Genomic DNA, 250,111 nt, shown 5'->3' with positions numbered 1-250,111 from the left:
AACTGATGCACAGAGAATTCCACCTGAACATGAGAAAATCTTCTTTACTCTGTGTGTGATCATGCAGTGAAAAAACACAATCACACACAGAGTAAAAATTGTCTCCCTCACTGAAGATGCTCAAGAACTGTCTGGATGCAGTCCTCTGCTGTGTCCTCCAGGGTGATGCTTGAACAGGGATTTTGGACCAGATGACCCACTGTGGTGACCCACTATGTGGTTTTATGAATTGTGTTATGTTAAATACCTCTGGGTGGATGTGGAGAAAGTGACAGATATGCTGAGAGCATATGCTTTATGCTGATGATCCACTTATTCTCTTGTTTTGGTTGTGTTTTGTCAGTGAAGAGATGTAGCACAGCCTCCTACAATGATGGGAGAAGTGGGAAGCTGTATTTCCTTCCTCCATTACCAGCCATTATCAGGTAATGAAGGAAGCCCTGGGCAGCCACGCACTCACCCCCAACCAGTGGGAATGGGGAGAGGAAGGTAAAAGCTGGAAAACTCTTGGGCCATCTCCAGGGGAGCACAGCCTGTCTCAAGTAATGGTAACTTGGGAAGACAAACTCCATTGCTCCAAATGCCCTGTCTTTACTCATTACTTCACACTGAGCATGATGCCATGGTCTGGAATATCCCTTTGGTCAGCTGAGGTCACCTGTCCCCTGCTGTGCCTCCTCCCAACCTCTCATGCACCCAGAAAAGGCCTTGGCTCCATCTTATCTCTGCTCAGCAACAACAAAAAACATCTCTACTATCATCACTGTGTTCAGCACAAATCCAAAACACAGCCCCAGCTACTGTGGGGAAAATTAACTCTGCCCTATCGAAAATCAGCACATCCTTGTAATACTTAAGAATAAACAGTCAAGGTGGTATTTCCTGGAATGGAAATTGGCACACAGTTTAACTAGACACAGTTGCCAGTGAGAGGTATTTCACAGTGCTTCTGATGACCCTGCCTCTTCCTAAGGTAGAAGGCTGACCACAGGTAACCTGGGGGACAGTCTAGTTTTGCAAGAAAACTGCCCAATGTTGGTGCAAAGTGTCAGAGATTAATACCTTCTAGTAACCAGGGCAGTGCTTACAGTACACTTTAGGACTCCCCCAAGTTTTTTGATCAAACTTTACATTTGCTAAACAAATCCCTGAATTTCAATGATAAATATAATTTAAATCAACATGAAGAGCCATAAAGAAACATAAAATCTGTTACCTGGTTCAATTGCTCAGTGCACCAAAATTGCTTAAATATCTGTCATGGAGCTTTCCCCATGGAGGACAGCAGGATCCTGCCCTACAGAATGTCTTGGATGCCTGGATGTTCCTTTTTATTTGTATACATTGTATAGTAGAAATGTGGCATATCATGAAGAAATACAGACTGGAAATTTTATTCACCAACTTTTATTAAACTGAAATGAGAACACCATTGCAAAGAGATTTTACAATGACAAAAAATAAAAAATTCATCAGAAAGCTACAGACCTCATAACAATATTGATCTTACAAGTAAAAACACTAACAGATTTTAGTAAAGCCAGCATTTTCAGTATTAAGAACTTAAAAATTGTATTTGAAAGCATTTTCCTTTAGATACACTTAAAAACAATGAAGAATTCCTGAGCAACTACTTTTGTACCAGTATTCTCCAAAGAATGTACATACAATGTATGAAATATAATTCTTACAACTTCTTGTATTTTAGAAATTTACAAAAAAATTTGGATCTGGTTCACAGAATAATTGTGCTTAAAGTCATTCTGTTGCTACAGTAATGACACTGCAATAACCTCTCATGTTCCACGTTGCATACAAATTTGGAAACTGTAGTGGAAATAATGCCTAGCTTGTATTTCAAATCTACCAACCCAATAGTTTATGCAAATGGAAATAAGTTTGTTCTAAGTATTGGGCCATCTCTTTCTCTGCTGAGAATACACTGTTTATTCTGGATATTATTCAGAAGGTGCAATTTTGATTCTATGAGAGTCTGCTGGCACAATTAAAGGCAAGGGATTTCCAGAGACTTTTACCCTCACTTCGTAGCACATCAGAATTTTGAACAAATACAATCAGTTAATGATTAACATGTTTTTTCTGGACTGTACTTTTTCATAACAGTGCCCTCAGTACTGTTGCATCTTACACAGTGACTAAAACATACACAAAAACAACAAAAATATTTCAGAGGCCAAGATAGTGCTGAGTATCTCTGAGCAATGTAACACATATAGAAGAACTGATGGTTGTATTATATCAGATGAAACGTTTTTGCAGTTAGAATAGAAAAAATTACTTTCCAAAATGAAAACTAAACAACACTAAATCAGCCCAGGAGCTCTTTCTAAGAATAGCTGAGCAGTAGTTTCCTCTCCCTTTTGGAATGAAAGACAAAGGGATGAGAATTAAAAGTAGTCTACAGCATTATGAATATTAAAAAATATGATACAACATCATTATAGTTCTGTCTGTAGAAAAATCTATATTTTTCTAGACATGTATAGTTTTGCATCCTACTGAAGGGATATTTTCTACAAGTCACTTGTACAATGATTTCCAGCATCCTCTGAAAATTCTACTCAGTGCTACAAGTCTCTAAAACTAACCATTGCAGGAACTGTAAAGAAATCTTTCAATGTTCATTGATGTCAAAATGAGGTGAAGGTACTCAGCAGCTCACAAAAATAGATCCAAAAGCAGCATTGTTTAAAAAAATAGTTAAATAATGTCAAGATCCAAGACAAGCAGCATCACCGAGTAGAAAAGGACAATAAACCTTCCAAAAAGAGGAATATATAAAAAAGACCTTTTTATATCTAACTGCTGTATGCACCCACATCTTGAGTATAAGATCAGTTTTTAGCATATCAGCACTCTAAGAGGCCACACAATTAATGCAGGTATTTTTCTTAACTACTTCCAACAGATATAATAGTGCCTCTTAAAAATGCAACATATTGAAGAGATGTATTTTAATCCTAACTTGGTAATTGTCAGAATTTATTACCAAGATAGAGACTTTCCAACTAAGGAAAGTATTAACAGGTACATTGTCACAGGTGCAAACTGAAACAATGCCCAGAAATGCCAAGAGGCTGCTCAGTAATATCCCCAAAGTATTTTTTCTCTTGGAGCTTCTAGGTCATTGCATTATATATACTAAAATAAAAACAAAACAATGCTTAAGAATGGTAGACATATGTGTGGGACAATGTAGATGGATAAATAAATCTCACCTGTATATCTGTGTGAATAATATAAGGGTTTTTCATAAAATCAGTGTTGTGTACTTTATTTCTCTTTACTTTTTCCCCTTAAAAATGTAGGAAATGGAGTGTCAGATCAGATGCTGAGCCTGACTCTTCAAATTTTGTTTTTGCCTGGGATCAGTGTCAGATGGGGGAAGAAAAATCTCATAATAGATAGAAAATGAATGACTACTTCTCATGTATAGGACTTTTTCTGTTCATATGAAAAAGTTGATCCATAGTAGCTGATTTCAGCATTTTGCCAACAATAAGGCTAGTTGGCAAAATGGCTACTAGTTTTGTGGGCTATATCAGGTAGCTGTGCACATTCCCGCTGTTGATAATAAAATATTTTCTCCTCTTCCTTTTTTTTCCCCTCACTGATTTATTTATCACTCCTCTCAGTTCTGCTAGTGCTCATTTTTTACTGTCTATTCTCATATTTTATTCTTTCCCTTCCATTTTCTCATCATTCTCCATTCTTTTCAGCTGTAGTCAAAAGGCATTTTCCCCCTCATCATCTACCATGTACCATCCCATAGTGACTGTACTCCTTTTCCATTCTGTCACATGCAGCAGCCTTGTCCCTCTTCTTGCCACTTAGTGGCGGACTTGGCAGGACCAGGTTAACATTTGGACTATGGCCTCATAGGTCTTTTGCAACCTAAGCTGTTCTATGCTTCTATGATATTTAAACTCTTTATATCCCCATGTATTATGTATTTAGGCATCCATTTATCTTTATTTTTCTGCTCAACATACACCAGAAAAATGAAGAAAATCCCTGATTTGTTTCAAAATGGTTCTCAAGGCTGAGCCACAAGGTTATTCAAATTATTTTATAATTCAGTCCATCTTTCCACACCCACAGGAACTGGAGCCAGATTTTAGTGAAACTCTTTGAGATAGTTGAGAGCAGGGCTTTCCATTTTTACTCATTGAGAGACAGAATTGAAAGGTTTGCTTCCTATGAATTCAGTTGAAAACAGGTAATTCTAAATAGAAGTATTGATAAATACCAAGTTCCATAGCTAAGATGCAGAATGAAAGCACCTCTGGAAAATTGGCTCAATCAGTCCTAGTGACCTGGAAATATAAATAGTGGCAAAAAACTTTTCAGGCCAGGAATGGGACTGATGCTTGACTGCCAATCTGGGCACCAAGGTTATTCTTACAAAGTGGAATTTTCTTTAGTTAGGTTTTTTTTCCCCATATTAAAAACATTTAAATTTGCTACACATCTCCAATATTCCATCCTCAAACTACCACTGCCACACAAGTGATGATTCCATGACAAGCTGTTTGTTAACAAAAATAATTCCAATTTACAAATAAAATTTTAAAATTCTTGATAGAATGAGTCACAAATTTACACATAAAGCAAAATGCTTTTTCCTGCTTGCCATTTAAAGGGAGCAAAAAAAAAAAATCTGAGGTAGCAGTTATTTGAGAATGCGATGACTTATAACACTTTTTTGACTTCATTTGTCTTTATGGCTTTGTAGAAGATGTCTGATGTCTATCAACTGGCTTATGGAACTTCAGTTTCCTTGCACAACACCTTCAGATCAGTTTAAAGTTGCCATGAAATTACAAAATACACTTACAATCTTCATGATGTAAACCCCACATACACAATGCTATAGAGAGCATAAAAAAAATCTGCTTATTCATTTTGAACACACTTTGGATACTTGAATGACATTTAAAGCAGCTGTCTATTTTTCAGCCATTTAAAACATAGACACACAGACAGATATACTACAGAATTCACTGGTTTGACATAAATCATCATTACATATTTTACAGTTTGTTCCATAAACACATACATCCTCTTACTAACATTATATCAGGTTAATTCACTGCATTTTAATTAAATTATCTTTGTAGTTACATAGTATCATCAAGACCAACCTAAAGTCCTATCATGTGTGATACTGAGCTTTCTGAGCATGTGCCAATTCATTAGTTTGTATTTCTTCTAAAGTCTGAAATATTACACAGAAATACTAAAATTGTACATCAAATATATCTCTGCTAAAAAAAAAAAATCTAGTAAATAACTGTATGGTAATGAATCATATTTGCCAATACTGAAGGAAAAATGTTAATAAAATTAGTCTGAGACAGAAGGAAAGGTAATTAAATAAAATACATATGTTAAATCTTAGGAATGTTGTAAAAATAATTACACAGAAGAGTTTTTATGCTACCTTTTAGGGCTTTTATGCTACTACAAAGTAGTTCACACTATAAATGACACATGGATAACTTTGGCATTGAAAACATCGTTCACATTCTTGAAATAATTATTCCAAGTGAGAAATTTGAATAATGGTGCAAGACTTAGAGGGCTGATCCCTGTTCCTGGGGTAAATTCTGTTCATCCCTCTGGATATCAAAGGAGGTATGAAGAGCCTGTTTTTCCACACTAGTGTGTCATAATTTTACACTGATTGACTCTGTAGAACTGCTTCAAAAACTCATGTACTTCCTAATGAAAAGCTTAAAGACCTGCAAGCAGAAATATCGTTGCAAACAGAAAAAAAATGTTTGAACATTCAAAGGACCAAACACTTAGCTGAAGGTTATTTTGATTTTACAGAACACTATTTTTAAATTTTTTTAATGTACTTTCAAACGTTTAAGGTCACTTTCAGAAGCTCTGCCACTGAGAGGAGCAAGGTGTTTTGGAATATATAAGTAAATCCAAGGGAAAATTAATCTATCTGCACATTTGTTCAGCTTCAAGAATTAAATATACTTATGACAATGCATTTAAATTACATTTAGCTAGCAGAACCCCAGAACTTCAATGCAGCAAGCAAATGCCCCTTTTCCACTGCAGTTGACTTCCCCTTTTCACAGGGAGCCCTGATGATTTGGCATATTGAGACATTCATCAGCAAAGGTGGGAGATGCTCAACACCACACAAAGTAATTTGGGCTACAACTGTTTTACAGTTTCAGTATTCATTTATGACAAAGCACAGAACCTCTTTGACTCTCCTTCTGTGTGGACTATTGGAGGCACACATGCCTACAGTTAGGCAGGATGAATCACATACTTTAAATCTGCTAACTGTTGTGTCTGTTTGCTTCAGGTGAAAAGTAACTTCAGGTAAAAAGATATGGGTGGGAATAGCCTGTTGCTGTTGGATATTTGGGTAGTTGCTGTGTTCTAACATAAGAAATCTATTCTATAAGGAACATCTTTAAGCTGTAGGCTTGACGAGATACTACAGCTTCTGTGCATTACTAGACACATCCCAGAAGGCTTGTAGCAGCATATCTTTATGCACACTGTCAGATGCAGTGTGTTGTCAGCATATATGCTTCCACACTCACAAGTTTCTTCATAACTCAGGAGTTTTTCTGCAGTACTTCTAGCATTTCTAGAAATTTGTAAGGTATACTACAAACAGAGTATCTATGGTAATTTTTTTCTATTAACTATAACTGAACAAAGTTTTATGTTTGATACTTGGAGTAGCCCCTTCATGTCTTCACATGTTAAATAAGTGGTTGAATTAGGAATCTAGGATACCTTCCCACACCTTCAGCAGAGCATCCAGACTGCTCTGATCAGCCCCTGAGAGTGGGAAGTTGCCTGTATAGAGGACAGGCTCTAAATCTGATGCCATCCTAATGTTACAGTCTATACTACCACTTACATTTATAGACACACAGATAATTAGTTAAGCTCTAATGTCCTGCCTGTGCAAAGGCTAGGTGGTTCTACCAACCTGTGCTTGAGCAGTTCCATGGCTTCAAAGGTAAAGGGTGAGAATCTGATTTGCTGAATTAGAAATTCAGCCTTCTGGGCCTTCTGTGGCCTTCTGGCACCTTCAAAATCTGAAATTCTCTTTTATCTGGCTCTGCAGCAGGTACCTGATCCCACAGAAAGGCTTACTCAGTGCACAAAATCATAAAAATACAGAGAAATGTAAAGCTGTTCAGGAAGGAGACTAACAAAAGAGAGCCCGTCTATCAAATACACTCTCCTCCACAGGTGCAGGATGATTTCCTCACCTTAAGTTTCAGTTTCCCCTGAAGCTAGAGATGCTAGCTAAATACTTGTCCTACTTTGAATCTGTCACCACACAGAAATAGTTTTCTGGACTCAATTAAACTTTTGTTTCAAGAAGGAAGGCCAGAGCAACTTAGCAGCCACTACAGCATCATTTTGATTCTGTCTTCAGTTACATGAGATATAACGAATCCTTACTGTTCCCACTGCTGTTCTGGGGACATATGACCAGCCCAAGTACATGGACTTGTCTCCTCACTCCCACTGCTTTTTCAGTGGAGGTGTGAATCAGACCTTCGAGGCTGATTCCAAAACTAATGTTTATAAATTCATGATAAAAAAATCTGACTTCAGACTTTACTTCCAGGCTCAGAGAAAAGTGCAGGATACAGGAGAGCCCCATGTCATTTACAACTGGCATCAGAGTACAAATTCAAAGGGAAAGAACCTCGGGTCTCAAAACCTAAACTCTATTTTAATTATATAATTACAGGTAATAAAAAACCTGTGAAACAAATAATTTACAATTCAAATAGTAATATATCTGTAATATATTAGAAATATAGTTTAAAAATGTCTCCATATTCTTAATTAGTATAAAGTTTAATTTTATGCTTTGTATAGAAATTACAGGTTTACCTGTTACTGCCTCAGCAGAAGGAAAGAGAAAAGTTCCTAGGCAGCTAAATAGCATTGGGAAATCAAAAAATATTTTACTTTACTCTTTTTTTGGTAATAGAAAAATAGCTTTTAAAAATAGATTGTTAAACATATGGGCTTATATTAAAGTAAAATTGTATATTATATACAGTAAGGCAGTATATGACATATTATCCTGCTTTCTTCTTCATTTTGGTTTGTCTGGACTAGGATATGAATGGGATGCAGTTTTTTGTCACATAGAAACAAAGCAAAAATATATTTAGAAGTATTTGTTATTTTACTACAATTTGTAGAATATATTCGTTTTTATATATGATTTGTCATGTATAAGAGTTCCTTTTTCTCAAAGATTGAGAAAAAAGATAAAGAAAACTTAATGTAGTGTCAGAATGCATTCATAAGAAAACACATTGTAGGTAAGAACACAGTTGTGCAATGATTTATCTAATGTAAGAACTGCTCAGATCGCTATGGTTTGCTGACTGATCCATAACAATTTTCATCTTTATTGAATCTGTGGTATTTCCTCAGTGCATTTTTCATGACAGACAAGATCCATTTCCTCATTTCACTGTATCAGAAATGTGTGCTAATGATCCAAGATTTACATCCATGACTCAATTCACAGATTATTTTATTACCTGTACAATGCACATAGGAGGTTAGGCTTTCAGAGGCTAGGCTTTTCTAGACAACTGCTTGCTATGTGATTTTGTTTTACTGTGTGTAAAGACTAAGTATGTGTTGTACTAAAAGGTTATTTGAAGGAGGGCATAAAGGAAGATGGATCCATGTAGTCTGATCCACTGGTGTCTCTTCTGGAGTCACTTGGAGTTGTTGTGCTGTAGCTCGTGTTCTTCTCAGCTTGACTTTGCTGAGGGTTCTGAGATGTTTCTGCTACAGGTTCTTGAGATACAGGTGTGTTCTGGCTGCGCTGATCTGGCAATAATACTAAAATGTGATGGTCCACAACTGTTGAGACCTTGGTATATTCTTTGCTGGTTCCTGGAACAGTGCATTTTTTGGTCTTTCCACTGTTTTCTTTATGTTTCAGTAATAGAGTTGGTTCCTCATCTTGTCTGACTTTATGAACTTCTACATAGTCCATTAGTTTAGGATTCAGGAAAGGTGACTTGTTACTATGTTCATTTTGTCTGACCTGTACTGTGGTTTGGTCAGTTTTGGAATACTCCATCTCGCTTACCTTTTCTACATCATCATACACAGTTTCAGCAATAGGATATAGTGACTGATGATTTTCTTCATTTCCCACCAAAACTGGTGAATTGTTCACATTTGTGGTGTTCAGTGTTATCTTGAATGCCTCCACAGTGCTGTGGTAGGCAAACATAGCAGCCTGATTACTGGGTAACTGAGCTGCCAGCCATGTGCACGTCTTTATACTCTCACAAGGGAGTGTTTTCTGTTCTGAGGCCATACACCGAGTGTCCCAGCTCCCTTTCCCCCCTTTCTTTTCTTTAGCTCTTACATCTTGTGTTTGAAGAGCAGATGGAAGGCTGCGGGATTCCCTGCACTTCACAGGGAGGAGAGAAGGGCTATCACAGCTCCCTCGGCCTGAGTCACTGTCTGTTTCCTTGAGCATAATTTTTGTATTTTTACTGGGAGTGTCATGACTTGGCATGAGCTGCTGATCCTCACTGTCCTCTACCTCCAGATATTCTATCAGTAGTTCCTCGCAGTCTGATGTTGGAGGGAAACCATGGCAACCAAGAGCACTCAGTAATTCTTCAGATTTTCCTGTCTGAAGGTATAATGAACACGATATAATGTTTCATTCTCAACCTTAGGGATTATATGACTAGAACAATTATGAGCAATCTACATATTTGATGTACAAACATTTCGATAGTTACATTGCTAGACCTAAACCTGATTTCTATTGCTGCAGAAAATATTGAAAGAAGGGGGAAAAAATTTCCTGAGTTTCCTCAGTAGGGAAACAACCCAAAAATTCATGTTTGCAATGTGGGAGGAGCAGGTAGCTTTTAGCAGGTATGGGTCTCCTGAGTTTAACAAGAAGGAAATGGAGGAGATTGCAGTGCAGGCATGTCCTGACTCTGCAGGATGGCAAAAGACTGTGGAGAGCATCTTCCATAAGAACTACTAGGAAGTTCACAGAGGCATTTCCTTGTGTCCCAGGAATCAGGGCAGTCACAAACCCTGTTTTTAAACACCATCCTATTACAAGTGAAAGGCAAAACTCTGACTTACGCATATCCTCCACATGTTTAACCAGAAAGTGTTGCTTATTTCCAACAATTATTAACTGAAGCAGTTTCATGCATTATTATGGTAATTGCATTTGCTAGTATATAAGTTGGAAAAGTCATGGTGAATTCTTTTGTCATCAGCTGTGGTACTCACCTCCAGCAGATGTGTATCTATGCCTTTTATCTTTGGTCCTGGAACTGGTGGCAGGATAAAGGCCATCATTCTAAAAAAAAACCAGAGGAAACATACCATGTGTAAATACAGACCCTATATCCCTATATATACAGACCCTATATATATTTCTCCCTTTTCCTTAGAATATGACTGAGATTTTAAACACTTCTGTCGTATCTTATACATCCCAGTTGGACCTCTGTCTCCTATCTGCCTCACAAGCTGGGTAAGACAAATCCAGTCACAGGTCATAAAGTACCCTTAGATGTATTATAACAAACACCAGTAGCACAAAAGTTATTCAACTGGAGAAGTAAAATTACTAATGTCCTTTTAATTGTCACTTGTCTCTTAACTTCCAGTTCTTTAATACGGTTGCAAATTCATCACTGGCCAAAAAACAATGAAATGAGGCACAGTTCAGGAGGGTTAGTGGGGCTGTCTGTGCATGTTTGACTGTCACCTGACTACTGCTAAACAGGATTTATGGTGAGGACATGGCTTTTCCAACCACAGTTTCTGTCCCTTTCGTCTACTCAGCCAGTATTTTTGTCAGACTTGTATAAAAGCAACAATTTTTGCAATGCCTTTCTTTTTCAAATTTGATTGAAATTAGCCAGGATTCTAAGAAATCATTTGGGAAATTGATAGAAAGCTGGTAGAAAGACAATCTCATAATATAACCTTTATATATACTTTAGGAAATTATGACAAAACCCAAAGACATGTCTCCTACAGGAACAGAGATACTCCAAGTAATATTTGATGAATATTACATGACTAACAAAGATTAGTTTAGATCTAACAGAGATAGATGTAATAGAGACAGATCTTTACCAACTGAGAATTTGGCCTGGTGTCTATAAGGAGCAGTATCACTGCTTTATCAGTTGCAAATTAAGTCAAACACCTATAACTAATAGTTTATAAGCTAAGGCAAATGTTACAGGAAATTGAATCTAATATTGGAAGTCTATTTTTGAAAAGTTTTCTCTGATCTTGGACTCCATGTAATTGTGAAATTGGTGGCTTACCTGTACCCTTTCATAATCATTATCCAGCTCATGATTAAACATATAAGAGATGACAGGACACCAACGATGATCCACACAACCATATCTTTTACTCTAAAGTCTAAGAAAAACCAGAATTATTCAAGGATACGCATCTAGCATATGCATAGTCAGCATGCCAAAAAAACTTGCAAATTACTTTTATTCTAAAAATTGGCCTAAACTGCCAAATTTATTAGCAAACAGAGGCCTTCAGCAGCACAGAGGGATCTCAACAATCCCTGTAATATCAAATAATGAATATAATTTTTACTAATGGTACTGCACAGGAAATAAACTGTCTTGGAGAAATCATACAAAAATGTATGAAGAGGAAAATTTTGTCACAGCAAATTATACCGATTGGGTTCAAATCTAGTTGTACCAAAACGGTAGTAATTTCATTATAAAATACATATCATACAATTAATGAAATGCTGGGTAAAGTGACCTAGGATTACATATATTCATGGATTTTTATTGTAGTGTAATACTTTTTATATTGAAGTGCTTATTTCATATTAATTCTGGATAAAGAGTAATGAAGAGCTGTTGCTGTCTGAAGGCAGTCACTCTTTGTTGTCTGTACCACAGTTTTAATGCAGTTGCCAGTGTTCTTTTAATTAAAAAACTACCATAAAGAGAACAAATAAGGCAATAGACAGAAAGGACATGGTTTAAATAAGCAAAGAAATTATTCACCCTCTTAACTCTATCATAAAATAATGAAGGGGAAAGGTATCTGTGTCTGGTGCAGTAATTATAAGGATTTGGTTACCTTAGTAATAATGTTCTTGTCTGTCCTAGGGAAACTAAGGGATCTGCATTGGTGCCACAAACAGCTAACAAAAAAATATAACATGAACTTGCATGTAATAACAATTATGGAAGGGGTGCCTGGCCACTCACCAGTAGGGATCTCAATATACATTTCTGGGCTCCACTCACTCCACAATCCATGGTGGTCTGGTTTGCAATGAATCTGTACAATGTACCTCTTTCCAGGATTTAAACTAAACATTTTGCATTGTGTTTGTTGTCCAACAAAAATAGTCTGGAAATAAAATAAATATCACAGGTAAGGTTTTGGTAATCAAGATGGGAATATAGAATGATTCTATATATCTTTTCTTAATAATTGTTGAGCAGGCATGGAATAATGGTACATTTATTTTATTTCTATAGTTTAGCTTTCTAGCAGGTGGGAATGAGATCTGGCTCTGATATACAAAGCAAATTAAACTGCTTTAAAAATACATCATGAATTTATGGCAAATAGGAGAGGAGCTGTGGTAATGATAGGAACTGCAGTGGTGACAGGAAGAGGAGGAGGCAGAGATGAATAAGGGAGGAAGAAACAGAGATGGAGAAAGAAAATGCAGACAGGAGGAAAGAATGTAGAGTGGTGGAAATGCACAGGGTAATAAAAAGTAGGTCTTGCAATGGCCAGAAGGACAGAGGGAGGGAGAAGGAAGGAGGAAATACAGAAGTGGTTTGGAAGTTCTGCAGACAAGAAGTGAATGGAGTCAAATACCAACAGCTGGAGTTTTTCATTTGCCACTCAGCTGCTTAAGTTGTAGATCCTGGCCATAGGAAATTATTATTGTTGTGTGGCCACTACAATTACCACCTAATGTTTATTTAAATAAATTTAAATATTTTATGTAATGTCACTGAGCTTTCTGTTATCTAAGAAGTGCTTGTGGTTAAGAACAAATCATCATGGAAGAAATATGACTACATGAGAAGGAACAATTTAAACTACAATGCCAATATGATTAATAAATAATGACTACAATTAAAAACAAATACTTTATCACCTGCTATTTTGCAGCAGCATCTGATATGCCAGCAGGAAATCATAGGTCTGAGAAGCACTTTTGAAAAATTATGAACTATTTAGAGTGTCTGTTTCATTACGTTCAGGCATGGACCTGACTGACAAGCTCTAACTGGTCAGAAAACATTATCTAGCAAAAACTTGTGACATCCTTACCTCCCATTCCTCTCCTTCTTCAGGCTTTAGTCTCAATTCATATTCAAGGGTAAGCCATCCAGATCTGACATCAGCCAGTGGAGGTGGAGACCATGTCAGTACCAGATATGGTTTTCTCTTTATTGACTTTTTTAATTCCAGAGTTATATTCACAGGAGGATCTGGCTGTACTGTTGAAATAAAAGAACTGTCAATAAGAATCTAAGTGACTTTTTTCCTTGCAGCTTTGGAACTGCTACTGGAATATAGGAATCGAGAGTTTTCAGATAAAGTAAGTATGGTTTTATGAATTTTAAAACCCCTCTGAATAGTAGTAAGTATGTTGAATTAATGTTGAGATTTGCCTTAACCATTTATCATCAAAAATATTTTTCTTATGTTTCCATTTATTGTTACTTTTCTTCACAACTGTATTTTAAAGTTAACATCTTTAATGTTATGTTATGAAAGTTGTGTTCTACTATAATCATATCAGAGCTTGGCATAAATATTTAGGAACACTGAAAACATGTATGCAGCTAATGAAACCTGTCACTCCCATCTTTTACATTCAGAAAACACATGATCCCTACACTTTTAAGTAAGGATACTTAAAAGCAAACCAAGACAGCATATTAAAGTTCTGTCTGTATTTAAAAATAAACCAAAATGGAACACAGGTTTCTTCTACAGTCAGGTTTGCATCTTCCTCAGTTCACAGGTAGAGCTTCTGCATATTATGCATATATTTTACCACTGTCTGACCAAAGATTCATCAGGTCATTGCACTGAAGTAAAATATAAAACCATTTCTCCAGCAGCCTTTTTCCAGTTGCTAGACGCCTGGCAGCCAGATCCTTGACAACAAAATGGTTATCAAGGATAATGTTCCGTTCCCTTAGATAAAACCCTAATTATTTGTCCACAGTCACTCTGTAGAAAAAGGCTGAGAAAGAGATTATCAGTACACTGCTATAAAAAGCACTAATGTAGCTTCTCTTGGGTCTGGAAACTACTTTTGGGTAATCAGATTTAAGTATTATTAGTTAAAAGATCAAATTGATTTCTGTTTCTTGTACAGTGGAAAAAAAGATTTTAGCTAGATGATATTTCTTAGGGTTTGACTACAAGAAATATGGAAAACCAATAAATGTTTATCTGAACATAATTTTAAAGCTTTTAGCATTTTTGGCTTCTTCTGAAAATAAGATGGTAAAGGGATGAATATTGATTTGTTATTACACTAAGGAATATCTTAGTTGTATAAGTTTTTAACTTGGATATAATACTACATATGAGGAAATTGAAATTCTTGTGTCAAAACCCTTGATTCTGAATAATTTGGTTCCAGAGAAACTACTTTTTAACTCTTACCTATGTAAGTCACATCCACATAATGAGGATCAGAGACATTACTTCCCATTTCATTAGTTGCCCTCACAGTAATATTGTATATGGTCCAGAAAGAGGTGTGCTTTTTATCGAAGTAGCATGAATTGGGGCCTGCAGTTTTGTAATCTGGACATTCATAAACTTTTTCTTCTCTGAAATGAAAGAATCCCAGTGATTAGATTACACAGACTAAAACACCTAATTTTGGTTGTTAGTACTTCAGTATTATTTAGGGCTGGATCTGATTTTTCACACCTGGCACTGTGAAGAAAATCAGAAAAATGCTTCCAGACTAAAGAGTCATTGGACAATCCCAGAGACTGTACTAAGCATTTTCCCCACCAAGTAAACACCACAAAGCCTGAAGAATTTGGGCTATTGCAGATGCAGCTGTGGGCTAGTACAGCACAGGTCTTACTTCTCTGAAAGCCACTGTCCACTGCACAGCCCAGAGCACTTACATATTCCAGTAGAAGTCTTCTAACCTATCTATTAAAAATTATGTATTTCCAATGTTCATCTCACACTTACAGGAATTCTGCATATTACACTAATATGCTTTCAGAATTTATTTGGTCTTTCATCATTAAAAAAAAAAAAAAAAATCTTTGTACTCTCCTTCACATCCATACCCAAGATTCCCAAAGTCAGAGGAAAGGTAGGAGATAAAATTGAGTATGTAATATTTGTTTTCATGCTCTTCATGGATGCACAAAAGAAAAAGTTATGGATGTGGACCTCTTACTCTGCCATACCTGGCTAGACCAGTATCTGTCTTTTTACACTACGAGTGGGCTCTCAGTTAACATTTACAGAGTTGAGCATCTACTTAGGCAATTGCAAGGTAGAGCAGTACTAGGTGAAATTAAAAGAACCAAAAGACCTAAGAACATTTATTGACTCTTTCTTTAAAATGAATGTTTAGCACTTTATCTGAATTCCAAGGAAAGATTACAGAAACCAGAAGGCATTCATACTGTATGAATACTAGCGCAAAACAAGTCTTATGAGAAGATAAAAGTTTTTGTATCTGGTCATTTTGGAAAGTTTTATTTATAAGACTACATGTTGAAGAGTTTTAGGACCTTGAAGTTTTATTGTTAAGTGTATTTACTAATACACTATTGATGAGCAATGAAAATATAGAATTCACAGTAAATATATACCTGCCATTATAAAGAGATCAAGATTTAATATTTCAGTCTTAGACATGTTGCTGCTTCAGTGTGATGCTAGAGCATGCCACTGGAAAAAATCATGGACTACAGAAAATGACATCTCCCAAAATAAAAAACCAATGAGGATTGATTTTCCAGGTTCTTCCAACAAAACACTGAATAACTATACAGTGCTTATTACCCCTCTTTGCTGTAAAGCAAAGTATGTTTTGTCAAGAGTCCTCCATCTGAAGCAGGTTTCCACCAACAAGTAAATGTTTCTTTTTCAGGAGAACGGCACTTTATTATTATAGGCTTTTCAGGAGGTAACTGTTCTGTAAGAGATAAAGAAATGAACTAATTATTAAGTTTAATCTATTAGGTCCACCTTGAATTTGTAAAACAATGTCAAACAGAGAACAGAAAAATATGAAAAAAGAAAAAGTTTTGTGCGGTAGGGGACTTGGGAAAAGCCCCCCCGAATATGCCTTGGGAGGAGGCTGTTGTATAAATTCCCGCCTCCAAGCTGCCCATCGAATCTACCACCCCCCTTATGTTATGTAACTGTCAGTTATGTCCATCTTTATGTCAATCATTTTTGTACTTGCCTTTAGTTCCAGAATGTTCCTAAGTTCTCTGTCTGTAATTGGCTCTTCCCCGGTTATCGCCCCCTTCCCTCATCCCCATTTGCTGTACCCCAATTATTCCATCCCAACTCCTCCTCCGAACCCCATTCCTACTGGACCCTTTGTACCCTGTCCCTCCTATTTGCCACCTGTTACAAGCCCCACCCCGCCCCTTATTCGGGGCTCTCGGAGCCTGCTCCCTTGCCGAGCGGACGGATCGCGGATCCTCCCTGACACCCAGCCCTCAGCGAATAAAGCAGCGTCCGAGAGACGACCTGCCGTGGTGTACGCATTCTTATTACCACCGTATCGGCGGAGCCTCCGTACCGGAGAGCCGCGCCCCGATACTGTTTTGCTTCGTAGTGACACAGGAAAGGAGGGACCATTTGCTGCTTAGGGCAACAACTTGCTACTTTCACCTGGATTCAGAATTCTCTCTCACTGCAGTCGCACTGAAGAACACTTTTAGTTTTTTGCCTGTGGCTTTCTTCTGCCTCAAAATCTCATAAAGGATGTTGAAATACTGTCATAGCAGGCTCTGTAAATATTTTAAATACACTCTACTATATCCAAATAGATTGGATAACTATTTTCTATGGTGTTCTGGTTTCAGCTAGGATAGAGATAATTTCTTCTCAGTAACTGGAATAGTGCTATGGTTTGGATACAGTATGAGAATAATTTCCATAATACAGGGGTATTTTGTTACTATGTCATGTTTATCCTAAACCAAGGACCTCCTTGTGTCTCCTGCTCTGTCAATGAAGAGCTACAAAACAGAAAAAAAGTTGGGAGTGACCACAGGCAGGACAGGTGACCTCACCAAGAGGATTCCATAGAACATTATCTCCAGCATACAAATTTAGGAATTACCCAGAGCCAGTGACCATCAGGATTCAGAAATGGAGTCTGACACTGATAAGCAGTGGGTGAGCAAATATATTGTCCAAAATTTTTTCCCCATTTTTTATCATGATAATCATAATAATAATCTATTACTATTACTATTACCATTACCATTACCATTACTATTACTATTTACTATTACTATCACTATCACTATCATTGTCACTATTGCTACTACTACTACTACTACTACTACTACTACTACTACTACTACTACTACTACTACTACTACTACTAAATTTTACTTTGCATTAATTATTGAACTGTTCTTATCCCAACCCACAGATTTTACCTTTGATTCTTCCCCTCATTCATAGTGACATATGAGTGAGAAGCTGTGTGCTGGTTTATTGCCAGCTGGGCTTAAACCATTAAATACAAAACCAATTTTTTTTCAAAATATGTGTTTTAAGATTATTCTGTTTGTTTGAAAGGTATGCTGTCATTTTCTTTTGCTTTTAGGTAAAAAATGAAGAATGTAAATGTATGGCTATTTGTTTGTGTTCTTGGCAGTAATGTCTTTCTGAAGTACTCAAAATATACAAAGAAGCAGCTCTCATTATTCATTGTAATGTTTTTATGTTCAATACTCAGACTACTTGCTTGATTGCTCCTGAGCAAGTTTTTATAGTTTCAAGAACAGCACTTAAGAACTGGGCGGAGAAAAATGCTTAAATTTTGAATAGGATGATGCTTGTCAAACCCTGAAGTGATTGAAACTTTTGCAGTTATGTATTTGTGGCAAAAATATTCCTATTACATCAATAATATATATTTTCTACTATGTGCAGGAGAGACATTGATTTTCCAAATTTCTAATTGCCTAAGGCAGATCTGAAAATGGGACATTTAAAAAATATTTTTCTATTAACAGTACTTCAACAATATCCATGTCTAATAATGAATAATACAACTGGTAACTGAAGAAGTTTTGAGACAGCTAGGCTAAAGTGTCTGGCAACAAGATATGATGTCATACATCTTTAGTGTGTCTACTCAAATTCAGTAAAACACAGATAGTGACTTCCCTGTGTTAGTATCTGTAACTGTCATCAGAGCTTTCAGTCCAGGCCCTCTGTAAGAGGCCGTCTGAAGACCCTCACTCATTTCTCTGCCGATTGCCACGAGCAGGAACTCCCTTCCCCCACTGCAGTTCCGGCTTGGAGAAGGCAACAGTGCAGGTGCAGCCACTGCACCGCTACCTTGCTGTTCCCAACGAGCCTGGCAAGAACTTGGCAAGGAGTTGGCAAAGACCCAGCATGGACCCAGCACAGAGCAGCCTACTGTAATTCCTGCTTCACTCTCTATCTTTAAGCTGAATGAACTGTTGGGGTGACTCTGGTGGTTTCTCACTGAAGACCCCTCATCTGCCTTGTTACCACCGTGACAGACGGAGATCAAGAACCCTCTCCCCAAGGACTGAGACTGAGACCCCTACCACAGAGAGTGGTGGGGGTGGGGGAGAATGACATGACCTGTTCTTCTCCAGTAACTTCAATGGACTTATTATTCATTGTGTTTGTTCAGCCTGGATGATTTTCAGTAGATTCACCTGTTCCCTCCATAGCAATCTCAATAGACTCTCATTGTTCTGCATGTTCCCCCCTTTTCCCTCTGTGGACTATAACTGGACCCCTGGGTTAGGTAGGACTTTGGAGACTTTCCCCAACACAACAAGACGGATCCCCATCATCCAGACCAGTGAGGACCTTGCCTGTGTTGGTAGCTATTCCCATCCCCCCTTCTCTCTCTCTCTCTCTCTCTCTCTCTCTCTCTTTCTCTCTCTCTCTATCATTCTTATTTCTTTTCTGACCCCACTATCACATTTATGGTTTTTGGCCCCTAATAAAGGTGCATTTGTTTTGGTTAAACTGATAATCCCCTGCTGTTTGTCTTTTGCACTTTGGGATTGGCTAACGAACCATCACAACACCCCGCTATAAGCGGATTGTGACACCCTCATACAAAAACCATTACCTGATATATATAGCTACAGATAAAATCAACACGATTTTTAAATAAAGACACAGGGACAATAAATTATTTAGGCACACCTGTATCAGAAGTGACTTCCATCTAAATCCCACCTTGTTTATCATAGTCAGTTTCAGCAGAGGATCCTGAGCAGATCAACAAGATTAAGAAAGCAATTACACAGAAAGTATGGTAAAATGCACTGAGCACTACAAGGTACCCATGTGAGAGGCCAGGTTTTCAGGACTGGCATTTAGACATCTTCACAGGATTGAACCTGCTACACTTTAAAAGCAATTTACAGAGAAGCAATCATCCACTCACCTTTAGGGATCTGAATGCTTCTTTCTGAGCTCCACTCACTCCATTCTCCGAGGTCTAACATGCAACGCACCTGAACACTGTACTTCACCCCAGCTTTCAGGCTGCTCACCTCATAGTGTGTCTGCATTCCTACAGATACTGTCTGTAAAAGAAAATGGACTGGGGAAAATAATAAAGAATTGGACCACTTAAATGAATAAGCCATAAAGGAATAGGCATGAGTCTGACTTCTGAAAGTCAGGGAAGTTAATTTGTGTATCTATAAGGTATCAATTACAAAGAAGCAAAAGTAGTGATTTAGCAGGAAAAAGATCATTGCTGATTCTGATATTCAAGTGCATATTGAACTGTAGACTTCCTAATACTCCATCAGATTTACAGTGCAAGGAGTTTACAAGCAGTTCAGCCTACATATAAATCCCACATTGAAATTCTTCTCAGTGACTTTAAGTGACTTTCTCAGACCCTTCTAATTTCTCCTCAGAACTATTTCAAAATGCATAGCATTCTCTATCATTAAGGCATCAACATGATAAATAGCATTTAGGACATGTGACAATAAGTTTAAGAATGACATTTTGTCCTGAAAACTAGCTGAAGCAGTACTGAAGCTGATTCTTAGAAATGTGGCAACAGGTGTGGAATGTCACTGGAAATAGTTAAATGTGAGTAAGCCACAACAGAATTTCTGAGGGGCACATTGCCTCCAGCTGATCACGTTGAAGAGGATGATGATAACTGGGTTTTGTCATACATAACCTTAGGATGATATCTAAATATATTGAATTTCACGGTCTCTACAGACCACTCAATTTTTCTTTCTTTAATCAGATTTGGTTACATTAATTTTTCTATTCTTAATTTTTTATAGGATCAATTAAACTGAGACAAGAGAATTCACTGACTAGCAGATTTATAAAAGAAATAGATTTTCCCTTACCTCCCACTCTTCCTTTTCCTCAGGCTTTAGTCGTAGCTCATAGTGATATACATGTGAATTAGAGCTGGCATCAGCTAATGGGGGTGGAGACCATTTTGCCCAAAGGTATGACAGGTTAGCAGATACGTTTGTTTCTAGAGAGAGGTTCACAGGAGCATCTGGCTGAACTGTATAAATGAATGAAAAGTATGCAATTTAATTTTCTCTCAGAAAAAAACACCTCCTTTATGGTTTTGAATGTCATTGTATTATTTTCAGATAATTCAGCACTGTAAAAGAATAATAAAGAAGTCTTTTATTTTTTCTTTCTCCTCAATGAGTTTAACTAGCTCCTGATTTCCAACAGTATCAGCAAATCTTAAACTTTACTCTGAATTTGTAAGGCTAAGGAAATACAAATCATAATTTTATAAGGCCACTCTTACAAAATTAAAATGTCAGCTATTTCACAGCTAGGAAAACTAAGTATATTATAATTAAAATGGTATATTATGTGTGTGTGGAAAGTAGAATGGAGTCAGGAATATAAAATACTACAGAAAAACTGTATAATGCTCAGGCAGTTATTTTTACCCTTCCATGACTGCAATGTCAGCAGTTAGAAAGACTTTTATATTTTAAATATTAGGTAGCTTAACCTAATTTGAAAATTTTATAATCCACATTGAGTCTAATTAAAATACTGCAGACAACTAAAAAATTAAGAAAATTTTTCAGCTAAAGGTAAGAGGTTTACATATTCAGACATGAAATTCCTACAGTCAAGTATGTAGTTACTTAATTTAAAATTAAAACACAGTTTTCACATATGTTTAACATGCATATTTGAGATTATCTGTAAATAAACACTTTTCAGTAGCAAGTTTCACATCATGAGGAAAGAAGCCTTTCACCACTGCCTGTTCTGGAATTAAAAATTGCACACATGTCCAACTAGTTTGTTATCCATTTTATTCTTTGATTTTACCTATGGAAGTTACATCCACATGCTGAGGATCTGAGCTGTTACTTCCAATCTCATTTGTTGCCGTTACAGTGATAATATATGTTGTCCAGGGATTAGTGTGGTTTTTATCAAAGTAGCAGGAATTTGGACCTGATGTTAGGTAGTCTGGACATTCATAGATTTTTTCTTCACTGAAACAAAATGATTTAAAAATTTAGGAAATGAAACAATGCAGATAATATTTTACTAATGGAATAGATTCAGCAGAGAAATCTGAATGATTTTTGATTTTAAATATATATATATATATATATATATAAAATCACATATATAATATATAGATATAGAGAAATTAATAAATATAATATTAAATATTTATAAATATAGAAATATATTTTATATATGACTAAAATGTGTAATTTTGTATTATATATATCTATAATCCCATCTCTTGGAAACATTTTGGTATGTGTCAAATGCTATTACCATAAATGCTTCATATACATTTCTGACGTTTTTTTGATGAATGTTTTCACACCTTTTTTTTATACATAGGAATAAATCAACAAAAGAACAGAAACAGAAATTTTAACAAAGAAATTTCCAGAGACAGAACAAAGAAATTTTAACAATATTTATAAGCAAATAAGAGGAAAATGAAAAATATTTCCTTCTGTTAGATAAGTTGCTAAATATCTTTGCATATTACCTCTAGAAATTAAACTTATGGGCCCTATGGCAGAGAGTTCTTTTATTGATTAGTTTGTTTTCAGCAAGGTCAGAGAATCATTTAGGTTGGAAAAGACCTATAAGATTGTCAAGTCAGGCTTTGACCACCTTGTCAACCAGACCATAGCACCAAGTGCCATGTCCAGTTGTTTCTTGGAACACCTCCAGAAATGGTGACTGCCCACCTCCCTAGCCAGCCCATTCCAGCGCCTACCTACCCTTTCATTGAAGAAATTCTTCCTAAGATCCAACTTGAACCTCTTCTAGTGAAGTTTGAGGCTGTTTCCTCTTGTCCTATCACTATGCCCTGAGAGAAGAGACTGACCCACCCATAAGCACAGCCTCCTTTCAGGGAGTTGTAAAGTGATAAGGTGCTCCCTGAGCCTCCTTTTCTCCAGGATAAACACCCCCAGCTCCCTCAGCTTCTCCTGTGCTCCAGACCCTTCCCCAGTTCTGGTGTCCTTCTCCAGACATGCCCCAGCACCTCAATGTCTTTCTTCCAGTGCGGGTTCCAGAACTGCACACCGTATTTGGGTGTGGCCCCACCAGTGCCCAGTACTGTCTTGGTCCTGCTGGCCACATTATTGCTGATTCAGGCTGGGTGCCACTGGCTTTCTTGGCCACCTGGGAACACACTGGCTCATGTTCATCCCCAGGTCCTTCTCTGCTGAGCCACATTCCAGCCACTCTACCCCAGCCTGGAGTTGCACGAGGTTGTTGTGACCAAGGAGAGGACCTGGCACTTGGCACCTCACACCATTGGCCTCAATGCAAATCCCTCTTCAAAGCCTTCCTGGCCTCCAACAGATCAACACTCCTGCCCAACTTGGTGTCATCTGCAAACTGGCTGAGGGCCCTCTCTATCCTCTCATCCAGATCATCAATAAAGATAGGACTGACCCCAGCACTGATTCCTTAGGGACACCACTAGTGACCAGCTGCAGCTGGGTGCAGCACTGCTCACCACCACTCCTTAGGTCCAGCCATCAGCCAGTTCTTAACAGAGCAAAGAACGCTCCTTTCCAAGCCATGGGCTGCCAGATTTTCCAAGAGAATGCTGTGGGAGACATTGTCAAAGCTTTTGGTGAAGTACAGGCAGACTAAATCCCCAGCCTCTCCTGACTGGGTCACCTATTCATAAAAGGAGATCAAGCAGGACCTGCCATTTATAAATCCAGGGTAGCCAGATCCCTTGGTTGTCCTGTATGTGCTGTGTGGTTGCACTTGAGACAACCTCTTCCAGGACATTCCTGATGTAAATTTATTTGCTTTTTAACATGATCATCATCACAACTATCTCAAAAACAAAACAAAACAAAACAAAAACAACAAAAAAAAAACAAACACAAAAAAAAACAAACAAAAAAAACCCCAAAAAACCCAAAAACCCAAAAAACCCAAAACCAAAATAAAAAAACCCAGAAAACACAAAACAAAAATTACAGTCTATTTCTTATTGCCTTTATATGGGTCTTTGGATTCTTTAGGAGTGGGATTATTTTCTGCTCAAAGCTGGCCTAGGTTATGTACTCAAGCCTACCTGAGCTAAGAAGAACTATACAAACCCAAAACATCAGCTGATGTGGCATGAGAATGAACATTAATTCCATTATGATGCTTTATGTATCATCAGCAATAAGGTTTCTTAGTTTCCAGGCAGTTTTGTCACAAAAAAAAGGTTCACAAAGAAAAGATGGGAGAAAGGGGTCTTTACCTAAGAGAAAATAATCCAAGAAAGGCAATTGTGGCCCAGGTCTAAAATGCTTGGCAGAACCTGGGTTCAGCAGATTTAATGAAATGGATAAGCACTCCTATCCTTCCCTAAGCAGAATGGCTTTGGGCAGTGACAGGAATGAATTAAAATGTTCATTAAACTTTTTGATCAAGACTGAAACATCTGGGCTTTCATAAAATAAAAGTTCTCAATTCATCGTGTGTGGTAACTTCATTAAAGACTGCATCTTTTTCTGCTCAATGATTTGCAATGTTTAATTGTAGCAAGGATGCCTGAGGCTTTATCTTATCTATTTTGAATCTCCCTGGATTTATTGAAAAAATTAGTCTCTGAGCCTCCCTGCTTACTTGTCCCTGTTCAAAAACTGTTTTCAGGAAGAAAGTAGTTAAACAAAGATGGACAGGTTAAGTAAAGTTGCCAAACATATACACTTCATTCCTGAACAGGATGAGGAAGTTGAGAATTTACCAAAATATTAACTTTTGGGATGCAATACCCATGTCTCATTTCACTGCATTTTGGTAACCATTGACCACAAAAGCAACAGAAGAAAAAATGACTATAGTCCAGATTTGGGTTTTGGTGTGCATGGCAATGGACAAGCTCCTTGGCAGGCCCCAAGGGCCCTGCCAGCCCTCACTGCCCAGCCCCTCCATGGGGACCTGGGTCCCAGGTCTCCAGTTCAGCTGGTTTCCAGCTCCACACAGCCCTGCCTTTCCCAGGCACAGCTCTCAGAGCCAGCCCAGCCCCTGAGCTGATGTCCTGGCCCAGCCTGGCCTGGACAGCTGGACAGTCTCTGTCCCCAAGAAAGTGAGCGATGCCCAGAGCTGGGCTGCCCCCTTCCTGCCCTGCTCCATGGCTGGGGTGATGGGAAATCTGCTGCCCTGTGATGCCCTTATGCTTCAGCACTCAGAGGAGACCCCATTCAGCTGAAAGCTGTGTGCTTCCCAAAAAGATGGGCAAACACACCTTTGCTCCCAGCACATCTTCAGACAAGTGGGATTTTTGGTAGATGAGTTTCAGGAGGGACAGGCTGAAGATATGGGGCTGTTAGTGGTCATGTTTTCTTCCAACAAGGGAAGCCATGGATCTTATACAGTGCTTATTGTCTATCTGAGGTTAAAATGGATTCATAAAAACAACTTTATAAATTAATGTTGTCATTCTCTTGGTCTGTCATAACCATCACTTTATCACTTACAGAGTACATATGCACCACTCGTTACCTGTCCTTGCTGTAGAACAGGGTATAATTGTTAGGGAGTCCTCCATCTGAGCCAGGCTTCCACCAACATGAAAAGGTTTCCTTTTCTAGAGAACGACATCTTATTATCTGAGGTTTTCCAGGGTACGATTGACCTAAGAAAGTGTAAAAATCCAATTAGTTAAATTAGAAGTGGACAATGCTTTTGGATGCTTGAATGATAAGTCAATGAAGCATTCCTTTTTTGAAGACAATAAAATTACATGAAACTGTGAACTGAATTGGGTAAATAACTCTGCCTGGGAAAAGGATCAATATTCCCAGAAAAGCAAATACATTTTATCTCAAACTTCTAAAATACCTAGTAGAATGATTTTGCTTTTTAACACAAACATTTATTTTTTTACCTAAACTCAAAATGGTATATTTATCTCCAAATTAAACTATGAAGATGGGAAATAAATATATGACCTTTAGAGTTTGTCCCCATAAACATTACAATTTTGTATCTCCAGATAATTTTAAGATTAAATTTCACCTTCAACTTTGCAACAGAACTGAAATTCCATTCTTTTTGCATATTTGGGGTAAATTATAGGTCAGAAAATTATAAAAAGAAGGAAATCAATGGGCTAGATGGATTTTTTTTGGGTACTGGCCACCTGAATGTATTCATTCATTGTTCAAATATTCCCTGTTAATCCAAATGCATTTAAGAATATTTCTTGTTAAGACTACTGCTCATTAATTTACACCAAGAATATAGACCATACATTTACATTCATTTTAAAACAACAAGTGTGTGATCTTTTAACCTAAGCTTATCTTTATTTATCTTTATTAAGTTCCACGTAATTATCTCAAATAGTGTAACTATTCATATGCTAACTCCCAAGAAGTTGGCAAGCATCAAATGAATATAAGGTGTCAGTATTGCCACCAAACAATCCTTAAATTAATTGTATAAATAGAAAAGACAACTCCAGCCATTTTCATATCAAACTCCAAAAAAAGTAATTTGAAGAGGTACATGTTCCACTGATGGTCAGGATAGATTGGGTAAAGCCTCAGATTTTTCTAAATAAAGTGTCTTAAGGAAAAAACAAGCATTTCAGGAAGTGTTGTACTTACCAGTCAGACCTACTGTAGTCAGTGCAAGCTGAAAAATTATTTGAACTGATGAAATGAATCTCTGTTTCATGATGCCTGTCTCTCCTCAGGAGGAAGTATCAGATCAAGGGCTCACTGAAAAACATGGCATGATGCAAAAGTCAGTAACAATGCTCAGCAGGTAGCACGTATCGCTCAATTTGATCAAAGTCCTTTTTGAATTGCGGGCAAATGATTCTTGTCATCTCTCAAAAAGGTGAGGCAACACCAACAGTTCCGCTTTGGAAGCTGAAAACCTGAATCTAAGAGAAGCAGGTAGGCCTTCCTAGAGGTCTTTGAATGATTACAATTTCTTAACATTAACAAATCTTGCATATTTCTTCGGCATCTTAGGATACTGGGTTCTTATCTTAGAGTTCTAACTTCTAGATTAATTAATTAACCTAAGAAAGCAGCCTTTTAGCAAAAAAGATATATTTTTACCCTTACTGATTCAAAGAAGAGGTCAACATACTTGAACTCTGAAAGTCCTTAAAATAAAAGACAAATAGAAAAGGTCCAACATTTATTTAGAAGTTTATGATTTTTGATCCAATCTCAAAGCATTTCAATGTTTAGGACTGTCAGTGTTGAATTCAGGATTCCTTGAGCTGAAGAATGTTACTCTTAGTGCATTCAACTAATTGTTTTTACTGTATTTGATTTTGTAGTAAATTTCAGCTGAAATACAGATTTGCAAGTGGTCACCAGCTGGGAGCAAGACCCAACCCCTGCCGTGGGCTCAGACCACTAGATGTCCTCAGAATTCAGGTTACAACTCTGGGTGCTCTGGAGCTCCTGTTGCTGCTAAATCTGTTTGCTTAGCCTGAAGAAACGACGTAATGACTTAAAGCAAATCTGCTTCTCCCACCAGTATGCTCCCTGCTTGGAGATGACTGCAGTCAGCTGTCGGATTCTCGGTAGCCAACCTTAGCCTTTGAAACGAAAGTATTTATTACGAATAGGGAGCTCCCTATCTCAGCTTTCCACTCCTACCCTTAGCACATTCACAGGTACATGTATGCTTGCAACCCATTCTGTGTAGCACAGCATGGGAACAAGCTGTGTCCTTGGTGAGGAAAAATCCTTCGTGGTTCATCAGATGACTAATTTTTCAGTATGCAATTAATTTTGTACATCAAGAAGCTATAATACATCACCATCCAAATGTTTTTCAGGCGCAAAGCCAAGTGAAGTATCAGTTAATACAGCTAAGTCTAAAATATGTTTAGTGTGGACAATGTGGAAGAGAACAAGAGTTGGCTACATTTCCATATGCCACTTCTGAATATCCAGGCATGTTTCAAGTGTGTAACTGAGCTACAGGCTGGAAAATTGCATCTGGGTTAGTTTTAAACCCACTCAGAGCATTTTGTGCATATAAAGACAGTGAAGAGAGAACCACTTAAATATAAATTCCAGCTTGGTGTAAACACATGCAGTCTTTATTACAGTAAACAAATGTCAGGCACAAACATTAGTGTTAACTTCAGAAATTACCCAAAAATAATTATATAGCCCCATAAAAATGGGGCTATATAACGAGGAACCCAGATGATTTGGCTCATAAAAAGCACTTTTTTTCAGGTGAAGGTGAAATAATGAAACTACAAACAGTAACTATTTAATGTACATATGCTAGTATTTACAATATTTTATTACTTCTTCTAAAAATAGTTGGAACATTTGCAAAACAATGTACTTTAAAACCAAGACTTATATGGATAAAGACCTATTACCATGATTATTATTATTTTTTTTTTTTTTTTTTTTTTTTTTTTACTTTTATGTATGTATTTTTCTGTGTGAAGAATTGACAGAAAGAGAAACTGATTACACTGGCTGGAAGAATGAAATTTTTTAATACAACAAAAGAGAGGCACCAACAAGAAGGATCTTTATTAGAGCACTCTTCAAGGAAAATCAGATGATTTTGCAAACTGAAGACCTAAAGAACTAAATTTAATAGCAAGAGGAAGAAATTAATGCATTAAAACAAAAGTATTTTTCCTCTGGAGCATTTGAAAATGAGATGATTGTGAACCACTTCTGTAATGTGGTTGTGTGAAAGAACAAGAGGAATATAAGGAAGGAATATGGATTTAACAGTGTCACAGACTAAGCTCTGTCTACAGTTCTGGTAACCTACACTTGGGAAAAAAGAACCAAACAGATTTCAGAACACAGCTATGAACATGACACAGAGACTGTCTCATGATAGTGATTTAAAGAATCACCATGCAAGTGTGGTTGCCATCTATGAACATAAAAGGAGATAAGCATCAAAAGAGGGAAAATAAGGATGTGTAAAATAAGAATGTTTCCATGGTTGCTTGCTATTCAGTATTTGCAACTCAAATAGGGCTTAAAAGGCTTCTGGAGAGATGTCTTGCTTTTTTGAAAATACTTGCTTAATAAAAAGGTAATACTCACTTTGTCATAATTGTATCTAAAGTGCATCTTCCCTATATATGACATGAAAATGTTTTCATAAAAGGGTAATTAGCATTACTGAAGATGCTGTGAGGTAATGTCTCTTTTAAGACTGAATGCATTCTTTCATAAGGGATGCAGTGGACATTGATTTGCCACAATGTGATCCAAAACCAAGGGTTGAGTAACTGATAATTAAAAGATCATATGCCTCCTTTTGAAAGTCTTGATTTAATTCCAACCAAGTTATTGCATTCTGACATTCTATCTGAATTTTTCCATTTTAACACAGCTGTTAGATAGTATTCAACAGCTGTGCATCATATGCCAGAATGCAGTGCTCCTTGATGGTAATGGAAACTACTACTGGTGTTTTAGAATGCACAGAGAAGTTACATATTCCTGTGAAATAATTCTGCCCTGGAATTAAGAATATATTGAAATTGTAGGTTTGAAAACTGTGCTGACAATGCTGCTAGATGAAGATGAAAGCTAAACACCAGCACTTAAATCAGGTGCTGTAAAGCAGAGTTGAGAGAAACATGTCCTTGTTCTAATTGACTTTTAGTTCTAGCATTCTTTTCTTTCCTTCTTTCCTGGCTCTGCTGATGGATACATTTCTTGAGACTGACAGAGAAGTCTTTACGCAGTTCTGCACAGATGGAAAAATTTTCTATCTGCAACGTTTTCAGGCTTGCAGGAACAGGAACAACTGTATATCAGCCACTGGCAATGACATTATGTGCAACACAATTTCTGCTTCTGTGGCTAAAGAAATCAAAAGCCAAAAGTACTTTACCAATCTTTAAAAGTCTGAAAAAGTCTGGCATTTCCATTAGTCATGATAATAAACAATGTTCATCTTTCAGGCCTGGGGGAAGACAATTTAAGGAGCTCTCAAAACACCATAGTTCATTACTATTTGAAAGACTGAACTACAGCTGTATGAAACAAATTATAAAAAAGGAACTCAATAAAGCAAGAATGTGAGAGCTTGTTTGACCATCTAGAACATTCAGCTGTACTGTGGACATGGCAGGAGTCTGCCCTCCCACATAGAGATCACAAATGCTAAGAGGAATACATGTTCCTAGCCATGGCCAGAGCATCATGGCCAGATGTGTTTCTGATTGACGGTGATGGTTGGGATTATACTGCAAATTAAAAGCTCTAGATGTACAGTGTGACCAGAGATCTGCTTTCCCTCACTGAATGAGCCCTAATTGGATGTCTCTGAATCCCTCAAGCACCTAGCACTGCCTTCAGGATGATGTACAGGCTCCAGAGAAGATAAAGAGCTCAGGCATGTCTATGATCTGTGACTGATTCCAGCTGTCAATTTTAAGCACATAGGTTCTGTGGTGTACTTTGTGAGGAAGCCTAGTACCTGCTGCTGGCTATGAATCTAGAGATTCAGTTAATTTACAGGAATTTGGTACTTCATATTTCTGTGTTGCATAAAATGGGAGCAGTGGCAAGGACTTTCAGAATTCACCTGAAAAGCATTATAATGTATTTTTCTGAAATTTCTCTTGTAAGTCACCCCATGACAACCCTTTGAATAACAGTCAAGATCTGATAACAAACAAAACAAATTGCCTCACCCATGGAGATATGTTTCTCAGTCTAAAAGACTTGAGTTAATTTTAAAAAAGGAAAATTATGAACCCCCAGATTCTTGAAAATAGTTTAGACCCTTAATTCCTATTGATTTTACAGAATTGAGTCTGAAATTTTCTTAAGAACTTTCATTACCTAAACTGACCAAAAAAATAAAAAGAAAAAAGCCAAGAGAAGAAGAAATTACCATTATCCCTACTTTTCTAAGGTAAAGAATGCCCAACAGACTCATAGTAGAAGTGTAACAAAAGCTAAAACCTGATTATTTTCTATCATTTTTCTTTTATTTTCTAAGTACCACCTCTACTACCTTTGTTTTCCTACAAAAACAAAGCTAATGCTTTAGCTAACAGTAGTAATCTTTCTCTACCAGTCTCACATTTCTTGAATATTCAATTTTCTTCCCTGGTGGTTTGTAGGTTTAGCCATAATTTTCAGGATTTATTTTTACAGCAGTCTCTTACAGAAAAGAAAATCATAAGCTCTAAGGAGTAAAATTTTAGACACTGAAAGCTAGAACTTGCATCAGAACTTGAAATATTATGTACATTCATCTCTTCCATCTATCAAGCCCAACTCCACAATCACTATCTTATAGTAATTTTAGGTATTTTGAATATATAGCATAGTCATAAAGTATAAAATAAAATTTTCTACCTGGGGGATTCTTGTATGTGAGGAAGATTTTTATGCCCCTCTTTCATGAATATTGGATTACTTGAAAAGTTGAAAAGCAAAAATTCCATTAATAGTATATTTCTGAAAGTGTCATTATTTCCAAAATATAAAGAGAAAAAAGGTGACTCTGTATGAGCTGTAGATACTGAAGTGGTGTTTACTCTAAGTAAATACATTTAAACATTGGGAGTGATAGCAACAGTGGTAAAATACAGTACATGCTTTCCTTTATCTATTTCAAACAAAATTTTGTAGCAATGAGCTTTGGATGGAGTTTAAATTTTCTCATAGACTGTGCTAGGCTACATGTTTAAAGGCTAATCAACATCTGCACAGGTAGGATACGATCAGATAAATGCTGTGAGGGCTGGGGGAGGAACTACAGCAGTCTCATCAGTGAAAATTGGTCAGTCAGACCACTGTCCTTGTGTGTAGCCCACCAAACAAATCTCCTTCCCCACTGACTCATAGACTGAAGGAGGCAAAACACTAGGGATGCAGTCCAAGAAAGGTTTTGGGCAGAAAAGGAAAGTGGGAGAGACAAGAATGGGAAATAAAGGTAATAAACAGTTCAGTTCAGTGTAAACTTGTGGCTTGTCAGACTGAAATGTGTGCCTGATCATTGTAGTCTACCCTATTATCTCATTATACCCTATTTCTATCTCCTGTCTGCATGGCCTGTTCTGAGTGGTGCCTTTGGATGCCAGTGAACTCTCAACAGGATTAGCCTGTGAAAAAAGTTGGCTTGCAAACCTCCAGGTTCACATAGCTGAGGAGAGCAAGAGGATCTGGGGCCAGCTACTAGGTCAGCTAAACATCCACAAGTAGCTGCTGGGGCAATCCATTCCTTTATGTGCAAATGCACGCATATATATGTAGATCTACACGTTAGGGCATTGTTGATGTACATGGACCCTGTGTGGGTTTTGTGTCCTTGTACCCACCCTCTGGAAGCAGCTGCTCAGCTTTGCTACAGGTAGAAACTGAGGTTAGGGACCTACAGCAGCCTCACATATAAGGGGCTCCCTGACTGAGCTGACTCTAGCACACTTACATGCAATGTTTTAACAAAAAACCCATACTTTGTTTAATAACCTGCTCTCTCCCATCCACTCCAAACACACTATTCTGTGAAGAAAGAATTTTGATGGGCAACTTATCTACCTATATTAACTACTTATATATTAGGTAACTAACTTTGAAAACACTCGCTTCATCATTGTTTTTCAAATAAAATCTGTCTTTAAACATTTTGAAACAAAATAGAGTATTTTCTAACTAACAGTATGAATGGTCTTTATCTCCCAGAGACCAGGTGGGAAGACATTTTACTCAGTTACCAGTGTATTCTTTTGTTTGGCTCCATTTCAGTAAAGCTAATGAGAGCAATAAAAATAGCATGAAGTTATTTGGCAGCTAAACATTGTGCCATTAGAGAAGAGCAGTTTATATTGTGGGTGATATTTTTTTTTTTTTTTTTAATGTGCATATTTAAAAGGGCATCAATAATGTGCAGCTGAATATGGCAGAAATAATGTTTGCAGTTTCTCAGCCATGGCATAGGGTGAAATGTAGTTTAAAGACAGAGCTCAATGAGTGGTTCCTGCTTTAGAGAGAACAAAAATCTGTTCAGGAGTGTGCATGCTAGGAACACTGACTACAGATTGGCTAAATAGAGTCTTCTACTACTTTGTGCTACATCAAAACACACAATACTATCATTGCAGCAAATTTGATTCTGCTTTCATTACTTCCTTTGTCAGGAACTGATGTTATGAACTAGTGCCATGTCCCTACATGTGACTGACATAAAATGTATTTTTTACCAAATTTGCAACAGTGCTGCAAGTGCTAGCTTCATAATATCACCAATTGGAAAGAATCGCGATAAAGTAAACCTTAACCTTCTTCTGTAACCAGACCGATGACTCTCATCCAAGTATTTCTACATCAACCAACCATTATTTAAATCATATTTACTTGATCATCTTGAGAACGGAGATAGAATCCTGCTGTCTCGGGTACTGTAAAAAGAACAGTTCCTGCTCTTAAGAACTGAAAACATAAGTAGCCAATTAATAACACAACATGGAAAAAAGGCATCTAAAAAGCAGGTCAAACTTGCGTATTTTTGGGTTGAGACAAAAGATTATTTTATTGGGAAAATATTGTCAAAATATCCCATAAACTTCAAACTGCCTATGAATGATCAGTTTTTAAAAATTCATTTTGGAATGTCAAAAATTCTTTTTTAACTGAAGTAAATGAATGAAAATTTTCAAAATTCCAAAATGAACAAGTACCATCAAATCACATAAAGCATTTTGTTTTGGCATTTTCCAGTAGCATATTTTCTGAAATCTAATAAAATATTTGTAGTTTTCCAATTTTCCAATAAAATCATATTATGATGAAAAATTCCAATAATTTTTAATTATACACAGAATTCCAATGAGTAATGTAATGGCATGAAAATCTTAATATTTTGAGATTTCTGGGGGAAAATTCTGGTGTAGAGGTGAGGTTTGTTGCATAGAGACAAAAATTATGAAAACTTTGTAGAAAACAAAGGAACAGGACTTTGGCTGTAGTAAAGGCAACACAATAATATACATAAGTGTGAGAGGGAATAAGACAATGGGGAATGACACAGAAGTGGAAAAGAAGAAATGAAGTGGCTGGACCAGGCAGTAGAAGGTCAGATGAAGTTGTAATTTTGAATGTATTCCATGATCCCATAAGAATTGCAAAACTCCATCCACTGGATGCTGACCCCCAACAGCCTTTTCTTGTTGAACTCAGGCAGTTGGGTTGGATGGAGGAGAAGCATCTCCTGTATCCTAGTACCTGCAAGCATCAGTGGATATATGACCATAGCTATAGAGCAGAACCTTTTTTCCCTTGTAGTGGGACAGCCCATTTTGGCTGAGTCTGGGTCTGGAGTCTCTCTTTGAAGCTTTAAGACTGTGGTAAGACTCTATAAGAAAGAACCTGGCTACGAGGGAATGAATTTTCTTCTTCAATCACAAATATGCTTCACAATTAACAGTGGAAGCAGAGAATAACAATTGTTTTCTGTTCCAGTGTTCTCTTTTTCAGGAGGTCCTTAGTATGAGATTGTAAAAGCAACTATTTCTTTGTGTTTTTCTGAGACTTACTGTATAGTTACACTTGAATTGTTTAAGTGACTGCATAGTTATTCTGTGAAAGATCACAATTACCAAAAATTACTACTCCAATCAAACTGATAAAAACACTCAATGTCCTATTATTAGTAAGCATGCATACTTCTCAAACATATTCCCTATGCTTCAGCTTGTTGGTAAAAGAGCTTTGTGGTTGCCTGCTAAAGGCCACCACTGATGCCATGTACAGGTAAGTGGCACATTTGTTAGCTAAAAGAATGAAAAAATGTTATCCTGGTTAATCTAAAACCAATTATTTGAGAGAAATTACTGACAATAATGGGAACACAACAGCAGTAAACCTTCAGCCTTCAGTGTGCTGATATTAAAATATTTATCTTTTGACATTCTTAAAAGCAGTATACCCCCTTTAATACTGAAATATGTGGATATGCAGAAAAGTATCTTTACCATGCCTAGATCTAAATCTAGGTGTCATTTTATGGATCTACTCCAGTACCTAACTCCTGAGTAAACTTGTGTCTAACACATTTCATAAACAGATTATTCTCTACAGGAGTTTATATAGTTGGCATTTATCTCTAATGTCAGTAGAAAAAACACAATGTCCTAATGAGGAAAGTCTTTATACAGAAAGTCAAATGTTCAGGCTACTGTGAACTCTTCTACATGCTAAACCAGTAATAGTATCAATACTGATCTATCACAACCCTGTTAAGTTCTACATAGATTGTTAACTTCCAGGAAAAAAAAAAAGTCTACCAGTGGAAGAATACTGACGTTCCCAAAAGCTGAAATGTGCATTCTGAGAGAATTGAATTCACCCTTTGATCAGGAGTACAAATTTCTCTTATGATTGCTTCACTATGAATCTATAAACTGTGTGAAGTATAGAAGTAACCTGCTCTACTTACCATTTTCAACTCAGGATGCTAAGCTTTGGAGATTTGCAGCTATGGTGAATTGTGGTTTAGATTCTTCTTTTGTTTTGAAGTATAAGGAAATGACCCTGAGGTTGCAGACTGTGAGATTTTCATGCACTTGTTTACAGAATAATGACTAACACTGCAATCTCTGGAGGTTAAAGGAGAATTCATTAATGAATTCATTCATTAACCAATTCACTCATTAACTCATTTTCTCAGCTCCTTAGGAACTGCAATGACAGCACTGTCTCCTGTTGATGAATAGTAATATTTGCATTTCTAACCATAAATTAAAAGGTATCAAGAATCTCTTTGAAGAAACTAATTTTGCAAAGAAAGAGGAAGCTCCATGGTGCAGCAAATGCAAAAATTAACTTCACAAATAGATCAACTATCTGTGGGATATTAGGTTTCAGAGCATAGATGGTGTTTAATTTTAGACAATAAAATGCTTCTCTATAAAATTACTTAAAATGACTTCTGCTGTATCAAAATTGTGCCTGGCTAGATTAACATGAATGTACCAGTTTGCCCTGTTCCTCTTTGGAATTTTCACACTTGGTTAAATAGTGAAGAAACAGCTACTTAACCATTTGGAGAAGAAAATATTTCAAGGATAAAAAAAATATATTCTACACTAGACCAAAATCTATTTTAACACTTTTAACACTACAGTACGCTTCTGCTATTTGGTGAAAATAGAATAAAATGAAGAAATTTTGGTAAGGGCATGTATCAATGCATCAAGCTGCACTTGTTTTTCAGCAAATATTCTTGATTCACTGCGTATTGTACAGCTTCAGTACCTGTGAAATTTCTTATTTGCACAAAGTCTCAGGTTGGATCTATGGTGCGTACAGTAATTATCACGTTTTAGAGGCCTCATTACACTGTGTATGACTTAACCTTGGAACACTGGAGTCAATGTTGGCATCCTCTGTCTTTGAAATGGCATGATTCTTCAAGATTATAAATCCACATTCAACTTAGTGGCCAAAGGGGAAGGTGGGAATCGGGTATTGTGACTCTTTCAGAATGATCCTTTCAGAGCTAATAGCAAGGAAAAGCATCTGATTTTTACCTAAAAGAAACTGAAACAAAAATTTAAAAGCTTCAATAACTGCAGGTCGAGAAAAATGAAGTTTTTTTATGCCCAAGCATCTGAAATGTCAGTTCTGCAACTTTTTATACTACAAAGGCTATCTCACAAAATCATAATGCCCCTGCCCCCACTCAAATTTGTAGTTAATAAGTCTGAAATAGCAATAGCATTTATTTTAGAAGTATTTAATATCTACAAGGAGTCAAAGAAAAGGCATAAGTGTCAGAAACATTCATGCTTGCCTTCTGTAGTGTGGACTTAATGGTAAATTGCAGCAAACTAGGAAATTTTAGTAAGAACTGATATAATTTTAAGCATGGTAATTTAGATCACTAGAAATCAATTATCATCCTCTATAATTACTATCAATCCATTTTGTTTCATATCCCAACACAATAAAGTTTAATTTTTAGGCTTTTTTGTAGGCACCCAGTTACCCGATCATATTTAAAATGGTAAAAACATTCATTTCATGTGTAATCCACTATATTTCTTCTACAATCCTTGGAATAAAAACCTTATGCTGACATTTATGAAATGGCAGGAGGAAAAATGCTGTAACTGTGGATATTACTTTAGATAATAGCAAGGCTTTTAAATACTTGCTTGCATAAAGGCTGACCTTTTCCGTTGATATAAAAGTAATTTCTACTGAAACTTGGATCTATCCTTTAGTCATTATTGTTACCTGCATCTTTTCAAGTTATTTTTTCAGTGATGCCCTTATGTTCATATGTGTGAATTTGCTTGGCTTCATGCCCTAGGTCACAGCATATTTTATGTAACTTAAAGAGAAAAATCATGGGCAACTAGCAAAATTATGTTTTAAATTCCTATTTTAATTTAATCTTTGGTTTGTCCCATTGACAGTATGTTGAATATATGATCTGGCACTGTTAAAATCATGGCATCAGACTTTTAAATTAAATTAGGATATCTTTTTTTAAACCGGGCATTGCAGAAACCTTGAGCCAAAATTGTTCAGGTTTCTGTCTTCCTTAAGGTCTGCTTCCACTTGAAATCTGGGCTTCTTGCAGATGGTTACACCTCTGACAAGGCTGTCAATAAACCAGTCTTGGGTAATGAACACCAGCACACAGAGCAAAACAGATGTGAAGCAGCTCAGAGAATTCTGATATCATCAAGTCCCACCTGCGACTGATTTCCACCTTGTCAACCAGACCATAGCACTGAGAGCCACGACCCGTCATTTCTTGAGCAACTTCAGCACCTCCCTAAACAGCTTGTTCCAGTACTTGACAACCCTTCCCATAAATAAATTCCTCCTGATGTCCATCCTGGTGCTCCCTGGCACAACTTAAGACAATTTCACCTTGTCCTGTCACTAGCTGGGAGGAGAGGCTGACCTTCGCCTGGCTACACTCACCTTTCAGAGAGTTGCAGAGAGTGATAAGGTCCTCCTTGAGCCTGCTTTTCTCCAGCATAAACACCCTCAGCTTACTCAGACACTCCTCACAGGGTTTACTCTCTAGACCCTTCACTGACTCAGTTGCTCACAAAAAACACTAAGGCTCTAAGAACCAGCCACAAAAGCGCATAGAAGAGGCAATTTTCCTTGTGCCCTACAGAGTTTTGTCCCAGGTGCAGCTGAGAGAGAGTAGTGAAATCAGTTTGCAAAGTTGCTGTCTGGATGAAGAACAGGTTTTGAGGCTAGGTCAAGATGGTCTTTCAAGACACAAATAGCAATACAACAGTAAGAGGGCAAACCTGTTGCAGACAGTATGGATGGGTAATTGAAGCATTTTGAAATCTTTAGATGTGAGCATAGAGTAATGAAATTCCATTAGGTTGTAAATACCATTTTTCTGCTTTTTAAACTCAGCTTTCTTAAAGGTGATTTTGACTTCATTTTACTTCATTCTGAGTCTCATCTGCATTTAAACATTTGTATAGCTATGTTCTATATAGTATGTTGATTGACACAAAAATTATTAACTCTTCAAAAATACAGATCAATTATTCTTCACCAATAAATGCTGCTGAGTAACAAATACAAAAAGAATATTTTCAGTTCAACAGCCACCTCTGTGATGTTCTTAAACTGGTTCAGAAACTTACAGCCTACCTCAATTCTCTATTCTGGACCACAGTGTGAACTCCTCTGGATGCACAGACACCCAAAATGATGCAGATTGAAAGTCAGCCACAGGCATACAGATCTGAACACTCAGCACTAACCCTGTGTATGGATATGTTACTGCCCTTTGAGGAAGCTGTAAGTACAGTCAGAATGATATCTTACTCTATCCAGATAAGAGATAGACAGCAGCTTTGGAAGGTTAAATAAACACGGCAACATTTAGCTACTGTTCCTAGCCCACACAGTGTTTGATATAAAAAAGAAATCAAGGAGACAGTGCTTTTAATTGAGATTTTTGTAACATCCCTCCTCCAGAGGTGAAAAAGAACAGTGGTTCTACAAGTTGTTGATACACCCTGGATTTCAAAATTTGCTCCACTATTTCAGTTTCCCACTCTTAGTGATCTGCTCTTTAATCATATAAACAACATTCCTTCCTTGAAAGATGAAACAGGTGCTTGCAAACACTGATGTATGCATTGATGCATATGAAAGGAAAAGGTCACAGACTCTTTTTTAGGTCTCAAAACCTCTAACTTGAACAACAATCCTGATTTTTAAGTCTGTGTCTACCTAGAAGAGTTACACAATTACACTGTATAGAAAACCAGAAAATCTCCAAGTCAACAAATACACAGTAACAATCACTCTGCTATAGAAAGGAGAACCCTTTATTCTTCAGGAATCTGAAGGCTTAGTAGCAGGCCCTAAGAGTCTGTTTTGCTATGGAATTAAATTCACTAGTTTAACATGAAATCAGTTTTATGTCACTGGATTAATGTATTTTTGCCACTTAGTGCATTAAATATATACAGTCAATTCTTTACTGGAAACCAAAAGGGATGGGAAATAATTTGATCTTTTACTACCATGACAGGGCAAATACTACATATTATGGGTTAAATGCATCCAATGAAGATGTAAACCACCAGCAGAATGCACTGCTGCACCAATAATATCAATAACTGTGCTAAAAACCAGCTGTAGAAATACAGACAGCAAATGTTAAAATGAACTGCAGTTCTCCATGTTGGCTGCAAATGAAATTGGTAAGAACCTTCATTGGTTCAAAACCTTTGAAACTAGAGTCTCAGTTTAGACATGTGCTGATGCTGCTGCATAAGACCAGGCATTATTTGTAGTTTCCACTGTGGAAGTTCAAGTTTTGGAACACAAAATTCCACATAAAAGGAGGGGAAAAAATTGAGAGCAGACCATTGCTGTAATGGTGGACACCACATCTTCCAGATACCATCCTAGAGTTTGAGAAGACAGAAGGGCGAATCAGAAAGCACATGTATGTTCTGCTGATGAAGAGGGAAAATTATAACTCAGCTCCAGGGTTTTAGTCCCATCCTTTCCAGTAGCTGAGTCTATGACATCTTGTTCATCTGCAAAATGGGTGGGAATCTCGTTGAGATGTGTGTCTTTTTAACTACACTTATAATTTCCAAGTTGATTGAAATTAATGTTTCCAAGATACTTTGAGGACTTCAGATTGAAAAGATTATTAATGAGATGAATTATTGGTAGTAGTGATTTTGTTGTAAGTAACTAAAAAAATCCAAGTGGCAGAAATTTTAGCAAACATTCGAAGGAATCACAGAATGGATGAAGTTAGAAGATCTCTGGAGAATGTTGTGTCCTCTGCAATGCTTAAAACAGGATCAGAGGAGTTTGCTCAGTATCATGTCCAGCTGGGCTTTGACTATCTCCAAGGACAGAAATTCCACAATCTCTCTGGACAGACCTTGCCCCTGTTTGATTGCCCTCACAGTAGATAAGTTTTTTCTTGTATTTAAGTGCATTTATCTGTACTTCTGTTCATGTTGTTTCTTGTCCTTTCCCTGGATGCCACTGGGAAGAGCCTGACTTAATCTACTTCACTTCCCCATTCACCCATTGATAAACTTTCCCCCAAAAGTTCTGTTTTCCTTGTAGAAAGATTCCAGCTCTTTATTATCTTAGACATCGTTTTCTGGACATACTGTAGCATGGCCATGTTTTTTTTTCTACTAGGGAGCTCCAGATAGAATACCAGGTGCTTTAGTCTGAGGCTGTCAAACCCGCCAGGAGAACACTTGAAAAATAAAGCTGAAATACACTCAATTCCAAGGGAGAGATAATGAGGCAAGCTCTGAGAAGAACTTTGATTTAGAGCTCTGAAATGATCATTTTCCACTGGTGTGTATGTATAATAACTGGCACAGAGGATCAGAAAATTCTGGTTCTAATCCTGAATCTCCTATTTTATTTTACATGATCTTTTTCCATTAGTCAAAATCCAATTCCTTTTTTAGAGGAAATCTCCTCCTAGCAAAGGCATCAGCCAATGACTGAATTCCTTTACAAACCACTTTATTTTTGACTTTACAGCCAAACCATTAAGTAAGTCACATAAATTCTCAACCTGGGAATAAACTGTCATTCTTCAGAAAGTTCATCTGTTTGTGTTTGGCTAACTGCATGGAAAATAAAAGCTTTGTCATTTCTTGGTATTTTTTTCACTCCCTCCATTAACATTCAGGTTAGTAACCCCTAATGAAAACTACAAGCTTGGCATTTCTATTTGAGTGTCATTTTCACTGATTGCAATGACACTATATCCCAGAATGTCATAATGATAATAATTCTATAAAAATCTTAGACTGGCAGTACACATATTATTGTTGAGGAACATGAGTCTTTGTCCTTTATAGCATCTACAAAATATGCAGGCCTGTTTTTCCTGCACCTTAAGTTACACAATTATGTTTGACACTAAAACCCAGCCAAGGTCCCTACTTTTATGATCAAAGTAGTACTAGGTTATGACATCTGGGAGGAGCACCTGTCTGTGATGGATTGGCCCTGCCTGGATGCCAGATGCCCACCAAAGCTGCTCTGTCAGTTGGTCAGGGGAGAGAAAACACAAGGAAAGTCTCCTGGGTCCAGATAAGTCAGGAAGAGCTCACTTACCAATTACTCCCAGAGGTGAAATAGACTCGACTTTGGGAAATAAGTTTCATGTATTACCAATCAATTCAGAGTAAGATAATGAGATATAAAAGTAAAGGTTAAAGCACTTTCCCCCAGTCCCTCCCTTCTACTCAGGTTCAGCCTTACTCTCAATTTCTCTACTTTCCCCAACCCCAGCCCCTGCCAGCAGGGTAGATGGACAGGGGGTGGGAGTTGTGGTCAGCTCATCACACAGGGAAGATTCTTCACACACTTCCCCTTCTCCTGTGGGATCTCTCCCATGGGAGACAGCCCTCCACAAAACTTCTCCTACTCAACATGACTGTTTCCCATGGGCTGCAGTTCTTCATGGAATGTTCCAGCATGGGTCCCCTCCACAGGGTGCAGTCCCTCAGGCACAGGCTGCTCCACTGTTGGCTCTTGTGGGGTCACAGGTCCTGCCAAGGAACCTGCTCCAGTGTGGGCTGCTCTCCACAGGCCACAGGTCCTGCCAGGAGGGCTTCCCGTGGGATCACAGCCCCCTCAGGCACATCCACCTGCTCTGGTGTGGTTCCTCCAGGGCTGCAGGTGGATCTCTGCTCCCCCTGCACCTCCCTGTGCTGCAGGGGCACAGCTGCCTCAGCATGGGCTGCACCAGGGGCTGCAGGGGAATCTCTGCTCTGGCTCCTGGAGCAGCTGCTGCCCCTCCTCCTTCACTGACCCTGTGTCAGCTCTTCCTCTCACACACTCTGAATCCTCTCTCCCTCTCCCTCACTCCCTGTGTGAGCAGTTTTCATTCCAGAAGCGCTGCCACTGTTGCTGGTGGGCTCAGCCTTGGCCAGTGGTGAGTCCATCTTGCATCTGTCAAGCATTAGCTCTGTTGGATGTGGGAGAAGCTTCTGCCAGCTTCTCACAGAAGAAGCTGTAATCCTACCTGTCACCCCCTGCTACAAAACCCTTCTCACACAAAACCAATACACTGACTAAGAACATCGTGAATTGACGAAATAGGTTCTCTGCCAGCTCTACCATGGCAGCATAGAGTTAAGAAAATACTCATCCTGGTTGTAATGATTCATGTACCATCCCTCTTCTCAAACCAGGAGGTGAGGTTTGAATCACAGACAGCTGGTAGGAAACAAAACTATTTTCAAATAATTCCATTCTACACAGTGGTATTAACCTTTGTTGATGGTGTCAGGGTATGATGAGTGGCTTAGGGCATTGCTTATCCCTTACACCCTCAGCTGCACTGAATATTTCTTGGCCACTGATAACACTCTGTGCCCTTGAATATAGTAAGTCTGTAATTCTGTGAGAACAAAAGCTCTCGTAGTTACAATTTTGCAATACTGACTCAACAGAAGTTAAGCTCTGAAATGCGTCAATAACACATGATTAAAGCTGAGACCAGCCTGGAAGAAAAAACATGTTTTTCCACACAGTGGAACTAAAAAAGCTTGATTTTCTAAGAAGTTATTTCACCTTGCCACTTTAACAACCTTCTTCCTGATATCCTCTATTATACTTCACTGGCCAAGAGACTGAAAGGCTACGGCTGGGCTGGGGAGAAGCTTATGTCAATAGGTTCTTCCTACACAAATTGGCTTGAATGGCCAGCATACATATGCTGACAGTCTAAAAGGTTTCTGCCGAAAGGAATTTAATGTTAAAAAAAATCTGCACAATCTTCCTTTCACATCAGCAGAAATACTAATTAGACATATCTGTTCCATTCATTTGACAATTTTTGGGATAAAAAATTATTTGTAATAGCTTTGGGAACTTTATCTACTTTTTAAGAAGATTTATACTAGACGAAAGTGTAAAAATATTTGAGGGAATGGGCCTAATGATCGTGAGATCAGTTAACCTCATGTGTCTAGTAAACCAATAGGAGTTTAATGTTCCAAATATCCAATAATTATTTTTAAGTTTAATTTTATTTTTTCTGGTAAGTTTGTAACAGTGTTTCTGTTCACTCTGATCTTGCAGTTCTCTTTTTATGGGTTGCCACCTGAGTAAAGAAGGCATAGGCTTTTAAAAAACATGTGCAGTACAAATTATTGACTGACTTGGATAAGAATGGACTTGTTTGGTCATGTGCCTAGAAACCAGGAGGCGTAAGTTAAATTACTATCTCATTCTAGGAAAATCAGTCCCAAATATATTATTTCTTATGTCATTTACTAATCTAGGCTAGAATTGTTTTCTAGTCCTCTTTTTTACATTCTGTCTGAGAATGCAAGAGTTAAAGTGACAGGAAAAAAGCATAACCAGGACAGAGTCTAAGTATAGGTTCATCTTTAAGGTGGGAAGGAATGAGGTTTACTTGATCCTTGCTCAAATTTTCCCTTCATTTTAGTGAGCTTAATGTAAAATACATGAAGATATCTGAGGGAAGGAAACAGAATAGTTTAAAATAACAATGCAAAAGAATGTGCAAGATGCACTGGATCTGAATGCAGATGTGAAAAATTACTTGCTGTTGAATTGGCAGGGTGGTTGAGACTGCTAAGAAGTTAAGGAAGAACATGAAAAACAAAGAGGTTCACGTGACTGATTAGGAACTGTCTTTGGGCCTTGCCTAGCTTGCTCTGCTGGTGACAAATTCACCAAGAAATGTCAAAGAGACAGGCCAGTAGTTTTGTTTGGACAAAAGTCAGATGGAAAGGTTTGGAGTTGTAGATTCTTTGGCAGTCACTACAGAGAAGACAGATGGGGTTGTCTATTCAGATGAATGCAGAATAGGACGTGGAGGAAGAATAAAAGAGGATCAAGAAAAGACCTCTGCAGAGAAAGAAGTGAGGACATGCTGTAGCAGAATTGTGGAAGACAAAGGTAAAAAGAAAACTATTTCCTGTTGTGTTTGTCCATACATGTAAGCATGCAGAAGGGAGGGGAGACAGATAGAAAAGACTGTGGTATGGAAAAAGGCACCAAATTACTTACATTTTTAATTTTTTTTTAGAGAGAAATCAAATACTTGGCAATTAATTGATATTTCAGAAGTTGCATATTAAACATTGAAAGTTTGCATATAAGGACTTATAGTGTTGCCATTCTGAAATTAGCCAACTATTTCTGGCTGTCAAATTAGACTTGCGGAAGCATGTATTTGTTTAACTTTCTTTCCAAAAGAAATGTCCTAAAAACATGTTCTAAAAATGTTCTTCAAGAGTAATCAATATTGTTTGCCTGAACACAGGTAAGAAACCCAAAAAAGCTTGGTGACCTTAACACTAGATTTACAATAGCTATTTAGTGTGGAATATGGGAAACCAAGTACATGTTTGTTTAGAACCCCATGAAATCCTCTGAAAATTTTCAGCTTAAATGTTTGAGTAAACAAACCTGCAAAGTTAAGAAGCATGACATCCATATATTCTCCTGCATGTGTTGAATTACACTAAGTTAGATATGACAGGTAAATCTTATTTCCAAGACTTAAAAGATCAGCTAAGTACAAGCTACTTCTTACTGAGAGCCTTGCTAAGGATTAAAAAAGCAGAGGTAATTGTGTGGGACATGCACACAGGAATAATTTAATTCAGGAAATGCTGAACACAGAAAAAGACTTTGTATGGAAGCAGATTGTAAAATGCACTAAAAATTGAAGACAAAAGCAGAAAGACCCAGCAGTGCCACCTAAATTTTGTGGGATCTCTTAAGGTTTAGCAGAACAGTACAAACCCACAGAACTAAAGAATAATTCATGCAGGAGGATCTCTAATCCATCCTTTGCTGAAGGCACATACCCATGAGACCAGAACATGCTGCTCTGGGTTAATCTATTCACAGCATGAAAATCTCAAAGGATGGGTACTGCGCAATGTCTCTGAGGCAGCATGGTCAACTGCCAGACTGTCCTTAGGGTGACCAAGCAGTACCTGATACTCAGTGAGAACCTCTCTTCTTTCAACATATGCCTCTTGTCTGTTGCCTGCTTTGCAGAACCTGCCCTCATACTCCCAGTGACTTCCCTGCAGTTCCTGACTGGAATATTGCTATCAAAATGGAGGCCTGTATTTTTCCTTTCTATTTATAGCTCTACTGTCCCTTTGTCCCTGTCTGGTTGTAATCAAAACCCCTTACTTTCTTGAGCACTTTTCTGAATTTTAAGCTGTTTTTCTGATGCAGTAATTGCATATTAATTCTATGTTGTTTTTTGCCCTTTCTCCATCTTGGAAGCATATGAAAAGTGTGAATTGAAAAAGGTCAGTTCCTTAAGTCACACATTTGGCTAAGTGTGAGCAATCTAGGAAAAAAAGAAAAAAAGCACTTGATATACATGAAAAGTGTATGCCAGCACCCTAATGGTGCAACTTAATATGAATGTCTATATTTTTATAAAAGGAAACAGAATTTAAATAGGTAATGAAAATTAATTCAAATGAGCTACTGCTGTTTCTTCAAAACAATCCTAACTTGAAATGATAATTTTGTTTAATTTTTCTGGAAAAAGTGTTATTAAACTTAAAAAAAAAATCCATCTGCTTCCATAGAACTGTCAGCAAGGACAGCAAATAGATCTAAAACCCCACCAAAATACTAAAAAAAGGTATGTGTGAGACAATTACCAAGTCATATATTGACACTGAATTATTCGCCTTGTCACACTGTGTATTTCAACTTCCCTCTGTTCATATTGTCTGCGTATAGATGCAGTTAGAAATACACTTAGTTGCAAATAAGCTAGATAGTCTCCGTAGGGAGGAAATACAGTACCATGGGTTCAGCAAAGACTGTGAACCAGCCTGTGGGCCCTCACACACTCAGGGCAAATGGCTAATAATGAAACAGCCTTTAAATCAGGGATTTTATTATAGGCTCAGGAAAGAATTACACATTTTGACTGGTGTAATATTATCAGCCTTCCCATGCCAGTTTGGGATGAACATTCCAAAAGCTGCACAAGAACAAGCAGTAAAAAACTACAACAATCCACTGCTAAAACAAAACCTATTCAAACTTTGTGCGCAGAAGAAATAGTTCAAAAATATTTTGTGCTTGGGGAAAAAGTAATTCTGAAATCAGCTAGGCTAGAAATAGCTTGGCCTGATGCAGCTGCCTGTCATTACAGAAAAAGATTAGCATAGGTGGCAATGCATTTTTCTCTGTCATTTTCATGAGAGCTGCATGTTCCCAGTGCTAGTGTGTTCCTGTTAATGTCCCTGTCTCCTGTTAGAGGATGTGCCACATGGCCTCCTGGCCTGTTAGAAAGAGACTGTTTTCCTGTTCAATAACATCACTGAAGACAACTGTTCAGCTTTACAGCTACTGAAATGAATGCAGTTGTATCAATAACAAATTACCAGTTCGTTGTTCTTAGCCCTTAACGCTGGAGATGTATCCCCAAGGCCGTGTGAACACATCCATAAGTCTCTTCATGGTATTGAGAGGCTGATGTTACTTCCTCAAGAGTGGATGCAGTCAAGGTTGATGTGTAGAGAAAATACACTGCCTTGCCCTTACTTACCAACAGAAAATACAGCAAAGGTTTGAAATTTTCATATGCTTTGCCACTTTTTTTTTTCCTTTTTTGTTTTTGGTTATGCAAGGCATAAGCCTTGCAAGTTCCACTCATGTTGTTTTTGTGCTTGTATGGGAAGTGCAGTGCCTTCTTCCTCACACAACATGAATATATAAGTACCTTGTAATACATATGAAAAACTAATCAATCTCCACTCTGAATCAGAATGTATTCTAGAACAGGGGAAAAGTAAGATCTTTATTTTAAAATAAAACCATGCTGTTTATAAGCAATAACTCTGGAAATAGGCTTAGAAAATTTCTAATATTATAATGCAGCAGAGCTCCAGTTGTACCTGCAGTGATTTACCTGATTTGAAGATAAAAATCTTAATCTCCCTAGTTTTGTGTATAAACAAGTAAACCAGAATGCAAATTTTTAGAGTGTCCCCTTCATCACAATAATAGACCAGTAAGATTTCTTGGAATTCTTCTCTTGCAATATTTACCTACCCTATTTTTGAATGTCGGTAACTATGTACTTACACTTTCCATTCTGTGGTTGCAATTTCCTATGCTGTATCTTCTGAAAAGGTACTTATTATGCATCAGCTGATCTAATTTTTCAGATGCTTCCCCTTATTCAGATAAATAAAGAACTTTTTATACAAATAAGTCAAGAAAATGTACATCTCTTTTAGTAAACAGCTGATTTTAACTTCATGGAGGTAATTCAAATACAAAAATAAAAAAAAGTCAATACAGCTTACAATTTTCCCAGCCAAATTTCACAAAAGCTTCACAGTTTCTCTCACACCTCATCAACTGTACAGAAATTACCATTATTTCCATCTTCTGTGATGGCACAGTGAGTGAAATACATTGAATATAGCTGAAAATAAAACCTGGAAGGTTATTTCACTTATCCCAGCCTTTTTGACTGTATGTATTTTTAGATTTTAATACTGTATCTATTTTTTCCTGTTTAAAAAAAGAAAGATGAAGTAAAAAACATAGCCTTTCCTTTAAAAAAAAAAATACCATCTTTTACAGTCTTTTTTTAGGTTGATGCCCAGTTAGGTTTTTAAGGATTAGCATGAACTCATGCAAGATGTCTTTGCATAGCATACTATTCTTAAATGAACTGCTAATAGAAACTTTGTGTAATGTTGCATTTTTACACTTTATTTTTCAAACTTCAGATGCATTCCTCTAGCTAATGCTTTAAAAACTGAGAAGGATCATGTAGAAAATCATAAATTAAGAGGAGTTTGGGAGAACTTGTAGAAGAAATAACTGTTGGTGAAAGTATTCTTGGAAACCAACAACGATGACACTGAGTGTTTCAGAAAAACCTCTACAAAAGAAATAAACCTGAATATCACAAAACTCAGATGATAAATGTAAGCCTTCACTGCCTGTCCCAGCGAGCTGAAGTATTAACTTGTCCCTTAAATGTTTTTTATGCTGCGGGAAGAAGTGAAAGTTTATGTTGACCTAAATGTATTTGATGGAAAGAACAGTAACAATGCTCTTGACACAGGGTAGCACAAAAGAGCAGAGCCACAGGTTAGGGATAGGCTTTGTGGGTAACTGCAGCAGGGCTGAACAGCCCTCAAGGGTGAGGACAAGGTGCTTAAATGCTCTTCAAAGAAATAAGGAGCCTGAATGCATCGACTGCAGAAGAACGGGAAACAACAGGAAATGAAGCTTAGTTTAAGCAGATTCTATGCAGTACCTGTTTTTGGTAGCTGGATTTTTTTGTAAGGAAAATGAGTCTTTATATTTTGAACCATTACTGTTTGCATAAAATATGAACTTCCATGTGTCATTTTTGCAATTAGAGAGGAGGCATGGATGAATTCAAACCTTCAACAGTTTTATGCTGTGCTGTATCCATGTGCCCTAGCTAAAAGTAAGCACTATTTACTTAAACCATAAGCTCTCTACTGATCACACACAGACTTCTGTTAATGATTTACACATCCAGGAAAGTACACTGTACATCAGCAGTGTAAAGCAAATTTGCAATAAATTCTGCAGCCATGAGGTAATAAAGAAAATATTTTCTTTCACTCTGTGACTCTAAAGAACCAAAACCCTGTTCAGTCAAAACATTTGTCTGCCTGGTCTCACCAATCCTAGCTGCTTTATAGGACAGCAAACAGCCCTGCACCATCACTGGATAATGTGCATCCAAGAGGTAAGAATGAGAAAAAAACCACCAGCTTGTCTTGGTTATCCCAATGCCTTACTGGCTTAAACAGACCATGTAAACAAACACAACTCTGAAAGCAAAACAGCAGATCAAATTAAGGAAGCTATGGGAGAAAACACCAAGAAAAGACATGTAGAAGGCAGATGTAGATAAAAAAGCATACTTGACACTAAGAGCTGATGTTGATTGCAGCCTAAAAAAATGACATAAAAAAGGTAAATCTCAGCAGCAGGGAATTCTGTGATGTAGATGCAAACTTCAGCCCATCACACAGCATGAAAGAAGACTGCTGCCTAAAGCAGAGCTGAAAAATGTTCCATCTAAAATATTACATGTAGACATAATAATTGCAGTTCTTTTTAAATTTTCAAAAGATTTGCTTTAGGGTTTATGCAACCAATATGGGATTAGGTCACAAATGCATTGATCCATTCCATTTAATATTTTTTGAGTTTTTGTCAAAAAATCACTGAAGATTATGCAGAAGAAAACTGCCTTAGTGCAGGAACTCTTTAATCTCTAAATCTAGGTATTTGCCAAACAGGTGACCATGAAACTATATAAAATACCTATGAACCAACAAACTTGATATTTCATAATTTATGTAATTTTTACTACCATGACATGTGAAATTTCAAGTATTCTTTTTTTCCTACAGAGGGCCAGCACAGAGAAAATACAAACAAAAACATGGGGAGGCTGCTAAGGGCAAAGAAAAGGTTACTTTTAAATAAAGGTGCCATAGAGACAAAGTACTCAAGTCACTGGATGCCTCACCTTCCTAAAATCCTTGGAAATACCAGGATCCTGCTAACAATGGTTTTATATAAAGAGGACTATAAATAAGGGATGAAATAGGACCCACCCAATATGTGTGTACTGATATGTACATACATATAATATGTATGATTCTAGACATTTCAGGTTATTATTCAAAAAGTTATCATCTTCTGTTCTGCTTGAATATGCTGATAACTCTTATTAATGAGACTACCAGGAAAAATATGGATCTTATCTAAAATATTTCAGATTGCTGTGATGCAAGATCAGGATATCTGATATTAGATGAAGATATATTTATCTATATGCTAACATAGAGAGATAGGTAACTGAGCTTCAATTAAAATAACAGCTACTTCCTATAACTACTTCATCATATATAATGATGAAACAAAGACCTTTTGTTTCCCAATAAAGCATAACTTATATAGTCCTGAAGAGGAAGAGATATTAATTAGATTTGTTTTCACTTGTCCAAAAATTTTGCTGACTTTAGATCCCAAATATTGATTTTACTCCACTGTGTTATAGGCTGTACACGTGGGAAGAAAAGCTGCAGCAAAGGCAGGGAACAGAGGCTCAGCAGGTGGGTACAGGCACAGATTAAGTTCCTCCTGCAGCTCCTGCTGTTAATGCTTAAGAGGGAAGAAGGTTTCCAGCTTGTGAGGTAGCTGGGGCTGCCAAAGAAAGAGCTCAAGGAGACTGGTTTGTGAGGGGGAGATTGGTGCTCTATTACTGCTACACTTTTATATATGGTTAGACTTGATGATGCTGTAGACCTTTTCCTACCTCAGGGATTCTGTGATTCTATGACACAGGTCCCAGTGATTGATCTACAAATCTCAAGGACATAATAAAAAATTATTTAGGGTCAGGAGCACTCCTAAATAGTGAACACATAATAAATACTCCCAGTATCTGTTGGTATGAACTAGCCATGTTTTCAGCATGCTAAGTAGGGCCAGTCTTTCTAGACATTCCAGGTCATTATTTAAAATGTCACCTGCTTCTATTCTGCTTGATTATACTGATACCTACTAATGAGACTACCAGGAAAAATATGGATCTTATCTAAATTACTTATAATTAAGATTAGTGTGAGGCAAGATCAGGATATCTTATCTTAGATGTATATTTGAAAGAGAAAAATTTTAATTTTGATAAGGCCTGTCTTATCCACTCTCTTTACAATTAAGCTAGATATTACAACCCATGTGACAAAAGAAGCACTGTATTCAAAGCACTCTTACATAAGAGGAGTGGGTGCATCAACTGGAGCTCAGACACACTCTAACAAGTGACACTGCAAGAAGCCCAAGTAGCCTGTAAGACTATGTATACAACCTGCAAAAGTGACTGCAGCAACTATTTCTGTCAAAATCAGTGTTACTGACAATGAAAAATGGCAATGCTAAATGGAATAGGAAAAAAAATTACCAGGAATATACACAGTGAACACATATATTTTATTTCTTCAGAAACTCTATTAATTACAGATTTACTCCTTCCATGACATGCTGAACACCAAATTCAGTACTAATATTTTCCATGAATCCTGAAAAAAGATCTCCAGTTTTGAATAATAAAATAAAATTAATTCCAAACCAAAAGACTTTGGTGCCTTCTTTCCCCTGTATAGTACAAAGCCTTGATTTGATTTATTTCTCTTTTAGCTCAATCTTTCAGTGTCTATGAATAAAAGCCCATGATTTTTCCATTGAAAGAAGGATACAGAAATGACACTGGTGGTTGGCAACCAGAGGCAATTAAGTCAACTAAACTTTGTAATTATCATGTAAAGACTTGGCAATAATGAACTTCATTTTTAATCAATCCCTTAACACTATTTTGTTACAGAAAAAAAATTCATGTGCACCCTTCTTTTGCAAATTTCTGCCCTTTCTCAAATCATTATCTTGTCCCTAACCATAGCCAGTAATAAAAATATGGCAAGCAGTCATCTAAGTTAAATATTTAATTCTTTTACTTTCTATAGCAACCCTATGGACACAGTATCTCTTCTGCTCTGCATTGTCCATATTCAGTATATATAGACAAATCTCACTGAATTTAGCATTAGCAGAAGATACACATCTGACACCTGACTTCTACACAGTAGTTTTCTACTTCATTGGGCAAAAAATAAAAATCCCATAAAAGTCAAATTAACAGTTTTCAATGAAACAGAATGCCTGAAAACCTCACACAATTAAAGACAACCAAAATGACACTTTGATAGAAGATCAAGGATATTCCCCGATGTCACTGCCACTTATGCCAACATTAATTGGAATGATTTTATCATAATAAATAGCAATATATCTTCAAACAAGAACAAAAATATGATGCAAGAAAATGCCTCACAAATTATAAAAGAAACCATGTGAAAGCTGCACACATAATAACACATTCAATATCATCCTGGAAAACAAAACTGTTAAGTATTTGCTAATTAGAATGGCATTTCAAGCAAGATTTTAAGCTACTGAAGTTCTTTTCAAACCTTCAACCTCTTTCTCATTCTGAAGAATGGAAACTCACAAAAGTTAACTATGTAGCAATTATTTGTGTAATGGTTTACCAACGGAACAACAGCTTCAGTACTTTTATTTCAAGAATGGCCACACTTTGAATAATTGTCATAGCTGTCTTGAGTTTACTTGACAAATAAACTGAACAATTCATGTCAGTTAAAATTATCAGCAATTGGTTTCCACATATTGATTTAATGTTAGGGTTGCTATTTCTTTATTTGTGTTTACAGATATTTTACATCACAGCACATGTGGTCTAGGATCAAATTGCACCTCAAATTCAATTCCATTATTCTCTAATAGTATACAGTATTCTACTGTAGCCCTGTGGGTTGTAAACACACTACAGCCATTGGTGACAACAGGCAGCAGACTGTCCTGACTTTGCAAGTCTGCAATACTGAGGCTTGTCAAGCTTACTTAGAAATTTTCTTGGTTGACCTGTATGTTTTGCAGGGCTTGTTTAGATGAAGAATTAATTTTTTGAATTTAAGTTTTTGCTTTTCTTTTTCTGTATAACTATAGTTTTATATAGAATAATAACATGTAGTTATTCTGATATGAAGAAATATTTAATAATGGCACAATGACACAGTCTAGAAGAATACAAGCCTGAATGAATAAGGTCAGAGAATAAGGACACAGGGTGCAAAGCAAAGTCAGGCATGAAAAGGAATTATGAGAAATGGAGGGCAAACTGACCCAATCCAAGATCTGTAAACTACTTACTAGCAGCCTGTTAATGAATCCCCACAATGAGCTGAGCAAAATGAAGGTAACAAGGAACAATATCCGAAATACATAAACCCCAAAAGTAAACTTTAAACCATTGGACCAATGAGTAAATAGCAAGGTGCAGAAGATTAGCAAATACAGAAAAATGGCTCAAATTTTATCTCGGGGAAGGGAATGAGGAAAGCAATAACCTATTCCTCCTAGTGGAAAACAGCAAGTGACCACAGCATCAATATTTCACTCCACTGAAAGATATTAATTACTTATTGTCTACTGCACTGCTCCCCTTTCACCTCTGCCTGAGGCAGACCTGATCATGCTGTCATACTGTACACATGAACAGAAAGCCCATGGCAAACATAGTGACATCATGTAACTGAGTATTTCAGTTATAGGACAGAGATTACCTGCCTTGGAAGCATGGGGTTTTTTCACTGCATGTATATAGAACTGCTATATGTACATGCATGAGAAGAAGAGGCAAGGGATGTTTTTAAGATTTATATATGGACCTTAGCAAACAGATTCATTTCTAAACCTATTCAATGTAATGCTTTCTTGTGCACACATCCTTCTGCTGGAATTGCTTATATAGTCAATTATCTGTTTCAACATTCATTTCTAATCGTCTTCATAATGTGTAAGCCACCCTTTAGAAACAAGACATTTGCTGGTCTGGACTAATGCATAGTTTAGTGTGATGTTGCTACAGCAACTAAAAAGATGAAATTACATGTCATATATCATTTATACGTTACTTAGAACATACAGCTTTTTAAAAGCCATTAACCAGACAGAAGTGCTGTGATGGAGAAGACAAGGATATTTTAAAGCGTTCCAAAATATTTTCCATTGTTCTGAAAGAGTAGAGAAGTAAATCAAAGTAATAAACAGGATAAATAAGAGTGAAGAATTTGAAAATAAGAGAGCATTCACCTTTAACATGATACCAACATTTCTCAGGGTCCAGTTGCCAGAAGAACATATTTCTAAATCATGAACAAACACTAGACTTTCTACTTCAGTACTAAGTGAGTGTTTGTGGACCACAACATAGTGTGAAGATATTTTTTCAGACCATAGGAAAACAACTATTCTCTGAAAGAAAGAATTGAGAGAATTCCAAAATGGGGTCTTGGTCTTCCTCCAGTGGACCTCCTTAGCAAACACAGAAGTGTTCATTCAGGTAGTGTTGGTCCTCCATCCTCACATCCCCCACCTCTCATCCTTCCTGCAGAGACAGAAACTAATATGAAAATTAAACCAGTATGTGTTTGTGTGGTGTTAGTGGCGGTAATGGATAAATATAGCAGACAAACTGGGACAATTCAAATTGGCAAATTTCATGATTTAGTGAAGCTATTTATGCATTGAGTTTGAAAGTGATCTCAAAAACATGCAGCTTGTAATATCACTGTGAATAGAACGTACCCGTCACTGGGTTAAAATTTTAGATTTACCAAATGGGTGCACATTTTGGATACAAAAGTGAACAAAACATCTGGGAATGAGTCCGGGGATATTTTCCAAATCACAGCAGGAAAATTAATGAACTAAGTCTGTCAGGCTAAAATGGAAGCTTACTGAGGGACTGGATAAGGTTTTGATTTAAGAAAAAAGGAGAAGAAAGAAAAGCAGTAAAACAATCTATAGAGTGGATAGGCCTGCTGCTCATTGTCAAAAAGAGTGTAATTCTTTGCTTATGTATAAACACTAGAGAGTTTCATAATTATGCAAAAAGGGAACATTTTGTACTGCCAACAAGAGAAGAAATTCTGCAATGGGAGGATGCCCAGTCTTTTTCTCAAGTACCAGAGGGTTTCTGGCACTCATATTTAGAAGAGAGGCAAGCTTCTGCACGTTCAACACACTCTGAGAGCACTAAAACCATTTGAGTGCCCAATGCTTACTATACTTTCCACAGCATCATCCTCCTGCACAATAATGCAATACATCATTTTGGGGCTGGAAACAAAGACAACATGAATCCAGCTGTACAACAGCACCTTGTTTTACTTAAGACATCTGTGCAGATAGGTTCAAGTCTTGAAAATGCTGCCTTCTATGTGGACATCAGTGCCTATAATCCATAAATGGACTAGGTAAAAGTGCAAAACTAAAGAGACTATGAGTGTAACAAATGTCAGTACAGGGACAAGTGGAAGATGAGTGGAGAGGAAGAACTCTAATTAATGTCCTTGAGCCTATAACATGCATAAATTCATCACTGTATGTGATGGAGAAGAATACAAGAAGGTCCGTAAATATGTACTCAGGAGGCAGAGGCAAAGTTCCTATTCACTCATCTCCTAGTATTCTTTTACAGTGTTTCAAATAAATCTCCCATATATCAACTCACCTAGATTTGTAATTCAAAAACAGTGAGGTAGAATTACCAGCTAAATCCATCCAACTGGGACACTCCTTCCTCCTTCTGGCAAGGCATATTAACGCCACTGAGCTTGTTGGCTCCTACCCATCCTTTGCCTCACACACAAAGAAATCCCCTTACCTCTGGAACAGTCTGACAAACAGTAAGTCTGACAAACTTTAGCCAACCATGAAAAGAAGCAAAGCTGCAGGGAGTCTATTTCATTATCAGCTAATACGAAGGACAAAGATTCAAGACAGTGAGATGGATTATAGTTCTGGAACGAAAGCACCCTTTAGGATGCCACAAATGATGGGGCACCTTCCTGAGTCACTGGTTCCTGAGCACCTGATCAGTACTAGCACCATGCCTAGTCATGCTCTTACAGTGAAATCTCAGCTGCAAGTCTTCCTGAATGTGTTTGAGTCCCTATGGAAAAACACGTGTTCTAGCAAGCAGATGCATGCAAGGCTGTCAGAGATACTCTGACCAAGTGGAGGATGCCAGCTAGAACAAGGACTGGCAGCTTTGCCCCATGCTTTCTCCAGAGAATTGCTTCAGATGAAGGCCAGGGACCCTGTTATATCATGCTATCTTTTCTTGTAAGGCATTCCATACTGCAAGCATAAACTCTTCTCTCAAACACTATTAACATACTGCCTGGAAAGGGAGTCCTGGCTTTGAGAAAATGCATCACAAGCTGCATTAAAGGCAGGCCAGCAGGGTCCTACAGGAGACAGGGCAGCACCAATTGTTTGTGCTAGAAACAGCAGAGGAAAATGCAGGACAGTAGGACTGGATTACACAGCGTAAGGACTGAAAAGGGGAAATACGGATGTCATTGGGTCTCTAATGGCTTGCCAGCTATTATAGAAACTGCTCTTTTGATCTTGACAGAAAAAAAACCCCTCACTAACAGGAAAAGTCTGGGCAGCAATAAAAAAAAGGAGGAAAAAAGAAAAATATACAAAAAGAAAAAAAAACAACCCTGCTGCCACAAGCTATTGGAGTAAAATTTTGTTTAGATACAGTCAAATGTCCTGTGTGCCCCATTAGACTGCATTTTAAACAGAGAATTTTCTTTCACACAGAAATGAAGGCTATCTAAGTATTCCTGTGAAATCCAAGGCAGCCCTTTTGCTAATCATAAAAAGACTGAAATCAAACCGATGAAAAAGCCTTTTTTAAAAATGAGTTGGTCAATCTTGTTTGTTGCCAAACAACCAGACATCCACTCTTATGCCCCTCTTCAAGACAGGAGGCAAAATTTAAAAACTGGTAGGTTGAGAAAAGGAGAAGAAAATTACCCACTAATTACCATCTCTGGCAAAATAGATTAAATATGGGTAATTTAATTTAGTTTAGTTTAATTTAATATAATTTATTGCCAATTTAATAGATTTGGATTATGAGAAGAGGCAAAGACAAAATTAAAATAATACCTCATATTCCTCATATCTTCCTCATATCTTTTTTATATATATCCAGCCTCAACTTCATTCCTTCATTTGGGGAGTCCTTTACTCCCCACCACTAAGTTGGACCAAGGGGAACTGGGGAATGGAGGGTTGTGGTCAATATGCACTAGTTCATCTCTGTTACTCCTTCCTTCATCTGCTGCTCTTATGTACTGTTCTCCTACTCCAGCACAGGTCCTTTCCTAGGACTGCAGCCCCTTAAGGACTGCTCTAGCATGGTTCAGTCAGGAAAAGCCAACCTGTGCCAGCGCAGGTCTCTTCTCTGGCTGCTGTGTGGGTTTCTGCCCCAACATGGTCTCTCCCATGAGATGCAAAAGAACACCTGGTCTGATGCCCAGAGAGCCTCCTCCCTCCTTCCCACATGCTGGTACTCAAACTGCTGTTTTCTCACTTTTCCTTCCATTACTTCTCACACTGCCATGAAGTGTTTTGCCCTCTCTTAAATATGTTTTCACAGAAGCGCCCCCAGCTTGGCTGATGGGCTCAGTGGTGTCCTATGGTGGGTCTGCTGTGGAGCCAGCTGTGTTTGGCAAAGGGCAGTCCCTGATCTTTTCTTGCAGAGGCCACCCCTAATGATAAGACTTTGACATCTAGTATGTCCTCTGGCTTTTGAGATATGAAACCAGTAAAACCTGTTCTGGCTGCCTGGCTCTAGCTATGAAAATATGGGTAGGAGAAGGAAGATGAAAAAAATTTGCAAGGGGCGAAGTGAGCAGATTTAGCCTTAAGACCAAGTAAAAGACAAGGCAAGAACAGTCATGCTGCTGCAAAACTTAAGCATATTTTTATTTTCCTCATAGATTCCTGCTTTGTAACCATCAGTTACAGAATTAAAGTTAGTCTTAGGCTTGGCATCAGCTTTGATGTGGGCCAGGAGACACAAACAGCCAGGGCCATTGCACTTTACTGTCCTTTCACACACTGCAAAGCATTCAGCTGATTTCCAGTATTTTATCCAGTTGATCGATCAATAAAATCAAGTTGATTGTATTGATAATATCAGTAGGCCTTAAATGATCTGAGAATGCATGTAACTGGTAAGAAGCTGTCATCAGAATATGGAGTCATTCCATGAGAGCAGAGCTGAGCACAGGCAGCAAGAATCAAGGTCAGAACATTCATTTTTTGACTGTAAACCTCTGCATGGGAATAAGCTTGCCTCGCAGCCTACGGGAAGACTCCAGTCCTGAGCCCTGAAATATGAAATATGTAAATATCGTTACTTCATGGAGTATATAACAAAGCTGAACACTAACTTCTTCTGAGTAGCTTGTAAATTATCGGAGTATGGTGCATTATTTTCAGGACTTCTCCAGAGAACAGCTACAGTTATATATTTCGTAACAAAATTTTTAGCTCAGCTGGTAATGTGAGAAAAAAGAGTGATATTAGAACAGCAATGATCACAGAAATGCAGAGTTAGTGGATGAAGCTGAGCATAATTGTTACAGGAAAAGTTACAGGATCAGAGCTTGCCAATAGAAAAATAGCTCCAAGCCTTTAATGAGTACCTTGTGGTCAAATGATACTGACTGACTTCTGGGTCAGAAGGAACACCCAGAAACATCTCTAAAAAGGCAGAATAACTAATTAAGAATGCATGAAATAAGGCCCAAAAGGACCTTTCACTTTTCCAAATCAATACTAATACTCTAACACCTGAAAAATTATATGGTCTATCTGCAGATGCTATTAAGTTCACAAAACCAGTGTGCTCAAGTATAGAAGGAGACTAAATTCAAGGAAATGTTCTTTCCTTGAATTAAGTCTTGTCATGGCTTCAGCTTTTCCTCTTAAGCACTGGGACAACATCTTCATGCTTTGAAAGCAATGGTTCTTAGATTACCTCATCCCAAAACATCCATTTACACATGGCATTTTTTTAAGCTCCATCATTCCCTAGAACAAATGAGGGCCTCAACTTCTCTCAGATAACTCTTCAGGACTTGAGACTATTCCAATGAGAACACCACCTGAGAAGTACACCATTCCCTGTGCTTAATCCAAAAAAAGTTTTTTCCTTCAGTGCTCTTTTTTCTTATTTAATTCCAAGACCTGGCTACATTAGTATGCCATTCTGGCAGAATCTTTTAAGTGCATTGTTACAGAAAATCACAACCCTCAAATGTTTTATTGAAAGATGTTAAGACACTTGATGATCTTCAGGATTTCTTCTCACAGGTCCTTTAAAGCTTCATGAATGCACACAGTAAATTCGCAAAATCCTATCTTCACAGACATAAACATATGCAGTATCCATAAAGTCATTACATTCTTCTCAGATCATTGTTCAGTAGTCCTTTCTTTTTCTGACCCAATGAAATTTAAAACTGGAACAACTCATACTTACACACAGAAAAGAGGAACAGCTGCAGACATCATTGCTGCTCCAATCCTCTGCCATGGGCAGGGACACTTTCCACCAGACCAGGTTACTCAAAGTCCCATCCAACTGGACCTTGAGCACTGCCAGGGATGGGGCATCCACAATTTCTCTCAGCAACCTGTGCCAGTGTGTCATCATGCTCACAATAAAGAATTTCTTCCCATATATAATCTGAAGCAAGTAATCTAAAGCAACCTTCTCTCAGTTTGAAGCCATTCTTCCTTATCGTGTCACTACAAACCCTCGTGAAAAGTCCCTCTCCAGTTTTCTTATATAGTCCCTTCAGGTATTGAGAGGCACCATCATGTCACTCCAGAGTCTTCTTTTCTCCCATCTGAAAAACTCCAACTCTTTCAGCTTGTCTTCATGAGAGTGGTTCTCCATCCCCCTAAACATCTTGTGTCCCTCCTCTGGGCTGACTCCAGCAGGTCCCTGTCCCTCCCGTGCTGGGAGCCCAGGGCTGGATGCAGTGCTCCAGGTGGGTCTCAGCAGAGCAGAGCAGAGGGGCAGAATCCCCTCCCTCCCCTGCTGCCCACGGGGCTCTGGATGCAGCCCAGGACACGTTTGGCTCTCTGGGCTGTGAGTGCCATGGCCGGGCCATGTGCAGCCTCTCACCCACAGCACCCCCAAGCCCTTCTGGGCAGGGCTGCTCTGGGTCTGCTCATGCCCAGCCTGTGTTTGTACATGGCATTTCTGCAGTCCAGGCACAGGACCTGGCACTTGGTCTTGTCCTACACATGGACTGGTGCACTGGTTCAGGATGGTCTCACAGTCCCACCTCTCCAGCCTGTCCAGTCCCTCTGGATGGTTCCCTTCCCTCCAGAGGGGACCACACCACACAGCTCAGCGTCATCAGTGAACTTGCCGAGCGTGCCTTCAATCCCCCTGTCCCTGTCACCAACATATTGAACATTATCATAAACGCATTGCAGAAAGCCACCATATTTGTCAGGTATGACTTGCCCTTACTGAAGCCTTGCTGGCTGTCACAAATTCCCTCTGTACTTTTCATGTACTTTAGCACAACTTCCAGGAGGATCAGCTCCATGATCTTGCTGGACACTGAGGTGAGACTGGCCAGCCTGTAGTTTCCAGGCTCTTCCATTTTAACCCCTCTGGGTTATGTTTCTCATTTTTTTAATAGGTAGTAGGAACTTTACTGAACTGCCACTACTTCTCAAATATGGTGGCTAGTGGCTTAGACACTTCATCTGTCCCTCAGGACCCACATACACATCTCATCAGGCCCCATGGACCAGGTCACCTTCAGGTTCCTTAGATGTCCTTGAACCTGATCTCCTATGGCAGAAGTTTCTTAATTCTCCCTGTCCCCTGCCTTTTGCAACCTAGGTGGTGTGGATGGAAAGCTTGCTCATGACTCAGGGAAAAAAAAGGTGGTGAGTACCATAAGATCATGACAAATCTGATTATCAGTTTTGAGGAACAATTTAGAGGCAGCGGTCAACAAGTATTTTGAATTGATGTATTTATAAAGGATATTTAAAGATTATGAAAGATGCTTTGACACTAACTGACAAAAACAAAATCAAAGACTTTGTATATTAAAGCGAGAAGTTACTTCATCACTGTAGAATGGAAGGAGTTGAGTTAGACAATGAAAGATGATGATCAAATCCTTTTGATTCTTACTTATATGAGGGGAAGAGGAACAAAGAGAAAATTTCAGAAAAACATTTAGAGATTAGCATACCTCTAATTAGAGGTATTCCTATGGAAATGGAGGCATCTTCACCACATAAAGGAGGTCATCTAAATTTAAGTCTTCCAGGAATCTTACAAAATCCAGAATAGAAAAAATTTACCTTTGCCCATATATTCAAATCTCATGCACAGGGACAGTGAATTTGAAGAAGCAAGTATATTTTCATCCTTAGAAGCATTACAAAAAAGTGGGTTTGTTTTAAATTTCATTTAAAATGTCTGGTAGGCTTGAAGAAGCCACTACCAGTCTAGTCTCACTGATCTACCTTTAGCAGATGACATAATTTTAAACCAGATCTGAGTGAGAAAGGAATTCTTTTGAACTGCACATATTTACATATTACTTATTAAATAGGATTTAATACGAGAAGCATAGTTTACAAACTTTAAAAAATTATATGTCTGAGAGATATATTTTGATTTTATTCCTGTGTAGCAGAAAAATTAGTTGTTTTCTAATTGTAGTGAAAAAGAATTCATCAACCTGTACATGCAGACTGAAAAAAATGACTTAAGTATGACTTTTTCTCTCCCATCCCTATCTAGCATTAGCTGAATTGCAGGATACTGTTGTTCTGGAATCAATTGTACTGACTCTGGATGGCAGGCAGCATGAAGGAAGAATTACATCAGGGATATTCTCTAAGACTAGGTCAAGACTGCTGATGGAGAACAGCATAATTATTTACTAAGTAACGACAGTGGGATTTTAAAACTTTGCCCTTTTTTACTGTGGACCAAGTATAGTTTTAATACATTAAAGCAGAATAAATCTTGGAAAATCTTCTGTAAAAATAAAGTCAACAGAGAGCTCTGATCACCAAAAGACATTTCTAAAGACCAAATATATTATTTCAATTTACTTAAGAGAATAATTCCACTATGATATGATGACAAGTACATTCTTTTGAAAGGCCAGAACATTTTAAATGTAAGTTGGTGTTAGACCACATTTTTCTTTAAATATCATTATGAATTATTCATCATTCATTAACCATATCATAGTCATGTATATGCTAATTGAGTGAAAGACAGAACTAGAATTTTTCAAAATTATGTGTTTATAAGAAACTGAAACAGTTAAGGGCTTCAACATTGCTAAAATCATTGCTGAATCATTGCCCACTATTGCAAATTGCAAAGTAGGAGCTCTTCACCTGTGTCTATTGAAGCCCACCCTTCCCCAAATATGTCTATTAATTGGATTTTGGACTTGAGATAAGATAAAGGGGGTGTACTATTGTCCAGTCATCCCAGGCCTGAGGAGAAGAATGTGTCCAGAATGATCCTAGAAGAGAGACTGGGGTTCTGATGGCTGCTGATGTGCAAAGTAACCAGCCAGTGCACAGGGCAGCACAGCCCAGCTCAGGCTACAGCTGGGTGTTAAGTGAGACACAGAAGGTCAAACCCCTGAGGTGAGCCCTGTCTCTTTGTCCTTACTCAAGGGAACTCAACTGTGATAACTCTCCTGACAGGAAATGCCTGACACTGCAGCCTGATGGGTCATGATGGACTCAACTGTGCTGACATCACATCTTAGAAGGTGTCAAAAACACCCAGAGTGCCCCCCTGATCCACAACATTATACCATTCAGTGTGAAACTCCTCACCCCAGAGGTACTTGGACATTCTCATCTGAACCTAAACTGATATAAACCCAGTAGATTTTGTGTTCTGTGGATTTTTTTTGAGATTAATCCCACCACCCAACATACAGAGTCTACAATCATCACTTTGACAAGATCGAGACCAACAGATATGAAAATTCCACCAAGACTCATTGCAAGGCCTTCACTCTTCTACTCTTCTACTCTTCTACTCTTATCCTTTCCTTTTCTTTCTTTTTCATGTATGTTTCTTAAGTGATATTTTTATGCTTTTATGTTATCATATTACTGTAGGGAATAATAACCAAAAGCCTACATTCCTACTTTCAATTGCAACCAAATTGTTCTAAAATAAACCCTACATGTATAAATTTACAAACACCAATCATTCACTCTGCCCCAAGGGATCTATTAACAAGAACCTGGGTTACCCACCTTTGTACGGGTGGATCATAACAGTTTTATGTTATGGGTGGGTCATAACAAGTTTTCTCTTGTTTTACATATGTGGACTTTTTAAAAACCTTTATGAATCTGAAGGAGAACCATAGTCCCTTCTGAACTCCTGTAAATACTGCGGTGTTTGTTTATGGCTGGTTAATGAATATGTGAAAGGAAGATCCTGGATACTATGGTCCAGCTTTCCCACTCTTGACTGATGCACAGCAGAGAACAAGAATGTCTACTGTGAATGAACAGCACAGCTCGTCTATGAGGAACTTTCTATTAACTACATGTGGAAAGAGCTACCATAAAAGATGAAAAGATGCTGTGGGTAAATTCAACTGTAGGTGACTATTTTTCTCCAAACACACCATCCTTCTGTTTCTGGAGAGAGCAAATATTATTTACAGTTACTGTATTATTTGCTTCTCTACACTATGGAGAATAGAAAAGACACTGTAGGTACTGGAGGATAAAATGTACTGCAGACTCTGTCCCCAGACCCATCAAAACTTCTCTTACTACACTGCAGCTCTAGCTCTGAGCTAATACAGGTTCTTTGAAAGCTTCCAGAGTTCTGAGCACTCCCCTTCTACCTCCCCCTTAGCTGGAGCATTGGATGCCTGAGCTCAGGCTAAGCTTCAGTAATGGGGTAAGGGCCCAGTTTTTAAAACAGCCCTTCCAGAAAGGCCTGCCAAGAAGTGTCCAGGGGTGGGCTCTTCCATTTCTCTCTACAGTGGCTTAGAAACCGAAGTCCCTTTCTGACTCCACCTGAGCTGGTGCTGCAGCCATGCCAGTGCTGGGCCAAGTGTCCCACTAATCTGGACCCTGACCCTGAGGTCTTGGCTTGATCCCTGACATGCCTCATTTCTATGGATCATCTCTCTGTCTAGACTCATGGCTGAACCCATCTACTGTTACTTGGCTTATTTGGACTCTGTAGGCTGTGCCCTGACACAAATTATGAGCATACATATCTCTGGCACCATGACAAACTTTTGTCTCCATCTAGAGCATCTCCATGCTGGGCAGCATATTTTGTGTTAGAGACTACAGGTGGGGCATCTTGACAATGTGGAAGACTGGATCAATGAACTGAGACTTTCTCTTCCCTCACACACCTTGCTCCTGGCCATGTGCTCCCAGTCCTCCATGTGCCAGTTGAAATCCACACTGACTAACTTAGCAAAGGCCTTCTGCCAGGCTAACAAACTAAATCAGCTTCATAAGTGGTAGAGTGAGCACCAAAGCTGGTGCAAAACTGGTAGAGCTCTCAGGTAGGTAGGAATAAAGAAGTGGAGGGAGGAGCGGGTGAACAGGACCTCGAGGCCCTTTTACAGAAGCATTTGATAGCTGCACTCAGTCAAACCCAGTCAGTTATATGACTGATCACTGTAAATTCAAACTGTGCATTTCTCTGAGGGTTTATGAATGGAGATAGCAGAGAATACAGAAAAAGTATCTCAGCTTCTTGAATAGAATACATAAATGTATTTGTTCTCATGAGGTTGCCTACTTAAATAAGGAACTAGCTTTGGTAGTTTAGTAAAGGAAAAGAGAAGTCTACACAAAGAAGCAAGGGAAAAGAAACAGGTTAATTCTTTATTTCCCATCAGAAGGTTATGTCCAGCTACATTTTAGGAAGCAGGCCCTCACTACACATAGAGGTTACTCCAGAAAATAAATGACCCAACAATTATTGTTCCCTCCTCTTCTCCTTTGCCTTAGTTTTAATTCCAAGCAGAAAACATGGTACAGAATATCTCCTTGGTTAGCGTGGTTCAGCTGTAATGTCTGTGTCCCCTCCCAAACTCTTTGCCATGCCCAGAGTACTGGCCTGTGGTGGGGGGGATGTTGGAGACGCAGCCTTGATGCTGTGTGAGGCTGCCTGTGGTAGCCAAAACACTGCTGTGTTACCAACACCTTTCTAGCTACCAGTACAGCGCTCTGAGGGTTGCTGTGGGGAAAGTTGCTCAACCCAACCCTTCCTGAACTTGCCAATGCCAAAAAAATGTCAAAGGGCACTCTGCAGAAGCTAAGCAAGCTACCTGTCCCACTAAACTATAATATATTGTTCATTTGGATGATTAATGCTTATGCAGTTTTCTATATTGGAAAAGAGTATTACAGAGCTTCCAAGAGTTCTGTTGGAAGTGTGTAAACCCCAGTAGTGTTTATATAATCACTACTCCCCCTTGAGTGCAGACTGCAAATTTCCACAGTTTTGGACATGGTCAGGAATGTTACTAGATATTCAATTTTAAAAAATGGTGTAAGAAACTAAGATAATGATGTGAAAAGCCTATCTCCATTGTACAGATCTGGGCAATAGAAAGATATATAACATTTCTTCTTCATAACCCTCTATTTATTAGGTGCATTCTCTATGCAAAGCCCCCAAAACACTTAGCAGATGTTAACACATGGAAGAAAAGCAATAGCACATAAAAAGGAAAAGTGCATGTTCAAGGCAATTTCCCCACTTATTAGTGTGGTAACCTGTACTGACCTGAGCAAGACATTGACAAAACAGGGCTTTAGAAACTCAGTAACAGTTATCACTAACATGGGTGATCGTAATTATGGAGAGACTTCTGAAAGGTGTGATTATACCCCTGTGCCTTTCCCCTTTCCTCACTTTTTATCCCAAGGACTTATCCCTTACTGCACACGTTGGTAAATGCAGTCAAGAAAGCATCAGGAACACTGGCCAGACCTGTCCTGCAGGTGTTGCCCAGTCACTGTAGCAGCAGGCAGTGCTTGAGGGCAACACAGCCTCCCCAGCTGCCATAAAGTATTTTCTTCCCAGAACAGGTAGCACCCTAGCTTCAAAAAGCCATAGTTCACCTTTTCATATTCTTTTCTGATATGTCAAAGGCTCTAAAGTGAGAAAATCAAACACTCCTGCATACAGGAATCAGCTCTAACCACCACCTAGACATGCAATGAAAGTATGTGCTAAGACAACCAAAATAATAGCTGAACCACACAATTCCAAAGAGCTGACACTGGTATCATAGTTCAGACTTCAAAAAAAAAAAAAAAAAAAAAATTGAGTTAAGGTAGATCTGTAATATCTGTGATTTGTCATCCACACACTACTCTATAGATCTATCCTCACAGAGACAGCAATTGGAGCAGTTGCTGGACAAAACCACATGAATCAGCCAGGTGATTACCTGCTATTATGAAAAATCATACTGCATCAGCCTCTTAATTAGCTTAATTAGCTACTCAAGATTATTTTTAAAGTAGATACATCTTTGGCTCTGACTGTGTTGTTACTGGAAAGTGATCTGATCTCTAATTGCTTTAAGAGAAAAGAATAATCTTCCAATTTCTTTCTAAAGTTTATTCTCTGTTTTATATCTGCTTGTTTATGATTCAGATAAGAGTATTATATTTTCATTTCTTCTCTGTCATTAGTGTTACAGCCTCCACCTGGAATTCTTTCTGCACTCTACAGCATGTTATGGAGAGATACAATACCCACTTCACAGATGGCAGACGATGGCAGACAATTGGATGGATGGGCTTTGATAACCCTGCCCATACAGAGGATACAGAGGATTGGAACTTGGTGATCTTAAAAGGTCCTTTCCCACACCTACCATTCTATGACCTTATTCCTTCTTGCATTTTTTTGCTAGGCTAAATAGACTATTTTTGTGATATCTTTTTGTAAGAAAAGCTAATAGCATAGTAGGAATAGAAGCTTTCTTTGTACCTGATCAAATTTTAATTCATGTTCCTTGAATGAGAACAAGTAGAACTTCACAAATTACTTTGACATCTTCACTAGAACTTTGAATAATTAACACTCCTGTAATTCCAATAGAAGTAATTCAGCTACATCAGGCCAACACTCCTAGACTTGTGCTTGTCAAAGTAATTTGTCTGTGTTTTCAATTAATGAGCTGCTGGCTGAAACAGTAATTTTTGTTATTAATCCAATCTCATTGGTTTAAACAAATATTGAAGATTCAGATCCAACACTCATCCTAAGGAGCTAACCGTCTCCTACACATGAGCTTTCCTTTCATTGCCAGTGTGATTACGTACTGAGGTACAGTCCTACAAATTATTTTCTAAATCCCACTTCTCAATCCTGTAGTTTCCAATCTGTAAAGAAAAGCTATTTTACTGAAGTTGAATGAAATTTACTGCACTTGTATATAGACAGGTATCAGTCAGTCTAGCTCAAATAACTTCAACATTTCGTTCTGCTCAGACCTCCTTTTGAAGTTCCCCATATATTCTAAATTAGTCTAGCCAGTACAAAGCCATCTTTATAATTTTCTTCCAGCATCTCCTTTAATATAGATTTTATATACACAACATTCTTGAATCATCTTGTAATATCTGAGAACAGATTTTATCATTACATGCTCCATTTTCTTATACCCCTTCCACACAATTATGTGTGGAGACCCCCCCATTACCTAACATTAGTAGGTGACTTAGGAGCTCACCAAATCATCCGTGGAAAGAGCTCTTGTGCAAAAATCTTGAAAAATACAAACATCTACTGAAATCTGTGTTTATGAAATGAAAAACAATGCTGAAACCCAACTCAGTGTGTTGCTGTGTGTTGGCAATTTGCATAACTGTTCTAAGATATGTAGGCAGTATATTTTGCATTAGCAGCTTGGATTTCTGTCACTGTAGCTAAAACACTCTTGGTTTTGTGGTTCTCAGATCTGGTATTGTCTTACAAAAGCTGGTTTTAGTCCAGATGTTTATCAATTCATCACTTCAACTCCTTCAAAAATCTTCTGCAATTTTGAAAACAAATATTTTGTGTTTCTTTATAAAGCCTGAAATATCTGATTTCTCACATACAGTTTCAAGTTATATACTCAGGTTTGTTTTTTTCTGTTCAAGGAACAAAATTCTCACAAAACCCATGAAGTTACACACATTTACATCAAAATTAAAATGGCAAGCAAACACACACTGCTTTTTTGAAAATAGATTATTGTAAAAAAATAGCTTTTTGTCTGGTGATACTAGTTTATAAAGAAATGCAAAGTTTTTGGATGGCATTTCAGGTTTTGCTTGTTCAACTTCATTACATAAACCTGAGGAAAATACTTAAAAAAAAATTGCCTACATATTTAGATTTAGTACTGTGTCTACATGAAAGAAAAAACCCAAACAATAAAATAGCAAAATAATACACCCAGTTCAAACCACACGGAGCTTTACTATATTAAATAAAATTTAGCTGCAAATAATTTTTAAATGGATTTGATCCTAAATTTGCTTCTTAACAAAGTTTGAAGTGCTTTTGCAAGAGTTTCCACTGAAGTATTTCCTTTCAACTCTGTGTTTCTTTTCATTAAACACAAAATTGAGTGGACACTTACTAACATCTAGGTTGCTTATTCTAATACTTAAATAATGTATTGGTCTCACTGTTTAATTTCAAACACTGGAAAATAATTTTCTTATGATAATGCTGCACCTAAATTTCAGTTCTAAGATTACATAAATTTTCGTAATAACATGATACAGAAATATTTTGTAACTCTAGGCTAATATGAATTTTATGTCAGCAGTACCTAGCCCACAGCTTAAGCATCTGATGGGGTACTCACAGTAGGGCGCTATCCAACAGCTCCACATACCCTAGTTCTTATTATGTAAACAAATTCCAAGTTATTGGCAGTCACAGAGTTCAAGGACAAAAGAAAAAAATCAGACCATGCATTACCATTTGCACATTTGAGGCTAATAGATTTCATGCACTCAATCAAGTAAGTCAAAATAATCTGTTTCATCTAGAAAAAGGGCAGAAGTAACTGATTTTACTCTGATTTTGCCCCTATTAATCAGCACAAAGAATATGCCATGTCAGTTGTCAGCCTGTGCCCTGCTTCTCCCTCTGATGCCTACCAGACAATCCTTGTCACTATCGCTGATAACTCATCTTGGGGAGAATCATGCTCAGCACTGAAAGGGTGTTGCTATCCCAGAAGCTGCTCATTGTCCCAGCAGTTCTGAGTCAGTGATAGTCTCCTCTCTGTAAACATTATTTTCATTACTCACCACTTGCTACCTACAGGTTTCTACCTAACCAGGCCCTATGTACAAAGAGCTCTAAGCCACAGTGTGACCCAAACTACCACATTTGATTACCTCCTTCCCACTTTCATTTACCTTCATGACAATTCTTGGCCTGTTAACTCCGTGTGATTTCATTTTCTCTTTTCATCTTCAAGATTTAATCAGGCAGAAGCAAATGCAGTCAGTATTGCTCTCTCCAGAGATCTTTTGACAACACCTCTAAGAAACCTTACAGTCTTTGGAGATTTAGTGTGTATATTTCTGAACTTAACATCATTAATGTAACTCAAAACTTCAAGAATAATAACTGTCTCAAATGCTTCGAGATTTAAAGTGGTCCCTATCGCTTAAGAAAGAACTTTGGTATTCTTTTCCAATTTGGATTTGTTATGGCTTAATAAAATCAAATTAAGAAACAACTGATGCAATCTAAATTTCAGCTATTCTGCATTACATCCTGTAATCTATTCTGATCCAGCAAAGCCTGATTCTGCCAAAAAAAAAAAAAAGGCTCGCCTGTGCTCTTATATTGAACTACATCTACGACTAATGCTTCTGCCTGCTAGATCATGTCCAATTTTTGTGGGAGCTGAGAGGATTAGGGAATGTAAATCAGAATTATTTCAGAATATCTCAATGGATCTCTACGTCCAGCTTTGACTAGACTTTTGAACTGAACTTTCCCTGCACCTGCAGTCTTCATCTGCTGGCATAGTGGTTTGCTGTATCATGCACCTTGCCTGTGACATTCTTCAACTTCAATTCTACCCAAATATACAGCCTCTGCTTGGCTGTAAAACCAACACAGAGAAACACAGTTGACATATTTTTAACTCTGGCCTTCTATTTTAGGCAACACAGAAGACAGCTTCAGTGCAAGTCATGCCACTTGATTTCAGTTGATGCATTACAGGGTAAGATATCTGCTTTGTAAAATGCCCCAGAACGTTTGCATTAACAGATTCTCTAAAGAAAAAAAAAAAACCAACCAAACAAACAAGAAAACATGACCAACTTATTGAGGTCCCTTCAGCATAGCTGGGGACCAAGGCAGCGGGGAAACAAAAGGCGGAGAGGGGCACACACGTCATCTGCCCCAGAGGGAACACTTGCTTGACAGGCCTGTGGCTGCTGCCCTGCATTGTGTTTGTGTCCCAGCTACTGCAAACGCTGACGAGGGCTCTGGGCCCCACCAAAGCCAGGACTAACCCTTACACTGCTCTGCAGCTGAGCAGGACCGCACTGCCAGATCAGCAGCCCAGCCTGCAGCCACGACACCTGGGCCTGGCTCTCACGGTGCTTGGAAAGAGCCTCCCACCAAGCTAAACATGGGAGGCTTCCCAGGGAGAAATCAGCAGAACCGAGGAGACTAGAGGGAGTTTTTAACCCACCAGTGCTTTATCAAAACTGATGAAACTGCTCTTAGCATGACACTGATTTACTAAAATGTTTCTTACTTCAGCTTAACCCACACTAGTGACAATAGTAGGAGGATGTGAATTGCAAGCAAAAGTAAATAACTAACTAATTAAAATTATGCAGCTGAAATACAGAAATTAATAAATGGCAACAAACTCTTTAATTTGTTGATTTAATATCTTTTAATTTTTCCCTTGAGGCAGCTAATAGGGGAGTTAATGAGCTGTCAATCATCAGTCATTGGACACTGACTGCTCCACATTCAAGAGGCTGATTAAATAATATAGGTGCTTATTTTATTCTGGCAGCACAACAGGATTAAGATTATTAGTTAGGAAAGAGATTTTGAGCAAAGGAGAGGCAATCATTCTAGTTATACCAGTCTGAAGCTGTTCTTGTAACACAATATAATATTATTTTTTTCCTTATTTTGATTACAACAGAGGAAAACACCTAAAGCATGGTATGAAGTATAAACCAAGATAGGGCACAGGATTTCAACATTCAGAATGTCTCCAGCTCTGACCTTGAGGGGGTCAGCACAGCTAAAGAACATCCACTTTCAAAAGAAACTTCTCTCTACAGACAGTGATTGTTAGAATAAGCTTCAGCCTACTCATAAATTACAGATGTCAACCCATGGGGAAAAAAGTTAATATTTTGTAGTAGGGTGTAATTTTCTTCTAGTCTTTTTTGGTGATACTGAACATTTAAGTCAGTTTATATGGCAGAACGCTTTGACTAATTTCAGCAGTCCTGACCAATAAACTCCAGGTATTTCTACTTCTCTTAGCATAATTTACAGTACTCCCATAAATCTTCAATGAATCATTTCAAGGAACAAAAATGAATCATCATCCTTTTTGTAGAGCTAATTATTTTTGTTGTTTTTTAAACTCCTTGAACAAATCAGATGAATATAAGTCAAAGAACAAGAGAGGAAGTGGAAATGGTTTGAACTCTCATGCAATAACACTTAAATCCAATCTGTTTAAAGCATTTTGTTTCAAGCAAAAACAAAGAATAATACCTATGAAGTTTTGTTCTGGCTATCAGGATGTAGCTACAAGTTAAAATGCTAAAGCAAATGAAAAACTAGTTTTTTATTGCCTGCTATCAAAGTACTTTTAAATTATGCCTGTTCAAATAGAAATTGGATTGTTTATATCCATTAAGTTTGTCCCTACATAGTTAGTGACCTGTTGAACATAGCAGCAGTCTCTTGATAACAGTAAGCTCAAAAGCAAAACAAGAGTGGAAATACAGTAAAGACATTTTTTCAGGTACTCATGACTATTGTTATGACCTGCAACAATAATCTCTTGTGCCTCTTTGAATAAAAATCATTGATGCTGTAAATCCTAGTACAACTGGGATGACATAACCAGATGTTCATGGATTTACTAGACAAGATTTGTAGAAAGAGTCCATCACAAAGCCAAAGAGCTTCTAAACTTGGTTGACCTTTGGCTCAGCTACCTGAATCACAGGGAATAGCCACACACTCCTCCATGAGCTGGGAACACTTAGATGTTATTTGAGGGAATCATAGAGAGGTTTTTGCAGGGATGATTAAAACTAACTAAAGACATAAAGAGCAACTTTTTTTAAAGTAGCAGTAAGGATTCCCATGCAATGCGATAACAAGACCAAAGTTGGAGAAGAAAAAAAAATGGGAATATGGTGTTGATTCTTAAGCTGTGGCTATTGGTCTTCCCATAGTCAGAAAAAGAAAGTTTTAAGGTCAGGTGGGAAAATTTATTTGGGGGGACAAAATTCTACAGACACAGCAGAAATTACCTTCTATTTGTAGGATCTAGCTGATACACCCTAGACTACCTGTCTTTGGATGCATAGTCCACATAATTTGGGACTCCTCATATATAAAAAGTGACAATTTCAGGTTTGTGTTAAGCACTATCCACTGTTAGTGGTCAGAACCAAGGCAGAGGCTCCCTAGCTACAGGGAAACAGTCCACAACTCAGACATTGTTTACACAAGGAGTGTAGGTTATAGTGACATCTTTTCCAAGTGCTAAGGGTTTAATTCTTCAACACAATGATTAACACCAATACAGCTGCTTATTTGAGCCTGCACTGCAGTGACAGGAAAAGGGAGAAAAAAGGGCTACTTTCCTCCTCCTTCTGGAGCATGTCAGAATTGTAGTCTGAACTTGTAAATTATTTTTTACATGAGTCAGGAAACAGCAAGGAGGTGTTTACCATTCCTTCAGCTTCCAGGATCTGCTCAGCAGAGACAGAGAAGGGCAATGGAGCAGGGGAAGGGTCAGAAGCACATATCCTATCAGAACCAGCTGTGGGAGCTGGTGGTGTTCAGCCTGGAGAAGAGGAGACCCACGGGAGGCGCTACTGCTCTCTACAGCTCCCTGAAAGAAGGGTGTATCCAGGTGGGGGTCAGCATCTTCAACAAGACAACTGCTGACAGATCAAGAGGACTTAGTTGTTCCAGATGAGGTTTAGGTGGAATGTTACAAAGAAATTCTGCACAGAATTGTGATTAGATATTAGAATGGACTGCCCAGCAACATGGTGGTGCCACTATCCTTGCAGGTGTTTAAGGAAAGGTTGAATGTGGCAGTCAGTGCCAAGGTCTGGTTGACACGGTGGTGTTGGGTCATAGGTTGGACTCTGTCACAGGATGAGAGGGAACTTCAGACAAGCCCTGCCTTAGTTTCAAATTTCTGGCAACTGCTTAAATTTAAGAAATCATTCTGGCACGCAAGTTCTAGGGATGGTAAATCAGGCCTATTTACAAAAGAAATTATTTATTAAACAGACCATAGATACCAGACAGAAGATCTTAATCATAGTTACTTACTGCAAAGTATAAAATTAAAAAGGACTACTAATAATTACAGCATAACATAAAAGAGTGCACAACATTAATGTGGCACCTATATTAAAGCTAGAAAAAGAAATAGTATTGATTAGGGGCCAAATGTAACTTACCACCAAAATATCAATAATATACACAGATTCCTTCACTCAGCCTCCAGAGGAATAACTGCAAAGTGAGCATACCTGTTCTGGTGAGAAACTCCACAGGGAATTTTTCATTTCCAGGGAATGTGTAGAATATTTATGCTTTGTGAAAGTTTTGGTGTATCCTTTAAAATTTGTATAATGAGTTGTCTGTCAGTCAGAAATCCAATCTACCTTCCAAATCTCTCTCAGAGAGTAAGATGTTTAGTGGCAACTGGGAGATGCCAGATCACTGTTAACTCTATGGCATCAGAATACCTCACTACGAGATAGTTTGTCCTGTTTGAGTTATCTGACAAATTAACAAACAAGAGATAAGCTCTTGTTGTGGGATCAAGATGTCCTGCTACAGATTCAATGATCTCAGAGGTCTTTTCCAACCTAACTGATTCTGTGATTCTGCGACAGTGAATGGTGCATTTTGGTGTACACTGACCTGTCAGTTTGTATACTGTAAAGGACCATGTTTCAAAACTTTGGCACTGGACCACTCAGAGTTGTATTTTGGGATAGTGTGGAATGCAACTCAAACTTGAGTTCTGGCATGGGAGGAACAGCTGTTAACAGATGTAAAGAAGTGACATCCTTTGGCAGGGCTGCAGCTTGAAGCAGTGATTTCCCCACTCTTTTATAGATTCAGCTTTGAAGAGGAAAACAAAGATCATTACAAGTTTGTTTCATTTATTAAAGAACACTTTCCCAAATACTCAAACAGCATAATAGAGGATTATAGAAATACAGGCTCAAGACCTTCTGTTTCTTGATTCAGATCAAGAACCCGAATGCAAGTCTTCTTTTCCTCAGCTACAGAACTCCTAGCTTTGCTGAAATAGTTGTGTCCACCTTTTTATAAGAAAATCTATCTTGTTCTGATGGTGCCTTAGTTAATCTTCTATATCATATATGAATACTTGAATGGGAGGTCCTTTGGAGTATCCTGACTCTGCTTCTTTGAAAACAATCTGAGTTGCTTAATCAAAATTTTGCCTTCAACAATTCTGTACTGTCATGACAAAATACTTTTGTACTGTCCATTTGACAAAAAGAAAAATGAAAACACTCCTCATTATGCACTAGCCATCTTCCAAAACCCTTCTGGTGCTACCTTGTTGCTTCCATCCTTCAGACTTTGACTATCCAATTTTTATCAGGCATAAAAATCTCCAAGACATGTCCATTCCTATGTCCCAGGCTTTGTGGACTGGTTTCCTTTGTAGTAATTTCTCAAACCCACTTGAACAAAATTTAAAAAAATATATATTTTTTTTATTTCTTTCCCTGTTCATCCCAGATGTTCACAACAATGCTTGTCCTACTTCCATAATATGCTATGACTTTAATGTATCTCTGGGCCCCATCTCTATCTTACCTCACTCCTAACAACCTTACTACCTAGGAATCCAGCTCTTCTTGAGATGCAAAGTCCATTACAGTTCATTTTCTACAATACAGCAGCAAAACAACCTGTCCTTCCTAAATTAAATAAATTTTCCTCCTTTCACTACTCCTTGCCTATAACAGAATGTACTGCAGAAATTAAGTCAGACACATCTAATTACACATGTCCACTCTTTGTTTACCTCTGCTTACAAGATCTACCTCATGGTCTCCAGCAAGAATAGGCATGATTAGACTAAAAAGTCCAGGGATCCTCTGATCATCTCTCAAAACCCATCCAATGCCATTATTAGTGAGTTATGGACAAGTTTCAACATCTGTATCTCAACTTAGCCTGTTCAAACTATTCCTCCTTGAAGAGTTATGACACATTAAATGAGCCAGAGAGCAAAATGCTGAACACAGTACAGCAGCAGAAATATTCATCTGTAATACTGGACAGCTAGGATCCTTGCTACTGTTAACAACATATTTATGAAGAGTGAAACTACTGACAGAAGAAATGAAACTATTTCATTTTCATTAATATTAGATATTAACATCTGCTAACTGCTTGGTGATGTGAACTGAAATGATTCTAGAGTAGCTATTCAGATTTCTTTCAAATTGGAAAAAAATTATAACATAGTACCTTTATTCTAGCAGATAAAAGAAATAAACTGAAATATAGGTTATTAAAGGTTAGATTTGAAAGAAAGCAAGGACCTGGAGCTGAATCTCTAAAAATCCATGAAAATTAATCCCCTAGTCTCTCAACTATTTTGGCTAAAATTTCTGGTTAAAAATTATATTAAGAACCACAAGGACAAGATAAAGAATCATGGAAGTTTGTTTCAAAAAGAAAATAGTTCAATCTTAGAAGAATTATAAAATAACTTAAATAGGCTTCTATGCTTTTTTAAAAAATGAAAATAACTTGTAACTACGTTCAGATTGTTTATCAAACCAGATATTAAACACATTAATTCAATACCTGCACTATCCCCTTCATTCATTTTATTGGGTCGGGTGATACTTTCAAAAGACCTAAGTGTCATAAAACACCATCTGCTTTAAACCTCTTTACTCATCAGCTTCACCTCTGAATTATACTGTTACTGTGAAATAATATTCAGATTTCTTGTGTCTAAAATACAAAATATTTCTGGCCTGTTTGCCTGTCAGTATCAGTGCCCTTCACATAAAAACCAGCTAGTTCTGAATCAATTTGCTTGCACATTTAAATCAGTAGTACTGCATTAATATAACTCCCCACAGGGGCTAATATATGCTGGCTTTTAGTGCTGTGTAATGTAGCCAATTCCCCTTACAGTTTTTGTTAATGAAAGACTCTTTTCCACATTTCCTTCCAAAAACTGTTGTGTAACATCACTGTGTACTGTAAATAGCTTCCCACTTCCATCTGCTATCTGCTCTTAACTGCTCTGGTTTGCAAAGCTTTTGTTTTACAGCTCTTCAGCATAAAGCCTTGTTGTAATTTCTTCTGGACTATGGCTACCAGTAGCAGTGGCACATAAAAATTATACTGTAAATACATTCTTACTAGTTAGACAGAGTCTAAAAGACTACCTAAAAAATTTATTTTAGTGAAAACATTTCATAACAGATAGGACATCATAATACTCTTGAATTCAATGGGATACACCTTACTAATCAGCTGAGCTGAGCACCTCCTTCTCAGCACTCTGGAAAGAAACACCAAAGGCCCCACAGACATAACAACCATTCTAGACTTAAATTTTGTTTGTGAATACAGTGGGAAGAACATATTAAAATCATAAACTAGAGGTTATCATGGTTGATTCCTAGTACAGATAATGTACTAAGAAAACAAAGAGAAACACACAGACAAAGAATTTTACTGATACCAGTCACTGCCACAGTTACTAACAAAGATCAGACAAGCCAAGATAATTTGAATGATGCCAGGTAATTCTGAAATATGGTTGTATTGGATTTGTGTGGCAAGGGTTTGGTAGCAGAGTGGCTACAGGGGGTGCTCTGTGAGCAGCTGCCAGGAACTTTCTCCATGTCCAACAGAGCCAATGCCAGATGGATCCAGGGTGGACCCACTCCTGGACATGGCTGAGTGCCAGGACAATGATGGCAGTAGCACCTCTGAGAAAATGTATTTATAAAGAGGGAACAAAAACTGCAGCTCCTCCAGCCAGAGAAAGGAATGAGAATGTGTGAGAACAACAGCTCTGCAGATACTGAATGGTGAGGCAGCTGTTCCTGCAGATCCTGGAGGTGCGCACACCAGAGCAGGTGGATGTGCCTAAGGGGGCTGTGACCACATGGGAAGCCCGTGCTGGAGCAGGTTCTTTGGCAGGACCTGCAGCCTGCAGAGAGAGCAGCCCACACTGGAGCAGGTTCCTTGGCATAAGTGGCCCACAGTGGAGCAGGCTGTTCCTGAGGACTGCACCCTGTGAAGGAGACCCAAACTGGAGCAGTTTGTGGAGAAGTGCAGCCCATAGGAAGTACTCACATTAGAGAAGAACATGGAGGACTGTCTCCCATGGGAGGGATGCCTTGCTAGAGCTGGCAAAGAGCATAAAAAAGAAGGAACAGCAGAGAAAATATGTGATGAGCTGACCACAACCACCACCCCTTGTTCCCCTGTATCACTTGGTGGAAGATGAAAATTAAAGAGTAGGGTTGAGCCTAAGAAGCAGAATGGAATAGGGATTTTTTTTCTTTTAGAATTGTTTTTTTACTATTATTCTCATTTTTCTACTCTCATGCTTTTAAGCAATAAATTAATTTACCCAAACTACCTGTGATGGTAGCTGATGAATGATTCTCTCCCTGTTCGCATCTTGACCCATGAGCCTACTATGATTTTCTCTCCCCTACCCAGATGAGGAGGGGATTGACAGCATGGCTTACATGGGCACCTGTCAGCCAGCCAAGGTCAACCCACCACATCACTGATAGCACAGGAAATTACAGTTTTACAGTTTTACAGTATTTCCACACAACATGCTACTTAGATACCATTATTACTGTACAGTTTCTATGACCAGAGTCTCTAAATCTAATTGCTTTGCTGGGTACAGTACAAACATCAAAGATATATTTCCCACTTCAAAGAATGTGAAATCTAACAATCTCATAAAATCTCAGTAATTCAGACTAGAAGAGGTTTCAAGAGGTCATCGTGACCCCAAGAGCATCAAGGAGGGATCAACAATGCTAATATAATTCCTTAGATTTCCTTAATCTACCCAATTAGGGGAATTTTGAAACCTCCTTAGGCAATGTAGACTACTGATAGAATATTTATATTAATAAAATGTTCTTAATATCTATTCTATATCTTGCATGCTACAACTTAATCCAAGTACTTCTTTTGCAGCCTAAAAGCAACAGAACAACAGACTGCTTCTGTCTCTCTCTGCAGAGCTCAGAGACTGCTTTGAACACTTTAAAGATATATTATCTTAATATTTAGATACAGCAATCTTGATTAATTTTCTCATATGCCACATTCTCCAGATCTATAAATTGCTTAATCAGAGGTATCAATAATAAAGTTTAAATGTGAATAGAAAAAAAAAAAAAAGAAGAAAAAACACATACACAACCACACGTTAACAGGATTCATGAAACCCCAACAACATTACTGTACAGTGTTACTTGGTCGGCCTTTGGATTCTGTGCTGTGCTGCAAAATACAGACAATGCTACCTACTAAAATGGAAAACCAGAACAGAAATTCAACTTTACAGGAATAGGTGCAGGAGCATTAAGAAGAGTTTGCAATGGGTTTCCTCAAAAGAGAAAATCCATTGGTTAAATGATAGATGTGATGAAATTTCTGAAACAAACCTAAATTACCCAGTGTGAGAATAACAAGGGCAGGCAATTACACTTACCCAAAGGCCTCCCCTGAACATAGATGCAGCAATAAACATGGGTCCTGTTCAGACAAAATATGAACTCCTGAAGGCAGCTTTGAGGTCACCTAAACTTTACAAAGCAGACTGGATTTATAAATTCAAGGTGTCTCCTAACCTATCATCCATGGCAGAAAGTGCTCAACACATAATTAATCAGGCTCACTTTTCAACAGTTTTGCAGCGAAGATCCAGCACAGTTGTTCAGACCTACACAAATTTTCCCACTCTAGCCCAGGGGGCAAATTATGTTACAGCTGACAGTAATGGCATCTCAAGGAACAAGCTCTTTGGGATGCTGCTTGCTCTGGGGCAATTTCAGACAAATCTAGCATGGGTTTAGTACATTATTCAGAGCAGCCATGAACAAAAAGTAGCCTTATTAAAATATATCTCCTTTTCTAGTGGTAGAATGGGCCATCTTCCTCTCTATTTCTTGTTTTTTTTTTTCTAGTGTTCAGTAGAGTTTACTATTCTTTTACTTGTCCTCGTGGCTGGAATACCAGAACACTACCTACCCTTTTCCTTTAAAAGGTGTGAGAAAGGACAGCCCTTCAGGGCTGTGACGTGTCTCTCAACAACCCTAGAGACCTCCTGCCTTGTCAGATTTCAACTTGGCCACAGCTGCTTGGGAGACATATCTGATCACATCTCCAGCCATGTTTTTAGCCATGCTTTTAACATGTGGCTCAATAATTCCCAAACCTCTTGAGAAAAATTATACAGCTTTTGTAAAGAAGCTGTAGAATAAAGTTTCTAGTCCACTTGGGATGTTTAATAATTATGTTCAAGGAGGGGTCCTTTCAATAATTTTGTTACTCCCTTTACTACTTATTCTTTACTACTATGGTGGCTTTGTTAAAACCAGAACCTTCTACATCATCAGATAAAATTCACAACCTCCTTTCCACTGTGAAATAAGACATGCTTGCTTTTATTTATTTCAGTACTTCCTCTATCAATATGAGGTTGATTTATTGGCACATAATGCAGCTTGTACTGTGTTGATGCAATGAGCTCATTCCTATTACCATTTTCCAGAATTCACCATAAGAATGGACTAATAAATCTCAAACTATCTGGTATTCAACAGTGTTTTATGTAGAGGTAGATGGAGATCAAAACCTTCCAGGCATGTCAATGAAAAGGGAAACTGTCACTGGCAAACCCAGGAGAAGTTTCCAAAATCCATGCTAGCTTCCTGGCTGTGTGACAAATACAAGAATTTTCATCCATTTTAAGCTTTGCTTTCCTAATTGCAGGACTGAAGACCAGATCCATGGCTGGTCAACAGTTAAAGCTCTGTTATTGAAGCTAGTGTTTATACACTCCAGCAATATGCATATGGATGAATAATGGACTTGCTGCAAAGAATAATGCCATGTCTTACCCAGCAGCACTATTAATATTATTCCAGCTGTCTGGGTATTGTATTTCAGCTAACCTCACCTCCCACTGGCCTGATGGCTTCCAGAGGCTTTGAATAGCTGTTTGGTAAAGTTCAAATTGGTGTTTTGTGGGGATATTTTGGTGTAAGGTTTGTTGGGGAGCATGACATGAAAACTGTGGTTTACCATCCTTCTTTTTGTCCCATTCTGGCTCCAATTGCTAAACATCATGGACTGGAGAGGCTTTTAACCAGCTGTTAAATTTCTAGGGCAAGCAACACCTCTTTACAAATAGCTGATTCTTCCCTCATCTTTTTACTGCTAGAAACTTTTAAATTTTGTACTCAGTAGTGTTTGCTTTTTAAAGCTCTTTAGAATAGAATGTCCCTTGACACCTTGGTGACTGTAGTCTATTAAACAATACATCTGACCCTTTCTCACAGTTTCAACTAATACCTGTGAACATCTGTTCATAACCACTGTCAAATCTTTCTTTTCTCCTAAACATCCTCATGGTCTTCTTTTCTGAGTGGAGGTATATTTACTCTGATTTTACACCAATTACCAGACATGGTTTTCCAATTCCTTGCACAGCTTGGATGTTTCACACACTCCTGACTCTGGCAAAGTAATGAAGAAGCTGTGGTTATAGTCCTTTATTATAAACTCCAATAACACACCAATGTAGCAAATGGTTACTGTGCACTCTAAAGCATCCCCATGTCTAGGTTTTGAGCACCATGTTTAAGCAATGTGTGACAGAAACATCAGCTTTGTTATTAATAACAAAAATGTGAAAATTATTTTAATTTTGCAGCTTGTGTGAAGGCTCATTTAAGAACATCCATTCTCTCCTTGGTCTGAAATTACTGAGGCAGGAAAAATGGTTTTAAAAGCTTCAGCTCCTTGAGAACCCATTCTGCCTTTCAGACACACAGTCCAGGCACACTTGGATAATATGTTCACCACCATTAAAACAAGCTTAATGCTGTTATTATTGTGCTTAGAATAGCCAGCAAATACCTGTTACTTCTAAAGGACTTTTTCCACAGACATATGTATATTGTGAGCCTTGATTTACATGGCATGAGACCACCTGTTTTATGTTCAGGTAACATTATTGTTTGTTTCAGAAAAGGGCCTTAAACTCTCAAAGCTTCCCAGTTCTCTGGGAACACAGAAAATAAGTGTAAGAAAATAAGACAACATCAGTCTTTCAACAGATGCTGCAGTCTATCAACATGCTGCTGCTACTACATACACACAGAAAAACAAATTAGGCAACATATAAGTCATGCTCAATAGAACTTTTTTATTAATTGATCTCTCGGGTGATCGTGACCTGCCGCCTATTGTCACCATTTCCTTTCTTTCAAAGCTGGGTTTTTTGGCTGTTTTATCTTTTTTAATCCTGTGGTTCTAAGCAGGAATAAAAACAATTAATAGAAAAATTGTGTCTTTTGTGTATTCAGCCAAGATTGTATTTTCAGAAAGTGCTATGAACTCCACATCAACATATGGATAAGGGAATACATGGGGCATAATCCCTGTCATGGTATTACAAGTATATGTTAGAACACTGAGATGTGGACAAGAGTTGCCTCACCTCCCCTTACATTAAATTCTGTTTTCATAATCCCAGCCCAACCATCTTCTGTCAAATGCACATGGTCTTTTAGGAAAACATTTTGGGATGTAGGTGTCCCGAAAAACATGTCCCAGTGAAGTTATTCTTTTTCCTTCTGACCTTCAATTTTAGTAAGCAATATTAAGTATATTTTCTAGAATAGGAGAAAGCTGCAGGACAGGCCCGAGGTGGCCTGGTTGGTTTGAAGGTAGAAGAGGAGGGCCTCTTGGTCAGATTCACAGGTCTGGTCTGTTGTTTGGATTACCAGGGGCTGGGTGGCAGCCCTCTGGCCAGCTTCACAGGCTCCCCTCTGCCCAATGCACATACAGATCTTGTCATGTCCCCCCACTCCCTCTGGCATACTCCCACAACATTTAACTATACTTTCCTTTTATTTTACTTTCTTTCTACTAACATTAAATTTTCACTTGATTTCATTATCTCTTACTAAACATTTTCATACACACTCTTTATAAATAAGATCTTTGTATAGTATAAAAGTATAACTATGTATGAACATACATTTATACACTTCATACACTTTCACCTGTGTCGTTGTAAGACACAAAAATGCACATAGGTGTGTATATCTGAGTGCCTTTGACATACTTCTGTGGCAAAGAAAAAGACAAAATTTTCAGCAAGAATGGGGAGTTCAGACATCACATGGGGTAGGGCTAGAATCGTGACAAATTGGTGACTTCTGTGGACAAAGGGAGGATTTCCAAGGCTTCATGGATCTGATACAATTCTACTCTAAGGGGGCTGTGTGGCTGGAATGATGGGAAGGGCCTTTGGTTCAGCGGCCATGGGAGTTTTAAAGGTCAGGTTCTCCAGCCCAGGTTGGAGCAATGGTGTCTGCACCACCCGGCACCAAAGTAGTTAGTTGAGATAAATGACATCTCCCTTGGTTGTAGCCTTATCTATTCCTCTCCTCATTTGTGTAAATCACAACAGAAATCTACACTGCTGCCACTCAAACAAGGAATGAAGAGAAGTGCTAGACATAAAATAACTAGGAAACAGTATATCATAATATACTGTTATATAATATAGTGTTATATATGTGATGAATGAATATGATTTGTGGTAACAATTGTAACAATATCGATATTTTAGAAAATATTTGTTAAAAAGTAATAGATGAAAAGGATATGCAATTAGTGTCATGAAACAGATGTTCTCAGATGTTCATGAGAGGATAGGATACAGGACATAGTTTGAGATAAGTAAAATCCCAAAACAGAATAGGCCTTGGGATAATTAAAGAATTGGCCTTAAAATGGACAAAACTGGGATGATTCTAGGTATCTATGAAATAATAAGGTTTATTTTTGGAATATAATGCTGGCTGCTATAAGACTTGGGGTGCATGTGCAGCCTGTGGGGTTGTTCAAAGGACAGTGATGATGATGAGAAGCCTTGGCTGGAAGCGACCACCGAAAAGACAAGAAGACCCCTTAGCAGCAGGTGGAGCATGCACTATGCAGGATAGGGACGTAGATTTCAAGAACTGAAAATAAGAGGAGATTTATGGAAAATATTGATGAATATATATTAGCATACAGCATAAAAGCTGTGTTTGGATTCCTTTGTTTCTTGTACGGGAGGCAGGGTGAGAAAAATCCTCCCCATACCCTGATCAATCGGTTTTGCTTATGCTTTTATCTGAACCACTGCCAGATTTCTTTCTGTATCTGCTTGATTATATTTGATTGTATTTTTTTATATAAAATAAAATAAAAAAATTAAAACTGCTGCTAAATCTTAATTTTGTGGTTCATTAAATTAGACATATAAGATCTCATTCATAACAATTTGGTGTCAAAACCTGGGAACTCCAGCCCTGCGGAAGGACCAGCTCTACACCAGTTTTTAGGCAGTCCCAAGGTTAGACCTGACTTCCTTGGAGAAAGAGTTCCAATTACAATAAAGCATAAGCAAAAGGAGCTAGCAATAGGAAGTGCGCATAAAGGTTCCCTTAAGAGTGCCAGCTAAAGGTGAGAGCATCCATAAAACTTCTTTGTGCACGAAGATCCCCATGAGAAAGGAGACTGTGAGTATCATGAGGTGGGGTGAAGGCAGGTGTGTGTTTGCATTAGTGTTTGTGTAGGCACACTTATGACATGACCTCACACTGTGGTAGTCGCAGTCCTGCGTGGGACTTGGCCAGCTAAGAATAGGTGTTTTTATGTTTGTGTGAGTGTTTGAGATGTGACCTAGTCACAAAGTGAGTGTGAACCTCTGAGGGTTGCGATTCTGCAGTCCCCCAAGGGGCTCTTCTGGCTAAGAAGGGAAGTGATTTTTTTGTTGTGTTAAGTGTTTTGACTAGGCATCATAATTCCTGTGAGGGGGTGAGTGGATGTGCTGACCCAGCTGTGCCATGCATATTTAAAAGGTGAGTGAGTGTGGTTTAATATTACCAAAAGTAATAAAAAAGGCTTGCAAAGTGAGAAAGGAGGATTGTGAAGGCTGAACCAAGAAAGAGTGAGAGGCGGGAGCATATTAGGATAAGTGGAATTAGGCGGGAGCAAGTGGCTGACAAGAGATGAGGCAGTATTACAGGTGATTAGACCATGAATGAGGAGTGAGTGAGGATTTCTCAGGTACAAGGAACTCCTAGTTATTTACCTGCCAAAAAAACCCCCAAAACCTACGGCAAGAGTGAGTGGCATCTTGTACCTAAGAGTGAGTGCTCAGCAGGGAGGCTTGCAGAGTTAGTCAGAAACAAGGAGGTTTCTGAATGAGGGGGCAGCAATTCTGTGGGATAGTCCCCTGGGGATGTATTGAAGTTTTAATTGTTGCAACATTTTTTTAAGAGGTTTGCATTAGCTTTTAGAAATTAACCCCAATACTAGATCTTGGGGACATATAATGGACATATTAGATGACTTGGAAAATTTAGAGCAAGAACTACAAAAAGTTGTAGAAAAAAAGTTGCACAAAAAGTTGTAGTGCAGGAACTGTTCGTGTGCAAAGATATGTGTATGAGGGTCAAGCACAGAGGAAGGGAAAAGAGTAGAGAGAGAAATTTTTAAAACAATGAAAAAACACAGAAGGGTATTAACACTGAAGGATCCACAAAAGCATTGAGACATCAGGGTAATCTAAATTCTAACCCTAATGACTTGAGACCCACCTGTTTCTATTGCCATGAGAAGGGACACCTCTGAAAATTTTGCAGGAAAAGGAAGCAAGATAAAAAAGAGGTTTCAGGAGGAGTAGGGGTGTCAGGGGTTCTATTTAATAAAAAGGACTGAAACACCAAAACAGCCCTTGATAAAATTAAGATTTGGTCCTTGCAATAAAGTAATATTTTTAGTAGATACAGGAGCCTCTAGGACTACCATACGAAAGTTACCCCAAGGATGCAAATGAATTCAGGAATGCTCCCAGTAATTGGGAGTTGGGGGAGAACCATTCAAAGTCCCCGTGATTAAAAATGTGTAGGTTGAATCAGATGACATTTTTGGGGTAAATAACTTATTGTTATTACCAGAAATAATTTGTTAAGAAATAATTTATTAAAAAGGGATTTAATAATAGCCCTAGGAATTAGGACAATCCCCCCATTAAAGAAAATTTATAATCTGGAGATTAGTGACACCATATGGTATTCTGGTGAAATAGGAGAATTAAATATTCAGTCCATTATAGTTGAAATATCTTCCCCTGAATACGAGCTGAGAATAACAAATATACAACGCCCTCTTTACAGAGTCCCAGGGGAAGAATTAATACATGACTGCACAGAGGTCATAGAGCTACAAACAAAAATACGTCCAGATTTAAGAGGACTTACAAACTGGAGAAAAATTATTTACAGAAGGATCATCTCGAGTGGTAGATAGGACAAGAAAATCTGGAAATGCTATAACTAGTGGAGAAAAACTTGTAGAAAAGGAATCTGGTCCCCTTAGCCTGTCCTAGGCTTGCATTATTTTGTGTGTTGCTATTAAAGGACCAGGAAGGGACTATTTAAACAGACTTGAAATACACTTTTGGAGTAGTACACACTTCTAGAAAAATTTAGAAAGATAAAGGACTTATAAACACTCAAGGAGAAAGATTAATACACCAGGGATTGGTTATTTTTGCTATGCTTATTGTGATACCCTTGGCAACTGGCCAAAACCATAAAACTGCATGGGACAAAGTTCAAGAAATAGGACGCAATGCAGGAACAACCAATGCAGAAACAAGTGATGAAAAAACAAGCAGTGTAGGAGTAAACAATGAGAAAATAATCTATGCAAAAAAAAGTTCAAATAACTGTGATCCCTGTGACAAAAAAAATCACCCTATGTGGGATCAGGAACAAGATGAAACCTGCGTTAGTGGCACATCCATATGTTAATGCTGCCTGTTATGATTTCAGCAGCTTCATAGATGTGTGTGTTAAAAATAGAAAACTGTACTGGTTAAAGAAAAATTTACAATTCAATAAATGAGCTCCTTATCCTTACAGCAATCAAATTTGTCCTCAATATGAATTTTTTTTTTTTCTTCAAGAAAGCTGAAAATAGAAACAATCCAAGTATAAATATAAGAGGAATTGCATTAAGGGAGAAAATAGATGAAAAACAAAAAGAAACAAAAAAGGATATAAAAAAGATCACAGGGAAAGAATTAGAGGAACTGAATGAGTTGTACAAACAGTTAAAACAATAGTAAAATATTAAGCTATCTTGATAACCTCCCTTGATTGGCTAACAATAAAGTAAAAAGCTGCCTTGAGGGAAAACAGCAGTGGCTCTTTATGACTTTTTAGAAAGCAGAAACACAGAATAAAACACCATACTTTTCCTTAGCAGAGTTAGCAGCCATACAGAAATCAGGGGAAACTCTGAAAGGGGAGGGAAATAGATTCTCCCTAATTGGAGGACTAAAACCCTTAGTCAGACAGACACTGACAGACTCACTGAGAAACAAAAGCACTTTGTGATCATTTTTAAAAATTTTACAAGTATATAAGAATATTTGAAGTCAGAAAACAAATTACTCAGGGGTGTCTTACATGTTAAAAAGTGAACAAAAAGGTGTTGAGAAGTCATACCTCTGGGGGCAACCATATAGCATACAGGCCATTTAAAAGGATCCAGAGTGATTTTATTGAATTACCCAGAGTGGGCAGGTGGAAATATCTATTAGTTATTAATTGACTCAGTAGAAGCATTCCCTGCAGCTCAGGCTACAGATCAAATAGTTGCCAAAATTTTGTTGAAGCATATTATTCCAAGATTTAGATTAGAACTTGAAATGATAAAATAAAATAATTAGGGGTAAAAATTTTTATAGTAATAAATGTGTTTTATGTAGTTTGGCCAAACAAAATGTGTGAGTGTTTAATATATGTTATTTGTTTTGTTTGTCGAAGTAATTGTGTTGTGACAAAGGGAAAATGTGCAATGTGTACCGAAGGCTAGCTAAAAAGTATATTTTATGTCAACCAGATATTTTTATATAAACTACTAATTGTAAGCATTGAATGTAACTATTGTAAGGAGAGGTGGTATTAAAATTGTCACAGGGGATATCCACCATCAGAGTTGTGTCCAGTGCATAAACACACTGATAAATCATACAATAGCGAGCTCAATTGGAACGTACGAACTATAGATGAAAAGCATACCCTTGTAAGATAACAAACCACCAATTCCTGTACCACAACTTGGAAATTTTGTAAATTAAATTTTAACCTTTGCTCAAACACCAGCTTGCCATCAATTTTAGAATTACTGGGGTGAGTAATCCTGTTGTGTTCAGAAGCTGAACAACATTGTGAATAATGAATTCATCATCTCTTGAGACACTGGGATCAGAGACCAATGCTAGCAACAGAGGTCCAGAAAGAAATCAACCACTGGACATGTGATGGGCACAACCTAGGTTGTCATCTGTGGGTTTGTATTGTCTGTACAGTTTAACGCATAGTAGAAAGTAACCAAAATAGAAGAAGGGGAAAATCAACTGCCTTGTTTAACTTGCTTAAATCGCTTATGTGACCAGCTTAAAATAGCATGCTTTTTTAGTGATTTTCTAGGAACACCTTTAAGTAATAGAGATAGAACCTTTAATGCAGCAGTTCAATTAATAGAAGACAAAGACCAACAAGTTTTAGTTGTAATATGCTATGAACAGGCAAGAGAGCAAGTGAGACATTCTATAATAGATAACTGTGTTATCACCGACAGCTGTTGTGGGGAGGAAATCTATGTGCCACACCACAGATTTGTTCCTGGTGCAGGTTAGCATCACAAATGTGTTTATTAGTGGCAAAGATGATTGAGTAATTATCCCTGAAGTCAGAGGAGAAAGCAACCAATAAATTAGATTTTATAACAATTTTTTTTTACTATTGCTTAACTAATTTTTTTAAGTATTTGTCTTATAGAAAAGAGTATTAAAACATTACCTGTAGTAGGCACATCTCCAGAGGCCCTTTTACTTAGTAAGAAAGTAACTGTCAATTAACCCAGGGAAAGGGATAGGACAGTGCCTCGAGACTGTAAGTATCTTGTGCCATCATCATTGCACCCAGGTGGGCTACACAGAAATAGTATCCTGTGCTATAATCATTGTATCCAAGGGGTAAGAGCAGAGATTGGCTCAATAGAAATGGTATCGGCAATGAGGTTCCATGACATAGACTCTGCTACTGAGAAGACTACTATCTTGGCCCTTGGCTGCAACCCAAGGGGCCTTGAGAGAGGTAGAGAGTCAAAACTCCTGAGATACCTGCTCCTAACATGGATCATGATACCCTTTGCATCTAGCAACCCTTGTAATAAATGCTACCAACTCATATGGGATGGCCACAATCTGATAACTGTTTTCTCAGTACATCATACTGTTGATGCTGAATGTTATAACGATAGAAGTTTAGAAATTTCCCATAGAAATGGCTGAGTCTATTGAGTGGGAGTTAATCTAGGATTAGGCGAATGGATGCCTTTTAGCCCAGACTGCCCCACAGAAGGAGAATTCCTTTGTTTCCCAAAAAGAGGAGTGGGGAGATTCAGAACAAAATCATCAGGGTAAGAATAAAGGAAAAAAATCAGAGAGTGTAAAATAATCAATTAAAGCAGCAAGATAGCAACTGGGGTTTGCCAACCTCAGGCAGAAATATTTTTGTAGACTTAATGCAAAAAAAATCAAAACCAAGTTAGGCTTAGCAAGATGTTAAATTTGTGTGGGAATGAAAATAGCTGAAAGATAGCCATGGAGTGGTGAAGGTCTAGCTCCAGAACACTTTTTAAAAGGGAATCACACCCAAATTTCTGAGAAAATAAAACGGTCTAACAAGTAGACTTTAAGTCACCAAGTAGTTAGGTCAGTTTACATAACTTGAGAAGGAAAGAACTATATCAAAGAGGTGGGACATATCCCCTGTAAATCTACATTAATTGTAAATTAAGATAATAAAAGTAAGACCTGGTGGCCAAATAAAACCAATGGGTATTGGAGAATAACAAAGAGAAATTATTACAAGTGAGACAATCAAATTAATCTATGCTGGTATAATAGTTCTAGAGTTAACACTTACCACTCTATAGAAAATGTAGAACCCTATTCAAATCAACCAGACAATATAACTAGAACGTAGAAGGCCCTGATAGGATATACTGGATTTGTGAACAGTGAGTGTATAGTAAGTTACCCCAGAGGTGGAAGGGAACGTGCATTTTAGGGGTTATCCAACCCTCCTTCTTCACCCTGCCGTGGTCCAAGGGAAATCTGCTTGAGGATGCCCCTCTTGATAAAGCCATGAACAATAACAAGACAAACCTAAACCTTTTGATAAGGGGCAGCTATAAACAGAGCAAAATTAAATAGCCCATAGAAAGGACCATAGACTTCTATGATCTGACTACTTGGGATCAAAACAGAACCTGAGAATGTAGAACTCCGAACTATCTTTTAAATTGACTGATAAAACTGCAAGTGGGAGTAGAAATTATTTTAAACAAATCAGGAACTCAACAAAACACACACATGCTACCAGCAATATATCAAAATAGATTAGTTTTAGACTATCTAAAACAGAAGAAGAGTTTGTGAAAAACATGATGCGTCAAAATGCTGTCTCACAATAGGTAACAATGGAAAAGTGTTAATCAAAAGTACCAACAGCTTCTTTAGGGAAGTCTAGTAGTTTATGCTAGCTGAACTCATTAATGGAATTGCTGCCTATACCATATGTTATCTCCTGCATTATGCAAATAAAAATACCATATATCACATTTATCAAAAAGAGAAACAAATGAGAAAAACTGGATTTTTGAGGATGCGGAAGATACCAAGATTCAGTCTTTTAATGAAAAGCACCAATCAATATGATCAAAAGAGAAAATGGGAGAAATGATGATAAATGAATAAGATTAGTTTGTAACTATTGTATACAATTACACAATCACAATACAATTGTAACTATATAGGTATTTTAGAAAATATTTGTTAAAATGTAATAGAGAAGGCTATGTAACTCATGTAACTCATATAGAATGTAGTTTGAGATAAGTAAAATCCCAAAACAGAATAGGCCTTGGGATAATTAAAGAATTGGCCTTAAAATGGACAAAACTGGGATGATTCTAGGTATCTATGAAATAATAAGGTTTATTTTTGGAATATAATGCTGGCTGCTATAACACAAGACTTGGGGTGCATGTGCAGCCTGTGGGGTTGTTCAAAGGACAGTGATGATGATGAGAAGCCTTGGCTGGAAGCGACCACCGAAAAGACAAGAAGACCCCTTAGCAGCAGGTGGAGCATGCACTATGCAGGACAGGGATGTAGATTTCAAGAACTGAAAATAAGAGGAGATTTATGGAAAATATTGATGAATATATATTAGCATACAACTAATATATATTTGTTTCTTGTACAGGAGGCAGGGTGAGAAAAATCCTCCCCATACCCCGATCAATCGGTTTTGCTTATGCTTTTATCTGAACCACTGCCAGATTTCTTTCTGTATCTGCTTGATTATATTTGATTGTATTATTTTATATAAAATTGCTGCTCAATTAAAATTGCTGCTAAATCTTAATTTTGTGTTTTATTAAATTAGAAATATAAGACCTCATTCATAACATATATAGAGGGAGAAAACTTACTTATAAGTACTTGTACTTACTTACATTTTAACATACATAAGTAATAATTACAGGGAGTTTGCGGTAATTTGGTATTACTTAGGTAAAGCAGATGATGATTAGAGATGACACAAGGCACGTGAAGTAGGGCTTTTCCTGAGGAGAAGATTAGAAGACACAGGAAACTATTTTTTCTTTCTTATATTAGGATGAAATAGTATGATCGTACCCAATTACCTTATCTAGACAAAAAAACATCCTTTATATTGTTACTTAAAATAAAGGGGCCACATGAAGATTCTAGCTTCAAACTTTACCACTGAACCTGTTTAATTAAACAAGATTGTTTAGTTATGGCTTCAATTTAAATAAATATACAATTTATATATTAATGTTTTAAAGATTAATCGTTATTCTTAACTTAAAATACATACCTTCTATTTTTTGCCATTTTTATTCTATATTCACAAGATCGTGATTCACCTACCTTTCATAAGGTAGGTAGAATTTGCCCTGTAATCACTGAAGTGAATTGTTCTTTATTTTCTCTTTGCATTATGATTAAGTAAAAAGAATCTTTTAGAAGAAAACCTACTCTTTTTGGAGTGGCTTTGTTGAACTCTCATGATTTACCAGCTAATGTTTCGGGGTGAAGAAAGAGCAACAGCAGCAATCCAATTTTTGAAAGAGGCTGGGAGCAGATGTAGATTTGGCTACAAGTTATCTCTGCTTTTCCAAAGACCATGTCCTCTTTTGTCCAAGAAGGAAGGGTCACACTACACAGCAGCATCCAAAATGTTAAAATATTAATCAAACAGATGATCTGTTGTTGAATTCTAAATCCTCTGTTTTTTATATAATGATTGCCCCTGATAGTTCTTGCTCCAGTTAGAGGACTGAAAGTTTTCAGAAATTATCAGTGCCAAGTTCATTGACTCTTTTTATGGACCAGTACATACTTGCTCACAGGGTGTTATGTATCACATGTTCACCAGAAGTGGAAATCTGACAATTTAAAAGCACTGTTAATATGGAATGACTTTGCCCTGAGGGAACAATGAATTTGGAAAAAGAATTACCATGCCAAAGATCTTGGGTTACCTCAGGTTGTAAGAGGTTTGAAATTCAGGAGATTAGAAAATTTCTTAAGACAAGGAAGATTAATAGTATCAGATGTAACAAGTATGCTGAATGATATATTTTCAGAGATCATTATCTGTAAATCTAGAGGGATCATAATGATAATCTAATCTATTATATACAACGGCAATAGGACTCAACCTAAATGCAATCCTGAACGGCAGAGATATTTTAACGTTTATTCTGAATGTTCATTCGTTCTCATTTTTAATTCACTAATTTAGAGTGCAGCAGGAGAAAAGAATAACTGCCTGCTTGGTCATATGCTGCTTCTAGGTGTGGGTTACCTGCAGTACAGGAAGGGTCAGGCAGAGCCACAGCTGCACTTGGCAGGTACATGCTGCAAGCAGGGCAATTACCGGTGGCTCTACTGGAAGTTAAAAAGTTTTAGGGCTAAAATGTGGTTACAAATATAGCCTGATGGATATGAAAGTTTTTTAACAAGTAAGTTTTTAGAAGAATTCATATTAAGTTCATATTAAATAGAACCAGTACCAACCTGTATCTATGATCAATAAAGCAAGGTCTCAGAGCAAGGTCATCACCTCTTCAGTGCCACCAGGCAATATAAAAGGTAGGAAGTCCAACAGAAACCTTCCTTCTCTCATTATTTAGCTTGTAAAAAACTGTGCACCCTTGACTTCATAATGTTTAATTAAATTAATCCACAATGATAACTTTGGGTAAGAGTGAGGATTTCAGAATAGGTACAGCTGACCAATTAATAAATTATATTAAAATAATGTGGGCTAACTCTTCAAAAAAAATGAAGATCAATCTCAAGACTGATCAATTAAGTTTAGCCTAACTACCCATACAGCCTAAGTAGAGGCTCACAGAAGACTGAAAAAAGATTTTTAATTCAGAGCTAGTCTAAGGAGAAATCTGATAGCAATCACAGATAAACAAGAGCAGAGACCAAACAAGGCATCCCCCTAAAACTGTAGGAGAACAGTCTGGAAAAGTTCAGTGAGAAAGTCTTTGTAAACAAAGTTGTTAGAGCATTAGATTAGTCCAATTTATGACTACAACCAAAAACTTAGGGTATAGTCTGAGGTGCGCTTTGATCTTACCTTGTGAAGCGACCTCTCTGAAAGGCAGCTGTACTGAAGAAATAAATGGAAAACAAAAGTGGTGCTGAAGCCACAGAAAACTAAGGTTTTCTGGGAGGAATAGAAAAGTTCGAAAGAAGGGTATTACATAGCAACAGTTTGCGACAAAACTCTGAAAAAACCTGCCGGAAGAATAAGAAGTGCATTGATATGTACAGGTGGGTATGTAAATATATAAAACATAGAGAGTTTGCAAATTTGTAAATTTGAGTGTCTTGAAATACCAGAATATTCGTTTCAAACAAAACAAATGGAAGCGTGGTAGGGACAGGCTAGTGTTCTTTGAGTCCATAATTAACTTGTGTCTGATTTTGGAGAAGAAAGCCACCTGGGAGGATAGAGGTTTCAACTCAAATAGTGATACAGCTGAATGAAGTGGCTGAACTCCATTTGCTTCACGTTTGCCATAAGGATTGTGTGGAAGTCAAACTTCCACAATCTCTAAATGAAGGCCAGATCTTTCAAAAGCCCCATTTGTCCCCTGTTTCTGATAACTGAAAAATTATGACAATACAATGTAAATAGCTGAAAAACTTTAATGCCCATCTGAAAAATAAAGATGAAAATTCTGAGACTGACTTATCCTACTCAACTCAGTGAAAACCTCACTGGAAAACCTTCCTTTTCAAAGCATCACACCTTTGACATAAAAATTTAGTCTGGCAGGTTTCCAGACTGATTTTAACAGCAACAAAATACTAGGATTACCTATCAGTCTTTTTTGCTCCTTGCTGGCTTTATGCTAACTGCATTTCTCCACTTTTTTTTTCCCTCCACGGTCTGTGTGCTTGAAGTCATTGTGGGGATTTACGTTAGTCCTTGTGCAGGGTTTTAACTAGGCTGCACTTTGTCACAGAGACTGACGAGTGTTCACGCTGCAGACTTGCTGTGGATGCTTGGAGCTGCGAAACGCGCACGTGGTAAATGGCTGCTTTCCCTACGCGGGCGTGCAAGCATTACTTGCCTGGGCAATCCATCTGCCTGCCTTGGGAGAGTGCCTAGTGCAGCTCGACAAAAGCAAGCTAAGTCTCAAAAGAAAAGACTGATAGCTGCAGCAGAGCGTTTCTGCAGCTGAAATCTTACGCTGGTAACACAGACACAGAATGCGCACAACTGTCTGGCAGGCTGCTGCGCTCTCTAGAGGGAACTCATAGCAAGGGAAACTGTATTCATTCCCAGGGTATTAATGCATTCCCAGGTGACTGTTAGAATAGTGAAAATGTTACAGATGTTGATGGTACGGTGTTTCAATAAAATACAGGGAAAATTGGCTAAAGAGATGATCTTTGGATCAAAGCACATCATTTTCTTTACTACTTGCCAGCTCATTTACCAGCCTTTCTCTCCATTCTCTCTAAGACCCATTTCTCTTCAGCCTTTCAGTGCCAGTCTATGCCAATACCAACACATTCGGAAGATAATAACACAAAACAGAATCTGATAACTAGTGAATATATGTGCAGACATAAGAGAGTGTAACACAGAAGAATAACATTATTACTAGGGAACATCAGATGGTGGAAGATATGATGGCAGTTATAGGAGTTCCAGGAGGATGTTTTCATTAATGAATAACAAAAAAAGGTATATTTAGGAAACATAAAATATAAATCTATATAATATATTGATATATTATGAGATTAGTACTACCAAGTGGATTAAAAAGGCTTTGAAATAATAAATACAGTCCAACTGTCACTTAAAAAAAAAACGTACAGAAGGAGTGGCATTTCTGTGTCCACAGCTTATATCAGTATTTAAAAAGAGAGATCATTGACTTACAAATAAAAATATTTCTTTTTTCCTTTCACAGAATGTGAGCAATATGATATTTATTATACTATATTAAGCTGAACTGATTTTACCTATTTCTGTAAGTTTTAAATTTCTGCTAACAGAACTACAGTCTACTCTGTCCTTCATACAACACCAAACCCTTTACAGGAAGGTAAACATACAGTAGGAACAGATTTAACTGCAGTACTTACTTTTGCCTGGTAATGAAATGTATGTTGACCCATGCCAGCTCATGAATGCTTCCTGAAAAAGGACTTGAAAATCCAGCATTTCAAAGTGTTTCTCATACATTTAAAGAAGGAAAAAATCCAGAAAGAAAGAGGGGGAAAGACCGAAAAGAAAGAAAAACAAAGAAAAAGCCTGTAAGCTTTAGAGCTCTGACTGCAAAATATTCAGTCTGGCAGCTCTGGGAGAAATACAACTCTGTGTACTTGTACATGCTCACCCCATTAGAGGAGGAGTCAGTTTTGCAACACTTATGTTCCTTGCTTCAGCCAAAACAGTGATTCTCTTTAGTGCAAGCAATGTCTGTAGTGTGATGGCTGTAAAGGTGAGAAGTGTACTCTGGAGTGCAGGAATGCAGCAGCAGAAAAAGAATAATTGGGAGCATCAGCTACATACTCTACAGTTTGTTATGATTCCTTTTGAATGCTTATTGCCCATGATTTTTTTTTTTCTGAGGGAAACCTAATACCCCTTCAACATAAACTGCTTCCATAATGGTTTTTGTGTACCAGTAGTTAATGTTTTATATTTTAGAATAGCAGATTTGGTTTTTTTACAACAGAGTGAAAGGTGTTGGCTTTACATCAAAAAGCTGATTAAACAGAAGGAAAAAAAGTATTTTTTTTAGTTTTGAGAGCTATTATGCAATTAAGCTGTGAATTTTACTAACATAATTATTCAGTAGTCATCTAGCTCTACTTAACTAAAAACATTTTTACATATTCTTATAAATGCTTCTACTGAAACATATTTTTATATTCTCTGTATTCAAGCCAGTGAACCAAATATAAAATGAAATGTGTGTATGTGTAGTGAAGATTCATTTAAAGAAGAAGACTGATCAAGATGTCTCTTTTTCATAGTGAAAAGGGATTTCAGGGGTGTGGATGCTATGTTGTTACTTGAGTCAAGTCTCTCCAATCAAAGTCAGAATTGCTCATGTCTTTCAAGTCTCTCCAATCAAAGTCAGAATTGCTCATGTCTTGTGACCAAATGGACATTCTGCAGACTATTCAAAACAATTGGTAATCATAGGAACAGTGTCTTGTCAAACATCTGTGTTCCTTGAAAAATATTTTCAGGTCAGGAGTATGTGCCTTGTGACCTATCAACACAGAAATTATAAAACTTCAGGTGTGCTCCTTGAGTGGAGTTTGGCTGTGCTAAGCACTAGCTGCTGCTCAGAAGATCAGTGTCAGACTGCACCTCACTTGCACCATTCCCATCATGTGTGCTGTGTTATCCATTTGACTCCATGGTCAGACAGCATAGGAAGCTCAGCTGGTACTGGAAGACAATTCCTTTTTTTTTTCCCTTCTTATTTGTAAACCTCTGAACAGGCTTACTGAGATCAAACAAATGCTAGAAACAGAATGTATAGGTGACAGAAAACACTCAGCTGATGGTATCCCTGAAATTTATCACATGCCCATAGCATTCAGCCAACTCTGAGCAAAATCTACCAGTGACTCCCTGAGTTGAAAGGGATAAAATTGCTCCTGATAATCAGGGAATAGTTGCTTGATCAGATGTTATCACCTTAAAAATAAGAAAAGGAACACAAAGTAGAATCTAATACATATTTAACCAGTTATGTAGCAGTTGTCTTCTTTCTGCATCTGCTTGACTCTGCTAAACACAAGCAGATCAAAACAAGGAAGAGAGAATGAGAAAGCTAAGATTTGTATAGGGAGGAATTTTTAAAATGAAGATGAATGAAGCAGTATTACTATTACTGTCTAAATTTCTATAAGAGAAGGATAAATTGTTAAGGTCTGCATGTAGAGTTCTGCCTATAATCAAAACAGGATTTATAGCCCTCGAATATGAATGATGGGGAAAACGGAACAAAAAGTAAAACACTAATGGGTTAGTAGTGAAAGATGAGGGGTAATAGTGAAGTACTAACACTGGGATCAGTAAAAACGATAACTTAAGACATTTATACCTGTGCTATCCAGGTCATAGCCAGCTGACGTAATGCAGCCCTGGTAACTGTGGCAGCAGGCAGGCAGATAGCTCTTAAATATTTCCCCATGATTTTGAATTAGCTTTTTCAGCTTTTAATGAACATTGTGTCCCTGCGGCTACACTGCTAGCAATATTTTAGCCAGTCAGGCAAGTCAATACAAGCACACTCAGTCTCTGATGGAATACTACCAAGAAAAGGCAACTCTGATCCTAGGAGCACTGGATTAAGGTGACTATTTTAAGGTAGTAGTAAAATCCCACATGCACAAAAGACAGGTCACTTACATTCAAAACAGTCTTTCAAATCTCTTGTTTACTCAGAAGAAAAGGAAGGTCACACAGATGATGTAAAGGCTGTAAAGCCTAGCTATTAAAAGGTGACTGACAGAACTTGGCTGGGTTAGTGTGACAAAGTAAATGTTGAGACAGAAAATGAAACAGGCACTTACTTGTCCCTATAAAGGTAATGTATGTCTATAAATATGAAAGAGAGTAAGCACTGGAAAAGTGCAATAGCAGTTTAGGCTAATGAACAATGCTGGAGCAAAAAGAGCAGGTAGAAACAGAGCACACATAAAAACAGACAGTAAAAGGATACTAACCACTGGGGCATGAAAAATTGAAGCAGACTTTCAGAAGGGTAAAAAAAAGCACAACTACTTCTGGAATAGATCTTGGCCAGTCTCTGAGGGTATTATCAGCTTGACTCATCCCATCTTATACAATTTACTGGTGTATCAATTTCAGAAATCTGGTTTAAGTTAGGATTTTAAGTTGCTCAATCATCAACAGAGGAAAATTCCTCTGTGGCTAATCTAGAAGCATAGCAATTTTTTTTCTAGAGATTGATTAATTAAGAAGAGTTTGTAGGCTTGGAATTTGTTAAAATAACCTACTAAATTATAAAAAAAAAAAGTTCGTAACACCTATAGGTCATTTAAGAAAAGCAAGATTTAGTAAATTAAGAGTGCAAGGGCCTAACTTCATTTTCAATGTAATGACATTTGTACCAGTATAACTGCAATAACCTGAAGTTATTCTGCATTGGAGCTCCATCAGAGTTCTGACATTTAGGCAGACCAGGAAGCACATAGGATCAGAAGAAAGGCAGGAAAGACAATAAAACTTGGAAGAACCAGTCAAAGAAATCAATAAGGTTTCAGGAAAAAACTTTACAGATGGGAAAAATGTGAAAAGGAGCATGCCAGGTAGTGAGGGGCATTTACTTCAGAGGAGTACAGAGAGAAGACTGCAGTCTGTTTTTAGTTCTCCTACAGCCCTTACCTATCAAAAACTCAGCCTTCCTTAGAGAGTCACTGTTGAAGGGTTGTGGCAGTTTGCCACTGCCATTCCTCACCCCCTCAGCAATTCAAGGAAAAAAAAGGGCAGCAGAGGAAATCAAACAGGAAAACAGAGCAACCCTCTGTTTTTAAATGTAGAAATACTCTAAGAAACAAAATAAGAAGCTATGGAACAACAGAGGGAACAATATTTTTTCTGCTGCTGTCTGCTTTCTCAACAATAACCTCCTCTGAAGATCAGCTGCCAAAACCATCTGATGTGTCTTTCTCTAAAGACAAAATGTACTTTCAAGACATCTGTTATACAAGAAAAGACATGGCAGGTGCCATGGCTGCTCAATTCCTCTCAGACAAGCAGTGTGCCTCTAAAGTCCTGGCCTTCTCAACATGTAGAAAGCTCACCCGAGAAATACAGCTAGGAACCCAGAGGACCGGGACGTCCCTAGCACAATGGTGATCATCCTTTTGCCACTGCTGCAGCCAATGCTATCTGAGAAAGGCCTAATGATGGTTCTTGTTTACCCAGAACTGCTCCTAGGCCAGCAAGTCCAGAACACTCTGCATGTATTTCATGTTATCAAAAATATATTCCTTGTTCCTGGAGTTTTGGTCATAGCCACAAAGCACTGATGCTGGTATATTTTCAATTTCTGTTCTTAACATGTACCACATTTCCAGTCATAATGTCTATGAGTCTTCTCCATGTATCCTTTGTGCCTCTTGCAGAAAAACACAACCACTGCAGGAGCCAGGTCTGTAATCCTTCTCCAGCCCTCAACAGCAGTCTCCACTTAGGGTACTTTATTATTGCACTCCTTTTCTTGGGATGTGCGACACTGCCACTTGCTTCAGAAATCCCTGGTCATTCTACTCTCAGACCAGCTGGTGATCTTTGCATTAACACGCAGTGGGATGCTCCCACAGGGATCTCAGTTGGTGTGACCTCCATGTGCATGGACCACACTGGCAAGCAGGAGCCAGGCAGCCATGACAAGCCTCAGGATCACAACTGTCACCTCAGCCATCACCTCATCACCTCAGGTGCAACTGATGGTGGCAATGTGGAGGCTGACAGGAGCAAAGGAAGGGAGACTACTTGGTCCTGAAGGATCTGGCACTTTCTGGGTGAGCCTGTCATGTGAGTGTGACATGCAGAATTTCTACCAGGAGTGAGCACACATCTTGCATAAAAGTTGTCCATCAATTAGTGAAAAATACTCCACACTTGCTCGAGTCTTCAGCCACTGCAACTCATGATCCCTGTTGGTGTAAATAGAGAAAATGGGTCTCCTAGAAGGTGAGGGACAATTCAGAGACCCAACTATGTGTTGGGTCTCTAACAGTGTTGAAGAAAACTGAAAATTTTATAAGGCCTGAAAGAATTAATAAATAAATTAATTAACCAAACAGTTTAGTTTTACAGAAGCTATTTTTATAAGATTTTTTTCTTTTGTTTTGAAACAAAATCAAATGATAAACACATCTCCAGAATTTAAATAAGAAATGTAGCTGCCATCACTGAGAGCTGCTCTTCAGGAATCATCTTTGTCTTATGATGTTCAATATATATACAATACACTTTGATACATTTTTTTAGTATAGACCATATATTAATATACAGACTGTATATATACAGACTGTATATATATATCATATGCTAATTCAGGCTTGTATCCCTTGCCTTATAAAATTCTTTTGAACAAGGCTGGAATGTTCATTTGAGTTTATCTGTTAATACAGATAACTTTTCTAGGCTGGGATCATTGTATGAAGTGACAGCTTTCTCCTTCATTAAGCCAAGCTTGATTACTTGACTACCTCCTAAAGAAATTAATGAAATGTTCCTATTTCTTTTAATTGCCTATTTGTAACAAACCCATAGCTTTCATGGATGCTTTCACTGAGTGTCTCATTCTCTTGCAGCTGGAACATAGTCCATTATGGTTATTATCAAAACAAAATTGGATCATAGTAGAAGAAATGCAGATTGCATCCTCCACTTGTATTTAAATTTATTATTTCTCATAGTTCTGTGCCAAAAGTTCTCACAGATCAATTTAAACATGCAGAGAAGGAAAAAAAAACCATGAACTCTATTTATTTTCTAGAAATACGTTTTATACGTTTTCTTCTTGTAAGAACATTCATGAAAGGACAATGAATAACATTCTTCTCAACTAAAATTTTTTGCTTAAATTATTATCAAATTAATTTTTATATCACAACAGCTTTGTTGATTATATATATATAGATATAAATACTGAGTTAACAACTCAGGATGTAACTGATAAACAGTTATGCCATGAACATAAAGTAGTATTTATCCAATAACATGGTATTGGTAGTATTGATAGTTAAATGAGAAACCAGCTGACCTTTCCAGAGCTTAAATGTTCTTCTTTCTCTGATCTCTATATGAAGTTACACTACACAAGTAATTTCTTACTGGATATTTGTACCATTACAGAAAGCCTATTTGCATTTCTAAACCAGAATGCATTTCCACAAAACCCTACATCTAATCAACATAGTATGTCCAACAGAATCTCACATTGTCTGAAAGTACAAATAGAAGAAGAGGTGGTTGCAAAAACAGGCTTTCAAAGGACTTGTCTCCTACTTATTTATATCTCAAACAGATTAATCTCTTAATACATTCTAGGAAATGGTCTCATTCATTTTTTAGGGCAGATAGAGCTTTTTAAAAGACACTAAACACAAACAATACCATATTTCTAATTTACATGACTGCCTTATGAGCATTAGCTGTAAGAGTGTGTGTGTACTGCTTTGTATTCTTGTATTTTATGCTCTTCAAATGCAAAAATACTAGAATCTCATTGAGTTGTTTGATCCCTAAATCAATCAGAAATTTTAACAGATGAGGACATGTATGTTACATCAATAAAGTATGTAATATGTAGGAGGTAGGACCATGACTCCATTCAGATATGAACTTGGCCTAATGTACATCACATGCCATTCTACTGATGGCCACTGATGGCAGCACCTCTGACTGATGTTTAATCATAAGCATCCCTGCAGTAGAATGACTTGCTACTTAATTATGAGATGTATCTATATTAAAAGAAAATTCTTCCGTAAGAATTTTTTCCAGTATGTATATTAATACCATTATGAAATAGAAATACTCCGTCCCAAAAATATATTGCTATTCAAAATCATGCTATATGATTATTAAGAATCATACTGCTGTATAGGTTTGCATTGCAAGGGCTTGGTAGTGGGGGCTACAGTGAGCAGTTGTCAGGACCTTTCCCCATGTCCAACAGAGACAATGCCAAACAGACCCAGGATGAACCCACTGCTGGCCAAAGCCAAATCCACCAGTGACAGTGGCACCTCTGGGATAATGTATTTAAGAAGGTGGAAAAATTACTGCCAACCACAGCCTCAAGAGAGGATTCAGAGTGCGTGAGAGGAACAGCTCTGCAGACACAGGGTCAGTGAAGGAGGAGGGGCAGCAGCTGCTCCAGGAGCCAGAGCAGAAATTCTCCTGCAGCCCCTGGTGCAGCCCATGCTGAGGCAGCTGTGCCCCTGCAGCCTCTGGAGGAACCCACACCAGAGCAGACCCCATGGGAAGTCCATGCTGGAGCAGGTTCCTTGGCAGGACCTGTGACCCTCTGGGGGACCCATGTTGGAGGAACCTTCCTGAGGGACTATAACCTGTAAAAGGGGGTTATGACTGGAACAAGTAATGGAGAACTGCAGCACTGAGGATTCATATTGGAGAATTTTGCGGAGGACTGTCTTGGACTCCTTGTGGAGGACTGTCCCTGCTCCAGCATGGGAGAGACCCTGTGCTGGAGCAGGGGAAGAGTGTGAGGAAGTGGCAGAGACAATGTGTGGTGCAAGTGACCATAACCCCCATTCCCCATGCAACTCCTCTGCTGTGGGGGAAGAAGTAGAGAAATCAGAAGTGAAGTGGAACCAGGATAGATGGGAGGGGTTGAGGGAAAATGTTTTACTTTCATTTTCCTTTGTTCTCTCATTTGATTGGTAATAAACTAATTTTCCCCAAGCTGAGTCTGTTTTGCCCATGACAATAATCACTGTGTGATCTCTCCCTGTCCTTATCTTGACCCATGAGCTTTTCATCATATTATCTAGTCCCTGTCCAGCTGAAGAGGGGAATGACAGAGGAACTTTAGTGGGCACCAACCATTCAGAGTGTATGACAGCATGTAGTGGGTGGCCACAGTCAACCCACTACATGCTGTCTTACTTAATATTTGAATAATCAGTGTTTCAGATGAGCTGTATTTCACTACTTCTTTAGTATTCTTTAGATTAACCAGAAAGCTGCTAAGTTTTACCATATTCTCTTCCTCAAGTAAATCTTACTGGCCACAGATGGGGAAGAGACAGTGATGGATGTTTCATATGGCACAGCATGAATGTTTTCCTAATCGTATTTATTAATCAAGAAATTACAACAACAGGAGGTATGATGCATCTTTTCTTCAAACACATGAATCTTCTTAAGCCTACTCCATGGAGATCACCTGAAGGAAGGCATCTTTGCCATCATTAACTAGCTGATCATTCAGAAACTAGAGAAAAAAAATACATGGATCCTAAACTGGAAATTTTGAAATAACTCCCTCCCACCAAGACTATGCAATTTCCCCCTTAATTATTTTCTACCAAGATAATTTAATTGCTAATCAGAATTATCAGGGGGCACTGATTCACCTTTTAATCAGAATCATATCTTTTAGCTGGAAGAAATCACACAAAGACCATTAGTACATTAAAAGCATTCTAGGCTATCAGTTTAATACTGACATAATTACTAATAATTAATCTTCACTTAGCTCTCCTTTTTTTCTGTTGTGTTTCAGGATTGTTTTTTTTTCCTTTGCACTGTGAGTCATGGGCAGAAGTACAAGAGAAAACAACTTTTCTTTCTAGGATGCAATCCAGTTCTGCATGTGATGGTTTGTTAACAAGAAACAAATAGTTGCAAGGAATAAGCCATACTTTTAACTGATGCTGTTCCATTATAGTCTTTCAAAACCAGAAGAGTGTTTTAGCAGTGGGGTATCACTACTTTGATTTTGAGCTTTTTAAACTGTATATTAACACAAAGAACTAAATTCTGTAAAGAGAAAAGAAACAGCCACGTAGTAGGAAGCTAGCAGTGGAAATGTTTGTGACAATTGTGACAAACCACAGACTGAAAAGAAGGAGTCAACACATGGAACTTTACAATGATACCACCTGAAGAGAGAAATTCTGGAGACTGGAAATACAGAAATGTCACATAATTTTGACAGGTCATCTGTGAGACTAAATGTACACTCAAAGAACTCTGACAAGCAAAACTTATGCTTGTTTTCTTGTTAATATCCCAGTAAGACTGCCTATCTGCAAGGACAACAGCTGTTTTTAATTTATTTTATTTATTTATTTTTGTCTTCTTTGAACTAAAATAAGAATTTTTATTGAATGTACATGCCTTATTTTCTCTACATAACAATAAATGGCCTTTTCAACAGAATCTCATATTTGAAAAAAATAAAGACTTAAAAAAATAAAGACTCCATAAAGACTAAAAAAAATCTGGACAAAATCATTAAAAATATAAACCCTTGTAAGATTACTTCTGAATGATCCTCAGTTAGGACCAAATAGAATAATAATGCTAATTTTGTCTCTTTATTCTGTTTCTCACGGAGGTATTCCTAGCAAAGGGTAACAAACTACCATCAGAGAATTAAAGAATATGTAGTGCATAGAAAATAAACTGTAAAGGCAGAAAAAGCAATTTCTTCAAATCAAATTATTGCTACACTTCCGTAAGGCCAAACGTTCTGTGTAATTTAAGAACCCATTTGAGGTACTCCTTCTCTAACAAATAAAGTCTAAAATCAAACTTCTGACCTTAGGAAAAGAATGATAGAGGACAAGTTTTATATTTCTCATAATCCAATGGGGAGTAGTGCCTTTGAGGATTTCAAAGATGGAGATTTCAATGGCCCCTTTAGCTAAACCAATCCAGAGTTTAATCACTGTCTCTTAAATACTTTTTCCTTATTTCAACTCAAATCTCCCTTGTTGCAATTTCTGACCACAGTGTTCTCTCGCTGCTCTCTTTTTAGAAGAATCTGGTTCTGCAGAACAAACACTCCTAAACATGTTTGGTTGTGCACAGCTGTGTGCTGGGAGAGTGTCTAGTGCAGAAGGAGCTGATGCCCTAGTTTTAGAATCCAGCTGACAGAACTCCACAAACTGGCATGAAGATCTAGAAGAATAACTCCCAGGTGCTCAGACACAGTAAGTGGCAGTATATAAGAACAACGCAGATGACTTGGACAGGATTTAGGTGCTCAATAGATGGTAAAAGTTCAAAGCAGTGTTTTATCATTATGTACAACCTTCAGGTTTCTAGAATTGCAGTTTATTGTTACAAAATAATATTTTTTTTTTCTGTGTGTGTAATGATGCTTGTCTTGAGAACAACTCTTGTTTAAGAAACTCTTTTTATAGCTACTCCCTTCAGGATGGTAAAGGTAACAGTCTAATAGCCTAACCTCCATTTCAGTAAGCCTGTTACATAGACACGATAAGAGATTTTCATCCTGTGTAGGTCAAAATGGCAGAGGAAAACAGACTGTAATTATGTAGGGAAACACCTCACTTTCAAATACATTTTGGCATGTCAAATTCCCCACTTCAGTATCTGTTAATAGTAGCTCTACATCATCTTTTATTATTGTGAGATCAGAAGCTTTCTTAAAAAGCTAAGTGAGATTCTTTGTAAAAATCTGCTGCAAAAGCTCTAGCTGAGGAGAATAAAAATGCTGGCTTCTTAGCAAACATCTGTTATTATTTTGCTGATATGCACAGATCATTAATCAGAGACAAAGACACAAAGGTGGTTTTGTGATAGGTTTGCTCCTTTGCTACAAACAAGCTTTATGTTCATAGTCTTACAGTAGTTTTGAAAAGACTGCAATGCATTCTCTTCTCAGTACTGTTTATAATTTGATGCACAGCAGTTGACATATACACACTACGTCATTAGCAGGAATGATTAAGTGAAGTTATTTTAGTTATTGATGCATGAAATTAGCTGCCTTCTCCTCTTATCCATATATTCAAGAGGCAGGAAATGCTTTTTAAATGAATGGTCTAAGGTATAGGAAAAGTTGCCTTGTGGCAGGAAATTAGCATCTACCAAGATTTCTGAGAATCTTCAGATTTATCTTCCTTCTTAAAGCAAAAAGCCAACCTGTGTGATGAAGTGCTCAATTTTACACAATTAGGCACAGAGTACAGCTAGTATTCTGAGGTTCTTTTAAATCACTCTTCTAAATTATAATCCAGTGTACCAAAGTAATTTATAAAAAATATTTCTCTAAGCTGTTCTCAAAGAAGAGGTTCTACGTTTCCAAGCAATGTAGAAGAGTTTTCCCCACTGTTCTTGAAAAAGTCTGCAGCCTTCTACATTTTTCAGGCACCTGATACATACAATTAAAATTGAAACTGTTTATCATAAATTATTGCATCAAATACTTAGATGGATTACATTTTTGTGTACCATAGGACAGATACTGTGATCCATAGACATAGGAAAGAATGTGTATGTCAATTTTATTAAGTCTGTTTTTGCAAGTGTAATGGAAAATACACACTTTTAATGACATAGAACTGCTCTTACTCACTCTTTGTGGACTAAATATAGAGATTCATTCCCTGGAGTCATCTATTTAAAATATGTCTTAGAAATAAACATCCTGGTTATTCATTTCTCTATTAATAGAGTAGACTGCAGTACCACTCAAAGTACTACAAAGTACTTCATTACAGATATTTTAAAACTATACAAAGGCATACAGATTTTTCACTGGTCCCTCTCTTCTGTATTTGCTTTTTAAAACAACTTTATCTTTTTTTCCAACAGGAAACTTCTATGGTTCTAACGTCTATGGTAGCTTTTGATAGATGTGGTATTTTCTCTCACAAATTCTCCTTGTGGATTTTGCATTTCCTCTGGATTGTCTAAGTGATTATTCAATATAGTGGTCTTCAATAAATAGTTTAGAATAATTTAGAGGTCTCAATAAGAACATGTGTTTAATACTAATTAAGTTTTATTACAAGAAAAATATTTGTGAAACACATCTGAACACACTAATAAAAAAATACATAAAAATCCCACCCCTTGAATAATTTTCTCTCACACATTTTTACTTTCATTGAAATGTACTGGCTGAGAATTATTTTATACTTCTAATACAATTTTCAAGGAAAAAAGCCATCTTTTAAAAAGAGGATCTATATTAATAGAAATAATCTGGTTAATAATTATCTTCTCAGACAATGAATCAGAGAAAATAAAAACTAGCCATCTATCATCCTGCACCTTGTTATGTTGGATGTGACCTCTATATGCATATGCTGTTAATTGTCTATTTATCCTTTGACCTATTTTCCATCTTTTATGTGACCCTCTTTCTCAGGTCACTTGTCTGCTTCTTAATTTCATTAAAGAACTCACAATTTGGCCAATTTGGTCTTTCTTTGAACTGTCTCTCTTTTGCTCAAGAGTAATTTGTGGGGGTGCCTTCATCTTGTTCCTTTAAGAGACTGCCAACTTTGTTAAGCTGCAGTTATAAAAGAATACTTCTGCCTGAATGTGAAAACAAACTAATAGCCTGTCTCATCCCTCAGCTTTCTGCAAGGACAAAGACTGGTGAGAGCTCTCCTTCAAATGCTGGTAGCACTGGGCTGTAGTTCTGCCTTGCCAGACTTCCCCAGCGCATTCTGTGAGGTCTGCAAAGCTCAGCTCGTTTTTGTGTAATGGTGAGTTTGAGCATCACATGGGCATGGATTTCAAAGAATGACGGTGGTATTTGCACACTAGTAGTACAACCAATGGTTACGGCAAATTCCTGATATTTGGGCTCTGTATTAATAAGCAATCCTTGCATGTATTTACTTCTGCGTATTTTTGTTTTCGTTGCATAATCCTTACCTGCTTAATAGCAAACCTTGCAATTAACAAATTTAGCAAAAGTGATGCAATGCTAACCTTTCTGCTTCGATCTCTGATTTGTAATATGCAAATTTTGCATGTCAATACAGTCATTATTGAACGAAAATCATCAACCATACCCTGGAAAGAATTTTCACTGAAATAACTGAGTACTGTGTAAACAGAAAAAATTAAAACTTTAAATAAACTAAAGCTAGAGAGCATTGAAACTCAAAGAGATGCTAGAAAATATGAAAGATAAAGACACATTATATTTGTAGTCTCTTATAGTCTAAGGTAACAAAAAATGTTCAGAATACTGCAAGTGTAACTCACTGCACTTCTGTGGACAACAGCACTTCTTGCTGTACTTTAAATTTCTCTCATTTTCTGCTTCAAGTCAAGACATTACATTTAGTTGACAGGAATTTTTTTGAAGTTTTTTTTTTATTATAAAAGTCTGGGAAATCAGGCACTGGAGTGTCCCTAAGCCTGGAGAGACCATAGAGATCTGCAGTTGGCACTGCAGAGGCCTTAAGGTTCCAGCCAGCTCATGAAGAAACTGTTGAGCCTTTCCATGGAAACGAAGCAATCATCAGTTAGTTACAATCATCTGAATGGTAGCCTGAAGACACATTCTTAGGAAACAGGAGTTTTACACACAAAGAGAAGTGAATCAGGAGCACATTGGTCTGGAGTGCACCAACAGACACAAGTATACTTTCTGAAGAGACAGGAAGGAAGGCTGCCTCAGCATACAAGAACTAATGAATTCTGTTTATTCAAAATCCATCTTACTGAGAGCTTTGAACAGCTAGCAATAGAAGATGGTTTTGCCCTGAAGCTCACTCTAACAGAAAGCTATGAGACACAGGTCACAATCACGGATGAAAGGATTATCTTAAAATGCTGTGGCATAGCTGCTGAAAAGAAATTATCTAAATGCTACAGAGCAAGGAAGGTAGGGATCACAGGAGTCTCCACTGTGGTAAATCCAACAGGTTTAACTGAGTAACATGGGAAAATCTGGATGGTTTAAACTACTTTAGGATAAAATAAATAACCTCTTCTGTGAATTGGAACTATTATTCTATGCACTACAGGTAGGGAACAGATCAACCTGCTCCTTAATGCAGCAGTTGTAAAATATATGAAAATTGTTAGTATATGCCTCCACTCTCATCCCCCAATCTTATCTTCTCAAGAGCAAACATTTCAAGTTTTTCCCTTGTCATAGATATCTCTGAATCTCTGGCAAAGCTTGTTGCTTTCCCATAGTTTCTCTGAAATTATTCTACCTGTTCTTCAAGTGAAACATGCCAAAAAATGGATTAAGGACTTCAACATAGTCATTAGCATTGCTGAAGAATAGAATAAAAAACACCCATCTCAAGGACTATACTCATCCTAATATCTAGAATTATAGATATGTCTTTCTCACAAATGGTAGTTTTTTTTCAAGGAAACCAGGAGGTAGACATATGTCTAACTCTGATAAAATATGCTTTTCTACAAAGAATAACTGAAACATATGGTAAAACCACAAAGTCTTTCTTTTGCAAACACTGGTTTCAATGTGCAAATGAATTTCATATCCAGGTACTTGTATCCCCAAATTGTATTCAACAGGGTTAACACTCATCTTGTGAGCTGCTGTAGTCTATAGCTCCTTTTATTTTTGGAATAGGTATTTAGTTGTTTCTCATCTTATTATTGTATGGCTATTTTTTCCTATGTAAATTTTTAAGTCTTCATCCTTTCTTCTTATGTTGTGTCTTATTTTTTTCATAGCATAATTTCAATTTTTAAATTGAAATACTATTTTGTATTATCTACCACTGCAGCTCCACCACACCAATTTTCTTTCCTTTCCTTAATTTCAAGTCAGTGCTTAGGGATGTTAATAAAGGTCCTGAATAGTACTGGATACAGGGCAGATGCATATAGAACTCCAATTGTTACAAACTTTCAATGCTGAACTCCTGATAACTACCAGTGCACTGATTTTCCTACTAGTTTTGGTTTTACTCAAACATAAATTAATCCTGACCATGTATTCCTGGTTATCTATGAAAATGGCATGCAATACAGCATAAAAGGATACAGCCTATTCCCTACAGGCTTTATTGAATCAAGGTGTTTAATAGTTACTGGTCTCTATCTCAAAGGCCTGCTGTCTTCTTAGAGAAAGAAATCAAACTGGGATGACATAATTTGTTTATGACAATGTTGTTAAGTTACTCATCTCCTTGTTGCCCTTTGTGATGTTTATAGTCAAGTAGTTGATTATGTTATTTCTCTGCTTCAGAATTTAACAGTACCATTAGCTCTTCATCTTGATATTAACAGCATTCAGCAACTTGTAGAAATTGATGTCTTTAATGAAAGGTAATTTGCATCTCTGGCCTTTTCACTTGCTACAGAACAAAAATTTTGTTGTTTCTCTTACTGCTAGTATTGCACCATGCAGACATTTTACATTTTCAAAATTGTCCCACTTTAGTCAATTCTCATGTCATGTCTTGTGCTTGGGGAAGCTTGATTTGTAACAAAAAAAAAGACTCAATGCTGTTAAATGGAGGAAAACCTATTCTGATTCAAAGGATTTAAAAAGAGACTAAACCCGGGTAGATAAATGTGCTGTATCAAAATTGTCCTTGAGGGACGGGATAGCAGAGCATGTAAGGATGTCCCTAAGTAAAATAAATACACTCAACACCAAAATGTGAACAGGACTGGCTGGCAATATTTACTATGATAAACAAAATAAAGTCATGGCAGAAGCTCAGGTCCAAGCATTCATCTGTCCATACTATTTAACAGTTAGCACATTGCTGGTCCACTTTTAGCCTGTTCAAAACAGCAATCTTCCAGGGGATGCACAGGAGCATTTGGGAGGAAGCATGAACCTTTTATTGTTCCTTACAGACACACTGGGACAAGGTCATAGTACTTTGGAGAAAAGATAATTTAACTATATGGATACTGAATGTGTGGTACCATATTCTTGGGGCTTGGGGCTCTTGGGACACCAGAATTGTCCCTGGTTCATTTTATATACCAATATACATGCAGTGATTGTCAATCCACTGCTACTAACTTCTTGTCTAATCAATCAGTGTTTTCTTTTATTTTGATTGCTCCAAGTATCCTGGATTAATTTGAGTTTTTTGCAATTCTCTTCTACTCAACATTTGCCATTTAACCTAGCTTCTGCTTTATGACCTCTTCTGCTTACTTCTTATATTTGAGGTCAAACAAGAACCTACAGTTTATCTGGGCTGTTGCATACCCCCTGCATTGGAGGAGTGCGTAGCTACTATAATACTGTAGTGTATTTAAGGTGATACATCTTCTCTTTTAGTTTTTTCCTAGGCTCTCCTTCTAGGAGGGGAATGATATGTATTGATTTTCAGATCTGAAGTCTGCTTATTTGGAGTGGTTTTATTTCATTGCATTCCTGTCAACAAAAGAGATCTGAGAAGTCAAAATTGTCCACTATCACTGGTGATACTAGATTATTTTACTAGCTACTCACCAGAAGTTTTGTTTTTCTTAACTTTTGTAGCTTAATTGTGTTCACTAGACCCTCACCATTATGATAGTTTACATTCTTGTCTGCCACCGTCTCTTCATGTCTAAAATATGCATAAGCTCTATTTATATGTTAAACTTTGATGTTTTTGAAGCTGTTGTGGATGCCATGATGGAATCCTGCAGCCCATGGAATGGAAAAATTACTATTTTAAAAGTTGTAGTTAATTTTCATTACAGATCTGCCAAAAAAGATTGTACAAGGATCAAATTATTTTACAGGAATATTCCCTGTAAGCTGACAGATATCTATCCTTCACTAAGTCCTGTCTGGTACAAGTTAGAAGACTGCTTGGTATTCACTTTGTTAATATACAAATCTTCTAAAATAAGCACTGCCAAAACAGAGAGGTTAAACTTTGTTTCTCAGTCAAGATTCAGCAGAGATTGTGACATGGTGCTTAACTACTGAGATGATGATGAAATGAAGACATTGCACAATATATTTGTTAATACATCTGAGAGCATCATGGATAGGTAAATTCATTCACATCCACTGAAATGTAAAAAACATTAACAAAAAAATCAGATGCTGTATTTTTTTTTCTAAATGTGTAAGTAAAAGTAGTCAATGTTGAAGGTAGCAAATGGAATATGTGAAATTATTTTTCCTTAGAACCTCACATTTTCAGAGAATTCAATAGAGACAGTGACAGCATTCAAAAAGTGGCTATAGATATTACTCAGATACTAACAAGGTCACATAGAAATTTATTGTCTGAAACTACTGTGTGGTACATGCAATGACTACATACTTGCCTTTAAATCTAGAAACATTCCCAGACATTGGAACCTGACTGTCTATACTGTTAATTTTTTTGAATGATTCCTGATAGATATTTGGTCCAAATAATCTGCTAATCTACCAAAGAACTGGAGATCTGAATAAAAACCTGGAACATGCACAGAGAATTACTTCCACTGGGCTGTCTGCATGCAACTAAAGTGTTTTTGAGGGCAAGATAAGTTAAAAGTACAAACATTTTATGTCAGCTGGCCTCCATGAAAAAAATTGCAGCCATAATGACTGCTTGGCAGAAGGGCAGAAACTTTTTAACATGCATAGGAAGTGGTCTACCAATACTGTATGTAAAATACATATATCTTGACTTATATCAGAAATAGTGCGGTCAGCAGGACCAGAGCAGGGATCAGCTTGTGCTCAGTGGTGGTGAGGCCAAACTTCAAATTCTGTATCCATTTCTGGGTGGCTCACTGCACAAACTGGAGCTCTGTGTCCAGAGAAGGGCAATGGAGCTGATGAAGGGTCTGTAATATAAATGCTATGAAGAATGGCTCAAGGAGATGAGAAGTGTTTAGCCTGGAGAAAAGAAGGCTCAGGGAAGACCTAATCCCTCTCTACAACTACCTCAAAGGAGGGTGTAACCAGGTGGGGGTCAGTCTCTTCTCCTAGGTAACAATTGACAGGACAAGAGGAATGGCATCAAGTTATGCCAAAGGAGGCTTGAGTTGGATATAAGAAAAAGTTTTATCACTGAAGGAGTGGTTAAGCATTGGTCTAGGCTTCTCAGTGAAGTGGTGGAGTAACCATTCCTCATTCATAAAATGAGTGCATGTGGCACTTCCTGACATGGTTTAGCAGGCATGGTGGTATTTGATCAAAGATTGGACTTGATGGAGGTCTTTTCCAACCTTAATGATTCTATGATGCCATTAATGTAACCTTCCTATGTGTCCAAATGGTTATTTGATAAAATGTCTCTCAACAGTTACAAGGGCAGGACAGCAAACTGAATTTGAAGTGTATTGGGTTTTCATTTCTTCCTCCTGTATATTCTAACAAAGTCTTTTTAATTCTATAATTGTAGAAATGGGGATGGAGAGCAAGGGACTATTTCTTGAGCTTAATGTCTGTAACTGCTATTTGCCATTTTTTCTGCATGCCAAAAGAATGGGATTAAGGGAATACCCTCAGAGTATAAAGTAATCTAATATGATTGAACTAATCTGATTACAGAATGTGCTCAAGACACACTCGATGACACAGTATGCATGCATATCATCATCACAAAAACTGTGTCCGTACTTAGGATATCACTTATTTTCGGCCTAGTCAACTATTAAAATATTCTTCTTTTTCCCTAAAAATCCTTTGGGTATGAGAAACATACCACAGTGCCCAATGGAAAAAGAAAAGCAAGACCCTAATGAATCCTATCTAATTTTAGTCACACGTACATTTAGTCACATGTACCACACACATACATTATAAGCATAAACCTTTTCAACATTTAAGTGAACAAAATGTTAAAAGGAGCTGAGCATATCCAGCTTCCTTAAAAATTGTTTCAAACACCAAAATAATTATTTAATAGGACTCAATACTTATTTGTATTTAGGTAAGGAAAATCTGACAAATTTCTTTAAGCAGAAAATCACATTTTCCTGGAAAACCAACTTATTAAGTATGCATCCTGTTAATTAAAATAACAGGAAAGAGTGTGGCAAATCGTAAGTTTATAATACATGTAAAAATGTTGGTCAGTGCAGGGTGGATATAACTGGATCTGGGCTTCATTACCTATATCCCTATATCTCTAGAAGATGAGTTATATGATATTTTGTAAAGAAAAAAAGATTTGGGATTAGTTTTCATTTTGGCTTTTTATGATACATTGAGGAATTAAGGTCTTTTCTTTTACCTTAACATCAAAGATAAAATTTCATGTAGTCTCAAATGACACTTGGAAATTATGGCCTCATAAGACAAGACAATGAAAGTCAGGGAACTAAAAGAAAATGTTTGTCCTATGACATTAGGTGAGCTGGCAATTTTTAAAGAATCCCAATCTGATATAGTAGCTGACATATGCCAGACGTGTCATTTAACACGTATTAAGTAATTAAGATAAACATCAGGGAGCTTTGGTTTCAATCAGATTATGTAAAAGGTTAAACTCTTTCTCAGTGAAGTCAAAACTTCCAATAATATCATCTTTGTTTAGATCAAAAAACCTCCCTCAATTCAAACTCCTAGAGAATATAACAGGTTGTCTGACACTGACTTAACAGTTTTGTTAAAGTAACTTCATACTTCAGCTGAGCAATGTGAAATAGAAAAATGCCTTTAAAATAACTCAGAGTATAACCCAAATTCTGTATTAGAAATCTTAACAGTTCAGCTTGTTAAAATAGAAAAGTATGTAGAAAGATTACAAACCCAATTGTGATACATTCAAACCAAATGCCAAAGAAATAAAAAGGAAAGTTTTGATTTTGGCTATTCATTGTAATTTCTTCATTTGTAGTCTACTTTTATACTTTTATTTCAGTGTTTGACTGTATCTTAACATAGCCAATATAAGAATATCTATGCACATGAAATGCACAGCACTGTCAAAAGAAAGAGTAACAAAACCAAGAAAAATGTTGTATTTGAATATGAATACTGGAGGAAGTTAGGCAACAGGTTCCACCTTAGTGAACAGCTGTCACTGAGAGACAACCATAGATAATTTACTCCCAAGCAAAAGCTGATTTTGCCACCTGGTTTCTTGTAGGTCAAGAAACTGGCAGCTAGTAAAAGTAACCAAAGAAACCCCAGAATTTAAGAAGACAATGAACAGTGTCCACTGAGACTGAGACTTATGACTTCTTAAGTAAGATTGGAGATAAACAAAATAGTACAATACCTCAAAGAAGTAGAGCAACTGCTGAATTAAGTGACAAAGGAAAATTACAGAAAATTATCAGAACAGCAAACCTGGGAACACACAATAAAAAGGAAAAGCTAAGTGTGCTTCTAAGTTACATAATTTCCAAGTTCTCTAGACTCATAGGACATTTGTGGAACAGAGGCAAGAACTTGTTTACAGAGATTACATACCACTGGTGAGCAGATGGTCTTCTGGCCACTGGCCGTTCAATTATCCACACCCCAGAGTGACAGCCTGCACAACAGAGTCAACATCCATATGTGCATTCAAAGCTGAGTGAACCAAAGTAAGGTTTTAGCTTTGAAAGACCGAGGCATTCCACCTCTTGTTGATCACAACCCCCTTAATTAGAGGGGTATGTAAGTTAATTCTGGATGGTTAAACTACCTCCTTCAAAAATAATCCATCTGCCTTGGAAAGAATTTCCAGAAACACCAATTTACATGAATCCTTACTTAGATAAGTATAAAACAATTTTAATTCACACTTCATTCTTAGAATTAGATAGAAAGATCTTTTGAAACAGAAATTGAATTACAATCTTTGTACTTAAAGAAGACAGTTACTAGTACTGAGACATTATTAACCACAGCATTGACAATATCTCAAGAACATTTACATGTAATCACTTTCTCACCAACATACACAGCAGCTTGGATTTTAATTCCAATCAATCATGAAATCACTTCATGAAAATCAGATGTTGAACCTTAGAGTTTTTCTTAACCTTCAAGTCCCTTCTTAGTGACTTCACTTTCCCCATGTTTAGCTTACTTCTCTGAGCAAAACTTTGCTTATATGTATACCATCTGTGTGTCAGACTGTGAATGGATGAATTTCCAAGATCGCTTCCTTCTCTCTCCTGCTGCTATTTACCCCACTTTTTTTTTTTTCTTTTGTGGTTTTTATTTGGTTCTGTTGTTTTTATTTTATTTTTATTTTGTTTGTTTTTGCTTGTTTGTTTTGGGGGTTTTGTTTCTGATTAACCTATTAAGCCTATTTCTCTTACGACTAGCTAAAACAAATATGTTTTCCATAAGTTAAGAATAATTCATGCAGTTTATAGATAGATAAAAAGGTAAATCAATTGGAAACAGGTCTAACTTTCTAGTATCACTGCAACTAAATTTGCTGTTTGAGTCACAGAGCAAGACCACTGTGGAATACAGAAATGATAGTGCAAAAGACTACAACAACATGACTGATGGTTTTTTTTTCCCTTTACCAATCAAAGCCTCTATTAGTCAAAAACTTTGTTACTGTGAAAACAAACTGCTTTTGTGCTACATCGGTGACCATCAATAGAGCCCCAAGACAGTACCAGAAAAAGACAGATATATACTCTTTAAAACCTATAAGAAGATTATTCTGTACAACTATTTCTTACATGTAGGCACTGTTATATAACTTTACAGTACTATCTATCTTGCTAGCATGGTGGTGAAACTGGAACTAGAAATTAAAAATGTACAACTTTAAGAACATCAGATACACTGAAAAATCCTGCTCAATCAAAAGACCTAGTAACAAATATGATTCCTATATTTTCGCCTATATGCAGAATAAAAAGTATTTATTTGCAATGGAAACAAACATCTCTGAATTACTATCAACCTACTGAAATCATATCAAAGAAATAACAGCCAGACTAGTCTATAAAGGAACACCTGCACATTTAAGGATTCCATTGAATAAGGAATTTTCCACTGACCAGTGTGTGGGACAGAAGTATCTTCATCTTACCTAAGTTTTGATCAGAAATACTGTTTTCTTTGTTGATATTTACAGAGTTTAACATGCAAACATAAACATATTGGAAAAAGCCAACTGAAACAGTTTTACAACCATATCTGATCAGAAATAAAACATACTATAAATCATCAGAATCACAGAAAAAATATTTCCATTGAGCTTTAGTTATCTCTTATGGTTTTTTAAAATTTCTGTCATCAGGTTGGAGTTTGAAATCTTCTACATATCCATACATAATAAATATATAAAAAGTTGACATTACTGAGAGAAGATTTTCTACCTCTGTGTCTTCCGAAGGGACCAAATAATTTGGGAAGAAATAGTTACTAATAAATTAAAATAATCTGGCCAGCATAAGCTTATTTAAGATTATTTATAAGATAACTAAACATAATAAAAGACACTTTTCTGTTTCCTATTCTTCACGATTTGTAGTATTTCAATTAGAACTCTAAGAAGTACTTCATGAAGAGATTAAGTAGTAACTGCAACTTAAGAAACAGAGATTTTACCTTAGACACAAGAATGTGTACAATAATACCATAATATTGTAGAATAATATATAGAATAATACCATAATATACTATATTTTACTTCATAGGAAATATCAATATTTTATTTAACTCTTTTTAGACCTACAAGGAACAGCAAGATTTTGTGTGTAATTCTATGTCTAATCATTAATTTTGCATAAAAGTCTTTAGCTAATTTGCATCAAAATTTATCAAGAGGTGAACAAAAGCCAATTAATAAGATAATTCTTAATGATAGTCAATTTATCATTGTTTCCATAACTGAAAATGACTGAATTAAATTCATGCCACTGATAAAGCTCAACATAAATATTCTTATGTCAATTATACCTTGTCAGTATCCTTTAAGATCTTATTAGAAGATCATGTAGTCTTTTAGAATAGTTATAGAACCTCATGAATCCACCTGAAATAAGAATTTTACAGGCTGAAACAAAGGTAGACATCCTGATATAAGAGTAAGGGACTGCAGATTACGGCAAGTGGAATTTCAGTGATACAATTTAGTGAAAAGCAGGTGTATTAACTGGAAATGACTTTATGAGTAGGCAGTGCTGAAAGAGATGTCTTGCATTCTCACTTTTCCCTGTTTGTCTTTTGATTTTGTTCCATACTTCCCACCCTCAGTAATGGAATTCCCATAACATATCTCAGTCCCCAGGATCTATACAAAATCAAGATTAAACATTTAATGAGTTAAACAGCTTCTTGTTTTCCCAAGATAGATTTCTGACATTTTAGTGAGAGAAATAGAAACAAATTAGGGGATTTCCCATTCCTGCTCATAAAACTATTTACTGTTGTTGTGTAAGTTGTTATCCATTTTATATCCATTTTATGCAATGTCTTATTAGTGCATTAAAAAAAACCCACACTCTTTATTCATTAACTCATAGCCTGTATCAAAGTTCAGGATCTATTAATATCTTCAGGATTATTAATGAAAGCAAAAGATTTTTGTTTAATGAGTGTAAGAAAAGAAATCTGGAGATTTAGAGAAATCTGTTACTTGAAGAAGCAATCCTGAAAGTACTATTAGGAACTAGGTAACAGCAAAGCATTCAGCTCTGCCAAGTAAAATGCATGCTAGAAAAGTCACTGTAATGTGGCCATTTTGGGACAAGGAAGTAATGTTCTTTCCTTAATGGGTCCAACTGAGCTGAACTTTGAGGCAATTGTGTATTCCCCATCAGATGACACTTTCAAAATTACAAATTTCACCTCACTTAAGCAGATGCCTATAGCTGAACTTGTAGCTGAGCTCAGTGGGGGTCTCCATATGGTCAATGAAGAGAAATAGGCTCTTAAAGAATTACTCATGTTGCCTGTTTTAAGTAAAGACAAATTTTGCTGACAAGTGCCTATTTCCTACTGACTATGAACAAAGAACCTAGGCAGGCTGTTATAAGTACCCACACTTTGAAGAACTGCAATCACAGGAATAAGTGGGAAGGCATTGAGAGTAAAAATAAAAAAAAAATCAGGGAAAACAAAATAGAAAAAAAAAGGGGTTAGTAACTAAGTCTCATGACAGACAATTGCAAACACTCCACTGCCATGGCCAGGGATACCATTCACTCAACCAGGTTGGTCAGAGTTCCATCTAATCTGGCTTTAAACACTCCCAGAGATGGGGCATCCAAACTTCTCTGGGCAATACAATCCAGTGCCTTACCACTCTCACAATTAACAATTTTTCCCAACAGGTAGTTTAAACCTACTTTCTGTCAGTGTGAAACCATACCCCCTTGTCCTATCACTCTATGCTCTAATAAATAGCTGCTCTCCATCTTTCTTGTAGAGTCTCCTCAGATACTGGAAGGCCACATCTAGGTAGCCCTGAAGACTTTTGCTCTCCAGGCTGAACAATCCCATTTCTTTCAGCCTTTCCTCATAGCAGTGGTGCTTCAGCCCTCTAAACCAATTGGTGTCCCTCCTCTGGGCTGACTCCATTGGGTCCATGTCCCTCCTGTGCTGGGAGCCCAGGGCTGGATGCAGTGCTCCAGGTGGGTCTCAGCAGAGCAGAGCAGAGGGGCAGAATCCCCTCCCTCCCCTGCTGCCCACGGGGCTCTGGATGCAGCCCAGGACACGTTTGGCTCTCTGGGCTGTGAGTGCCATGGCCGGGCCATGTGCAGCCTCTCACCCACAGCACCCCCAAGCCCTTCTGGGCAGGGCTGCTCTGGGTCTGCTCATCATCCCTTCATCTCCCCATCTTTTCTTAACAATTTAGTAACCAAATGTTGCCTGTCAGTCACATGGTCATGTACTGCAGAGACATTTCCTGTCATAGACTTCTCAAACTTTTCTATCTCCTTGTATACGTTCTGAAGACAAAATTTTATGTTTCCTTTCTCTTCACAAAGCAACATAAAGGTTCAATAGAGCAACTACTAGGGAATTACTTTTATGTCATGTTAGTACAAGAGAAATGCTCTCACTGAAAATATTTCAAGTATCAGCTACACCAAGAATAAGGGCAAAATGATTTCTATCTTTCATCTTTTACCTTTCACTTCCTTCCTCTCTTCCCCTTTTCTAGGTACAAGTACTTTCACCAGCCAGAAAATCCTAGAATTTTGTAGCTGTCCTTTCTACAGGATAATTCTGATTTTTCATAGGGTTCTAGCAGAGTATATGATCCTCAGTCTGTGAAGACTTGAAACAAGATATTCTAGACTATGACTTGCTCTATATTTGATAGCTTGAATGTATCCCTCATAGTTAATCAAGCAACTATGTTAGTCTACTTTATATTTCAGTGCATCTGTCATTGTTGCCCATTTGGAAAAACTGGTAGAGCAGTTACTTCCACAGTGTGTTATAGAAAAGTTCAAACATTATGGTGCAAAACTTCATCATGAACAAATCAGGAAGCAACATTAATGTTTTTATTTCACATGCTGTACTTGGTAGACTAGAAGTTAAAATAGTTTCAGCAATCAAATTAGACATATTTATGGTATTTATTCAATAAGAACTTCCGATATTAAAGCACTTCTTATTAAAAAACAAATGTAGAATCATAATATAAATAGCCCAATCTTTCCTAGTTGAATCTACTATATAATTTGAAGAGAAGCTTTTTGATGGTGCAAATACAGTATTTTTAAGAGTAAATGCTCCCAGAAATCTTTTTTTTTTGAGTTAATATTATTAACATTAAAAGAATATAGATGAAAATTGTCTTTGCTTTTCTTTTCTTATTCAAGATTTTTTTTGTTTTACTAGCTTTTATGTGGGTCTTGACTGTGGCTTTGCAATCTGTATAATGGCTGTTTGAATCTTAGCTATTATTTTATTTTGTCTCCTTCCTAAGCAATATTGAATATTCAACATCTTGTGTTCAAATACACAGGTTGAAACAAAAGACAACATTTGGCTCTAATACTCTACCTAATAACTCTGAAGGAATGCACTACAGAGATACGAAGCAAATGTAATTAAATAAGAAGGAGAACAACCTTCCACAAAGAAAGTAGAAGAGATTATCAGGCTCCAGACTTCAGATAATTACTTTTCTTTCCTTTTTTTCTTTTTTCTTTCTTTTTTTTTAGTGGATCACCAAAATGCTGTGAAAGCAAAAGAATTCTCTACATTTTGTCTACAGTTAAACCTTGATCTAAAATGTTCTTAGCCCCTGTACTCAGAAATCATGATTTTTATATCAAAAAGTAGATGTTGTAAAATTCATTTAACAAATCACCATAAATTCTAAATAATTTGATACTTTATTGATATCCAAGTAGATGTTCAATATTTGAGGATGAACATGTACCTTTTAATTACCATCATCAGAAAATCATACATCTTTATATCTTTTATCTGCATTAACAAATAATGTGGTGCAATAAAAGCACATCTTTCAAGAAAAGAGTTTTTTCTCAGTGCCTTATATGCATTTTAGGGCTTTCAATTCTAGTTCCAGGATGGTACATGAATAAAGCACAGAAACTGGGAACACCATTAGGTGATATTAACTGCAGAAGAGTGAGTTTCAGATCATCAGTAGTTTCAAACATACAAATTACACTCATTTAAAGTGAACTACAGATACATGCAGGTAAAGGTGGAGTGGAGTAGAAAAATGTTTTTTGTACATAAAGTCAAAACTGGTTAAAATATATATCATATAAGATATTAAACATATATTAGAATGAGTATTTTGCATATTGCTTGCATTTTCTTGTCTAGATACATGAAGGGCCCTTTTTTTTTTTGCCATTCTTGTTATGTAGGGGCAGTAGAACAGCTAAATAATCACAGCAAGACTCTCACCCTTCATTAGCCACATAAAATATATATCAAATTAGTCAACAACTGCCAGTATAATTCAATACTCCGATGCCTGGCCATTTCCTCTATATAAACTATAAATTCAGTATTGGGTGAGTGTTCCCCATGTCTAAAGTAATGTCTTCTTTCTTTTCTTCTTCATCAGAATAGCTACACAAAGCACAAAATGTTCTGAGGCCATACCTACTATAGATGCCATTCTGTCATTTTCCTGCCTTTGTACAATGCTCCATCTTTTCTTCATAAAAGAAGAATCACACTAAACTCTTGTACAAGAACATCTCAAATGCATACAAGTTGTGATATGTACCCTTTTTCTTCAAATCGATAAATATTTGCCATGCTTGAAAATATGCAAACACTCTCAACTTAAGATGAAGTGATTTTTAAATAGGAATGTTCTTAAGGTCTTGAAAGAGTACATTGGCTTTATTTCCATGCACACCACTTTTCTTTGTCCTTCTATAAACAAGAGCACATAGCACAGAATCAGGAAGCCTTCACAAGAGCACATAGCACAGAATCAGGAAGCCTTCACACTGGTTTTAATTAATTCATTAAGAACATAACCTTCAGAAAATACTTCTTCAGAAGTCTATAAAAATAAGTAGTCACCTTTTCAGTGTCTTGGGCTCTTTGTTTTTCTTGGAGGATAAGTTCTCAGCTGCTCTGCATCATGCACATGAGGTCTCTTACCTTAGCATCCTAGATTTCATTTTCAGAAGCCTCTGAAATTTGCTATAGTTGCAAGTCATTCTGATGTGGTACCAAATTGTGAAACGCTAAAATTAAACATCAAGCGATGAAGAGTCAGAAATTGTAAAAAACATATCAAAATATGATAATTTTAAAAGTATTGTTTCAAAATGTTTTTCTGTGTTAATGTACACAGAAAAACCTATAAACATGTTCAAACTGAAAATCAGGAGTAGCTCCATTGAAAAGAACATAGAGATTTGAATTTGAATGATGCCAAATTTTGCTTAGTTGTAGAAACTAATGGCTCTGTACAGATTCTTCTGGAAGAGGAGTGCAGAGAGAGGTTCTGTGCTCTTGTCGCTGTTATCCAGTGAGAGAACAATGTGGGAATAGAACCACAGAATTATAGAATGGCTAATGTTGGAAGACACCTTAAAGATCACTTAGTTTCAAGCCTCCTGCCCCGGGCATGGACACTCCTACTTTCCTCTAACTGGGCATTAAATCAAGTTGTTAAAAGTGCAATTCAGCCTGGACTTGAACACTTATAGTGTTGGTGCATCCACAACTTCTCTGGGCAACTCGTTCAGGTACCAGCCTCAAAATAAAGAATACATTCCCAATATATAATCTAAACTACACTCCATCAGTTTGAAGCCATTGCCTCTTGTCCTCTCTTACCCAACTCCATGTGGTCTTAGGTAACCCAAAACATTATTGTACTCCATAGCTATCTGTGCCCCAAAAAACACTTACTGTCTCTTTATGGATCCAGTGCTGCAGCCAGAACTAGAATCCTGGGGAGGGAGTTGTGGGGAGAGAAGAGGGTTGTTGCTAATATCCCTTTTTAATTTGGAGACTGGAAGCAGGGAGTGTTCTCTTTCGTGAAAGCATTTGCTCTCAAAATACTCTGAAGGAGCCTCCTTTTGAAGGCTCTGCTTTGGAGAGGGTTGCTTCAGGTGGTTGGGTTCTGGACTTGGAACAGCCGCCACTCAGAAAAGTGTATTTCACAAGCAAAAAATCTTCTGCAGTGACCTTTGAAAACTCTACGGGCAGCATGGAGCTTGAGCCAGACCCTGAGGCCAGCTCTTTCCCCTGGACACACCAGCTGCTTGGCAGACAGGAGCATCAACACTGGTGCACGTGGCAAGAGAATGCAGCGAGTGACAGAGTTGACCCCACATGCGCCAGGAAGTCTTCATCTGCCATTAGTACTGCTCTGTATCTTATAATTTCTCATCAGGGTTTGCTGCCGTCTGTTGTCTCCCAGACTGTGTTGCTGCCTGCAAAGGCCGGCATCCAGGGGAGAGGGTTTGTTCTTTTCTCTTTGTCTCCCCTCACAGAGTCACCTGCACCATCCCAAAAAGGCCTTTCCAACATTTTGGAATTCCGGCATTCTCTTCATTCTAAGAGAGTATGTTTTGGAAATTCTGTATCTAGTGATTACTTACTGGTTTTTTCTGTTGGGGTTTCATTTGTTAGCAAACCGTCATTTCTCCATTTACACCTGCTAGTCCTTGTTTTCTCCTTATTTGTGGAAAGAGATTCGTTAAACCTATAAAGGGGGACAACCCATTTTAGACTGTTCCCTTTAGACTGTCTTAAACCAAGACATATGCTCTAGTAAATAGCTGCTCTCATCTTTCTTGTAGGCTCCCTTTAGGTACTGGAAGGCCACAATTAGGTAGCCCTGAAGACTTTTGCTCTCCAGGCTGAACAAACTCAATTCCCTCAGTAGAGGTGCTCCAGTCTTCTAATAATCTTGGTAGCCTCCTCTGGGCTGACTCCATTGGGTCTCTGTCCCTCCTGTGCTGGGAGCCCAGGGCTGGATGCAGTGCTCCAGGTGGGTCTCAGCAGAGCAGAGCAGAGGGGCAGAATCCCCTCCCTCCCCTGCTGCCCATGGGGCTCTGGATGCAGCCCAGGACACGTTTGGCTTTCTGGGCTTTGAGTGCCATGGCCGGGCCATGTGCAGCCTCTCACCCACAGCACCCCCAAGCCCTTCTGGGCAGGGCTGCTCTGGGTCTGTTGATTCCCAAACTGGGTTAATTCCAGGGGTTGCCCCAACCCAGATGCAGCTGCAGAACTTGGTCTTGTTAAACCTCATGAGATTCCCATAGGCCCATTCCTCGAGCTAGTCCAGGTATCTCTGGATAAACTGGCATCCTCTCTTCAGGTGTGTCAGCTTGGCATCATCTGCAAACTTGCTGAGAGTTCACTCAATCCCTTTGCCTATGTCATTAATGAAGATGTTAAATTACACTTGTCCCAGTATGGACCCCTGAGGGATACCACTTGTCACTGATGTCCATCAGTTGACCACTGGATGTGATTGTCAAATCCATTCCTTACCTACTAAACAGTCCACCCTTCAATCTCATGTGTCTCCTATTTCAAGAGGAGGATGTGTGGGGGATTATGTCAAAGGCTTTATAGAAATCCAGATAAATGAAATCTGTAACCCATCCCTCATCCACTGATGTGGTCGTTCCATCATGGAAAGTCAATAGTTTAGTCAGGCAGGACTTACCGTTGGTAACTCTGTGCTGGATGTCCCAAATAATTTCCCCCTCCTCCAAGTGCCTCAGCACAATTGCTAAGAAAATCTGTTCCATGATCTTCACAGGCATAGAGGTGAGATTGACAAGTTTAGCAGTTTCCAGGTTTGTTCTTTTTTCGTTTTTTAAAAATGGGAATGTTTCCCTTTTTCCGGTCGCCTGGAACATCAACTGACTGCCATAACCTTTCAAATATGATGGAGAGCAGCTCGGGAACTTCATCAGTCAATATCTTCAGGACTCTGGGATGCATATCATCAAGTCCAGTGGACTATGAAGACTTCACTCATGTCCGGTGAGATTCTAGCCTTCTTTTCATCTTTGCATCTCTTTTTAATCTTCCCCCATGACCAGCATAAAAATAATGTGAGAAACTTGTTAATCTTGCTGAACTTAAGTCTTGGAACTACAGTCCAAATGAGACTTTCTTTATATAAAATAGTAATGAAAGACTGAGGATGGGTGGAAATTATGTATTGCAGTAGGGAGGAAATACAAACTTTAATATCAAAACCACTTTTTATGGTTTATGTGAGAAGATAGAAAGCGAAGTTAAAATTAGAATTTAAAAAAATCACTGCTAAGCAATATGGCCTGATAATTTAACTTTCCTTTAGTCAACATCTTACAACATATTTTACTGTGGGATCTGGGATCTTAATATGAATATTAAGGTCTCTAAGAAAATAAAAACTGTGAGTGTATCTACAGAACACTTCATTCCCTACTGTAAAGCAATCTAGTTTTGCTGACAATTTTTATTAATAATTTTTGTCAACTTCTACATTCTGTTAAATTTTACTTCTCTAATAACATTCATAACCTGGCATATGGAAAGCACACAACTGCTGATGAAACAGCAGCCCTGTTGTTATTATCTGGAGGCTGGATAAAGTCAAGACAGAGTAAAATTGTGTCTGAAAGAAGCAGGTCAGGGAACGTGGAGAGCATAACCAGTCTGTGGTTCGTATGTACTAATATCTGCTAATTGTAACCAAGTAAAAGATTCTAGTGGTAAGCACATAATATACTGACACATGTTTATCATAGGTTAAAAAAAAAACCAAATTCTTCTGATTATAGCATTTCAGATTTTTACTAACATAAAAAAAAATCAAGTAAACTGTTTACTACAAAATGCCATACACGATACCTTTCATAATTTAAATACTAGTTAAGCTTTGTTCATCTATTTAATATTCCTAACATCCTTTCACTGATATGAGGAAAGGAATAGTAAGTGCTTGCAGTTTTAACTTCCCTTGTCAATTAGGCCAAGGTCAGGGACCTATATACTCATGAAATTAAACAGATGAAGGAGCAAGGGAAAAGAGGAATATTTACAATTTTAAATCCAAGGAGTGATGACAGCAATGCTCTTTTTTTCTGAGAAATTCTTGTAATTACTTTGCTTTCAACAGAAGACCAATTTCCTTACTGAAGATAGGGTACAATTTTTTGTGAGAGATGGACAAATTGAATATGCTGGCAGACTGTCTGAATTTTGCTTTCTGAAGTGCTTTTGAAGAGAAATGATGGCTTTTTTATTATGGCAATGGCATAGAGGTTTTTTTGAGTATGTGTAATTACATAAATTCAAGGGCTTGTAATTATACATCTATTTATACTGAAAATTCTTCTAATTTGATTTTTCTATTTCTATCATGATCTAATGTCTTGTTTTGATGTTTATTCCTGTTACTAAACATACTAAAACTCCTTCTCTGAATGTCCTTGCCTTTGAACTGAATATAAAAAGCAAATAAAAATTATTTCCAGAAGGCTATAGACAAAGAGTCCAACATAAAAGGAAACTTCCTGCTTGAAGGTGATGGAAAAGGAGAGTTTCATGCATCTAGAATTGGGCTAAAATATAAGTTGTCTTTCCAAGATATTCTAAGTCTGAAACAACGAAACAGTAACTGTGTGGTTGGTTCATCATTAGTTCAAATCTGAAGTATTGTCAAGCATGAAAAAGAAGACTGAGAATGAAAAATATTGTAGCATTTGATGCAAGTAATCTCAGTCTCAATGAAAATGGCTTCTACAATACCTAGAAAAGTAGAGATTATTTATAGTAGGAAATTACTAAATATTTACAAAACAAAACAAAAAAATCCTGCCATTTTCTCCAATGTTTTGTACAGACCTTTTATACTGGAAATCCTCAGTCTCTTGAAAGTGTCTCTTGAACAGTGACTCAAGATACCAACAAAAAAAAATGTAGAATCATGTATGATCTATTGCATAACTTTATTTCTTAGTGCAAAATAAGAAATGAAAAATGCTACAAAAATAATTTGTCCCAACTACTATGTATGATGAAAATTACAACCTCTTCCCACAAAACATGTTCCCACAAAACATGTCAAAAACCATAAACATGTCATATTTATACCTATGTGGCTTTCTACTAAGACTCTGGAATTCAGATTTAATTGCTTCTCATTATCCTTTGTATTTCACTTTTTTTAATCTCATAGTGATCAAGTATGCTGTACATATTTTTTAGACATAATCAGTTTTAAGACAGTAATATCATAAAGCTTATATTGTACTCGTGGAAATTAAGGACAAATAAATAAGAGCAAAAGAAATTAAATACTTGTATTGTTTTGCAGCTATAGGAGGATTCAGTTCATTGGTTAACTAAGAATAGTATGGCATGGTAACTCCAAAAAATACTACCAAGCATATGAAAACACATACAAAGCACAATACAAGAAATGCAATGGGGGAAGCAAAATGGCTGGGTATGATTTATGTTAATAACTTTGGAAACATATAAAAACATGGTGAAAGAAAATAATAAATTAAAAGCTTATTGATCAGTATACAAAACATATGAAAACGTTTGCTGCAACAGAGGAGTAGTGTTAAACACTAAAATGCCTGAATCAAATCAGATAAACAAGTTCACTGGATTAATAAAGAAAATAGGATTAGTATGGATTGCGATTTCTCACCTAAGTAGGAAAGCACAGGATTTTTAAGACTATAATACTGACAGGGGACCTAAGATGGTGACTGTGCCTGTGACATACTGTGGGAGACCAAGAAACCTAAGAGCAAGAAGCAAACAATGATGTAAACCAGGTAAATTACATAGAGGTGTGTTGTGAGGTAAAAGTTTATGATATTAAAATGGATTATTTCAGTGACTTCAGTCAGGAAACCCACAAGTGGAGAAAAAGCTCTTGAGTCAGTACTCAGCAAAGTACAGAACATAATCCAAATTTATATTAAGGAACTAATATGCAGCTGTGTCCATCATGTCCTTTACTTCATGTCCAACGCAAAAAAAATGATATATTCACCAATCTAGCGTTTAATTTGAAGAAAAAAATTAATCAAATGAGTGACCTTGTTAAAGAGTATTGGCTTATGAGTGTCTTGAAGACTTTTCAGTGGCACCATGAGAAGCTGTCAGAAAAAAAAACCAAAACTAAACAGAAGGAGCTTTCTTTACAGAAGATATATTGGAAAATCTGTTTCAGATGCATGTAACAGTAGAAGATCTGGAACAGAATAACAAAATTAACTATTGCAAATTGCCACAATTAAAGGAAAAGGACTCAGTAGTTTTGAAGGGACACACTTCCTAAATCACTAAATTATTAGTGTTGATGTGCAACCCATCTCAATTGCAGCATTTTCTAAAGCAGGTGTAACATGCCTGGGTTCCCCTCCTTTAGCCCTAAATGTAAGATAAGTACTAGCTCCTTTTCCCACTCATTTGCAGTCTGACAACATTGCAAATTAGTTCAGTTCACTGTGGGAAAAGCTGCAGAACAGAACAGCCAGAGCAAGACAAGATAAGTGAATATTAAATGCCAACTAAACAGACAATTCATTCAATTATTTCAGCAGTATCTTAGAAAAGTAACAAATCATACAAAACCAAGAAACACTGAATCAATAGTATCCTGAGATTTAGCGCTCTCATTCCCTCACAACTACTGCTTTTGCTACTGGTTCAACAACTTAATGGACTCTATGAACTTAAATGGTGTTTCCGATGAAACTGAGTCTGTGAATCTATGACCCTAACACTGTGCCTCTTGCTTAACTATTAGAATCAATTCAACAGCATTGCATTTTGTTTCAGCATCAATAACAAAATTTGAATTGTATCACCCATCCCTACATTCCTGAGAGGGATAGTTTAACAAGTAATTAGTAATTTATACATGTGAAGTAATCTACAGAATGGAATGCAAGGAATTTAAGAGAGATAAGGAAGATGAATAAAAGAAAATGCAAGTATTTTTTAACTATGGAAATTAATAGAAAAAATGTCATAAATATACTTGGACAAAGAATACACAGAATTATTCTTTAAAGATGCTATCAAGAAGCCACAATAATAAATAACTAATAATATACTTGCAAAAAGTAATTATTCTACTAAATAGAGGTTTCTCATACCACAGAAAATAATTATTAATTTAAACATCTTCCAAAAATAGACATACTTTTTGTAAGGTTTTTTATTCTTTTTTTAAACCCAACAAGGCAATTGGCTGCATTATTTCAAAAGGACTTATCATGATTTTAAACAGATGAAAATTCAGATTTATAAATTTAGACTATCTTCTAATAATACTCACAGTTAGAAAAAAAGGAGTGAAAGTCAATATACAGAAGGAGCAGAACTTAGGTACAAATTCTGCACTCAGTGATCCTGGTATATTCATTCTTCCATTAATAATAGAGCTTTTAATCATATCCTCTCAAGACCCATAGAGTTGTTCAAAAAACAAGACCATAAACCCAAAGCCTTACCAGTTCTATTGCTTCAGAAAAAGTAAAATTCACTGCATATTTAAATAGTACTCAGTAAAAATTGGTTATATTAGACCCTATGCAAACTTAAAATTATCAGTAAAGACTGAAATTATAAAGGGACAGCAAATCAGTGTGATCAGTAGATGGTTAATGCTTAGGAAAATGCTGAAATCCAAAGGAAGAGATTTCATGGCAAGAGAACAGAACCACTGGAGAGTCCTAAGAACAGGAATCAGTCTTGAATATCTTGATGGGCTAGACGGCTGAACTCAGTGAATTATAATCAATGGCTTGATGCCCAAATGGAGACCAGGGACAAGTGGTGCCCCTCAGGAGACAGTGTTGGGATCAGCACTGTTCAACATCTTTGTTGGTAAGAGGGGCAGGGTATCGAGGGCACCCTCAACAAGTTCACTGATGACACCGAGCTGTGTGGTGTGGTCCTCTCTGGAGGGAAGAGAGCCATCCAGAGGGACTGGACATGTACAAGATAGGCTTGAGAGGTGGGTCTGTGTGAACCTTGTGAAGTTCAACAAGGCCAAGTGCAAGGTCCTGCACCTGGGTCATGGTGATCCCCAGCACAAACACAGGCTGGGGGGAAAATTAATTGAGAGCAGACCTATGGAGGAGGACATGGGGTTGTAAGGGAATGAGGAGTTCAATTTAACCCAGTGACATGTGATTGCAAGCCCAGAGAGTCAGCTGTGTCTGTCAAAGAATGATGTGGCCAGAAGATCAAGGAAAGTAGTAAGCAGTTCTCCTCCTCTGCTGTGGTCTTGTGAGACTCTACCTGGAATGGTGCATTGATCTCTCCAACATAAGGACTCACGTGCTGGAGCCAAACTGAGAGTTGAGGATATTCAGCCTGGAGTGACAGGACAAGGGAGAGTGTCATTAAATTAAATGTGTGTACATTTATATTACACACCAGGCAGGAATTATTCACTGGAAAGGTTGTCAGGCATTGGAACAGGTTGCCCAGAGAAGTTGTGGATGTCCAGTCCCTGAAGCTGTTCAAGGCCAGATTGGAAGAGACTTTGAGAAATCTGGTCTAGTGAAAAGTATCCCCACCCATGACAGCAGGGTAGGAACTCGGTGATATTTAAGATCCCTTCCAAAATAAGCTATTCTACGATTCTGTGATAATAAGGTGGACCAGATGATCATTGTAGGTCCCTTCCAACTGAGGTATGCAATCAAAAAATTGCAGAACTTGAAACACAGTTGTTTACATTTTTGGAAAATATTTTCAGGCTGCTAGCATCCTACCCAGTTCCTTTCATCAAGGTACACAGACTGCAGACATGCCAAGGAAAAGAAATTTCCAGGGAATTTTTACCTGAAATTAAGTAATCAAAGACATTAACACAGTTGCATGGGAAAGCTGAGTTGAACATTACTACGGAAAAAAAAGTTGCATCATTATAAAACAGACTAGAATATATATTTTAAAAAATCCTGCCAGACCTGTTTCTGGGATTGTCAAAATGCCAGTGAATAGATAGGAAATTTAAACAGAACCTTGTTAAGAAAATGTCATGCACCAGAGTCATGTACATATGCCAGATTATTAAGGTTTATGAGTGGCTCACATAGTCAGTAAAACAGGAACTTAAGTATCTAATATCTGTCATTCCGGCAGACCTAATACTTGTTATAACCTGTCTAAGTGTCTGCCAAAACTGAAGTCTAATATTTGAAAGGAGTTTTAGAGGGAAGAGCATGTGTTTGACTTGCAGAAGTAGGGTAGTATCACTTGTGTCTATTACAGTGCAAAATATGCATGTAATTAGTTTTTTTTTTCCGCCTTGTTCTGCTGAAGGTTGCATATTATATTTTTAGAAGATTCAAAAGTTACATAATTTGAAAATTCTTGGACAAAGTCCCAGGGAGACATTCACCTTGTGTGTAATGAACGTGCCCTGCTAGACAGTGTAGGATCTGCAAAATACACCTAAAATGATATGCTAAGGAATTCAGTAGGCTTGAATTTCACAATCCTGAACATTTACGATCATATCAGACATCTGACTAAAGGGATGACTGGATGAGATATATTTGCTTTTCTAACTGTGATTCTGGCTGTCTAAACACCACATCATTCTGTTAAATAGAGTGTTTCTAACCTCAACTCTTAGAAGTTCTATTACCTCAAAGAGAAATCCGCTGGGAGAAACAAGTAACACTGACTTAACAGCAAGAACCTCTAGTCCAATCTCACAAGCACTGGTGTGTAAGACATGCCAAGTTAACTGTGCTTTGTATCTGAGCTCAGCTCTATAATCAAAAGAATACTCAAAGATTTCATTTCCACTTTGAAAATCACATTAGCAAATACAATTTTCTAGGTAACTACAGCCTCAGTAGATCCTGAAAGAAAAAACCCAACTACAGTACCTATAATGAAAATTAATTCAAGTGCATGTACTAAGAAAGAAACCTAATAACAAAAAATCCCCCTCTTTAATACAAATGCTGTAAGAATTAAAATGGAGGACAGCTATATCAGTGTTTGTATGCACTACAGAAATCAAAGACATATCTATATTAGTATTACTGATTTCAGTTAAAAAAACTCTCTATCAAGTCAAAAACAAAAAAGAACAAAACCCCAAAAACCAAAAAACAAACAAAACAAGAATACAAAAATAACAGAAGGAATTCACACAGGAATTTTAATACAACATTAAAAGTACAAGGAAAGGTGTAGAAAAAAACACCATACAAAAGAGAAAAAAAGTCTTAGACTCTGTAACTTAGAAAGGAGATAACAATGTGGACAACAAATGATGCAGTGAAAATATACTGGGCTGCTATGAGTCAGAAACTGTAAATACCAAAGTGAAAAAAGAAATGCTAGAAGTCAGCATTGCAGTGCTTGTCTTGTTTACTATCAGGCTGAACATGATATGAGCTTTTCAGATACCTCATATCAGTACTCTTACGACTGAACTAAGCTGTGTATCAGGACATGCAATTAACATTACTCAATATCCCAAAAGTCTCTTGCTTCCCCTTACAGTATATTCAAGGTCCTCCCTATGTTCTCAACAGATGCAATCATATCCACACCCTAAAATTTTATCCAATTTCTTTTTTGTACTTTCTCATGCAGTATCCATCGAATACTGACTATTCAGAAGACACTGTCGGCTACTTGCGCCACTATTAATCTATAAGCCTCTCTGTATTTTTTTCCTTCTTGTTCACCTTTACTCAAGAGTAACATTCACTATTACTTCATTTTCTACATTGCCCTCAACTGAGCAGTCTCTGCCTCACAAGAAGCAAGATCCCAACATAAAATTTTCTTCATTAAGATGATTGTTCTGTAAATGCAATATTCTTGCCTTTTTCTGTGTAGAATGAATTATGAACCCGAATCACAGGCTGAATATATGAAAAATTAACAGCTTTGATCCAGTCCAGCCATTTCTGTGTTTTTGTACCTTAAAGGACTTAAATACCTTGTCCCTAGGAAGTAGAACAGTTTTATGTTAGCAACCATGCACCTCAATATAAATCCTAAGCATCAAGCACTAAAATAATCACCTTCCGGGATGTGGACCTGTTACTACCCTTAAAAAGCAGAACTGGTAATCCAAATTATCCTCCGTGTGTTTTTCTCAGGCTGAAGAAGGCTGAATATTATTACTTCTGAAGAACATAGTATCTCTCAGAGGAAGCATCACCAGTATTTACTCAGCTTTACCTAATTTTCAAACAGCAAAGAATGTTAGTAAATCAATTGAATTTTCTCTTTTTTTTTTCTATTAATAATTTTCTGGACTTGATGCGATCACTTCTGAAACATTAAACTGATACCAGTGCTTCAAATAAAAGTAACAGTGGAAAACTATTGCATGTTTTATATAGTTTCAATCAATAATCTGCAAAACTGCACAACACTTAGCAAGTGATCAAGAAGCCCAACAGGCACTGAGACTTCCCCAAACATCTCCTTTTTAAACTGTCTGAAAATTATATTATAAGGTAGCATGTCATGCATTGTTGACAAGTATTACCAGCTTTAACAGGTAATTAAACCAAACTACTTTGATTCTGAAATGAAGCACCTTCCCTATTTATAGTCAGCTGTGAGTGCCACACTTCACTTTCTTTCAGTGCAGAGCTACAACTCTGCAGTTCTGTACATCTACAGCAGCTTCTGGCTTGCTAAGCTAGGATGTGGACAGGCATGGGAGGAGGCATTTTGCTAATGCTCCCTGCTTGAGAGCATCATTTGTTGTTGCCTGAAAGATGAAGTGAGCCATAAGGGAGGACCCATAAGCACTGTCTAGCTTGCATGCTGCTTTTGGATAACAGTAAGCTTCAATGCAACATGATTAACTACTGCTGCTGTGTACTTAGGTCAGAAATGCAAGATGTGGCCAGGGGTGTGTATTCTATTGCCATCTGTTAGAGGTGGGGCAGTTATCTTATGTTAATTGGGACACCTGTTAAAACCAGGTGGGGCAGTTTTCTTTATCTCTTCCACAACCCATCCTCTCTCTGGGAAGATATCTTCTGTTAACCGGCCATTGAGTGTCACTGCATGAGTGACAAAATTGCATCATCCCACTGTGAGATGTTCCGTCCAGGGGGAGGAGCCAAGGATTCCTACCTGACATTGATATAATCTGACATTTCAAACACCACAGGCAGCCTCTTTCCAGAGGAGCAGCTTTCTTTTCCACTGGCTTTCCAGAGGAAGACCAGGCCCATCTACACCACCCCTGGACCTCCAGAGGAAAACTACACCCCTCTACAGGCTCACTGCTTCAACAGAACCACACCTGTCACTGCAGGAGGGCTGCAGCCGCTATTTAATGGGACTGCTGCCAACAACCTGACCCACAGGGTGTCAGGTCATATTCTGACTCTGTCAGTGTTGTTTTGTATTACTGCAATTTTATTTTTTTCTAATAAAGAACTGTTATTACTACTCCCAGATCTTTGCCTGAGAGCCCCTTAATAATTCAGAGGGAGGGGGTTTACATTTTCCATTTCAAGAGAGGTTCTGCCTTCCTTAGCAGAGACCTATCTTTTCAAACCAAGAAATGCTGTCAAGGAGTTTGACTTGAAGGAGGATATGAACTCAAAGATAGCGATAACAGTCTTATTATTAATGTTTTGGGTTGATTCTACATCTAAGTTAAAACTGGGCTGTAAATTGAAAATGAATATGTAAACCACACATACTTACACAAAAAAACACACCCACAGTGAGCTGATTTTAAATAATATCCATACATATTAAAGCCTATGGCTATTTTTCTATTTGTTTTATTATTTCTGTATACAAAACAATAGCAAAATAAATACTAATGGAGCAAACGACAAAAAATGCAGTCAAGTATGTAGAGGAAGTACAAATATGTGGATATAAACATCTTGCATCATCTTCCATAGAAAAAATAGGGGAAGGAATTTGCAGAAGGATGAGATACTCTTGATTAGTTGTTAGTGTCTTTGATTTCTCTTAGGATTACCAATCCCTTCCTACTTATTACTGCAGTGGCACAAAAATATCTACTAAATGTACACTTAGTTGTTCACAGGTAGCTGCTGTGGCTGACAGTCTTTGTCTTAAAACTGATGGGCAACAGCATATTGCTATATGTCCTTTTTTTTAGGAAACCACACATCAGTTAATACACACATCATAGCATCTGTATTTCATAATCTGAATAAGTGTATTACACAGGTGGGTGGACTCATCCAAACATATTCAGAAAGTGATTTATGGCTATTAAGTTACCCTAATGAGAAATATAACTCTTAAACATGTAGATCAGAAGTCTAGAAGTAAATTACAAAAAAAAATCATAGAAAAAGTAAGCATCCAATATACAGATTTAAATATTTATCTAATGTACAATACTCCAAATTAAAAATATTACAATGCAGTGCAGAAATAATCAATTCAGACCATTCAGATAAACACATAAACTTGTAATAGCAATGCAATTAATGTTCCATAATCTATGGGGATATAATTCACAAGAACTCAATTTGAGAAGACCACCAGCTAAATTAGAGCTTGGACACTATGCTTTTATTAATTTCTGTTAAAACTACTCTTATGGTTAAAACTACTATTACTGTTAAAACTACAGTTCTCTGTTCAGTCTTTTGACATCAGCAGCAGCAAACTAAACACCTGAGGTCTTCCATACCCTCATTTTTTTTCTCAGGTTTGTTGTCAATACATTACAAATGTCAACATTTTGATTTTGTATACTGTTCTTGTATTTTACAGTACTGTCAAGCTGAAAGAGGAAGAAAAATCAGACATGATTGAAGTATTGCAAGTCTAGTTCTCGTCTCCCGCATATTGATACTATAGAATTAAACTGACTTCACATGAATATTTTTCCAATGACTACTTCTGAATTCATATCTGGATTTGATCAAAGAAACTAGATGCCCATGGCACATTGTATTTAGAATAGACGGACCAAAGTTACACCAGCAATTTAAAATGGAATGAGAAAATTGTATTTGCCAGCATTTGACAAGGAAGAACAGATATCTACCAAACAAGTTGGAACACCTGGACACGTGGCTGTGGGCCATGCACAGATGGCCTGCTGTAAATCAACAGCTTCAGAAATATCTTAGACTTGTTATGCACTCATGGATCTGTTGCATGGCACATGTACAGGGAGGATGACATGTCCTGGATTCACCTAACACACTCCATGAGCCAGGAAAGGTTGATCTGGCTCTTTATCTACAAACAAAACAACTGGGGAGGCTGCTGCTGCTATCACAATTGTTCAGGATGGCAGATTATCCAATAAAGCAGCAGGGTAGTAGATAACTTGCAGTAATTTACTGGAACATTGTTAAACTAGTTAGTTGGTTTAAAGAAAAGAGAAAAAGGAGTTGGATTCTACTTATTGTTTTCTGAATTAGTCATTACTGATTACTTGTATTAGTCAAGGTCATTCATATTAGTGAGCTCTAATAGAGGGTGGACCGAGAGAAAATAAAGACAGATTTATTTGTAAAAATTAAGAAATAGCAAGAACGGGAAAAAGTCTGAGATGCAGATAATATATTAAAAAAAGTATTCAGCTTGTACCTGACATGAAAACTAAAAGTAAAAAATTAATAATACAAGAAGAAATAGGAATGAGAAAGGTATGCTTCATAATCCTTTAACTTTGCAAATTAATGTTCTGTTCATTTTTCTCCCAGAATTTATGCTGCAGTCTTTTAAGTCAACTTCTGCATGTATTCTAAAAACTTTCATGTTTTTCTATTCTTAAATATGTGAACATTAAATATTTAAAGTATTGAATATGCTCTCATCTCTAACTTTTCTATTGTGCATTCTACATAGTTAAGAAGGCTGACATCATATTGAAACTCACAGCAGCAGACAAGTCTTCATTGTCCTCTTGCTTCATTTATTCCCCTGATGTTCTGATAGAAAATATCATATTAGGAAAGTGGCTACTCTCAGAAATGAAGCAACGAAATCAGGTCACTTTCAAGTGTTCTATAATGGCTTCAAATATGCTGCAAAAAGCCTGAACTCGCTTTGATATGAGGTATCTTTATTATTTATTATACAAAGAATTTTCCTGTAACTTCGATGAAATGGTAAAGACAATATTTTTGAGACAAGTATTGTCAGCCCAATTATTTTAAATAATCAGATATAAAAATAATGAAATGCAGGAGCACTGATAAAAAGGACTGGGATGGCAGGAAAGAATAACCAAAATTAAAAATAAAGAGTAACCAAATTAACGCTGGCTGGCTTTGGCCAGAGGTTTAGATTAACCTAAAGGTAAAAACAAAACACTAAGAAAGAAAATATATCACAAGGTAATGTTAGAAATCAAGTAATTATCATAATCAGACATCTCATTTCATACTTTGCGTCAGATGCTTCATTCTCAGCACAAAACATTGGGACAAGTAATAAAAAAGGTTCATCTGACATTGTCTGCAGAGGAACTAATACTGATTTTAAGTTTTTTTTTTTTATAATGGACATGTAACACAAAAGATACTTAAAAATATAATGGTTGATAATGCAGATTAATAATTAAAACTTAGGGCTAATTAAGAAAGGCATTAAATCACATTTGATGTTACACAACAATACAAGAAAGAAAAGAACAATAAACTCCAGAGATCCTGCCAAACCATGTTAAATGTAGTTGCTCCTTCATTCTTATTTTTTATGAAAATTCAACTAATGTATAATAGTCTATTTTTCGTTAGAAAAAGCAAAAATAATTTAATGATTAAAAAGAAGTTTAACTTCTTTTAATACAAAAACTGGAATGAAATTATTTGTCTATATTGTAGGTTTTACTTTAGTAACACATGCATCAATATTTACTACTAAAGAAGAACTGTGCTGAAAACTGTTGGCAACTACTCCACACCCCAAAGTGCTATAAACTTTGTTTCTTATTACTGTGACTTTAATGTACTTTTATACGGCTATATTTTTGTGTGAATTTTCAACAAAGATAGAAGAGACTCCAGAGTTCATCATAATTTAATGATCTCTTCCACATTAATAGCTCACATGAAAACTCTATCATTTAGTTGATAAAAATTTTACTTACACAAACGGAGCCTTTTAATCCATCTAACTGAGAAATGCATTCACTTCTTAGAATACTCCAAGTCTGATACTTATACCAGGCATACTGCAGGTATGCTTTTACTTGTGCATATCTCCCTCACTCCTGAGGGACACTTGCAAAGTGAAGAACTGACAGATCTTGATCCTGCTAAGGTCACAGGGACTTAGCTATATTATAGCTTTGCTTAATCCTCATTGGTTTTGCCTACTGAGCACAAGGCTGTTTCCCTGACAACACAACAGCAGTCACCACAGTATCCAGAAAAACATATGATGTCCAGGTTTAAGGTATATCCCACCTGAAAAAATATTATTGAATACTATTTTCTATAGGTCATTGTAGGTAAAAAAATAAAAGCTGTGAAGATCTTCCAGATCTTCTGTTAAGCTTGTTACTATTACTTACTTCAAGGACATTCCCTAAGTAGGTTGAATACGTCTGAAACTCAGTTCTTAAATTAGTGAGTACATGGGAGTAAAAGTCACAGTAGGAAGCCATGTAATGTAAAGGAATTATTGAATGTTTATAAAAATTCCTACCAAGTGTGAAAGACAACATGAGAGAATGTAAAAAAAATACCACTTCAAAATTTAAAAAGAGGGCAGTAATTGCCAGCATAGAAAGGGAGGGACCACCTCGTGTCTAAAGTGACAAATTTGAGAACAAGTTTAAAGGTGGATATAGAAATGAGATGGTGAGAAACTACACACTGCAGCAATATTTAACATAAATACATATGGATGATGGCTATGTTTTTCAGCTTAAGAAAAGGATTTCACAATAATTAAGATAAAGTGCGAACCAAGAGAAAACAAATGCATTAGATCAGTAGCTGAATATGGAAGAATCTAGAAATTTTCTTTGGTAACTAATATTAAAAAACCCCACTGAGACAGTAAATCTAGCCAGACAATTTCTTGTACTTCACCAAAAGCATGCAGTACTACAACTCATAGAATAAATAAAATTACTTCATTAGTTTAAATTTGTTTGAACAATGCAGACAGGGTAAGTTTCTGGTGGTAGATTACTTAACTGGCCACATATCAACTAATTTAATATGAAAGCAAAATAATGTTTTTTCTTTTCATGTGTGCACTGGTTAACATAAAAATGCTCTATGTGATCATGTGTGCTCTAACTCAACTTGCACCAGGTAAATTCAGTACTAATAACTGAAACATTATGTAAGAAATGCCTACTGACAGGTGTCTGAGTGGTTTTAGCTGAGATGAAGCTAGACTGAAGAAAGGAACAAAGGAGACAGTAGCTTGACCTCATGGTTAATGGAGGAATGGCTGAGCCTGAGTCAGGCATTGCAATGGACTTTCCAGTAAAAAACATTTAGAAGACAAGGATTTAATCAATTGACAAAACAGCAGTTTGTTTCCAAGCAACACAGGTCACCAAGAATACAGCACTTCACTCATATAATTATTTTCCTATTGAATATACTTGTACATCAGTTTTCAATTTTCTTTTTCAAATACCTCAAGTGTACAAGCTTACATGACAAAAAAGATTGGGCTAGCACAACTACGAAGACAATTTCCCATGTCACTGACCTTCTATCTTGAGGAACAGCGACTTAAAATGTGAAGAAAATTATTGTGGAGTTTGGGGGGGGTCTTTTTGGCTTTGCTTACTTAGTTTTGTTTTTAAACTCCCAAAAAAAACAATGACGAAGAGTTCAATCTGACTGGCCCACATTTGTAAATTTAGGAAAATTCGGGAAGCTGAAAAAACTATCAATTCTATTGCTTTCAGAAAAAAGTGGAATGTATAATTTGACTTATTTTCCTACAGACTACATAGTAAATAAATAAATAAATACATAACTAAAAAAATTAAACTGGAACCATTGAAAGAATGCAGTAAGAGTGTCACACTACCACAAGAAATAACTCACACACTCACTCTAAGATCTAAAAGAAGAAAAAGAGGAAGTTTTATTTCTGACTTCGCAATATATAGAATTCTAAAAGTTACAGTGGATTGGAGGGTGAAATTGCCACCTCTCCAACCACACTGGTCAAACCAACAGTCCATCAATTCTCCCCTCCCACAAAGAAGAATGTAAAACAATCATTATTTACATGACAGTGCATGAGAAACTCCAGTAGAAATATGTAAACATCAGAAGGCATATAAAACTTTTCAAATAACTTTAAAACAACTTTAAAACTTTTAAAAGAACAGGGCAACATCAAGAGACAATATCAATTTTCTTAGATGCTAAGACAGTACAGTGATCAGCAAGATATAGCAGGCACAGTAACATAACCACAGTTATTTGAAGTAAGAGCATTTATTGAATACCATTTGTACTTTAGTCTCCTTGTGGTCCATGTTTTTCACTAAAATCGTGAAAAGCTATTTTGAATAAAGTAATAAATACAATAAAGTATTATAAAGTAAAAGTATACATAAAAGTAATGAAGTAATGCTTATACAAAATTGTTAGTAATTATTTTTTCATTTCAGTTCTGAGAAAGCTGTTACTTACACAGGTGACTGAACCACATAAAATGGGCACATTGAAAATATAATGAAATGAAACTAAGGGGCTTTTGGAAAATGACAGACTGGATTATTTTTAAAAAGTGTTCAGTCTGTAAAGACTATGAGCAGCTTGCATTATCAATGCTCTGAGAAATCACTGTTATAAAATATTTTACACATTTAAAAAATAAGTTAATATACAACCAAGCCATTAATTAGGCATTTTAAGCCCTAATGATGTAGTTTCAGGTAGGAGTTAGACTTTTATAAGAAATACAGCTACATTTAGAAAGAAAGCTAACAGTATTACGCAAAGTACTTACGGCAAACCCCAAGACTTAATTCTTAGAAAATTCTTTGAAACAGGTGACAGTTGCAAACATGGTTGTGCTCACATCATGTATTTTACGTCTGTACAAATGAAAAAGACTTGAGTTAGGAAAGAAAGCTAATTTTCACAACTATCTTAAAACTTAATTACTTAATTTTTGTAAGCACCTTTTCAGCTGCAAAACACAGAAAAGAAATAGCTACAAATGCTTAAAAAAAGAATAATGACTGATCTGACAAATCTAAGCTTAAAATTCTTTAAGAAGAATTACTAGCAAATAAACAATGAAAATTTTAAGTTCATTCCTTCTGGAGGAATACTGGTCAGGATAAAAACAAAGCTAAAACTACACAGGCCTTCCTGCAACAGAAGAAGGAATAAGAAATAGGAAAAGACCATGATCAGAAAGAACACAAGCACACTCAAGGTTAGATCATGACTAAAAGAAAGATTCTCACATGGTAGTTCATGCTCACACCCACTCTAGAGGAGTTCATGCTCACACCCACTCCCCAAGTCCTTATGTCCATGCAATAGTCATGTAAGAATAAAGATAGAAATTATGTTAAAATACCTTTGTACTAATACTAATGTATGGAAAACAACAAAAGTTACACTAAAATACAAGTTCCAAACAACATACTGTTCACAATTGATACTTTATTACAATGAGGACTTCAGTGAGTGGCTTTCCTAGCACATATGAGTTAACTTACAATCATTAGACCTATGAACATTTCCTCCAAATACGTGCTACTCAGGATTTCAAATCCCCACTTCTTGTTCCTAAACAACTTATTTATTTCCTCTTTTTTTGCAGAGGGGATTTCACCAATCTAGGTAGCCAAGAAATTCCTCTAAAAATTCTATTGACTATTTCCTTAAGTTACTATGGATGTATATTAATCATACTGTAGCACAGATCAGTTGAAAGATTGCATTTGTGAGACATATTCTGTGCTAATACTGTGTTAACATGGATACTGAACTGAAACTTGTCAGACTTTTCTGATTCATACACAGAATTAAATGTTTATTTTCTTCTAAGGACTCTGGTATCTCCCCATATTCTCTATAACTTCTATTTCAAAATACGTTGATTTCTTTCCTATGAAATCACAAATCTAATTAATTTTTAGCTGAAAAAGTAATGAAGAAGGTTTCAATTTACATTTTTTTCCAAAACATCTTTTATATCTTTTAACATGTTTTGTATCTACTAAATTAAATTCAATTTAAAATTAAATTTTCACCATGATTGTTAAAGAATTTAATCAAAACGAAGCATCACTAAACATTCAGAAGATAGCATGTTTTCATTGTCTACAAAGGAAAAAAAAGAGACAAAGTGGTTAAATAACTTACATCATGTTGCACAGCTGGTGGCCTGAACAGGAAAAGGATATGTTCAACACTTCTTGTTTCAAAATCTCTACATATTCTTTCAGGCTCCTTTTCCTGAAAGGAAAGTTAAGCACAGGTTAAAAAGGGACCACTAGACACAGACACTAAAATTAGACATAAAATCTTCAATTTCCTAAAAACTGATGGAGCTTCCAGCATTAGAGAATGTAATATTTAATGTGATTAACAGATTTTTCTTTTTGTCATATTTAATGATGACTTTTCAAGTGTGCTGCGGTAACTATTGGAAGTAATAGCAAACTGAACCCAAATTATCAGCATCTCCATGTATCTGTCATACAAGTTTACAATCACTGCAGTTCCAACTTCTATTTTTCTATCATAATTACTCTTAATTGCAGCAACTACTTAAAGACGTGCAAGAAATCTGCACTAATCTCAACAGTTTTACAGTAGGAATTCATGTTTAACTACCTGCTTGTCTATATATTTGGTGTTTATACTTCTCCTACATGAGAATATTTTTTTTGAATTGTAGAGTTAGGAAGGCACAGCATACTTTGCCCCTTTTCAAGAAAGGAATGAAGTTGATTTTGTGGTCAGTATATCATACAAGGAAGCATGGACATATTTTTGACCTCACTGTTCTCCCAGTAAAGTAAGCCTTATAAAATCAGTTTTGTTTTAAAATCAGTCCTAGCAGCATCTCAAACTCTTCAGCAAAGGTATATGCCATTTAGAAGTTTCAAAATTTCATCACCTTTCTAGATGCACGTGGAGAAATATAATCTACACAGAGTCTTACACAGTCTGTAAAATATGTGTAAATATCAAGTGATAGTCTCTGGTTGATAAAATTAGTCATTTCAGAGAACACTAAAACCTCAATAATAGCAAGTGATTAAAACAAGCTATCTAAGACTTTATGTAGATTTCATTTCTCTAATTACATTGAGAAGGCTGCTAAATTTTTGCAAATTTTACATGGCATATTCCATTACTGAAGAGTGAGACTCTTCTAGACTTGTTTATAAAACAAATATTGTTTATACAATGAACACATTTATTACATTGCAACAAATTTATTACATTTTCATATTGAGAGACAGTTTAAACAGTATTAAAGATACTGTACCTTTTTTCACTTTCAGAATCAAATAACACAATTAACTCCATGCCAGGAATTTTATACTTATAGCAGTTTCAGTGCTGTTAACTTAAAAACAAAATAGGTTATATTGAGATTATTAATTATCCAGTAGCCAATGTCTGAAAAGTTCAAGAATGTAGTGTTCAATGAGCTGAAATTATTAAACACATCCTAATGAAAAATAAAAGCCCATATGAATGACTAAAAAAAACCCCAAAACAACCCACAAAAAATTTCTTCAATTTTGCTGGCTGTGTATCAACTGATTTTTTGCAATCTTGATGTTCTTACATTCTGTAAAATAGTGACAGAACCAGAAAGACCTGAGCTAAAATATATTCCAACAATGTATTTGCTTCCTTTGTCAGTCTTCTGAATGTTATTAGAGAAGTCATCCCTTCCTAAGCAGAGGGATAAATATATTTACAACTGGTCAGTAGCCATCTCATCTATAAGATGCTGGGTGTGCCTAAAAACAAGACACACAGTGATAAAGCATACAAGTTAGTAAGAAATAAAGGATTCTCAACTGAGGAAAAAAATGGAATTTTAGTGATAGGTAAGAAACTCCTGTTACTTGCACAAATTAATCACAGGAAGTATCACAAGGAAATGCAGTATTTTCAAGTTTGCTTTGCCTAGGCTGTTCTATTTCAATCTCCAGAACAGTACAGATCTCTTACATTCCTTTCTGTTATCACATCTCAGTTATTGTTGTTTCCTTTCACTCTGACTAGCAAGCGACACTCTTCCAACTTCTGTCACTCCTGCCACCCCCTCAAACCAAGTTACTCTCTATCATCCACTGTCTTCTTTCTTTCTTGTCCTTTGAATGGCTCCCAATCCTACACTCCTCATTCACTCTGTTCTTAAAATCACCTCAGTTGAATGGAACCTGTTTCTGAGACCGAAGTACTATAGTTGTAATGGAAAGTGGCTTAACTTTAACTTTTTAATATGAAGCAGCAGGATACCTCCTGCCTTGTATATTAACTTTCATATATGCAATACATATACTATACTCTTGCAGTACAGGTCTTTTCATATTATTTCTTCTTTATTTAACAGTAAGAAGAGGTTCAGTTTTCAGCAGACCTAAATTTTGCAAAGGTTTGTGGTAAAGTTCAAAAGACTCAACAAAAATGCACTTCTAGAAAAGGTGGCTTCAATGGATATTGAAGTGGCTTTCATGAGGATATTTTACTGGAATTAGCTCACTATCTTGGAGAAGATACCCTAATGGAAAAACCCAAAGAAGGAGAAATGAACAAGCTGCTCTTTAGATCTCTTTCTGTGAAAGGTACAAAAAATCCATATTTGCCATCCCTGGATGGTACAAAAAAAGTATTTTATAATTTATCATATCAGCTGCCTAGAACACACATTGGAACTGCTATTCACTGGGGAAAGAAAATTTTGATTCAATTTGCTTCAAGACTGATCACATTAGTTAAGCCATGTCATTTTGATGGCTAAGAGCCAAATTTCTGTCCCATTACACTTGGAAGTGTGATGATGATGGATCTGCTGCGTAATTCACCCACAAATTATTTATCTATTGTGATAACTATGAATGCAAATAATATTATCTGCAAAGACAGACATGCATAGTTTTTCTCACTGCTATCTCAAAGATTAGAGAAGATGGCCAACAAATAATGAAAGACTGTATAATTACACGTACAAAACTTTTGATAATGCTGCCCAGTGCAGAAAACTTCTGCTGCATATTTCAAATGGCAGACTAAGAGAGATGAAGAAAAGGTGCAGCTGTTTTTTTCACAAACAAATCCATAATAACATGCAATTGAGGATTTAAACTTACATGAATTATTTCTAATATTAAGTGCCACAAAGCCTTAGCCCACTTGATGTCTGAAGAGCAACTGGCATTATCTACAGATCACTACTGATGTGATTAGCATACCAATAACTAGTACTAATATTGCTAGAGAGGATTTGTTCAATGATACAATTGTTTCATGTTCCCCTTTTGGTTCTATTGTTACTCCAGGTAGACTTATATAAAGTGAAAAGAAAAAGATGCATTTAGAAAAAAAGCTACAGTTATAGCATGTGTACTATAAAAAGTGCATCATATATACCAAAATCACTGTTGATTTTGCAAACACCTCTTCAGCTTTCAACCTTCACAAAATAACTCTTCCTGAGTAGATCCATTTCATCATATCAATCACACTCCAAAAATGCTCCTCAGTATTAAAAGGAAGCTGCCTAGGAAATAGTCCACTCATACATCTCTTCAAAATCAAGACCAAATACTTAATGGATTGAGATTTATCATCATCATGCTATCCAATTTGGCTTTAACTCCAGAATTGCAAACATTTCTTCAGATTCCAAGAACAAAGTCTGACTCATCACATATGGGGGACAGTCTGAAGTACAGAAGCAAAAATCCTCTTACTACCTTACACTTTATTGATTCACCCAGACCTGGCTACCAATGCTCTTTTACCAGCTAGGAAAAAGTCAGTCTTAACCCTGACCATAATTTGCACTTTAACTCACCTTATGGGCAATCAAGTGCTCTATAAATAAAACATTACCCAAAGCCATTTAGACTTGACCATTAGAATATAAATTCACCATCTATTTTGTTCATGCAAATAATGAGTAAAGGAAGTAAATGGAAATTAGTTTGTATTGACTTCAATTTCCGTATCCAATTATTTATCTAATCATTCTGGGACTGCATGGCTGTGTTTGCCTGATAGGAATATTAATTCCAGTGATTGTAGGAGACTGTGCACTGGAGGCAGGAAATACATTTTGCTTAGCGTTTAACACATACTCCTTCTTTTCATGTTCCTCAGAGGCTAACTTAGTAGTCTTACAGGTATACTATTCCTTATTAATTTAGAAAATAATCATTTTTTATGGCTGTGACTGCATCAAGTTTTTCCTTGATTTAAAAATCATGTACCTCACTTCAGGAAAAAGCAATTAACAGACAGTCCATCTTCTCTTAGAGCAGGTTATTCTCCTCATATACAGTTAAATTACACAATACCATGTCATTCTTGTACCAGCTAAACTTAAAATATTTAAAAGACAGTAGAAGTGATTATTTCTTTCCCAACATCAATATAGTATTATTAAAAAAAAAATCCTCAACAAGTTTGAAAATAAGCAGATTCTTATGCCAGTTTAAAATTTATTTTCCCTTTCCAATATTATTGTTCTTTCCTTTTTTGACAGTGACCACTGTTCAAGTGAAGATAAAGATTTTCTCTCAGGGCCAAGAAAAGTAATTGCAAGTTGCATGTCATTCACATTTTTATTTTTGGAAAGGTATCTTTTAAAATATATCTTATACAGTAATCAGAAAATATTGAGTAAGTGTGGTGGTGCACTCCTCCTGGCTGCACTGTGATCTCAGAAATGTTCATAAGGCCTCAGCCTTGACCAACAGCACATGGACTAAGCTCTTGAGCTTATTAGAAATATTGTCTGCTCTCAATAACTTGTGCTGTGTAGCACAAACCACTTTGGAAACTTATTTTTCTTGTCTGAATAACAACTTCAGTTGAACAACATTTTTGTAACTCAACTTGCTACCTGAATTGTGGCCAAGATTGAAGATTATTATGACTTAAGCCAATTCTCTTATGACTCTAGAAAGAGTGGTCCTAAACAGACATGTCCTTTCAGAAGGAATTTATTCTCCGAACAGATTGTTAGACTGGAATTTCTTGGAATGAACTGTCCAAAGAATTTGTGGAATCACCATCCATGAAGGTGTTAAAGAAATAACGTGATGTGGCACTAAGTGCCATGGTCTAGCAACAAGGAGGTGACCAGTCAGAGGTTGAAGTTGATGATCTTAGAGGTCTTTTGCAATCTCATAAAAAATTCTGAGCTCTTCTGGCCTGCAGTGGTCTGTGATCAGCAAATTCCCCTGAGTGGGGCACCTCACAGCAAGTCTGCTGAACTTGGAGGACCAGTTACAATGACAATGGATGCTGGACTGATAACCCCACTCCTCGAGGCTCAGCCTGTTAAGAAGATGCAAAAGCATCTAATTTGAGAATTTCCCTGACATTTTTCCATCCTCAGCCTACACATATAATTTTTGGTTGATTTTAGTTTTAGGTAGATAATTTTTGGTTAATTTTAGTTTTAGGAAGATTGATTTTAAGTTCTTATCCAATTTTTCCTGTGTGCACTTTAACCATTGAGTAAGTAGAATGAATCTTGCTGATGAACTTTGCTGCACTCCCACTTAAATATTAAAACTGCCTTGGCCACCACCTTTGCTGGTAATTCTTTGAGGGACCTAAAATAATCATCTGCAACAGTAAACTGGTAATGGTGAGTATTTTCTCTCAACTCTAACCTACAAATTTATAACGAGACAGCTTAACACAAAAGGTATAATACTATGTATATACGTGAGTTACATATGTAACATAGACACGGATATATGTACACATAAAAACATATATTCACTAAAATTTATTCTGAAATAATAAAAACATTTACACGCATGATCTATCAATTTTAAAAAAAATCCCACCATAATGCAAATAGGCATCTGCCTTTATAATCACATCATCTGCTTCCAAAATTTATTAGCATGTGTGCAAAAAATCCCATATTCTTGGAAAAAAAACCCCAGGGAGTTAATGAACTTTCCATTAAAGAAAAGTAAACAAAAAGCAACTAAGAAAAAACATACAAAAATATAGAAAACCATGTCTATTCATAATAATATTTAATTTAGTATTTCATATAAAAACAGTCAAAGGAAATCAAGAAGCTAAGGTATGCACAAAAAGTAACTCAACAGCAAAAGTACAGGTAAAATTTTAAAGACTGTATAAAATTTGGATCAAAGTGAGAAATAAAAATGGATCAAAGTGAGAAATAGATAATACGTAAAAAGTGACAGGAGAGCATTAGACTGATGATTCTTTTATAGTTTAACTTCTTTTATGAAAACATCTTACAGTCTAATTTAAAATTAAAGAAAAATATGGTAACACCATGTCCACTTCCAATGATGTAAAACAATTCAGTTGCAGCGGGTTGGAACTGGTCTTTTAGGTCCTTTCCACCCCAAACCATTCTATGGTGCTACAAAATTGCAACAAACATATTAAACTTAATACCAATGAAAAGGCTGCAGGCCCAGATCACCAAAGCAGCACAGTTCAGGCAACAACAAATATATGGCCTCTGTCTGCTACAACTGCTAGTTTAAGACGTGATTTCAGAGATTGTCCCTTAGTTGAAAAATAGGCTACATCCTATTTTTGCAGGGACAATAAAATAAATGGATAGCTCAGCGTCAGCTGTACATAACACACTGAGAATTAGTCCCAAGTTACATCAACTAATTAGCTCCTACCAGATAACGCATGCTAAAAGTCAAATGCTAAACTAAGTAAAAACAACAATTTAGAAAATATGGTTTTACCTTCATCTCACACATGTTCTCAGGCATCAGCATCTTCTGTATTTAACTCCTATCCTAAATGGATTTCTGACTCATAGCAATGGAATAAACAGTAATTACTAGCAATACGTATAAATTACAACGTATAATTTTCTACTTCATTTAGACCCATAATCTGCCTATATAAGCAATAAGAAGACCAAACCTGTCACAATTGAGATCCAGCATATTGATCATAATGTCAAGTCAAACTGATTCCTAGTGATTTCACTGCTGTCATTTTGTTGCAAGGACTACTGTTTTGTGTCACAGCATTTGATTTTATTTTCTTTAAAAAAAGAATATGAAATGGATTGATTAATGATCAAGATCCTAAATTAGGGGAGAAAAAAGCCCATAATACAAAAAGAGAGAATTTCATATTATACCAAATCTAAAATTGTAAATTAAAAAATATTAAGTCACATAAGAACCAAAATAAAATTGTTCACATATATGAAAAAAAATTTCCCAAGTTTACAACTTGATTGAAAGCAGGTCTTCACACTGAGTGTTACAGTACTGTAGCCAAAATATTAGAAGAAAATAGAAATGCTTTTAAGCAGATTACACTGTTTCTCAACAATCAACTACTACCTATCTGTTCTGCTCAGGATTCATATCAATATAAAAAGATATATTACTGGAATATGAAAAACAAGGTCACTTTAAGTCTTTGTGTGACTGAGATATGGATATGGTAAATGTGGTCATTTTCCCATTAAAATAACTCATCATTAAATAATTTCTTAAGATTTTTAGGTTACTAACATTTTAAGGACTGAGTAAGGAAATATATTCATGTTCTCCAGCTAAACAAATAGAATGCACTTCCTTTAATTCTTTTTTATCTCTCAAAACACTTTCTTTTTTATTGCTTATGAATGGAGTCTGAATTAAAAGGCCTGTGCTTAATCTATCTTATTATTTTACTGATTTTTTTTTTACACAGCTTCACACCTAAGATTCTAGAAAAAATGGTGATTTTTTTTTTCCCCCCCCAAAGAAAATTAATCTGAACCTCTTGCTCCAATTTGCTCACATTCAGGGTTACTACTCATTGCTGACATGCTCTGGGAAAGTGGCATTCCTATTCTGTGAGGCACATCCTAGACAGAAAAACTGCTTTAATGAGAATTACTTCACTAATGATTGTGTAATCTCTATCCTGAACTTGATTATTAATGATTTTATCTTACTGCTTTACATACTTGCTGGCTTGAAAGTGGTGAAATGTTTCCAAGATTTCAATGTGCCAGCAATACGGAACATATGTGTTTCATGCACTCATATTACATAATGAAACTGCTTATCATACCTTGGCAGTTTTTGAGAACACTGTGATAAATCTAGGTCCACTAAGGAGTTTGTTAACAGATTTCTGTTTATCTTAAAAAAATTGTAACGGTGATATACCTGCATTTCTAAGCTGTCAGTAATGACAATACTTCACAAAATCATAAGCATGGCATTACAGGACCTTAGGCTTAACTTCTTTGATCACCAAGTTAAACATTACACATAATTTTTTTGTTGTAAATATTTTTTTTCTGGCTGCCATAGATCAGCAGATTGTTAAAGAGCTGGTGATAGGATTTGCTGACTCTATAATCATAGGGCAGAATTATCCTAAACTCATACACTGTCTTCTTTCTTTTGTGAAGGTATCCTATATATTTTGATTAGAACTTCTACTTACATTGCCAGATCTGATGTAAAATTCATACATCACAGAATTATCAGGGTTGGAAGAGACCTTTAAGATCATCCAGTCCAACTATCAACAGAGCACCACCATTATCACCCCAAGTGCCATATCCAGGCACCTGTAATATGAAACCCTTGTGGAAAACAAGCTAGTTTTACAGACTTATTAACATATGTAAGAGTTTTTGGTCTTCTAGTATTTCTGAGATATGAAATACACATGAAAAGAAATGGAATCTCAACTAAGTAAAGCAGAAAAAAAAGTCCTCTGTTCAGTAAGAAAATAGACAACTAAGAGGAGAGAGCAGAAAGAAATGTGAAGGACAATAAGCAGGTCTTGCATAAGAGAAAACAAAAGCTGGTAGAAATTAAGCTAGTATGCTTTCCAAGTACTTACAAGCTTACAGGAACAGTGGTCAGTGAAAAATTATAGTAGTATCAGCTGAGTAAGGAAGAGGAACATGGGATCATAACAGAAAGCAGAGGCTTTCTGTTATGAAATAATATTAAGATGCAGCTAGGGCCTGAAATGGAACTTCTGTAAGAATAACAGTAGGTCTTCTACTATTTTTTGTGTTTAGTAGTTTTGCTCTTTCACACAACAGGGTTTGAATTAATACTCCATTTATTTCTGAAACGCTATTCCAGAGACCTACAATTAAACAGACTATGTGGAATACACACTACACCTGATTGCCTACAACAAAAGGATAAATAAGGCTTGCAAAAAGAATAATATGTCATAGTATCTACAGCTGTCTTATGAACTTCTTGACCCACACAAGGACAATGCATGCAAAATAAGAAATAATTTACATTTTCTCTCCCTCCATTTTTCCTTTTATGCTTCAACTCTGAAAATGAACTTAGAAACTGAGACAAGTCTTTCAACTGCCTGGAAATAGTCCAGAGTCCAAATGGTGACAAGACACCAGCCAGAAAGGGTCAGTATCACATTGAGGATAAAGAGAACAACTTTAACTTTCTCATCAAGGTAATTAGGAAGCAGTGTCTTATGACAGGATTAACTTTTGAAAAAGTGAAATATGGATCACTATTACAAGTTAGCATAAATTCTAAATGGCATGCTTAAAGGTTATGGCCACTACACCTTAGCCCAGACTGTTAAAAGGTAAGTGGACAAGTGAACTCTCAGCAGATTAACAGAATCCTGTAAGAATTTCTCGTAAGCATTATCATTCATTTCACATCTCTATCATATGTATTTTACTGGATTTGGATTAAAACCAAAATGTCCCTCAACTCAAAACTGTTTTCTCCTTTAAGTAACATATCTCCAAATATCTCTTGCTAGACCAAACTGTAATCACAACTAACTACTTATACAGATTTGACACCTCCATTATTTACATCATTTATTCTTCCATTATTTGTCCTGAATTTCCTGTCATTCATCACCTTGCAAAACATGTTTTTTTCTGCTTATTAAATTCCACATTACAATTTATGGCATCATAAGCCATGGCTGAACCACACCTGCATACTTAGAACAGTCTAAGGGAACCTACCTAAAAACAAATTATCAACAAGAAAGTCTTCTTCACTGATGACAATATGTTCATCGTAGAGAAAAAAATGCTATAAAGATGAATGGAAAGAAAACCTAACTATTTCTATAAGTTTCTGTTGAGTAATTCAGAGTATAATAAATTACAAGGTTCAACAAAACAAGAAGTTACAATTACTGAAAAACTATACTTCTAGGAGATGCTGTTCTACATGCTAACATGTTATACACAGGATGGAAGTACCTACTTTAATCTTATAAAAATGCTGGAAGTAGTAGCTCACAAAAACAGAAGTCAAGGGGACAAAAGAAACATATTATCTAGGTGTCAGAAATTCTCATGAGAAAAGCAACATTACTTCCTCTATTTCCAGAGAAGTAAGCTAGAAATATTTAATAAAAATGCTATAGTCATTCTCTTCCTTTTGCACAAACAAATCCAAATAATATATAGCATTGGACAACAGAAAAGAAGATAATAGAGCATTTCAGTTAGAAGTGACCCAGAAAATGTTTAAAGAAGTTGTATTTCTGTAATCACTTAAATTTCAACAATGTCATGATGGAAGCAAAACATCATTAAAACTGTGAGTCACATTTAAAATTCAGGGGGAAAAAGTAATTCTTTTCTTTCCTATTTTAGTAAGTAACTTTATGGGAAAGAAACTATACTGCAGCAGTAAGAAAGCTATCACTATTTTTTGTTTCTTTATAATTTGAAACACTGAAAACTGTGTTCGCAAAAGAGCTTTCAAAATTACTGTATGTTTAAAAAATACTTAAAAGCATATACACATGTGCTTGCACACCTATACGCAATCTATACGTAATTTTTGTTATGAATCTACATTTATTTGTATTTTAGTTATGTTTGACACTCTATATCCAGTTCTTCTCTTACCATGGAATCAAACTGTTAAAAACACTCATTAAAAAGGTTTGTTGAACAGAGGTTCCCTAGGCAGCTAATTACAAGCAGCAGCTGTGTAACTGCATAAACAGAATTATGTGCATCTTAGGTTCCATGTCTCGTATTATGCAGTATACTATTAAATTTTATTTTCATAACCTATATAAAAAATGGGATTAATTTGATGCTGTATCAGCTGTAAAATCTGTCAGATACATTTATTTCTTGTTTCAAAATTAGAAGTGTTTTTCTTATGCTTTACCTGGTCCATTTAATAAACATCAGGCATTAATCCATTGAAAAAAATAATTAAAACCAAAGCACAGAATTTATTTAAAATAAATTTAGTTGTGCCTGCCTTTTATAGCATTGTACCTTTTCTTATTCCAAATGCAATGATAAAAAATTATATACTCCTAGAAAACAAAAATGGGACACCTAAATCTTGGAAAGACACTTTTCTCAAAGTGGAAGACCAGGGCTGTTCTGTTCCAGTAAGATTATTCTGATTTGTGCAGCATGTATTGGTCATGTATCTGCAGCAGGTATCAACTTTACTGAAAGAAATTTATGCTGCTATCCAATGGTAAACTGACAAAAACATAGATCAAACTGACTTCACTTACATATCTTATTTGTTACCATGCAAGAGAATTCTTTCCACAGAAAATGTGGAAATTTTTTAAATGCAAAAGAAAGAATTTATTAAATTCTTATGAACAGCAAGAATTCTACTCAAGACTATAGTACATTTTCAAATCCTCTATTGAACAGAATTACAAAGAAACAAGAAATTCTACTAACAACTTGTTAGTGTTTTTATAAGAAAATATCTAATACCAGTATCTAAACTATTGTTACTGCAGCTGAAAAAGCTGCTTTGAATAGTGCAGCCTGAGCATCGGTATCTGTTATTGCCAAAGAGGAGCAACAGTATGGTGAAAAATATGGTATAAAAATACCAGGCAGAATGAGCTTTGATGTCAGTAACTACCACTGAAAAGATCAAAGAGTCACCTCTTTACTGACAATGAAGACAGAGCTACCTGAGTATATGCCCAGATTAAGGATACTTCAAATTCAGTAAGGTTTTCAGAGGAGGCAGGAAGAAAAGAGTGCATTCCGACTATTGTTAATGATTCATTCTGACAAATGCTGCTCCTCTGCCAATAAAAAAAGAACTTGTAATTGATATAATTTCTTTGGGAGCATTCATTCTGCATAAAAGGATAAACACACTGACAACTAGCTGATCCTAACATGAAAAAACAGCTTTTGAAACCCAAGGGCAAAACAAAATGTGCTAGACTTCAAATATAAACTGTGTAAAATGAGTTAGAACCTTCAGCATATGTTTGGAATAAAGAACAACCTACATATGAACATGGACATAATTATGCAAATTTTAAGGTACACGATCAATGGTTTTCCAAGGTATTTAGCAAAGAGACACTCTTTCCAGTCATAAGGTTTTTTAAAGCTGGTGTATTCACCAACTGCTTCTGTGTACGCTTGACAGCCCAACCATGTTTTTCTTCAGTTTTAATTTCAAAATTCATTCAGACAACATTTCTCTGGGATAAAGCAGGACATCTATCATCCCAAAGGGAAAGGAATTTGAAATCTGTAACCTGCAAAGACACTGATCTGTCCAGACAGCAGGTACCAAACATCCATATTCAAAGAGCTTACAAAATACCTGCAGGAAAGGTACTGAAGGGGTTTTGGGCCTACTACTCTCTACATGACTCAAATGGACAAAAGGAATAAATTTTTGCCATTGACCCTAAAGAACAACTCTAACAGTTTCTACCATCACTCTGGAGAATGAAAAGAAAATGCTTAGTGTCACTACCTTGGAAATCTAACATAATACATAATTCAAAATGTGTGTAAATTACTTTCAAAACAAAATGCATGTATAAGCCTTGGCAGGACAGAAGAGTTGGGGCAGTAGATGAAAAGGAGAAGAAAGACACATCATTAGATATAAAGACCTGAGGAATATGAAGAACAAGTATATAAGTAAGAATAATTCTGATGGCGGGAGAGAATAAGAATCAACAGAGCAAAAAGAACGGGAAATGGGAATAAGAGACAGCTGGAGAAAAATCAGAGGCAGAGTAGCACACTGTTTTAGAGACTTACTACTGGTTTAATCACAAAATTTTCTACACTGTTTCATGATTTGAAATGATCCATCAGTAACAGTAATGCTTTACCACACAAGTTTCTAAATTCCTGTAATTTGTTTAAAATGCTTATCTGTACCACAATTCAAAACATGAACAATTGGATGGCTTTTTTTCATCTTTCAACACTAGGACCCCTGTTCAGTCATTCTATATTAAATCTAACTTTTTAACAGAATTTTACTTATTTTAAGGAAGACTGTTTATTCCTGTTTAAATCTTCTAGTCAGATCACATGTAATCAAATAAGAAACTGCTTATGAATAATTCAAAGATTTTTAAAATTGCATTTCCACAGCCATTAAGCAGAGGCACAATACTATCCTTGTCATTATCAGCAACTCCTACACTCCAGAAGAAAACATCTATTGGATCAAGAAGAAAAGAAAACATCTATTGGAATCAGCCTGAGAGCAAAATTAATACTGGCATAAGAGGAGAGAAATGAGCAACCTGAAAGATAAATCATTATTTTAGAAAAGAAGTTATATTCTGTGTACTAGCATTACCATGCTATGATGTACCATTAATTTTTTATTAAAGAAGTAACTGGGCATATTAGCCCATAGTCTCTCCTTTGTCTAGCAGGATCAAAATCACTTTGATTTTAACCATTTGCATCATCAGCTCTACTCTAAGTAGCTAAGTACTACTGATTAAAGAACAACGTTGAAAACTTGATATTCTACCAGGAAAACTTCCAATTTAGAGCATGCTTGACCAATATTCCCTTTCAACATAACCAGAAAGAGCTATCCAAGGCTTTTAACTGCTGGCATTTGTTCCTAGAATTCTAGCCAAATTCCAGATCATTCGGTTACATTATGCTTACTTGAATTCCTTCTCTACTTCAAAATCAGACACACTATTCTTATTTTTATACTCTAAAAACATAACTGAATAGAATTGTTAGTACACAATAGCCATACTGTTTCTGAAAGAAAAAGCAGTTGCATTTCAGTAACCTCCAAGAGGATTCTAGTAACATTACACATACTCTTTAATAATGCTAGACAAAAACCACAGCAAAAAAAAAGTAGAACAAATGAGCACAGTTAATGACCATTTATTGAATAACAAGGATAAAATACTAGCTGATGAGGCGTTGAGAGTATTCTAAGTACTACTCAAAATATTTCAGACAATTGTTTATAAAGCAATCCATCCATAAAATTATATACTTACAGTTTAGCCACCTAGAAAAATCTGATTTATTAACTAGATTTTTATCTTGCAGAAACACTATGCCAGAAAGTGAATTAAACTGTGCATGACAAAAATGAACCATCTGAACTTTACTTACTACTTTACTGCCTTCTTTTTTCTAAAAAAAGACAGCTGGAGAGAGCTTTCATTCATCTACACCAAACACACAGCTATTCTATACATAAAAGAATGACTACAAGAAAAATGTTCACATAATTTTAGTTCTGACTGTATTGTGACACAGATGTGAGTGGATATGTGTAATTACTGGGGTTGACTAAAACCATCTTCTGACAGCATGTTTTACATACAATTTCTGAAGGCAGAGAAATAGTGACTCAGAATTTCAAGGCTCTGCTTAATCCATAGAACTAAAGCAATTTGTGTTGCCTTTATCCTCTTTGTTCTATCCCTAATGGAGCCCTCTTGGCTAGCTATGTGTACTGGTCACATTCTTCAATGAATCTTGTTCAATTCCAGTCTCTAATCATCAACTTTTTTTTACCCCTTGCCCACTGCTCTCCCCTACTACTACTCCTATTATCCTACTAAGGAAGCAGAGAATCCCCAATACACACAACTTTCTAATAGAGAAAAATAACCACAAAGGAAAGAAAGTGGTAATAAACCCAAAAATAAACTATTAAGAAGAGATGCTTAGAAATGGGTAATGAAATACAGTGAAACCACAGCAACATCTCCAAAATAAAAATGTCCTTAATTCCTCATTTCTTTGTTTCACATACCTGTTTAAAGTTGTATGAACATGCTAGTCTCTACTTCTCCTGTAATTTACTGTGTCCTTAAGATATGTATGAACTCATTCAGAGAGGTTCTAACGAGCTTCCTACTTCCTTTTGTCTTGCTTATGTGAATTTTTAATCTGTCAGGCATCTTGGTTCTTTCTTTCTTTCCATCATTTACACTCAGCTTTTGCTGTTCTGATGCTTTATTTTACTCTCTTGATGCTTGAAATGGTTAAGAAGCATTGTCTATCTTAAAGCTGCAAAATCTCTCCAAAAACTTTCGAAGTCATTAGCGTCTTTTTAAAAAAACAACCAAACTAACTAACAAACAAATGTGGCAAACAATGGTGGCAGGGAGAATGTTCTGTATGGCAATGGAGTATATGCTAACAGATCTTAGTATATGATTTCTCTCCATTTCTTCCCCAAAATCTCTTATTGATCATTGTTAGAGACAGGAGACCAGACTAGACCTACATGGGTTGCGGCTCAATATAACTGTTGTCTTGTGGCAACGAGAAAACCAAGTTTGAAGTGAGGACAAGCTTCCATAGTGCTGTTCTAAGAGCCAGTAGGGGCCATGGAGCTGAGAAATGCACCAAGCAACCACCTGTGCTAACACATGGTAAGCACAAACCTCAAGTTCATGATTTTTTTGTTTAGACCTTAATCCTTTTCTGTCCTCAGTACAGACATGAGGCCCAGAAGAGTATATGTGAAGGACAAATAAATTCAAAACTTAAGTTTTCAAGTGGACATGATAATTCAATCATTGTCAGAGGGGATAAATACCCTGAGATTAGCTCAGGTGGTTAGAGCATAGTGTTAATAATGCCAAGGTTGCAGATTCAAACCCAAAACAGCCTATTTGCTTAAGAGTTGGACTTGATCATCCTTGTGGATCCAACTTCCAACACAGATTATTCTGAAATTCTGTGATTCAAATAACATAAAGTAAAATAAATAATAAACTGGGAGGGAAGAGTGAAAAGAAGCCCTAAGAGAAGTGGAGGCTATTTAGCCGCTTTGTAGCTTCCCAGGAAACAGAGAAAACAAGCAAATAATATAAATAATAACATTACAAGTCAAAAAAAAAAAAGCTATATATTTTAAAAGAATTTAAAGGCATGTTTATAAAAAATCTTGTTGATACAGGAAAAAGTAAATTTTGGTGCACAAAAGGAAACTCCCTAACACAGACACTCTTTAATTGCTCTGTTTTAGTTTATTGCTATTGCTGTTGGCACAGCTTTACTCTTTATGCAATTTAATTCAAGAATTCAGATACTGTTTCATTTTACTTTTCTTAATCTTAGTTGTATTAAACTGCAGACTTAATTCCCCATCAGTTTATTATCTTGAAGACTTAGAAGTATTATGGTTGCCCTTTCATGATAAAGTTTATTGATATTCACATTTAAAACTGGATTTCACCATTTTATTCTTTATGTGTAACACTATTATGTCCATCTTATTCAAAACTAATGTCCAAGAAAAGCTATAGGCTTGGTCACATCATTTTTATCATGTTCTTTATGTCTGCAGTTTCTTTCAGATGGGCAAAGGAATGAAATGTAATAGATGATCCTTGACACTCCAATTTCTGCTCAACAGGTTGCTGCCTGGTGTCTTCTACTGCTTCAGCTATTATAAATTCAACCTGTAAACAATCCTCTCCTCTTTCAAAGCAAGTCCACAATAGGATGCATGAAGTTTAAAATAAAGATAGAGCCTTAGGTGAATAATTCATATGCATTCCACAACCCCATATTACTGACTAAGATCTACATCATTCAAAGTAGAGAGTCCTGTGAAAAACCGGTTTGGAATGCCCATTGGCATTCCTAAAAGAGATACAAAAACCTGAGAGCACAGGAAGTATACAATGCTATTATTTTTAAATATTGGTGTTTTCAGCAAGGGTAGAATGGGGGAAACACTTACTTTATTTGATTTCTGCAGTTATTTTCCTTTAAATAGTTTTTGGGCTCAGCTTTCACAGTGCAGAACACAGACATCTTTCCAAGTTCTTAAATTCAGGGAAAGAATAAAGTAAAATTTTATTAATACATTATCCCATCACTTCTCAGAATAAAGAAAGCTACATTAATTTGTTAAAAGAGATATAGATGAAACAGCAAGCCACTATTGAATTTAAACATGAAATTCCACATCTTTCTCATAGTTCTAGCTTATCTGAGTAAGATTTTATTATGTCATCTCAACATACAGAAAAACTCATGCAAATTTTAAACAAAATCAGGTGTTTAGAAATGCACTGAATATGATAATGAACTCGAAGGAATACATTCCACAGGAAAAAAAAAATCTAAAGATACAGGAAGTACCAGCCTTTCAAAGTCAGAGGTGATATGGAAAGAAGTTCTATACTTAATATAAATCAATTATAGTTTGCATGTTTTAAATTAACATAAGCTACTGCTAATGACTACTTGCAGCAACACCTAACTATCAACATAAAAACATATACATTGATTTCTGGAGCCATGGGAAAAACTCCATGATGAAGCTAAAATGTTTGTTCTTTCCGCCCTGAAACACCAGAAAAACACTGAATATAGATACACCCACTACAAATACAATCATAAAAATATTAAAAATTTGAACTTTTTCTAAAGTGCATGAATTTTCATAAGCTCAGATATATGCAAAACTTTGAATCCTTAAAAGAATATAAATATTAATTTAAACATCTGTCCTAAAAGTACTTCCTCTCTCTTGAAGTTTTCTGTTACTTCACTGATTCATATGCCACTGATTTTACACTGGCCTTTTCAAGATGCATAAATACCTGGTCAGTTACAGATTTATATTCGTATTCTCAAGGATTTAATTTGATTTAAAGCACACCCTCTGTCAAAGCACACAGATTTAATCTGAGGAATTCTGTTTGTTCTCAAGGAACAGAACCTGTAACATTCCAAGTTAACTGTCACTTTTGAAAAATATCATTAGCTTGTTGTCTTTTCATTTGCCACTAGATCACCTTGTTCCTGCCTTTTGTAGCAAAAATAATCCTTCAATATTCCGTCTTGTGCTGAAAGGTACTTGAAAACTTGAGTAGTTAAGATAACTTTTCCAAGAAAAAAATTGGCCAATTTAAATACCCACTGTGTTGCAGTGCATTTTCCAGATGTAGCTCTCTTCCCCGTTGCTCTGGCGTTTTATTACACACGCTTCAAATAGAAGCACTGGAACGGGTGCACGGCTGTTTCGGTGTGATTCTAAAACAAAGACGACTTAATTCAAACAAGAGCAGAGCAAAGCCGGGCTCGGCGGGGCTCGCCCCACAGCGGGCCGGGCTCCCGCCCGAGCAGCTGTCCGGCACGGCGCCGCTGCCGAGCTCGGAGCACACCGCCCTGCATGTGCAGCGCGCTCCGGGCGGCCAGCGCCCGCCCGCCCCCTCCCCACACGGCGCCGGCACAGTAACAACTTGTGCTCTTATGACAACGGATTTGGGAAAATCACCCTGGATTAATTCCCTTTCTCCCGACAGGCTGCGCTTTGCAGAGTCGCAAGAATCGATCAGGTTGAAAAAGATCTCTGAAGCTGATCTCGTCCAACCTGCGAGCCAGCACCAGCGTGGACAAGCAGATCACGGCACTGAGTGCCATATCCAGTCCTTCCTTTAACACCTCCAGGGTCGTGACTCCACCATCTCCCTGGGCAGCCCATTCCAGTGCCTAATCATCCCTTCTGCGAATAAATTACTTCTAATTCCCAGCTTTTCGATCTCTACCCTGCACCACCCCCACCAGCTCACGAGCAAACACGGAGGGCGCCGGGCTCGGGGCGGAACGGGGAAATGGCTGTCTGAACAAACACACGTGCAACGCGCACGCAGGGCAGGCAGCGCAGCCGGGGCAGGCAGCGCAGCCGGGGCGGCAGTTCCGCGCCGGCAGCCCAATAGGGCTCCGAGGCAGGCAGGGAGACCGCGCCCGGCCCCGCACCACCGCGCCGCGTCCCGCGCTGCGCCGGCCTCGGCCGGGCCGGCCCCGCCGCGCCGACCCCGCCTCAGCCCCCGCCCGCCCGCCCAGCGCCTCCCCCGGGGCCGCCCCGCCCCGCCGCGCGCTCACCTTGCTCCGCGTCCGAGCACACCCGCGCGCCCGCCCGCCCGCCCGCCGCGCCTGCGCGTCCGCGCCGCCGCGCGCCCCGCCTTCACGCGCAGGCACCGCCCGCGGTCGCCCGGGCAACGGGACGCGGAGCCGGGCGGCGGCGGCGGCCGCGGGCGCCTCACGCCATGTCCCACATCTTGTGCGAGTGGCTCAACCGGGACGTGAAGCTCTCCCGGCGCATCGGTGAGTGGAGCCCCGCTGCGCGGGGACGGGCAGGGCCTGCCCGCGGGGCAGCGGGGTCAGCGGGGTCACGGCCGGCCGTAGTGCCAGGGGTCTCCCCGCGGCCAACTCCCTGGCGGGCCCGCTCCCTTCCTGCCACCACGTGCCTCCGCGGGTACATTTTTAGTCTTCGTGTGAAAGGCAGGGACTACAGAATCCTAGATCTGTGAGAGCTGGAGAAGACCTTCAGGACCACCCAGTCCAACCATGCAACCAGCAGTGCCCCTGTAACCCTTGAACCACAAAACCACATCACTCAGCGCCAGATCCAGACACCTCCTGACCACCTCCAGGGATGGTGACTCCTTCATCTCCCTGGACAATATATTCCTATGCCTGAAAATTTTCTGGCTGAAGTTAATTCTTCTCAAGGGGCAGGTGTTCTCAAAAGATAGAAAATGCTCAGACTTAAAGTGCTAATAAAGACTCTATAGAATAAGAACTAGTTTAATATTTTTGGAAAGTAGTGATTTGTTTTGAATGTCAGCTGTTGTGCTGGCATTGGAAAAGCATTTGCACTGCAAGGAAGGAACAAAACCCTCAGGAAAATCTGAGAGATGGGCAATCACCAGCAGTATGATGGTGCCAAATTCTGCTTCAGGGATGGGGCAACCCTTGTGGTGTGTATAGACTGGGGAAGGTGATGCTGGAAAGCACTGCCGTGGAAAGGGCCCTGGGGCTCCTGGTCAATGGTGACCTGAGCACAAGCCAGCAGTGCCCTGGCAGCCAGGAGAGACAACCCTGCCCTGGGAGCATCAGGCACAGCATCAGCAGCCAGGAAGGGAGGGGATTGTCCTGCTCTGCTCTGCACTGGGGCAGCCTCACCTCGAGTGCTGGGGGCAGTTTTGGGTGCCACAGTGTAAGAAAGACAAGAAAGTATAAGAGAGTGTCCAAAGGAGGGCAACAAGGATGGTGAAGGGTCTGGAGAAGAAGCTGTGTGAGGAGTGGCTGAGGTCATCTGGTCTGTTCAACCTGGAGGTAGCTGAAGGGAATTACAACTCTCCTCATGAGGGGAAGAGGAGGAGCAGACACTGACCTCTGCTCTGTGGTGACAGTGACAGGAACCAAGGGAGTGACCTGAAGTTATGTCAGGGGAGGTTTGTTGAATATTAGGAAAAGGGTCTTCCCCAGTGGGTGGTTGAGCACTGGAACAGGCTCCTCAGGGCAGTGGTCACAACTACAAGCCTGACAGAGCTCAAGAAGCATTTGGAAAATGCTCTCAGGCACAGGATGTTTAACTCTTGGGGTTTGCTATGAAGGACTCAATTCTGATGGGTCCTTTCCAACTCAGCATATTCTGTGATTCTGTGATTGTATGAAGAGAAGCACTTTAGAGCTAGCCTTTTTTTTCATCTGCGTTTTCTATGGAAAATCTAGTAATTATAGTTTATAGATATTTTCACAATCTCAGTGGCAATTATGGTGATGGTTGCATTTTAACACAGAAAATTAGAAATTACCATGTATAGCTGATGTTGCAAAATGACTACACAGAAAGTATATTTATTTATGATTTGAAAACTATTACTGTTAGATCAGTCTCCTAAAATTTTTTTGAATTATTTATAAACTTTGGATTTAGTTTTGTTATAAAAACAATAACAAGTTTAAAATTAACTTGTTATTGTTTTTATTTTTGTTTTGTTTTTAATCAATTAATTAAATAAATGTTAAATTAAAATTAACATCTGGATTCTTTTAATTATTTTATCTAAAAAACTCCAAACAATGACAAAACCCCCAAACTTAGTTCCAGGATCATTTCCAGAAGATTTTTCTACTGGCTACCTCCTAGGAGAACTTCTACACAAATATGGTCTTCAGGATGACTTTAAACAATTTTCACAGAACAGGTTAGTACATATGGATAACATTTGGTCTCCTGTATAAAGTGACAAGTCTCTTACATAGAGCAGACAAAATATGTATTTCCTCAGCTGGGATTTGCTAATGCACTGTAGAATTTATTGAGATTTAAAATATTTTTTAGTAATTCAAAAGCTAAATATGTTTGAGGCATGAATTGATTTCATATTTCCAGAGAGATTGACCATAATTTTTCACGAAAATTATGCATTTTAATTGTAACTACAATGACCAGTAACCAGGTTAGACCAGACGCTCAAAAAGCCTTTCAAGGATGTCTCTGTGATTAGGAGTAGTGGAACTCTGCCCATGATCTGTGTAGAATTAGGACTATTGTTCATGTTGCGGTGGTGACCATAACATCTGCACTAAAATGAAAATGCTGGAGAAACATTATGAGGCTTTGAGTGGAGCTCTGGCAGAAGATCATATAAAAATTTATAAGTTTAGAAGTAATCTGCTGTAATATTTATAATTAGGAACAACTCTAAAATGGGATGTTAAAAAATCTTGTGCAGATCTGTGAGCTTTTTTTTTTAGATTGATGATGCAATTCATGAGCTTGGCTTATGCTGTGTTTTGTCAGACTATGGTGCGCATGTTCATCAAGAGTTCTACAAAATTCTCCTGTTTCTTCTGAACCTTTGCTTTTACGTTCTTTGAACTTCTAGTGTATTCACACCCTTTCCTATGCCAAGTCTGACCAAATTGTAGGACAGCAGGTTGAGCCCAGCTAATAAAGGCAGCCAACAAAAAGCAGTTTCACACAGCAGTTCTTGAACTCTGTTTCTGGACTTCTAGATCTCTTAGAAAATCCCAGGTAATTCTCATAGTGCCTGCTGTTGTTGGGAAAAGTAGCTTCAGGAGGCTTTTCTTTCTTCTAGCAAGCTCTCACATCTTCTCACATGTTTTCTCAATTCTTCCCAGTAAAAGGGTGCTTTGAGCTCTTGTCCCCAGGTGATTAGAGAGGTGCATTTAGTGAACATACACTTCAGTAGGTGCAAGAAGTGACTGGAAACTCTGCTGAGACAGTTTATGTGTGCTCAGCAAAGATGGAGATGCATGACAGGGCATGATATTCAGTACCCACTGGAACAACTATTCAGTGTCAGAGGCCTCAACTCGAATTTCTCTCCAATGAAAGGAGTCAATTATCCCTTTCTCAGACTGGTGGGATTGCCTTCATCAGGGGGAGGTGGTGGCTTTGCCTGCAGAGACGTGTGCTCATGGAGGAGCTGTGTTATCCACTCAAGTTGGAGCTGTGTTATCCACTCAAGTTGCTGAAGAATGAGGTCAGTACACTCTCTTGTCTGAGGTGCTGCAGATACAGGAGCCTGAATGTGCAGTTGTGCTGACGGAGAGACATACAGAATTGTGTTAGGAAAAGGAGGTGACTGGCAGCTGGTGACTTCTGTGAGGAAAAAGAAAGTGTCTGCTCCTCCTGCTGAACTACAGCTGTGAACAGGTTCATTGCAGTGGTAGCATATGAGTGCTGGTGGCACTGTGTGACAAAGCATTTGACCAGGTAAAGTGTAAACCATGCGAGAGCACTAGGAGGAACAGGTGGGGATAGCAGTGGGAGACTTTCTCCTGCAGGAGATAGATGGAAGTGCTGTCGGCTGATGTCACATGCTAGCCGGGGAGGTTTGCTGCATGCTGGAATTTCAGTCCAGAGCTGCAGAGACTTGTCCAGCCCTTGCACTAATATCCCTGCTGTTCTTCTCTGTGGACACCAAGGATACCACCAGAGACCTGGAGACAAAAGCTTGAGGGCCCAAGTATTTATTTACTTTCCTCACTTCTGCTGTTGGATGGGCTTGATGAGTAGTGGATAAGTTCTACAGGTCAACAAGTGGTTGTGCAGCTGCTGTCCTCCACAGGGATTTGCTTTTCCTAGTCATAGGATCCTCTTCTGAGAGGGAAAACTGCTAGGAAGAGATGGGATCCACCTGACCAAGTTGGACAAGGAAATCATTGTCAACAACCTGGCAAATCTGGTGAGGATAGCTCTAAACTAGGAATGAGTATTGGTGGAGAGGTTTAGTTTTAGATAAGAGAGGAAGTGATGGCCTAGACTGGCAAGCAAGAGGAAGGTGATGTGATTAAGAGCAGCAAAACAGTGTAGAAGGCTGCTCAGCCTAATGTATGCATGCAATTAAGGACATGCTGAGATGACAGGATTATGGGAGAAGCATTCACACCCTTTCTAAATTACTCTAATTTTTTTTTTAAATCACACATCTATAAAGTGCCTGTATAGTAAAGCATGCAGCATGGGGGTCAAACAAAAGAAATCAGAGGCCTGTGAGCAGATGCTGGGTAATCATTGCAGTCGCAGTGTGGTGGTGGGATAGCTCCCAGGACTGGTGTGCTGCCATGGCTTGATATAGGCACTTAAGGATGAACAGGCTGTTAAGGTGGGGGAGAAGAGGAGCGGCCTTCTGTATGAGAGAGCAGGAAGATCCAGGACCTCCCTCTGCAGTGGCCATTCTTAGTTGTCTTCCTGCATCAAAAAGATGGCACAGTGTGGCTGCATTCATCAGCCTCTCTCTCAGATTGTCAAATGAGCATCTGCCATGCTGAGGCTGAGATGCTTAATGCCTTCTCTATCTTAGTCTACTAAATAAGATTCACACTCAGAAACCCCAAGTCCTTGAAACTAACAGGAAGGTCTGCACCGGTTGTTTACCCTGTGTGATCTGGAAGACCTCCAATGATGGAGACTATACTACCTCTCCAGGCAATTTTTTTCAATATGAAATTTGTATGTATTTTATATATTATTGCCCTCATGGAAAAAAGGTCTTGTCATATGTCTAGGTAGAAGAGCAACAAGATGGGCTTTTAAAGTTATGTCCACAGCAAAAGGAAGGCTGGGGAAAATATAGGGCTCCTGGGACATGCAAAAGACTAAGGTATCCCAAGGCCCTAAGACATACAGGAAAGTCTGTAGGAAGAAGGATTTAACCATGGAGAAGGAAAAGTTTAAGGAATATTTAAGTAAATTGGAAATGTGTAAGTCCATGGGACCTAATGGCACATACTTACCCAGGCTATGTAACCTGGCCAATGTCATTGCTGGGCCACTCTCAATAGTCTTTGAAAGTTTGTGATGGTGGGGGGAGTCCCTAGGACCAGGAGACTGCACCTGCTGCTCTTGTCTTCAAGGAGTGCAAGGAGGGAGAAGTAGAGATGTACAAACAAGTCAGTCTCACAGAATGAAAAGTTAAGAGCTTCTCAGTGCATGTCAGATGATTTCTGGCAAGAGGGCTCATCTTAACCTTGAATCAAAGGCAGAAAAAGTGCTCAATACTTGTAAGCTTCAGTGTCAGTGTCAGTGTATAAGAAATAAAGCTGGGATTGTTACAGTGAGGATAATGAGCTCCTGGAGAGTTTAATCTAGAAATAAGATGAATACTGTGTTACCAGAAAGGCTTCAGTTAAAATGAGCTATTTCTGTAGAATTATGCTGGATCTTGGCTGACCTCAAAAGCTGTTTGCTCCATGTGAAGTAACTATTGTGAACTCAAGCAATAGAGCAGTATAGAAAGCATGATCTTCTGACTCAGACTGAAGTTATGGATATATCTGATGAAATTTGATATGCTGATTGTTATAAACTGACAATTTCTTGTTATTTGGGTTTGCCCTGTATATCTGTGGATCTTGAGTGCTTTTCCACGAGAACTTACATATCAAAAGAAATAATAGCCTGCCAGCCACTATCTTAGTTTCAAATGTAAATTTCTCATTTAGAATGTAGAATTTGTTTTCAACACTGCTTTAACCTGTGTGTCTATTTCTTTTTCTTGAAGAAAAAATATGTTGTAAAGGCTATTAGGTAATACAGACCCCTTTTTTTTTTGTTCCTATGGTTTAATTGGTGAGAATTTGAGTGATTGATACAGATAATGTAGAAACGTTGTTTGAATTCCTTGTCTGTTTTGCAGATGGTATACCATTAGCTGCAATTGCAGATTAGCTTTTGCTATTAGATACATTTTGTGTGCACACATATCAGAATTTACTTTGTCTTTTCAAAAAGTTAAGCATAGTAATCAATGCAGTTACCTGTACAGCAGTATAAAACTTAAGCCAAAGAATGTATCACATTATTTAAGAAAATCCTCTGTGGGTTGTTTTTTTCTACTCCTGTCTTGGTATGAGATAAGTGTCATGACCATGCTTAATGCAGCAAGTTGGAATTGAAAATAAATTTAAGTTTTAGGTTTTTTTTTTTGTTGTTGTTGTTTTTAATAATACAGAGGTGCAGATGCAAAAATTAACAATTTTTCTCGCCTGGAACCCACACTTCACCTCCTTGGTGTGCAGTTTAATGAGAATATGGCCAAAGACATCATGACAAGACAGCATGGGGCTGCAACAATGCTTTTATATGAATTGTATATTGCTTTAGAAAAAAAGAGGAAAGCAAAGCTCACTGGAGTAGCTGTGGAAGCAATGAGACCTGCAGCAACTGCAAAACTTGCATCTACTGAAAGGGGAAATGAAGAGGTAACTAAGTCTATTTTGTATAAATATAAAAAAGGTAGCATATTTACACATACCTTTCAAACATGTTATGTGCATTCTCTCTTTACTTTGTAAATCTCCTGTTCAAAGCCCAGTACTTAAAAGGAAAAGAAGCAATTCTTTGCTATGTCTTGTACAGTGGGTTTGCACAGGAACTCAATAGGATATTGATCTTCTGTGTTTCTTTGTTTTGGTTCATTCTGTGTTACCTGCTCTGTTTTCAAGCTTTCTCCAGACTTAAAATACTATAACAACAAAAGCTAGTAGTTGTTCAGCAGCTGCCTCTTTACTCGTTTGATCAGTACAGATTGCAGACTGCATTGTGGTCTAGGTATCAACTCAGACTAATTTCCCCTCCAGGAAACCTATTTTTAACTATGTTCAGCTCTGTGCCACTGTGGTTTGATTGATTCTGTTGCATGTCTCTCCATACATTTATACTGCACTCCATTCTGCAACTACTGTATGCTGAGAAACACAAAGAGAGAAAAATAAAAGGAAAAGAAATGTCTAAAAGGAAGTTAGTGTTGATGTGGTAGGTTCTGTTAAATACTTCCTTCTTGTTGTCAGTAGTAATATTCAGTATTTCCAGACCATTATTTGTTATCAGGATGATGAATTTTTAATAAGGTATATATAATGAATTAAATTCAGCTGGGAGAAATGTAACTTTTTTTTTCTGGCACTATTTCTGAAAAATAGTCTTCAAGCAGAAGTTTATCAACAAGTGCTAAGATAGTACCGAAAAGTCAACATATCACTTCACCTGCAGAGGGATTACTTAAAGGGATTGAGCAACTGAGAGCAGGTCTTATTCAAGACAAGTTCAGAATGGCATTTGAATCATAGAATAGGAAGGTTGAGAACTAGAGAGAGGAACATAGGTTGGAAAGAGCCTCTGGAACTCAGTTTATCCCCCCTGCTCCAAGCAAAGCCAGCTATGGCAGGCTCCTCAAGACCTTGTTCAGTGTGGTTTTGAGTATCTACAAAGCTGGAGACTTTCAGTAAAGAAACGCTTCCTTTCCTCCCCTGGTGCTGTATGGGACAAATCCTGTGACTGAAGTGCAACTGTGGATGGCTGCAGGCTGTTCAGAAAGGACAGGAGAGGAACAAGAGGCTGCGGGTTTGCCCTCTATATCAAGAGGTGGATTGGATGTGAAGAGTTGTCTCTGAGGGATAGACATGAGCAGGTTGAAAGCCTGTGGATAAGAATCAGAGACCAAAGCAAAACATGGAACCCTGTGGCTGGTGTTTACTACAGTATTCCTGACTAAGGCAAGCCTATTTGACCAAATCCTGGTCCAGCTTCAGGAGGCATAGTGCTCACAGGCTCTTGTGCTGCTGTGGGTCTTCAAACTCCCCAACATCTGCTGGGAAATTAGTGCAAGGACCTGTAGGCAATCCAGGAAACTCTTGGAATAGAGGACAACTTCTTGAGCAAGGTAGTAGACAGCCCTACCAGAGGGGATGTGATATTGGATCTAATGGTCACCAATACAAACAAGATAATTGGAGACATCAAGACTGGAGGCAGCCTGGGCTGCAGTGACAATGTTGGTGCATGGGTTGATGGTGTTTTAGTCCTGAGGTATCAGATTAGGAGTAAAGGTAGATCCCTTTTCCCTCCAGAAAAGCAGACTTCCAGCTCTTTAGGGAGATAGATCATCTGAGAGGCTGCCTTCAGGGACAAGGGAGGAGAAGAGAGGTGGAAGATCTTTAAGGAATTCTTGTGGACTATCCATCCCTAGAAGTGTTTAAGGCCAGCTTGGATGGGACTTTAAATAACCTGGTCTAGTTGAAGCTGTCCTTGCCCAGAGCAGGACGCTTGAAACTAGGTGATCTTAAAAGTCCCTGCCAACCCAAACCATTTTGTGATTCTTTTCCACATGTCATCTCACTGGATACCAGAGCATCCCTCTGTGCATCTCCTCCAGAGGAAGCTGTGCAGAGCAATGAGGTGTCCTTTTCTGTCAACAAAGTTTGGCATCATTCAAGTTCAAATCTCTTAGTTCTTTTCTATGGAGCTGGTCTTGATTTTCAGTTTGAACATGTTTGTGTGTTTTTCTGTGTACATTAACACAGAAAAACACAGTTGGAAGCAATAGTCTCTAAATTGTAATATTTTAATGTTTATTGCTGTTTCTGACTCTTCTCTGCTGGATGTTTAACATTTGAAAACTGTAGTGCCACATGAGAATGAAACAAAATCAAAATTGCTAACAGATAAGAGAGCTCATGTGGATGTTGCAGAGTAGCTGAGAGCTCAGAAGAGCAAAGAGCCCAAGAAATAATGACTACTTATTTTTATAGACTTCTGAAGAAGTATTTTCTGAAGGTTATGTTCTTAATGAATTAATTAAAACCAGTGTGAAGGCTTCCTGATTCTGTGCTATGTGCTCTTGTGAAGGCTTCCTGATTCTGTGCTATGTGCTCTTGTTTATAGAAGGACAAAGAAAGGTGGTGTGCATGGAAATAAAGCCAATGTACTCTTTCAAGACCTTAAGAACATTCCTATTTAAAAATCACTTCATCTTAAGTTGAGAGTGTTTGCATATTTTCAAGCATGGCAAATATTTATAGATTTGAAGAAAAAGGGTACATATCACAACTTGTATGCATTTGAGATGTCCTTGTACAAGAGTTTAGTGTGATTCTTCTTTTATGAAGAAAAGATGGAGCATTGTACAAAAGCAAGAAAATGACAGAATGGCATCTATAGGAGGTATGGCCTCAGAACATTTTGTGCTTTGTGTAGCTATTCTGATGAAGAAAAAAAGAAAGAAGACATTACTTTAGACATGGGGAACACTCACCCAATGCAGAGTTTATAGTTTATATAGAGGAAATGGCCAGGCATCAGAGTATTGAATTATACTAGCGATTGTTGACTAATTTGATATATATTTTATGTGGCTAATGAAGGGTGAGAGTCTTGCTGTGATTATTTAGCTGTTCTACTGCCCCTACATAACAAGAAGGAAAAAAGGCCCCTTCATGTATCTAGACAGGAAAATGCAAGCAATAAACAAAATATTCAAAACAACATTACAAAATAAAATTTTGGAATAGCTCTTTTGATGCAGTATGTATTTCCAACTATATTTGACTTCTTTGTATAAAAACTATTTTTTCTTCTTTATTCCACATTTACCTGCCTGCATGTCTGGTGCACTTTAAATGAGTGTGATTTATATATTTGTTACTTCTTGATCATCTGTGCTAGTGTTACCTAATGGTATTCTCAATTTGTGTACGAGGAAACTAGTATTCTCATTTTCTGTGCTTTATTCAGACCTGAAACAGGTACCTTACTAGAACTAGAATTCAATAAAGCCCTTAAAAGTCTATAAAGCATTGCTCATCTGTTCAAGTCTGGAGTCAGATAATCACTTCTAGTTTCTTCCTGGAAGATAATTTTTGGTTTAATTGTATTTGGCTCATATCAGAATCACATAGGAAGGAGACAAAATGAAATAATGGCCAGGATTCAAACAGCTGTTATACAGATTCAAAAACAACCATCAAGACCTACTATAAAATCATTTGAAGCCAAAAGATTCTTAAAGAAGAAAAGAGAAGCAGAGGTAATTATCATCTATATTGTTTTAATGCTAATTACATTAACTCAAACCTACCTCACTGTTTCTGGGAAAATTTATGATTGTAAATACTGCACTTGCACCAGCTGCTGATTGTCAAAATGATGTCAGTTTTACCAGTGAAATTTGGGCTGAATATTTACACAATTATGATTTTGCAGGTTTTTTTTAAATAAGAATTGTTTTGATGTAAGAGAAATTTCATATTGCATAAATATCATAGGTAAGTAGTAATTTGATTGTTGAGAGTAGCTATGAGTCTACTAGAAATAATACATTAAATAAAAACATTAGTGTTCTGTTTTGATTTGTGCATTATAACATTTTGAACCATAATGTTTGAACTGGTTTATAACACACTATGAAACTGTCTGCTTATTAAATGCTAGTAACAGCTGAAATTGACAATAACTTTAAATCAGAGAGATGCAACAATTAAAAAAAAAAAAATCTGCATTATGTAGTACCAAAAAACTCATGGATTGTAATTCAAATTCATGGATTACATTGTCATTAGGCGTGCAACTATTACTGCTTTTTACAACTGGGCTACAGTAACAGGAGTCTTTAAATCTAGAGTTTAGTAACCTGTAGTAAGACAGTTACTTGAATAACTATTAGGGATACATTCAAGCTACTAAATCAAAAGCAGATCATATTCCAGAGTATCTTGTTTCAAATCCCCATATGGTGAGAATTACTTGCTCTGCTAGAGCCCTATGAAAAAACAGATTTATCCTGTAGAAAGAACAGCTGCAAAATTCTAGAGTTTTCTAGCTGGTGGAAGTACTTGTAGCTGGAAAAGGGGAAGAGGGGAAGGAATTGAAATGTGAAAGATGGAAATAATTTTGCTTTTATTCTTGGTGTAGCTGATGCTTGAAATATTTTCAGTGTGAGCATTTCTCTTGTACTAACATGACATAAAAGTAATTCCCTAGTATTTTTTCTATTGAACCTTCTTTATGTTGCTTTGTGAAGAGAAAGGAAACATAAAATTGTGTGTTTCTTCTTCAGAACGTATACAAGGAGATAGAAAAGTTTGAGAAGTCTATGACTGGAAATGTCTCTGCAGTACATGACCATGTGACTGACAGGTAATATTTGGATGCTAAATTGTTAAGAATAGGCTGCATCCTATCCTAGGTGTCTGCTATGTAGACAGCTACTTGAAGAAAGAATAATGTTTCATTTAAACTGTGATTATCCTCTGAACAAATGCCGTACTAGCACTGATTTTGGGCCCAACACAATTGCAGTGTCTTTAAGTTACCTTTAGTTGTTGTAGGGACAGCTTAGACTTCCTTCACTACTTTTTGCCACGTGTGCACCAAGGAAAGGCTCAAAATGCATATTTTCTATTTAGTCATTGGGTCTGTAAGGTCAGTTACCCTTGCAGCAAGATAGGAATTGTTGTGAATGTGCATACACAGTAACACATTTCAAAGGGAAAAGGAGTAACTTTTATCCTGAAACTTATCTGTATGTTGATGTATTTGTGAATAATTGCAAGTAATTTTTATTCTGTCACCTTTGGTTATATCCATGCCCTGCTCAGAAGATATGACACTGTTGTATACTGCTGTGGATATTTCTGTGTGTAAACCTGTGATTGATACTTACAAAACTACTCAGAGTGTAGGGCAATATTGAGGAGTAACCCCACTTTCTTTGGCATTATGTGAGCTGTCCTAATTTCCTATTTCTGTGGAATTTGGCTTTGTATTGACAAAGAAACTAATGATTAGTTGGCCTAAGTCAGTGTTGGACCTAGTGGACATTGTCAAGAGGTAGCCGCAGATTCCACAGAGTGATGTTCTACATTTGTTGTACTTGCACATACCTATACTGACATCAGTGTGAAAAGACCCTTAAGAATGGTAATTCCAATCTTTTTTTTTTTTCAATCAGTGATGTGCAAGAATTATTGCAAACACAGAAGTCTCAAGCAACAGGTCTAAAATCTATACCAGAGAAGAGAACTGAGCTGTTAAATATTTATTCAGATGATGAATATATAAGGAAAATTCAAAAACGTGTACAGGAAGATACATTTGCTAGAGAGCAACGAGCAAAGAGACGACGAAAAATGCTAGTGGATCAGTTAGCAGCACACGAGGCTCAAGAGGTGGGAAATTGTATGGTGAAGTACATAGTCTATGTGCATTTAATAGTAATCTAAAATGAGCTTACAAATATGAAACAAGTACTTTTGGAAGGCTGAATAAAATCTGAAGGGGATAAAGGGACTTATACACACTTATGTCTGAATATCTTTTTTATGTTAACCCTTAAAAAATACAGAAGGTTGGCTGTTCTTAGTCACCACTCTTATGTCATACACCATACTTGTAAACTTAAAAGGATAAAATTAAGGCAGCAGAACAAAGATTACTAAAAATTTGCAACTGACCTGTCTATTCCCTGCCTCCCATCCCCAAAAGCTGAACATCCTACAGTATCAAAATGTATAATGGTTCTAAAGAAGATTATTATTTAAGAACAACAAAACATGGCATTCCTTGTTTGAAAACTTGTAGTTACATAACTTGTAGTGTCATATGAAGGTTTTCATCTGGACTGATGAATTCTGAAATGGCTGTGCTGAGAATCAAAATTTTATTTGCAGGTCAGAGATTTGGTGTTTGATGTGTTATGAAATACAAGATATGTCTCTGGAGAATATCGGTATTGTGTCTAAAAATGAATTTTGCTGATTATTACATTTGTCCCATAAAGCACAAGGCTTTTAAGATTTTTCTTCATACATTAAAAAGCAAAGGATTCTTCTTTGTTCTCCTTTAAAAAGAAGCTTTTTAGATTACTAATTTCACAGATTGTCTCTTTTGTAATGATTCTATCAATACACAGCCTTGTAACTTACTGGGGTTTTTTGATTTCTGGTTATTTTTTATTTTAGTATTTCCATGTGAGTCCTTAGTTTAGATCATATGTGTTGATCATATGTGTTTAGATCATATAGTTTAGATCATATATAGCTGAGCCTATCTCTACTGCTAATACTAATAATACTAGTAACAATAATATAATAGTAGCATTTCAGATGTGTAGTGCCTCTGAAAATATATATTTTTAAGCCTTGGCACCTAATGTCTGAAGATTTTTTGGAAATGTTAAGAAAAAGGTTTTTGGGGTAAATATCTGGAAGTTAGATGCTGCTCAATGTCTATCAGACCTATATTCTCGAAAAATACCTGTAGTGACTTAGAAAAGTCCATCTCTAGATATATCCTGTCTCCAAGTTCTTATTCAAAGAGATTTATTTCATGTTCTTGTTGATACACATAGGCCATGATGAAAGTTTTGCAACCCACTTGCCTGAAATCACTGCAGTCCCAAAAACTTGCTCTTTAAGCGCTCTCAGCTCTTGCAACCCCAGCAGTGTGGATCACTGATTCTAAAAGCCATGGCTACCAGAGCACTTGGTAGATACAGCAGCTCAGACTGGCTCCAGAGAGGCTCTAAATCAAGTGAAAACTAGCAGTAGTGTTCCTAGCTTCCCAAGAAGAAAAATCAGTTTTGCTATACGTACAATTGAAATCACAGACTGCAGGGATGAGAAGGAATGGCAAATTAGCGTTTGACTGAAGCAGTAATCTGACCATATCAGAGAATATATTTAGTGGTAATTCGGTTCTAAATTAACAGAGGAAAAACTGTTTTGTTGGAACTTCATGAGATTTCAGACATTAGATGTTACTTGACTTAAGAGAAGGGGGAAGCAAACTGAGGTATTTTCTTTAAAAAATGAATGGAAATAGAAAATAGTTCAAGATTTCTTTTTCCATTTATTAAATATTGAACCAGAAAGGGTTTGTTGACTGAAATTGCAGCTGTTTATATGCATTCAGGTCTGAGTTTTACGTCCACTGTATAAGTCTTGAACCTGGCATGGGATCATTTAGAATTGAAGGAATTTCATCCCTTCAGACTGCTGTAATGTGTTTCATATCCATATTTATAAAAGTTTATTAAAATAATCCTGTTCAATTTTTTTTTTGGTACACTGCAAGGTGGAGCCTGAGAGAGAAAATACTTTACAATTACATGACAGTACTCTAGGTGGAGTACAGCATGATGCCAATCAGATTTTCATAGGCCGGTGTTGAACATACTTGACAATTGTATGGCTTCATCCCAACTTTATCTCCACAATTTCACCAAATTATTGGTGATTTGTACTTGTTATTTTTATAGCTCTGTTCAGATTTTATATCTCTGTTTTAAAAAGTTATCAGACATCACTTACTATCAGCAGTGAATTGAGAATGTGAAAATGGGAAGAGAAACAAATTGTTACTAGCTTATTACTTGTCAATCAAATATATTTGTGTGTGCCAAGCTCCAAGTTTAGGTCATAAAATGGTCATTTATGACTGAAAAACAGCACAGAAATGTATCACTTGTATGTAAATCAAACAAAGAAATAGAAAAATAGAAGAACATGATATAGTAACTATGTATGAGCAACCCAAAATGTAACCACATTAATGTTTGGCCACTGGATGCCACTGTTGTCTTAAGTAGGTAAACTGACAAAAGCATCTATTGTGCTTCCTTAATAATAATTTTCCGAAGTATTACTAAGTTGTCCCATTTGTGATATTTATGATTTCTTCAAGCACTTCACAGTTCTCTGTGAAGATGTTTAAACAAAATGTTATGACAAAAACTTTTTCTACAATTGTTATTTTGTGTCCTTGTATGTTCTGAAGTTTCAAAACTTGCCAGCCTTTGAGTACTTGCCAGACTTGAGTACTTTCTGCATTGCATTTCTTTTTGTGTGAAAGATAGCTACTAATGTTGCACTTCTCCATCCAATGAAGATCCTTTTTGAAACGATGAGTTTCGAGTTTGGTGTTTGGAATCCTTACTTACCTGTTGTGTAGTTTTGAGTGAATTGCCTGTTTTTCCTCAAGAATTTCCTAGTGGCTCTCTTTAGGCCTAGTGAGTGCGCCAAAGTATTTGATCACTTAAAATATTGAAATTCTCTACCCTTTAAAAAAGAGAAAATCTCTTTTGGCTCCTGTGAAGTGTTCTAAATGAGCATCTTCCAATTTTCTTTATGAAGAGGAAGTTCACCTAGAGAAGGTATTTTAATTTCTCACTGGACCAACTGTTTGCACGATTCAATTGATGTTTTGCATATGACAAATGACAACTCTGTTAGGGCGGCTCCTTCAATTCCCTGCAAATAAAGATTTTAACATCAATTTTCAACTGGTGAAGGTTTATTACTGCTGTAATAATTTGTGGTTGAGGTTAAGCAGCAACTAATGAAAAAAAATAAGGATATTTACTTGCAGTAGGAAGTGAATTGTGTAACCTTTGCTCTTCTTTGAAATCTCACTTGAAATACTAAGTACCATGAAACAGTGGATAGAACTGAGGCAGGAAAGGGAATTTAAAAATATGAAAAGAGATATTTGCTTGCTTGTTTGTTTGATTTCTCCCCAAAATCAACATAAAATATCTAGATTATTTAGAAAGTTCTTCTCTTATTATTTCAACTGCAACAGTCATGCTTTGCATTAGAATGCTGTTACAGGTGTCCTGGCTCCATTGTAGGACAGATGTAGACCTTTTCACTGAATTTTTCATAAATAATGTCATGTGCAATCAAGTTGGATTTTTCATTTATCAATGAAGTTACATAAGGTGTTTTACCTTCTCTGTCAGAGACAGCTGATGAAAAAATAAACCAGATTGAAAGAAAATAGAAGTGATACTTTATTTTGGTGTGGTTCAGGTTTTCTTTTTTTTTTTTTTTTAATTACTACTAATTGACTTTACTTGTGCCTCTATTTCTAGGAGAATGAATTTGAGATCTTCAAATTAGATCCCAATTTAAGTTCTTAAATTTGAATAAATTTCACAGCAGTTTTGATGCATCAGAAGCAAATATCTAGCAAATCAGAGATTTCCCCTAGAATTCTGCTGTAGCATTGGTATTTGGCAATGATGTTTTTAAGGCAAGCTGATGTTTTTGTTCAGGACTCAAAAGGAGTTTTGGACTGTGATAGTAAGGCAAAACTTGAGGTTAGATTAAGCATTAGTTTAGATACCAGGAAAAGTCTGGAGAAGTGTAGCAGTGAGAAGATACTATTATATTTCAAGAATACTTTGAAAAATAACAACTCACAGCCTTCAAAATGTCTGTGCATATAGACCACATCTCAAGTAATTGTTCAGAATGATTTTCCTTTAGTACTGGATAGCATATTATATTCATGTCCCTGTAAGGACACTGGAACTATTACCCAGAAGTCTTGTATTTTGCTAGGTTTTGAATTCTTCCTCATAGTCCCAGTCTGCTGAATAGGGAAGAATGGAGAATATAATTACCCAATTCCCCTAAAAGAAGAAAAAAAATTTCAAATCTGTAGAAAATAGATTGCTCAAGGATGCTGAAGATTATGGCTAAAAATGGTGACTATTGAATAACAGGGTTAAATTAATGATTTGAGGAAAGAGTATATGTTCAGATAAGAAGCTGTTATTTTAAATATGCTGCAGTTTCTTTGCACATGGGAAATAACCACATTAAATGGAGTTAGTCTGACCAGATGTATTTTTACTGGGTATCTCAGTTAAGGCATATTTTGAATTCTTACATAGTTCGTACAAATTGTACTAATAAATAGATATGAATGTTGTTCTGAATTTATGTCCCATATAAGTAGGTGAATTCCATCATATGACAGCATTCCTATTTCTCATATTAGACACTGATGAGTTTTCTAGGAAATAGTTTATCAATTGTGTTTAGTACTATTATTTTTTTTATCTTTCAGAAGACTTACCGGGAGGAGCAGCTCATTTACAGACTAATGAAACAATCTCAGCATGAGCGAAGGATTGCTGCTCAACTCATGCATGTTCGGCATGAAAAAGAGGTGCTAAGGCAGAACAGAATTTTCAGGGAAAAGCAATATGAAGACAGACGACAGAAGGAGTTCCAGGAAGCTCTTGACAGAGAAGCGGTAAAAGATTGATCTTTGAATTGCTGCAGGAGTGCTAGAATACCTTCCTGTTACAAAATCTGTATTGTCAACTGTTAGACTTCGGGACTTTTCTAGGGACGTGATGATTTAGTAGTAAATATATTCTTTTGTCTTTGTTCAAAGTCACAGCTATAAGCAATGAGGATGTAACTGTAAGTGTGGGACTGAGTATATTTTGTACTGTGTTAAAAGTTTGGGGGAATTTTCCAGGGAGAAAGATCTACCTGATCCAGTGAAAGGTGGGCCTGCCCACAGCAGCAGGTTTGAACTTTAGGTGGCCTCCAAAGGTCCCTTCAAACCCAAACCATTCTTGATGGTTCAAGTTCCATGATCCTGTAATAAGGTATAAAGCTGAGTAACTGAAAGTCTGATTTTTCTTCCATACTGATTTTAACTTTGTAGGAAGGCACAGTTTCACAGAGGCAAGAGGACAATAACCTAAGGTCCTGTTACAGGAATCATGTTCTTAATTTCATTTAGATATGATCTGGTTTTGAAAAATGCTGGAGTAGTTTCACTCATGAGTGCTAATTTCTGCTTTGAAGCTTTAAGTTGATTAAAAAGATTTATAATTGTGTGGAAAATTGCCAAGTGCTATGCTCATAGTAGGTCATAATGTAATATTAGATTTCTTTTTTCTCCTGTCAAAAATTATCAGCAACTCCAAATCTTCCAACACAGCTGGAATCCTGTGTAATCAGCAGCTATAGCTATTGATTACTTCACCTCTTTAAGTATGCTTTCAGCCACCACCACAGGAGGTGGTGATGGAGCACACCACTATAGGAACTACTGACAATTTTCTACCATGACCAGAAATCTTTCAAAGATTGAACAACATCAATAATATGAAATTATTTGAAGATCAGAATCTAGTAAGATAAATTACATGTTCTAAACAGGTTGTTACACTGAAAGCTGCAATTTCACTGCCCTCAGGGACTGAATATGTCTTAATCTGTTTGTCATAAAAGAAGTAATGGGTTTTTCCTTTATTCTAGTTTAGAAAGCAAACAAATGGGAATTTATAAAGTGAATAAAAATGTTTAGATTTGTTTATGTGTTAGTCTTCCTGCTGGCTATGCAACTCTGGTGAGAATCGAGCTGTTTCTGTTTCTCTAAGTTAATTTTAATTTTCAAGACTGTGTACCTCTGCACTTTCATTTTCTCTGCAGACTTAATTTTTTTCCTTAAAAACAATTCTAGGCTCTTGCAAAACAAGAAACTATTGATAATGAAGAACAAATAACCAGAGAAAGAGAATACCATGAGAAAATTTCTGCTGAAAGAGCTCAGGCACGCTATAAAAAGCATTATTCTATATGTTGGGAAATGGTAGGCCAAATCATTGATATGTCAACAAAAGTAGGTGAATATCGTCAACTGACAAACAAGTGAGTATGCAGCAGCGAGGCAAAAATAATAGCTGTTAGGCTGCATTAATCAGACTGGTTTAAGCATTAGAGCAAATTATATAGTTTCTCAGATATTTTACATGGCAGCTGCAATGGCAACATGTTAGAATGGTGACATTATTTTCATGTGAGAATTCACTGGTGTGTAATACAGAGTGAACTAATGCATAATTTCTTGAAAACTCAACTAACTTGAATTCTTAGGAGACCAAAATCCACAGTTTGTGGAACTGCTGATTTCCTTTCTTATTAAAAAATTCCTTAGTTAAAAGTCAAAACTGAATGGTGCTCATCTCATCCTAGTTTGCTTCACTAGGTGAACACTTCCTCAGAATAATACAAACAGGATGAATTTCCCAAGATTCATAAACTTCCTGGAGTTTATATAAACATCAATTGAGCCCAGATACTTCTGAGTCCTCCAAGCTGCGATTCCCTCTTCTGATATGCCCTAGTTGCACAGGGTTTCTGAGAAGGTCCTACAAAGGCAGTGATCTCCAAGCAGTGCAGATCACTGCACACAAGCCTGTGCTGTAAAAGTGTTTCAAGTATCATGGAGTGGGGTGTTTTGGCTGTGGTTCTTTCATTAATGTTCAGTGATTTGATTGTGGGCTTAGACTTACAGTATTAGAAAGTATGCCAAAATCTTACTGCTTTTTAGTGTAATAGTATGTTAAAATAATAAAAGTGTAACCGTATGAAATACACATTATTATATTTTCTGTAAATTATATAAATTTAGGCTTATTTAGTATGTGGTACAATAGTCAGCCTAGCCACACAGTTCAGTGAAATGACTAAAAAAAGAAAGGGTTTGAATCATATAATTCTGAATTAATTTTGACTTTGAGAAAAAGATATTCTATAGATGTTTTTGGCAAGAGGAGACTTTACACCACAAAAGGAAAGAATATTTTGGGGCAGGGAAACGTAGCAATAGCAAAACTATTACTTCACAGCTCCTCTAGCCAAATGTTGTGTGAGGACACAATGGTGAAAACACTGAAGCCTACAAGTGCCTACAGCTGTCATAAAAGCAAACAAACACTTACAAGAGGTTATAATAATTACTGGACGCATTATAAACTATAACTGATTTAGCATATGCTTGTTTCATGATTGGAATTCTTGTAAATTTGGATACAGTATTGTCAAATATCCAACCATCTAATTTTTGGTTTAAAACTTTTTTTTCTTTTTCCTTTTTTCATTTTTATGCAGCCATATTCCACCAAAGCTCATGATGGATTGGAAGGAACTTTTTTTAAATGGAAAACCAATATATGAACAAGCCTCAATTCAACCTTTGCCAGATGAACCTAGCCCAGAACAATTTGTAGAGCTGAATAAACTGAGTCTGTTAGATGAAAAAGATTATGGTGAATACAAGGTACACCAAACTGATAAGGCATAATGGAAGATAATACACCTTGCTTTGTAATAATCATAAACTTTATGTTATGATCTTGCATTTTTTTCTATTACTGGTTTCTATTGTTAAATTTAGAGAAACATTTTCTTTTCATTTCCTGATGTTTTTATATGAAAACTATATTTGATGTTAATTGCAGTTGTAATTCTGTTTCTATATATAACCTTGATTATATTTCTTGAGTCGTAGGACCAGCATGTTAATTGCAATGCAGTGAATTTTCAGCTAATTGGAATTTAAACGTATAATTAATATTACCAGATTGGAAAATGAAACAGAAAGTAACCAGTAAAACCAGTAAAATTAAATACTAGACATGTTACAAAACCTGAACTTTTAATTTCATCAATTTTGAGTGAAAGCTCTCTTCACAAGATTTATTGGCTTGAGTGAACTATTTGTTTTAATACAGTAACGTTTTTTGGAAATTATTAAAAATAGCTGGCATTTTTCTTAATCTTTTGTTAGAAAACAAGTAAATATTTTTCAGCATATATTAACTTCGTCAACTTTTCAATACACCAATGTTATTTTAAAATTGAAAAATTAAGGTTTGTTAGTTCCTTATTAAAATGTATTGTACAGTTTTTTCAAAATTATATTCATTATTATATTCAATAAATACCACTACATATTTAGGCTTTTCAAATAGCCTGGTGAGTAGAATGTGACAAAATCATGGCAAATATCCAGTTTTGTTCCTGTTGGGGATTTATAGCTACAATATATGTTTGATTTTTATCCACATCCTGAGCAACTTGGTACATTTTTGTTTTGCAGTGACTATAGATGTTCATTATGAGTTTCTGTGGTGAATGTCTGAAAGCTCAATTTACTGTAGCTTTATTTTTAACATATGCTTTTGTGATTTATCTATTTATAAGGTCCTTATTCACAGCAGGCTAACTCATGTATGAATTTTGTGATTATTTTCTTAGGTGAAAAAAGAGCTATACACAAAGTCAGCAAGGAGGACATAAAAGACAGGCAGGAAACAGAGAGTACTAAAGAAAAATTAATTTTTACAGTCATATTTTTGTTTACATTATGAAATCTCAGTAATCTCCTCCAAGTGTAACATCACTGAATGTCACAAAAATTTATTGACACATTTAAAGACCTTTTTTTTCCTGCCAGTCTATTTCAAATTATTTAATAATTAATTTTTTCCCAGATATTGTTAGTCTTATGCCTTTCTGAATCATTATTAAAATTTTTTTGAATCATTATTCAAAAACTGGCTTCATATGACATGTGAAATTGTTGGCACCAGTTCATACTTATGTCTTCTAAAAACCTAAGTGAACAGCTAATTCTTTTAAAGTCTTACTTATAGATAAAAATTTGTTGGCAGATAATTCTCACAACATTTGTGCAGATTTTCATAATGTTTGTGAAATGGAATGTTTGTCCTGCCAGGACAGGCAGTTTGGCATCTCTCAAGAATACCTTGCCTACATTAGGCACACTAGCTAAAAGTGTCAAATATATTTGATAAAATACCAGGAAGTGCAGTGCCGTCAGTCCATTGCATGTTACATATTACATTTTATTGTGAGAGTATTTTTCAAAACTGCCATGTTATAAACTGTGGCTAATGACTTAGTAAATTAACACAATAACCAAACACAGCATTAGGTACTGCTCAAATAATTTCTGGTTTCATTCAAAAGTATTGATCAGGAGTTACATATCTCCCACCTGGATGCCTGAAAAGTTGTTTCTGACAGGTAAACTATTTTACCTTATGACAAGTACAGTCTAGCAATTTTCTGGTTAAAAGGGCAAGATAACTGAAAAGTGGGGGAACCCATTTCACTTGGAATTATTTTTTTCTAGAGATCTAATAGAATTTAAATCAACTGATTCATCTCTGCCTATAGGTTTAAAGAAAATTTATGCAGATAGTGCAAATATTTGGGTTTTTTTTAAGGATGTCTTTTCAATTACACATGAAGAAGTATGTTTTCTGAGAGGTGATAGAGAGGGAATATGGTGCAACCCCAAAATATTTACCTTATTTGTTTTTACTGATTAAAAATAAGTGAGTTCTACTTCTAATTAATGATAATGAAATTGGTTTTTTCTGCCTAGCAGACGTGTTCAAAGTCAGCATTGGTCATGTTCTACTAGTAGAATGTATGCTATGGCAATAAGTGGTTCAGATAATAAATTCTGGAAAATGCTGCATATTCTACCCAGAACTTTAGCATTGCCCACTTCTGTTTATGGTGATAAAATATTTCATTTATAGAATGACACAATTGTTTGGATTAAAGGTTTGTGAAGGTTATTTGCTTAAAGCAGGGCCAACTTCTGAGTCAGGTAAGGTTGCTTAGCATCGTTTGTTCAATTTTCAATTATTCCAAGGGCAGAGATTTCACATACTCTCTGTGCAATCTTTTTTCATGCTTTACTAGTCTCACTGTGAACCAGTTTTTTTCTTCCTTTTTCCCTGCTTGGAATGTTCTTGGCTGAAACCTCTGACTTTGCCTTCAAAGCTTTGTTGTGCACCCAAAATTAAGTGACAAACTAGAATCTAGTAGGAAATATTATTAGTCTACACATTTCCAAACAGCTGTTTAATATCCTCCAACCAAATGAATGTTAATACAGGACTAGTATTATTCTGTGTACAGAAATCTTTTACTGTCTCACAGCATAATCTCCAGGACAGCAGGACTTTCCTAGTGCTATAAGATATGAAACTGATAGAGTAAAAGTACAGTTCTGTGTTCCATTCTTTGGACTACATTCTTGCATTCTTCCAGTGTGGTTTTCAGTAAAATTATGTTTACTAGTAAAATTTAGTAAATCATACAACTCCTAAATTTATGTTTATCTAAGAGTAGATGAACTGGAAGTTTCTACTTGTTATTTTGAGTATTTGAATTTGTTTGAGTTGTTGGCTTTGGTTTGATTTTTTTTCTCTCTATTGAATGTGTATTAGGCAAATACATATATTTGAAATCTCTATTCATGAAATTTTCAGAGATTTAAAAGTGATACTGGGCAATAATGTTGCCCAATTTTAGAATGCAGAATATTAGGATAGTGGATTTCTAATACAAAAATCAAATCTGCTATTGATTATTCTATATTAGTGAAATTTTTTCATGTTTATGGAATTTAAAATGTGATATAGGAATCTGTATTAAAGCAAAGTTCTGGTAATGGGGGGCTGCAGCAGTGGCTTCTCTGAGAATCTGCTGGAAGCTTCCCCCATGTCCGACTGAGTCAATGGATGGGCCCATCACTGGCCCAGGCTGAGCCAACCAGGGATAGCAGTGACACCTCTGTGATACATTATTTAAGAAGAAAATAAAGGTTTTGTGCAGATGTCCAAGAGAAGAGAGGAGTGAGAAGGAATGAGAGGAACAACTCTGCAGACACTGAGGTCAGTGGTGAAAGATGAGGAGCAAGTGCTCCATGCTTAGTTGTTGAGATTCTGCTGCAACCCACGGAAGCTCATGGTGATGCAGAGATCCATCTGCAGCCCTGGAGGACCCCACACTGGAGCAGGTGGATGTGCCTGCAGGTGGTGGTGGAGCAGGTTCCTGGCAGGACCTGTGGCCCATAGAGAGAGGAGCCCACGCTGAAACAAGTGTGCTGGCAGGACTTGTGACCATATGGGGGACCCAGCCTGTTCCTGGAAGGCTGTACCCCATGGAGGGGACCAAGCTGAAGCTGTTTGTGAACTGTAGTCCATGAGAAGGACTCAGGCTGGATATATTGGTGGAGGACTGGCTCCTGTGGGAAGGACCACATGCTGGAGAAGATGAAGATTCCTCTCTGAGGAGAAAGAAGCAGCAGGACCAACATGGTGAATTGAACATAACCTCCATTCCCTGTTCTCCTGCTCTGCTGGGCAGGAGGAGCTACAAAATTTGGAATAAAGTTTAGCCTGGGAAGGAGGGAGGGCTAGGGGGTGGTGTTTATAGGATTTCTTTTAGTGCTCACTATCCTGCTCTGATTTTGATTCATAAGAAATTCAGTTTCCCCAGGTCAAGTCTATTTTGCCCATAATGGTAACTGGTGAGTGATCTCTTAGTGTCCCTAAATCATGAACCTTTTGTTGTATTTTCTCTATGGCATCCATCCAGAGGCAGAATCCAAAATCATAAACATGAAAATGTTTATATAAGTACTTGCCTCTCAACTAGTTATTAGCGAATATCAATAAATACTTACTGATTATGACATTATTACAGGTTTTAATGAGGTTCTGTTCTAAAAGCTATGTTATTATTGAGTACTATTCAAATCTTATTATTTTATGTATTTTTAATGTAAATAGGTACATATATTTAGAAATATGGAAGGCAAGATTATAGTAATATTGAGATTTGTTACTTTATCGTTTATACAGAGTATGACAGGGGAATGGAGACCAACTGAAGAGAACAGTGAAAACAAACCTCCTCTTAATAATAACATATTGGGTCATGTGCTTCGTAGACTGATGGAAATGTTCTATCCTCCAAAACCCAAATCTTCACGTGAATTTCCTTCATTTCCCATCAAGGGATGTGTTTTGGGAAAAATGTTTAGTGGAAAAACTACCTGTGCAAAGTTTGTTGAAAAAGGTAGAGGTTGTTTGTTTGTTTGTCTAAAATTCTTTAAAGTATTTATGTTAAAATACCACTCTTATGTTAAAATTGTTTGGGCAAATCCTTGCATTAATAATTCTTGAACCTCAGATGCATCTGTATTTTGCTGGGGTTGGTTGCATATCATTCCTTTGTTATATGCCAAAATAAACTTAGAAACACTGGAACTTGAAAGTAATATTAATATTGTACTGTGATGTTAATACTACTTCATTGAGAATTGGAAAATGCTTTTGTTAAACATCTTTGGAGATACTAGCTTTAGAAGAGACTAGCAAGATAGCTATGTGATTGTTGATAAATACTGTGAAGTAGTTATAGAGAAGAGTGAAAACAACTTACATTAGAAGCTCAAATTAAATAATTAATTTAACTGCTTGTAATAGTTTGTATGTATACTCAATTCACATTGTAGCTATCTAATATTTTTGTGTATTAGTTTGCAATATTCAGGTACTATCTGTTGGTGCTCTGGTTCAGGAGGCCATTGAAGCTTTTCTTAATAACGAAATGAAAAGTGAACCCAGCATAATTTCTCAGGAAGTAGAGAGTTCTGGAGAACAAAATGAGGTAAGTATATTCCCTAGTTTTTGTCTTGGCTCTAACAGGTAGAATGAGATGTGTAAGGAAAAAAAGCATGTTTGAGTTTTTTTACTAAATTTCAAACTTAATGCTAAGTTTTGACAGGTAAGACTGGAAGAATCAGCTTGAATTTACAGACTTGTTTTTTTTTCTGAAGATGTAATTTTCATTCTAATCCATTTCCTGTCATATTTGATACAAGGCCCAGGACAACTTACTGAATTCACCACCAAATCTTCTAGAGGAACTCCAAACAGAACCCACCACAGGTAAGTATTTCTTGCTGCACAGATCTTCCTGTGTGTCGCAGGGGCTTGGGATACCTCAGTCTTTTGCATGTCTTGGCAGACATTTTCCCCAGCCCTCCTTTTGTGGAGAGGTCTGCAAAAGCCCTTTTCATTGCTCCTCTGCCTAGACATAAGACAAGGCCTTTTCCCCATGAGGACAGCCAAAGACTGAAACAAATTTTCTGGAGAGGTAGTGTAGTCTCCATATTTGTAGGTTTTCCAGATCACATAGGGTAAACATCTGAGAAACATGGTCTGACTTTATAACTGATGCCACTTTGAGCTAAAGGTTCTATTTGAACTAGGTGACATTGAGAAGTTGCTTCCTACCTGAATTTCTCAATGCTTCTATGATTCTAACAGTTTTATATACCTTCTGTATTGATTTGTTCAAAGAATAGTAACAAGCCATGTACTTTCATTCTTTATCTGTAATAATGAATTTGATAGTAATAGCATCATCAATCTTTATTTTAGAACCTATTTTAGACTATTGTCCTGTTGAAAAGGATCCATCCCAGGAAGAATTTGAATTGGATAGCAGTCAGGATGGCCTATCCAAGGTTGGTAGTCCAATTTTAGTTTCTTCTTTATAAAAATATGTTAGTTAAAATAGTTAAGTGAATTAAATGGTGATACATTTTCATCATTCTGAATTACTGAAATCAGTTCAAGCATTTTCTGTATTTTCTGAAATATAAAAAGGGGTTATTGTGAAAATCTGTTTTTCTGTATGTTGCTTAGAGTGGTACATCATGTTAAAATTCTATATTTTCTTGTGAAATCTCATTTTTACATAAGATGTGGTATTTTCTATGACATTTCTGGGTTGCAAAAATGTACTTCTGCTTGCTGCTGCCAAGCAGATTATTCATCCCATGACAAGGTTTCTTTTCTTTATGTTAAAAATGCTTAATTCTGCAGTGATTTCTTTGGCCTACTGCTCATTCAAAATTACTTCCAAAGCTAAGATATAAAAGAATCCTTGTAAAACTAATGAATTTATGTGATGATGTATGAAATTATTGGTGGTAATGGAAATCAGAATAAGCTGAGAACCAGAACACTTAGTTTTATTATCTTGGCATTCATAGCCTTGGTTTCTCTATCTTGGTTTTTCTCAGCATTTTTGTAGTGTAATCATGGATGTCAGCTGGAGATTCCAATTAAACTGGGAATTTTTTACAATTAAAACTATTCTCCTTAAAGGACCTCCAACTATTGAACAGCCACCACCCCAATATAAATAAATAAATAGTATGTGATAGAAAATGTGGAGTCATACACTTTTCAACAACTCTTTTCAATGACTGTTATGGATATTCTGAGCATACGTTGCACTCTTCCACAGCTATCTGTACGTGCCCAACTTGGTGCTGCATCACAGAAATGGCTGAAGAACGGAAAAAGTGTTCCTGATGAATTACTAATAGACATCCTATTGGAAGCCATTGCGTATGAAATTGTATAGATACTTGGTTTTATCTACTCTTGTTTGACAGTAAATTGTCTCAACTACCCTGAAGCGCAGTTAGCACTTAAGTTCCTATATGAATATCATTTAAGTTGTATTACTCCTATTAGTATACTGTAAGTTACAAAATAGATTTTCCTATTCATTACTTCAGCAAAAAAGTTATTTGAAAAATCTTAAATTATACCTCTGATCCGTCTCTGTTGAGTGGTTTTGAAATCTGTATTTAGCAAGACAGCAAAATTTGTTTTGTTTCTGATTTTTTTCACATTAATTAGACTTGATGTTATTTTCTTCTGATTTAAAATCCATTACTTTACAGTCTAATAATATCTGTCATATTCTGTATGCATAAGGAAATTTAATATACTGAATTAAGAATGGATGGTGGCTAGAGCAAGCTGTTCTTTCAGTTTTATTATTAAGCTATCATTTCACTGTGTAATTCTGGTTCTTCATTTCCTTTTAGCCAAATACCACCAGAGAAGGGGTGGATTGTGGAGGGGTTTCCAATGACAATTAATCAGGCAAAGCTATTTGAAAAATCCTATACAGGGATTGATGTAGAAGCAAAAGATCCAATTTCTGAAAAGCTGTCCCTTGCTATAGATCCCAGAGCCCCTAATGAGCCTCCTCCTACCTCACCTGCATTTGATGTTTCTATATTATTGGATATTTCAGACAGTCTGGTACTGAAACGTGCAGCTAACGTGAAGTGTAAGTTTCCAATTCCTATTAACAAAGTAAAATGACAAGCAGTAAGTTGTAGTTATTAATGCAAAATAGCATTACTGGACAATTTGTGTATATCTCACAGTATCACTTTAGTTAATTGTGCCTTGAATACTTCCAGGTTATTTCAGATACTTCTGTTTGTTTCAGTCAAAGGCAGATAAGAAGTGTGCAAGTGCATATTTATATGCTCTTTTGTATTTATATGCTCTTGTACAGTTCACTTTTGTATTTGAACTCTAACTACAGCTGAGATAGCACAGTGGGCAGTGTTAGATATCACATAAAACAGCAGCTGGAAAAAAACTGCAAGTTATAACAGATTCAGAATATACTGCATTACAAATGAGTGTCTGTAAATTGCATTTTTCTTCAGGAGGCACACCTAGAAAGGGAAAAAGGAAATTATAAACAGAGGGATGTGTCAATATTCATTCGCTGAGAGTGCCAGAATAAATTCCCTATTGATTACTGCCTTTGCCTTGTCTTCAGTTACTCAGTGAATGATCAGAAATCTAAGTCAATTCTGGCCAACCGAGGCAAAGGCATTAAAGGCTTTTTGAAAGCTGTTTCACTTCCAGACCACAAATTTAAGACCTTGGTGAAGCAGAAGTTTTTTATTGAGTATGTCATGTATTATTCAAATTATGAGGAGATTCTTCTTTGTTGTTTTCATTGCAGTGCATAGATGGCAAATAGCTTGAGTTAAAGCACCATTTACATTTGGCTTTTATGTATGGGTAGGAGTGAGGATGGGACAAAATCTTTGAAGCTTTTGCTAAAAATATGGTGAGGATAAATGTTCAGACACTTCAAAATTGCTGATTTTAAGATCTTGTGCTGCCAAAACATTTGTAACATGTGGTTATATTTAATATAATCTCAGAAATACAAATAGAATTTCTTTCATATGATGTAAATGATAGAGTCAACAGAATAATTAAAAATCTTAAAAATTAATCTTAAAAATAATTAGAAATTAGAATTCTTTTAAAATAGTGTATTTCTAATGAATTAAAGACTTCTTAAAATTTAAACAAGACTCAGAAAGAGAGAATGCCTTGTCTTTTCATTAACTGGAATGTCCATTCATTGTGAAAAGTAGGCACTTCGGATGAAATTGGGGAAAATATCTTCTAATTGGTAGAGTAGATACACCTGAAACAGTTGCCCACAGGAAAGCTCCATCTCTTCAACTGTGGGGAGATTTTTATGGCTGAAAAGCATCCATTAGGAAATGTTAGTGCTATAATTTGCTATGCACTTTAACAGAGTAAGAGGCAGGACACCCTGTTGGTGTTGGCTGGTACCCAGCTTTTAAGTTACAAAATGTAAGATCAAGGAACACTGAATTTGTTCTTAAAATTATTATCTTAGTTTGGGTGAATAACTGTCTGAATAATTGCCTTTTTCAATATATGCTTATATACTGGTTTTCCACACAGTAGATAAAAGAAAGGCATCTCAGACTGAACAGAGCAGCAATCAAAATTCAGATGCCCAGTTCCTAGAAGAGAAGATTGACTTGGCCAGGGAGCAGGTGCTACATAGGTAAGTTACATGAAGTACAAAAATAATACTTCAGCTACGTATAGGCATATAACTGATCTGAATCTCATATGTGATCTTGGACAACACTTACATGCTTAAAGTTAAGAATTTACTTAGAGCTTTCTATAATGTGGAGCCTAAAGAATATTTTCATTTTCTGCACAATATAAGTTCTCCTGGAAAATAAGAATTCTTGTGTTTTGATTTTCCAGGGTATTGTTCGATGGAGAATTTAGTTTTTAGGTATATTTTGCATTAACTACATGTATACATTCTATATATATGTGTGTGCACTTATATCTGAGGTCTGTCACATATGTGACTTCCCTTAAATAAATACGCTTGAGTTAGAGATTTTGTAAAATGTTATTTTCCACTTCAACATTTAGAAAGACAACTTAGTTTTCTAATTTAAATTGAATCACTAGATGTTTAACGTTACATAAAGAGGAAAAAAAAAAAATTCTTCCTTCTGAATATTTGATACTTGTAACTGTTTCAGACTATTATATTATGTATTACTATTGATTTAATTGTGATATTAGAAAGTAAATATAGGTTGTGACATGAACGAGTAAGAAATAAATTTTTAGTTAACAATAAAATTTTGAAAACTTTCTTATATTTAAAATGATGGCATTGATGTGGGTGGAGTTGTTTTAGTCTTAAATTAGATTATCTGCTTTTTGTTTTAGTTATCAATTTTAGAAAATGTTTTGTTTTCCATTAGTTAAGTTTTAATTTCATACCTTGATACGATTTTTGTAGAATTTCAGGCTTCCTAAAGACATGGCCAAAATTAGAGAAATGGTTTTCAGTCCATCAAAACAATCTAGTGAAAGTAAATGCAGAGACAGAAGAAAGTCTTGTGTGTGAAACAGTGAAGGAAATTATAATAGAAGAAATTGTGAAAAATCAGGATAGAAGTAAGTTTCATAGTCTTACTGTATAGAATTCAGTAACAAAAGACTGTTTTTTTTTAAATTAACACTAATAATTACTTTATAAAATTATATGTCAACCTACATTTTTGCTGCCCCTGAAAAAAACCTGAGGATTTGCCAGTTAGTGATAACTGCACCAGAACCCTGACCTTTTCTGTTGTGCTTTCACATTTTCAGAGTATATGGACCAATTTCACATAAAATTTAAGGCATTAAGTTCTTTCTTCCTGGTTTAAAAATCACAGCCAGCATCTTCATCTAATGGATAGCATAAATATATAAGAAAGTCTCATTTGCTATTATGAACATAGAGTCAGTATCATATATCATATATCAGTAGCAGCATAAAAATGTGGGTCAGTAGAAGTGGTTTTGACAATTAATTTTGGTACATCTTTGTTTCATTTTTCTTCCTTATTACCTAGAAAAAAGAAGTATCATGTAAACCAGTAATAGAGACCTCTAAATAACTAGGTTTTTTCATAACTATTATGACAAAATCTTCATGTGTCTTCTATCACCAAAAGAAAAAAAAAAAACAAACAAACTTGAAAAGCACTAGTGACAGTAAAAGTTTATCCCACTACTCTTGTGCAAGGTTTCTAGTGCATAGGTTTCTTTTATGTTCTGGGTATATAATTAATGGCCCTGCTAGATTCAGCAGCAAAATTCCTATTGTAAATGGAGTGAAGATTTTCTAGTTAGACTCCAGCTGTAATATAAAAGTATTTAAGGGCTATTTACTCCTAAGGAAAAGTAATACCTGGGGTCAATTAATAAAGTTTAATTTCATATCTATGTTCATAGCTTCCAAGCTGTCCTTCACTATTAGGCTCATATAAGCAGAATAGAGTATCAGGTTAGTCAAATATGTTTTCCCCTTAGTGAATCCATGCTGATTACTCCTGATCAGCTTCTTGTCTTCCATGTGGATAGAGATGGTCTCCAGAATGATGGGCTTCATCACCTTTCCACGGATTGAAGTGAAACTGACTGACTGGTGTCACACAGCCCTGTGTCCTCCTTCTTGCTTGATGTGAAGATCAGGGTGACATTTGCTTTCTTCCAGTCCTCAGGCACCTCTCCTTATCTCCATGGCCCTTCAGACCATGATCATGAGCTGGGAGCTCATGTCTGCCAGCTAGCTATTGTGTCTGCCAGCTCCCTCAGCACTTGGGATGCATCCTGTCAGGGCCCTTGGATTTATAGATGTTGAGTTTGTTTTGGTGTTAACTGATACAGTCTTCCTTGAGAATTGCTGATTTCATGAGTATATTTTTGGTGAACAGCATCTGAGTAAAGAAACAGTGAATCTGTTCCATTATTTTGAACCTGAGAGTAGCAGAGATGTCTAATTCTGTTTATTGATACTTCAAATACATTTGGAAGTACTAATTGCACTTTTTTATTAAGGGTCTGCTAAAGAAATTGCACCAGAAGAAAATGTTTCATCAATTACAGATGAAGAAGTTTTACCAGTCATAGATGAAGAAGAAAAGGTTTTATCAGTTACAGATCAGCCTTCTCCCTTTCCTGAGGCACCACCAATGGTTGAACCAGGATCAGATGAATGGATTTATGTAGATGAACCACTTCCCCAGGTACACTAATTCCTGACTGAAAATCTTAAATTTTTCTTCGTGTTTTATGTATGTCCTACCTAAACCTTTTACATCATTGGATATTGGGTTTTTTCAGTATTTTTCAATAAAAGATATGCTATTACTTTGTGATAGATATACAAAGAACAGTTGCTACTAAAATACATAAAGTAAGGAATCATACTTTGAAATGTAATTTTGTTTTTTAATTCTTTGCAATTATCATGAAGAACACAGCTGCCAAAACAGAAATGCTTTTTACTATTATGAAATACTAATATAAACTTAATAGATCACTTTTCTTTTTCTGACAAGGGTGAGTTTGGATCTCATACAGAGAGTAAGAATGAGGAGAGTGTGCACTTGTCTTTCTCCTAGTATGTTTTTTCCTAATATTTTCTCCCCAAGGATATCTACTCAGATTCTAGTGATCTGAAATTTAGGGGTTTTCTGAAATTGCTGTATATCTGCATCTTGTGCTTAGTAGCTCTCAATGGATTTTTCTTCCATAACTATGTGTCTTAGTTGGTTTAATAGCTTTTTTGAAGCCATTTACTTTTTCTTCTCTGTGACATAGCTTGTATAATTATGTTAATTCTGAAAAAATATTTCTCTTTCTTCACTTTAAACTATGATCTTTGCTTGTATGATTTGGTGACCCTGATTCATGGTGACACTAATTCATATATTGAGAGATATAATGAATAATAATTCTATAATAAACCTCTGAGGGCATTTAAGACATGACAAGCATCTCTTAAATGTTCATTTTGCTGAATGTTGCTTTTGTTCTCCAATCCACTTATAATCTGTTCTAGTTCTTCTGTAAATTTTTTGAGAGGAGCAGCTGGGACTGCAATGCAGTTTTTGAGATACAGATTTTTCAAGGGTGGACAATGATAATTTGAAATTTGTTCTGTAATTGTTTTCCTAATGTTTACCAGTTTTTCCTGTTAACTGCAGTCAGCTTTCATATGCTGGGTTTCCTCTGGCCATGGCCTTTATTTACATTTCAAAACAGTCAGTCAGTCAAACATCACTTTTGCAACACTAGGCAGTCAGCTTAGATTTTTATGAGCTCAAACAGCTATGAATTACCAAATTTTCTTACTTCAGTGATCATTCAGTGTCATCAATTATTTTATAAGCATATCCAAAACAGCCAATACTGGAATATTCTGCTGGAATTTCCCATTCCTTTAAAAACCTACTGCTTTTCCCCAAAGAAATTCACAGGATAAAAGTATATGTTGGTACAGTGTTTGTAATCAGCTGTAAACCAAAAGAAATACATAATGAAAAAAAATCAATAATATGATTTCATTAAATAATATTTCTGTGTATTTGATAATGCTACAGATAAGTTATTTACCAATAAATAAATCCATTAATTTTTGATGTTTTTAAAAAATTCACAGGAGATAATTGATTTTTTAGTACCTTACTGGGAAATGGTAGAAAATGCATATATGAATACAATCAAAACTGTACTTAGATGTCTAAGGGATGAACAGTACACTATAATCCATTACACATCAGATATTAGGTAAGTAAGAATAGTACCTTATTACATTAATATTAGCATTTTGTATTTTTCATGGACCATTATGTAACCCAAAAGTTGTTTTTACTGCAATTTACAGAAAAAAATTTCAAGATTATTTGAAACGTCCACATCTTAAGCAGGAGTTTGTATCTCAGTGGCAAAGAGATTTTAATTCAATTGCTGATGAGCTGCAAGATGATGAGGAAACAAAAGCTGAACTACACCAAAGGGTTACTGTAAGTAAATGACAGAAATTACAATATACCCTAGACTATTATTTGCTTGTGTACAAGCTTGATATAACATGAATTATTTCCTTCTTTCTTACTCTTTACAGTTCTTCTTAAACTATGTTATTTCCTCTTGTGCATAATTTGTCCTTTAAAATTATTCCTCTGTTGCCCATAATTTTCTTACATCTTGCTGTGGTATTGTGGTACACTGTGAAATAAATATTTCTCTGCTCTCTTTTATTTTTACATTTTGTGGTTTTTAGAGATTTCACAAGTTGAATATTTCTATCACAATCTAAAAAATCTTGGCAGTATTTTATTTTTTCTGTAAATTATATATGTTAATCTATGCTTTCTAAAACAGATTTTTACAAAGTACATAGAATTTTTTGGGGTGTTTTGATTCAGGTAGCTCTTTTCTAGGTCATGTCCTAAGTGTTCTTTTTTCACAAAAATCCATAATTAAATGTCCTCACAAGTTCAGAGCCAGATTTAGTATAAGCCAAAAATAGAGCTATTTTTGAATTCATCAGATTCCATTCCAGAACAGACATGATTTTTAGTTGAGTACTATCAGAAATGCTCCCCCAAAAGGAGAAAAGGAATACTGACAACATATTTAGCTGAAGGGAAGATTTGAGGAATAATGGATTAATTCATCTGCAATGGAAAAAACATTGGACCTCCTTTTCCATAGAAATATTCCAAGAAAATTGAGTACAAGATTGAAAAATCTTACATATTCCTAATTTCTACTGAATGGTATTATAAAAAGTCTAGAATCACTCTGTCCTTTATTTTAGAAAGATAAATATTTGGCCTTTTGCTCATAAGAGAAATCCCTGTTTGACATTATCCAGTTCAAATTATGTGAAGAAGAGGTTATACTTCCATATGATGAAGTGAAACTCAGATACTGTGATAAGCCTAAGCATTTTGGAGTGAATATATGATTTTCAGAATTTTTTTTTTTAAATAACCCATTCACTTCTTGTGACCCCCAAACCTGTAGGTGATTGTGAAGATGATCTTCCTCTATGCTGTTAAAGCATGCTCATTGTATCTCCCTGAATGTATGAATTCTGTCAGCCATCCTTCCTTGCTGTTAGAAAGAAAGAGGAAATGAAGAGGGTGACAATCTTCATGATGTTTTTTCTCAAACTCACAGACTCCTCAACCCTTTCATCTCAGCTGGACCGTTCCTAAAATACTGGAAAATATCAGCTGTAATATCTAAAAAATAAATTTCTCTGATATCAACTGGGAAATGTAAAAAGTCACCCCATTTTGAGATGCATGTAAAATTCCTTAAAGGCCCAAAACCCAGAGAGCAGCCAAGACTTTGGCCTGATTTATGGTTTAAGCCCAGCCTTCACTCAAGCCTCACACAGCCACTGACCGCCCACCAGTGGGATGGGGGAGGGAATTGTAAAATTGAGAAAGCTCGTAGCAACAGGCAAAGCAAAAGCTGTGCACAGAAGCAAAGCAAACAAGGAAGTCATCCATCACTCTCCACGGGCAGGCAGGTGTTTGGCCATCCCCAGGAAAGCTGGGCACAATAACACGTAGTGGTGATTTGGAAAGACAGACACCACCACTCCGAGTGTCCCCTCTGCTTCCTTCTTCTCCCTCTGCTTTATACATTGAGCATGGTGCCATATGGTACCATGGCATGTCCCTTTAGTCATCTGGGGTCAGCTCTTCTAACTGTGTCCTTTCCATCTCCCTGGTACCCACAGCCCCATCGCTGGTGGGTTGGGGAGAGGAGCACAAAAGACCTCGGCTCTGTGCAAGTGCTGCTTAGCAATAAATAAATCATCCCTGTCTTATCAGCATCATTTCCAGCACAAGGCCAAACCATAACCCATACTCACTGCTCTGAATTAACTCTTCCCAGCCAAAACCAGCACACATCCTAAATATCCAAACACAGAATTACTGTGGATAAAATACACTTCAGCAGTACATGTCTATCTGTCTTCCAGCAATTTCTCCAAATTCTCTCTCATTGCATTTCTATTGTTGAATATATGATCAGTTGCTTGCTCTCACTACTTCTCTTGTTCCAAATAGGAGAGACTGAGCAAATGCATCCATTTTCAGTTTTTTCACCACCTTACTACAAGAAAAGGAGAGAGAAGCTGCTTCACTCTGAAAAGAGAGGAAAAAAAGAAGATACTCATAAAACATATTTTTAGCTTCTGCCAGAGGAATATAACTATAACTCACTGTGTTCCTCTGCAGTTATCTCCATTGCTTACAGTAAATCAAAACTATGACTTAAATAATATGAGGACAAAGAGTAAAATCCTTCTTGTTACACGTTTAAGAAAGATACTGGAAAGAGCTGTACATCAGTTTGTGCAAAACATTAGTGTGGTTTTTTGTGCAATATTGCATTTATGTGAAAGTTTTTTGTGACAAAGGGGCTGCAGAAGTGGATTCTGTAAGAAAGCATGGCAGCTGTGAGAGAGAAGTGAGAAAATGTGACAAGCAGCTCTATAGTCACCAGGGACAGTGAAGAAGGAGGAAGAGGACGTGCTCCAGGCACTGGAGCAGAGATTCCCCTGTGGCCTGTGGAGAAGGTCGTGGTGATGCAGGTTGTTCCACGGAAGCCCATGGAGGACTGCAGGGAAGCAGATCTCACCCTGCAGTCCACTCGGTCCACCCAGGCTGTATCAGGTGGACATGCTGTGAAGGAGCAGCAGCCTGTGGAGAGCCCAACCAGAGCAGGTTCCTAGCAGGAGCTGTGGCCCATGGAGTATGCACACTGGAGCAGTACAGTTGTAAAGGGCTGCACACACAGCAAGGATCCACACTGGAGTGGTTGTTGAAGAACTGAAGCCTATGGGAAGGACTTGCATTAGAAAAATCCATGGAGTTTTCCATGGGAGGACCCTCACCATGGAGCAGGGAAAGAGTGGCAGATAAAAATGTATAATGAACTCACCCTAATTATTCATTCCCCATTTTTCCTATGCCATTTAAAAGAGAAAAAAGTCAGGACTGAAAAGTCTTCCCAGGCTTAAATAAGCCCAGGAAGAAGAATGGATGAGGGAAAGGTGGTTTTAGGTTTGTTTTATGTCTCATTATTCTACTGTTATTAATTGGCATTAAATTAATTGCCCCAAATCAAGTCTGTTTTGCATATGATGGTGAGTGATCTCCTCATCATTATCTTTATTCATGAACTTTTCCATCATATTTTCTCTTCCTTTTCTATGAGGAAGAGTGATAGAGCAGTTTGGTGGACAGCTGGCAGCCAGCCAAGGGCAATTCACCACTGCCAATAGATATTCACATGCTAAAATATTTTTCATCCAGTACCATGTCTTTATGTGCATAATCTACAATGTGAGCAGCCATGAATATCTGATTACCTTCACCTTGACTACCTTCTAGCCATCATTGTTGTGTTAGGTAGCCCAGGGACTTCCCTGTGGCTTTTGTCCAACAGAGGATAAGTAGCTTTATCTGAAGTCTTCAGACGGGGAGAGATACAGAATCTGACATAACAAGTTGCAGCCAAGACCTGGTGAATATGGAATCACTTCACCAGAAACCTAAGCTCCTCTCCTTTTCTTCTGTCCCAGAACAGGCCATGTCGGGTAGAAATGCCTGGTGCCAGAGACATCTCGTCTTACCTTGGCACTGTATTTAACAGCACTCTTCTCCTATAAATTCTTCTATTTAATTCCACTCTTATTCTCTTACACATAGTGGCCTGTCACACTATTTTCATGCAGAGATGGCAATAAGGAACAAAGGGGTGCATAATGTTTTATGCTTAGTAGGCCCTCAGTGCTGTCAGTGACCCCATATTGTTATTTGACATAGTCACTAGTTGAAGAGCCCTTAATTAAATGAACATTAGGGAAAACTGGTGTGGAAGTGACTCAAGTTTAAAAAACACTTGAAATCTGACACAGTTTTCTCTGTATTTTTCATATTGCCCATCCCCTGAGAGTACTATTCTTAGTATATTAATTAGCAAACCATTCAAGTGCAGAGTTGTTGGTGCAGTTGGGAGCTTAGCTAGTCATAGTTTTATATTTGTCTAGCTTAGGTAGATTCTTAGCTCTTCATAGTCTTGTATTTGTCTAGCTTAGGTAGATTCTTTGTAGACTCCTTGAAAACAAAGTTAACAATTTCCTTACTATAGCACTGACTATTTCACAAACTTTTCTTGAATTACCACAACACTCACATGAGATAAGAGAGTGGTTCCTCATTTTATTAAACATATAGAAATAGCAGAGAGAATTTTTCTCTGCCTGAGAAAAGCAAGGCTGCCTGCACACTGAACACATATCTTTGTGTTCTTCTCTCTGTCAGTCCTCTATAGGCATGTGACCTGAGCAGGTATTAATATTTATAACAGTGCAGGAAAAGCCCCAAATAGAAAGTTGCCTTATACCCAGGCAAAAAAAAAAAAAAAAAAAAAAAAAAAAAAAAAAAATCTTTTATAATTAATGTCCATATTTGACTTTGTGTTTTAGGATCTAAGAGATCTTCTCTGGGATATCTGTGACATCAGAAGGGAAGAAGCAGAGCTGGAACGTACTGGTATCATGAATGAAGAGTGGTTACCAGATCGTAGGGGGATTGCAATGAACCATTTCTTTACACTTATGCAGGTATGGACTGCTACAGTAAACCTGAGAGAAAATTCATATGGCTGACTCCAAATAAGTGAAGGATTAAAAATTACTTAGGCAAATATTCATGTGTTTTCTGAATTTATAGACAAAGATAAGAGACAAAGAAGAGATGACATGCCATACATTTAACTTTGGAATACAGGAAAGAGCAAGAAAAATACCATTCTTGTTGTTCAACCCCCAGAATTTTCAATCTCTACTATATACTGCTACTTTTCGCATTTTTTGAGCTCCAATGAATCATCTTGAGTTTTGTGAAAGAAATGTTACAGCTCTTTATCCTTCTGTGATCATATTGACATTGCCTTTTAATTTATGAATTACATCATTCACAGCTCGATGTTATAGTATTTCCCATATCTCAATTTCATTTCACTGATGTAGCTTGAAATTTTATCTGCTGACTAACAAAAAGAAACCCCAAAAAATCAAGTTATGTTTTGAGAATGAGACATAATTTGCTGCTGTTGTTCAAATATTACCCAGCTTTCAGATATGTAACTTCAAAGTTTTCCAGAGTCCATTCAGTCCTGCAGTAAAATAAGATTTCCCTGTTTACTTATGTTCTATGTGCATAAATTTAGTTTAGAATTGGATTGGAGTGCTCTAGACTAGACTAGGCTAGACAGGCTTTTGTGCAAACTGAAGTGACCATTCTGTGAAAGTTATGGCAGATTTAAATAAGACAATGAAAACAGTGTTTTAAACACATGCCTTGTGATGCTAATTTAGCTGAAAAAGCCAGCCCTCAGCAGTTTAGGTTGGTCTTTCAGCCCTTTAATTCTCTCTGCTATTTTTATATGTTTAATAAAAAGGGGAACCACTCTTATCTCATGTGAGTGTTGTGGTAGTTCAAGAAAATTTTGTGAAATAGTCAGTGCTATAGTAAGGAAATTGTTAACTTTGTTTTCAAGGAGTCTACATAATGCCCTAAATAAAGATTTTGGGCCACTGACCCAAAAGGTCAGTGAGAGGTCAAAATATCAAATAACTGCTGACTATCTGAACCCCTCATTGGTCCTATAACTAGGATATTTATAGTCCTGAATATTTAAAAAAATCCATCTTGAACTATATACATGAAGGAGACAAAGTTATACTACAAAGCTTAAAAATTTTATTATTCTCCTTTTATGTGTAGTTATATGTTTGCAGGCCTACTTCTAACAGAATTTCATGGGCATATATGATGGAGTTCAGAGGAGATTCACTATGAATCTAATTTGATCTGTCTTTTGTGGATATGCATAACTGTTTAAAATTACTATGCTTTTTTTCATCAAGAAGAATTTAATAGAAAACATTTCTTCTTGCTTTACTTAGTACATATTTCCCAAAATAAATGAATCCTTAATCCTAAAACTACAGTACTAAAAATATAACAACTATAACTTTATGTAATAACTATTTTTCTTAGAAGCAGCCAAAAATAGGCTTCTTTGTCATTGAGTTCTCCATTTGTGGGGTTTTCTGTTGGAGGTTACATATATTCCCCAGGTGGCTCTGTATTTGTGTAAACTTAGATTTGTATAGATGCCGTTTATCAGATTTCATTCCTTTCTATGTACAGTTATACTAGAAGATATTTCCTCCTTAACTTATGGATAAGTGCTGGTTTACACCACAAAGGTTTTATCCTTTGTTTTGTGAATGTGGTTTTGTGCATTTTCCCATGAATATTTAGTACTGTTTTGTCAGTTAGAAACTAACACCATAGTGAATCAATAAATCAAAACATGACAGGTGTTAAATGTTTCTTGAATCTTACTTAATTTCTTCTGAGATGATTCACACAAAAAGATCACAATACTTTGGTGTTCAAGATTACTTAGATCCAGAAAAACTGTATGACTTTTATAATTATCTCCATCACATAAACCTTTTTATTTTATGCTTTTAAACCTTTATTTCTTCTGAACAAGAAGATACATGTAATTTGTCAGCACTAGTGTTCTTGCTACTGGGAAATATATATTCATCAAAATATATTGTAATTAAATTTAGTGCATTGAACATTATTTATTGTAAATACCTTTTCCTATTTTAACAATTAAGATTATTATTACTGCCTCGAAATGACAGTGTGAATACATTATAGATTTAAGTAGAAGTATGTATTCAATGTACTATAAATTTTAAAACAAATATGATTTTTTTCTTGCTCTCCCTCAAACTCTTTAAGATTTAGAATTGCTTCTGCTAACATGTGATAACAGAAATTTGTTCCGTGGTATGTTGAATTGCAGTCTCTTTGTCCTTTCCTCTTCAGACTGAACTGGATCGTTTCCAAGATACAAAGCGACTTCTTCATGACTATTACAGGGCAATGGAAGGAAAAATCCCAATAGAAGACGCTCAAGATTTTACTAGAATCCCATTGTTAGATATTATTAATGGAGAGCAGAAGGAAGATCAAGACAAATCAAGAAGGTAGAAATACAGCATAAAATTGAACAAATAGAACACATAAAATGAACAAATAGAATGCACTGATAAGTTTTTGGAGTATATGGAATTATGTGTGTATATTTCAAAGGATGGAGAAATAAGAAATTTTTAACCAGGGATTATAGTCATATTATGAATCTCAAAGAATTTTAAAGATTACATTTATCCATCATTTTTACTTATTTACCTGTATAATATTCACCAATGCATCACTGAATTGCAAAATATTTTAAAAGCTGCATCAGGAGGAAATCTACTATTAAAATAATGTTTCCTGCTTTCCTTTATATTGCTGATAGTTTATAGCACAATTCTCACATATGTAAAGTATTGTTGTGAAACATTAGTTGGTTTAAAATTTGTGTCAATAAATCAAATTAAATGTTACAAATTTTATGTAAATGTAAATATAATTAACTGTTATGTAATAGCAGACGTAAATCAAAGCAGCCTACAGAGAGGCACCAAACTGAATGCCATATTAAAAGATGAGGGATACCACCTGATACTTTCACAATGTAGAAAATGCCACCAGTAATAACACCTGATTTTTTAAACTTAATTAGAGTGAATTTAGAAATTATCTGAGTAATAAAACTGTGTCTAATCCATGTGGAATTCGTCAGCAGGTCACACAGTCACTTGATGTAGTTTTGCCCATCTGTTATTATTTTTAGCTGTTATACTTAAACTGGACATTTTTCTGGCCATACACACACCTCACCAAAAAGGGAAGTTCTAGTTCTTCCCTTTTTTTTTATTTTTTTTTTTTGCTATTGCAAATTTGGAAATACCATTTCCATTCTTTCAGTGTATTCTCCAATGTAGATATTAACACTTTTTATAAAGCGGTATCTAAGTTATTCCTTGTATTTTATTTTTGAGGATTCCTCTAGTTTCTTGGAAACCACCTTCACCAACTGATACCGAGTCAGAAAAGAGTGGAACTCAGAAGAGCAGTCTTAAGGCTAAGAGTTCTGAAAGTGAAGTGACCACTTGCAGGAATGATAAAAATCTTATTACTCATACATGGCAAACAGCAGTAACAGCAGTATCAGATATGGTATGGAATGTTTTATTTACTTAAAGATTTCTGGATTTTACAGTCAAAGCCCCCCCATTCAGCAGGCAGCCTAAACACATAATCTTTGCACTGTTTATCTCAGTTTCATATGTCTTGCTCCACCACTAATATTTCTGTTGAGTATGTTTGTAGTTCTATGAAGATGTTGGAATCTGTGTTTTCAGCACCTCCATATTTATAACTGAGCCTTTTATTCCATTACTGAGAAATATTTCAAATGTTACCTCTATGTATCTTCTTCCATGATAAACTCTTCTCTTATCCCTCAATAGAAGTGTGAGAAGATGGATAAGTTTAATTCTTGCTGCAGTGTTTGCTCAAACCTTTCACATGTTCAGACCTATGGTTACGTTCTTTTTTCTGTATAGCTTAAAGTAAATTAGGTAAGCTTTTCAAATTGTTGATTTCTAGGTAAGATTTTTATTTTCTCTTTGATCATGTAAAATAAATAAACTTCTGCCCCCTTATCATGTAGCTGTAGGCTTGCTTTGTGTACTGTTGATTCTTGCTTTTCTATTGTTTTCCTCAAGCACAGGCAGTGACTGCAAGAATTAAATTTCAGTATGCCTCTGTCTTGCATTTTTGCTGCAGAATTTTATTTTTGATAAATAATAAAAATTTAGTTGATTAGTTATCTCCTTTTGTTTTCTTAATATGTCTACTTCTCATCAAGTACTTTCAGCAAGCATAGGCTATTTAAAACAGTAGTTGCACAGAGCTGATACTATGTACTGTACTATGTGTGACTGTGGTGTCAAGGTAACAGCTGAAATAGAGTTTAGAGAAATGGAGGAAGAAAAAGAATGTCAGCTAAAACAGAAACCTTCGAAAGCTGCACAGAAACAACTAGACAAAGCGGCTGGGAATGATAGCAAAGGTTCCAAAAAGACGTCTTCCAAATCACCTCCTAAAAAAAGAGGTATTTAAAATGCAGGCTTTGTTTTAGCAATGCTTGAAATAACTTGAATGTAAATATATGAATAATACAGAAATTAATAACCCAAGACATTTAATTAGGATTTAATTTCTCTTTTAAAATGGGACATCAGTATAAAAAGCTGGTAGTGATAAAGGAGGGGAAAGGCTTTTGAATGGAAATTGCATTTATTTAAATATTTGTAATTGTTATACGTAGAAATAAATATTCTAAAGGGAAATTAAATATTTTTTTTTCATATTCTGTATCAGAATGGAACAGTTAAAGGTAGTTTATGGATAAAATTCTATTAAATTGCACCTACTTGACAGCTGAAGTCCTAAATAAGAGCAGATTCCTATTGACATAGATCTTGCATAGGTCTGGCAAGAATCAATCCCACCAGGTGAAAATGGAAAATTTATTTCCAGGAGAGAAAAACAGGCAGTGTTCTGGAAGAAATTGTGGCATGCAAGGCTGTTTATGCATTTTCTCGCAATTATTTCCTTGTTCAGATAGTAGTTTATGTAATCTTCACCTTTTGTCTGCAATATGTCATAACTTCATTAGAAAGTGAGGCCTGCAGCCTAAACTTTGGTATCTTTTGTTAAGACATTCTGCATAGCAAGAGAGAGGTTCAAGCCCTGTGGGTGTAGGATAACCTGAAATTTGTGTACTCCAAATGAGAAAGGTATAACTTCAGAATTATTGTGCTTAACACAATTGACTTTTTTTTGTGTGACAGGAGTTTCATTTGTACTATGCTCAGTTCTTTCTCTCTCTAGATATTTCTGCCCATACAGAGTGAACAGAAGCATAGCCTTGCAAATATGTAGCCAATTGTGAGTCCCAGGTAGCCTTAGGCGTAGTTTAGCATCTCAATTTAGCCAAGAGAGCAGCAGATTTTCGGACTTCTTGAAAAGTTTTGTGATAAAACTTAGCAGCTGTTGTATGCTAGTTTGAAGTTTGTGGATTGCTTCTTGGAACCAAATTTTTGTTCAAACCTGGTACAAGATTATCTGAAATTACAAAACCAGAACTGCGGCTAGAAAGCTGTGCATTCGTCCTAACAGAAGACGAACAGATGGATTTGTAACTATAGTATTGACTTTGATTTCATTTCAAATACAGTGTTACTGTAGTGTTCCTGTAGCATGAGAATTCCCTAGGACAGAGATATGTCTGGTAACAGAGTGATACAACTTAGCACATGTAGTTTTATCACTTGTAAAATTGACCATTTGTTTTGTGTTGACCTTGTGCATCATGCAGCTATCATTATATTTTTTCTGTAACATCTCCATCTGCTCTTCTTCCAGGATAAAGTATTTACAAATATTTTAATATTGTTGAGTAATAGTAAGTCACGTGGCTACAGAATTCCACGAAATCTCTAAAAATGTGAAAATACCTATCTGTTCACAGATAAGTCAGAACAAGGTAGAAGTGCAAGTTTGAAGGGGCATGAAATAACAGATCTCCTTTTTTCATGTTTTTTCTTTATAATAGCATAACTCTTTTCACTGCTTTGATGGTAGCTACTATCATAACATTTTTACTATAGTTTGTTAAACTTTAATTTATTCCAGAAGAAACAAGTATTATTCAAAAGACATTTATTAATGTTCTCATTGTGATAAACTGGTAAATACTAGGGTCAAACAGAACATTCTGACCATCTAGGATCAAATGAGAGGCACACTTATTCAGTCATGATCTTCCATCCAGAACTACATTTTAGGATGCTATTTAAGCAACTTTAGTACAGTTGTATATGCTGGGGTATTTATATGCAGTATTAACATAGCATGACTTGCAGATGTAAATCATGTTTGGCACCTGAGTATCCACCTTTGCATTCTCATAAATGGTCACATCAAGTAATGTGGAAAATTTAATTTTTCATGAGACACAAATTTACAAGCAAATCCAAAGACTGAAAGGTCTGTTTTCATGCAGGAGCAAAAGCCAATCCAGTTCCTGTAGACCCAGAAGAATTAAGGAAAGAAGAACTGGCACTAAAAATAAAGCAAGAATATTTTAGTGCCTTGAAACATGAGGGTATGTTACTATTTGGTTACTTATATTGGTAGGTGATTGTTATTCCTAATTTGACAAGTATGGTAGTCAATACTAACCAGAGACAGCAGGCAAAATGGTTGGATAAGAAAGAAAAAGGAGAATCAGTCATGTCTGGAGAAATCAGGGAATATTTTTAGTGTGTTAATCATCAGTCATTCTGTGGTAAATATACTAAAGGTAGTAATATGATTTTCATTCCTTTTATCTTCTGTTTCATTTCATCTAATTTAATTTCATGACTAAGCAAATATTCGTCCTGAGAGAAAAGATTTTGCATAAGCTGTTACTCACACTTCAATATTCAATTGAATTGGATTCAGTATTTGAGATGTTTTATTCTGGGAAAGAATTTTTTGGCATTTGCATATTTCATTGATTTTTTTCTCTGATTCCCTCCTCTTCAAGCAATATGGGATTCAAGTAGCAGGACATAGATTTTGTTTGTCCTTCCAAACTGCTTTATGGACAGACTCTTCCAAAAGCTATATATTGTTTGGTCATTCTGTCTCTTTTTCTCTCTTACCCAATAACTTTCAAACAAAATGGTTCATTTCAGCCAAAAGGACATGTCTGAAGAAAGGAAGTCCCAAATTTAAAATGGTTTGAGATTTTTTTTTAAGATAGGTTTAGACTAGATGAAACACTATTGTATCATTAAAGGGAAGATAGAACCCAGCTTTTATTGATTCTGTTTGGCAACAGTTGGCAAACCCATCGTCATATGGTACCTCTTTGGTGGGCTAGCTAGTACATTGTATTTTATTATGAAAAATAGAGGGCAAACAGCAGTTATCGAACAAACCACAAACTCATAAGGCTTCTTTAGATCCAGTCAGACCAAATGCTTGTACACCTACGTCTTTGAATATGGTTTAATACAAAAGCTGTTCAAGAATAAAAATTCCGAGATCTTGGAGTACTGAAAAGAATAGTAATAACTTTGAAGATCCTAATTGCATGAACTTGAATTTTAGTGATTCATTAACATGTATTTTTTTGTCTTGACATTGCTTTATTTTCATCCTATTTTAAGGAAAAAAACCCAAGACCTAGGGAAGGCTGAACACATTAAGCTGTATTTCCTATTTGCACAGGCACATAGTTGGTATTTGAGAATCAGTTTTCCTGGCAACTTTGTTATCCAGTTACTTGATGATAACTTGTGGGTTTTGTTTATACAGATACATACAGTCTAGCAAAGGCACTAGTTGTGTATTGTTGCTAAGTTTTTAACATTGATTTAAATTTAATTTCTCTGTTGCATCAATGTACTTTTTTTCTGTTGGTGTTAAGAGAGCAGCTTTATCAGTCATCTGTGCAATACCTACCTCTGAAAAGACAGGGAGACAAAAATTGTCATGCACTTACTTCTGTAACATACTGATAGCAGCTGCTCAAAGAACATGCACAGAAGCCACAATTACATCAGCCTTAACTGTACTACAGAAAAATAACTAGCCAAACAGCAAGTATCTTTTAAGGAACTTTTAGCTAAAAACAGTTAAATATGCTGAGTTTTAGGTGCTTAGACCGAGAATATTCCTCACATTTTATAAATATTATTCATTATGACTTTATCATTTAAACAGAGGCAGCCACAAAATCTCGGCTAGAACTTATAAAAGAAAAAGCTTTAGCATTTCTTGAGGATCTAAAATTTAAAGCAGAAGAGGCTTATAGAGATATGGAAAAGTGGCTTGGATCCACCTTCTTGGAGGAGAAATCAAGGTAACATATATCAATTTTAAACAGGATTTTTTTTTTTTTTTTTTCAACCTAGACTGAGTTACTAAATATAGTTGTGTCTGGAGACAGAAGTAATTTGGGAAAAAAATGTAGAAAATAATAATTTTGTGTAGATTTATCTTAGAAACCTGAATGCTAGTAACTCAGTTCTTGGCTGTTCTGCTTGTAAAGGTAATTATCATGCTATGCTATTTTTCTTGACTACATATTTAGCAGATTACTGAGCAGACAATCAGTTATTTCATTTAGTAGAAAGCTCTGTATAATTTCAGCAACTTCTGTCACTTTGGAGTGTGGGCTTATTTTCTTTCCTGTTTTTTACACACAGTGAAAAATTGCACCTGTTGTTCTTATCACCACATATTACATTTCAAAAACTATTGCAAGGACCATAAAAAAAACATTCTACTTCACAGTTTTTCTGTCCTAGTAAATAAAATGTACTTGGTATCACTATAGTACATTAGACTATCTGGCATAGAATGACCAATGTCTGTATCATTAAAGGCCTTTTCCTCTCTAAATGAAAGGAGTGACTTTGTCCTTTACAAAGTATTTCTGTCCTATACTAACTTTTGAATCATACCTGGGACAGTGCTGCTTGATCCATCTCAGGGCATGACCAAGAAGAGAGGCATAAATGGAGGATTTGAAGGCTCTTACAGGCACTAGCTCAAAGAGGCAAAGTCTCTTCCTTCCAGCCAGTTTTATTTGTTGTCCTCACATGTGCTAACAAAGACACAGCATTTAAGGAATATCATATCCTTTGACCTGACACTCCAAGCCGAATCTGTGTTCAACATTATAGACAGCTGATGTCTTTCCCTGTATAAATTGTATTCATTGCACTTGAAAGAGGAGATCATATGCCTCTCCAGTAGGAAGTGCTTCCATATTTTTCCATCAGGTCTCTTCTGTATCTTAGATCTGACTTCATATAAATTTCTAATTACAGTCAAAAGATTTCTTGCAGCCAGAGGAAGAATAGACTACATAATTACTTCGGTAATTACAGAATTCACACAGAGGGTTTGAAATTCTTATTTTATGAAAGCTTTAAAAGCGTAAGAATATTGAAATTTAAAGCTACGTTGTTAACACTGTGTATTATACTCATGAGTTTCTGCATTTATGCTTTCAGTGTTGAAAAACTGATAGAGGTTGCACGACATCATATTGAGAGTTCTAGCAAAATACAATATGAAATGACTTTAGAAGGAACAGATTTCTTCATCAATAGCGATATAAAAATGGTTCCTGACCCTGTTCCTGACCCTGTTCCTCCACCAGAATTTCAACGCATTGAAATCTCTGCAAGCAGTACTCTAACTATTTCACAACTTACTACACTTCATAAGCAGTTTCTATGGCTGGCACCTAAAGGTAAGAAATTTTTACCTTTTAACTCCCGAAGGTTATCTACTTAAAATCTGAAGTAATTAGGTATCTGTATTGGTGAAGAAAACATTGGTTATTTATATTGTTTAAGATTGTACTACAGTTAAAGATCCTGCTACATAAAAAGCAAAGTCATGGTGGGGGATATTGAAAATATGAAATAATAGACCACTTGAAAGCTTTTAATGGCTTTCCTAGGGGCTTTTGTTGTCAAGACCACATGTTTAGTATTGCTTTAACAGTTGTCTCTCTAATAGGTTTTTAGTACAGTCTGTATCAAGTTTGCTTTATTTAAATATGCAAGTTTTAAAATTGATTACTAATTAAGAGCTCAGTGAACTCAGGCTATATTATTTTAAAACAAAATTTTAAAATTATCAGTATTTTCATGGAACTATTTTATAGGGTCTGTTATAAATATTAAGCATTATATTCTTAAAGTCAATGTGTGCCTGTTTTTTGGGTGATTTGCAAGCATTAGCTCAGACATGTAATTTATTTTTACCTTTAAACATGCCTTTATTGTATGTCTACTCCCTAATTAAGGGAACCTAGGGCTTAGGATGCCTAAAAAGACTTGCAATAGTTCCTGAGACTGTATAAATGTTGCAAAGTAATTTGGGTAAGGCAGTTTTCAACTGAGATGGAAAGTAGTTAGTTACACATATATTTGCAGAGTGTTTCATTACCAGTGTTCCTATTAAAATTATAATGCTAGTATTATTGCCACTAAGATTGTGAAATACAATGTGTAAGCAAGTGCTTACAATTCAAGATCTATCTCTTCCAGTGTAATAAGGCCACAAAGGCACAACAAAGTTGAGATTAATTCTTTATTGGAAATTTTTTTCATGTATATTTGTAGTGCAATTCCAATTTCCTTTTGCATATAAAACCACTTTAGGGAAAAAGATATTTACAGTTTTCCCGTAGAGAGATGCAAATCATCTTATCTCTAGTGTAGGAATGTAGATGTGTGTTGTAAGCATTTCAAAATCTTCTGTAGAGACCTATTCTGCAGATAGTAATGCATATATAATGCCACACAAAATGAAAAATCTGTGTGTTTGTAATAATTTATAGTTCCATAGAAGTGAAACACAGATACAAGTTTAATTGGTACTTCCACTTAAACGGTTTTTTTTGGTTTTGATCATTCATGATTAAGATACTTTAAAAAAAATTGTCTATTATAGACTTTAATATTCTTGACATATTTAGACAGAACAACCATTTTCTTCGAAAATTTGTAATAATTAGCAAGAAAACAATTGAAGTCTTTATCATTCTACAATATTTCCCTTTTGATAGTATTATATTCACTAAAATGACCCAAAGTGACTTGCATGACTATCTGAAAAAGGGAATTCTTTCCCTTAGCAGTCATGAGACCATAAAAGAATGCTGCTGCTTGTTCTCTGAGACAATGGGAAAGAATTATTGTTTAAAATAAGGTCTCATACCCCATGTATTTATCTTCTCTTTGGTAACTATTATCTTTTTTGGATAGTTGAATTTGGATGGAAAGCACAAGCTGTGCAAGTCATCTTTAAAATACTTCCTCCCAGTCTCTAATACATTTTAAGACAGCATAAATCACATCCTAGGTTTCCTAAGGTGACCGTTTCATTATAAACTCTTTTCTTTCCTAAAACATCAGGAAAATTTTTCAAAGGCTGCTGTCTTCCCTTTTTCAATAGAATGGTCAACAGAAAATACACATCTCAGTAGTTAGTCTCTCACTGAACAAAAGAGGGAAAAACACTAAAGCACCCAGCACAGCGGCAGTGAAATTGTTGAACAGCATCTCTAAAGGAGATACCAAAAGGTAACAAACAAGCCCCTGTCTTGGACAACCTCCAAATAGGTCTATATTTGCTACCAAGCTTCTTATTTTTTCTTCTTCTTACCCACCCAGTATATCTCTCAGCATTCACAGTTGAAATCCACATAAAAAAGCACATGGGCATAGGCTATTGGGCAACTATAAACAGAATAAATCTACCAATCTGCTAGTACTAGAATAGGAGTAGTAATGAATAATAAATTTCCTGAACTTGTTCTCAAAATTGGAAATTAGGCTTTTCTAAAGCATCATGGAGATTACATGAAGCATATTTTTACTTAGAAATGCAAGCAAAAAACGAGTAACAAAGGAGGGGTGATTATATAAAATTTAACATGTAAGCAGGTTTATCACAAGATATTTGGTAAATGTCAAAAGGAAGTATTTTTTAAATATATTAACAAATTACCAAAATTATATCTAAAAGTGGGAGTGCCAGTATACTTTAAAAATATTTGATATTCATGGAAGAATTCTTATGAAACAGTTTTGTGTTTCCTAGGAATCTAAAGTTTTAAAGAACTGCCAATTCTTCACAGACAACTTTATGCTATTCCTCACACTTTGCTCTCCATGGAAGCAATTATTCTCCATTCTAAGCACCAATGGACAAAAAAACAGCCTGTGCTGGACCTTCCTACTTACTGACAGTCTTTCATTTGAGAAAGAAGTTTATTTTTTGTTTTATTACTATCCCAAGTGCTCTTGCCCAAAGTCAACATGAGTCTGCACTAATTAATTTCACTAACTCTTTGATCAAGTTTTTAGCAGTGCTGTAATATATTACCTTCGGAGTACTTTTTCATAGGAAGAGCTGTGATGAGTCTTAAATGGAGCTAATAACATCCACCATTTTTATTTTCTCTCTTACAGTCTTTGCATGCTTTTCTTATCAACAAAATTCAAATATTGATTAGATCTCATCCCCTTTGATTCCCTTGAGCAATATGATCTTCTACAACCACATCTTTTGTCATTTCAATTAGCACACGTATGGAATGTCTGTTTTCTTCTAAAGCTGTTTCAGAGAATGCAATTTGGGTGTGGTTTTGCATTACCAAGAAGATCAAAGTAGTTTATATCCCAGATTTGTTCTCTATCTTATGACTGAATCAACAAGAGCATTTTAATTTTTTTTTCTTTATCACAGGCATCATCCTTATGAACCTTCAGTTTAATTACATAAATGATTCTAGAATTAGAATAGAATAGACACCAATCAGATGTAAAAAAGTTCTATATCCAATAACCAAAAATGTTTAAAATACTTTTTAACAAAACTATCAAATAGTCTGCTAAGATGTAAACATAAGGAACAATCAGTGGCCATATTGCATAGCTGTTTGTTTTCAAATTGTGAACTTGTGAATTGAATTTTACTGTATTGGTGGATTTGGGGCAGACAGTTACATTAAAGTGTGCATGTGGTTCAGCTGAAATGTTGCCTTTTCAATTGAATATTTTATTGAGTCAGGATTATATGAAGACCCTGGATAATGTCTACAGATTATGCTTTCTTTCCTCAAGCACTGTTGTAGAAACAATTGAAGAATAGTAATTGCCTGATTGCAAGTAGAGATGAAAGTCCATATGAGAGCATAGGAATAGTTTAATAATCTCTAACTTATGTCTTTTGAAGTTGATTTATCTTCAATGTGTTTTTTTATGACCTGACAATATGGACGTTTTAAGTTTGTGGATAGAGGAAGTATCTCTTTCTAGATGAAAACTTAGTAATTCTACCAACAGTTTAATTTACACCTCCTGTTATGTCTCTTACTAAGTAATGTATGTTATTTAATTTCAGAAATTTGTGGAACATATTTAACACGTTTGTGTATGTTTCTGTGCATTTGAATTTATATATGTATAAATCTATGTATATATAGATATATATAATTTTAAGATTTCAGACAGCATGACAGAGGACCTCATCCCTCACTACATCTGTGCAGCGACAAAAATACCTTAATTCTCAGTGCTTCTAAATTTAAAATCCCAATGCTTGCTATTTAATGAAGATTGGACATAAAGCAGCACCAGTAATAATTAGTGAATAAATTATGCAAATATTTACAGTGAAATTGACTGGAAGGAGTGATGAGTCTATCAACAACTTGGATGAAAATTATCACATTTTTGAGAGTCCCATCTTTCTCATCTAAGGGTAGAAGTATCCTATATTACTACCTTTTAGAGCCCTTAAGTTAAAAGAATATAATTCAGCCCTCAGGGTATATTTCACTCATTCATCCTTATAAAATTGCTACAGAGTCTGGTATGTAATTTGCAAGGGATTATTATCTAAAACTCTAGTCAGGAACTGCTATGGAAACGTTTTTCTCAGGGAAAATAGAAGGGAATATTAATCTGTTCAAATATTTTGGTAAAATTTGATTATGAGGGAATAGATGGTAACATAATTCTCATCTCTAGTACAGGTTTACAATCTCTTAATATTTTGTTGCCTGTGTAAATGTATAAACTGAATGTTTACTAGAGATTTACTACTTCATCAGTTTATGGAAATATTTTTATACTGTGCCTATAGAAAATACTGTACTGACTGGTGTAATTTTAAGAAATAGTCTCTTTTTTATATCTGCCTTAATAACTGAGACATCGTGATTGCTCTTTAAATGTCATAGGTTCAATTTAAAATGTCATAGTCCTGGTTCATAGTGTGTAGTGTAAAGTTATGCTGCTGTCATTCATAATGCTTCTTTTTATTTTTTTTTTTTTTTTTTTTTTTTTAGTTTAGTGGTCATAATCTTAGTATCTTCACTACAATTTTTTTTTGCTTTTTTTTTTTTTTTTTAAGTTTCTGGGTTGAAACATGTAAAGGCTTGCCAGTCACTGTGTGTATCAGGGAATGATACTGCCTTTGAAGAAGATTTTAATGAAAAACAATTCTACCTAGTGTAGCTTTTCCTACATTGGTTTTCTTCTAAATTTGATTTGATAACAAACTTAATGTGAAGAAGTTGCTTCATACGTTACTTCATATGTAGTACAGTCTGGCTTCCTTTTGTATCCTCTAGTCTTTCCATGGCATCACTGCAACAGATCCCACCTTTTCCTATATTCCCAGTTTCTCCATGTCAATTGAAAAAAATGTTGGAAACACTGAAGGCCAATCTTACAGGGAATATTATCCCTGATAGTGGATCACAGGTCTACTCTTGATCCTTATTTCCTTAATCACTAGCACATTTCCATAGGTTTTCATATGCCTAAAGAAGGAGGAAGCACTATGGAGGTGTTAAAATGTTTTTGTCCCTTATACTCTTTTTACTTCTCAAGTTGCAAGTCCAGTTCTCCAGTCTCTTTTTCATCTTATCTTGTGGTTTTGTGTCTGCCTAATGAAGTCTTTTAACCTTTACTGTGTGTTAGGAATATTTCTCTTCTTTTCAGTTCTGTTTATGGTACCTGGGCACACCTGTCTCACAAAACCTCATGAGACAGTCCAGTTTCACTGTCCTTGTAGACCACAGCTGCTATCTTAGATTTTAAGTTCTTTTACAAGAATCATTCATACTGGAAATGTATTTAAACTGCATGTTTCTAACTTCTTTTATTAATATTATGACTTTTCAGGATGCTTAGAATAGAATGGAACAAACTGTCACATTTTTCAACAATTGGAACAATTTGCCACAAATTATATAGTGTATATATTAAAAAATTTGCTCCTTCTTCCAAAGTAGAAAAGAGTGGCATACAAAAACTCTTTTTCTCAAGACCTTTTAAAGCACTATAAATAGCATTCCTCTCTGTGATTAGCTTAATGTACTCATTAATTCTGCTTCTTAACATACACACCACAATAAGGAGGGAGAGTCAGATTTTAGGTCATCTGCAGGGTGTTACTTTTGTTATTTCCAGTGAACAAATAGATTTCTCAGTTTATTGCTTCCATTCTGCATGCAATTCCGATTGCTTACTTATTGCTTTCTTTTTGAAGTCCTAAAGTTATGGCAATGATATACTAAAAGAACCTTGAAATTACTGGCCAAATGTAGGAGATAAATGAGACCTAGAAATAAACTTTTTTAAAATGACGGTTTATGGGATTTGCTCCTACAAAATACAAGGGTGACCATCTTCAGGGCCATATGGGAAAGTTCAAAATAATCTCAGTGCATTAAGAATGCATATACACTTCTGAAAGCAGTAATAACATCATTTGCAGGTTAACACATTTTTAGAAGATCATGCCATCTCCTATGTAAGCATCTTAGGCATTCTGTGTCAGGTTTTTGATTATGTATTTACAGGCTTGCTCCAAGTTAACATTTCTGCTAATTCCAGGTATGATGGATATTGTAATCAGTTTGTGACTTCAGCACTGTTTTCTGGAGATGTTTTGCCTAAAAGACCATTCTGAATTCCACTTCATAACTTTGCTCTTCCCTGTTTCAAAAACAGCATTGATGTGGCTGCACTTCATGGGTTGCATACTCTGGCAAACTTCTAATAGTCAAAATCAAAACTGACCATTTCTTACAAGAATCCTTGGTAGCCTTCAATTTATTTAAGAGTAGGTGTGCTTTCCTTGTTCTCTTTCATGGCTGTTCAAGTCATACTCTAGTCCCAAATTAACAAGATAAAAATGGACAAAAAAGAAAAGATACAACTGATATTTTATCAAATAAAAATTATCTTATACTTAGTTGTTTCTTTTTAAATTATAGCCATAAGAGCACTGAAGCAATTTAAAAGCAAGACTAATTCTTCTAGCAACACAGAAGTTGGTGACAGAGGGAAAGAGAAGAAATATTTGGAACGTCAGAAAACAAAGAGGAATCACCAGTTTCCAAAAATATGGCTAACAAAATACTCCTGGTTAAAATATGATGATGAAAGGGGAATAATGTTTTGTGTACCATGTCGTAAACATAATGTGGATTTGGAGGAAAATATTCATAATTTCTGTTCTGGCACTGATGACTTCAAACTTGAATTTATAGACACACACCAGAGTAGTGAAGCTCATGCTTGGGCTACCTGCATGGAAGCTGCCAGTTCTGCTTCACAAGATACAGCTTCTGCTGAGCAGATGTTGAAGAGCATGAACTCCATAACACTGGGTAGAGTAGAAAATATTTTTAGAAGATACCATGCTATTGCTAAATCTGGCTCTCCCTATATAGACCCTGACAGAATGTGCAAACCAGATAAAATTTAACATGACCTTTCTCAGGCATGTCCTTCTGAAGACTTCCCTACAGAGGCAGAATGGATCCATTTTCCAAGTCCTGATTATTAATTGCACAAATTACTCGTCCCATAACACGTACTCTTACAGACAGAATGTGATTGATTTGCTTTGCGGCTTGAAGTACTTTTTATTGCCCTGTAAGAATATTTGTAAGGGTTGCAATAAGATCACTGTATCTTGATTTTTAATCTAGGAGCTGAGAATGAATATCATTTAGAGAATATATCTTTTCATAATTCTACATATTCTAAATGCACCTTTCTACTTGATAATTTCAAAAGGTAAAGCATACCAGCAGAATATATTTCTACCAGCAAGGAAATAGCAATGATTTATATCAAAAGATGGCTTCTTGGTTCTTCCAACAGCAAGTGACATGTATTACAGTTAATCTGGGAGAAGTGAATATGACGTCATTCACCTTTGAATCAATCATTTCTAAATCAAGATAATTCTACTTTGAATATAAAATCTATGTAGTAATAGCAAAAGATACCAAATGCTTCACACCCTACTGTACTCAACTCTGCTCTGTACTGTGCTATGTTATACCACACAAACACACACAGATATATATATATGCATACAGTCTCTTTTTGGTGTTTTGCATAGATGTTCATGCTTCTTCTGGGTATATACAATACCTTATGTATATATACACATCAGAAATGGAGTAGGCTTTGAAGGAATGCCTCATTAAAGAGTATTGGTCCACTCCAGTGGAGTTAATCTCTGACAGAAACAGGGATCAGTACTGTGCATTGTATAAAATATCTGAACTTGTGATTTCACAGACAAAAAAAAAAAAGTTTAGATACACTTTGTCTAATAAGCAACAGGATATATATTTCATGGATTACCTTATTAGATATATGGCTTGTTATACATGAAAATTGTGAATTTAAGGGTTTTCTTCTAAATCACATAATACCAAGAGGGTTCTTTTCTCTCAAAATATTCAAATGGAGATTTTTAACAATGCTAAGATCAGAAAAAGTTTGAAAATGTGTCCCAAGGATACCCAACAGGTGAAAACAAAAAAAAAGAAATAAAAACAAAAAAATGGTGATTCTTTATCTGTAACACTAAAGTCACCTCCATGATACAGAGCAGAAACATATTTTCTCATACTCTTCATCCATGAAACTAGCAGAATTCCTTCAACTTCATGTCTCAGGAGATATATTCTAAATCTGTGATGATTCTTGCTGTTTTCTTTAGGTCTTTAGATTACATCCATCATTCTTGATCTAGAATTTCCAAAGTTGTATTGTAGCAGAGCCTTAACATCTGTGTGGGGGCGGGGGGAAAGAAATATTATTTCCAGTGAATTCCCATGTACTTTCTTGTATTATTGTAATATGTTATAATCCTTAGAGATTTTTCTGTAGAAATTTTATTTTGGCAGTAGGATTCCCTTTGGGACATTTATTCAGTTCATTATGTCAGCCCAGTGGGGCACTTGACATTTATTTTTATTGGATAGTGTCCTTTTATTCTAGACTTAATCTCCAGTTTTTAAAGTTCACTTTGAATTCTAATCCTGTTCTCCAATGTGGTAGAAGTCTGTTCCTGAATTGTTTTATCTACAGTGTAATAAATGTATCAATTTGTGCAGTCCATTTCCGAAAAGTACTTTGATCTGTTTCTGGAAGCTTACTTACTGACCCTGACCATCTCTCCAGTTTTCAAAATCTTCATGAATACTGATTCTTTTCACACGATGCCTACTGCTCCTTCTAATTAAAAATGTTTCATTTTCTATTCAGTCTCCTACATTATTTAACTAAAACTTACTAGGTTTGGTGTCTTTTATTTTGTACTTACAAAAGGATTTTGTAAAGAGCATACCTTTTTTGAAATGAGTCTTTCTAAGTGGAAAAAGCCAGTTCTGGGAATTGTCTTCCTTTTTCCTTCCTAGAGGACATATTTTTTTTTCACTGCTTGCAGACTACCATTTGCAGACACCAGTATTCTTTTCTGGGTACTGTCTGTGTAGCTGCCCACTCTCAGCATCTCTCCATGATTATGAAGCACTGACAGCCCTTGAGCTGAAATGATGAATCACCTCTTGTTTGATATTATAATCAGATACTCAAAAACAGTTTTATGCTCTGTAATATATACCCAAATTCACTAAGTCTAGACAAAGTACCTAACAGCACAGTAAGTAACACATGTTTATGAGGAATTTCCTCTCTTTCTCTGGGACTGCCTCATTCCTCCTACATATGTCAGTAGAAGGAATTAAGTCACAGTCCATTTGAAGATTTTGAACTACTATTACTTTGGAATTATTCATCATCAGATGTTTCAGGAGGAGTAATGTAAAAGAAACTGCCCTACAGGTCAGTAGCAAAAGTAGTTAATATAAACAATTACATAGTTTATGTAAGTTGTGATTTAGATCCTTTAATCCCATCTCAGACATTAATTTTGATGCAAGGTCTTTAAATTCCATGTCTCTCAGATACTTTCAGTGTATGTTTCTGAAGTCATGTAGCTTCACAAAAAATGATATGAGGATATTATTATCCTTTTAGAATTCTGTGAAGAAAATCAAAATTAAATTTCATTTCAGGAAGTCAAAAAATCATAAATACAGGAACTACATATTTGTCTTCATGTAAGGAGATCATAGTGGGAGTTAAACAGTTTAAAATATAAGATGGTGTGACAGAAAGCTAAGTTAGACTAGCAGTAATCAAATGGAAAGGGAAATGTTTAGCAAAAAAACTAAAATTATTAGCTGGGCTATTTATTTAAAGCACTAGAAAATCTGATACTGCAAAGAAGATGTAAACATTTTCCCTGTAGTTTTTTTGTTCACTGGCTCATTCATGCACCAATAGCCTGTTTTCCCCATGAATCACTAAAATGTTACCTGGTTTATGGAATCTTAGATTATGTGGCCCAGTAATGATGCTCCTGTGATGCAGACTTCATTGTGCTATATGGAAATAATGAGAATTTAAGTTTTCATGAAAAAACCAAATTTCTGTTGACCTTAAAATTATTATATTAACAATCTAAGGTGTTTCAGGAAACAGCACATGATTTATCACATTTTTTAGAAGATATTCTTTCTCAATGCAGATAACATGAAAACTTTCAAGATATCTGAACACTGTTAGCAGTCTGACAGTATTTTTTCCCCAGCTTTTCCTTTCATGCTGAAATTTGGGGGAGGATTTGAAGGCTTCAAGTCCATGTGTTTCTCCTTTCCTTCTTTCTATCCCAACAGACTGAGCTTCCCAAACCTATTTTTGTCCTTTTCTCTCCAAGTTTATATCTGTATAGGATTTCTCTACTGTATTAAGATGTGCTGAAAGCATTAATCCTGGTTTTCCTGAATGGAGATAAACAGGTCTACAGAGATGCAGAGTATTCATTCAAATTAGCAACTTGATTTTGAACAATGACACAATGAAATTAATACCCAAACCCATTCTTTATATTCTTATTACATCTCTTTTTCATCAACCTAAATTTCACTTCACTGTTTCACTTCAAAAAAAGTGTCTTAGCCATAGAATGTGCACAGGTTTGCCTTTTCAAATGGACAAGAAGTTTGACTGGAAAAGGGAAAAAAAAAAGTAAGTCTTCCCAGCATTTCACTGATTGTGTTTGATTTTAAAGGTAATCTAAAAACTCCTGTTTTGATGCCATGGCATTGATCACAACCTGACCAATTCAGCTTTATCTCTCAAAATTTAAATAACTTGAAACTTCTTTTACATTTTTTATTGTTACTGCAGAGGTTTTGCAGTGAACTCTCACTGACCCAGCAAAGTCCATTTCTGAAAGAAAAGACTCCTATCTGTTTTTAAAAAATTTTTATACATAATTTTGTGCTTTGATACCGTACATGAAGGTTGGAGTTTCTGTTTGTTCATAAGCAAATCTATTCCTGCTTTTTAAAAAATAGGGTTTGCTGCACTTACCTGATTTTTTCCTTAGGTTTTTTTTTTTTTTTTAAATAGAATTAATGGAGCTATTTCTAACTCCCAAATGTGAGTCCTGAGAAGCTTTTCAAACAGTTGAATTTTGTTGCAGAATTCAACAGATAACAATGCATGTTTTCTACTCTATTCTCTAGCTAATGCTTGCTTTAAAGAGTGAAGATGGATTTATGATTGATTAAAATAGAGCAGAGTGGAAGAAAATATTGTTAGGTATTCAATACACAGAAGTCTGAGAGATTGGTGTCTGAATACTCATTAACTGTCAGTGTAAACCATGTGAGGATAGATTAGTGATCATAATGCAGATGAGGACAAGTACCAGAAGAACTGCAATGCAGTGAAATATTTGAAATTTTGCTATTAGATAGGTCACATATGATTAATTTTAAATAAGGAGATTTTATGTTTGGTTTGGAAAATATTAGCATTATCAATAGTGCATAATAGGAAAGTAAATAACTTTCTCATATAGCCATTAATTTTTATTTTTTTTTAACAGAAGAGGTCTATTTAAAGTCTAAACATATTTCTATATTGATTTTTATTAGGTCTTATACCAAAGAAAGTATTTATTGAAACTGTTTGTGGCTTGGTTAATTTGAATCTTGGAATAAATTACTTTCCTGATGCATGGAAGAACTTAACACTTGCAGATGTAAGTGAACCCCTATATTCTCTTCAACTGGAATATTGGTTTGTGTAGAAGATGCAGCATTGTCCTTAGTATGATAAAATGAAGATTATAATATTATAGGATATTATTAGTTATTCTTTAAAATTCTTCTGTTTCACTAGGGAAGGATCATTGAAGTGACTGTGCCAAACATTTTGTCAGCACTTTATTTATTTACAATTTGCAAATTATATCAGTGCTTAAGACACCATCCAAGGTTTTCAGATTTGGAAACATGAAAACTTTCAAATCCTTCATACTGAATTATTTTCTCTTTCGGATTCAAACATCAGATGTTACTAGCAAAGCTACAGAATGAAAATATTTACTTGTGTTAGTATGTTTAAGTAACTATTTCTGACAGTAGACCATTATTCACATTAAGATTTAATTGGATTTCACATGATTTTATCATTTTATTCATATATTCTTTACACAGATGAAGTGCATGAGTAAAACATTTTAATGCTAAAGTGATGTAGTTCCAGTGAGTTTAGTAAAAATTAGTCACATCTGTCATCTTGACTATATAGAAGCTATTTTCAGCACAGGAAATTAATTATCCAAGGAAAGCTATCAGTCAAATATTGTCTATTAATAGACAAAATGCGCGTGCATCCCATATTCTGTGTTCTTTGAAAATTTTTAGTGCTTATAAATCCTATCTTTATTTTAGTAATAGAATTTTTTTTCCTTAAAAGAGACAATTTTAAAAGAGACTTTTAAATTTATCATGGAAGCAAGAACTTACTTACAAAAGGAAATTCTCAGGCTAAGGCATATATAAATGCCTATTTGAGCACACAGAGTGTTTATTTAGAATGGTATCAGTTGACACACAGTGGCCTGTGGCCTGTTTTGCTTTGTGAAACCTCACTGCAGAATCTTGTTCATCCTGCCCAGGAAAATACCTAAGGATACACAGAATACTGAAAGACTGTTTATGTACACCTGTATTTTGACAATATTTTCTATTTTGGTTTTGTAGTTAGAAAATCTGGCATCTGAATTCACAGTGAACTCAGAACTTACTGACTGGCGCAAATTCTTGCTGGCAGCATCACAGCCTTGGCCAGTACCATCTGTGACACAACTCCTCCAAACACTGCATGTCTTCAAATCTGTTGATGTCACTGGATCAGGCTTCATTACACAGGCGCACTATTTACAGGTTATAATCCTTTTAATTTTTCAATCAAATTTTATTTTGTTAAACTTTCTGAATTGAATGATATGTTTTTTGCTTTATTCACCTTGAGAAATCAGTCTGAATTTTAAATGCTTTAGGTCTGAGGGAGCTTTGTAGTGATAAGTGTTTTCCTGAAATTGATGGCCTAATATGTATCTTGTCCATAGTTCCACAAATCAGGCTACTTATATATACTTTTAACTTGATTTTCCTACTTTTCCCATAAATTAATCTCAAGTGAAAATCCTTTCTGTTTTAAAGAAACCATTCTGTGTGCTTTTTGATGACTGTTAATTTACTTGACTTGATATGACTTGAAATAAGGATTTCAGTTTCATCTCATCCACTACATTTTAATTAAATGTTTCTAGATTTTTTCCAAGAATTAATTTTCTCAAGATCATTCCTCAAGCCTTGAATATGTGTAAAATTATAAAATTCTTTGATCACTTTTCTGAAGACAACTTCTGTTTGAATTGTCACATAATTCAGCAAGATTTTTCAGAAAGAATATCATGACTACATTTTTGTCCTTTCAGCAAAATTCTGTTCATTTTCACTTTTATTTTGCATTTTAATTATACTTATAATGATCCTGGTTCACTCTCTTGGGCTATACTAACTGTAAGTATCATATATTTACACATAAAGGTGTCTGTAGATACACCAGTCTTGCCAGTTTCTGTATTTGTTTGGTGATAGTAAATATAATTTTCCAACTGCTTTGAATAAATTTCATAGAAAATTTATTGTAATTAGTTTTCCACTCACCTAGCATTGGTTTTTAAAGAAGAATAAATAAAAGCTGTGTTAGTCCAGAGGCCTGCAATTTTCAGAACTTCTTTGATTAATTTAAAACTTCCAGGAGCACCTGCCAATCCCTGCCCACCACAGACTTTCTAAGAAACAAACTCTGCAAGGCCAGAAAACCCACAAAAAATGCAGGTCTATGTACATTTATTTTTCTATTGTAAGTTTTCCTGAAGAGCAAATAAGCTAGCAGTTACTAGACATGCAGATCAAGAATGTACATTTTTATCACAGGATCCTATTTCAAATATAATATTAACTGAGCAATTAATTTAATCATTTCAATATTACAAGACAGTAAATATGCAATAAACAACTGGTTTGAATAGCCTTCCACTGGGAATTTCAGCTGCTTCACCTGTCCTCTCTCTCTGCACCTACACTGGTAAACTACACAGTGCCAGGGCTCATCTCCAGGTAATGGTGGTGGGTTGTCCCTGCTGTAATGTTGTTTGTACAACCTAGTGTAATTCACACAAGTGAATTTTTCTGTAGGAAGTTTGTTCATGCCTACCGTAGCTTATCCTTCCTGTGTCTAGTACTACAGAATTGGTTCTGGGCACTTTTCCAGTTTTAGCTCTGGCTGTGTAGGACTCTTGGTCATCTTGCTGGGAGCAGGTAAGCATGGGGAGAGCTGTGACTCCATCCTTCATCATCCTGAATTGTATGGACATTTTCTTCTAAAAGTACAGTCTGGACAAAAGCTGCAGGGGTTAGCAAAGGATATCCTAAAAGGAAGAAACCAGAAGATACATAGAAACTCCGTATCATATCCTGCTTCTTCAACAGCATAGATTTACAAGTACATAATTAATTTTCACTTTTTTCAAAAGCATATATTCACTTCTATCCTATTTGATTTTCAGTAACTTCTCAAGTATCTGTTACAACATACAAACAGCTACTTAATTAATTTCACATTATATATTAATAAAAAATTCAGTTTGATTAAATCCAGAGATTAGGCTTTTGTAACTTGTGTGTTGAACAGCTAGAATATAAAGACCACCTTATTTCAATGTGTGAAAATAAACAAAGTTATTTATTTATTTATTTATTTACTTATGAAATCAGGTTGGCTTATGGTTTAATGGAAATGAAGAGCTAAGCATAACAGAAAATTGCGAAGAACCTGTGTCTTTAGAAAGGCTAAAACACCTCATAAAGGTAACTGAAAATATAGGTATTTTCAAGAAATCACTATTCAAACATGATAGGTCTCATTTCAGAGTTTTTTGAGTCTCTTTTTTTCAATAAGTCCTGCATTTTTTTTTTTTTTATTTTTTTTCAGGTCAAGTGGTGGTTCAGAATAATGTAGAAAGGAATCCAAGAGTCAGCCTTGAGCATTCTAAATCATAGTGTGCTCAGAAAGACTTAATTACTCCTGTTCTTTGTTGAATGACATTAATTTTGCTACACAGCAACCAGCTTTTTAAAGAATGGGACACAAATGACCACTGCATCTGAGCTCATATAATTTTCTATGAAAGAGAGGGCTAATAATAATCTGGATACAAAAAATGCTTTGAACATATTTATCATGATACAAGGTTTTATTTCTCTCTTTTCTGCGAAACTCAATTTCTATTTCCTTGAATTACTTAACACACATTTATGATTTATCACAGCCTTGATTTGTACAGCCTCAAAATGTTCTTAAATATAGTAGCTCTTATTAGCAGTAATTACTATATTTCATGCTTTTCTCTACAGTCCTTGATTTGTATTTCATTGAAGTCAACTTATAGAAATTAATTTGCTCATTTTTGCCCTTTTATAGTTTTTCTTCCATTTATTTGCGGATACCAAAAAAGACTCTGCTCTGCTGGACTATATTGAGATGCTGCTTTATTTCGCCTCCCACTCTGATCCAGTTGAAGGTGTATACAGAGCACTTAGCATTGCTACTGGAACATGCATTCACAGAAAAAAGAAAGCTTCCCTTCCATGTGTGGTAAAACATTACAGAAAAATACTAGAGAATAGTAGTAGTACTTTCAAATGATAAATTAACTAGGTTTCTCTATATTTGCTTATCCTGGGTAGGTCCAGTAGTCTCAAGTAGTCTCACTGAATTAATGGGAATATTGCATTGGTAATAATACTGAGAAGGAGTCTTTCAAAAGTCTGGAAATTTGCTTGCCATTCATGAAAGCTTAAGATATTTACTGGTGACTACTCCTTACATATACGAATGGAAGTATTCTTTTGCTTAATTGACCAGCTGACAGTCCTCTGGAATTAGACTGCAGTGTGACTTACAGTGATGTTATCTCAAGATGTAAGACCTGGTATTATTTCTGGTCTTACTTTATTTTCCACTATGTTTCTTTGGGGTATTCAGACACATCTTTGTTGCATTACTTCCAAGTGTTTAGGTTTATCTGTAAACCGGAAAGTATAATAATAATAATAATTAGTTTCAAATATATTTTTAATTATTTTTTCAGCCATGATGAGTGCATTGTTAAATCAAATGAAACTCATCATTTGAACAGTGTTAGTATTTCTGGAGTATGTTCTTATTATTAAAGTCTTAAAACTCAAATTAGTCTACTGCATGTATCAGTTACTAATTAGTGAATATTTATATTTATTGAAGTTAAGTAATTTTTGTACTTATTTTGACATAAATTATTTATTTGTACGCAGCTTGGAAAGAGGTTGCTGCTCAAGATAATAAAATTATTCATTGCCCTGATGCAACCACAGTGACTCCAGCATTTGCCCAGAACTTAAAGTATAATTGAGATCTCTAGAAACAGCATAGAAAAGGCATTATTTTACTACACAGGGTAATCATATACATATGCAAAATAGCATTTGATAATTTCAAATTACAGAAGTTACTATACTTCCCTGTGTTTTGTTTGGCACAGTGGAGTTTTTATGCACTGAAGAGACTGAATGAGGCAATATGACCTTCCACATTTCATAGGAAGAAGGAGAGCACAGAATGCTCCTAATTAGATATTGTGGTATTAATTTCCCATATTTTGGTGAAAAGTTCTAACTTTCATCTCATTGGATATAAAGCTACACAGCCTATTCTCCTCTTTACCATTTTCTGCTTGGTTTCATCTGTTTGGTTGGAAGTTTGGTAGTATATCAATAAGCACACTGGAATTATCACCTATGTATCAATAACTTCTTAAGGCTGTGAGTCACGAGTGAAGGGGAGCATTTGCCTTCAGCCCAGAATTAACTGGATCTCTGAGAAGAGATGTCCCTTCTAACCTGAGCATTTCCTCAAGCCTGCTTTCTCACTCAAGGCATTAGCTCTGTGAATATGTGCTCTATCTGATGTATGTATTAAATAGACAGATTGTGTGCCTAATTCACCTTGGAGAGTCCCTCAGAAATATAGGAATATCCAAGAATTAGATGTTAAACGAATCTTGCTTTTATGGATTCTCTCTGACTTTACAGTTGTCTAGGCTGGTGCGCAGAACCACTGGACTGACTTGAAAACATAATTTTAATATTTTCTTTTTTATTAATATTTTATTTTTTTTAATATTTCTTTCTTATGCCTTGTGTTCCATGCCTGTGCACTTAAACAATAATGTTGAATATAGGCAGAAGGAAACAAAACAAATCCCATACCACTGACGTAAATTAGTTTTCTCTATAGGCTTTACTAGAGCCAGAATTTTATGGAGGTTATTCCACAAACACAAGGGGTCAAAAAGGAAATGGTGCATTGATATTGTGTCGGTTTGAGCCAAGCTCCATCAAATACACAGAGTCCTGATGACATCCAAAGTGGTTTCATCATCAAATTAAGGACCTAAACCTTTGTTTCCCTGTGGCTGTTTACATGTGATCTAAACATCCCCATTCTCACTCCAGGTACTGGAAATGTAGTGAATATTATCAGTGGAACAGTCATTAGTGAAATATAAAGAGCCATCTAGTTAATCTCTAGGAAGTTTTACACCTTAGGTAGCTGGCTCATACATAGGCACTTACAGAATTTTACCTAATTTGCCTCTTCTCTTTTTCTTGTTCTGTGCTGGTAATTGTAATGTCTTCTCATTAGTATCTGCCTGCAGAAATACATCTAAAGTCTTCATGTTGTTAAGAGAAGCTCAGACTAACATATTCTTGAGAATTCTTTCACTAGCTTCATTTGAAGTCTAAATAATGTTGTTATTAGTTGTGTAGGTCTCACAGCTCAATGTAAGCAATCCTATGACAGATGGATAAACTTCAGTGCTGGTAATTCTGTAATCTTGATTATTGTGTGTTAAAAAGACTGTAAATGACTCTACTCCTTCAGTGCTCAAAATGAAATATATTAAGACCCAAGGCACACAGCACAAGTGTGACTGAACCTCAGCAGCGTCTCTCTCTCTCACTTGAGAACCTTTTCTCTTTAATGAGAAAATAAATGGTTTGTTCAATTACATAAATTTCCTGTTGCTAGTGGTTAGTCTACGTTGTGACATAATCTAGTCAAAGCACTGTTCACCTCTGTGAGATCTTTTCTCATCTTTGTGTTCACAATTCTCTACAGCAGTTTTTTTTGTTTAGTTTTAGGTTGTTTTTTTTCTCTTTAACCAGCTCTAATATCACCACAAAATTACCTAATTTCTTGCTTAAAGTAAACTTAATTTTTCTGCATAAACTAGAGAATACCTGTTTCTGTAGAGAGCTGGTTAACTCTTGGCCAAAACAGAGTTCTTGCAGTGACTAAATTTGGACTAGAAAATTCATACTGTTTTTTTTTTTCCTTGTGAACAGCCAGAATTACCAAGTTTACTCCTTAAATAAACACCAATTTCTTGGTATTGTAGTTTGTAAACATTAAATACTTTTACGTTTTGTTGCTCTGAGAAATACTAGCTTTTCTGTGCAATGTTTGCCACATTCCTGGAAAAAGCTGTCTATTAAATTTCTGGTAATTCCAACATTATGGATATTTCTGGATTGCCAGAATTTATTCCTCTGTGCTATGGTGCAGTAGATAATTTTGTGTGAGTTGATAACTTTTGTTTTGTAAGAACTGAAATTTGGAATTATAATCCATTGGTTCTTAATGGGTGTTTAACTGAAACAGATAATCTACTGACAGATTGTTTATCCCCAAGTATGATACCTATGCCTAAATTTTTAGGATTCTTCAAGCCTCAACATATTGTCAAATGAAAAGACTTTAAAAGAGGATGAAAAAGAAGTCTTGAATTACACAGGTGAAGGAATTATTTCAGTGGCATCTCTACTCAAAGTGTTTCATACTGGAGGAAGCAAAGATGAAGATTATCATAGATTTAGCTGTCTGGAGAAGGAAGACAGCTATGATAAAGTAGGTAGATTGATTCAAGGATAGTTTTGTAATTTGCATCATATGTTAAAAAATATACTGTGATCTTTGCTTTTCCACTTTTTTTTACAATAAATTGACCATGTATTATTTTTACTTAAAGCACTTCATCAAGATGTACCAAGAATTAGGTGCTGAAGATCTGACACCCATTGCAGTTGAACTCCTTTTGAAGCATCCTTTCATGGAAGATTTGATTAACACATGCCAAGAGTACAAACTTCCTGTAAGTATTCCTGTCTGGGACAAAAGATACATGCTTAAATTTGCATTGTCCCAGAAATGTGCATGTAATTAATGTAGATACTGCCAATTTGCAATGTAGATCAGCTGTACATCCCAGCAGCTGTAGTGTAGATCAGGTTTTCTGTTTTCTGTGAAAATTCCTTCCATCGAAGACTGGTTTGCTTTTGGACCTGTTTATTGTGCAAGTCTTGCTGGCCTGAACTGCTTACAAGTTTTCCACAGCCTCGTTTGATGAGGCTTTGCCTTTCTCCCCATCTATAGAAAGGAATCTGGTTGAATTATCCCCCCAACAGGATCATACTGCAGGACACTGTAAAATACATGTTCATGCAGTTGCTACAGATCCCATTCCACCCCAGGCCAACCAGACAGCAGAAAAGGGCATGCAGAGGCAGTACAGGTCCAAGTGTTCTTCTCTGTCATTGTCTAGAGCCTCCTTGCTGCCTGAACCTATGTTTAAACATTAAAACAGCTGCACAAAAGGCAAGTTTGGGCCAGAGAATCACCCTATTCAAGGTGTAAAAATACGGCAAAAATGCTTGATGCACGGGGTGTAAGAAAACAGCATGAGAAGGTGAGAGGATGCTGGATGTGCATGTCCCACATCAAAAGGGACAACAAACAGTCAATAAACAATAAACAGTCTTCACAAGTTTTAGGTGATCACCCCCATAGTGGCCCACAAAATGTTAATCTGAATAAGATACATGATAGTTTAGGAGTAACTTGCTATTTCTTAATTATAGTCCTCTCTTGTGATAAGGATGTGAATTGCCCAGAATTTATTTTATCACTCACAATGACTGTCAATCAAAGATGAAATACAATAAAATAATATATTTACTCAGTAAGAGTGAGGGTTAAAAATGCATTTGCCACATTAGAAAGTGATAGAAAATGTAAGACAAAGACAAGAGAATAAAATTGAAGATTATAGATATCCATGTGTGTCCATCCTGCCTATGTTGATGTCTCAGCCAATTTGGGAAGACAGATGCCATGCAATGTTGGGATGTTAGGTCATTCCTCCCTTCCCTTCCCCATTCTTTCTTCCTGACTCTTTTTATTTATTTGAATACTGCATTTTCTGATTTGATTTTTTTTCCAACATCACTGAATTTCTTGTAGACCAAAGTGTTTTTTAAATTAGTTCTTTAGATATGTTCCACCTCAAGAACTGTTGTTTACACAAATGTTCACTGACTTTGTAGCATTTAATATAATGCAGCCTCTTCATGAAAACCAAATGTGATGAAACCTACGGTAAAACTTAATTAGGATGTAAACTGAGTAAAGCCATATCTATATGCTTGGCAATTTGCAGGGACTCTGTTAAAATGTTTCCACACTGGCCAATAGCTGAAAATCAAGCACACCATATCTATTCTTTATTAAGGTTTCTGATTTTCCTTTACCATTTTTAGGGGGTACTTTGTTACATAACTTAAAGAGTAGATTGTAGTGCATGTTTAAATTGTATTACCTACCATCAATTACCTGTGCTATTTCTAGCTGGTAGGATATTCCGGGCAGTTCAGTTATAAAAATTGTCAGTCTATGAGAAAAGCTGCAAGACAGTATATGTGACTCTTGGCAACAACTGAAGGTTTCAGTGCACATATTCTAGCACAGAGGAATTCCCACATCATGTTTATATATTGGTATCATTTCACTTAAATGAGACATTTTTCCACTTATTTGGCAGATTCCATTGATTCCAGTATCTCCTGACTCAACAGTTAGGTGATACAGAGCTTCAGTTATAATTTCTAATACTTAAAATTTCCTCTTGAAAAGGCTTTTACTGACTGCATCTCAAATATTGTACTCTATGATTTCTGTACTTAAACCCAAACTATTTCATTCCTTGACTGTACTGTTAAATACAGACTTTGGTTTTATAAATGAAGTCAACACTCAGGTTTACCAAAAAAGTTTTTTTTTCACCAACAAACAGGCATAGAGACCCAGGGGCCATTGTTTTAGGTATGTTGCAAATCTGGTCTATTAGATACATACTTCAGGAAGATTTTTCCTGTATCAATTCCCTATTTGGAGAACAGGTGAACTTTTTTCTTTCCAAGACAATATTTTTAGCATCAATTATTTTTGCAGAAATTCTCCTCAGAGATGTCTATAAAAATGAAAGTCAACCACAGTGCTGTTATTTTGAGATCTTTTACAAGATAAATATAGCAAGTCAGGGTGTGGTTTCTAAAAGTTAAAATGTTTGTACTAATGCAGTCATAAACAGCAGAAAGTAAAACGTTTTGCTGAAAACTATAATAGAGGGCATCTAGCTTACAATTTTTCAAATTTAAGTTGGGATACCTGATTCTTTTGGAGCTTGATGAGCTGTTCAATTTCAACCATTATTATTTGTCATATCTTAACTTTTTTTTCCATGTAAGATATATTGTCTTTTGCAGGGATTTTGTTTTCTCTGCTAGTGGGCTGGCACCATCCTACATGATGGTGACCTTTCTGTTAGCCTTAGTACAAATGTCTACAAATTAATATGCCCAGAAATTCTATTACTTTTTTCATCTTGTCTTTTCTGACCTGATTACAAGGTTTTCTGGTCCTAACTAGACCTTTCCAGTGTTTGCCAATATCAACACATTTTTTTTCACTGATCAGATAAAATTTATTCCTTGAGAATAGATTATGACCCTGACATGTCTATGTTTATGAGGGTACTTCATTACATGCTCAAATAGTCTTTCAATAACTTTAATAATAAATTAGAGAATATTTTTTTTATTAGACCAGCTGATTCAGATGGGAGAAGCAAGCAATTCTGCTTTTTTCCACTGCATGTGTAAATCTATTCAATTTGGTCAATTAAGGAATTTTCTTTAGACCTCATTATTTATTGTTACAAATTTTACCATCTGTTCTGAGACTGTCACAGATATGGTAAAACAGAAATAACCACATATTTTAATAATTCTGCATTTTGATTGTGATAAATTTAAATAAAGAGTCTGGGATATATTCTACTTCTAAAATTCTTAATGCTCAATAAAGTATTTGTTACTTTGAGTAAACTAAATTATAATTATTGAAGATAAGGTAATTTGATAATTAGCATTCAATTTATTAATATAAAAATATTATGCATTGGATAAATTGCATTCTATTTCTTATTATGCTTTCAAATCCTGAATAGCCCTTTAAAATAATTCTGTTTTTAAAACAGGTTTAAAATAAGTTCTGTTTTTGAGGATAGGGATATCACATCATATTTCTATGTGCTTATGTTTTGAATCTATTAAGCAGAGGCATTATGCTTGTTCAGTCTAAATTATTTGTTCATGTGGTTACTGCTGTTAATGTTGTTCATTCTGTTAATCATTTTAGTAACATAATCCAGGTATTCTTTCAGATAGGAGTTCCACTGAAGTGGGATTTCTATTAACCTATAGTTAACATGGCTTTTTGAAAAAATATTTATTAGTATGTTGAAGAAGTATTACAAAACCTATTTATACTCACAGCAGCCGTTTAATATTACACAACAAACATTCAGAACTCCATGTATCATTTCACAAAGTAGAAGAGCTTCTTGTGATAGGGAGAGTTCATATAGATTATATTAAATACAACTTTTGACAGAAAAAAAGTACTGCTGAATCACTCTTTAGTCATAAGCTGTAACTGTAATACCTATGAAACTTGAGAACCTTTTTTCATGTGGCATTTTAAATGTCCCAGTGTGCAAGGAAAGAAAAACCCAACTGAGTGTTTAAGTACCTCATTGAAAAAAGAGACCTATGTTATGCTTCTCTTGATCATTCATCCCATCACTAAATAATCTTAGAAAATTTAATGTACATAAAATATGTTGTTTCTTAAAGTAAAGAAATATAAATATTATGTTTTCACCTTAAAAAAAGTTTGCTTCATTAAAGACAGACATAATAAAACTGTTGGAGCACTCTATATCAAGTTTTTTGACAGAATTTAGTACTACATTTATTTTTATCTAACCAGGATTGAAATTACTTATTCTGACTCAATTTGCTGAAAAAGTGACTCCTTATAAGTAAGTGTCTCCTATTAGTGCAACCTTCTAAAACCAAAGACTGGTAATACTTTCTTTTAGCATAGTTTTGTATTCACTGAAATACTTCTGGTATTTTGTAAGTTTGTTAGGCATCATTACATACAGGCAGTTTCTGCTCTTGAGAAAAGGTTGTATATTCAAAATATGCACAAAATATATATTGCACTACATGTATGTAAAAATACTACATACAATAAAAAAATCTGACTGTTAATTATTCTCCTAAAGGAAAAAATGTGTATTCTGACAGTATCAGAAGATGCTAGAAAGTTAAATATTTATTTTTGTATTGAATGCTCAGCATGTTATTATTTTAAAACAAAAATTCCTTGTTCATCTTACTAACACATCCTCCAATGGATAGTACTGCTGAAATGGGAAATGGAGAAGATTCTGTTAATACAAAATTATTGAAAATCAACAAATCAGACAATATGTTATAAAGAATTAAGCATAAAATTAACCTACTGAAGGTATATATTATTCAAAGTGTTAGTTACTTATTTTTTTAATATGTATTCCCTGGAATTGTTAAGGGATTAATTGTTAAACTTGTTAAATTAAAGTTCAGTCTGAAATATGACATAATAAAAAAAAGTCCTTAATTGAAGAATTTGTCATTGTATGTTCTGAATAATATTTACTGGTTTAAACAACAGTCTTGATACCTCTCTTTACCAATAATATTAAGCTGATGTTTACGATTTCTGTTTAAGAGTCTCATTTAAACATAGTGTTGTTTTGTAAAACCACCGAAGGAAATTAAGTCCTGTGGATAACATGAAAATATCGTCACAGTGATATTACAGCACCTCAGCTGAATAAGTTCCAGTGTCCTGCTGGAAGACATTGTCTGTAACATGGGGAATCTACAATTTACCTCCACTGAAGTTAGTTTTTCTCCATAATCTAGTCAGTGGAAAGCTCACCCCATGGATAGACAGGTGTTATTACTGCAGTTTTCAGGCTGCAACATGAAATTACTTTTAATATTTCCTTTTTTCTTTTCATAGGATATAAAAGTCTTTCTCCAAAGATCCAAAGAAGCACAATCAACTGATGGGGAACAAAACACATGTGAAGACATAAATGTATGAAAAACTACTGTTTATGAACATTAAGAAATCTTTTTTCTCAAAGTCTGTATGAAATGTGTCTTACAGGTACAGTCCTCTCTTCCATGAGAAATGTTTTTTTGTTTATTGTTGCAAGAGCAAAATCCCATCCAACTACACATTTTCTGTTACTTTAAAATTAAAATAAACAAAACAACAAAACCACAAAAAGGGAAAGTTATGGTTTGCTCATCTTAAATAGTCTGATGATATTTCTAAATAAAATTAATCCCATTTCTGAACTTAAATAGAGATGGTAATGTTGGCATTAAGATATGGTTAAAGAATATATCCAGTTCTTCTAAATGTACTAAGATATCTATTCAGCTTTTGTTATCTGTACAGTTTATTAATTAATTAACTTTTAATGAATTTAATGCTGTAATCAATTAATCTTTTAAAGCATGTTGCAATTTTTAATTAAAAAAATAAATGAAAATTGTTTTCTCTAAGACCAGGACAAATTGGGCATCATGTTAATGAAAACAGTGTTTGGTGACATTGGAGATGATGAATCTTTGCCATTGAACCTTTCTGTTTCTAACCTTGCAGTACATCTCAATTATGCCGCCTGCTATCCTTTTTTTATTGACACAGTGCGTTCAAGGGCACCACATACTCTGAATTTTCATATGTGATAGGTGCTTGTCTAAAAATATCTATTGCACACCATGACACCTAGAGAATGTTGACTTCTCTGGCAGATTAAGAAGAGTCTTAGTCAAACGTTCTCCTTACAGCTTAAGTGGGTGTTTCTTTTTCTGTATGAAGTCTGAGTCTTACTGGTTTTCCTGGATAATAGGATCTTTGTGTTTAAATGCAGTTTTATCCAATTTCTCCATTCTCTTGTGTCTAGGGACAGCTTACAATAAGTTGATAGGAACTGTTCTTTCACGGACCTTTGTGACATATGTTTCAGACCACTCCTTGTAAATAATTCCCCTGGATTTGAAAATGGATGCATAAAAAATTCTCGGCTTTCAGTGGTATTCTGGTATTCATCTGATCTACAGTATCAAGTTTTCTGAAGACTAAACATAGGAAACTGGCAACTGTGATTATCTGAACTAAGTATATGGTCTAATTTTAGTCTGTCTGCTGCCCAAGATATTAGCAAACCTTCAGCATTCTACACTGACTTAGTAGCTTGTATCTGAGCACTGCTCCTTCATTCTGGAGCATGAATCCTTCACTCCTAATTTTCTGCATTCATCATTACCCTCAGAAAAATTGTGCAAACTGTTTAAATGGTCTTTTCCCTGTTTTGATTCAGCAAAGTATTTGAACATATGATGCTCTTTAAGAATACAAATAATCTTATGGAAGTCATATAACCCATAGGGAACCACAAACCTTTACCCTTTGCTGAGAATGCTATCTGCACAGAGTATTTTTTCATTTTAATATAGTTTATTACTTTTTAGCCAAGTATGCATGAGATAGTATAGTACTCACAAATGATGATATTGCTTGTGAGGTTTCTAGATTGCCTTTCTGAGTTATAAAACAATTCTGTATCAAAAAAGCAACAGCAAAAAAAAGAGAAATGGTTAGACAACAACTAAGAGATCAGATAAATAAATCTGGCAGTAAATATTTTTCATGTTTTAGAACCTGATATCAATAATGGCAGGTTTATTTCTTTGATTAAAGACAGTCACATTTTGAAAGGAAAGTCTAGAGGTAGCAGATCAAAGCATTTATATGTGATATATGACTCTCAGAATAGAACCCAGTCAGCTTATCACTTCAGGCAAAAAATATTAATGTCTTTTCAGTCTACATATTTTGTGCTAACCACACCAGTACAGAAACAGATGTAACTTTGTTGTGCCCCCACAAACCATGCTAAAACCTCAACATCCTCATTTTACATGTGACAACAGGCTTCATGATATGCATACAAATTATTCTTTTTATGAGAATCATTTCTTCACATAACATAGACAACTTGGTCAGTTTTATCCCAATATTTTTTAAACAGAACATGAATATATTCACACAAGAATTTGTATTTTTACTCCATATTAAATTATTATATTAATAGAAAAGAGTTGCAATTTAGTTCTCTGCCTTTTGCATATTTCATAATCTTTAAATGATTTCTTTTGTTCCACATTTAGTTTTTTATTTAAAAACAGCTTTAATTACTAACTGTTTAATTCTGATTTTGCACACTGGAGATCTGCATTAGAAAATTAAAAAAATATTATTTTCAAAAAGCCTTCCCTACAGTTCATACACCTGAGTGAAGGAAGAAGAAGCTTCAGCTACTGAAAATCATAAATTTCTATTTAGGTAAGATTCTTCAATTATTCCGCCTTTCTCATACACTGTTTATAAATTTTACCTGTGACCCAGAATGGAACATAAAATCTTTACTGATAATGTCTGAAATTAAGTGCAGATTGCATAGCAGTGTAAAATAGTAAAAAATGAAGTAGGCTGTGTGAAATGTCAAGTTTCATGCAGTGAGCACGTACTCCTCTATCAGAAAGTAAAGGTATAATTTACAAAGCAAAGAGTATATGGCCTGAAAATTGCAATGTATTTTTTCAACAGTTACTACTGGAGTATAACTGAGTATCACAAGAGTTATTCAAGAGACTTTGAGTTCCCAGCTCAGCTGTGACCCAGACATGAAAGAGGTCATTGTTTTTATGAAGGAGGAATGTTGAGTAGTTTTGCATTCAGTTGTAGCAGAGAAGTTACAGTTATATCATGTTCAGCTTTTATAGCTACACTTCTAGCAGGATAGCTGTTGAAACTAGAAAGTATTCAGAGAATAATGTCAAGAATGGTAGGAAATAATGTATAAGATGAATAAGAAAGTACAAGGAACTTGGCCTCTTTACTTCACCAAAGGAAAATGCAATGGGGTTTCAAATATCATTTTTACAAGAATCCATATTCATTCTGGTAGATACCATGTAGATTCAATTGCTGGAACCCTTGGCTTAAAAACAACAAGCAGATTTTGATTAGGGAAGTAGATGAACTGTTGAAGCAAGTAGCTAAATGAGCCAATTTCCTCATCAGAGAGCTGTAAAATCCAGATAGGCAATTATTTTAGACACAGTTTGTGACAGGAACTAAAAGAAGAAATAACTGTGCATTTGATATTAACATACAGAGTTCAAAAACTGAACCTGAAAGACTAGGAAAGACTAGTTTGGCTTTCAGTTAAATGTATGCAAAATGCTCAGTCCTGTTTTCACAGTGTGCTGTCTTTTAATGTTTTATTTACTCCTTAATTTCACTTAGATATTCTTGTCTATTCTGCATAGAAAATGCCTTAGATGGTTTGCTTTAGAAAAGATGCAACAAAGCTATCAAAATTCTCATAATAATTAAAATTACTTGTATTCCATCTGTTCAAAACTCTTCTTTAAAAAAAAGCTACAAACCAAAAGGTGCTGCTGCATTAAGTGTCTTCTACATTTTTATTAATCTGCATAAAATCTTTCAGCATAAATCAATCTTAACATTTCATTCTGTACAGAACTCAGGCTCCATATTTGTTTTTTTCAGGGCTATCATCCATTCCTTTAGGTAAGTAAAATACCTCCAGATTTGTTCCTCAGAAAGCAGTCTGGTACAGGAAGATTCAAAATTTTGCAAATAACCAGAACACTTTAAAATACAGTTATGTTTTTTTTTTGTTATTTTGCTTTAAAATGGTTGAGTGATGTCACATATTGCCATAATAGCAAGAAAAATTCCTCAATCTGCTCTGTGGTCCTTACCCCAAAGCTTCCACTGAGTATGAGGTTAAGACAGGCTTCATTTTTTTAATATTCATAAGTTAAGCCTGCTGTTTTGTAAAACCTCAGCTCTGCTGAAGTTTTTGTGTGTAGACAGCTTAAGAGAAGCTCTCCAAACCATTGAAAGAATATTATAATATGAAAAGCAAGCATGCTACACAAACTTCTTTGCAATGTTATAGTTATGAAATTAAAGCAATATCAATCAGAAAATTTCAGAAATTGTAGTATTGTTCACTTTATCAGTAAAAATTATCTGGGTTGATACTAGTTTTATTACCTTCAATAAATTCTATAACAAATATGCTTATTTTTAAGTAGAAAAGCAATTGAATTTAACTTCCAGTTTTACAAAATATCCTTGGCAATGGGAAAAGAAAACTCAACTATTTTCTTTAAAGTTTATTTTAAATATAATGTGTCATGAAAAATCTGCAGTTCAGCATCTCATCATAGAAGATCCCTGGAAATTCAAGAATTAAGGTGCAAAAAGTTGCTCCTCTGGGAAGTGTAGGTTCTCATAATGATAACTGCTGAGGAGCAGCTGTGCTGAAAAGATCCTGGGGATGTTGGTGGACAGCAAGCTGAACATGAGCCAGCTGTGTGCCCTGGCAGCAAGAGTAATTTGGCATGTGTTAACAGGAACACAGATTGCAGTTGATGGAGAAAAGTCATTACTCTCAAGCAATTAACACTCGTCATGTTTACAGTTATGATTACAGTCTGGACTTCCCAATACCAGGAAGACATCAACACTCACATTTAGAATGCTTCTCACTTGCATCAAGACTTCTCAAATTCTTGGCCTCAGGGGCAATGCTTTGGATATCCTTACACTTCATAATAGCAGTGTAGACTTAGTACCATAAAGGCTTGACAAGCTTCTAGCTCATGACCATGCTACATTAACATGTTGTCTGTACTTGAAAAACTTACCTTGTGCTGTGAATGTTATACCTGTTAAATAAAAAGTAGCAGCAGTAGCTGTCAGGAAGAAAGGAGTGTGCCCACACAAGATAAATGGTTTGGATTAGAAAAAAACATCACTTTTCCTCACTTTTCTCATGACAGAGGTTCACCTTTTCTTTGTTTCCAATACATGTGTGTTTATCTATCTATCTATCTGTATGTATGTATGTATGTATGTATGTATGTATATATGTATATATATATTCATATATGTATACCTGCACACATGTACACATACATATGTCTATATGTAGGTACACATATATACATACATGTATATATAGAGAAAGCTAAAGCTTTTCTTGCTTAATTAGAGATAAGATTGATGCCTTACGTTTTAACTTTTGTATTTTTCTGATTCTGTACTGCTTAATGTGCAGTTCTGAGCTTCATACTAAGTGTTAATAAACTCTCTTCACAGAGTAGGTAGATAAAACAATTCCTTCTCTAGCTGGGGACCAAGGACAATTGATACAAGTTTCAGGCCCAAGAGCATAAACAAATGTGGACCGAAGAGAGAAAAACAAGAAGGATGAGACTTATGACATAAAGCCATAACTGGACAATTAACTCCAATATGCAAATGGACCAAAACTTATAAGAGACAGACCTCGTGACCAGTTGTGCATTTTGTGACCATTTTGGGTTCATCTTTGGTGCAGCCCTGGCTGGGCTCTTGTGCTGCCCAAGGTGTATCCATTGAGGCCTTTTAATAAATACCTACTTTATTCTTTAGTTCTGTCTAGTCTCTGTTGTAGGCCAGCCTTGTTAAGGCATCAGTTTGATGTTTTCATGTGAGGAAGTTTAATTTCATCCTGGTTAACCATGAATTTCTGTTTTTCCAGCAAATGACATCCAATGCTCAAGTTGGTTTTTAAAATTATTTTTTAATGTCCAAAGTTATAACTGTTGAACTCAAAATCTGATCCAGAACTGCAGAACTTCATGTATACTGTAGCTCTGATAAAGTAAGTTTAGAAGGTCTTAATCATAGTTCATCCTGTGTAAAAGGTATTACTTTTAGGTAAATAATAGTTATGTCAGTGTAGGATTTTCACTGGGTGTTGTAAATTTGTTAATGGAAATAACAGCATGTACAAAAATCAGGTTAGTATTTATAGTATTTTAAAAACTGCATGCATTGAAATCTCTTGGAAATCAAGGTTCAATATACTCAAGCCTTGATTAAACATAAAAAAAAAATACCTTACAATACCATAACAGCTGACACTCAGATTGTATATGTTGCAATTGATTTAGATATTGTTTTTCTCTTTAACCTGATAATGATTACTAGTGACACAATGAAAAGAGAATGTTTTTAAACTGGACATGTCATTTACATTGTTTGTGGGAGGAAGCTTAAAAGAGAAGTTCTCGTGGTTGGAGTTCTGCAGTAACTTTCTGTCTGACAGAATCATGGACTCCTAGAATATGCTGAATCTGCAGGGATCCAAAGGAATCATCAAAGTCCAGCTCCTTGCTCTGCACAGCAAACCCCAAGTTTGTGAAGATTCTACCCCATGTGCCTGAGAGCATTTTCCAAATGCTTCTGGATAACTGTCAGGCTGGTGCTGTGACCACTGCCCTGGGGAGCTGTATCAGTGTCCAGCCATTCTCCGGGTGAAGAATGTTTTCCTGATACCCAGCCTAAACCTCCCTTGACACAACTTCAGGCCATTCCCTCAGTTCCCGTCACTGTCACCACAGAGCAGAGGTCAGTGCCTGCCCCTTTTCTTCCATTTCTGAGGGAGCTGTACCTGCAGTGAGGTGTCCCATCAGTATCAGCTGCTCCTCACACAGCTTCCCCTGCAGACCCTTCACCACCCTTCTGGCTGTCATTTGGAGGCTCTCTAATGGCTTAAAGTCCTTTTTATACTGTAGCACCCTATCACTCGAGCTGAGGCTGCCCCAGTGCAGAGCAGAGCAGGACAATCCCCTCTCTTCCTGGCTGCTGATGCTGTGCCTGATGCCCCCAGGACAGGGTTGTCTCTCCTGGCTGCCAGGGCACTGCTGGCTTGTGCTCAGGTCACCACTGACCAGGAGCCCCAGCTCTCCTTCTGCAGTGCTGCTTTTCAGCCTCTCATTCCCCAGTCTGTCTGTACATCCAGGGTTGTCCCATCCCAGGTGCAGAATCCAATAGTTACCCTTGCTGAACTCCATGTGGTTGGAGGTGGCACATTTCTCTGATTTACTGAGGTTTCTCTGCAAGGCCTCTCTGCCTTCGAGGGAGTCAACACCTCCTCCCAGTTTTGTATAATTTGTAAACTTATGTAATATCCCTTTGAGTCCTGTATCCAAGTCATTTATGGTGAAGAGAATTGGGCCTAAGATGAAGCCAAGTGAAATCAAATATGGTGGTGTCACAACTGGCTGCAGCATATTGACCTAGTTTAGACACTGAAATCTTGCTAAAACAATCAAAGGCTGGCAATTTTTCTGCAGCTTACATACATCCTTAGGAGACCAAATACAAATAGCAAGTTTTCAAAAAAAATGCTCTTTTTCTTGTCTGCCATTGGCAAATGGAGCAAGAAATAGGTTTCAACTTCTTTTTCAAAGGATCTCAAAGGATCCATAGAAGCTTATTTCCTAATTCTCAGAGAATAACATTAACTTCAAATTTTACTTTTAGCAGCAATTGGCTTTTTTTTCTAAAAGAAATATATCTGCAGTACCTCAGTCTATTTGGCTGTTTTTCTTCCCCACCACTTCCTTTAAAATTGGTTGATTTAATGAGCACTCTGAAGCTTGGCCCATGGCATATTTTCACCTCTGATTATCTGAATTATACAAGCTACTCAACAATCAGCACAGTTTTATTTTTTCCCCAAGCAAACTACTCTAGTTTTAATTGATCTTTCTCCAGTCTTGTTCTAAGGAAAAGAAGAAAAATCTCTGTTTCTTCATTCTTCTCATGCTCGATTGTAAACTCAAATAGTTAAAATGCAAGACTCCATAAAAGATCCAAAACTGAGCAAAGGAAGGCCTAGAGTGGATTCTCAGAAACAGAAGAATTAAAAGTAAGAAACAGGTTTCCTCTTCTCTACCACTACCCACATCTGAACATACAAAAAACAAAAACAATGGTAAGGTAAGGAACAAAATGAGGACAAACTCAAAAAAGAGAAAAAAAAAGAGCTGGTACACAGATAAAATCAAAGACTGTTTCCTATCAAGAGTTTGTTTTGGAGTATTTATATTCATAAGGTGAATTTTTTTCTCAACTGAAATCAGTAGACTAAAATCAGAAGTTTTTTTCTGATTTCAAATTAAACTGAGTTTACATCTGAAGATTCACCTTTGACTGCAAGAAACTTCATCCCAAAACTCTCAACAAAAAGCCTACTCTTTTCAGTTTTTAGTAGAGTGTTCATTTATTATTGCAAGAGAATACGAGATAGAGTACACAGAACATCAGACACTGATTTATTTTCACACTCCAATTCTAGAAAATGTTTCAGTCTTGATCAGATTGAATTCTAACTCCATGGCCCAGTGACTTTGATATGCTTTGTGTTCTAAGTTGAAAAGTCTACTTTCTTTTGGAAGCTAGATAAAATGACCACATGTTTTCTTAATATTTCTTTTATAAAGGAAAAAAAAAGAGTTCTGATGCTCATCCCCACATGTCTTTATGGATTTTTCTCTGCATTAATGAGTTCACATTCTGGAATTAGGCATCCCAGGTATCTGGTCAGACTTTGCAGTTTCAGTTCTGTTAAGCCCATCTAAAAATCAGCTATTAGCAATTCTTCTCCCATCTTTGATTCTGTCTCCCCAGTAAGTAGTTAACAAAGATTTCTGATGTGTTTTTAAAGTAAAAAAGGCCAATTTCAAATAATAAAGATTTCTGATGTGTTTTTAAAGTAAAAAAGGCCACTTTCAAACAAATATGTTGCAAAGGTTAAAAAATGCCCTTAGAAAATTAGTAATTGCAGCATATGGATGCAATTTGCTTTAAAATAGTCTCCTGACAGCAGTTATCCTCTGCTTGCACTGAGGGAGATTCAGGGGAAGTGCCATTTTGAGTATTTATGTTGTACCATATGCTCCATTGATTAATGCCTGTCTCATAATAAAACTAGAATAAGATTGATTAAGTATATTGCAGCTTAACTTCACTAATTCCCAATGGAGACTTTTGATGCTGACACATACAAGTCTAATTTATAAATACAGGAATGTATTTTGAAATCATTATTCTTTGCACTTCATTACAAAACATTTGAAGGCAAACTATTTAATGTTTAATGCTTTGCTGGTGAGTTTTACAGCTGATCTTGATTGCATTAGTCCTCTTGGAAGCTTAGTTATGAAACACTGGCTCACATCTTGGTTAGATTATATATGTTTATAAGTGGTCTAAGCACTTTCAGAGTGGGAGCACAGCCTAAGTGGTTAAATGGACTTAGGCATTGTAAATTGGGTTTTTAGATCAATTCACTTGTCCTTTTTAATCTACAGGTAAGTGCTGATACCAGTTCTGAACAGTTACTTGTTCTATATTTAGAACTGCAAACTCAACTTCCATAACAAAGATTTAAAAATCAATATATTAAATAGAGTTAGATTTTTTTTTCTGCAGTAGTTGCACAATATTTTAGAAATATTTTGTCAGAGATTTTCAAGATAACATTGATGTTTTAATGGAGCTGGCTTTGTTAAACTACTGCTCTTGAAAAGGCTATTAAGCACAACTGAGGGTAGCATACATATTACAGAGGCCAGGCAGGTTTTGGGGATGACTGGCTAAAACTTTTGCCAATTTCTATTGCCATAAAAGATTTTGCACATCAGACACTTTAGTTTCATTTAATTCACTACTATTTTCAGTAGTGAATTGCATTCCTCTGTTTATAAGCTAAAGACTTGTATGTGTCAGCATTATTGATAGGGAATTAATACTGTTAAGCAGCAGCTGTAATTGTATCATTAAAGAGGTACTATTCAATGAAGCAATGTAAATACCAGTAAGAAAAAGATGACTTAAGGAAACAAAAGCATGTTTAAGGGTTTAGTGAGGGAAGAATCTGTATTTTCTATATGTATAAAGGAAAATGTCAATATATGTGATCTTATTCTTCTCCTTAGCCAAAGGATGCATGAATATGTTAAAAAAAAAAAAAAAAACCAGAAAACAAACCAGGGTTTCTTTCTGTGCAGAGAATATATTGTAGAATTTCCTGGATGATATTCACCTGTCTGCTGTCTGATAAAGGAACTGTATTCAGACAGACATACAATTGAAATGAACATGTAAATGGTATTGGAGAGGAAAATACATAATGACATTTCTGAGGAAAGACATTTGGTGTGTGTTTTCTCACTTCTATTTACAAGAGACAAATGTGGTATGCTGACCTGAAAGAGAAGATGATGTACTCCAACATTGCTCTGGCTTTCTAAGTTATTGTTTTGAAAGGTTTTGCATCTCCTGCTCTAGAGACACATTTCACTAAGCAGGACACTGTGAGCTGACCTAATTTGACTGAGTAGGCTGCACTTCTAACAAATTCACAAACATATGCTGACCTAATTTAGGTCCTCATGCATTACTGTGGTTAAAAGGTCCCTGCATTAAATTGATTGTCATGTTTATTTAAAAGTGAAGGGCTTTGCAAACTTCTCAGATAGACAAAACAAATGAAATTACTGTCTCACTAATTGCTGTAGCAGCAGTAACTCAGATATAATTATTTACATCTATGAGTTTAACCCATGTTTTAAACATTGAAACGGTGAATATCATCAGGAAACTCCCTATCAGGTCAGTTTTCTTCCTCCTATCTGTATAGATGGCAAAGATACACATTGTCAGAGCAGTGCAGCACTGGAGAACCTTTTCATCCTCCTTGTCAAAGTCTTGTGTGTTTTTTTAAATGCAGAATCAATAGCATTAATTAGTAACTTTTCTCTTTTTTTTCCGCATAGATTCTTGTCTTTGTGTAGCTAGAAAGGACAAGTATCTCTCTGCCTCTTCAGAGGGTCTGTGACTGTTAAGGATTAGAGAGGGCATGAAGTTGGTCCAGTTAACCTCTTCTGTTAAAAATGTTTTTTAAAAGTGGTGGTAGCATTGTAGTGGGAAACTATGATTTTTCCTTCCTGCGGTTCTGGAGAAGGACAAGGAAGGATTAAGGAAGGGAAGGGAAGAGTTAAGGAAGGGAAGGGTTAAGGAAGGGAATGTGAAGGGTTAAGAAAAAGAAAGAAAAGGCTAAGGAAGGGACAGAAAGAGAAGTGTTAAGCAAGGGAAAGGAAAGGTTAAGGAAGGGGAAGGGAGAAGGACTGTGCCTCTTGCCAAGCATTAGATTTTTCCATTATCACCTGTGAGAAGTGAAACTTCTTCAAAAGACAGAGATTTTCTTATGCAATTAAGTAACTGCAGAGTGCTGATCTATGAGAAACATGCAGACCACAATCATTCATTCCCAACACGTACAGCCAGGTTGCTTTCATGCTTGTGGCTCATTAGATAAAACTGTTCTAGCACATAGACCACAGGCAAAAGTGTCACGTCGCACCCACACCCATACGAACCACTTCTGCTTCTTTAGGGTAAATAAAAAACTATAGCTAGGCAAATGTTTCTTTTCAGAAATACTTTGTTTATTTTTACACAACAAAAGAGCCTATAGGTAATGTATTTAAATGAAGACATGGAACAAAACATGCTAACAAGAGTTTCTGTATCTCTGTCAGGATGGGAAACCTAAAAAGAGATTTGAGTTTTAGTTAGGGTAACAATCTGGAGCTCACTGTCTAAAATAGCAGTCACAGACTGACATTTCAAAATATAATAAATTCTTGCAGCAGATTTGAAGGCACTAGATTTTTGTGGTTTTATGGTAGATAGAAGGTTATCAGAGAAAATTGCATGACAAGCATAATTAGCAGACCTATCAAATTCATCACTGTTTGTAGTCATTGAAATTATTATTTTCAAATAGTTTTTGGAAAAAAAAAAAAACAACACTTAGCTCCTTTCATCTTTGCCAGGCATTCATAAACAGATCCAGAGATGTGGCAATGCACTCATAACTCATAAACCTAATTTAGATTTTCAAAGATGAATTTTAAGTTTGTATGTATCAGTCCTACATATTTTTAGTAATTTGAGTGGACAATGCAATTGTTTGTAGCAACAAAATTAGACATCAATTTTCAAGTGGTTATATAAAAATAATATTCCTCCTAAAAGTATTTGTTAATAGTAGATGAAGACAGGTAGAAAGCTCCATGGATTAGGTGCTGGAAGCTATCTTTGCCTTACTGGCATCTATGATAAAACCCCTTGCACAGGAAGTCACCCCGTTGCTGCTGCGTTCCACTTATCTCTGAGCACAGGAAGCAACATTTATGGACCTGGACAACAACAAATCAGATTTCAAGTGTGGTTCTCTTTCCAAAATCTCTATTATGTAGACTTCCAGCCCAACTCAATAATGAGATCAAACCAGATGAATTTGTTTCACTCTCCACAGTCCTCAGTGCTGATATGTTTTTAGTTTCTAGCTGATGTTGAACCCTCTGTTTCGTCAGCTGTCTAGTCTAACCTTGGAACAGAAAAATTCAGTGCACATGAAGGCTTGTTAATTTTTATAGTACTCTAATAATACTTTTCAAGCTCTAAGTATTGGCCCCACTATATAAACAGGAAAGCATAGTTTTTGATAACTTCCTATCTGAACACCATTTTCTCGTATGTGCATATGAGTCAATTGTCAGGAAGCTTCTAGATTCTGCATTTGTTTTCAAAATAGCACTTTTATGACAATGTAAGCCTCTGTTAGATAGCAAAGGTGCCTGGGGAAGATAGAGTGCACCTATATAGGACTCAAAGCTGCACATTTGTGGTAGAGAAAGAATACGGCTATGTGCTGTTCTGATTCACAGTACATTTTCCATTCTACATCGCCTGTTTCTGGCCTTGGCCAGGGAGTGAAATCCAGAGTTCTTATCATGATTTTACTTGCGTGAGCAATTTCAGAGAAAATAAAGTGAAACTGATATAAAAGTTCAAATGAAAAGTTCTCATGATCAAGAAAGCACTTTTTTTTTTTTTTTTTTTGGAGTATGGTCTTTTTGTGGTTTCAGAAAGGAGCAGAAGAAAGGATTTCTTATTGTTATTACTTTCTAAGTAATAGACTTTCCCAAATGCTGTTTGACAGCTACCATGACTTCACTGGAAAAGCATATTCATTCATGTACTGCCTCTGGTTACTAATTACTGTTAACAAGAGTGTCATAATTAAGTCTCCATAGCACAGGAGTACAAAGTATTCTAAACCATGTGGTTCTGTTTAAATGTTGGTGCCCTTTTCAATCTGCTTGCCTATCCAACAATACTCTGTTGCTCTATTCCTCTTTCAAGTTTCTCATCCATTTCAGGTACTTGAATTTGATGGACAAGCAGACAAAAAAACAAAAGGTTGCTAGCAGGATTCATAGTTCACACTGCAGATTGTGTTTCCTCTCTGTGAAATGAAGTTTGTCTTTACTTATCTTAAAAACTAAGATTTTGTGGGGTTTGTTATCAATACCTCCAAATCATTGTGCTGTAAGTAGCTTGATTCGACTCTGTTTTTAAAATGCATGCCTGTGATGGTGTCTACATCCTCTTTGCTGTGAAGCTGAAAGTAACTGCATCAGACTGCAGAGAGAAATCAGTAATCCTTGTGCATAGTCTAAGCCATGAGTGAGTCAACATAAAATCACTCCCAATTCTAGGCATTTCTCAAAAATATTTTACATACATTTTCCCTTAATTGCTGAATGATAATCCACAATAATCAATAAAACTGCTCCCTGTAACCCCACAGTTCACAACAGGGCTGTGAAATACAAAGAGCATTATTCTGTGTAAGAAACCATGAACAGTCCTTCTCAAAATAGTTCCTAAAATTCAGGGACAAAAATCCATTTCTAGTTACTCAAATACATGGTCAGCTACTTAGAGGTAGTTATTAACTTGTAAGAGGTAAATGTATGGTGTTGATCAGCTGTGAAAATCAAGATAAAACTTTTGGTAACAAAACATTTACAATGGTAGTTTTGAAAGCTGCCCAGTGAAAGCACAAGTCTCACTGAAATTGCTTTTTCCCCCTTCTTTTATTTTATTACTTTGAGCAGGAGTTAAACTGGATAATACCACTTGGAACTTTTTCCCTGTAACAATCAGAAAGCTGAGAAATGTAAATATAACAGCTGAGAAAGTGCAAAGCTGCGTTTCCAGTCCCTTTGCAACTTCCTTTTCCCTGCAAATTTCACTTCACATGAGCATTCGCAAATGATGAGTGCTTTAGCATGTAAAAAAGGGTACTGACAGGAGAAGCCAATTAGGGAAACAGTGGCAGCACTAAAAATTTCCACTGAAAAGTGAAATGGAGTTTCCATATAGAATTACAACATTAGCCTGTAGACTGTATCTGTGGTGGTGGAGGACCTCACTATACACTCCTGATTCTCAATTCTTGGAGCAGCCAGCAGTTAAAATTTCTAGTTTTTCTCCAAGTGTGGTTGAGTCCATGGAGTACAGTTTATTAAAATTTACTGGGTCTGAAACACTTAAGGAAGGAATGCAAATGCTGAAGTTGACCTCAGTTTGCCCAAGTGAAGGTCTGGTCACACTGCACAGTTTCTTGAAGGAGGGTTGGCATTTTGCATGATGTATGCCTGGAGGTATTTAAGAGATGTAGATGTGGCTCATAGGAATATGATTTTGTGGTGGGCTTGGCTGTGCTGCACTAGTGGTTGCACTCAATCTTGGAGGCCTTCTCCAAACTTAAGCATTCTGGGATTCTGTAATTTTATTGGTTCTATGACTCTGTGACATGGGGAAATGTTTGAACACTGATACTGCACTCTAATTAGTGAGTTTAGTGTATTGCTACCAGAGCAGGTTGCAAGCCATGAGGCACTCTATCACCCTGCCTTCTGGCTTGCCTTGGGCCAGGTAGCAATGCTGGGTGAAAGGGCCCTTTGTCTCAGTGGCCCTGTGTCTCACCTGGCTTTTCCTCCTCCTCACAGGAGCAGGAACCTGCTCTCTTCTACGCCCAGAAGCAGATGGCTTCCTTCACTGTGGCAGCTTGGCTCCTCCAGCCAGCTGAGCTGTGGAGAGTGGAGAGCTGAGACCCCAAAGCATCAACTCCTCAACGCTTCCACAGTTTTCATCACTGTCTCCTTGAGAAATGAGGTACACACTTCATCATATCCTTTTCTACTTGATCACAGGAAGAAACAGAGGATATTAACAGTATCACTGTCCCATCCCTAAGCCAGTTGTCAGGGCCAGCCTTTCCTACTGTACCTGCACGTAGTACCTCACTGATCACTTGAATCTTGGGTTCTAACAAGTGTGCATTCCAGTAGCTGCTGGCTGTTGTGTCTTGGTTGATACCTTTGGCTGCTCACCATAAGAAATTTTACTTTGCTCCCTATATTTTTTCCTTTTTTTTTTTCTTTTACAAGGTGAGTGGCAGAGTCTTAGTTCAGCAGAAGAACATTTTGGCCATGAACAGAGACACTTTAACATCATAGCTCCCATGGCAGTCATGCTTCAGCTGCTCTGAGGTTAGGCTTGTGTTCACCTTCAAAAGTGAAAGCATGGGAAACGTGTTTCCATGTTTCAACAAACAAACCTCAAGCCAAAGTCACCAAAAGGTTTGGCAGGCTGCATAGCCTGCAAGCAATCCATGTTTATTGTTGGCTTTTACCAACATTGCTTCCTTTTCATGAGGGAACAGGCTCATGTGACAGATCAATTTCTGACTTAGTTTTGACATTTTCCTTTACTTTTAAGGTATTGAAACCACTGTGGAGTAAAAACTAAGTTAAAAACTGTGTCACGTACAAAACTCGGTGTCATTCCTGCAAGTCAGAAAGCAGTATCTGATTTTAATTTGTGCCATGGTAGACAGTAAGAATAAGCATATATTTTTGTCTTCTTTGTATGTATTATAGTGGAGAGAAATCAGTTTTGTGTAGTGATAGAAAATTCTGGCTAATACTGTGAAAAAGAGAGTACATGCTAAGATGGGAGGGGAACTACCCAGCCCCTTTGCATGTGGCTAGCTCCTTCTGCAGCACATGCACCTCTGCTGACTACAAAGAGATCTTGCCAGCAAAGTTAATTATTTGAATCCAGCTATTGGGCAGTCACTAGTAAGGCATCCCAAGGCTCAGTACTGGACCCAGTCCTGTTCAGTACTTTTATCAAAGATCTCAACGAGGGGATCAAGAGCAACAGCCAGTTTGCAGATGGCACCAAGATGGGTGTGAGTGCTGATCTGCTGGAGGGCAGGAAGGCTCTGCCGAGGGATCTGCACAGGCTGGACCCACAGACCAGGGCCAATTGTGTGAGGTTCAACAAGGCCAAGTGCTGGGTCCTGCCCTTGGGTCACAGCAACCCCCTGCAGCTCCAGGCTGGGACAGCGTGTCTGGAAAGCTGCTGGATGGGAAAGGACCTGGGGGTGCTGGTCAGCAGTGGCTGAACATGAACTGGAATGTGCCCAGGTGGCCAAGAAGGCCAAGGACATCCTGAATGTATCAGCAGTGGTGTGGCCAGCAGGACCAGGGCAGTGACCATGGATACTGGT

General features: G+C 36.4%; 2 protein-coding genes across 5 annotated transcripts; one reads left to right on the top strand and one right to left on the bottom strand.

Moving 5' to 3' along the window:
* Positions 1-7,564: 7,564 nt before the first annotated feature.
* PRLR (prolactin receptor) lies at positions 7,565-161,365 on the bottom strand. 4 transcript variants are annotated; one of them, XM_077790214.1, is made up of 18 exons: positions 161,305-161,365; positions 160,336-160,452; positions 159,152-159,236; positions 143,443-143,523; positions 142,308-142,400; positions 140,935-141,022; positions 26,442-26,555; positions 25,333-25,465; positions 21,664-21,833; positions 20,697-20,863; positions 19,757-19,898; positions 16,129-16,261; positions 14,752-14,921; positions 13,399-13,568; positions 12,312-12,456; positions 11,385-11,484; positions 10,330-10,399; positions 7,565-9,706 (listed from the first exon to the last, which is right to left on the bottom strand). In XM_077790214.1, exons 7-18 carry the CDS (start codon positions 26,509-26,511, stop codon positions 8,702-8,704), a joined length of 2,475 nt encoding a protein of 824 aa, XP_077646340.1. In that variant the 5' UTR covers positions 26,512-26,555; positions 140,935-141,022; positions 142,308-142,400; positions 143,443-143,523; positions 159,152-159,236; positions 160,336-160,452; positions 161,305-161,365; the 3' UTR covers positions 7,565-8,701. The 4 variants fall into 4 exon arrangements, with proteins under 4 accessions (XP_077646340.1, XP_021407559.1, XP_021407565.1 ...); XM_021551884.3 differs by lacking the exons at positions 140,935-141,022; positions 142,308-142,400; positions 143,443-143,523; ... (1 more) ...; positions 160,336-160,452; positions 161,305-161,365 and adding an exon at positions 95,291-97,709; XM_021551890.3 differs by lacking the exons at positions 26,442-26,555; positions 140,935-141,022; positions 142,308-142,400; ... (2 more) ...; positions 160,336-160,452; positions 161,305-161,365 and having other exon boundaries at positions 25,308-25,457.
* Positions 161,366-161,424: 59 nt separating this feature from the next.
* SPEF2 (sperm flagellar 2) lies at positions 161,425-234,236 on the top strand. Its single transcript, XM_031507294.2, has 34 exons — positions 161,425-161,526; positions 163,313-163,415; positions 167,694-167,943; positions 171,408-171,545; positions 172,575-172,654; positions 173,469-173,685; positions 178,373-178,561; positions 179,789-179,976; positions 181,219-181,387; positions 185,799-186,015; positions 186,479-186,609; positions 186,824-186,890; positions 187,386-187,471; positions 188,260-188,363; positions 188,852-189,099; positions 190,560-190,665; positions 191,434-191,591; positions 193,023-193,210; positions 194,629-194,756; positions 194,854-194,992; positions 199,489-199,626; positions 201,920-202,080; positions 202,984-203,161; positions 203,942-204,101; positions 206,058-206,159; positions 207,770-207,908; positions 209,068-209,309; positions 220,905-221,011; positions 222,018-222,200; positions 224,103-224,195; positions 224,809-224,982; positions 228,148-228,336; positions 228,458-228,580; positions 233,683-234,236. Exons 1-34 carry the CDS (start codon positions 161,469-161,471, stop codon positions 233,764-233,766), a joined length of 5,037 nt encoding a protein of 1,678 aa, XP_031363154.2. The 5' UTR covers positions 161,425-161,468; the 3' UTR covers positions 233,767-234,236.
* Positions 234,237-250,111: the final 15,875 nt, after the last annotated feature.

This window comes from Lonchura striata, chromosome Z (assembly GCF_046129695.1).
Source record: "Lonchura striata isolate bLonStr1 chromosome Z, bLonStr1.mat, whole genome shotgun sequence".
In the NCBI taxonomy this organism is placed as follows: Eukaryota; Metazoa; Chordata; class Aves; order Passeriformes; family Estrildidae; genus Lonchura; species Lonchura striata.
The sequence above is the reverse complement of the archived record's forward strand: the minus strand, read 5'-3'. Positions and strand labels throughout refer to the sequence as shown.

Coding starts and splice junctions, on each gene's coding strand:
- PRLR (XM_077790214.1), bottom strand. CDS start 26,511: ATGAAACAGAGATTCATTTCATCAGTTCAAATAATTTTTCAGCTTGCA. Junction 25,466..26,441: donor GACTACAGTAGGTCTGACTG/GTAAGTACAACA, acceptor ACACTTTCTTAG/GTCAATCGTACCCTGGAAAA. Junction 14,922..16,128: donor TTGCTTTACAGCAAAGAGGG/GTAATAAGCACT, acceptor CTTTCATTTCAG/AGAAGAAAAAGTTTATGAAT.
- SPEF2 (XM_031507294.2), top strand. CDS start 161,469: ATGTCCCACATCTTGTGCGAGTGGCTCAACCGGGACGTGAAGCTCTCC. Junction 172,655..173,468: donor CATGACCATGTGACTGACAG/GTAATATTTGGA, acceptor TTTTTCAATCAG/TGATGTGCAAGAATTATTGC. Junction 222,201..224,102: donor CACAGGCGCACTATTTACAG/GTTATAATCCTT, acceptor TTATGAAATCAG/GTTGGCTTATGGTTTAATGG.